Raw genomic sequence first — 285,414 nt, 5'->3', positions numbered from 1 at the left:
ACCAAGCTAGTCTCGAATTCCTGACCTCATGATCCACCTGCCTTGGCCTCCCAAAGTGCTGGGATTACAGGCCAAGACTGCTTTTAAGTCTCCATGAGTAGTGGTATTGTTTTGAATACCATGGCAGATGAGAGAATAGAGCTTTTCCAATTTTAAGAATGTGTAACAACTATCTCCAGAACTTGTTTAAAATGTCAGTTACCAATCAAAGAGATTCTATCTTATGAATTCTGAATTGTGCTTGAAAATTTTGCATTTGAGAATCAAATGAATATCAGTGCTTGGAAATAGAATATAGCTGTGATATCTAAATTCATTTTCATTATCAGTGGCAGTCAGGAAGCCTTGTTTCTCTCAATAACTTTTAAAAGTCATGAATACATTTTCCAGATATACTAAAAATCAGTATACATATTGTGTTTATATATACACTATACACACACATATATATGTGTCTGTGTGTATGTGTGTGTGTGTGTGTGTCTATATATATATATATATATATATATATATATATATATATATATTTTCCCCCCCCTCACAGGGCCTCTGTTTTATAAACATTCAGAACAGTGGTTGCCTCTGGAGACAGGTGGGACAAATGTATAGGGGCACATAGAGAACACTTCTAAATTTCATTTGCTGTTTAAAAAAAAGTAGTATTTTTTATGCTTTTGTATATAATTAAAGGAAAACCTAATTGAATGTATACACTGATCTGTATGTTTTCAAGACAGTAGTAGTCACAAGATATACCTATGAAGACATCAAAATTAAAAAACAGCTCATCAAAAATTTGTTTGGTTTAAAATCAACTGAATCCCATTTTTGCTAGTTAAAATTGGATACAACTTTATTAAGGAATACTGGGCAACTTTCATAATTTCTGATGGGTCATAGCACCAGGTTGTGTATCCAGGGACCACCTTCCAAATCACAACGCAGCTGCCAAGCAGCAAATAGCTTGAATGGCCAACAGGATCATCCATTATCACTGTGCCTCATCACTCCAGGAAACTTGCCTTCCTGTAGTTGTTGCCAGAGGCAGATTTTAGCCATCTCACTTGTTTTCATCTCCAACTTTTAACTTAAGGACTGGGTGGATTATTTTATTGTTGCTGTTGAGCCCATGCCACATAACCATGTACCAACTGCAAAAAAAAAAAAAAAAAAAAGGAATAATCAACATTTTTAAGCTCCAATAAGTGGATGCTGTCTCACTGAGAATCATAATGTAAGGATTTTCCCAAAGACAGAAAAGGTGTTCATTTACTAGGCAACCAGAAAGAATAGCAAATCTTTACTGTAAGCTGTATTCATGACACAGACACCATCTAGATTTTCAAAAAGAAACTGTCACAGAATTTTTTTTCTTTCCATGTGCATGTTTATAAAGCTGAGTTTGTCAATCTCAGTATTGATATTTTGCACCAGATAATTCTTTATTGTGAGGGCTGTCTTGTTCATATTAGAATGTTGAGAAGCATATCTGGCCATAACAGTCCCCTGTCCCTCTCAGATGAGACAGCCAAAAATGTCTCTATTTATTGACAAATGTCCTTTGGGTGGACTACATTGTCTCAGTTAAGAACTGCTGCTATAAAGTGATGTTCAGGAGCTCAGCTTCACCATAACAGACAACATGGAGGATATAATGTGTAATCCCAGTCCACAGAACATACATGTAAGCCTATTTTAATGCTCACATCAGTTATATACTTTTTAACCAAATCCAATTGTGTTCAAGTAGAATTTAAACTTCATCAGTTAAGGGCATCCATCATTTTATGACATGGTTATGAAATAAGTACAAGCCAGCATATTATTAATAAATGTAACATCCTTCTTAAGAGTTTAGAATTATACTGCATGAGCACAAACTCTTTCTTATTTATTATTTCTGTGACAGGGCACAGATTACTGTACCTCAATTTTTTTCTTCTCGGTAAAATGGAGATTTAAAAAGCAAATATATCAAACACTTAGTGTGAGAATTAACTTGTGTAATCTATGCATGAACTAAATATAATTTTTTTTACTTCAGTGACTGCCTGAAAATCTTTGTCTCCAACACTGATGCGCTTTCTGAACTGCAGAGTCATATAGCCACCTCTTTACATAACGTATCCTCAAATTTGACTTTGCCAAAAGAGAACATCTGATATTTTCCCTCCGCACTTGCTCCCTTCCAAGTTGCTCCTATCTTAAAACAGATACTGCTATACCCAGTTGCTCAAGCCAAGAATCTGAGTTACCCTTGAGTCACTTTTTGCTTTACTTCCCACCTATAACCATCACTAATTTCCATGAATGGTGATTCCAAAATATGACATGTAGAAACCTATGTCTCTTCTTTTCCGACCACTATCTTTGTCTAAAATGGCCCTTATAGACCAATGCAAGTTTCTTTACCTGGCCTTTTGCTTCTATTCGTATTTCTTCATAATCCATTTTCCAGAATCAAACCAGAGTAATTTTTGAAAATGTAAATACGAATTTGTAATTTTCCTACTTAAAACATTTCAGTGTTTCTTCATAGTATTTAAAATAAATCCAAGCTTATCCCTTTGCTAATAAATGTGTTCACATACTTGCTATCTATCTGGCCATTACCTACTTCTTTTTCTTAGTCTTGATCAATATATTTCAGCAAAACATCCTTCTTTCTGTTAATGAACAGTCCTGCTGCACTGCACAACTCCAGGGAGCATCAGTCATCCTACTTAAAATATACCTTTGAGCCTTTTTGACAGCTGCTCTTGCATCTTCTTAAAAGAGGCTTTTGTTAAAGCTGGCTTATACCTGTCAATCAGATCTGAGCTAAAATGTTACTATATCAGACTTTTCATGATCATCCAAATATAAATACCTTCACAGTGACAATAACATAATTGTACAGAATTTTAATGTTATGCATATACTGTATGTTTTGTGTATATGTGTATATAAATTGATTAAATTATTTGCTCGTCTGCATCTCTGAAGTAGAATTCAAGCTCCACTAACAAAATAAATATGTCTGGCTTTTTAACATATATCATAGGTAAGTAGCATAGTGGCTGGTATACAGTGAGACTTAATATTTGTTGAAGAAATGAACAAAGATTAAAGTCTTTTGAGGAATGGAGCAGATTTTTCATAATTATAAAATTCTATGATATATCCTATCCAAAGGAGAATTTTACCTAGAGGGCAACCAAGTAGCAATAAAGCCTTCTGATTTTTATAGACCAAGAGAAAAAAAATAGTAATTAGCCTATGGTTTCTAATATTTAATTTGCAGAATAAAGACATAAAAACAAACAAAATAAGTTCCATTTATTATTTATTATTACCAAAAATGTAGGAAGGACATAATATCCAAACACATGATAGTCTTTTAACTTGAATTAAATGTCATAGACACAATTATTCACATTATGTGTGTTTTTTCACAATGTTTTATTTGCAAACTAGTAAAAGCTTATTTACAAAACAATGGACCAAGTTTGGGAAATATTGGTTGAAAGCAGAGAATAGAATTCCTTAATTTAAACTGAGAATGGTCAATTTCATGTGCCTTTTACAGAGCTGGCACAGGTAGTTTTGCCATCTCTGACTCAGAGAACCAAAGTCTTTGTAAAGCCTTATTATATTTTCTGTATTTGAACTTTGCCTCTCTTAGTTTGAATACCTCTGGTTTATGAAGTGTTGCATGTCTTGCCTGATTCAATTATACCTTATACAAACTGCCTTTCCCAACCTGTTTTACATAACTTCAACAATCACTAGAAATACTAGCTGCTAATACCTGTTTGACCCTAGCCTGGATCCAGCAATGAAAGTAGAGATGCTTTTTGAAAAAGGTGACTGCTAGCCTAGCTCTTGAAGGTAATTGGGAAATAATCTGATTTGAGGAAAGAGGTAGATAGCTATTCAGCGAGCAGACAGAAGGTAATGGCATGTGCAAGACACAGAGGTGGAAGTTAATGAGTCATGTATAGGAAATGATATAGAGATTTACTTGCCAGGGGAGAAAAAGACTTCAGATGACATTTCAATCTTTTCCTTTTCTTACTTATTTTCTTTGCCTTGATTATTTTTTTTAAGAAGATTGAGCTGGAGAAGAAATATATGGGCCCACAGTTCTGATTTGTTTTGAGACACAATACTCCAAAATCATTCTCTACATGCAGAAGTTTCTCCATGTCCTCGCAAAGGAAACAGTTTTATACAATCTACATTTTATACATCATTCAAATATGGGACAATCATTTTTTTTCTGAGCTTGCTACAGCAGGTTTCTCTATTCTCGTTAAAGCAAAGCGGATTTGAATGATTCATCTCTCATCATTTAGATGACATACACACACAGATGTGGCAGCTAGGCTCCTGCTCTCCAGGCTGAAGGTGAAATGATGTATTTGGTTTATGATGGATATCACTTATAACTGTTGCTGCTGTAGATGTCACTGTATCCTTAGCCTCTTATATACTCAGGAAACTTTTTTCCTGGATTGTTTATCCTAATATGATTTGTACAAGACCCAGTAAGCAAATCAAATAGTACTTTCTGATTTTTTAATTCCAGAAATATTCTTTCAGGAAAGAATGTATCTTTTCTATAAAGGTACACTTTTATTTAAACATTGAAAAAAGATAAAATAACTTTCCAATAGTTTCTCTTCCTCCAATATGCTCAGTCATGAGTTAGGTCATGAGTTAGGACTGATTTAGAATATTGTCATGATTGCCCTTTGCTTTTCTATGTCATTTTAAAGTCCAAGTTTCTTGCATGTAGCAGCTTTTAATTAAAACTGACATATTTGGCCGGGTGCGGTGGCTCATGCCTGTAATCCCAGCACTTTGGGAGGCCGAGGCAGGTGGATCACCTGAGGTCAGGAGTTCAAGACCAGCTTGGCCAAGACGGTGAAACCCTGTCTCTACTAAAAAAATACAAAAAATTAGCCAGGCGTGGTGGTGGGCGCCTGTAGTCCCAGCTACTCGGGAGGCTGGGGCAGAGAATTGCTTGAACCTGGGAGGCGGAGGTTGCAGTGAGTCGAGATAGCCGCCACAGCACTCCAGCCTGACTGATAGAGCGAGATTCCATCTCAAAACAAAACAAAACAAAAACCATATTTTTTGACTTCTTTAGTAAAAATCTCTTATAAGCATAGTGAGGAACATTTTTGTCAATCCTGTCCATTTACTTTCTCCAGATAACACACAAAGATTCTTTTTTTCGTGGTTGTACTGAATTCTCTATTTTACAATGGAGTTTGCTGTATTCATATAAGTTAAATTTTACCGTTTAGGTAAATATATTGTCATTGAAGCTAATCCTACTTCCCAAATGACTTACTTTCTTGCACTGTTGTGATTTACTTTTGTGGCTCGCACGTTTTTTCTTTATACTAATATCAAAACAAAAGTGGCAGCATGTACATGTAAAAATAAAATTAAAAGAAAACATGAGTAACTAGAAATGAAACTAACATAATGTCTGAGGTCATTCTTCTAACTAATGAATATTTCATGCATTCTCCAATCTCTATCACCCACATCTGATATTACAAGCTTTACACTCTAAGCTTTCTTAATGTCATTCTACCTACTATATCTTTCCAATGCCTATCCAGGTTGGCAACTTCAACATCCACTTTGATTAATTTTATGTAAATTAACCTCTTAGTTGTTTCATTCGTCTGAACTCATTTCATTTCATTCTTGTGAACTCTGAACTTATTTCAGCACAATGACAACCAACGGTTACATAGCCCATGTTTTAAACTTCAGTCTTATTAGAAATAGACATCATCAGTGTCAAATTATAATCTCTCTTAGATGACAAGTTTGCTGTTTTCTACCCTTACGTCCTATACTCACTTCCTTCTCCCCTAAGCCTTAGATTCAATCAAATGAAAGGTCCTGACATATCCGTCTTCTAAAATCCCTCAAACAGCCTCTCTTTACAATACTCCCTGGAATTTTGATTATTCACTCCCATTCCTGGAACAGTCACATCTTGATTATAGTATTTTCCTCTCCAAATCTTTCACTGCTTTGAGTTCAGTCATCTGTAAAATGCTAAGCTAATAGTGGCAGCTCTCTGATTAAAACCCTTGGATAGCTATCCATTATCTTTGTCTAAATCATTTTAAAATATCTTAACTGTCATGTTTTTTTATTTTAATTTCCTCTGTCAAAACGTAAGATTTCCTTATTGTTTCATGATTAATATGAACTTAGCTTTCCTGTGTGAGCTTAGATGGAAAATTCTATGAGAACATACTCTAGCTTACTAAAGCCAGAATAAGTGACACACAAATGTTTTTATACTCCTATGTGTCTTATTTTATTATAGAAACTATAAATCATTTTTACATTAAGGTACTCTAATTTTGGGTAGTTATATTTTTCTTTTAATCTGCATTTATTCACATATTAAATTCTAGTTTTATTTTACTTAATGCATTCTTTAGATCTGCAGTTTAAAAACACTTTTTTTAGAAGCCTTCTCTAATCTCCTCAGACTATACCAGATTCATTTTATAAATACTTTTATAGATACCAGAATTTGTTCTCAAAATACAATTTATGATTATGTATTAATATAAATGTGTGATTAATGTTTGCCTCCTTGATTAAACACTTAAGCTCATCAGGGTAGGAACTGAATCAGTTTTGCTGCTTATTGCATACTCAACATGTAACATTGAGCCTTACAATAATAATAGGTATGTATTAACTATTTTGTTATAAATGCATAAATCATTTTATTGGATTTCAGATTTACGTATTAGTGAACTGCTTAATTCACTAAAAATGTGTAAAAAATCCTTTTGTGTCATGATTCTGCTTGTAAATAAGACACAATAGGTCATGGCTAGCTCAAGCTCCTATGACAATTTGTTTTTGACCCTAAAAATGGCAATTTCATATGGTTCAGCCCTAAAAAACTGAAACCCATATCAATTATAAAATTATCTTTTAATGATATCAGAGAGCTGTGAATGCTATGAGGATTATATAAGTAAATGTTCCAGACAATAGAACTTTTTTCATATCAGTTGTAAAATTCTATTTTAATGATATCAGAGAGCTGTGTATGCTGTGAGGGTTAGATAAGTAAATGTTCCAGACAATAGAAATTTTCTAAGAGAAGTTGATGCACTTCTCTGGGTGTTCATTAATTCTTAGAATAGGTTAAACACTGGAATTTTTCAGACAGAAAACATGTGTCAAGAGAAGAAGAAATGAATCATTAACACAGAATTTAATGGTCATGTGAGCCTGATGGGAAGAATTGTAAACTAGAGAGAAAGGAACTAACTCATCATAGTCAGTTTTTTTCCACTGAGCATTTGTTGAGCTCTGATGCTTTTCAGGAGACTGGAGAACTAGTTTGAAAGTTCGTAAAAGCACAGTAGATCTCTCACATCTTACAGGGCTTAGGAAAGTAAGACGTGTTTTGGAGAATATTTGCCTCAAGCATAACAATTTTCTTTCCCTTGAGTTATATGCTAGATTTTGAACTTCTTGGAACAGAAGGAGATCTTGGTTTGTAATCCCTGAAGGACAGAGCTATATCTGTCATGATATTTTAGGGATAGAGAGACAGTGACCCATTTCACTGGGAGAGTAATGCCTTAACAGTAAGGGTAAAATTGAGATGGGCTAACTTTCACTAAAAATGCAATATAGCCTAATCCAACACAGTTTCTGATTGCTTTAGATAATAAGATTAAAAAGAGACTAAGTCTGGTGAAAAATTAGATCTTCTGGAACTATTTTTTTCACTATTTTCAACATATAATAATTTTAAATAAGGCGTATGAAAAAAGAAAAAGAATACCTAATAACCAAAAGTAAAAGCAGATAATGATTGTAGAACAGATAGTCCAGTTATTGAAATCAACAGATAATATATTTGAAATAACTATGATAAATGTATTAAAGAAAATAGAGGAAAAAATAGGACAAAAGTAGACAGCAGGATGTAGACTTACAAAAGACAATAGAAATTTATTTTAAAAATAAGAAAATGAACATTTCAGACTGAAAAAATATAAAATTAAGAACTCAGTGGATTGATTTAACAACAAATGTAAGATTAGTAAACTCTAAAACAGGGCAATATAAAAATAAATAAAACACAAAAGTATTTTAATAAATGAAAAGAATAGAGCATAAGAGATAGGTGGGTTACACCAAATGATTTAACTTGTGTTTGATTTGGAATAAGACGAGAGAAATGATTTGGCAAAAACAATATTTGAAGAGATAATGGTTGAGAATTTTTAAAACTGATGAAGTATATCAACACTCAGATTCAAGATATTAGCAAAACCCAAACTCAACAAAAGCCATACCTAGGCACATAATAGTCAACCTGTTAGCAATCTAGGGAAAAAGTTCAAAGAAGGTTTATTATTTGATTATTTGTTTATTATTGACTAATTATTACCAATTCTGAGAGTGTTGTCAAACTTTAGATGCTCTAAAACTTTTCCCCCTCAATTAGATTTTTCCTTATTTTGATATGCATCGTCTCCCTAATATAATTTGAAGTCTACAAGACACTGCAATAATTATTTTGTTCAGTCACTAGTTTTTTTTTACTTACATAATATTAAATTCCTCTGATATTCTTTATTTTTTTCCAGAATACTCGTATTTCTGTCTGTAAGCTTTTCTTTTGTTAGAAGAGCTACATTTACATTTTCCTTTAAGTGCAGGGCTTCAGTACTCACTCATGGCCAATCTTGTTTCATTTCTACTCTCGTATCCAAAGCCCTCCCCTTTAGATTATTTTAGTGTAATTCCAGGCATTGTATTATTTCATCTACAAATATTCCATTTATGTGTTTCTAAGAGATGCTTTTGTTATTTATTCCATTTCTTTTATATATGTAATTTATACTATTCTATCATTTTCTCATATTGTTAGAGGTATATAAGAAAATAAAGCAGTTATTGTCATTGTATCAAAAATATAAACTGGGCATAAATTGTATAAAAGTATTATAATACTATATAAATCTCTTATTTCTGTTTGTTATTTTTGGAATTGTGATTCCATGTAGATTAAAGATATTCATGGCCGGGCATGGTGGCTCACGCCCATAATTCTAGTAATTTGGGAGGCCAAGGCAGGCGGATCACAGGGTCAGGAGTTCGAGTCCAGCCTGGCCAACATAGTGAAACTCTGTCTCTACTAAAAATACAAATATTAGCTGGGCATGGTGTTGCGTGCCTGTGGTCCCAGCTTCAGGAGGCTGAGGCAGGACACTCGCTTGAACCTGGGATGCGGAGGTTGTGGTAAGCCGAGATCATGCCACTGCACTCCAGCCTGGGCAACAGAATGAGACTCCATCTAAAAAAAAAAAAAAATTCATTTTAATTGTGACTAAGATAAGAAAGCCTATTTTTTGTTGTTGTTCCTTAAGTATAAAGCATCAAGATTATATTCAAAATCATGTATGAAGTATAAATATCAATTGATGACCTCATCTTTAAGAACTTCAGTAGCAATAATGTTCAATGTTAATTATAAATCCACAGTATGAAACAACTCATTAAAAATACTATGTTCCTGCAGATACTGTGATTATTATGTCATATAATTGGATTACAAATCAAAATCTATAGGACAAAGTCACTTAATTCTCACAAAAATGTAACATTTAATTATCTAATCTCATAGAAAATAGATGTATTAAATATAATATTTTGAGATTTAGAAACATGCTTTTTTAATTTTCAGGGATTTCATAAGCTTCTTGTTAAACATAACCATTGTTATAAATCAATTTGTATAAATTTATAATTAAGCAAATTATAAACAAAGAATATATAATCAAGACACAACATTTTCTATTTTTTAACTATATTTTTATTATTATGTGTGCTCAAGTTCTGTATGTAGTGTGTGTATGGTAGCAATATCATATTATTGGTGCTTTTATACATTTCTTCTAGTCTTTATTCAGTAGTGTTGCTTTAGTAGATAGTTTAAATTCTACCATCATGGAAATATTTACACCACAGAAATCAGCAAACAGCAAGTGATGATTATTATTTCCCCAAAGAGTTGGCTATTAAACACTAACCAACATACCACTGATAAAATGAGACTAAAATATTATTATTCATACCATTTTATATATTTATCATGTGCAACATGTTTTAATTTATGTATATATTGTGGAATTGCTCAATTGTGTTAAATAACATATGCATTACCTCACATTATTTTTGTGGTGAGAACACGTAAAATCTATTCTCAGTGATGTTCAAGAATATAATATATTGTTATTAATTATAGTCACCATTTTGAACTAAAAATATAATTATGATCTCTACCATTTCCATGGGAGGGTAATTCAGGAGGAGATTAGTTCAGTGGTTCTGACTTAAAGTCTGTCATGAGGTTGCTGTCAAGATTTAGAACAGAGCTTTAGCCATCTGAAAGCTTGACTGAGAGGAGAGGATCTTCTGCCAAGGCGGCTCACTCACATGGCTGACAAGTCAGTGCTGGTTGTTGATGGGAGACGTCATTTCCTTTCAGTGTAGGTCTCTCTATGAGCTGATTGAATGTTCTCATGACATATCAGCAGTGCGTCAAAGAGAATTAGTCAAGTGGAAGCTATACATACTGTGAAGTGACCTTAAAAGTCATACAGCTTTACTTATGCCATATTCTATTCATTAGGTGCTAGGCAGTAAATTTAACCTGCATGCAAATGGAGAGGAATTAAGCTTCACCTTTTGAAAAAAAGGAGTGGCAAAAACTCTTATACATGTTATGAAACCATTAAATTTTATAAGGCAGTATAGGTCCCACCACACTAGGATGTGGTCACTGACCACATTTCAGATTTTAGTATGACAAAATACTACAATCTAAGAAAAGCTTAAAATTAATGCTAATGTGTATTTAATAATTAATTTTAAATATCCCAGTTAAGCAACATTTTACTTTCTGTTTTACATTGTCTTGGGCCAAGGATTTTTCCTGTATGTAAAAGTGTCTGAAATTATAAGTTACTGAGAATATACTGGCCTACATAAACTGATTTTATTTTTAAAAATGCTGAAAATATTTCTGTATGCTATTGTTACTTTCTGCCCATCATGGGAAATGTAATTTGGTCTTTTTTCAGTTCTGCTTAATGAATTGCCTCAAGAAAATCTCCTTTAATATTAATCATAATTACACAACTGGAGATATAAAACACTAAATTTGCTAAATTATCAATATAGCATTTTTTACTACATCATTTTAATATACTTTTTTAAATCTTTATAGAATATATCCAATTTATATTTTTCTGTTAGCATTGATTTTACTTATTTTTATGCCTTTTATCCTATTACCTAGAAAAGTTGGCCAATTTGTACTGTAGTCTATTTCCTTTGAATTGGATTAGTAACTAAAATGCTAACAGATTTTTTTAATCAATTAATTGCTTAAATTTTTTACTTTACTTTTGTAAAGACTTTAAATAAATATATTGAAAGTTTTTAAGAAACTTCTGCATACTAACAGAAATCCCTAGATGAGACTTAATTTGGGTTTTCTTTGAGCACTGTTCTGCTCTTTAACAAAAATTTATCAGACTAATTAAGATTGGATAGATTGGTCTATAGGTTTTATTAAAGATTGAGTTTGACATAGTACACAAATGGAAGGGTGAAATTTGGCTTTCTCTCTTGAACAAGATATTCATGTAATATTAAAGACTAATGAAAGATTTTTGTTTGCCTTTTGAGTAAACTACAGGAAAAAGAAGGGAAAGACAAGAGAGAGATTGTTTGGAAAGTTAAGTCTTCCCTCTATCAACGAGTAAAATAATTTGCCTTTTTAAAATTCTTGAGTCATCATTTTGGGTAAATGAATGACTTATGGTGACTTGGAGTTCTATTTCATAATATCAAGTGTTTTAAACCTTTAACATATTTGATAGGCCTCCCCAAATCAAATTTTAGCTTCAAAATTATCTTTTCCAACCTCTAAATTTGGGATGCTACAGAGGGCCCCTGAAGCATCCAAAAAAGAGGTTATATCTTGGTGAATGATATCAATATATGTTCCAAACTTGTATGGGATTTCCATAATTCTAATATTTCTGAGTATATGCTATTAATCATAGTTGTGGTTGTTATGTTATTTTAGACCACAAAATAATCAAATTTACATGTCAGTTGTGGCTTTATGACTATTTAAAGTCATTTTCATTGTTAATTGCTTAATGTTGATGCAGTTTCTGAAAACTGCACAAGCATACACAAATTCTAGAATATGGTGTATTTTAGGAGGTTCATGAAAGGATGGAAAGGACCGTGAAAAGCACTCTTGAATAGAGGTTTCTGAAAACTGTGGAATCATATGTTTTGGACTGAGTAAGAATTCCTGGAACTTTAATGAAAAGGCTGACTAGTTTTAAAAAGTAATGGCAAAAACCACAATTACTTTTGCACCAATCTAATAAAACTGCTAATCAAAGTAGAACAAAAATTAATTAAATACCAAGAAAATACTTTTCCAGATTTTCACGCTATATTGGCCAATACTGAAATTGTTTAGATATACAGTTTGAATAAATTTCATGGTCTAAGTCGAATTACCTATGATAACCCATCAGTTATCAGTGCTATGCATCTTAATTGGAGAAACAACTGGTATTAAGCATGGACTCATGGAGAACCACGATGGCTCCCTTGTCTTTCCTGAGTCCTTAAAGCTTTTGTTATTAAAAGTTCTGCATTCCATGACTCAGCATGGAAATGATAAAATGATCCAAAGTAAATATATTTTGTTGTGGTGTTTTCTAAATTGCTAAAATAGTTTATGACCAATGTTTGGTTTGTCAAACCCATATTCCATGGAAGACAATCAAAGTTTCAGTACATTAGGCTACCTGATGGACATTTAAACATTTATAGAGGAATTTCGTTCAATTGTCATTTTCAGTGCATGTTTTCTGGTTGTATAAAAGCTTTCCCATGAAAGAAGGCTGATGTTATAACAGTAAATTATTATGCCACAATGTATTCTCACCAGGTAAAGAAAACTTTTTATGGTTAACTGACTGAAGACAACCCCTTTACAACCTAGAACCCAAAGATTGGATATTCTCCGAACATTAGAGAAAGGCTGCCCTTGCCATTCAAACTGCAGCAAAACTTTGGGACCTTGGACTTTTGTTTCCCTCCACACTCTAGAAACTACACCCATTTGATCCCTTAAGGTAAAGCTAACCAGGGAAGTTTCTCTCCAGCAGAAGACGGCATCCTTGATGTGAACAGCTTTTTCCAAGATCATGGATCAAGACTTCTCTACTATTACGAGACTGTTATCTTTGAATATTTTTTCCCTGGATTATGCCTCTATAAACAATAGAAGTGAAAAGGGGGTCTGTTGTGTGCACTCATGGCATATACGTTTATTTTTGAAGGATTTTGCAGCCAGCCTTAAACATAGATAATCTTATACCTTGATATAACCCATATACATGGATAATCTTATACCTTGATAGATGTAAGATGAAAGATGAAGGCCATCTTCATCTATTTTAATGGTATGTACATTGCCTCCTAATCAGGCAGAAACAGAACATTGGTTCACTCCTCTTAACCCACATCATGGATTAAAGATAGCATTGCCAGGAAACCTTCACTCTTCTAGAAGGGCATCATTTGTTAGATTCCTTTTTCCATGGTTTGGTGTAAAAGATGCAATAATTAGAAATATATCTCTCATAATAGGCTCTATAGCAGATTCTACTGTAAAGACTATGCATGAGAGAGTTTAAATTCTCTTGTGAAAGTTATGCTAAATAACAATTGCTTTAGATTACTTACTGGCTAAACAGAAGTAACTGTGCAGCTGCTGGCACTTGTGGCCTATACAGAAATACACCAAATGTAAATTATAGACATTCAGTTATGGGGGATTAATGAAGAGACTGCTTTGTTAAGCGAGTAGACTCTTTATCTAGCTTATTCTTTGATCTATTTAATTTTAGATAGTTTGGTTTATTGGGTATCTGGGTAAGAGCATACTTCAAACTTTTGGTATTATCCTCCTGATAGTCATAAAAGTAGTCTGCCTGGTGCACATTATTCTCTCAAATGTTTTAAATGTTTGCATGCAGCCATGTCTAGAATATCAAATAGTCTCTCTTAAACTGGAGAATGGCAAGAGCTGAACGGAATGTGTAACCATCAGGGCATCATAACCTATGAATGACCTACTGAGACCAGAAACTTAAACTGATTATAACTGAGAATGACGTTAAGGCTCTAAATTTTGGTCAGACTCTCACCTAAGTGAGAACCTGACCAAAAAGTGTTTTTTTTTGTTTTTTTTTTTAAACAAAATTATGGGAGGCCATTGTTTGGGACTGAACTCATGCACTAGGCCCCAACAGACCAGATCAAATCGAAATAGAGTCACTTGTATTAAATGTGACATAATCAAACTAAGAATTTAAGGAAACATAGACCAGATTTTCTTTTTTCTCTTGTAAACAAGACATTCCAGCATAAGGAGGCACCCTCTACTGTAACCCTTAAAATAATAATAATAAAAATAACTTAAAGTCCTTGTTCCCAACTTGCAAAACCCACTGTTCTATTGTTTGCCAATGGGTTTCAAGACCAAATAAGTACTTATGATGGTGATATGGACATCAATGACTAGAGTTTTGGTTACTCTCTCAATATTGAGAAGATGACAAAAGTGGGGAATTTTTAAATCAAGTTTAGCTTAAAGCTGCCTTCCCACATATTTTAAGTTCATCCTAAAAGTTTTTTGTACATCCTGAACTATAACAAGTGTAGGTTTAAACAGACTGTAGCCTACACTTGTGCCAGTCACCAAGTTTTGGTCAATCAAATGTAGCAAACTGTTTGAACTGTATTCAAATAAGGCAAACATTGATCTGTAACCAATCCAGCTGTTTCTTTACCTGACTTCTGTTTTTTGTATGTCATTTTCCTTTTTCTGTCCATAAATCTTCTTCCACCACGTGGCTGCACTGGAGTCTCAGAGCCTATTCTGGCTCAGGAGGCTGCCCGATTCACAACTCACTCATTGCTCTATTCAACTTCTTTAAATTTAGTTCATCTGAAGTTTTACTTTTTTTTTTTTTTTGGAGATGGAGTTTCACTCTTGTCACCCAGGCTGGAGTGCAGTGGCGCTATTTCTGCTCACTGCACCCTCCACCTCCAGGGTTCAAGCGATTCTCCTGCCTCACCCTCCTGAGTGGCTGGGATACAGGCATGTGCCACCATGCCTAGCTAATTTTGTATTTTTAGTAGGTTTCACCATGTTAGCCAGGCTGGTCTCGAATTCCTGACCTCAGGTGATCCGCCAGTCTCGCCCTCCCAAAGTGCTGGGATTACAGGTGTGAGTCACCACCATGCGTGGCCTTAAGTTTTTCTTTTATCAAATACATCCCATTCTGAAAAAAAAAAAAAAAAAGATTTACAAATTGCTTATATTTTGTTTCCCACCACTTTTCCTTAGATTATTAATGTGACATTTGTATAGATTCCTTCTTTGTAACATAAAATATGAATGTTTATTATAACTTCAGTTACCCCTTCCTGACAGAAATTTTGTATCTTTGAAAAATAATTTTTGCAATTTAGTTTTCATCAACTCACTAAGAGCTCCATCTGTTTTCTTGGTTACATTGTACATATTTCAAAAAAATTATATTCTATTTGAAAATACATTTTATAGTACATTCCCTATATACTACTTTTGGTATTGGATTATTCAACATGGCACACAGAAACACTAGCCCTAATTATATATAGATATGACTATATGCCAATGTTATTTTAAAGGACATGCATGGTGGTTAGAGTAACATTTGTGGAAATATTTTTAAGATTATAATATGAATATATTATTTGTCTAGTATTGTGCTAAGTATGAAGAAATATCAGATATGACTCTACATTCCAGAGAAATTAGATAGTGTGAAACATAAGAAATATTTGACACTGTATAGACAAGGTTTATTTTTTTAAAGTTCCATAGTGGGCTTTATTTTTGTGGGTTACATGGATTCATTTATAAGTCTTACAAGCATCATGGACACCTGGCATTTTGAAATGTCTTTCAGATTAATTTTTTTTAAATTACCAGTATGGCTACTACTGTCTAGAACATATGAATTATAAAACCTATTCTATCAGTTCTCTCAAGTTCTATTTTCTTCTAACTCACTGAAAAGAAATCTGTCCCCAAGTCTATATTCATTATGCTCTAATATTTTTGAAATAAATATTGCAACAAATATACACAAAACCCTCTGTTTAGTTTTTCATATCTATTGTTATTTAGTGCTACCCTACCACCCTACTCTCTCTACTGTCTAACATTTTTCTTCTATTGTATCTAATTCTTAATTTTTATTCTAAATGTACTCATTATTACAGTTATCTATAGTGATCATTTCTGTCTTGTTGACTAACTTCAAATGCCTACACTATTTATAAGTCCTTCTTTTTCACTATTTTATGATTATGTTTCAAGGCTTAGAACACATTCTATGACAAAGCATTAAAATATTAAAGGAACATATTTGACTAACAATTCAAGATAATAGAAAATACATCAACAGAAGCACACAATAACTGCCAACTCAGTAATTTCTAAATGATTCAGGACAGGGAGAGATTACTTTCCAAAAAAAAAAAAAAAGGTGTCATTTGTTAACAGTCCTTGATTTAGCACTTCTTGGCCCATTGGGCACTTTTTTTGGCCAGTTAATCATGAGAGGGAGTGAACATATGTCACTTAGTGAAGGCTTCAAGACTTTGTTCTGCTTAGGCATTTCTGTAATAAACTACCCCAAAATGTAGCAGCTTAAAAGCTTTTATTATAATTCCTAATTGCAGGTCAAGAATTCAAACAGAGATCAGGTGGGAAATCCTTTAGTAGTTTTTAGCTGGCAATAGGTATGGTTGGAGGGTGTAACATGGCTTCATTTACATATCTGGCTACTTGGCAGAGATGGTTGAAGGGCTCAGATGTAATACATGGCAAGGCTGTTACTCAAAGCTCCTATAGATGACCTTTGAAGCATAGCAGTATCATAATAGCTGGAATTCTTACATGGTGTATCAGAGGTTCCTGAGGGATGGTTCTAAGACATCAAGTTTTAGGGCATCTTCTAATCTTGACTTGGAAGTCATACATGTTCAGTTTTGCAATATTCTATTTATCAGGTAAGTTACTAAAGCCAACCCGAATTCAAAGAAAGGGAGCTAAACTCCATCTTTTAATTAAAGTAATAAGAAAAAGATTTCAACTATCTTTAATCTGCCACAGAGTGATTGCATGATTCATCATATTCTATTTATTCAGCTCTTGTGATTATGAAAGCACGTGTTAAGAGTAAGCTTTCATTTGCCTAGGTTCCTAACTATCTACATTGAGAAGATAGCTCTAGCAACTGAGATTGGAAATGTACTATGAATGAGAAACTTCCATATTGTTAAGTCACAAATTTGAGAGGTAATTGGTAACTGCAGCATGGTTAGGTCATCATAAATGCCAATAAGTATTTTTAATGGATCTGGACAGCTAGACAGTGTTAAAAAAGTCAGGCTTTGAAGTCACTCAGAGCTGGGCTCAGTCACGCCTTTACTGAATGACCTTTGGTGAGTGAGCACTGGAAGAAAATAATAGAGGGTGTCTTTAGGAGGAAATTGCTTGAGTGGAGGAAGTTCTACAGGATATTAAGTAAACCATTTGACAGGAATAGAAGCTTCTGAAAGTTGATAACTAGTGATAAATATCTGGAATGTAAAATGAGGTCAACTTTTTTCAATTTGAAAACATCAAATTTTAGCTCCAAGCAATAGATAATTCATTAGTCTGTTCATTATAAGAATGTAAGAGGACTGAAGTAATGTTCTAGTCGACCATCAGGTAAGTAACTTACAGGGTGAAGACTAAACGCAAGTAACTCAGTCATTTCAGTGGCAATTACACCTGCAATAGAAAATGCCTCCTTTCTCTCCTTTCAATAACCAATAAACACATAGAGAATTCTTTATCATTTAACACGTTTGTTTCTACTCACAGTTTTGTCTTCTGTGCATATTTACATATATTTTCAAAATGTGGATTGCCTTAGACTTCTTTTTTATCCTCCACAGATCTGACACAATGATAGGCACATACTAGGCCACCTAGAAAAACAATTTTAATAACACAAATTACAGAATGTTATATCTATTTTATCTGGAATAGATAAAATTATCAAAATAGACTGTGACTAATATCTAGGATCTGTTAGTCGAAATCACTTCTCTGGAAAATTGTGAATAAACTTTTGTTCTCTTTTAAGAACAGAAATGCATGAGACATTAAAACATGAGGTTTTAGGCTAAAACAGATAGAAAAAGGTTTAGACATTTTTTAGAAAAGAAAAGACAATATTTTAGTTTTGTTTAAATGGACTTTCAGAATATGCAGAGACATACAAAGAGAATTTAAGAATTGAGGCAATTTTGTGGTTTGAGGCTTGAATTATCTGGATAATTGCTTCAATTTTCCACCTCACTACACATGGGAACACACACTGAACACACACATCCTCACACATTGGAAAACATTAGTTTTTCTTTTTTATTGATGGGGGAAAAATAAACTAAAAGGTAAAATCTTAATATTATTAAAAGGTAAAATCTTAATATTATTAACATTATGAATACACTTTAATCTGCATGTTTTATTGATAAGTTTTAGGTAGATGTTCTAAACCTATTCAAATTCAGAATTTTGAATTCAAGGCAATATTTGCTCTTAAAAAACAAATGGTTTTAAGCCCTGCAATCTTCATTTCTGAATTGAAATGGAAATGGAGCACTGCATTGTGCAGGGAGGTGAAGGAATGCTCATAGTTCATTAAATAATGTGAGTAGTAATGAGGTTTACACAAATCAAACAGTGTGTTAGGTAATTGTAATGTTGCTTTGTGGTGAACCACCTGTCAGGAAGTACTTCCAGCCGAAGGCTCAATCTGCTCTTGTGCCTCCAGACGATTTCTAATTAGTGTAAACTTCATCTGTGGCAGGCTACCAGAAAATAGAGAAAAAGTTATTTGTACACCTCTTTCTTTCTCTGGGATGAAGGAAAATAATTGGTTTATTTCAAGTACGTACTTTAATTTTTTAAGAAGGCATTTTATATGCAGGCTCTGCAAAAGAAAATATATGCATATACTCAGCCACTAGAAACACAGACACTCACTTAAAATAATAATGTTCCAGAATAGATCGGTACCACCAAATCCTTTCTTTACCTTGACCCAGAGGGAAAAAGAAGTTTTAAATCAGAGAGATAGAAGTAAAGGAGGTGGTGGAGAAGGGGGGAGGGAGAGTAGGAGAGAGGGAGGAAGAGAGGGAGGTATAGGTAAAGGAGAAGGAAGCAAGGAAGGAAGGAAAGGGGAAGGTAAGGAGACTAGTAAGAATAAGAATGGAGATGAGATTTCAATCTATATCATTTCTAATATTTTGAAAATCCTCAATATCAAATAGGTATATTTGATATTAAATAGAAAATGTAAAGCTTCTGTAAAGTGACTTACATATATATTTGTGTAGAAAAAAGTATAAATGAGGGAGTATATTCCCAAGAAACAACAAAATACCCACAGTTAGAATTTACAAAATTTACATTAAATGATTTATATTACGTAAAAGAATCACAAAATTTTATATTGTATTTCCTAACTAGATACTTTTAGAAAAACCAACAACTTTTCAACTAAAAACCTTTAGTACAATAAATAGGATTAGACACTTAGGCTGATTATTCTACACTTAACTGCATTAACATAGATCTCATGATTTGAGTCTTAAAGGAAAAGAAGCTTAGTGATTAAATGGCTTGGCCTTTGCTGTTAAAAAGTCTTGATTTCACATCAGAGCCCGGCAATTTATTTGTTATGTTTATTTAGGTAAGGTCATGGAACTTTCTCAGAATCAACTTTCTAATTTGAATAGTAAGAATGATAATCACTGATTCATAGATTGTGTGGATTAAAAGAGTTTGAATAAAATGCAGTATTCCATTTTTCCACCCTCAAGATGATCTTACTTTTAGTTAATTAGCATCCTCAAATTTCCAAGGTCCTTGTTTTTAGGTTTATATATTTTATTTCACTCCATCAATATTAAAACACATTGGAATTTTCAGACTTACTTTTCTAACCAATTCAAGTTTCTTGTCCAGCTTTGTCAACAGATGTAGGGCTTCAGTCTTTGGCTTTTCTCCACTGAAAGTAGCAGCCATTGCCCCTAGACACCCTTTCTTATATTTTCTCTTTTTCCTCTCTTCTACTTTATCATCTCCTTATAGGCCCCAACCTACACGACTTGCCTCCTCCTTTCTCTCTCCATCATGGTTTATCATGCAAATTTGGGTTTAAGTCTATCACTAAATGTATAATGATTATTCCATAGCACCAGATGGAGTATCATTTGGACTTAAGAATGGAAAGAAAGAAGACTTCAATAGATCTATAAATCTAGCCTTAGAATAAAGCATCTCATAATTCATCTGACCATTTTGCACTGTCATCTGATCATTTTACACTGATAGTAGCCTATTGATACAATTTTATTCAGTGAGTTAGGATGAAAATACCATTTGTATTTCTTTAGTATGGGTAGGTCCTAGTATTCAGGATAAATGAATGGCATTTTTCATAGCTGTATATGTAAGTCAATTAAGTGCCAAGTCATATATATTCAAAATATGCTGATGCTGATGCAGAAAAGGAAGAAGTAGAGGAGCAGGAGGAGGAGGAGGAGCAGGAAGTAGAGGAGGAAGAATATGGAGAGAAGAAGAAAACTCTTTTTCTCTGTAAGACACTGATGACCCTAATTCTTTTCAGCTATGAAGAGAAAAAAGTATCTAGTAATGAGAACATAGTTTTGAGGAATGCTATTATTTTCCTATTATTTGAACACAGTGATGCTCCACTTACACTTGAAAAGAGGAAGATATGTGCAGATGAACCTTCACTTTATGCCAGATACTTTCAGCTGTTTCTCCCAACAATCACGGGAAATTACAGGCTATCAGTGTTAATTTGCAACTTATGGGGCCCCTTCAACAGGGGCTCCCTTCCCCTCACGGCAACTCCTTAAGATTGGCCTATAGTCATTATTGACTTGAGACTGCTTTTGTACTATTCCCCTTGCAGAACAGGACAGAGAAAAGTTTGCGTTCACAATACCAGCTATCAATAATGAAAGGTCAGCTCTCCAATTTCATTGGAAAGTACTTCCTCAAGGAATGCTGAACAGTCCTACCATCTGTCAGTATCATGAAAATCAGGCTTTGCTCCCCAGTAGAAAAGAATTTCATAATTGCAAGATTATTCATTTTATGGATGATATTTTACTAGCAGCCCCAACGGAGCCAGCACTTTTAAGTTTATATGCCTTTGTCATAAAGAATGCTCAGTTAGGAGGTTTAATCATAGTACCTGAAAAAGTACGATTGTCCTCTCCTTGGAAATATCTTGGATACATATTAACTTCCCGGTCAATAAGACCTCAAAAGGTTAAATTAAATGCTAGCAACTTATACACCTTAAATGATTATCAAAAATTACTGGGTGATATTATTTGGCTTTGCCCCACCCTGGACATAACTACTGATAAGTTACAAAACCTGTTTTCTATCTTAAAGGGCAATACAGCCCTAGACTCTCCCAGGTGTTTAACTCCTGCAGCAACAAGGGAAATTGAGGAAATAGAGCAAGCTATTTCTCAGAGGCAACTAGATTGCATAGACCCACAATATTCGGTCCAATTATTTGTTTTTCCTACTAAACATTCTCAAACAGGATTAATAGGACAGATGGCCCCAGGGCTGTGCTTTCTAGAATGGGTTTTTTTCTCACATACCAGGACTAAAACACTATCTCCCTATATACAACTAGTTAGTAAAGTCATCTATACAGGCTGCAGATGATGCAATCAGTTGCTGGGTTATGACCCTGAGGTCATAAGAATTCCTTTGAGTAAAAAGCAATTTGAAGCAGTATTGTTCCTATCTCTAGAACTTCAGAGAGCACCCTGTGATTATGCAGGCCATATACAGCATGGCCTTCCTGCTGAAAAACTACTTCAGTTCTTATCTCGTACTCCTGTAGCTGTGCCTACAAAACTAGTTCACTCTCTCATACCTAACGCTTTAATGTTTTTTATTGAGCGCTCTGGTAAAAATGGAAAAGCAGCTATTTGGTAGAGACCGCATAATTCCCTCACTCATTCTGGATTTACTAGCACCCAGAGAGCTGAGGTTGGAGCCTTAATATTGGCCCTGGAGACCTTTCCCACTCAACCCATCAATATTGTTCATGACTATGCTTACTCTGTTTATTGCAGAATCTTGAAACAGCCCTCATTAAGTCTACTCTCGAGCCCACCCTGTGTGTACTTTTTCTTCAACTTCAGCAATTGCTGGATCAATGTACAAATCCTATTTTTATCACACATATTTGAGTCCACAGCTCACTGCCTGGCCCATTGGCTTATGGCAATGATCAAACAGACCTGCAAGTTACGACGTCACTGCTTGACCAAGAGACCCAATCACATCAATTTTTCTACCAAAATTGGAGAAATTTAACAATTTAAACTTACCCAAAAACTAGCTAAACAAATTATCCTGCAATGCCCATATTGCCAGCTCACAGGCATGTCCCCTTCTTCAACAGGTGTTAACCCTAGAGGACTGGAACCTAATCAGTTATGGCAAACAGATGTTACACACGTCCCTGAATTTGGAAAACTAAGATAGGTACATGTATCCGTTGATGCCAATTCTCACCTAATTAGCACACATGCTCTTTCTGGAGAGTCCACCTGATATGTTATTAAACATCTTCTCTTTTATGTTTATGGGGCAGCCCACAAAAATTAAAACTTATAATGGTCTGGCTTATGCTAGCTCATGATTTCAACAATTTTGTCACATGTGGAACATCTAACATTCCACAGGCATCCCAGATAACCCCCAAGGACAGGCCATAATAGAGCATGTCCATTCCATTCTTAAAAATATGCTCAGGAAACAAAAAAGGGGGAATATGATTAAGGACCCTGCAACACTACTAGCGCAAGCCTTGTTTACCCTTAATTTCTTAAATTTAAATGATAAATTTCAATCAGCTATAGAAAAGTACTTTGCTAAAACCTTTCAAGACATAAAACCCACAGTTTTATGAAAAGATGTAAATAATATTGTTTGATGTGGTCTAAATGAATTGCTAACATGGGGAAGAGGATATGCTTGTGTTCACACCCCCTCAGGTCTTTTCTGGATTCTAGCATGATGAATCAAACCATACCATGGCATGACCAGGATCCAACCTGGTACTAGAAATATAGGAAATGACCCTGCAAGACCTGCAGCCCTGGACAATGCAGCTTTTTGAGACAACACAAGCCTCGGACATTACCTGGGTGATGCTGAAGAACACAACTCAGGAGACTGAGAGAATTCTGCTCCGGACAGACACCATTCACTCCAGATATTTTGTTCCTTGCTATGCTCTCTGTTGTACATTGCATCTCACATAGGGTATTGATCATTTTTATGCTCTGTTCTTGCCTGCAACACGTACCTGCTACACTCTATTGGGCTCATCTGTTAGATCTGCCTTTCCTCTGCCCTGTTACTTGATCAGACACCCCCTTCCCAGCCTATAACAATGTAACTGCTTGGCTAGGAGAGATTGACTTACCCCCAGTGGGGTCCCTCATTAATGGCACACATTGGACTAAGGTACCAGCTAACACTATATATCACTCTACCATCCTCCCACTGTGTGTAAGTTATAAAAGTTCTAACCCTTATGTGTACCTGCCCAAACACAGTTGTGGCTACATCATTGAAAAGGAAATCCCTTAAAATTCTTGTTTGCAGGTAGCTTCAAACTGGTCAACACAACCAATGCCACTTTCTCAAACATTCCCTCCTGTGCTAAAGAGCATAGCCAGGAAAGTAATGGGTTCCACTTTGGCTGGAAGGTCTGTCATGGGGGACGAGCCCATAGCCTCTAGTCAGGCAATTATAACATCTTAGACTGTAGCCCCCACTGCCATTTGCAGGGCGGCCATACTCATGTCTGCATCCATCGTGGCATCAATCAGTCTAATAGCCACATCCCATTCCCCTGTGATTTGTGAATGGGATATCCCAGACCCCACGTAGAGTCCATGCCACCCCAAGACACTTTATGGCGCCTAGGACATCTTAGCACCTCCCTTAACACCTCGCATGGGACATATCATAATTCCAGCCAGTAGCAACTATACTATGACTGTTTTTCATAATCACATAGGTCAGTGCCTGATTTGCACTACCCATCCTTATGTCTTCCTTATGGGAACGAATATTTCTATTACACCCCACAACTCCATATTTATGACCTGAGTGCAACAGGCTTGGTTTGCCTCATGTATCCCTAATTACAATATATGTAATTTAAGTGTTACTAGTGCCATGGAATTAAGGAGACAATCTGAGACATTCCTTCCAGTCAATTTGACATGCGATTGGCAAGGCTCTTCTGCTCTTGCCACCTTAGAACGTGCCTGTCCCAGGTCAGACACAAAAGATGCATAGGCACACTTATAGCCTTTATAGTCTCAGCTATAGTCATCATAGCAACGGCTAGTGTTGCTGTGGCCTCTATTACTGAATCAGTACGAACAGCTACCTTTGTAGACAACTTGGCCAGAGATGTGTCTAATGAACTTCTCTTACAGCAGGGTATAGATAAAAAAATTATTGCACATTTGTAAGCCCTTGAGGCTGCCTTAGAATATGTAGGGGAGCAGCAAGATGCACTGATATTCCAACAGCAATTAAACTGTGACCAGGAGCATAAGCATATCTGTGTCACTTCTCTACCTTGGAATCAATCAATACATAGTAGGGATGAGGTGAAACAATACCTTTGGGGAATCTTACATGGTAATTTAACCACAGACTTAAAGCAACTTAAAATTCTAGAATCCCTAAATGCCATAGATCTAATGCCCAACAAATAGCCATATGGAAGAATGTGGGAGGACGTCTCTCCTGGATAGACCCCTACTCCTGGGGGTCACTCCTTGATTGGAAAAGAGTGTTACTGATTATACTCATGTTTGTCTTGTGTTATTTAATAATTCCAGGATACAGAGCCAGAACACGAGTTATAACAGCAGCACCTGACAAACCTGTTGCTGCACACATCTGTACTCTTCAATCAATAAAACCTGATGCAAAAAACAGAAAAGGGGGAGATGTAGGACATTGGTCAGGGTGGTGGGAAACGTTATAAGAAAAAGTTATAGGGAAAGGTGCAAACCTTACTGGAAGGCCAGGAGGTTTGGCAAAAGCTTCGGGAGAGAATTATGGCTGAAGGCAGCCAAATTCTCTTATCTGGAGGCTAAAAGCAAAGGGCAGATAACAAGGGAATGTAAAGGAATTTGTCTAGATAAATTTGTTTACTCCTGTCTCCAGAAACCAACTTTTGATCATTCCTGTGAGCTCTTTATTTGGGGGGTCGACAATGTTTATTACCCACAAATTGTGTTTGCTTCAAGCCTTTGTAATTAAATCTGTACTAAATAAATGTGAGCAGGGCTGGGTTATGGGGGTGGCACTCTTGCTGGCAGTTCGAAGACATTGTGGGCCCCTAGCCACGCTGTCGGGCAAAATACCTGTGTCAGTGTACTTCTTACATCCATTGCTCGGCTAGAGTCTGTGGGACAGACTTGGCAGACACTTAGGTTGATTCCATAGCATGGCTATTTTGAATATTGCAACAATATGGGAGTGCAAACATCCCATTGATATACTGATTTCTTTTTTTTGGTTATATACTCAGCAGTGGGATTGCTAGACAACATCATAGTTCTATTTTTAGTTTTTTGGGGGGACCTTTATACTGTTTTCCAAAGTGGCTGTACTAGTTTACATTTCTATTGGTAGTATACAAGAGTTCTACTTTCTTCCCATCCTCTGCAGCATCTATTATGTTTTTTGTTGTTGTTGTTTTGTTTGTTTGTTGTGTAATAGCCATTCTAACTGAGGTAAGGTGATATTCACTGTAGTTTTTATTTCTATTTCCCTGATGTTAGTGGTGAACATTTTTCCTTGCATGCTCTGGTCATTCGTATGTCTTCTTTTGAGAAGTGCCTAGATATTTTGCCCATTTTAATTGGATTTATATTTTTTTTTTGCTATGTGTTGTTTGAGATCTTTGTATACTTCGGGTATTAATCTCTTATTTGATGAATAGTCTATAAGTATTTGTGCTCATTATATAGGTTGACTCCTCATTTTGCAGATTTTTTTTTTTGGCTATGCAGAAACTTTTAAACTTAATCATATTTGTCTATTTCTACATTTGTTGCATGTAATTTACCCCAAAAATATTTGCCCACCCCAATATCCTGAAGCATTTTCCCAATATTTTCTTCCAGTAGTTTCATAGTTGCAGGTCCAATATTTAAGCCTGTAATCCATTTTGATTTGATTTTTGTGTAAGGTAAGAAATATGGTCTAGCTTCATTCTTCTGAAAATTAATATCTGGTTTCCCCAGCACCATTTATTGATGAAACTGTCCTTTCAACCAGTATGTTTTTGATGCTTTTGTTGAAAATGAGTTTAATATATATATATATACATAGATAGATTTATTTCTGGAGTTTCCATTTTATTCCATTGGTCTATGTGTCTGTTTTTATGCAGGTACCATGCTGTTTTGGCTGGTATGGCTTTGTAACATATTTTGAAGTCAGGTAATGGAATACCTCAAGCTTTGTTCTTTTTGTACATTATTACCTTGGCCATTTGGATTCCTTTAAGGTTCTATACAAATTTTTTGATTGTTTTTTCTATTTCTATAAAAAAAGTCACTGGTATTTTGATAGTGATTTTATTGACTCTGTAGATTGCTTTGGATACAATAGAGACTTTAATAATATTAACTTTCCAATACATTAGCATGGGCTATCTTTGTGTGTGTGTGTGTGTGTGTGTGTGTTTCAATTTATCTTATCAGTGTGTTATAGTTTCCTTGTAGAAATATTTTGCTTATTTGGTTAAATGTATTCATAGATAGTTTATATTTTTTTAGATATTGTAAATGTGATTGTGTTTTAAATTATTTTCAGATTGTTCACAGATAGCATATATAAATGCTACTAGCTTTTGTATGTTGACTTTGTATAGTAAAATTTACTGAATTCATTTATCAGTTCTAAGAGATTTTTGGTGGAGTCTAGGTTTTTCCAAATATACTATGGCGTTATGAGTAAAAAAGAATAATCTTAATTTTTTCTTTACAATTTGAGTGCCCTTTATTTCTTTCACTTGCCTAAGTGTCCTGGCCAGGACTTCCAAGATTATGTTGAATAAAAGTGGTGAAAGTGGGCATTCATTTCATTTTTCTTTTTCTAAGATATAAGAGGAAATGCTTTAAATTTTTCTCCATTCAGTAAGATGGTAGCTGCAGATATATTGCCTTTATCATTTTGAGGTATGTTCCTTCTATACTACAGCCGTTTTAATCCTGAAGAAATGTTTATTTCCATTAAATGCTTTTACGGCATCTATTGAAATCATATAGTTTGGTCCCTTGGTTCTGTTAATGTGATATATTACATTTATTGATTTGCATATGTTAAACCATCATAGCTTCCTTGCGGTGAATCATGTTAAATGGTCTTTTAATGTTTTTGAAGAGTTTGAGTAGAATTGGTATTAGTTCTTTTTAAATGTTTGATAGAATTCAGCACTGAAGCCATCAGGTCCTGGGTTTCTTCATGTTGTTGTTAGGAAACTTTTATTACTGCTTCTATTTTGTTACTCATTGTTCTGTTTGGGTTTTCTATTTCTCCATGGTTTTATCTTGGTATGTTTCATGTGTCTAAAGCTTTATCCATTTCTTCAAGATTTCACAATTTGTTGAATATATTTATTTATAATAGTATCTGTGATTTTATTTTCTTTTAATATCTGGGGTATCAGTTGCTATGTCTCTTTTTACCTTTCTGATTTTATTAATTTGTGTCTTCTCTTTTATTCTTAGTTTACCCAAAAGTTTCTTGATTGTGTTTATCTTTCAAACAATAAATTTTGTTTTATTGATCTTTTAATATTTTTAGTCTTGATTTTCTATATGTTTAGTCTGATCTTTATTATTTATTTCCTTCGATTAATTTTAGCATTGTTTTGTTCTTGCTTTTATAGTTTCTTGAGGTGCACCATTAAGTTGTTTATTTGAACATTTTCTACTTTTATGATGTAGGCATTTATTGCTATAAATTTCCCTGTTAGTATTCCTTTTGTTGTATCCCATAGATTTTTGGTATGTTGTATTTCCATTTTCATTTCTATCAAGAAATTTTTAAGTTTCTCTCTTAATTTCTTAATTGACCCATTCATTATTCGGGTCCATGTTGTTTAATTTGCATGTGTTTGTGTAGTTTCCACAGTTTCTTACTATTGATTGTTAATTGCATCCCATTGTTGTTAGATAAAATACTTAATATGATTTTGAGTTTTTTGAATTAATTAAAATTTGTTTTGTGGTCTTACAGTCTATCCTGAAGAATGTTTCATGTGCTTATGGAAAGTATTTGTATTCTGTAGCAGTTTAATTAAATGTTCTATAAATCTTAGTTACATCCATTTGGTGTAGAGTATGGCTTAACTACAATATTTATTGCTGAATTTCTATCTAGATGAGCTTCCTATTACTGAAAGTGGGGTGTTGAAATTCCCTATCATTATTTCATTGCAGTGTATCTCTCCCTTTAGATCTATTAATGTTTGTTTTGAATATATGGGTGCATTTTCATGGAATATCTTTTTCTACCTCTTAAGTTTTAGTCTATGTATATCTGTATAAGTGAAGTGAGTTCATTGCAGGCAGCATATAATTGTGTCATTGTTTTTTAAATGTCTCTCTTCTAATTGGAGAATTTAGACCATTTCCATTTAATGTTATTATTGACATGTAAAAACATACTACTCTCATTTTGTTGCTTGTTTTCTGTTTGTTTTATAACTCATCTTTTTTGTTTTTTTCTTACTGTATTCCTTTGTGGTTAAGTGATTTTTTCTGATGGTATGTTTTAAATTATTGCTTTTATTTTTTGTGTATCTGTTGTAGGTTTTAGCTTTGTTGTAACTATGAGTCTTACTAAAAGCACACATTTTGATGTTTTGTTGTCTTAATTTACATTTTTTATATTTTTTATATTGCCTATCTCTTAACAAGTTGATATATTTATTATTGTTTTTATTTGTCTTTTAGTCTTCATATTAGATATGTTAGTGGGTTACATATCACATTTAATGTTATAGATTATTCTGAAGTTGTCTGTGTCCTAACTTTTACTAGTACATTTTTTTTTTTTTTGCATGTTAGTTTTTGTTGTTGTTGTTGTTGTTGTTTTTCAGATTGAAGAAATCTCTTTAGCATTTCTTGTAAGATGGGTCTAGTCTAGTGGTAATAAGTTTCCTCAGAATTTTATTTTTTTTGGGGGGGTGGTCTGTGAAAATTTTTGTTTCTCATGTTTAAAGGATAGCTTTTTTATGTACTGTATTCTCCTTTGGAAGTCACTTTTCTTTACCACTTTGAATATATTTCTCCTGGCTGGTATGGTTTCTACTGAGAAGTCTGTTGCCAGAAGCATCAGAGGTCCTTTAACGTTATTTTCCTCTTTTTTCTTTATTGCTTTTAGGATCCTATTTTTGTCCTTGACCTTTGAGAGCTTGATTATTGTATAATTTGGAGTAGTAGTCTTATGTGGGTTGTATCTGCTTAGTGATCTCTGACCTTCCTTTTCTTGGATATTTCTATCTTTCTGTATGTTTGGAAACTTTTTTGTTAGTATTTCTTTTAATAAACTTTGTACTTCTTGCTCTTTCTCAGCTCTCTCTTAAATGCCAGTGACTCTTAGATTGACTTTTTTGAGGTTATTTTCTAGATTTTATAAGTATTCCTCAATATTTTTTATTTATTTTATTTTATTTTATTTTTCTGGACTCCGTATTTTTAAATAACGTGTTGTTGAGCTAACTGATTTTTGTTCTGCTTGATCCATTCTGCTCTTGAGAGCATCTCATACACTTTTTAGTTTAGAAATGAGATACCATCTTACACCAGTTTGAATGGCAATCATTAAAAAGTCAGGAAATAACAGGTGCTGGAGAGGATGTGGAGAAATAGGAACACTTTTACACTGTTGGTGGGACTGTAAATTAGTTCGACTATTGTGGAAGACAGTGTGGCAATTCCTCAAGGATCTAGAACTAGAAATACCATTTGACTCAGCCATCCCATTACTGGGTATATACCCAAAAGATTATAAATCATGCTACTATAAAGACACATGCACATGCATGTTTATTGTGGCACTATTAACAATAGCAAAGACTTCGAACCAACCCAAATGTCCAACAATGATGGACTGGATTAAGAAAATGTGTCACATATACACCATGGAATACTATGCAGCCATAAAAAAGGATGAGTTCATGTCCTTTGTAGGGACATGGATGAAGCTGGAAACCATCATTCTCAGCAAACTATCACAAGAACAAAAAAAAAAAAACACTTCATGTTTTCACTCATGGGTGGGAATTGAACAATGAGAACACTTGGACACAGGAAGGGGAACATCACACACTGGGGCCTTTTGTGGGGTGGGGGAAGGGGGAGGGATAGCATTAGGAGATATACCTAATGTAAATGACAAGTTAATGGGTGCAGCACACCAACATGGCACATGTATACATATGTAACAAACCTGCACTTTGTGCACATGTACCCTAGAACTTAAAGTATAATTAAAAAAAAAAAAACAGAAAGGCAATCAAAGTTTTAAAATGCATTTTGAAGTTAAGATGCCTGGTTACAGAAATGGACGGTGGTGATGGTTGCACAAAATGTGAACGTGCTTATGCCACTGAACATAATGACAATTTAAAATGGTTAAAATGGTAAATTTTATGGTATGTAGCGCTTACCACAATAAAATAAAAATTTTGAAAATTGAAAAAAAATTTCTCAGTTCCAGAATTTTTAAAATTTTAAGAATTTAAAAATTCTTTTTAAAAATTATTTCAATCTCTTATACATTTTTTGATAAGCTTCTGTATTTCTTTTTGTATTATCTTGAACTTCAGTGAGTTTCCTTAGAACTGCTGTTTGCAATTTTTTTCGAATTTAAACTTCCTCATCTCATTAGGGCCAGTCATTGGCTCCTTGCTTTGTCCCTTTGGCAAGATTATGTTTTCCTGCTTGCTGTTGTTTCTGGTGAGCATGCAGGTATGGTTTTGCATTTAAAGATTATTCCAGTCTTCGCTGACTTGTCTTGTTTTGGTCTTTCTAGGGTATGTTTGCATAGTGGTTCTTTGTAATGTGCCTGTTGAGTACACTTTATTCTAGATTGCTGCCTTCATTCTGGTGCATTGAGATGGGATTTGTCTCAGCTTTTGCATAGGTTTGGAGCATTGCTTATATTGGATGTGACAGGTCCCAAAAGGGATACCCAAACTGTATGGAAAACCTGGCTAAAAGTTTGTGTTCAGAAGATTCATGGAGCATGCCTTCTACAATGTGGTGCTGATAAATAGCCACTCAGATTTGGCATCTTCTTTGGCTGAGATAAACAGCAGAGCTTTGCAGGCTGGGATTGCTAGTTCACCTCCCTTTGTATCTCACTCTGCCTCCCAGTACTTTTTCTCCCTACAGGCACTTGTGATGCTATGCTTCCCATGGGTTGAGACAGGAATGATTTTCCGGCAAGAAAACACAACATGCTGGGAAAGCTGAGTGTCTGGCTTTATGTTATTTTTTCCAATGTGGACACCATGAGTCTGATGGAAGTTTTCCACATGTGGTGCCTGGTATATTGTTGGTGGGACTTGATGCATTAAAAAGTCTTACTTTCTTACTGCCTGCTCAGAGATTTTCACTTCTCTTTGGCTGTAGGGATTGTTTCAGCCTCAAATTTAACTTCTGGGATATTTCTGGTGTGTTAGCCAGAGTTTTCTAGAGGGACAGAACTAACTGAACACACACACACACACAAACACACACACACACATATATATATGAAGAGAAGTGTAGTAAGTATTAACTCACATGATCACAAGGTCCCACAGTAGGCCATCTGCTGGCTGAAGAGCAAGCAGAGCCAGTCTGAGTTCCAAAACTGAAGAACTTGGAGTCAGATGTTTGAAGGCAGGAAGCATCCAGCATGGGAAGAGGATGTAGGCTGGCACGCTAGGCCAGTCTCTCTTTTCACATTTTTCTGCCTGTTTATATTGGAGCCATGCTGGCAGCTGATTAGATTGTTCCCACCCAGATCAAGGGTGGGTCTGTCTTTCGCAGCCCACTGATTCATATGTTAATCTCCTTTGGCAATACCCTCACAGACACACCCAGGAACAATACTTTGTATCCTTCAATCTAATCAAGCTGACACTCATTATTAACCATCACAGCTGATGATAATCTCAGTGCTGGATATTTGTTTCTGGTTTCCTATGAAGAAGAGTGAAATCACATTGCTTCTCCTCTGCCATTTTTGTGACATCATTTTTCTTTTATTTATCAAGTGTTAGTTTATCAAATTTAATACAGAGTAAAATGGTTTAAATAGTTATTTTGCAAAATAGTATTACATGTGTTTATTTTCACCTAAGTGCTTAAGATTTCAAATGTCAAAACCAAAACCTCTGCTTTATGGTTTGGCAGCAAATTTAGCAGTAATTTCTCATCTCTTAGAAAATGACCTTTAATCAATTACTAAACAACAAATAATTGGCCTTTGAATATTTTAACCATAGAAAATTGGGGGCTCAGTATTATTTCGAAAATATTGATCATATATTTGAGATAATGAGAATGTTCTTACAAAAATATAGGAAATACTTTTACATAAGAAAATTTTTACTGTTAACCATTTTATTTAAAACCTATACAAAAAAATGAATTATTAATATTACTAGAAAAATTGTATAATCAGATGACATAATGTATGACCCAACTGTCAAAGAAGTCACAGTGACTCATTCAGAAATGCATCCTAGATTCCAAGAATTTTTCCAATCAAAAATAAAATAAAGAACAACATGCCAGTTGTGGTGGCTCATGCCTGTAATCCTAGCACCTTGAGAGACTGAAGTCGAGGGATCACTTGAGCTCAGGAGTTTAAGACGAGCCTGGGAAACATGATGATTCTTCATCTCTTACAAAAATTTAAAAAATATTTAGCCTGGTGTAGTGGTGTATGCCTGTTGTTCCAGCTACTTGGAAGGCTGATGTAGGGGGATCACTTGAGCCTGGGAGGCTGAAGGATGCAGTGAACCATGTTCACACCACTGTGCTCCAGCCTGAGTGACAGAGATACTATCTGAAAAAAAAAAAAAAAAAAAGCTAAAGCATTGTTTCTTTCTGAGAATTAAATCACTAATATCTAGTGGTGAAATAGAAATTCATAAAAGTCATCTTTTACTCCGCAGACACATTCTAATCCCTCTACTTCCTACTTATTGAATGACAAGAAAGTTTAGTTTGATGTTTTGATCATTGATTTGTCCCCAATGCATTTTTTATGTAGGTCACTTTTTAATTGGCTGAATGAAGTACTGTGTAGAGATCTTAATTGCAGAATACTTGGGAAGGCCCAGAGATTTTTGCAAACCAAAACCTATGTTAAAATTACTTTAATTTATTCTCCCTCACCATGCTCACACCAGTGAGAGACATGGTTAAGAATTTATTGCACGAACAGACAAAATGTAACATTTCTTTCTTTTTTGTGTGTGTGAGCAAATAGTTTCTAATGCCCACACCTCCTTTCACAGTACTAAAAGCACATGCAAAATAAGTTAATATTGCTTTCACAATGCTATGAAGAAATATACAACTAGATTTTTAACTAAAGATTGTATTTGTAACATAGAATATGCCTGTTAGCTGAAAAGAGTTAGGTAAAAAAAATATATTATTTTACTAGAACACATTTTTTATTTCATTTTTGAAAATACGAGCTTTTGAATATGAATCAAGTAACATGCATACTGTGGATACATTTGAAATGCTCAATAGAACAGCACTGTCTTATTTTATTTTAACCAGCAAAAATTTTGAAGGATGGAACACTTCTATAGAAGTTATTAGTAAGGCGGGGCATGGTTGCTCACGCCTGTAATCCCAGCACTTTGGGAGGCCGAGGCGGACAGATTACCTGAGGTCGGAAGTTCGAGACCAGCCTGACCAACATGGAGAAACTGCATCTCTACTAAAAAATACAAAATTAGCCGGGCGTGGTGGCACAGGCCTGTAATCCCACCTACTCAGGAGGCTGAGGCAGGAAAATCGCTTGAACCCAGGAGGCGGAGGTTGCCGTGAGCAGAGATCACGCCATTGCACTCCGGCCTGGGCAATAACAGCAAAGCAAAACTCCGTCTCCAAAAAAAAAAAAAAAGTTATTAGAAAGACACACATAGCCGAATAATTGAATGTGAATGAATACCTAAGAAAAAATATGGAGTGAGGTGGAATTGAATTTGTGATCAATTTCATAAATGTTAAGCTGACAGATTGAATCAAAGAAATATTGATAGTGCTGCGCAATATCTCCTATGTAAGTTAAAATACTAGTGGATAAAGTACCAATGCCAAATCTAAGTATATAATTTAATACAAGTAGATGAGTCCATTCAAAAATATTTTAAAACAGAGTTAGTGGTTCAAGAAGAGAGTGTATTCTGCTGAGACCATTTTCATATAGAGGAATTAAATTGCCTTTGATTTAGAAGAAGAAACACAGAGGTAGCCATTAATTCTTTCTGCTACAACCCAAACAGGTTTTTCTGTAGTATTCCTAAAGTTTCATATAGTCATATCATATTTCTGATATGTCACTAGTAAGATATTTTCTCATCATAATAGAAATAAAAATAAATCTGTTTCAGAAAGGTTAAGATAACTTAACATTTGAATGTAAACTATGATTAGTATAAAGCAGCATTTTTTCTTTCCCCTATGAATCTTAGCTTCTTTTCTGAAAAAATTCTAAATCAAACAAATTTTGATCTGCGATTGGTATCTTAGATATTCTTTGGATAAAGTGCATTCCCATAGACACATCTATGGTTCAAATCTCTAACTTTCACCAAAACCATTATAATTAATCTCATAGCATGTCTTTCTACCTTTTGTATTTCTTTATTTTGATTAACCTTCAGCAATATTTTCTGAAAATAGCTCTGATTATGTAAAATCCTTCATCAATTTAGAATAAAGCTTTCACTATAAATCTTTTACAGTGTTACACCAGTTTTTGAATTTCATCTTTACAGATACTGTATCCCACTCAATATAGACTATCCAATAATTTCTAAATATTACTATATATTTATTGTCCATTTTGTACCTTAAATGCAAACTCCATTTTCCTACCTCCAACATTACAATTATTTGATTATTCTAGATGCACTTCCATTAAATGCTTTCCAATTCTCTCTCTCTCTTTGAAACTACATAATACAAACCTGTATAATTTTTATGTATGTATTGATTAATTTAAAATGGTAGCTTTTGATATGTCCTACTGCATCTACTTTTTTATTTTAATTACACAGGATCAATACAAACAGTAGGTTAAATGATCAATAATAGAGATAAATATGTCTTTTATTTCTACCTAAAATTTTATTTCTTACAAACCTTGCTTTCTGGTTTTAAGTACATATACCTGGGTACATATAACAACTAGTATTTTTGTTTCATTTTAAGTATTTATATACTTTACACATAATTCATGTACATTGTCTTCTAAATCTCAATACATTATTTTCTAAGCTGTAACTTAAAAGTTATGTATGTACTAGACACTTATATAACATTTTTGGCTTTAATATTTTCCAATGGGAGGACATTCAGGTTATTATGTTTTTTTCTGTTAATTATAAACAGAAATAAAGAATTGTATATCTGTTTATTCTCATATTTTAATTTTCTATAAGATCAGAATTTCTAAATCAGGTTTGATGAGGTTAAGCTACAGTAAGAAAGAAATTTGAAATTCCCTGTGTAAACCATAAGGATTAATTTGTAGCTCACACTCTTTGGTCAGCATGAAGCATTGCTGCTTATTCTTATAAATAACTTCAATATTCAGTCAGGTATTGCAAAAGACACCATCTGAGACAATGATGAGAACTGATCTGAGAAAGAAAGAATGTAATACATTATACCTAAGCTCTTGAAACTTCACTTAGAAGTGAAATTTATTTGGTAACACCTATCATCAAAAGAGATGATGAAAAGGAATTTTGCCATATGCCTTTAAAGAGGAGAAAGAGAATATTTGTGAATAGTGAATAACAACATCAGATACATTGAGGCTGGAATTATTGGGTCAAAGTATATGCCTGTTTAAATAATGAACATCAGTTTTTCTGTAGCATATTAACAGTTAATATTATTATTTGTCATATTTTCTGTCTGTTTGTTGAGTAAAATTAATTCCCTATTGATAATTTTTATTTCAGTAGGCTACATTGAGAAGTTTGTAAGTGCATATTACAAGACCAGGCTTGACTTGTTAGCACTCTGCTTCCTTCTACTTGTTTTTTTCCAGTATTTTGAGTGGAGGAAAAGGAACAACACATTTTAGTCTACTTTTGTTAATTATCTTCACTTTGTTATTGGCACATCTCTGAATAAATATAGGTAAGTTTATTTCATTTTTAACAAAAATAAAAGTAAAGCACATTAGCATAAAAAAGTCAAAGTATATATAAAATAAAATTAAAAGTAACAACCTTTGTATCTTACCCTTTCTGCTAACCTCTAACATTCTCAAATTTCAAAAATTTTAATATTTATAAAATGACATATATTTAAATACTGTAGGTGTTTTGGTTATTTATTGATGCTATATTAACCCAAACTTAGGTTTGAATAGCAACCATTGAATTATTTTTTATAAATGTCTTGATTGAAGATTTGGACAGGCCACGTAGAAGAGAGCTCCTCTCTGCTCTATAATATCTGCTAGGGCTGAGTGTCCAAGATGATGTCTTCATTCATATATATGGCACTTTAGCTAGGGTAGCTCTACTTGTTGGGGTCTGGATGGGATGACTCAGGATCATATTTTGATTTTTAGTTCTCCCTAGTGGCTGAATTACTCAGTTTTTTCCATGTAGTATACAGGCCTTTTTATTTCCAGGAAGTATCTTCACATATTTTCTGTAACAGCTTAGTTGCTATGGTTTGAATGTGTCCCCCTGAATTTCATGTGTTGAAAACTTAATCACCAAACTCATATCTTGTTTGGAGGTGGCACCCTTAGGAGATAATTAGTATTGTCTATGATCATCAAGGTGGGGCCCTTATAATGGGATTGGTGGCTTTATATGAAGAAAAAAAGGGATCTGAGCTAGCACACTTGCTTTGTCTTGCAATGTAATATCTCCTGCCATGTCATAATGCAGCAGGAAGGCTCCAGTGCCATGCTCTTGGATTCCCCAGACTCCAGAACTGTGAACTAAATAAACTTATTTTCTCTATAAATTGCCCACCTTGTAGTATTCTGTTACAGCAATAGAAAATAGACCAATACAGTAGCCACATATTTTCCACAGAGGCTCAAGGTTCACAAGAAAGTTGAAATGTTTTATCCTATTATAGGCTAGACCTGGAATTGAAATATTTGATTAGTCAAAGGCAGGGTTCAGGCATACCAGACTCAAAAGTGTGAACGAATAAGCACCATATCTAAATGATGAAAATGACAATGCAATAATGACATTTCTAACTCAAACACATTCTAACCTTTGGTCACAAAGTATTTTTATTTTTCTTATATGCAAAATATACTCACCCTTTCCAAAACTTCAAAGATCTCAGGATTATATGACATGATGGTTAAGCTGAAATTCCTAGGTCTTGTCATAGAAATTATGGCCAGGTACAGATGAGACTCCTCATTTATGGCTTCTCATTATTTGAAGACCTATGGATTAAAATACAAGATATTTGAACACACTCTTCTCCTCCAATATACGATTTTTAGGCAAGGACTTGAAAGTAAGTCCATTCATACAGGGTGAAAATGAATGGACATGTCAGTCACTGGACTATTAAAGATCTAGAAAGGCAGTTTGAAATATATCTCCAGTTTCTGGATTAAGGCGTTGTTCTGCTTCCTAGAAATAATTCTGTGTCTCTTATGTTCATTCTTCTGCTATCTTGGCTACATCCTCTGAATAATCATTTCTTTCCCATTAGACATAATTTATTTTTTATGTTTGAGTAGCTTTCTCAGATTTCTCAGAAATTAGGATTACTACCCATTGGTAGTTGAGAGTTCAAAGGTCTCTTCTTTGCTTTATAAGTTACTGATATTTTCAGTCCATGTTAATGTAATTTCCTTAGAAACATTATGGGTTCCTGTACATCAATTTATAGTTTTACATGAGAAAAAAAAAGCCACAGTTCAAATCTCTTCCAGACAGGCCCTCCTCTATCTCCACTCATGAGTCAGTATGCTGTGGGACAAAATCTTTGAGACTGTAGAGGTCTCCTCTCTCTCTTACAAGGTTTACAAGGCAAGACTTTAAGATTCTTAGAAGTACTGCTACTACCTTAGAAAAACCTGTGAAGCATCCTCTTCAAAAAGGGTCTTTCATTTACACCACTTATATAATCTTGACCATAAAGCTGTTTTGCTTGTAGCACCTTGTAATGTGTCTTGCCCCAAGTTTGTATTTCTTTTTATAATCTTTTGTTCTTTAGAAAAGTTTGCAATTAACAGATATTTGTATTTCCCAACTTTGCAAGTCCTGTGTTGAAAATGTTTCTTTTAGGTACGTTTGAAAACTAAACAGTTCCTTCTATACTTAATCTCTTTCTATTTATATATTATCTTTCCTCTTATCATATGAAAGTTGAACTTTCAATATCCTGCTTGAAAATGTCCTTGGCCAATTCCACAACTTTAGGTATATGTGTGTGTGTGTGTGTGTGTGTGTGTGTGTGTGTGTGTGTGTGTGTGTATGTATTATTTTCCACATTACTTCAGTCCCAGTGTTGCCAAATATTCTTTTACTGAATAACATAGCTTGTCACTGTTCTACAGGTCTTAACTGATAGTTTTCTCAAGGAACCACTGCACCTTTTCACTAAGCAATCCTAAAGCCAATGTTTATAGGCTTTTGTTTTAGTAGCAGCCACTTTGGGTACAAATTTCTGCTATTGGTGTCTATAGATACCTAATAAACTCCTTCAGATTTGATAGGTTAAAAAAATTATCTCTCACAATTCTATATGATAACTTCTCTCTCTGCTCAACATGGTATCTACTAAGGTTGGAATGTCCAAGATGGTTTATTCATTCTTGTCTTTATCTCCTGATCTAGGATAGCTCTAATCAATGAAGACTAGCTGGAATGATTTAACTGGGGTCATATTTCTGGATTCTTAGTTTTATTTGTTAACTAAATTATTCTCTTCTCTTTCATGTAGTCTCTGGTCCGCTTCATTTCTTCATGGCATCTTTGTGTAGTCTGTCAAAGAGGGTAGCCTAAACTCTTGTTCTACAACAATTAATCTTTCTCATACTTAGGCAAAATCTGTTGTCTCCATAATATGAATAAAGAGGAATCTTGCAAACTTAAACTATTCTGCTTCTATTTCCTAACTTACCATATGATTTCTTAGCTATATTATCATTTTCTGTTTCAGTGGTTACAAGATTTGAATAATCAGCTCTTTTTTTATTTAGCAAATTTATACATGTTATCTTTTATCATCTATCATGAAATATCAGAAAATTAGAACAATATAACATTTCCACTAGCTTCTTGACACCTCTGCCAACGGTATTGTTAATTACAAATTTAAGGCTGCAATGAGAATATTGTGTAAGTCCTCTAGGTTTTGACTATACAAGTATTTCTAAAAAACTAAATTTCACTGTTTGTGCTTATGTAAATATCATTTACTGTGGTACATAATGGAGTTACATTTAAAAACTATCCTTAGGCAACTCAAATTTGCTGTTAAAATAAAAATATTTCAAGTATTCAGTCTAGTAAAACTTCTTCTCATTTTTTTCTGAATTTATTAAGTTAATTGTACTCTCTACTTTCCAATTTTGTCAGTAGGATATTATATTATATCTTGAATTCTCCTCAAACCCACCTCTGTGATTATACCTAAGTGGGGAAACTTTTTGAAATATTGCATACATCAAGATATCTCTCTTTGTACTCATCCTTGAAATGTGATTGGGTCTAAAATCCTAAGGTGAATATGATTTATTTTTCATATAGAACTTGAAAAGTAGTGTTTTTTAGCATTAACAGGTAATTGAATGACTAAAGGATACTTTTTTATTTGTTTATATGCAATGCTTTCTTCAATAGAATAATTTTTCTTTCTTTCTAGTATATGAATATTATGAATATGTCAAAAGCTCTGAAAAATAATGTTGCCTTTTTATTCTTGAAACCTTTAATGCCACTTTAGCAAACAATAAAAACCCTCAGATTCTCTTACCTTAAAGCAATCTGCCCCTGTCATGACTAACTTCAATGCACAGGATCAAAAAGTAGTATCTTACATATTAAAAACACTCATTGTAAGTTGTGTAAGGTTGCATGCTTGACAGACTTCTTAAATGCAAACATACTCCAGGGGTCCTGTAGAAAGTGTTAGTTGTCTTTTGATGGGTAGCATTTCCTGCTCAGTCAGTGGATTAGTGAGGATGAGATTAGCAGGCTGGGAAGTCAACTGCTGTAGCTGATGAGCATCCTATTTTTTAAAAAATTCAATTTTTTTCTTTTTTTCTTTTTGGATCTTCCACCTACTTTTAGCTTTTATTTTAAAAAATGCAGATGTTTCTGTTTTCTCATGAAAGAAAACACTTACTGTGTTCTATCTACAGTTGATAATTTCTTCCCCAATCACATCTATTTTCTATCTTCTACAAACACTTAAAAGTTATATTTCAATTATACAATCTCCTTTCTACTTCCATTAGTATTTCATTTATGGGTGACTTTTATGAGTATAGAGGATTGAGAATAAACAAACTTATGAATTCACTTTGCCAGAGGGCAAATTCTTGAATTACACTTTCGGGATTCATATCTTATCTCAGCTGTTAACAAACAGTATAACACTGGACAAGTTACTTAACCTTTCTCTGCATGCCTGTTTCTTCATACTTTAGTGATAATAACTACTTCATAGAAAGCTTATGAAAATTGAAAACATTTATATTGACAAAGCTCTTAGATGACCACTTTTCATATATGATCAGTGAAATAAAAGTGACAAATCCAAAAAGTTTTAAGAATAATTTAAAATACAAAATTATATAAAGTTATTCTAACATTAATAAACTGTATGTTTTAGTGTAAGTTAAATTATACCCTTCATAACTTTATATAGAAAGACAGCTGGGTATGGTGGCTCACACTTGTAATCCCAACACTTTTGGAGGCTGAGGCAGGAGGATTGCTTAAGCCCAGGAGTTTGAGACCAACCTTGGCAATACAAGGAGACCCTGTCTCTATAAAAATCATTTTTTTTTAAATTTTCAGATGTGGTGGCACATGACTGTAGCCCAGCTACTTGGGATGCAGAGGTGGGAGGATTGATTGAGCCAGGAGGCTGAGACTGCCATGAGCCATGATTGTGCCACTATACTCCAGCATGAGCAACAAAGCAAGACCCTTTCTCAAAAAAAAAAAAAAAAAAAGGAAAGAAAGAAAAGAAAAAGAAAAACAAGCACATTTTATTTTCTTCTAGCCATTAACCAGACTATATTATAAGATCAAGTAACCATTTGTATAATATATAGTGGTTTATATGCACCCTCTACACACACACACACACACAGACACACACAAAACCCTATTAATGATTTACATAAAATCAAGGTGTATGTTTGTTCACCAATATTCAACACATAACTTCTTATTCACAATTGTATATAGTCACACACACATTTAGAAATTACACGCTGGCTTATAATTTGCTTTAAAAAGAACATATTACATTCATTGTTAAGAGTATTGGAAACATCACAGTAAAACATTTCAAGAGCTTTTGCAGACTTATTGAGAACACTTAGGCAAAGTGTTGATTCCAAAATGTCACACCCTGTAAAAACATTACTAAAGGCCTGTGAGCTTTATTTTAAACTGAAGCTCTTTAGTTTCATGAAATATTTCTATTATTCTGTCATGTTTTTTCTCTCACATAGTTATTATTTGAATTTGGCACAATTGGGGGAAAGATAGTTTTTACATGAAGGAGAATCCCCTATATAATATGGTTTATTGGAGATAATTAATTATTCTTTAGGGTCGATTCAGTTGTAGCATGTGTCAGAACAGTGAATCAAATAGTGATTTGACTGACAATACCACCTTTACAAACATTCGATTTATTTTTTTCTTAAAGTTACATGGCTTCCCCTCTGCTTTGTTGAAGCTGAGCTATTTGTCTTTATTGACATTAACTTCTAATTATATTTTTCAACTTTTATTTTGGTTTCAGAGGATGAATATGCATGTTTTTAACATTGATATGTTATGTAATGCGTAGGTTTGGAGTATGGATAATCCTGTCACTCAGTTAATGAGCACAGTACCCAATAGTTTTACAGTCTGTGCCCCCTTCTTTCTCACCCTCCTCCTCAGTACCTATTGTTTCCATCTCTATATCCCTGTATACTCAAGGTTTACCTCCCACTTGTAAGTGAGAACATGCAATATTTGTATTTCAACAGTATCTAAGCATTCTTTTCTTTGCCAGCATCTGTTACTTTTTGATTTTTTAACAATTCCCATTCTGACGTGAAATTGTATTTCATTCTGGTTTTCATTTGTGTTTCTCTGAAGATTAGTGATGATGAGCATTTTATCATATATGTTTGTTGGCCACTGGTAGGTCTTCTTTTGAGAAGTGTCTTTGCATGTTCTTTGCACACTTTTGAATAGGATTATTTGTTTTTTGCTTGTTGATTCGTTTGATTTCCTTATTAATTCTAGATACTTGGCCTTTGAAGGATGCACAGTTTGCAAATATTTTCTCCCATCTGCTACTTGTCGGTTTACTCTGTTGATCAGTTCTTTTGCTGTACAGAAGCTCTTTCATTTAATTAGGTCCCACTTCTAAATTTTTTTTTGTTACAATTGCTTTTGGGGACTTAGCCATAAATTCTTTGCTAAAGCTAATATCAAGAAGGGCATTTCCTAGGTTGTCTTCTAGGATTCTTATAGTTTGTGATCTTACATTTAAACTTTTAGTCCACCTGGAGTTAATTTTTGTACATGACAAAAGGTAGGGTTCCAGTTTCATTTTTCTGCCTATGGCTAGCTAGTCATCTCTACACCATTTATTAATTATGGTAGACTTTTCCCGTTGCTTGTTTTTGTTGACTCTGTCAAGGATCATATGATTGTAGGTGTGCAGGTTTATTTCTGGGCTCCCTATTATGTTCCATTAGCTTATATTTCTATTTTTGTACCATGTTATTTAGTTACTGTAGCCTTATAGTATAGTTTGAAGTTCAGTAATATGATGCCTCTAGCTTGGTTTTTTGCTTATAATGCTTTGGTTGTTCGGGCTATTTTTATGATTCCATATAAATTTTAGAATAGTTTTTTCCATATCTGTGAAAAAATGACATTGGTATTTTGATAGAAATAGCATTAAATCTGTAAATTGCTTTGGACAGTATGGCCATTTTAACAATACTGATTCTTCCGATCCATGAATGTGGACGTTTTTTTTTTTTCATTTATATGTATTGTCTGGATTTATTTCAGCATTTTTTGTAGTTTTCCTTGTAGAGATCTTCGACACCCTTGGTTAGGTGTCTTATTAGATATTTCCCTTTTTTATGGCTATTGTAAATGGGTTTGTGTTCTTGATTTAGCTCTCATTGAGGATATTATTGGTATATAGAAATGCTACTGGGTTTCATACATTGATTTTGTATCCTGTAAATTTACTGAAGTTATTTATCAGTTCGAGGAGCAGTTGGGCAAAGACTATGGGGTTTTCTAGGTATAGAATTATGTTAATAGTTAAGAGAGATATTTTCCCTTCTTCTTTTCCTATTTAGATGCCTTTTTATTCTCTCACCTCTGATTGTTCTGGCTAGGACATCCAGTACTATGTTGAATAGCAGTGGTGAGAGTAGGCATTCTTGTCCTTCCAGTTCTCAAGGGAAATGGTCTCAGCTTTTTCTTGTTCAGTATGATATTGGCTGTGGATTTGTCATCGATGGTTCTTATGATTTTGGACGTATGTTCCTTAGATACTCAGTCTGTTGGGGGTTTCTGTTATAAATGGATGTTGGATTTTATGGTGCTTTTTCTGCATCTATTGAGATGATCATGTGCTTTTTGTTTTTTATTCTGTTTATGTGATAAATCACATGTATTTATTTGAGTATGTTAAAACCCAACTTTTATATTCCAGGAATAAATCTTACTTGTTTTTGGTAAATTAACTTTGTGATATGTTATTAGATTCAGCTTGCTAGTATCTTCTTGAGGATTTTTACATCCATTTTCATCAAGTATACTGACTTGAAGTTTTCTTTTGTCATTGTGTCTCTGATAGATTGTGTATCAGGATGATGCTGACTTTGCAGAATAAGTTCGGAAGGAGCTCCTCATCATCAATTTTTTTGGAAATATTTTTGGTAAGATTGATACCACTTCTTTTCACATCCAGTAGAATTCTGCCATGAATCCATCTTGTTCAGGGATTTGTTGTTGTTGTTGTTTAATTAATGATTTGATATCGGAACTTTTTATTGGTCTTTTCAGGTTTCCACTTTCTTTCTGCTTCAATCTTGAGATGTTGTGTGTTTCCAGGAGTTGTTTTTCTGCAGATTTTCTAATTTTTGTGCATAGAGGTGTTCATAAGTCTTTGAGGATCTCTTATATTGCTGTGGGATGAGTTGTAATGTCACCTTTGTCATTTCTGATTGTACTTATTTGGATATTATCTTTTTTCCTTTGATAATCTAGCTGGAGTTCAATCAATCTTGTTTATTCTTTCAAATAACCAACTCTTGCCTTCATTGATATTTCAGTTGTTTGGATTTTTACATCTCAATTTCTTTTAGTTCTTCTTCTTTTTTTTTTTTTTTTGCGCTAACTTTGTGGTTATTTTGCTTGTTTTTTTATCCAGTTCCTCCTGGTATGATGTTAAATTGTTAATCTGAGATCTTTGTAACTTCTTGATAAAGGTATTTAGCATTATCAGCTTTCCACTTAACACTGCTTTACCCACATACCAGAGACTTGGAAAGTTGTGTCTCTATTTTTATTAATTTCTATTGTTTTTTTCATTTCTCCCTGAATTTTGTTTTTTACCCAAGTTATTCAGGAGCAAGTTGTCTAATTTCCTTTTTTTTTTAATAGATCTTCCTGGCATCACTTTCTATTTTTATTGCACTGTGGTCCACATTGTGCTTGGTATGATTTTGATTTTTTTAATTTATTGAGATTGGCTTTACGGTTGAGCATGTGGTCAATCTTAGACTATGTTCCATTATGAGGATGAGAAGAATGTATATTCTATGATTGTTGGGTGGAGTATTCTGTAGATGTTTATTAGGTCTAATTGATCATGTGTTGAGCTTAAGTATAGAATCTCTTCACTAGTTTTTGAGTAAATGATCTATCTAATGATATATTAGTGGAATTTTAAGTTCCTTACTCTTATTGTGTGGCAGTCTAAATACTGTCATAGATTTAAAAGAACTTGTTTTATGAATCTGGATGCTGCAATGTTGGGTAAAAATATATTTAGGATAGGTAAGTCTTCTTTTTGAATTGAACCTTTATCATTATATAATTTCCTTCTTGGTCTTTCCTGATTGTTTTTGGTTTGAAGTCTGTTTTATCTAGTATAAGAATAGTGAATCCTGCTCTTTTTTTGTTTTCCATTTGCATAGTAGTTCTTTGTCCATTTTAAAAAATTATTATTATTATTATTTTACTTTGAACCTTTGAATGTTACATGTGAGATTCATCTCTTGAAGACAGCAGAACGTTTTCTTTATCCTCCTGCCCTCTGTATGCCTTTGAAATGTGGCATTTAGACCATTTAAATTCAAGGTTAGTATTGATATGTAAAATTTTATTCCTGCCGTCATGTTGGTAGCTGGTTGTTTTGTAGACTTGATTGTGTAATTGCTTTATGTTATCTGTGGGCTATATGCTTATGTGTGTTTTCGTGGTAGTAGGTATTGACCTTTCATTTCCATGTTTAGCACCCCCTTGAGGATTTCTTGTAAATCTGGTCTGTTGGTAATAAATTCCCTTAGTGTTTGCTTGTTAGAGAAGAATTTTATTTTCCCTTCACTTATTAAGCTTTATTTGGCAGAATAAAAAATTCTTGGTTAGAATTTCCATTCTTTGAGGATGCTGAAAATAGGCCCTCAATTTTTTCTGGCTTATAAGGTTTCTGCTGAGAGATCCACTGCTATTCTGATGAGGTTCCCTTTAGAAATGACCTGACCCTTCTCTCTGGCTGTATTTAAGATATATTTTTTCACATTGACCTTGGTGAATCTGATGACTATGCACCTTGGGTATGGTTATTTTGTACAGTATCTCAAGGGGATTATGTGTATTTCTTGACCTTATATGTCAACCCCTCTAGTAAGATTGGGGAGGGGTTTTTTTTATGAACATCTTCAAATATGCTTTACAAGTTGCTTACTCTCTCTCTCTTTTTCTTTCAGGAATGGCAGTGAGTTGTAGAATCAGTCTGTTTACATGATTCCGTATTTCTCAGAGGTTTTGTTTATGTTTAAAAATTCTTTTTATTCTTTATTTTGGTCTGATTGATTTAATTTGAAGACCTGGACTTCAAGCTCTGAGATTCTTCCTCATTTTGGTCTATTCTGCTGTTAATGCTTTCAACTATATTATAAAATTCTTGTAGTGATTTTTTTCAATTTTAAGAATTCAGTTTGGTTCTTTCTTTAAATGGTTATTTCATTTCTCATATTTTGAATTGTTTTACTGGATTCTTTAAATTCATTGGATTAGGTTTTACTTTTCTCCTGGATCTTAATGAGCTTCCTTGCTTTCTAGATTCTGATTCTGATTCTGTGTCTGTCATCCCAGTCATTTTAGTGTGGTTAAGAACAATTATGCAGGGGTGTGGGGTGGGGAGTAGTGTTTTCATCTGAAGGTAAAGAGACACTTTGGCTTTTTCAATTGCTAGAATTTGTGTGCTGATTCTTTCTCATCTGAAAGGGTTGATATTCCTTTAACTGTGGTGTAAATTGAGTATAGTCAGTTTCATTTCTGAATGCTTTCAGGTGGCAATTCCTGAATTTTTTTATTTGTATCTGAATTCTTGTCTTGGGTTTCACAGACACTGCATAATGGAAAAATATTTTTGGTGTTATAATTTTGGCTGATATCCAGTAGATGGTGCTTAAGAGTGATGGTGAGGATTTAGGCTCTTACATAGCTATTCCATTTTTTTGTGTTTTATCACATTCACAATAGTGCTCTGCGGTGGAGTGGGAAAGAAAGATGACCTCTCACCAGTTCCACTCTTGGGCCTTGAAGGAGGCCCTTCTGATCACTGGGTCCATGCCTCTATGTCCTTTCTTAGGTGTTCCAGGCCACAGGGCTTCCTCAAGCAGAGGCCACAGCTGGCAGACAAACCACCCCCTTCTTGGATCAGCCCTGCAAAGTGAAGTATGCCCTGCTCCCATGACAGCTTATGAACCCAGCATCACATCCTACTCAGTTCTGATAAAGAAGACACCTCTCTCATTCAGGTACTGCCAAACTGCATGTCTTGCTTGAATGGAAGCAGTCAAGGCTGGGGGAGTTCCATGTCCACTGTCTGGACATTTCCTGTGAGAACACAAAGCTGTGCCAAGGTGCTGGAAGCTCAAAACAATGAGGCATACCTGGCTCTGAACAGTGGGTGTAAAAGGAGTTACACAGTCTGTCATCAGGGTGGTTCCCAGGGCAACACAGAGCTTTGCCCATCCACAGCATTCAGGTAGGGGTGGGGTTGCTGTTCTAGAAGTCCAAGCTGGCAAGTCTTGCCTGGCCAGGGGCGGTGGGAGTTGGAGGTTTGCATGGTCCGTGGTATGTGAAGTTTCTGGGGGAATACAGTCCTGTGCCCACCTGAAGAGTTCAGGCGTGGGTAGGGTCACTGTGCTGGAAGCCCAGCAGAGCCTTGTCTAGCAAGGAGAAGTAGGGCAGTCTGACCACTCCCCAGCACTGTAATTGCAGCCTCTATCAGCATTATGGCAGCTGGCACCAACCTGTGGGACTGTGGGGCTCCCCATGGTCTCGAGCACCGTCTTTGCAAAAACTCAAGGTGGCTCTGTTTTTTATTCTAGAGATCTATGGGAGTCAGGTGATTCTCTGGCTTCCCAGATTGCAAAAGTACCTGTGGTAAATGTAGATTCCCCAGGGGCTCTTACTGTCTCTCCATTTCCCTGTATTAGGGAGCTTCTCCCAGGTCTATACCACATCCAGGTGGGTGGCTGCTAAGCCTCACTCTTCTTAATTCTCCATGCATCTCCTCACTTCTTTGATGGATCTCAACATGGTTTCTTAGACAATCCACTTGAAGAGTCAGTATTTACTCAGCACTTTACTTTCTGTCAGAGTGGTACACACTAACTGCTTCTAGTCAGCCATTTCAAATAAAAAGAATCCTAGATCTTTATTTTCTATTTTACTTTTACATTTATTTTTTCATTTTTTCTTTTATTTCAATAGTTTTGGGCGGATATATAGCAGTACATATAGCGCATTTTCTTTATCCACTTGCGAGCTGATGAGCATTTAAGTTAGTTCCATATTTTTGCAGTTTTAAATTTTGCCACTATAAACATGCATGTACATGTGTCTTTTTCATATTAGGATGTCTTTCCTTTGCAAACCCTAGGTCTTTAAGGATGGTACTAAGAATTGTCATTCCTCCACTTCTAGATAAAATATTATTTGTGATTTACTATATTCACTAAAGACGAAGAACTTTCAAGAATTCTAATTGGCATTCCCCATTGTGGCATCCCTTATTCCAGAAGCCAAGGCCTTGATGAGATGATTAAAACTTCCAAGTATGTCAATCTCAATTATGCACTTCGGAGCAAGAGAAAGAACGGATAGAAGGGTCTGCAGATTCAATGAAGTTACTATAGGCTGAAATTTAGCCAGCATTCGATTTTATTCCCTAGCCATGTATATCCCCTTGCTAACAGAGGAGTCACAGTGCTACTTTATGCCTACAGTCACCAATGTCAACTCACATACTGGGTTTAGTAGTCCTCAGAATATACAGATATTTCCTTTCCCCAAGTCCATAAGGAAAGGGTCCTCTGAAAAGGGTCTGTGAATAAGCTTTACAGTTTATACTTAAAGTGGTATGGCATGATACTCTATCCTAGGGACCTAGACACATCTTTAGCTAATGGATTTTGGAACTGTAAATTGGCTTAAATTTGAAAATCAAGGAGGGACTCATACATTTCCATTGAGGCCATCCTTTCATCCTTCTGCTTCTACCTTACTGCTTTCTTTTGATTATAGATATTAAGTACCCCAATTGTTTGTCTCTTTTTACCTATTGGCATACCACTTTCTATTAGCCATCTTAACAGGTCTCTGAGGGTCAATATCCTTTGACTATCCCTCTAGCTTTGTTGGTCATGATGGCTATTGTGACTTCTTGAACATAACACTCTGCACATGTCCTCTATTATTTTGAGGCCTCATCTTCCTTACATGAATAAATTAAGCATTGTGATCACCTTTCCTACTTTCATCCTTAATCTTCAGTGGGGTGCCAACATTGAATTTTTATAGAAACATATCATATTTGAAAAGATCTATTACATAAGAAGAAATCACATCATTTATATGGTTTTCTTTGGTAGGTAAGAAATGTATCCTGAATAAATACATCAGGATACTTGTCTATAATGATTTATTTTGACGTCCTGTCATAATATCAATACATATTTGTTATCTGAAACTTAATGTGTAGTAAATAACTATGCATGTTTTAATATTCTTTAAAAATAAGTAAATATAGTTAATAAGTATGTTAGAATAATCATTAATCAGAGTATGAATAGGAGATTTCTGAAATTTTGAAAATCACGATTAATATATCTACTTTGAATCATTGAAATAATGAATTACCTAGAATTTACAACAAGTTGTACTTGATGACTTTAGGTTAAAATTAGTTTTTAAAAATTAAATTAATATTAACTGACTTGAAGTGTATTTAACAGTTTAATGAATTATTCAATTACATGTATATTCAGTTAGCTTTTCTGATTTCTGTATAGATTACATATATATTACATTCCCTACTTTGTCTTTGATAGTTCCATTTTGTTTTCCCACAGCTCCTTTTAAAGTACTGTCAGCTGCTTTGGTGTAATGAAGTAAAAAATCACATCATCTCTAAATTATCCCCCACATCATCAAATTTTAGAAGTAAATTCAAGGTTTCCCTTATCATGGAAAAATAGACATTGTTAACATGTTTGCTTTTTTGTGATGACAAGACATTTTATATATAACAAAGTATTTTATATCATACAAAATACTTGATATCAATTATTAATATTATATTTTAAAGATTTTGTTTTGAAAGCTCCTTAAAAAAACATGTTTTTCTAATGGTCCAAAAGGAATACTGAATAGCAAAGTTTACAAAAAGAGAAAAGGCTTATTGAGATGCTTAATAAGCTAAACAGATTTAGCTTATTTTAGATTAGCAAAACCCATAAACTATATATTATTTTTATAATATGATATTTTTAAAGTATATATCATACCTAAATCCAAGTAGGAGTCCTGGTGAAATGAACACATCTCTCCTGTATTTGCATATAATCAGCATTTGTAGCTTTCAAACTGTATGCATTTAGTGGGCATTTAATACATGTTTGTATCCTTTGTTGATGTGTAGAATCCATTCCTAAAACATGAAGAATCAAACTCCCTAGCTTAGATTGTATTATTATATATACCAAGCCAATCTGCTAGAAATAAATCAATTTCTCCTGTTTTCATGAACGAGTACTGGAAGGTTTTGTTACAAAAGGATGCCAGAAAAATTCTGTACTTCCCTGTGATTTTATCTTCCAATAAGTATAACAGAGTTCCTAATATCAGGAAATCTAAATCAGTTACTTTTTTGTAATCACCCACTTGACATCTATGAGCACAAATATAGAGTTGATTTCAAAAGTGCTGATTTTCATTGACCTCTTTCTATAGTTACTTAATATATGTATTACATGTAAGGAAAGTGTTTCACCAATGCTCTTCAGTTATAACCTTATTACTTTCTGTCTAAGGAAAATGAAGGATATGTAATAAATTTCTGTGCTTTTTAACTACAGCTTCAGAACTAAATAAACCTGATATCCAAACCTAGAATTACTTCTTCCATTTCTGTGACCTTAGGTATAATTAGCTATTCTCATATCACTGGTCCTCCAGAGTTAGAATAATTGTGCCACCATTTATGGCTCTTAGGTGAAAGGATAATAAATGCAAAGCCTCTTCACTGTAAGCACTCAAATGGTAGGTATTATTTTGCTTTTGATTCAAGTACATGCTTTCGTCTTTATCATTAACATAAAATAAATTCATTATATAAGCAATTTTGTGAAAACATATCCCAAGAAATGATGAATTTGGGTTTCAAACTGTTAAAGGAAATCAATGTTTGAAATACAAATATTTTAAAATTATATTAATTTAAATGTGCTTTCTTAGCAAAGATGTTATTTTCTGGTTCTACGTTAGACCTAAGAAAGCCCAAAATGAGAAACTTAAAAGACTGAGTGCAATAGTTATATTTAGCTCTCCTAGCTGATTGCACACTGATTGCAGGAACAACAAAAATAATTCCTGCAATTAAATGGGTTGCCTAACTTGATAAGTACCTGTACACATTTAGCTGGATTCAAGGAGCTGGAATATATTTTAGAAACTTAACTGTGTAGGAAAGGCTATAGATTGTGTATTTGCAATCAACATCTTTTCTAAATGATGAAGTGGAAAGAAAATATATAATTTACTTTTTCCAGAATTCTAAAGCTTTATTCAATATGCTTTGCATATTTTATATTTTCCACAAATTCATAGCACTATGCAAGTGAAATCATATTTTCTATGTGTGTTGAAAACCAACCAGAACTGTTTCTCCAAATAATCAATTTTTTATTAATACTTTCATGAAAAGTTAAATGACCAATTTTATTTTGTAGTCAGCAAGTGTGTGTGCGTGTGTATATATATTTATATATACATGTATGTATGTGTGTGTGTATATACTTTTCTGAAAAATGTGCATTTTAGCCAATTGCCTTGTTGGCCGTTTCTATGTAGTAGATATGTTCTTGAAAAATCAGTGCAAATTATAATATAAATTGGTTGCATTCTTTTGTAAATTAATTAGAGAGCTAAATAATGCTTCCAAAATGTGGCAAAGAAAAAGGCATTGCACAGAAGTACATCTCCCAAAGTACCTTTAGATGAAAAAGTCTTTAGTGAATTTAGGCTTGGACAGGATTTCTGAATCTAAAATATTACCTAATTGTCAACACTTTTTGGTTTCTGGTTTTTCCCTAGATTCTGAAATTTATTGACTCCTTGTTAATTTCTTTGTTCATCTCTACAGTCTTTCATTGAACTATAATCTGATTATGGGTGCTGGGTGTTGAGGTTGTTTATCTTTCTCTTGTATATTTGTTCAAGTTTTCCACAAGGAAGAAGTTTCCATCTTCAGATATAATATAATAGAAAAGATGCAGTATTTCTGTGTTTTGGCCCAACATCTTTTCTCCCATATCAAAAATCAAACTCTTAAAATTGTGATTCAGAATTCAAAATAAATTCTGAATATACCTCTGAAATATAAAGCTACAACATTCCTAAGTGTTATGCAATTTATAAGCATTACTCTCTTTAGCAGCAAGCAATGGAGAGGCTGAGATAGATCCAGGCTTCCATTTGTAGTTATTGGCCTAAGTAGCGCATATGCAACCTCAGTAACTCAGGTTAGGACTGCTCAAGTTCTTAATTTTGTGACCGTTCACCCAGAAAGATGTGCATGTAAGAACATTAGGAAATAGCAATGTTGTTAACAAAGATACCTCTGGAAGTAATTTTATGACACAGAAATGTAGTCCAAAAGTTGAGGGACAGATAGATAGAAATTAGGCAGATGGCTGGACACAGGGGCTCATGACTATAACCCAGCACTTTGAGAGGCCGTGGGTTGATCACTTGAGTCCAGGAGTTCAAGACCAGCCTGGCCAACATGGTGAAACCCAGTCTCTACTAAAAATACAAAAAATAGCCGGGCCTGGTGGCGCATGCCTGTAATCTCAGCTACTCGGAAGGCTGAGGCACGAGAATCACTTTAACTTGGGAGGCAGAGGTTGTAGTGAGGCAAGACTGTGACATTCCACTCCAGCCTAAACAACAGAGGGAGACTCTGTCTTGAAAAAAATAAAGAAAAAAAAGCAAATTAGGCAGATGATTGGTAGATAGATCTAGAGACGAGAGAAGGGAGAATGAAAAGGGAAGAAGGCAAGAAGTTGAGAGGAAGGAAGAAAAGAGGAGGCTTGGTTGTGGAAGTGGGTTTTAAAGAGCTTTAAACCAATGGTCATCTCTTTATTTTTGCCTCTTATTGAAAATACTTCTTCAAAATATTTTCTCAATATTTTTGCCTCTTATTGAAATTACTTACTTGTTCATTATCTTTTCTCCTTTAATTATGCCTATTGTGGTACATGGCAGCAGCTTTGATTTCCTTTAGATTTCCTGCTATTGGCTATGCTATGCTACTCACAACTTTACTCTCAGGACCAAAAACTGAACATATCACAATTTCCTGAAGGCTTAAGACCTCAGCTTCATTTTTATTCACTTGCAAATATAATTATTCAAGCCAATGCCAGCCCCAACAATTTTTTTAATAATTTAAAAATTTTCTGTAATTTTTATAATTATATTTTCTATAATTTTATTAAAATGTCTATACTTTTTACAATTCTATGTTTTTCTATAATTTGGTATAATTTATAAATATAAATTTTCTAAATTTTTAATAATTTTATTTGAAATATAGGAATCTATTACATTTTTCTATTTTTAAATAATTTCTAATTTTTTCTATAATTTTCTATAACTTTTTAATAATTTTCTCTAATGACTTCTTAGTAAAGTCAAAATATTGACTTTGCTTAAAGAGAACATGATGATGATACACAGTACATTTTTGTTAACGTACAGTGTGAGAAACTAATTGAGATGCTGATTTATCCCTAATATTTTATTAAGCTCATTTAACGCTTAGTTTTAAATTGATTATTTGTTATTTGCTCAGAATTACACAATGGTGCAATGGAACAAAATAGAGAAAGAAAATAATTTTAAAAATCTACATATCAATTTATATTAATATTATGATAAGATGAAATTTCTATTTCATGAAAAAAGATATAACTATTCTATAATTTGCTATACTTTTGCAACTGGCTTTAAACACTAGAAGATTAATAAACAGAAGAGGTGGTATTGGGGCTTAGGCAAGTTTGATTCTAAACTAAATGCTCTTTCCAATTTTACATACTGCCTCCTTAAGTAGAAAATTTAATGAATTCTTTTTTCCTTCTAAAATAATGTTTTGGGAAATGTATACAATTTCGAAAAATAAAATAGTCTGCACATAGGTATTAATATGGTGTGGTATTTCTTTCCAGGTCATCGAGTTTGTTTATACAGATATATATATATATATATTTATTTATTTATTTTTATTTTTATTTTTATTTATATATATATATTTTTTAAGAAATGGGAATTGTAACAGTCTTAGTTTACGCTGCTATAATGGAATACCATCCACTGGGTGGCTGAAACAAGATAATTGTTTTTGCCCTTACAATTAAGGAGACTGGGAAGTGAATGATCAAGTTGCCAGCAGATACGTCTGGGCAGGGTACTCTTCCTGGTCTGCAGATGGCCCTCGATTCCTATCCTTATAGGGGAGGAGAGAGAAGAGACCATCCTCTTCTGTGTCTCTATAATGACACTAATAACATTCATGAGGGCTCTACCCTGGTGACCCAATCACTTCCCAAGCACACACCAACAAATACCATCATCTGGGGGATTTAGGATTTAACATAGAAATTTTGGAGGGACACAGACTTTCAATACATAGCAGTACCCTATGTATACACAATTATTGTTTTATATTTTTAACTCAACGTCATACTTTGGCATTTTTTTTTCTAGAAGTGACTTTTTCTTAGTTCTTGCTTAACTTACCTCTCTTCAGCATTTGACATAATTCATCAACCTCTTTTTCCATATTATTATAAAACAATTCTCTCTTGTTTTTTCCTGTACCATTTTGAATATCTGTTCTCATTCACCTTTGCATTCTCCTGCTCTGTGTATTTCAGTATTGTAGTTCTTCAGGGTTTCACGTTTGTTTTTCTGTTCTTACTCTAGAATCTTTTCTTGAGTAATTTTTTCCAGTATCATGTCTTCAATCGCACCCAACGTATTACAGACTGCTCAAACTGTTTATTGAGTAGCTGTATATAGATCTTCTGCATACGGGTGTGTATTAGTCTGTTCTCACCCTGCTATAAATAACCACCTGATACTGGGTAATTTATGAAGAACAGATGTTTAATTGTGACTGGGAGGCCTCAGGAAACTTACAATCATGGCAGAAGGTGAAGAGGAAGCAAGCATGTCATGGCAAGGCAAGAGAGAGAGAGAGAATTTGGGGGGAAGTGCCACACTTTTAAACCATCAGATACCGTGAGAACTCACTCACTCTCCACCCCCATGATCCAATCACCTCCCACCAGATCCCTCCTTCAACATGTGGAGATTACAATTTGACATGAGATTTGGGTGGGGACACAGAACCAAACCATATCCGTGTCCAAAAGTGAATTCAGGTTGCCTAAAAAATTACTGTCTTTTTTCTACTTAAAATTTTCCATTACCTTCTTGATGAAGTTCAAATGTTTTAGTATATCGTATAAAATCCTTCAAGATGTTTCTGCCTGCTTTCCCAATGTTCATTCTTACCACTTTCATTCTTTTTCTGTGTTTCAGGCATATTATTTTATTTTAAATAACCTTCATTTTTATACTTTTCTGTCTTTGAACATTGTTCTATCACCCCCCCCAAAAATGCTCCACTTTAACAAGTTTTTGTCTGATTGGCTTATCAGTACTCTTAAAACAAGTTCTTAAATAACTTGTCTCAAATCAGTAGACCCTGAACCATATATGAAAATATTCCATAGCTGATACATTTTAGCTCTGTGTCTCCAACCAAATCTCATCTTAAATTTTAATTCACCTGTGTTGAAGGAGGAACCAGGAAGGAAGCAGTTGAATCATGGGGACAATTTTCTCCATGCTCTTTTCATTATAGTGAGTGAGTTCTCATCAGAGGTGATGGTTTTCAAGTGTGGCACTTCCTTATTCTCTCTCTCTCTCCTCCTGCCTTGTAAGACCTGCCTTGCTTCCCTTCACCTTCTGTTAGAATCCTAAATTTCCTGAGGTCTCCCTAGCCATGTGAAATTGTGGGTCAGTTGTACATCCTTTCTTTATATATTACCCGGTCTCAGGTATTATCTTTATAGTGCTGTGAGAATGGACTAATACAGATAATTCGTACCAACAGAGTGGGTTACTGCTATAAAGATAACTTGAAAATATGGAAGTAATTTTGGAACTGGGTAAATGGCAGAGGTTGGAACAGTTAGCAGGACTTAAGACAGGAAAATGAGGAAAAGTTTGCAACTTCCTAGAGACTTGTTGAATGGTTTTGACCAAAATGATAATAGTGATATGGACAGTGACATCAAGGCTGAGGTGGCTTCAGATGGAGATAAGGAACTTGTTGGAAAATCGAGCAAAGATCACTCACACTATGTTTTAGCAAAGAGACTAGTGGCATTTTGGTCCTGTCCTAGAGATCTATGAAATTTTGAATTTAAGAGACATGATTTAGGGTATCTGGCAGGAGAAATGTCTAAGGATTAAAGCATTCAAGAGGTGATCTGGATTGTTCTAAAAGTGTATAGATATATGTGTTCATAAAGAGATGACTTGAAATTGAAATTTGTATTTAAAAGGGAAGCAGAGCATAAAAGTTTCACAAATTTGCAGCCAGACCATGTGGTAGAAAATAAAATCCCAGTTGCTGGGGAGGAATTTAAACCTGCTGCAGAAATTTGTATAAGTAATGAGGAGCCAAACATGAATAATAAAGATAATGGGGGAAATGTCTCTAGGGCATGACAGAAACCTTTGGGGCAATCTCTTCCATCATAGGCCCAGAGACCCAGGAGAAATCAGTGATTTCATGGGCCAGGCCCAGGGCCCCCCTGCTCTGTGCAGCCTCAGGACTTAGTGCCCTTTGTCTAAGCCACTACAACTCCAGCTGTGTTTAAACCGGGCCAAGGTACAGGTTAGCCCATGGCTTCAGAGGGTGCAAGCCCCAAGCCTTGGTGGCTTCCCTGAGGTATTGGGCCTGTGGGTGTGAAGAAGACAAGAGTTGAGCTTTGGAGCCTCCACCTAGATTTCAGAGTATGTATGAAAACACTTGATGTCCAGGCAGAAGTTTCTACAGGAGTGGAACCCTCATGGAAAACCTCTACTAGGGCAATGCAGAGGGGAAATGTGGGGTTGCAGCTCCCACACAGAATACCTACTGTGGCACTGCCTAGTGGAGCTGTGAGAAAAGCAGCACCATCCTCCGGACCCCAGAATGGTAGATCCACTAACAGCTTGCACCGTGCACCTGGAAAAGCCACAGTCAATGTCAGCCTGTGAAAGAAGCTGCAAGAGCTGTAGCCTGCAGAGCCACAGGGAAGAGCTGCCCAAGGCCTTTTGAACTCAGCTCTTGCATCAGCATGCTGTGAATGTGAGACATGGTGTCAGAGGAGATTATTTTGGAGCATTTAGATTTAATGACTGTCCTGCCTGGTTTCAGGCTTGCATGGGACCTATGGTCCCTTTGTTTTCACAAATTTATCCCAGAAGGAATGGGCACATTTACCCAATGCCTGAACCCGCATTGTATCTTGAAAGTAACAGGCTTTTTTTATTTTATTTTATAGGCTTATAAGCAGAAGGGACTTTCCTTGTCTCACATGAAACTTTGAACTTGGACTTTTGAGTTAATGCTGGAATGAGTTAAGACTTCTGGGGACTGTTAGGAATTAATATGCTTTGTCTGTGTCCCCATTCAAATCTCATCTTGAATTGTAGTTCCCATAATCCCTATGTGTTGTGGGAGGGACCAGGTGGAGTTAATTGAATCATGGGGGCATTTTCTGCCATGCTGTTCTCATGATAATGAGTTCTCACAAAATCTGATGATTTTACAAGGGGCTTCCCCCTTTAGTTGGCACTCATTCTTCTCTCTCCTGCCATCTTGTGAAGAAAGATGTGTTTGCTTCCCCTTCTGCCATGATTGTAAGTTTCCTGAGGCCTCCACCACCCTGTAGAAGAGTGAGTCAGTTAAGCCTCTTTCCTTTATAAATTACTCAGTCTTGGATATGTTCTTATAGCATCATGAAAAAGGACTAATACAGTAAATTGATACCAGGTAGTGAGACACTGCTATAAGGATACCCAAAAATGTGGAAGCCACTTTGGAACTGGTTAACAGGCAGAGGTTGGAAGTTTGGAGGGATCAGAAGAAGACAGGAAGATGTGGGAACGTTTGGAACTTCCTAGAGACTTGTTGAATGGCTTTGACCAAAATGCTGATAGCGATATGAGCAATGAAGTCCAGGCTGAAGTCGTCTCAGATGGGGAGGAGAAACTTGTTGAGAACTAGAATAAAGGTGACTCTTTCTAAGTTTTAGCGTAGAGACTAGTGGCATTTTGCCCCTACATTAGAGATCTGTGAAACTTTGAACTTGAGAGAGATAATTTAGGGTGTCTGGCATGAGAAACTTCTAAACAGCAAAGCATTCAAGAGGGAACTTGGGTGCTGTTAAAAGAATTCAGGTTTATGTATAGACAAAGGTATGGTTGGGAATTGGAATTTATGTTTAAAAGGGAACCAGAGCATAAAAGTTTGAAAACTTTGAAGCCTAACAATGTGACACAAAATAAGAACCCACTTCCTAAGGAGAAATTCAAGCCAGCTGCAGAAATTTGCATGAGTAACAAGAAACAAATGTTAGTCACCAAAACTGTGGGGATAATGTCTCTAGGGTATGTCAGAGGTCTTCACAGCAGCCCCTCCCAACACAAGTCTGGAGACCTAGAAGAAAAAAAATGGTTTCATGGACCAGGCCCAGGGCCTTGCTGATTTTTGCAGTCTTGGGAATTGGTGCCCTGCATCCCAGCCATAGTTAAAAGGGGCCAATATACAGCTCAGGCAATGGTTTCAGAGGTACAAGCCCCAAACTTTGGCAATTTCCACATGGCGTTGAGCCTATGGGTGCACATAAGTGAAGAATTGAGGTTTGGGAACCTGCACCTAGATTTCTAAAGGATGTATGAAAACACCTGGGTATCTAGGCAGAAGTTAGCTGCAGGGGTGGAGCACTCATGTAGATCCTCTAGTAGTGCCATGTGGAAGTGAAATATAGGGTTGGAGCCCCCATAGAGTGCCCACTGGGGCACTGCCTAGTGGAGCTGTGAGAAGAGGGCCACTGCCCTCCAGACCCCAAAATGGTAGATCCACTGATAACTTGCACCATGAATCAGAAAAAGCTGCAAACACTCAATGTCAGCCTGAGAAGGCAGCTGGGAGGGGGCTTGTACCCAAAAACCACAGGGTCAGTGCTGTGAGAAGCCACCTCTTGCATCAGCATGACCTGGATGTGGGAACCCACCTTTTGCATCAGCATGGGAACCCACCTCTTGCATCAGCGTGACCTGGATGTGAGACATTGAGTCAGAGGAGATCTTTTCAGAGCTTTAACATTTGACTGCCCCAGTGGATTTCAGACTTCCATGGGACCTGTATCCCCTTCCTTTTTGGCCAATTTCTCCCATTTGGAGTGGGTGTATTTATTGAACGCCTATACCCCCACTGTTTCTAGGAAGTAACTAATTTGCATTTTTAACAGGCTCCTATGTAAAAGCGACTTGGACTTAGACTTTTGAGTTAATGCTGGAATGAATTAAGACTTTGGGGGAACGGTTGGAAGGACATGATTGTCTTTGAATTTTGAGAACATGAGATTTGGGAAGGGCCAGGTGTAGAATAATACAATTTGGCTGTGTCCCCACTCAATTGTTATCTTTAAATGTAAAATAGTTCCCAAAATCTTCCAATGCAATGGGAGGGACAAGGTAGAGATAATTGAATTATAGTGGCAGTTTCTGCCATGCTGTTCACATGATAGTGAGTTCTCACAAGATCTGATTGTTTTATAAGGGGCTTTTCCCTTCACTCAGCATTCATTCTTTTCTCTCCTGCTGCCTTGTGAAAAAGGATGGGTTTGCTTCTATTTCCACCATGATTGTAAGTTTCCTGAGGCCACCCAGCCCTGTGGAAGTGTGAGTCAATTAAACCTCTTTCCTTTATAAATTACTTAGTCTCGGGTATGTTCTTATAGCATTGTGAGATTGGACTAATGCAGGATAACATGATTGGGTTTGAAATGTAAAAAGGACATGAGATTTGGCAGGGGCTGGGGCAGAATGATATGGTTTTGCTTTGCATTCCCACCCAAACCTCATATCGAATTCTAATCCCCATGTGTTGAGGAAGTGACATGGTGGTGTGTCTGGATTTGGTGGGTTCTTGGTCTCACTGACTTCAAGAATGAAGCCGTGGACCCTCGCGGTGAGTGTTACAGTTCTTAAAAATGGTGTGTCTGGAGTTTGTTCCTTCTGATGTTCGGACGTGTTCAGAGTTTCTTCCTTCTGGGGGGTTTGTTGGTGTTGCTGGCTTCAGGAGTGAAGCTGCAGACCTTCGCGGTGAGCGTTACAGCTCTTAAGGCGGCATGTCTGGAGTTGTTTGTTCCTCCCATCCAGAGCTGTTCATTCCTCCAGGTGTGTTCATGGTCTCGCTGGCCTCAGGAGTGAAGCTGCAGACCTTCGCGGTGATTGTTACAGCTCCTAAAGGCAGGGTGGATCCAAACAGAGAGCAGCAGTAAGATTTATTGCAAAGAGCGAATCAACAAAGCTTCCACACTGTGGAAGGGAACCCGAGGGAGTTGCTGCTGCTGGCTCGAGCAGCCTGCTTTTATTCCCTTATCTGACCCCACCCACATCCTGCTGATTGGTCCATTTTACAGAGAGCTGATTAGCCCATTTTACAGATTGCTGATTGGTCCATTTTGACAGGGTGCTGATTGGTGTGTTTACAATCCCTCAGCTAGACACAGAGTGCTGATTGGTGCATTGACAATCCTCTAGCTAGAGGTAAAAGTTCTCCAAGTCCCCACTAGATTAGCCAGACAGAGTACTGATTGGTGCATTTACAAACCTTGAGCTAGACACAGGGTGCCGATTGGTGTCTTTACAAACCTGTAGCTAGACATAAATTTCTCCAAGTCTCCACCCAACTCAGGAGCCCAGCTGGCTTGGCCTAGTGGATCCTCCATCAGGGCCGCAGGCAGAGCTGCCTGCCAGTCCTGCGCCACGCACCTGCATTCCTCAGCCCTTGGGCTGTCCATGGGACTGGGCCCTGTGAAGCAGGGGGCGGCGCTCATCAGGGAGGCTCAGGCCATGCAGGAGCCCACGGCGGGGGGCAGGCTCGGGCATGGTTGGCTGCAGGTCTCGAGCCCTGCCCCGTGGGGAGGCAGCTGAGGCCTGGCAAGAATTTGAGCACAGTGCTGGTGGGCCAGCACTGCTGGAGGACCCGGCGCACCCTCTGCAGCTGCTGGCCCAGGTGCTAAGCCCCTCACTGCACAGGGCCGGCGGCACCGGCCGGCTGCTCTGAGTGCAGGGCCTGCCAAGCCCATGCCCACCCGGAACTCAGCCTGAGATCGCCACCCACAGCCCCGGTTCCCACCTGCGCCTCTCCCTCCACACCTCCCTGCAAGCAGAGGGAGCCAGCTCCGGCCTCAGCCAGCCCAGAGAGGGGGTCCCACAGTGCAGCGGTGGGCTGAAGGGCTCCTCATGCGTGGCCAGAGTGGGCACCGAGGCTGAAGAGGAGCCGACAGTGAGCTAGGGCTGCGAGGGCTGCCAGCACGCTGTCACCTCTCAGTGGGAGGTACTTTTATTACAAAGGTAATCTCCTCCATGTGGATGTCATGACAGTGAGTGAGTTCTCATGAGACCTGAGTGTTTTAAAGTGTGGCACTTTCTTTCTCTCTATTTTGCCACCATGTTAATGTGCCTTTCTTTCGGTTTGCCTTCCACCATAATTGTAAATTTCCTGAGGCCTCACCAGCCAAGCGGAACTGTGAGTCAATTAAACCTTATTTCTTTATAAAAAACCTAGTCTCTGGTAGTATCATTATAGCAGTGAGAATGGACTAATACAATGGCCGAATTAAATTTTACTCCTTCTGCTTATGTAATAGCCCTTCCATATCTTAGGGATTATAATACTTTGCTAATATCATGTACTTTTCCTGTATTATTTAATTTGGTGTTCTCATTATTTATAATTGTATTTAGCAGAATATACAATGCTTTTTGTGGTTAAATACAGAGATCTACCAATATTGTCTTATTTTTACTAACCAGGATAGTTTTAAACAGAAGTTAGCACAATTTTATTCAATTACTGTCTGAAAGAAACTTTTGTTTCTTTGCCATGATGAATTACCTGCATTCATATTAAATAATTCAATTGTATTTAAAATCTACTTAGCATAAATCTTCTCTGATTGTATTGTCTTCTGACAGCATTGTTTTGGCCAGTGTCTACTCATCCTGACTATTAGAAACTTGAATTCTAGGAATATATTGCCACAACAAATTTAAATTTTCTTTAAATGTATAGAATGAGAAATATATATCTCATTTAATCACAATGACAAATTAAGAAATTATTATCTCACTTGGCAGAAGAATAAAAATGCACATTACTGTTGAAAAAACTTGCTCTAAGTCATGCAAGTGGTAAGAAAATAAATCAGAATTTGAACTCATGAAACAAAACTGACAAATTCATTTTTCAAATTATAAAACAAAACTCATTAATTTTCTCCTTTTCAAAATTCTGCAATTTCAATTTCCTCTAACATTTTTCCTGTCTTTATTTTTATCTAATTTATTTTTATATAAATAATTTATTATTATTATCACTATCTATTTTCTCTATGAGTAATTACATGTGGTAGAACTTTCCTGTAGCTTTATGAGTAATAAAAATGTTTCTGGAAGCTACAAGATTTCTAATTATCTTATAAATTGCTCATCATGCTCATTATTAATCTCTGATCTATTATTCATAAATGTATATCTTCAAACGGCCAAAAAAGCCTTGGTGCAAACCCCATCTTTTTGTTTTTAAACTCCCAGTACTGGAGTGTATGTCTATAAAAATTCCTTCTTCAATGTGCAAAACATGTTACAGGCATTTTTAATGCACACATTTCTCCAAGGCTCTGAATGAATGCTCATGGGAAAACAGTTGTTAGCTCCTGAGTCCTTTGCAGTCAACAAGTGTAACTTTTTAATTGTTCATCCAGTATACTTGAATAAAAAACAAATTTTACTTTCTACTGAAGAGATCAAGAATTTCCATCCTTGTTAGTATATTGCCCAAATTATAAAAGTCACCAAAGCAAGTGAGAAAGTTTCTCATAAACTTATGGAAGGTCTTGCCTTCTAAGTATCCTGTTGCCTGCAAATCAATATATTACTCCCTGATATATTCTCTTCAAAAGAATATATCTGGGTCTTGTGTGTCCTGTATTTCTACACTGCTGATTGCTCCAAATAAGAAGTAAAGTTCATTTTTTGGATGCCAGAGAACCAATGTTTCAGTTTGGGTCAGTTTGGTTTAAACATAGTTCAGTTTGGTTTAAACATACATATTTATGTATGTCTAAATAATATGCCTTGGCTGAGCACAGTGGCTCATGCCTGTAATCCCAGCACTTTGGGAGGCCAAGGCAGGTGGATCACCTGAGGTCAGGAGTTCAAGACCAGCCTGGCCATCATGGTGAAACCCCGTCTGTACTAAAAATACAAAAAAAATCAGCCGGGCATGGCGACATGCACCTGTAATCCCAGCTACCCAGGGGTCTGAGGCGGGAGAATCACTGGAACCCAGGAGGCAGAGGCTGCAGTGAGCCGAGATCACACCACTGCACTCCAGCCTGGGTGACAGAGCAAGACTCTGTCTCAAAATAAATAAATAATAATAATATGCTTTAATTAGGTAAAACTTGTACCTACAGAATCACCATATATTTGAGGTTTGTTTTTTTATGTATGTTTTAATAACTTTCTTTCTCAAAATTCATCCTGTGATGTTGTTTTATGTGGTGGGGAGGGGGAGAAGCTACAGATAATATTTATAAAATCATATATATTGTAAAAGAAACTTATTGACAGAATATACAAATTGGTATAGATAAGATCTATAAATGCAATTGATTTAGATAATTATGCAGATGGATATTAACACATTTAAGTAGTGACATATATTTTAATATAATTACATGTATTCTAGGTAGGTCAAAAAATTAAAATAAATTTAAAAAACTCTTCAGATACTATGAAACACACTATGTTTTTCCAAAGACATTTACTTTGATTGCTAGATTCCTTATTTATAAAGCTATGCCTCTAGAGAAAATAAATCTATTAAGCAGCAATGTGATTTATTGAACTTATTTTCTTTATTAACCATAGTTGACCATATTATTGACTATTTTAAGCTAACATGTATTCTGTATCTGTAATATCTTATTAATGACTGAGAAGTTATTTAAAATTGAACCACAAATTATTGCCCTTACAAGTAAGCATACTTAGATTATCGTCCATAAACAAGGTAAACATGCATAATGTATGCATTTGGTGCAGTTGTTAGCAGACCTTCAAAATCAATATTTCTAATCTACTTTAATAGTATTTTAAGTAGTCTACCTCAAATCTTGAATAATAAATAAATCTGTGGTTTCCCATACACCACATTTTCTTTTTTGGAACACCAACAATGTGGCTACACTGCTTAAAATCATATATAGAATGTAAAGCCACAAAATACGGTAATCACTAATTAAATAAACAAAGCCACCACATGCATTTCAGAACAATTTAGGGTATGAATTTTACATAGATTATATTTCAAACTGTTGTTATATACTTATGGATTCTTAAAAAAATAAATATATAACATATTTTGAGCATGCATTTTGAGCACTTTAATGACCATCAATTCCTTAGGAATTGATGAAGATGTGCATAATTAATTATCAAAATTATCTTTTTTATTATACTTTAAGTTATGGGATACATGTGTAGAAAGTGCAGGTTTGTTACATGGGTATACATGTGCCACAGTGGTTTGCTGCACCCATAAACCCGCCACCTACATTAGATATTTCTCCTAATGCTATCCCTCCCCTTGTCCCCCACCCCCCGACAGGACCCAGTGTGTGATGTTTCTCTCCCTGTGCCCGTATGTCCTCATTTTTCAACTCCCACTTATGAGTGAGAACATGCTGTGTTTGGTGTCCTGTTCCTGTGTTAATTTGCTGAAAATGATGCTTTTCAGCTTCATCCATGTCCCTGCAAAGACATGAACTCATCTTTTTTATGGCTGCATAGTATTCCATGGTGTATATGTGCCATATTTTCTTTATCCAGTCTGTTTTGATGGACATTTGGGTTGGTTCCAAGTCATTGCTTTTCTGAATAGTGCTGCAATAAACAGAGGAGTGCACCTATCTTTATAGTAGAATGATTTATAGTTTTTTAGGTATATACTCAATAATGGGATTGCTGGGTCAAATGGTATTTCTGGTTCTAGATCCTTGAGGAATTGCCACATTGTCTTCCACAATGGTTGAAATAATTTACACTCCCACCAACAGTGTAAAAGCATTCCTATTTCTGTACATCCTCTCCAGCATCTGTTGTTTCCTGACTTTTTAATGATAGCCATTCCTAGTGGTGTAAGATGGTATCTCATTGTAGTTTTGATTTGCATTTCTCTAACGACCAGTGATAATGAGCTTTTTTTCATATGTTTGTTGGCCGCATGAATGTTTTCTTTTGAAAACTGTCTGTTCATATCCTTCTCCCACTTTTTGAAGAGGTTGTTTGTTTTCTTCTTGTACATTTGTTTAAGTTCCTTGTAGATTCTGGATATTAGCTCTTTGTCAGATGAGTAGATTGCAAAAATTTTCTCCCATTCTGTAGCTTGCCTGTTCACACTGATGATAGCTTCTTTTGCTGTGCGGAAGTTCTTCAGTTTAATTAGATCTTATTTGTCAATTTCAGCTTTTGCTGCAATTGTTTTTTGTGTTTTAGTCATGAAGTCTTTGCCCATGCCTATGTCCTGAATGGTATTGCCTAGGTTGCCAAATTGATTATTAAAATAATCTTTTCAGTTGAAAGCTTTGTTTTGGTTGTAAATCACTTTTTAAGGATGTATTTTTTCCTAGAAATTCTTAAAGTTGGCAAATTTTTAAAAACGTGTTATTGCTGAGAATAATTTCAAAGATCTTAATAGTTTAAAAACACTAAACATTTTGAAAGAAAGGGTATGCTAAAGCTACATGATTAAAACTAATTAATTATAAAAGTCAAATTGGAAAAATAAAGCATATTTTTAATAAGTAAAAATAATGTTATCTATAAATGTAAGTGTTAAGTGTTTATTTCAGAGTTCATACCAGAGCAAAATAGGCTCTCTTATTTTCAACAACATTTAAATCTTAAACCAGCAGCTCCAAGTTCTATCTGAGCTTTTATATCATTGGTCTCAATAAACCTTATTCACTTTACTTGTGCCAATAGAATATCTTACAACCCATAAAATATACATTTTTTAAAAAAAAATAATAGACCGCATTATCTTCTTGTGGTTTCCTTTTCAAACTGCAGATAGCTGGGGGCACAGGAAATACAAGGATGACATTGGTTTGCTATATTTTACACAGTGTGAGGTATTTTTTTTAAATGAGCAAATGTCAGTGAAATTAAGAAGGTTAAAGAAGCCAATAATAGTGACCAAATACATTATAATTAATTTTTAAAATATGTATTTGAGCCAAAAATGTTTGTTGCATGGAATATAATAGGATAAAAATGTCTTTGCCTATAACATATTTATAATGTATCTCCCAGATCTCCAAATACAGTCCTTTTGCATTGTAAAAGAGATATTGAACTGTTTTTTGCCTACACTAAAACATGTTGAAATAATTACCTATTCTTATATCCTGAAAATTGAATCAACAATGGAGCTGCGAGCATGGTACTATAAGAGTGAAGTGGCATTGGGAGTGAGGGCTGACAATTTTTGGCTGTACATTAGTACTTATGAGCCACTAAGGTGACATTTGCTGTGCTAGAAGAGGTCATTTACTAAATACACTATGAACCAAAACAGCAAATGCATATTCAGAATGTAAACTGTGAGTCCCTTATCACAATTAGGGCCAAGCACAGTTTAAACACATTTCAACTACTTGTAATTTACTTTTAATGTTGCAATTTTTAAAAGAACAGTCATCTTCATCATCTTAATATAACATTTTTATTTCAGAAAGGTATATAAAAAATAATCACCTTTTGTGTTTAACCAAGAATGCAGTTTTTATAGAGTGTATATTTAGATCATCATTCTAACGGCAATTAATAGAGTATGAAATGTTACAAATTGGAGAAGTCTTGTAGAAATATAATTTACAAGTTTCAAGATACTTTTACTAACAAAATATATTATTTTATGATATTTTCATTTTTTGTCTCTACTATGTAAAAGAAAATATCAACACTCTCTGATAATCTTGAGATATAATATTTTATCATTATTTACTAAACAAAAAGATAATGCCTGGGTTTTGTTTTAACTTTTAGCAGACTAAATTGACAGAAGGAATACTTTTGTCTCAATATAATTTTTTTTTATATTGGTCACAGCTTTACCTCTGCGGTAATCAGAGAAGGAAGAATTAACCTTGAGTATATTCTTTGGCAACCAATTATTTAAAAATATAGAAAAAATTCTTGTGCAATAGTTTCATCTGTTACTTTGAATTGCTGTCTGCCTTAATAATTCATTTTCATGTGAACAAATTTTGAGCACATCAAAATGCTAATCAGTTGTCAGAATAATACAGTATTCTATGCAGAATTCCCTTTTGTGGGAACAAACAGTAGGATCACCTTATATAACCTAGAAGAACATTTTCTTCCTAATTGGCAGAATATATCTGCCATTTTGTGGTGATTCTCTGCTGGTTATAACTAACTTTTGTTGTTTGTACATTTGATCACTGTTTTCTATCCATATGTTTGTGTGCATGTATTTAGTTACATGACATAGTAAAGATTATTTTTTATTTAGATGATGTAGCTATAGTAATTATTTGGATGTGGCTCTGTTACGCCCATTTGGCATTTGATTATTTCAATGGTCTTACAATTTCTTTTCAGATATACATATATAATCTGCTAGACACTAGAAGCCTGAATTCCAGGGACTCTCAATTGTTTGATTTTATATTTATAACATTCTGAGTGGCAAACACAAAAGTTGTTCAATGAATTAATGTTTAGAATGTAAAGATATTTCATAGTTCATGCTATTTACTTTTTCCTGATTTCCATAATTATATTATCCTTTTTTATTAGGTGTTAAGCCTACTCTTCTTCTGATCATTAAATATACTTAATAGAGAAAAAATATTTAAAAAAATAAAAATTTAGGATTCATAATCCTTACTATTTTGTAGACATAATTGTTAATATTCTTTATTACTTGCATATGTGTTTTAATTTACATAATATATGCAACTTTCACAGAACATAATTTTTGAAATTTTTTTATGTATATTATAATATAGGTATAATATTATAGTATTATATAATTCCGTTACACTGACATATATACAATTTACTCAAAATTACTGTTAATATCAAACATGAGAATGGTTTCTAATTTTCTTATGATAAATAACCTTTCAATGATCATCTTTGTCTACATATTTTGGAATGCATTTTGCCATTTTAAAAGTAATTTATTACTAAGATAAAACTGGTTCAAGATTGTTAGAAACTTAATGCTTTAGATATATAATTATATTATTTGTAATGTAGGGGAGGAGGGTTTTCCTCTACCCTGTTAAGGTCCCAAGATGGTTCTGAAAATAAAACTGACAAAAACAGATTAACATGAGAAAAACATACAAATTTATTCAAGTTTTACCTGGCACAGAAACCTTATAAATGAAGACCTAAAGAAACAGGGAGTCCTATATGTTTTTACGCATAGGTTTGATGAAGAGCAGACAGTTGTAGAGAAGTCTGATTGGACAAAAAGTGGTATGATCTAATAGTAATAGCTGAGGGGAACTTATCCAGGCCTGTTTGTTTAGATTCTTCTCTATATCCCTGTGTTTTCCAGGATAATGACACTCCTTTTCTCTAGGTATAGGGCGGGCATCTCTCACATGAAAATCTTATTACTTGTTCCAGGGGACAATCAGAGAATTATTTCTAAGTTTTATGACCTAGTTGAGGATAGAAGGGCAGCAAAAGCTTCACGGGAACGTACTGCTTCTATGACTCTCTAATTCCTTCAGCTACCCCAAAATATGGTACCCTGGCATACTGAGTATTTTAATACTGGCATACTCAGTATGCCATGTTGCCATATTTTGGGGTAGCATGCTGTAAGTCCCATCAGTACCAAGTCCATTCTTATTTATAGTCCCACTATGAGTTCATGAAAAGTACTGCCCAGCTTGTGCATCACTGTAACAAATGAAATTGTTTAATAGTTGCTACTTAGATCAAAATTATATATCTTGATTCTTAATGTGTTGAATATTTTGCATATTATTAACTAAATGTTTTATTTACCTAATTGTGAAAAGTGTCTTCATCTAATTTTCTATATTTTTTATTGTCTTAGAAGTCTAATTATTATGTTTTTCCTGTAATAACATTATTAATTTACTTATACATTTGGAAAAATATTTTTGTATTTTCTGTTTAACTTCTAATATTTTATAGACTTTTCAATGTGCATTTGCTTAAATATGCCTTTTCCAATTACTGTTGAAATATTGTTTCTAAAGTTATCAACTTACATAAATTTTCCTTTTAAGTTTCTGTTTGTAATCTACTTTTCAATAAATACTAGTTGAGCATTTATTATGTCTAACAATGTGTCAAACACTAGAGATTAAAAACAATTTCTAAATTATAGAAAATAATCTCAGGGATTTTAAGATCTATTAATGGAGAAAGGGAAAATAAAGCAAAAGCTACAGTATAGTGTAAAAAGTACAGTGACACAGGTATGAAAAGAGTGGAAACAGGAGGTGATATCTATTTGAAATTCAGGAGAGGAAGAGAACACTTCTTAGAGAAAATGACCTTTGCAATAGTCCCAAAAGCTGAATGAAACTGTAAATCAAAAACAAACTTCTAAGGCCCCCACTCATCTGAATAGACCCCTCCTCTCAGCCAAGGACATTCCAGAGTTAACCTGAAATACTAGTTAAGGCCGTGATGGAAGAGGAGTTCCAGTATGCCTCATTATACCCCTCCAGTATTAACATCATCACAGACCTTATGTGTGATAAGAAACATTCTCAATGTGCTCTCTCTGAAGCCTACTGCTTGGAGGCTTCATCTGCGTGATAAAACCTTGATCTCCACCACCTTTTATCATAACCCAGACATTTCTTTCTACTAATAATAACTCTTTCAACCAATTGCCAGTCAGAACATTTATAAATCCACCTATTACCTGGAACCCCCCCCATCTTCAAGTTGTCCCACCCCGTCCTTCCAGATCGAGTCAATGTATATCTTACATGTATTGATTGATGTATTCTGCCTCCCTAAAATGTATAAAAGCAAGGTGTACCCTGAGCACCTTGGGCACATGTTGTCAGGACTTCTTGAGGCTGTGTCACAGGCACATCCTTAACCTTGGCAAAATACACTTTCTAAATTGACTGAGACCTGTCTCAGATACTTTGGGTTCACAGAATGTAGCCTGGTGTGAGACAAAAGACAGGGATTCAAAGCAGAAGAACCTGTTTGCAAGTGCAAAGCTGATCAAAAGAGTACAGCTCAGTGTGTCAAAATCTGACACTGAGGTTTCTGTAGAAGAGAGAGGTATAGAACATTTCAGGAAATAAGTAAGAGGAAGGCCAGATTTTGAAGAGAATAGATGATGGTATTTGGACTTTATCTTGAAGGCAGTGGGAACATCAGTCAAGATTCAATGTGGAAAATGGCATCAGGGAGCAATGATTAATGGTAAAATCACCAGTTAGAATGCTGCATGTTCTCACTCATAGGTGGGAATTGAACAATGAGAACACATGGACACAAGAAGGGGAACACCACACACCGGGACCTGTTGTGGGGTGGGGGGAGGGGGGAGGGATAGCATTAGGAGATATACCTAATGTTAAATGATGAGTTAATGGGTGCAGCACACCAACATGGCACATGTATACATATGTAACTAACCTGCACGTTGTGCACACATACCCTAAAACTTAAAGTATAATAATAAAATAAAAGAATGCTGTTAAAACTCAGGCCCTAGTCAAATTACGTGAATTACCTACCAAAGACCTCAACATAAAATTGGAATATCAGTTTTCTCATTTAAGATGGAGATAGTAATCCCCACTACTAAGTTTTATTACAATGATTACATTAGATAGTTTATTTAAAAAATTCAAATTAAAATCAGGTATAGAATAAGCACTCAATGGAATAAATTAAAATGAAGTAAGTGATTAGAGTTCATGTCCTTTGCAGGGACATGGATGAAGCTGGAAACCATCATTCTCAGCAAACTATCACAAGAACAGAAAACCAAACTCTGCATGTTCTCACTCATAAGTGGGAGCTGAACAATGAGAACACATGGACATTGGGAGGGGAACATCACACACTGGGGCCTGTCGGGGGAGGGGGGCTGGGGAGGGATAACATTAGGAGAAATACCTAATGTAGGTGACAGGTTGATGGGTGCAGCAAACCACCATGGCACATGTTTACCTATGTAACAAAACTGCACGTTCTGCACACATACCCCAGAACTTAAAGTATAATAAAAAGAAATAAAACAAATTAAAATTTTAATGTTCAAGGAAACTAATTTATCCACTCCACAGTTTAAATAATTTTATCACTTCCTAAAACCAATTTATAATGTAACATCTGGAAATTCCAGCCTAGAAGCCTCACAAATTCATCAGAGACCACTTTAAATTATTTTGCATTATTCTACTTACAAATTCATCCCTCCTGCTTTACTTCCACTTCAATGAAGGGTGCTGGTCTATCACAGATAAACCAGAGGGATATTCTGAAAACTATATTTTGGAATTCACTAATTTCCACGTGCAAAATCTACACCAGGATCTGGTTCACTATGATAATTCCAATGCATTTAAAAAATGTATTTATTTTCTATTCACTGATACATTGTGTTTTTTCCTCTGTATAATTGTAGTTTATCTGAGATTTGGAAAGTGAAAACTTCAACAAAATAATTTTTAAGTGTGGGCATCTTAATACCACCAGTACTTGCTGAATTTCCTCGTTATAAAGTATTGTGTTGATTCTGCATAGGAATCTCTGTTTGTATTACTTTGATTTTTACTTCTCTGACTATTCTCTCTCCCAGAATTACTGTTTCATGGATATTTGATCATATATTCTGTGTCTGCTTTATTTTTGGTATCTTATTATTTCTCTTAAAAATTCTAAAATAATGTCTAATATTGACTTTTAAAAAAATAATATATGATATGTCATGCACTGTCTATTGCATTGCACAATCTGTCTCTTGTCAAAACTCCTCATTTCTGATTCAAGATCACAGGAAAATGCAATTAATATCATCTGTTTATTTAAATTTTTATTCTATTTTATGAAGGAATTTGTTACTTTGTTTTCTTAGCATTGTACATTTGTTTGGAAGTGGGTTTTTTTTTACATCTCTACTGATGTTTCTGTATTTTCTGATCTTTAGAGAAAGTGGCCTATGTTTGCACAATATTAGGTTTGGAATTGGATGCTGCATAAATTTATTCAACACATTGATCTGACAAAATAAAAGTGACAACCACAGTTTATCTAATTTCAGTTTGTTAGATCAAGGTTTTCTTGCCTGTAAGACATTAAGAGTAAGAAAATAGAAAGCTTGCTCTGCAAAGGGCATTTCCTGAGTCATGTTTTTCTTTTTTTGAAAAAACACCCTATGTAAAGTAACTTAAGAATCCTTCCCAAATAATTCTTGAAAATGACTTGTTCCCCTAAATTGTCCTGTGTGCTTCCTTTGCCATTAGTTTTTGGGACCTCAGGCAAAAATAGCAATTTCTCATGGAAGACAGAAAGTAGATGCAAGGAAAAAGTCATTTCATAGTCAGGGAATCCATTTTTATGCCAAGATATCTGGTGTTTTGCTTGTTTTACGCGTTGGGAGGAGCCTAAAAGTAGCTGTGATATGTCATTTCTTTATTCATCAATGTCTTATTTTGTCTATATTTTTCAATGTCTTATTTATTTATTTCTTAATTTGGTTTACAAAGTTTATGGGAGTGGTAACTTTTTTTAATAGCTTTATTTGGTTTTATTTCACACAAAAATTCCTGCATTTTTTAATGTTAAAATTTGATAAGTTTTGAAATATATTCTACTATCTATCTATATATACCTGTGGCATCATTTCTACATCCAAAATAATAAGAATGCCCGTTACCCCCCAAAATTTCCTCATACTCCTTTATAATCCCTTTCATCTTTCTCCACTGTTCCAGCCCTCTCCAGCCCTAGGTCACCACAAATCTGCCTTCTGTCACTATACATTAATTTGCATTTTCTGGAGTTCCATATACATGCAACCATAATGTGTACTTTTTTTTAATCTGTCTTCTTTCACTCAGCATAATTAGTTTGAGATTCATACATGTTGTTTCATGTATTGATAGTTCATTTTTACTGCTGTCTGGCTTATTGTATACATATAACATGATTTCTTTATCCATTCTCCTGTAGATCGACATTTGTTTCCAATTTTTTTGCTAGTTTCTCTGAACATTTATGAATAAATCTTTGTTTCTTTTATGTATGTGGCTCTATTTCTGGACTCTCTATTTTGCTCTGTTGATCTATTTGTCTATTGGCATGCCCTGCCCAGCCCACACAGTCTTGACTACTGAAGCTTTGTAATGAATCTTGAAATAAGGCAGTATTGCTCTTCAACTTTGTTCATTTTCAAAGTTGTTTTGACCATTGCAAGTCCTTTGTATTCCCATATGAGTTTTAAAATCTGCATGTAATTTCTAAAAAAGAAAGCCTGCAGTAATAGTAAATGGGATTGCACTAAATCTATATAACAATTTGAAAAGATTCTTATATCCTAGAAATATAGAGTATTCCAACACACAGACACAATATATCTCATATATTTCAGGCTGCTTTAATATATTGCTTTATTAACATTCCACATATATTGCTATATTTTATTTTATTCTTACTTTGGTTCAAAATACTTTCTAATTGCCTTTTTTATTTCTTCTTTGACTCATGGGTTTTTTATGTTTCCAAATATTTAGAGATTTTCTCAGTATTTTTCTATGATTGATTTCTAATTTCATTCTACTTTATTACGCGAATACTCTTTATATGACATGAATCCCTTGACATTTTTTGAGATTCGTTTTTTGTCTCAGGTCCAGGACGGGAAATGTTTCATGTGCATATGAAAATAATATGCATTATGCTATTGTTAGGTGAAACATTCTAAAATATCAGGTCAAGTAGTTGGATAATTTTGTTCAATCTTCCATGTCTTTACTGATTTTCTACCTACATGTTTGAATTGTGAATACAATTATTTCTTTAATAGTGCTATAAAATTTTGTTTTATGAATTTTGAATCTCTGTTATGAGGTACAAAACTAATCATGTTGTTCCCTCCTTTTGATGAATTGACTCTATCACATTACCAATTGATCTTTTTTATACCTGGCAATATTTAATTATCTGAAATCTACTTTGTCTGATGTTAGTATAGCCACTCCAAATTTATTTTTATTAGTTGTAGCATAATATATATTTCCAATGCTTTTATCTATCTGCATCTTTCTATTTAAATTGCATTTCGTGGGCTACATATGGTGGTTGACAATTGGCTATATTTTGTGTCTATGGTTTGTTTGTTTCCTTTCATTCAACTCTAAAAATGTGCCTTTTAACTGGGGGTATTGGGTGGTTTATATTTAATGTGATTATTGATATGGTTATATTTTATTCTACCATTTTGGTATTTGTTTTCTTATTGTCCCATCTTTTTAAAAAATATATCTCTCTTTTTCTCTGCCTTCTTTTTGATTGGGTAGTTTTATGATTCTATTAACTTATTAGTTATAACTTTTTTATTTTAATCATTTCTTTAGCTTTTATTGTATACATCATAACTTATTATAATCTACCTTAAAAATATCTTGTACCACTTTATGTAAAGTATCAAACGTTTACAATACTTTGCTTCCATTTCTTGTCTCCTGTTCTTGTGGTGTTATTTACATTTAACATTAAAAAACACACATTACTTTGTTATTATTTTTGTTTAAATAGTGAGTTTTTTAAAGATTTCAGTAATAAAAATATTATATATTTATTCATATAAATTATTTTTTGTATTCTTAATTCCTTTGTATACATCCATATTTCACTACGGTATTATGTTCCTTCTAACTGAAGGACTAAAAATTTTACAGATCAATCTGTGATAATAAGTTCTTTCAGATTTTTTTTTTTGTCTGGAAAAATTTTATATATTTGTTTAGTGAATATATTGTTGCTAGTTACAAAATTATAGTTTAATACAAAGTTTTCTTTTCTTTTCTTTTCCTTTTTTTTTTTTTTTTTTTTTGAGATGGAGTTTCACTCTTGTTGCCCAGGCTGGAGTGCAATGGCACGATCTCGGCTCACCACAACCTCCGCCTCCTGGGTTCAAGCGATTCTCCTGCCTCAGCCTGCCGAATAGCTGGGATTACAGGCATGAGCCACCACACCCAGCTAATTTTGTATTTTAGTAGAGACAGAGTTTATCCATGTTAGTCAGTCTGGTCGTGAACTCCCGACCTTAGGTGATCCATCTGCCTGGGCCTCCCAAAGCATTGGGATTATGGGTGTGAGCCACTGGGCCTGGCTGAACGTTTTCTTTCAGTACTTTAAAAATGTTTGTCTTTTTTTTTTTTCACTTTGATTTGTGTTTTCATGAGAAATCTGACATGCTTTTTTCTCTAGCTGCCATTAATATTTTCTTTTTATAGCTTAGCACAATTTTATTTTGTGGTTTAGTTCTTGGGGCTCCTATTTCCTGGGCTTTGGGTGTGTTGAGGTATATAGATCTGTGTGTTTGTATTTTCCAAACTTAGAAAATTTGTAGCCAGTATTTTCTCAAATATTTTTCTTCCTTTAGTCTTTCTTCAGAAATTCCAATTATACATATTTGAGGCTGCCTGCAATTCTTTTCTTTAATTGGCAGCACCACTCTAAAGAGGAGCTCAAGCTAGACAATGCTGTCATTCAATTAGACCTTATTGCCAAGAGAGAGAGAAATCCTGAGGCCAGAGGTTTTGTAAGATTTTGATTGGAAATGAAGTTAACAACAGCAACAACAACAACAACCATATTTTATATAGTTTATATTATATATACATAATTTTAAAACTTCTAATATCTTTATAATTCTGATATTTCTCATTTGGGAACATGGTATCTACTAAATTATTAAAGTATTTGCTTTAATTAATCTCTGTAAAATTATTTCTTAGCATCTAAGTTCTTGACATTTTATCTCATTCAGCAAATGAGGTATTTGTCTAAGAAAAGACAAGCATTTATATTTTAAAATGATTTATTTCATATTTAAATCATTTTTAAATATAAATGCTTGTATTTTATTATACAAATGCTCCTCAATTTAAAATGTGATGTGTTCTGATAAACCCATTGTAAGTTGAAAATATAGTCAAAAATGTAATTAATATATCTAGCCTACAAGATACATAATAGCTTACACTAGCCTACCTTAAACATCTCAGAACATTTATATTAGCCTACAGTTGGGCAAAATCATCTAGCAAAAAGCTTATTTTATAATAAAGTGTTGAATATCTTAAGTATAATTTGTTGAAATATATTACATCAAATTTGCAACAGTTTTGCATCATTATAAAGTTGAAAAATAAGGATTCCCGGGCAAGACAGCCGAACGCAAAAAGCTCCAGTCTGCAGCTCCCAGCAAGACCAATGCAGAGGGTAGGTGATTTCTGGATTTCAAACTGAGGTACCAGGTTCATCTCACTGGGACTGCTTAGACGGTGGGTGCAGCCCATGGAGGGCTAGCAGAAGCAGGGTGGGGCATTGCGCTACCCAGGAATCACAAGGGGTCAGGGAACTCCCTCCCCTAGCCAAGGGAAGCCATGAGGGACTGGGACTCCCCTAGCCAAGGGAAGCCATGGGGGACGGCACTGTCCGGCCCAGATACTACGCTTTCCCCATGGTCTTTGCAACCCACAGACCAGGAGATTCCCTTGGGTGGCTACACCACCAGGGCCCTAGGTTTCAAGCACAAAACTGAGCAGCTGTTTGGGCAGAAAAGGAGCTACCTGCAGGAGTTTTTTTTCATACCCCAGTGATGCCTGGAATGCCAGTGAGACAGAACTGTTTACTCCCCTGGACAGGAGGCTGAAGCCAGGGAGCCAGGTGGTCTTGCTTAGCAGATCCCACCCCCATGGAGCCCAACAAGCTGAGATCCACTGGGATGAAATTCTCAATTGCAGCACTGCAGTCTGAAGTCGACCTGGGATATTTGAACTTGGTGGGGAGAGAGCCGAGGCTTAAGTAGGTGGTTTTCTCCTCACATTGTAAACAAAGCCTCCAGGAAGTTCGAACTGTGTGTGGAACCCACTGTAGTGCAGCAAAGCCGCTGTAGCCAAACTGCATCTCTAGATTCCTCCTCTCTGGGCAGGGCATCTCTGAAAGAAAGGCAGCAGCCCCAGACAGAGACTTATAGATAAAACTCCCATCTCCCTGTGACCCAGCACCTGGGGGTAGGGGCAGCAGTGGGCTCACCTTCAGCAGACTTAAACATTCCTGCCTGCTGGCTCTGAAGAGAGCAGCAGATCTTCAAGCATAGTGCTTGAGCTCTGCTAACAGACACACTGGCTCCTTAAGTGGGTCCCTGATCCCCGTTCCTCATTACTGGGTAACACCTCCCAGCAGGGGTCGACAGACACTTCATATATGAGAGCTCTGGCTGGGATCTGGTGAGCGCCCCTCCCTCTGGGATGAAGCTTCCAGAGGAAGAAGCAGGCAGCAACCTGTGCTGTGCTGCAGCACCCATTGTTGATACCCAGGCATAAAAGGTTCTGGAGTGGACCTCTAGCAAACTCCAGCAGACCTGCAGAAGAGGGGCTGGACTGTTAGGAGAAAAAATAACAAACAGAAAGCAATAGTGTCAACATCAACAAGAGATGCCCATGCAGAAACCCCATCTGAAGTCACCAACATCGAAGACCAAAGGTAGATAAATCCAAGAAAATGAGAATAAAACAGCATAAAAAGGCTGAAAATTCCTAAAACCAGAATGCCTCTTCTCCTCCAAAGGATCACAACTCCTCACCAGCAAGGGAACAAAACTGGACAGAGAGTGAATTTGATGAATTGAGAGAAGTAGGCTTCAGAAGGTGGATAATTACAAATTCCTTTGAGCTAAAGGATCATGTTCTAACCCAAAGCAAGGAAGCTAGGAACCTTGATAAAAAGTTACAGGAACTACTAACTAGAATAACCAGTTTAGAGAAGAACATAAATGACCTGTTGGAGCTCAGAATACAGCACGAGAACTTCATGAAGCATAGACAAGTATCAATAGCCAAATCGATCAAGCAGAAGAAAAGATATCAGAGATTGAAGATCAACTTAATGAAATAAAGCATGAAGACAAGATTAGAGAAAAAAGAAGGTAAAGGAACAAACAAAGCCTCCAAGAAATATGGCACTATGTGAAAAGACCAAACCTAAGTTTGATTGGTGTATCTGAAAGTGACAGGGAGAATGGAACCAAGTTGGAAAACACATTTCAGGAGAAAGTCCCCAGCCTAGCAACACAGGACAACATTCCAATTCAGGAAATACAGACAATACCAGGAAGATAGTGCTCAAGAAGAGTAATCCCAACACACATAATCATCAGATTCACCAAGGTTGAAATAAAGAAAAAAATGTTAAGGGCAGCCAGAGAGAAATGTTGGGTTACTCACAAAGGGAATCCCATTAGACTAACAGCAGATCTCTCTGCAGAAACCCTAAAAGCCAGAAGACAGAGGGGGACAATATTCAACATTCGTAAAGAAAACAATTTTCAACCCAGAATTTTATATCCAGCCAAGCTAATAAAATTATTTACAGAGAAGTAAATGCTGAGAGATTTTGTCACCACCAGGCCTGCCTTACAAGAGCTCCTGAAGGAAGCACTAAATATGGGAAGGAAAAAAACCTGGCACCAGCCACTTCAAAAACACCAAAATGTAAAGACCAATGACACTATGAAGAAACTTCATCAACCAATGGGAAAAATAACCAGCTAGCATCATAATGACAGTATCGAATAACACATAACAATATTAACCTTAAATGTAAATGGGCTAAATGCCCAAATTAAAAGACAGACCGGCAAATTGGATAAAAAGTCAGGACCCATCAGTGTGCTGTATTCAGGAGACCCATCTCATGTGCAAAGACACATATAGGCTCAAAATAAAGAGATGGAGGAATATTTACTAAGCAAATGGAAAGCAAAAAATGCAGGGGTTGCAATACTAGTCTCTGATAAAAAAGACTTTAAACCAACAAAGATTAAAAAAAGACAAAGAAGGGCGTTACATAATGGTAAAGGGATCAATGCAACAAGAAAAGCTAACTATCCTAAAAATATATGCACCCAATACAGGGCCCTCCAGATTCATAAAGCAAGTTCTTAGAAACCTACAAAAAGACTTAGACTCCCAAACAATAATATTGAGAGACTTTAATATGCACTGTCAATATTAGACAGATCAATGAAAGAGAAAATTAACAAGGATTTTCAGGACTTGAAATCAGTTCTGGACCAAGCAGACCTAATAGACATCTACAGAACTCTCCAAACCAAATCAACAGAATATACATTCTTCTCAGCACCACATAGAACTCTTTCTAAAATTGACCAAATATTTTGAAGTAAAACACTCCTCAGCAAATGCAAAAGAACACAAATCATAACAAACAGTCACTTAGACCATGGTGTAATCAAATTAGAACTCAGGATTAAGAAACTCACTCAAAACCACAAAACTAAATGGAAACTGAGCAACCTGCTCCTGAATGACTACTGGGTAAATAATGAAATTAAGGCAGAAATAAATAAGTTATATGAAACCACTGAGAACAAAGACACAATGTACCAGAATCTCTGAAACACAGCTAAAGTAGTGTGTAGAGGGAAATTTATAGCACTAAATGCCCACATGAGAAAGCGGGAAAGATCTAAAATTGACACCCAAACATCAAAATGAAAAGAACTAGAGAAGCAAGAACAAACAAATTAAAAAACTAGCAGAAGACAAAAAATAACTAAGATCAGAGCAGAACAGAAGGAGATGAAGACATGAAAACCCTCCAAGTAATCAATGAATCCAGGAGCTGATTTTTTGAAAAGATTAACAAAATAGATTGCTAGCCAGACTAATAAAGAAGAAAAGAGAGAAGAATCAAATAGATACAATAAAAAATGATAAAGGGGATATCACCACTGATTCCACAGAAATACAGACTACCATCAGAGAATACTGTAAACAACTCTATGCAAACAAACTAGAAAATTTAGAAGAAATGGATAAATTCCTGGACACATACACCTCCACAAGACTAAACAAGGAAGAAGTAGAATCCATGAATAGACCAACAACAAGTTCTGAAATTGAGGCAGTAATTAATAGCCTACCAACCAAAAAAAGCCCAGGGAAAGACAGATTCACAGCTGAATTCTACCAGATACAAAGAGGAGCTGATACCATTTCTTCTGAAACTATTCCAAAATATAGAAAAAGAGGGACTCTTCCCTAACTCATTTTATGAGGCCAGCATCATCCTGATACCAAAACCTGGCAGAGACACAACAAAAAAGAAAATTTCAGGCCAATGTCCCTGATGAACACAGATGTGAAATTCCTCAATAAAATACTGGCAAACCAAAATCAGCAGCACATCAAAAAGCTTATCCACCACAAACAAGTCGGCTTAATCCCTTGGGTGCAAGGTTGGTTCAACATATGCAAATTGATAAATGTAATCCATCATATAAACAGAACCAATGACAAAAACCACATAATTATCTCAATAGATGCAGAAAAGGCCTTCAACAAAATTCAACAGCCCTTCATGCTAAAAACTCTCAATAAACTAGGTATTGATGGACATATCTCATAATAAGAGCTATTTATGACAGACCCACAGCCAATATCATACTGAATGGGCAAAAGCTGGAAGTCTTCCCTTTGAAAAAAGGCAAAAGACAAGGATGCCCTCTCTCAGCACTCTATTCTACATAGTATTGGAAGTTCTATCCAAGGCATTCAGGCAAGAGAAAGAAATAAAGGGTATTCAAATAGCAAGAAAGGAAGTGAAATTGTCTCTGTTTGCAGATGACATAATTGTACATTTAGAAAACTCTATCATCTCAACCCAAAAACTTCTTCAGCTAATAAGCAACTTCAGCATAGTCTCAGGATACAAAATCAGTGTGCAAAAATCACAAGCACTCCTATACACCAACAGTAGACAAACAGCCAAGTCATGAGTGAACTCCCATCCACAATTGCTACAAAGAGAATATAATACCTAGGAATACATCTTGCAAGAGATGTGAAGCACCTCTTCAAGAACTACCAACCACTGCTCAAGAAAATAACAGAGGACACAAAAAATGGAAAAGCATTCCATGCTCATGGGTAGAAAGAATCGATATCATGAAAATGGCCATACTGCCCAAAGTAATTTATAGATTCAATGCTATTCCCATCAAGCTACCATTGACTTTCTTCACAGAATTAGAAAAAAGTACTTTAAATTTCATAGGGAAACAAAATAGAGCTCATATAGCCGAGACAATCTCAAGCCAAAACAAACAAACAAAAAAGGCTGGAATGCATTACACTACCTGACTTCAAACTACACTATAAGGCTACAGTAATCAAAACAGCATGGTACTGGTACCAAAACAGAGATCTAGACCAATGGAACAGAACAGAGGCCTCAGAAATAACACCACACATCTACAACCATCTGATCTTTGACAAACCAGACAAAAACAAGCAATGGGTAAAGGATTCCCTATTTAATAAATGGTGCTGGAAAAACTGGCTAGCCATATGCAGAAAACTGAAACTGGATCCCTTCCTTACACCTTATACAAAAATTAATTCAAGATGGATTAAAGACTTACACATAAGACCCAAAACCATAAAATCCCTAGAAGAAAACGTACGCAATACCTTTCAAGAAATAGTCATGGGCAAAGACTTCATGACTAAAACACCAAAAACTATTGCAACAAAAGTCATAATTGACAAATGAGATCTAATTAAACTAAGGAGCTTCTGCACAGTGAAAGAAACTATCATCAGAGTGAACAGGCAACCTAGACAATGGGAGAAAATTTTTTCAATCTACCCATCTGACAGAGGGCTCATATCCAGAATCTATAAGAAACTTAAACAAATTTACAAGAAACAAAAAACAACCTAATCAAAAAGTAGGCAAAGAATATGAACAGACACTTTTCAAAAGAAGACATTTATGTGGCCAACAAACATATGAATAAAAGCTCATTATCACTGGTCTTTACAGGAATGCAAATCAAAACCACAATGAGATATCATCTCATGCCATTTAGAATGGTGATCATTAATCAGGAAAGAATAGATACTGGAGAGGATGTGGAGAAATAGGAACATTTTTACACTGTTGGTAGGAGTGTAAGTTGGTTCAATCATTGTGGAAGACTGTGGTGATTCCCAAGGATCTAGAACCAGAAATACCATTTGACCCAGCAATTCCATTACTGGGTATATAACCAAAGGATCAGAAATTATTCTATAAAGAGATGTGCACACTATGTTTATTGCAGCACTATTCACAGTAGCAATGTCTTGGAACCAACCCAAATGCCCATTGATGATAACTGGTAAAGAAAATGTGGCACATATACACCATGGAATACTATGCAGCTATACAAAGGATGAGTTCATGTCCTTGCAAGAGACATGGATGAAACTGGAAACCATCATTCTCAGCAAACTAACACAAGAACAGAAAACCAAACACCACATGTTCTCACTCATAAGTGGGAATTGAACAATGAGAACATATGGGCACAGGGAGGGGAAGGTCACAAAATGGGGCCTGTCAGGGTGTGGGGTCCAACAGGAGGGATAGCATTAGGAAAAATACCTAATATAGTTGACAGGTTGGCGGGTGCAGCAAACCACCGTGGCACATGTATACCTATGTAACAAACCTGTATGTTCTGCACATGTATCACAGAACTTAAAGTATTATAAAAATATTTTAAAAATTAAGTAAAGTTGAAAAATAATAAGTTGAACCATTGTAAATAGAAAATCATCTGGATTTTCCAACTTGTGATTAAGTTATTTTCTCTTCTAGTAAACTCTTCCTTAAAAATAGGCTGAATTTTCCTTTGAAAAATAGAATTGTAGCTACTTTTCAAAATTTTGAGATTGCTGAGACATATTGGCACTTAGTAAACATTTGAAAATAAACTTCTCTTTGTACTTTATTTCACTTTCTCATAGATTTGATGTTAATTTTTATGAATAGCAAATCACTCATATCTTTTTCCTCTTCCAAATCTTGGCATTCTTTCCAATTTCATTGTTTCCTTTCCTTCTGTCTTTAGACATAAGGAGAGCTATCCTGGTTTAAAAAAATTAAGGGAAGGAAATACGGTATTTCATTCTGCCAATTTCCTTAATTAGTCGTGTTCGTTTACTCTTTCCCAGAATATAAAATGTAGGGTTTAGCTCTTTTCTTCTTACCTCTCTTGATAAGTCACTTTACCTTTGGGAATCTCAACAGTAAATCTTTCTCCAAGCAAAAAGCAATGCATCCTACATTGAAAGTTGCTCTTTCTTACTGAATATATGCTATATTTTAATTTTCACTAGTCTCTATTATCTATCTTGTTCAATTTATCTACGTCACTTTCCACTTCACTCATACTCTTTATTCTATATAGATTCATTATTTATGCTCTCATAATTAGAGACATACAATTTTTATGTATTTACTCTTGGTTTCTACCTTTTCTGTACCTGAAATTTCCATCCTTTCCACTTCTAACCATACAAATACCATATCATTCTAGATCAAGTTCAAGCCTAGAAATATCTTCGTTCTCATGTATGTCCTTCACACTTGAACACATTACATGCCATAGAAGTAATATGTATATATGTTTGTTTCTTATTTGTTCAATTTAATATTCTTTGTGTATGTTCAATAATTTGAAGGATTAAATTTTTTCAAATATATTTCTTTCAGTATATGTCAGAAGATACTGAGACGACGCTATCACAATCTGTCTTTTATAGTTCCTTTTCTGGTCTAACAATTATCAAACTTATGTTTCAATTATTACAGGACTCAACTAACCCCTTCCTTTAAGGATTTCCCAGTTTGATCCAGGTTACACAGGATTACCATTAGTTTATTCAGCAAATATTTATTACAACTATTGTATGCAACATACTATTAGATACTAAAGGTGAAAAGACAAATGAAAAACAATCCTTGGGTCACAAGATGCATCCTGCTAGTGTATCTATTAAAACCCTTTTCTAAATCTTTCCTTTTCTTCCATGTCCATTTTAAATTATTCCTTTTCCATGATGACTTTCCTGATATTACTGACTTCAATTAATTGAATTGTTTCTTGAACTTTTATACAAATTGTATTCATTTATGTAATTTCATAAAATAGCTGTATTTTCATTATTATATAAGCTCTGCGTATTTATTTTACTTTGCACAATATCACACATCGCCTCTGGTCTTGGGAATGTTTTACATATAATAAATATCTATTAAATATTGATTAACACATGAAGGTAATCAATAGCTTGTGGTTAAAGAGTGATAGTAATATTAGTTTATATTTTAGATATTAGATGAGGTTCAATCTAGTACTCCCTGAGCATGTGATATAGTTCAGATGTGTTTCCCACTGGAATCTCATATTGAAATGTAATCCCAGTGTTGAAGGTGGGGCCCGGTGGCTGGTGATTGGGTCATAGGGTTGGATTTCTCATAAATAGTTTATCACTATCCCCTGTAATGCTGTCTTCATGAGAGTGAGTTAGTTCTTGTGAGATCTGGTTGTTTAAATGTGTGTAGCACCTCCCCCTTACCCTGCTGCTTCTGCTTTTGCCATGTGATGTGCCTGTTCCCCCTTAGTCATCAGCCATGACTGTACATTTCCTAAGGCTTCCTCAGAAGCTGAGCAGATGCCACTAGGCTTTCTTTACAGTTTGTAGAACCATAAGCCAATTAAACATATATATATATATATGTTTATATATATGTTTATATATGTTTATGTGTGTGTGTGTGTGTGTGTGTGTGTATTCCATCTCAGGTATTCAGTTATAGCAATTCAAGAATGGCCTAATATAGCATGTAAGTAATAATTTCTAAGCATAAGATGATTCGCTCATTTTTTTCCTTTTTAAATACATTTACCATTGTTAATATTTTGTACTTAAATATCAATAAGAAAATCAGCATATATTTTAAATATTTAAATTAAATTATATATTTTCTATCAACTTTGAAAGAGGTGTGTCTATTACCATAATTATGCAGCAATGCCCTATAACAACAATTTTGACACATTGAACCCCTATAATTGTTACAAATTTGAATAATTCAAGTCTTTTTTCCCCCTATGATTTTCCATGTAGTTTATAGATTGCCTCATACAAAATTCAGAATCTCTCATTCTTCCTGGCAGTTTCATTTGTGTTTTACTGAACACTGACTCTTTAAAAGATTTGCATTGATTTTTAAATGATTGTACTCTCATAGATGATACTTAATGGTTGTAGCCTTGTGCTTTCATGGGAGACCTTTCATCACCTTATGTACCTTGTTGTTCACTTATATCTGAATCTCTTGTTTTTTTTTTTTTTAATGTGTTCTGATCACAACATTCAGACAATGTGAGCAAAAATGTTTGGTAATTAGGTTCCTCAATAGGAAATAAGTTCCGTGCTGAACTTCCAAATGACTACCCTCATAATTTTATAAAGCTAGCTTGAAATAATACCTTAGTAAGCACCATTTTGAACTATTTTTTCTCCAAATATTTAAAATTAGTCTGAAAATACTCAATATATTTTGAATCTCAACATGATAAAACATTCAATTTGAACAGTTGAGGCCTAAGGTTAATAATTTTATGTTGTGATATTTCACACATATTATGGAAAATGGCTGCATAGCAATATAAAAACAATAATATATCCCCATGGAGAAACCATAAGGAAAAGAATAATTATTTTCAATTTCTTCCATATACACACACACAAACATAGATAGATAGATAACTTTGCCTGTCCACATTTTCATTTTAGTAAAGCCGCCCACAAATAAGAATTAAATGTAAAGTTCTCAGGATGTATAAGTTGTTTCTGAGATTTTATTTATTGCTGTTTTTCTAATTGCTTTTTATAATCTTGTGGGCATACAGTGTTGTGAAAATGGACATTTCTAAAATTAAAATTAGAAACAAAGCCTCTCAAATCTTATGATTATTTATGGATATAAATGACGTTGAATTGTTCTAAGTTTCTCAACAATTTTCACCCTAGAAGCTTCAGGCTACATTAGTCTATTACAGGAAAGTAACCAAATACAAACCAGGTCTCTGAGATTGTATGTAGCTCATGGAAGTAAGTCTAATGTGTTAGCAGAACAATATTGAAAGATATTAGTTTTCAGGTCTTCAGTAAAACAATCAGTTTTTTTGTTTATTTTACGTTATTGTGATCACACAATATATTGTGTGACAAGTTAATACATAGGCTGGAAGCAGAGGTAGGTGAGGCCAGTAACATAGATATGCTTTGTTTTGTGCAGAAATGTGAGAATGATTCTAACTTAGAGCATATACATTTATTTTATTTTTATTTTCTTCCAGCCACTAGTCCATGTGGGAACAATTTTATTTTATTTTACTGAAGATACTTCTCTTTGTTTATTTGGTTTGTTTAGGTTTTCAGAGAACAAATTCCAAACAATTTTAATTAAAATAACTTAAAACTCTTGTTAAAGAGTTAAACAAATGATTAAAATATACTGTTTTTTTTGTTTTTTGTTTGTTTGTTTGTTTTTGTTTTTGGTATTTTTTTGAGAAGGAGTCTCTCTTTCACCCAGGCTGTAGTGCAGTGGTGCGATCTTGGCTCACTGCAGGCTCCACCCCCTGGGGTTCACGCCATTCTCCTGCCTCAGCCTCTCACGTAGCTGGGACTACAGGCACCCGCCACCTCGCCCGACTAATTTTTTGTATCTTTAGTAGAGACAGGGTTTCACCGTGTTAGCCAGGATGGTCTTGATCTCCTGACCCAGTGATCCGCCCACCTCGGCCTCCCAAAGTGCTGGGATTACAGGCGTGAGCCACTGCGCCTGGCCAAGTATTTTGTTATTAATACTGTATGTTAACTGATTCTTTAGCTAAACAGCAATAAATGAAAAATGAGTCACTTGACTTTATGCAATTTAGAAAATGAATAAAATATCTGTTACAATATTACAAAAAAAGACAAACCTTAAAAAGAGTTTTTCATCAAAGTTCTCTTCTGCTACACATTTACAATTTAAACTTACTTCCAATGGTGATTTTTCTACATAGTAATAGATAGGCTTATGTCCAAACCACAACAAAATGCTAGTGTACTGTTTTAAAATTTGTATTTTAATATGTTTCATTAAATCATTTTTGTTTATTCCAGTATAATAATTATTATCTGGAGGAGACTTAGCTTCAAATTGTATAAAAATATATAATATGTATTTTGATCACATTGAATTAAATGCATGTTTAAATTTAGAAAATTAGAAATAGAGATTTATTTGGCCTATCATTGAAGCACCTCTCTTACCCTGTGCATGAGTCTGCTGACTGTATAAATGGGTCAGCTGTGCTTTCCTTTGGGGTTGGTATTCTTGCTTGCCTACTTAATTCCAAGGCAATAACCTGGAGCTTGATACATTACTTTAAAAAAGTATAATACCATTTCTTGACTATTTACATAAAATTATGCTTAAATACTCCCCAGTTCTGTTCATTTTGAAACTGTTTCATATTTGAAAACCCAGCCAAAATAATTTTAAAATTTTATTCCATGCCTTGAAAATAACAGTAACAACAATATAATACATTTGCAGAAAGCAAATTTGTCTAAAGAAATTTCTTTTGTCTATTTTAACATAACATATTTTATATAGAGTTCATACCCAAGAATATATTTTTATAGTGTTTGCCAATGTAAAGAAAAAAAATCCTCATAAAAGAGTTCTGTAGGAAACCATATAATAAAAGGCACAATATAACTATTACAGGATAATTCTAAGATGGTACTAAAAATATATATATGTTATGCCTGTAAGCCATGATGTTGGTAAATTGATAAACAATAGTACCATGATCATAACTAGGTATAGTTAATTACATGTCACTATCTTTCAGGTAGGTATTTAAAAACTTAATGAAAATAAACACAACCCACATAACTTTCTGAATTATTCAGAATTAACTGAGAAGATGCAAAACTGCCTGGTGCTTTCCAGAGTGTGGATAATGCATCATGATCAATAGGCAAATGCTGTCCTTAACTTGAAACTAAATTTAAGAATGCATTATTAAAGAGGCATAAAATTGGTTGGCTCCATAATTTATGCAAACATGCATGTCTGATGAGATTTGCATTGTAATAGAAAACGCAACTTATTAAATTCACAATTTTAGACAATATGAAGCTTGAAATGTTGCATGTGAAGAATCCTTGTGGTAAGAAAGAGAAGTAAATAATTTCTTAATTATTTGACTAAGTAATTACAAATCAAGCAATTTATTATCTGATCTGATTCCTTACCTTTATCAAGACCATTCAGAAGACAAATCCACAAATTCATAAACAATGAGCATTTTTGTCTGTACCATCTGAGACAATTCAGGCTGCCATAACAAAATACTATAACCAGGTGGCTTAAATAACAAACATTTACATCTCACTTCTGGATACTGAGAAGTCCAAGGTTGAAGTACCCGCAGATTCACTGAATGGCGAGGGCCTGCTTTCTGGTTAATAGCAGGTAGTCTTTTCCGTGTCCTCACATTACAGAGAGAGAGGAAGGAAGCTCTATGGCCCCTTGTAAAGACACTAATCCCATTCATATGAGTTCTACCTCATGACCTAATCTAATCCTAATCACCTACCTAAGGCCTACCTTCCAACACCATTATATTAGAGGGTCAGTCTTCAACATTTGAATTTTAGAGTGACAAAAGCATTAAGTCTATAACACATACTAAATGAAACATTTGCCACCTGCCGTTGTGAATTCATGTGGGTCTGTAGTAATCTCAATTCTTGCCTCCCCAGAAGAAAGAATTTGACTGTGGGGAGAAGGGCAGGAGGAGAGACTGAGGGAAGTTTTAGAGCAGAAGTGAACATTTATTAAAACGATTTAGAGCAGGAATGAAAAGACATACAGTTGGAAAGAACACTTGGAAGAGGGCCAAAAGGGCAACTTCAGAGATCGAGTAGAGCATTTTATTTTTGACTTAGGTCTTACACATTGGCATGCTTCTGGTGTTGCATACCTTCTCCCTTGGTTTTTCTCTAGGAATGGGTTGTCCACATACACACTGGCCTGCCAGCACTTTGATGGGGACTCATGTGCAGTGTGTTTACTATAGTTGTACACATAATCATTTAACGTGTTTTTCCCTTACCATTCTGAATATTTCTAGAAGGTTATATACCAGTTTAACTCTGCCATATTGCCTCTTAGTGTATGGCATGGCTTGGATTTGTGCCCCGGACCAAATCTCATGTCAAATTGAAGGAGGTTCCTGGTAGGGGGTGATTGGATCATTGGGGCAAATTTCATCCTTGCTGTTTTAATGACAGTGAGTGAGTTCTCAGAAGATCTGATCATTTAAAACAGTGTGGCACATCACCCTTCCTTCTCTCTCTCACCTGCTCTACCATGGTAAGATGTGTTTGCTTCCCCTTCGCCTTCTGCCATGATTGTAAGTTTCCTGAGGCTTCCCAGTCATGCTTCCTTTTGTGCTTGAAGAACTGTGAGTCAATTAAACTTCTTTTGTTTATAAATTACCCAATATCAGGTAGTTCTTTATAGCAGTCTGAGAACAGGCTAACACAGAAAATTAAAATTAAAATACAGTTTAAAGGCCTCAGAAAAAGATAGAAAGATGTGGGAAAGTTTGCAACTTTCTAGAGACTTGTTGAATGGCTTTTACCAAAATGTTGATAGTGACATGAACCATGTAGTCCAGGCTGAGGTGGTCTCTGATAGGGATGATGAACTTGTTGGGAACTCAAGGAAAGGTCACTCTTGCTCTTCTTTAGCAAACAGACTGGCAGCCTTTTTTACCCTGTCCTAGAAATCTGTGGAATGTTGTACTGGAAAGAGATGATTTAGGGTATCTGGCAAAAGCAGCAAAGCATTTGAGAAGTTACCTGGATGTTTCTGAAAGTGTATGCTCATATGCATGAAGAAAGAGATGGTCTAAAATTGGAACTTATATATAAAAGTGAAGCACAGCATAAAAGTTTGAAAAATTTGTAGCCTGACAATGCAGTAGAAAAGAAAAAGTCATTTTCCAGAAAGAAATTCAAGCCAGCTGCAGAAATTTGCCTATGTAACAAGGAACCAAATGTTAATCACCAAGACAATGGAAAAAAATATCTCCAGGGCATTACAGAGATCTTCACAGCAACCCCTCCCATCACAGTCCCAGAGGTCTAGCAGGAAAAAAATGGTTTTATGGGCCAGGCCCAGATAACTGCTGCTCTGTGCAAATTCAGAACAGGGTATCCTGTATCCCAGCCTCTCCAGCTCCAGTCACGGGTAAAAGAGGCCAAGGTACAGCTCAGGCCATTGTTTCAGAGGGTAAAAGCCCCAAGCCTTTGCAGCTTCACTGTGATTTTGGGCCTGCTGGTGGACAGAAGGCAAGAATTGAGGTTTGGGAACCTCTGGTTAGATTTCCGAGGATGCATGAAAATACTTGGATGTCAAGGCAGAAGTCTGCTGCAGGGGTGGGGTCCTCATGCAGAAACTCTACTAGGGCAGTGCATAAGGGAAATGTGGGGTTTGAGCCCCCACACAGAGTTCTCACTGAGGCACTACCTAATGGAGCTGTGAGAAGAGGGCCACTGTCTTCCTGACCCCAGAATTATAGATACACTGAGAGGTTTTAAAGATATACTCAGCAGCTTTGGTGTTGAGTGCCTGCCAGTTTTCCAGGCACAGCTTAAAGCTGGAAGGCACTTAACATCAGCTCTTGAAAGCAGCCATGGGGGCTGTTCCCTGCAGAGCCAAAGGGATGGAGCTGCCCAGGGCCTTGGGAGCCCAGCTCTTGTATCAGCATGCTCTGGTTGTGAGATATGAAGTCCAAGGAGATTATTTTGGAGTTTTAAGATTTAATGAGTGCCCTGCTGGGTTTTGAGCTTGCATGTGTCCTGTAGCCCTTTAATTTTGGCCAATTTCTTCCATTTGGAAGGGGGAGCATTTACTAAATGCCTATATCCTCATTGTAATTTGGAAGTAACTAATTTGTTTTTTATTTTACAGGCTCATAGGCAGAAGGGACTTACTTGTCTCAGATGAGACTTTGAACTGTGGACTTTTGAGTTATTACTGTAATGAGTTAAGACTAGGGTACTATTGAGAAGGAATAATTGTATTTTGCAATGTGAGAAGAACATGAAATTTGGGAGGGGCTTGGGGTATAAGAATATGGTTAAGATTTATGTCCATGTGCAAATCTCATGTTAAATTGGAGGAGGGGCCTGGTAGGAGGTGATTGGATCATGGGATAGATTCCTCCCTTGCTGTTCTCTTGATAGTGAGTGAGTTCTCATAAGATGTGATTGCTTGAAAGTGTGTGGCACCTCCCTCTTTCCTCTCTCTCTCATTCTTTACCATGATAAGATGGGCTTGTTTCCCCTTTACCTTCTGCCATGATTGTAAGTTTCCTGAGGCCTTCCAGTCATGATTTCTGTTAATACTGCAGAGCTGTGAGTCAACTAAGCCTCTTTTATAAATTACCCAGTCTCAGGTAGTTCTTTATAGCAGTGTGAGAATGGACTAATACAGTGCACATGCATGATCTCACTCTACCAACTTTTAGGTTTTTTTGGGAAGCTATGATCATCAGCTTTAGGTGTTTCTACCTATTAGGAGAGTATATTTCCCTGGTTCTGGATGCAGCCAATTATTATATTAAAGAGACAGCTTAGCAATGGCCTGACCATAACATGAGGGTCACCTGACATTCCTGGGGTGGAGGGGATCTCCTGCCTGGCTCACGTCTGACTAGCTGCCTACTGTTACATTTCCCACCTTAAAAGTCCAAGGCCCCAATTCTTTGGAGAAAATGGATGAAGGTGAGTCATATGTAAGTGCTTCCTGCTGTGAGTGAGGTTGTGGTGGTGGGTTTGTGGATCTGGGCCACTTGCGAGCTATCAGGGCAGTGTTGGCTCTGTGTTTTGGTGAAAACAGTATCTAGACATGTCCAAGGGAGATAGTTGAAGGATTTTGCCTTTGTTGTGTCCTACTGATGGGCAGTCTAGGAGTCTTCTTATCGAGGGAACCCCACCCCGAATATTTCAATGTAGATTCTTTCTATTTTCCATAAGTGTTGGCCAGTCTGAGAAATAAAGAGAAAGAGTACAAAGAGAGGACTTTTACAGCTGGGCCGCTGGGGGTGACATCACATATCGGTAGGACCATGATGCCCACCAGAGCTGCAAAACCAGCAAGTTTTTATTAAGGATTTCAAAAGGGGAGGGGATGTACAAACAGGAAGTAGGTCACATGCTTCAATGGGAAAAAGCAAAGCAAAGATCATATGCTTCTGAGGAAACAGGGCAAGGGCAAAATCAGAAACTCCTGATAAGGGTCTATATTCAGTGGTGCATGTATTGTTTGATAAACATCTTAACAGAAAACAGGGTTCAAGAGCAGAGAAATGGTCTAACCAAAAATGTACCAGGCTGGAGTTTCCCAATCCTAGTAAGCCTGAGGGTACTGCAGGAGACCAGGGTGTATCTCAGTCCTTATCTCAAACGTATAGGACAGACATCCCCAGAGCGGCCATTTATAGACCTCCCCCAGGAATGCAATTCTCTTCCCAGAGCATTAATATCAATATTCCTTGCTAGGAAAATAATTTAGTGATGTCTTCCCTACTTGCACATCTGTTTATTGGCTCTATGCAAGAAAAAAAATATGACTCTTTTTGCCTGACCCCACAGGCAGTCAGACCTTATGGTTGTCTTCCATTGTTCCCTAAAATCGCTGTAATTCTGTTCATTTTCAAGGTGTACTGATTTCATATTGTTCAAACACACAATATGATCTTTGACCAAAAGTACATTTTACAATCAATTTGTACAGTTAACACAATCATCACAGTGGTACTGAGGTGACCTACATCCTCAGCTTACAAAGATAACGGGATTAAGAGATTAAAAGAAAGACAGGCATAAGAAATTATGAAAGTATTATTTGGGAACTGATAAATGTCCATGAAATCTTCACAATTTATGTTCTTCTGGCACAGCTCCAGCCAGCCCCTCCTTTTGGGGTCCCAGACTTCCCGCAACATCCCCTGTAGAAGGATGACTCTTAAATATTGGTAAAACAGTATCCCTCACTAAAGATTATCTGAAGCTTGATGGTCCATTCCTCATATAAACTGCAGCCAGAAATAATTGACTGGTTCACAGGAATAAGCAGGGTTAGTCTAAATTTCAGACAAAAACTCAAAAACAATTGATGATGCTAGAATCTAATAACAGGTGAACCATAGTTTTTGAAACATGTTTTTTCTCTCTCCAGTCGTCATTTTTATTAAAAACAAATTATGGTAAGACTGATTTATTTAAATAATCTTTAGTCTTATTATACTTTGTCTGATTATTTGCTTAAAGCTCAGCAAGAATAATTATTTGCCATATAGGCTCCTTTTTAAATTGGTATTGATGGAACTTTGTTCCATTGGAAATCTTAGATGTGACTATTTTAAAGCCTTGAGCCCAGCCATAGGTTTGTGCCACTGAATATTTGTATGATTTCCATAAATTCCTCTCTCCTGAGGTCCCAAGATGACTTGGAGCTCCTGAGACTCTCAGAAACTGAAATTCTTTACTAACCATAGGTATGAAACCCTGCACAGGGATTGTGTATCCAAGGGGCTTTTATTACCTTGATAAGTAACATTTTATTTCTTAAAGGCAAGCACACAATTCCAGTTGAAGTCTTGGTAAAATAAACAGTTTTTCCCATTGTGTCCTGTTGCAAAGGTGTGCTTATTATTGTACTATGCAAATAACTATATTGCCCTAAGTAAAGAATACTCACAATTAGTTTCCAAATTTTGGAGAGAGTAGAGAGAAATATGCTGCAAATTTTGTTTATGAGTATACTTTACTTAATTGCTAAATGCTCTAAATAGCTCAAAAGAAAAGTTTTCTTGGCTTTGAAAAACAAATGTAAGATCAGCAATGTTTCAACCAAACAGTCATGAAAGGATTATTTTTGTCTTTTATTAGTTCAGTACATGCAGTTAACTCCTGTTCTGCTAGATATTCATGAACAATTCAGCTCTCCATGAGTCTCCTGAAAGTTTTTTCCTCTATTCTAATGCCACAACAAGCAAAGTTATTAGAAACCTGCATATAAGAGCATCTGTTAGAGTCATACAGCTGATCATAAAATTATTTTTTAAAGGGGACTAAAATATGATGACAATTGTCTGTGGATGCTGAAACATTTTAAGGCAGCCACAATCAAAGACACAATTGACAAGAAAATTTGTTACCTCTGTTACAAACAATAATTAAACAGTTATAATGATTACTGACAACATATACTAATACATATCAGAATTATAGCATTGTTGCCTAATTTTGGAACACATGCTGATAACACATTTATGCAAATACAGCCCAAAGAAGGCCTGATTTTTATCTTTGCATTTGTGTAATATTGATGTCAAATCCAGTTCTTAATAAAATCTCATAGACAAACCTATTCCATCTTAATCAGTTTGACCATAAGGTGAGATTCTCATATACCTTTTACAACCCTTTACAATTTTCTCTTAAAGAGCAGAACAATGCTCTAAGAAAACTATGTTGTACTTTTATTTTGATGTTCAGTTTATGAATAAATAATACCCCTTTAACTTTAGCCAATATGATTACATAACACACAGAGTTTCTTTCACAAATTCATCTTCACATAACTCCCACAACTTGGTTAAATCTTTAACTTTATCCTATCTAAATTAAAACAATCTTTTAACCATCTAAATTAGGCAAAATATTTCACATTTCCATGCCTTCTTATAATCTTTGACCAAAATTACATTTTACTTGCCTTACATGCCTTGTATGTAAAACTATTTTTCCAGTAGTGTCTAATACATGTTACTCTGTTGACTCTTAGCTACATTTACTTTTGGTGAAAATCTGTTGAATAAGTGATCCTAATTATGTACTAGATGTGGAGCGTAGTACACCAGACAGAAGTGCAGATAAGGTCTGACTCTTTCCAACATAACTAAGGGGCATTGCTGTCTCTGCATGTCCCCACCTTACCTAGGTTTAAAGCAGGCAAGTTGTACAGTCAAGAGAAGTTTATAATATTTTATAACCTTAAAGCATTTATTAGACCTAATAGCCTTTAAAACTGTACAATTTTAATAAATTATCTTTCACAAATCTAGTCACGACTTACAAAGACTGTCTACAACATGCCTGGACTTTCTGAATTGTCCTAAACATCCATCTTTCTAAATAACCAGTCATTTTACTTTAGGGCAAGAATTTACCATAAAAGATATGTTCTCATATAAAATTTCTTTATAACCTCCTTTATCAAAAATACCTCTTTAACTTTATAAACTTTGAATTAGACAAAAGTAATTTTCTTTCTGTTAGGAAGTTAAGGTTTGTACTGCATGTTGCTGTATGAGTCCTGTGAAAGGGGACCAGATAAGGAGGTCATCTATGTATTGTAGACTTTATCCTCCCTCAAGAGATTGCTTGGTTAGATTTTTGGTAGGATTTGTCAAATAAGTGTGAGCTATTTCTAAACCCCTGAAGTAGGACTGTCCAGGTTATTGGCTAAAGATTTAGGCAGCTTTCCCAGGGGAAACACGGTTATTATAGGAAAATATGTATTTAGACCTTGGGTAAATATTAAGCAGGCACCTCTCTTGGAAAGCATATTTTTGCCCCAAAGGGGTGTGAATTTTTTCTTTTGATGGGAGGGGCTACCATTTGCCTCTGTTACATAATAGGATTTGGAGGCAGTTGCTTAGAGAAGATTAGCACAGAGTAGGCGGCTCTTGAAACCAAAAGGGGAATTTATAATTTTACTTGCTGCCTCCAGAGTTCTCCTTGGCTTTGTTCTGTTGATAATTATGTCCAATTTAGAAGCCAGCCATAGCAGACCGCCCTTCAGCTCAAGACCATCAGGGATTGGGAATCTGTCCCATGGGCCCTTTGGCCCTCAGGGAAGTCCTGTTTCCAGTGGCTGAGCTTCTGGCAGAGAGGATGAGATATGCAGGACTTTTTCCCATTTATCTCACTGGGGCAATTTGCCTTACAGTTACCTGCAGGAGTGTCCCTAGACATACCTGGACAGGGCTGGTGGGCTGACAGAGCAGCCAGTAATCAAACCTGCCTCTTCTTTCTGCATTTCTCCTTTTCTTTAGCTCTGTGTTCCTTGTCCTGATCTTGGTTATAAAAGACTGAGGCAGCTAATTTAAGGATTTCCTGCACAGGGGCACTGAGTTCCAAGACTGACTTTTGTAAATTCCTCCCCGTTCATTTCTACGCTGAATAATATTACAAAGGAAAACTAGTTTTTTGTTTGTTTGTTTTAAGGTGTGAGGCAATCATACTTTTCCCAGTTTTGGGAGATGGATCCGAGGAGCTTGTCCTGTGTTGTGGAGGCAAAATTATGCATCTGTGAGGAGAGAAGAGAGGGAAAAAAAAAGGAAAAACAAACCAAGAAAGTATGCCTTTTTACTTTCCTATTATCCTGAATAGGGCATACTCCATTCACCCTTAAGGTTCTAGAATGAACCAGTCTTACTATGTATCTATAACCTTGCCTTTATCTCTATTCTAATATGGTAATCTGTTAGCCTGGGAGAAACCTCCATCTCTGTCCTATGAGTCTCTTGCTCCTGTCGCTTTGGGCTGGCCTATATGCTTGTCTCCATGACTTTATAGTGACTCTTGCTCAGAGCATAGTAGCAATAAAATGATTATCTCTTCTTTCATATTCCCATTTCCCACGTTCTTTCAGTAGACAAGAAACCTATTTTTCAGCTAACTGCCACAAGGCTCTGGGACTTCTGTCCCTTCAAATGTAACCTTCAAGGTCTTGATGCATGTTGGGAAGGCCATGGAAGTAGTTAGAGAAATGAAGCTACAGGGGGAAGTGGGAGAAATCAAGAGAAATACTCATGGAAGCCTTCATATCCTTGTAAGAAAAACATCCCTTGAATTAGAGAGGCAAACATTTATTTGCTCTTGACATAAACTAGTAACCTCAGGAGGACTAAGAGCTTAGGGTGAGAACTCGTAAATTGCAAAAGAGGAATTTCACTTCCTCTCAAAGGGGTGCTTTAATAACTCAAAAAAAAAAAAAGTAAGTTGATGAGATCCTTAAATGGCCAGAGAGTGAGGCTCTATGCAGGTGGACAAATGCTTCAAAAGCCAAGACAAACTTGGCCCTTGGGTGTAAAAGTAATGAAAAGCATATGGTAAGTCATAAGAAGCTGGCAGAGCTGGGGTTCCAATTAGTGTCAGTCCCAGCAATGTGCCAGCAGACAGGGGAAGTGTTGAAGGTCATCTGAGCCTGTAGGGTAAAAATAAGTATAAATCTCAGTGGATATTTTAAGGGAAGCTTTGTCTTTGCTGCTGCACAAACACAAGAGCTGTGTGTACAAAAATAACAGGGATTGTGAGTTTACAAAGTCACATGTCATGCAAAGCAAAAGCAAAGAGGCAGACTCACATCCAAGGTGGACAGTCTGGTGGGTGCATAAGGCCATTTCAGGATACACACAGAGAAAACACGAGAATAAGCAGTGTGAGGTTTTGGGAAAGAGCCAATTTTAGTTAAAAAATGGAGGAAAAACTGGACATTGCACAATGTTAGACATTAGCCCTACCATTCTTGCGAGCCTCTTGTGCAGGAGGATGATTAGTGTCTCCGTCCTGCTCAATGTGGACTCCAAGTTCTTTCCCACCCCTAAGAAACACCCATCAGGATGAGCTGAGAGATCAGCCAGAAGGAGCAGAGCTTCCTTGGCTGAGATAAATTGTTCTAGGGTCAGGAGAGTGAAAGGGGAGAAGAAAAACACATACAGGGGTTGAACTCCTCCAGCTGAAGAAGAGGCATAGAGGAGACTTACCACTGGGGAATGTATCTGAGTTACACAGCACCAAAGGATGTTACTGTGGCAAATCCATATAGGTCTGTAGCAACTTCAGTTATTGCCTTCTCACAAGAAAGAATTTGACTGCGGGACATAAGACACAAGGAAAGATCATGTCAAGTTTTAGAGCAGGAGTAAACATTTATTAAAAAGCTTCAGACCAGGAATTAAAGGAAGTAAAGTACACTTGGAAGAGGACAAAGTAGGTGACTTGAGAGATCAAGTGGTCAGTTTGACCTTTGACTTGGGGTCTTACACATTGGCATGCTTCTGGGGTTGCATTGCTTCACCCCGATCCTCCCTTTGGGTGGGCTGTTTGCATTTGCAGTGGCCTGCCAGCACTTGGGAGGGGCCGCATGTATAGTTTGTTTACTGGAGTTGTACATATCGTCACTTGAGATGTTCTTCCCTTACCAGTCCAAATGTTTCTAGAAGGTCATATACAAGTTAAATTCTGCCATTTTGCCTCTTAGTGCACATGAGTGATTCCACTCACGTAACTCTTGAGATTTTATTGGGAGGCTACTGATCACCAGTTTCAGGTGTTTCTATCTATCTATTGGGAGACTGTCTTTCCCTGGCACTGACTGTGACAAATTAATGTTTTAGAGAGAAAGTTACCAACTGCCTAACCATCACTTGATGGTTGCCTGACATTCCTGATTGTGCTGGGGGCCTTCTCTTGTCCTGCTCAAGTCTGACTAGCTACCTACTGTAACACTACCTTGACAATTTCCATGCCTAAATTTGATTTACTTAAACCTGCTTATTAAACTGTATTGGTCATGGTCTATATTTACTGACTTAAAACTCTGAAAGGCAAATTTATTTTTGGTATTTATTCTTAAAGAGGCTGGAAAATGCTAGATTAATAAATTATGCATGCTGCATAATTTGCATCATTTTGAATATTTAAAAAGTAGATTCGAATGTGTGCATGAAAGTAGGTTGAATTTTAATTTAAAAATTTCTTAAGTTTTTATTTGATATATGAGTTTTAGTGATTTCAAACATTATATTATGATTTAATAATGTTAATGAAACAATAACTTACCAAGAGAAATTAATTCTTCAGTGAAAATTATACTTCTAATATACCCATATAAAAACATAAAACTATCTTAGTTTCCTAGAAAGAAAATAGAAGAAAAGCAAAAAAATGTATTTAATATGTTATTTAATATGTATTTAATATGTTAAATGTAGTTAACATGAAGTTGGTGGTTACACTTATCTGCAGAGGGTCATTCCCCTTATTCTCTGAATACTTTGGTTTTTTACTTACTGTTCCCATCTCCAGACCTACTCCTATTATTATTACTGCCATTTCAATTTCTATTTAGGTGCTCTTTCTCATAACCTAAGCTTTTCTCCTCAGATGACTTTGTCCTTCACCTTGACTTGGTCACTAGTTCTCATGGGTATACTACTGATCTGCTTATTACCACCTGAAACCCCTTTGTAAACTCAAGTGTGAATCTCATTCTTTGCTCATCACCTGTTGTTTTTCCATCTCCGTGCCTGTAAAAACCATCGTCTTATAACCATTAAGCCGCGCAAGTATTTTAGTTCTACTCATCTCACCTACCCACTTTAGTGTACCATTGCTCACAACCTCATTTCTCTCCTTACCTAACTTGGAGTCAGATCTTATCATTATAATCATTTACTCATATTTATACTCAAATATTTTGCCCATTTTCTCGATTTGCCTGGAAAGAAACAGATCCAATTCAGTCCAACATTCTACTTTCTCTGAAACATTAACACACAAATGAACATGACTGGAGAGAAACATGCAGTTGTGCTGATTATTCTTTGAAATTTATAGGGCATCATATTGGTCCTTGACCATTTTTCATGAATCATATTATAGTTAATTCATTTGTTAACTATCCCACTCCCACAAAAATTCCGAATCTTCTATTTAACAAGCAAAATTTCAAAAGGCTGTGAAAATGAGAAGATTTTATAACTCATTTGGTTATAAAACTTGCCCTGACCAGACCTAAATTCATTGGCAAGAAAACCTAACTGAAACTGATGTATAGCTATTTTTATCCTAATTAGTAGGAATATTCATATATTCCCCACAGACCTATTAATATTTTGATTACAGCATGTTACTTAAAACCTCATTGTGGTTTTACTTAATATATAAAGTATACATCACAGCTTTACCTACCTATGATCCAAATACGTTCTTATTTCATAATACATCTAGCTGCAAAGGTCTTGGATAAAGGATTGCGGACCTCTTATCTGCCTTCACATTACACTATATTTCTATAAGAAAATTGTGCTTCTAAATAAGATTTGCATCTCTGCTTGTGTATTAAAAGGGCAAATACAAATTTAAAATAAAAGGCTTAATTCTCCCCTTTGAAAATAAGAGAAGATGCTTTGCCTCCCTTTTTTTAGACCATTTCCTTTAGGGCACCTGTAAGTTCTTTCTCTGTATTTTTAAAATGTATGTAAATCTTTTTAAATGCTAAATAAGCTGCTTTCCAGCTTTAAGACACAGAAATGTCTTTCTCAAGATCCTGGAGCTATCTATTTGAAATATAATCATTAAGGAATAGAGCACCCCAGTCTTAAAGGGTCTGTGGGAAGGTAAGATCCTAACTTCAAGTTCTGAAAGTACCTCCTGTAATAACAATACAAGTTTATTTTTAGTTTGGATAAAGCCAATTAGCAAACACAGATGGCCAAACCAATTGCCAGGTGAATCTAGGATGAATTTAGTGTGATAAATGCTGCTTTCAATTTCTCTTACTTGAGGACTAGCTATTGTTTATCCTGAGAAATTGTATGTCAATGGGTTGTCTCTGTGTGACTATATGAAAGGGTAGAATTTCTTTCTAGATGAAGGTTATTCAATAATAAAATTATTTTATTTCTCTTCTGCTTTTGTGAAGAGGTGTTCAGAGTTGGGTGAAGATTTTGTTTTTAATTCTATTTCCCCAATACCAGCCCCATTTTAACTTGAATGTTCAAAGACATTGCCCCGGCAATTTTTCTTTCTCCTTCGTGCCTTTGTAAGTCTTTTTCCATACTTCATCTTTCTCATTAGCACCAGCTTCTTTCATCTTGATCTTACCTGTTTTCAAACAAAAATCTTGTGTTTTTGAATAAATTTACTCCTTTCAAAATCAGGCATTCTTCCCCTTGTGTATCATTTCCACTAGGCCCTCTAATTAAGCTTTTGACCTTGCCACTCGACGAATTGTTTTTATTAGGATCAGGGATACTCTACAACCATAAAAACTTAGTCTTCACATTTTTTTTTGTTTTACTATTAGCAGTCTTCGACAGAAAGGATTACTCCCTCTAGCTTGAAAGTGTCTTCTTGATTTTAGGACACCATCTGACTTTTTTTCTACTACTAGCCCTCCATCTAGTGCTTTTCATTCTCCTTTAAAAGTTCTTTATCTCTCAAACTTTAAACTCTGGAGTACCCGGAGAATCAGACTTGAATTCCTAATCAAGCTGTCCTACTTCCACTTTCCTGATAGCTGTATTCAAGCTCATAGCTCAAGATTTCACCTCACACTGATGCCTCCCAAATATATTTCTCAAGTTTGAAATACTCTCCTCAAATTCAGACACATTTCTAGCAGCTTATCTGACATCTCTTAATATCTAATAGATCTTTATGTGTCTAAAATGAGGTGCTCTACTTCTCCTAAAACTTGCTTCTCCTGAAGATCTTCCAATAGAAGTAAAATACAACTGATATATAATGTTTATTGGCTCTTCTGATTATTTCAAATTTAATCCCCAATCCATGAAGAAATCTTGTGAGAGATCTACCTAGATCTACATATTTAACATCTAAATCTGTATACTTAGTGTATACATCTAAAAATCCATGCATCTAAATTTCTGGAATCTAAAATCTAAATATATCTAAAACCCTACCACTTTTTACCTCACCTTTAGTTATCATCTTGTACCAAGTCATCATCATCATTGACAGATATTATTCTATTGCCTTTCTACAGTCTATTTATAAGATGTATCCTTCCAATGTGTTAATCTGTACAACAGCGAATTGTCCTCACAAAGACTTGCAAGAGCTTATAATATTTTGCACTGTATTAAAATTTTGAAATTATCAACTATATTCCCTTCACATTTATCTTCTTTCTAAATTTTTTAACATGTCAGGCATTTCATACAACTTTTTCCTTGGACATAGCATGCCCTTCCTCTGAATTAATGCTTGACTAATTCCTTAGCTTTCTTCAGGGCTTTATACAAATATATCACTTCATTAGAAATGACTTTCCAGAATGTTGCATACAAACTTAAACATGTTTCTTCTGGTGTGTTATTTCTCTAAACCCACAAAGTGGACAGAACTTGTAAATAACTATGCCTATTTCTCAACCTTTACCTATATATTTCTATATCTGTCTTTATTAAAATCTATGAGTTCACCATGATACCCCCAATTCTAAGTGTTGTGGTACATTGGTATTCCTTTGTGGTATAATACATGTGGTATTCCTTTCCATATTTGTAACTCACTTCTCTAACAGTAAGAGATCTGTCTCCAATTATTCATTATTCATTATTCATTCTCTCTCTCACACACACACTCTCTCTTTCTATAGATAGATAGCTTCAGAATCGCTGACAGCACAGCTAAATTGAAAACAATTAAATTTCAATATTTTACAGTGACATTTAACTTAAGTATATTTTCAGTGAAATGCACAAATTTTATGTGTTCAATTGGAGGAGTGTTGACAAATGTGTATGCTTATGTAACCAGCCTTTATCAAAATGTAGAACAAACACAGTCTCAGAAATTCCTCCTCTTCTCTTCCAGTTAACATACCCATACCCAAGGCAAACACTTTCTAATTTCTTTAAAACTATATGTTAGTTTGCTTCTTCTAGAACTTTGTACAAAGAGCATTGCATAATATGTCTTCTTTTCACGTGTGCTTGGACTCTTTCAGCATAATTTCTGCTAGATTCATGCATGGTGTTCCATTTTTTGGCAAATTTGATCTTTTTTACCATTAAATAAAAATATAACCATCTTTTCACTATTCTTGATGAGGAATGTTGAAGGAGTTTCTAGTGCTTATATTATAAATATAGCTATTATGAATATCTTTGAAGATATTTTTAGAGGACATGGATTTTCATTTCTCTTAGAAAACTACCTAGGTGTAGAATTTTGTTTTATTATACTTTAAGTTTTAGGGTAATGTGCACAACTTGCAGATTTGTTACATATGTATACATGTGCCATGTTGGTGTGCTGCACCCATTAACTCTTCATTTAACTTTAGGTATATCTCCTGATGCTATCCCTCCCTCCTCCCCCCACCCCACAACAGGCCCCAGTGTGTGATGTTCCCCACCCTGTGTCCATGTGTTCTCATTGTTCAATTCCCACCTATGAGTGAGAACATGAAGTGTTTGTTTTTTTTGTCCTTGTGATAGTTTGCTGAGAATGATGGTTTCCAGCTTCATCCATGTCCCTACAAAGGACATGAACTCATCATTTTTTATGGCTGCATAGTATTCCATGGTGTATATGTGACACATTTTCTTAATCCAGTCTATCATTGTTGGACATTTGGGTTGGTTCAAAGTCTTTGCTATTGTGAACAGTGCCACAATAAACATACGTGTGCATGTGTCTTTATAGCAGCATGATTTATAATCCTTTGGGTATATACCCAGTAATGGGATGGCTGGGTCAAATGATATTTCTAGTTCTAGATCCCTGAGGAATCGCCACACTGTCTTCCACAATGGTTGAACTAGTTTACAGTCCCACCAACAGTGTAAAAGTGTTCCTATTTCTCCATATCCTCTCCAGCACCTGTTGTTTCCTGACTTTTTAATGATCGCCATTCTAACTGGTGTGAGATGGTATCTCATTGTGGTTTTGTTTGCATTTCTCTGATGGCCAGTGATGATGAGCAGTTTTTCATGTGTCTTTTGGCTGCATAAATGTCTTCTTTTGAGAAGTGTCTGTTCATATCCTTCGCCCACTTTTTGATGGGGATGTTTTCTTCTTGTACATTTGTTTGAGTTCATTGTAGATTCTGGATATTAGCCCTTTGTCAGATGAGTAGATTGCAACAATTTTCTCCCATTCTGTAGGTTGCCTGTTCACTCTCATGGTGGTTTCTTTTGCTGTGCAGAAGCTCTTTAGTTTAATTAGATCCCATTTGTCAATTTTGTCTTTTGTTGCCATTGCTTTTGGTGTTTTAGACATGAAGTCCTTGCCCATGCCTATGTCCTGAATGATATTGGCTAGGTTCTCTTCTAGGGTTTTTATGGTTTTAGGTATAACATTTAAGTCTTTTATCCATCTTGAATTAATTTTTGTATAAGGTGTAAGGAAGGGATCCAGTTTCAGCTTTCTACTTATGGCTAGCCAGTTTTCCCAGCACCATTTATTAAATAGGGAATCCTTTCCCCATTTCTTGTTTTTCTCAGGTCTCTCAAAGATCAGATGGTGGTTGATATGCAGCATTATTTCTGAGGGCTCTGTTCTGTTCCATTGGTCTATATCTCTGTTTTGGTACCAGTACCGTGCTGTTTTGGTTACTGTAGCCTTGTAGTATAGTTTGAAGTCAGGTAGCATGATGCCTCCATCTTTGTTCTTTTAGCTTAGGATTGACTTGGCAATGCAGACTCTTTTTTGGTTCCATATGAACTTTAAAGTAGTTTTTTCCAATTTTGTGAAGAAAGTCATTGGTAGCTTGATGGGGATGGCATTGCATCTATAAATTACCTTGGGCAGCATGGCCATTTTCATGGTATTGATTCTTCCTACCCATGAGCATGGAATGTTCTTCCATTTATTTGTTTCCTCTTTTATTTCATTGAGGAGTGGTTTGCAGTTCTCCTTGAAGAGGTCCTTCACATCCCTTGTAAGTTGGATTCCTAGGTATTTTATTCTGTTTGAAGCAATTGTGAATGGCAGTTCACTCATGATTTGGCTCTTTGTTTGCCTGTTATTGGTGTATAAGAATACCTGTGATTTTTACACATTGATTTTTGTATCCCGAGACTTTGCTGAAGTTGTTTATCAGCTTAAGGAGATTTTGGGCTGAGACAATGGGGTTTTCTAGATATACAATCATGTCATCTGCAAACAGGGACAATTTGACTTCCTCTTTTCCTAATTGAATACCCTTTATTTCCTTCTCCTGCCTTATTGCCCTGGCCAGAACTTCAAACACTATTTTGAATAGGAGAGGTGAGAGAGGGCATCCCTGTGTTGTGCCAGTTTTCAAAGGGAATGCTTCCAGTTTTTGCCCATTCAGTATGATATTGGCTGTGGGTTTGTCATAGATAGCTCTTATTATTTTGAGATACATCCCATCAATACCTAATTTATTGAGAGTTTTTAGCATGAAGTGTTGTTGAATTTTGTCAAAAGCCTTTCCTGCCTCTATTGAGATAATCATGTGGTTTTTGTCGTTGGTTCTGTTTATATGCTGAATTACATTTATTGATTTGTGTATGTTGAACCAGCCTTGCATCCTAGGGATGAAGCCCACTTGATCATGGTGGATGAGCTTTTTGATGTGCTGCTGGATTCGGTTTGCCAGTATTTTATTGAGGATTTTTGCATCGATGTTCATCAGGGATATTGGTCTAAAATTCTCTTTTTGTGTGTGTGTCTATGCCAGGCTTTGGTATCAGGATAATGCTGGCCTCATAAAATGAGTTAGGGAGGATTCCCTCTTTTTCTATTGATTGGAATAGTTTCAGAAGGAATGGTACCAGTTCCTCCTTGTACCTCTGGTAGAATTCGGCTCTGAATCCATCTGGTCCTGGACTTTTTTTGATTGGTAAGCTATTAATTATTGCCTCAATTTTAGAACCTGTTATTGGTCTGTTCAGAGATTCAACTTCTTCCAAAACCCTTCAAAAGTCAATGAATCCAGGGGCTGGTTTTTTGAGAAGATCAACAAAATTGATAGACTGCTAGCAAGACTAATAAAGAAGAAAAGAGAGAAGAATCAAATAGACGCAATAAAAAGTGATAAAGGGGATATCACCACCGATCCCACAGAAATACAAACTACCATCAGAGAATACTATAAACACCTCTACGCAAATAAACTAAAAATTCTAGAAGAAATGGATAAATTTCTCAACACATACACCCTCCCAAGTCTAATCCAGGAAGAAGTTGAATCTCTGAATAGAACTAGGTGTAGAATTTCAATGCCATAGGGTAGCTTTTAATTTTAAACACAGCATCATTTTTTTTCTTCCATTCTGCTCATGTAATTTTACTGTTCCACCACAAGTCTTTAAGAGTTCTAATTGCTGTTCCTACTTGCCAACATTTGGTGTTGTTGGAGTTTTAACATTTGGTTAAACTTGCAGTTTTGACGTGACATTTTTACTGTGGTTTTAATTTAAATTTTCTTGATGAAAAATGATGTCTATTTTCTTAGTTTTTGTTTGTTTGTTTGCCGGTTTTTATATCTCACTTTTGCTGATTTAAAGCATGGACTTGTTTGTCATTTTATTATTGTCATCCACTTGTTTAAATATATATTATATATATGAAATTTAAGTCTTTTGTGAGATACAAATTTTGTAAACAATTTTCTTATAGTTTGTGTTTTTTGTTCAGGTCTGCATTTCCATGTAAATCATAGATTCAGCTTGTCAAGAATTTTATAAGAAAATTCTGCTGGGATTATAATTGTGATTACTTTGAATATGTAGACTAATTTTGGGAGAATTAACATTTTTAAATATGGAGTCTTCTGATCTATGGTCATGATGTATTTCCCCAATAAAATTTAGTTCTCTATATTTTCCATCAAAATAATTTTGTGGTTTTCCATTTATAGGTCTTTCACTTACTTTATTAAATACATTTCTAAATATTTAAGTGGTTTAGTTCTATTAAGATTAAAAAATATTTTTATTTTGAAGTCATTATCACCCCATGGGAAATTATGGAAAGAGTGCAAAGTGTCCAGCATCTTCCAATGATGACAGTTTTATAGCTCCAGTAATATTGAAACCAAAAAAAAAATGTGTACAGACAATAGACTGTATTCAATTTTCATCATTTTAACCCTATATTTTGTATATATAGGCATGTATAGTTCTATTCAGCTTTATTCCAGGTGTCGGTTTATGTGATCACCACAAAAATCAAGATACAGAACTGTTCCATTACCACAAAAAGGAACTCTTTCATGTCATCCTTGGTTCCATGGCTACCACTAATCTGTTTTCTGTCTCTATAGTTTTGTTCTTACAAGAATGTTATATAGATAAAATCACACAATATCATGTTTTTAAATTATATTGAAATAATCTTAGGAATTGGTGGGAGTGAAAAGAGGTAAAGATGAAAAAAGTTTAAGTTGATAATTGTCAAAGCTGAGTGAGGGATTATTAAGAGTTCATTACACTATACACTTTACTTTGGAATATGTCTGATATTTCCTTTAATGATAATACAATTAAAAGCTATCAAAGTAAAGATACAAATGTTTAAAGTAAATAATATGCAGGATAGAAGAAGGTGAGAAGAATACTTTTCAAATTCTGGAAATATATGAGAGAAAAATTATAAGCAGTGTCAAAAGCGGAGAGAAAACAACCAGAAAAATTAAACCAGCATGACTGAAACATCTGTAAAGGGTGTATACTTAACTTTATTTAGTAATTTTTAAAATGAGATAAAAATCAATTATATAAAATTATAATGCAAAATGTTTATGAGAAATAGCTAAATATATACTAAATAAGCTTAACTGGTGATCTTGAAGAAACAAATGCAAAAACAAAATTAATTTATCATATGCACATCATAGACTCCACAGTTTCCAATAGTTATAATTGCAGTAAAATTTACTCTTAATACAGTATATAAAATAGAGTTATATATAATTATAAATATATTATTAATACAAATACTAGATTCTGAATGTAGAACATATGTAGGGAAAGATTGGCCAATATTGAGGTACCTTTGAAATGGACAGCAGTGATTTAAAAATAACATTTTCTTTAAGGGTAACTTCAGGCCAACTGAATTGTTATTTTCATTTAAATGATAGTACCTACTCTTTGGATTCATGATCCACTGGAACCGAACAGTGATATAAATTTCCCTTAGGATCATTACTGTAAAGCAATGTATTCCAATAAAACTTTCTGCAGTGATGAAAATGTTCTATGCCTGTGCTGTCCAATATCTTAACCACTAGGCACATGTGGTTATTGAGCATGTGAAATCTTGGCTAGTGTAATTGAGGAATTGCATTTTTATTTAGTTTAATTTAACTAATATAAATTGAAACATTGATGTGTGGTGATCTACGTTATTGGACAGCACAGACAGGTCTAGTGGAATCTAACACTACCCTACTTTCATTAAGTCTATTTCAGCCACCTCGATTTTGGGATTGGTCATGAACCTAACTTTATTTTATTTTGTGCTTGAATTCCTTAAAATTTCATACTGTTAAGATTTTATTGCAAAAGTCCTCCTTATTTTCTTCTCCCACATGCCTAAATGCAATCCTCTGGCATTTCATATGTATATTACTGAGTTGTTGCCTAAAAAGAATGCCTGTGGCAAAATTTATATAGCTATGCCTGTATGTTACATATAGTCATAAGAAGAAAAAAAATTAGTCAACAAATGAAATATCACCTAAGTCTTTTTCTGAAGGGGAAACAATGTCCATACTTACTCTGAAAAATTGGGAAGAAAAATAAAAAAATCTTAGACTTATGACAATGACTCTATCCTACTTGAGTAGAGCTCTTGACATCTAAGTGGATAAATTGGTCTACATCCTTGAGTGATATATTAGAGCAGTTTTAAACCAACCTTATACAATTTGGCTGAAGGAAGACACTCAACCCATGGGAATTTTGAAAGAGTTTAAGCATGCAAAACTTACATTCTGCTATGATTGCATTTTTAAATGTGCTCATTACTTACACTCGGCGCAGATATAAGAGGCTAATTACCATACTTAAAGGAAAGCATGGTTGAGTTTCAACTTCCCAGTCTACCTGCATCATCAGGCAGAAACCTGATTAAACAGATGGGCCTCACCCCATGACCCTCAAAATCAGTACTGAGAATTTGGAGAAACAAGAAAAGAAAGTGCTAAAATTGTTCATTCATTCTTCATGGAAAAAGCCCTAAGGCACCTAAATCAGTTGCTATTGAATCAGCATTACACTTTGAATCAAAAAGAGCAACATTGCAAGGAAGCTTTATTAGGATTCCTTAAAATCTTGAAATATAATGTTCATTATTTATTTTAGTACACTAATCTCATGGATTTAAGAGTATTCAAACCCACATTTCCCTAAAAAGCTATTTTATAATTGAGTTGGACTACAAACTAAGATGAAGCATAGATATGAACCACACTAAAAGTAACAATTTAAAAACTTAAAGATGCCTTATTATAAAAAGCAAAGAGCAAAAATATCATGCATGGGGTCCTGCTTTTAGTTTATACATGGCTTCAAATTCTTAATAGCAGCTTAATTTCATATGGATAAGTATTTCACAAGTTAGGAGTAGACTTTCTGATTCTGATTATTATCAGTTTTTAGTACCAAACTAGAAATGATACCTTCTCAGGTAGTTTAAATTAAAAAAATTATAAGCCTAGTTACGTAAACTATTCAGAAATAACCCTTGTTAAAATTTCATTAACTTTCTCACAAAATTGCAGATTAGAGTCACAACAACTTTTTAACCTTCATACATAGATATCAACCTCCAAACTTATATGTACATACATACATACACACATACACACATACATAAATGTGTGTGTATTCTTATATCCCTAGATTGTTTGGGGTAACAAGATCAGAGCACACAGATTAATAAAATATCTTTAGAGATTTCAATAAGAGTTCCAAATGCTGTTACATATTTTTTTCTGATTTACATATTCATTTATCTCTACTTTCATTTACTCATTTATGAATTCATTTATTTAGCATAAATTATTAAATGTTTTCTCTCTCAGATATATGGTAGGTCCTCAGAATAGAAAAAATGAATGTTACTCTCTTTGTGCTGGAGAAGCAGTCAATTTTGAATACATAATTACTATAAACAGCATGATCTGGTATATTCCCTGAAGAGTAATATAATATGTACTGTAAGAGAAATATAATATGTACTTTCTTCTTAAAAGAAAATTATATGCTAATTAAATTGCTTATATGAAGTTTGCAGTGCTTTTTTGAACATGTGACTTTTATGAGCTTTCAAGTTATATTTGAGTCTTGTTAAAACATTGCAGTACAAAATGTGATATGTTAAAACAAAAATACCATATACAGAGTCTATAAGGAACAAAATGAATATTTGGAAATCATTTAATTTAGTAATCCTACTTTGTTTCTTTGAGAAAAATTTCACACTCTGAATAACTCACAATTATATCTATTTGTAAAACTTATACTAAAAAACACTAGCTAATATAGTTCCTTAAACCTTTACAACATTTTTTTCTTACAGAGAATATGGTTTATTTTTTCTGTTTCTATTTTACAATTATTTAGTTAAATGTAGAAAAGTGTTGGATATACAACAGACATTTATAAAATAACTATTTGATGCAGAAATTGATTATTCTTCATCTTCTATCCTGCACTGGCCAGTGCACTGAGTTGTCAAATGTCAAATATTCAATAATGTGACTAACATCAGTCCTACATCTTGTGAAAGCAGATAGAAAGATATGGCTAACTCAGCACACTTGAATTGTTATAAATTGCTTACTATACTTGGTGCTGCATATGTGATAGATCCGTGGAGTGGGGAGAACTACGATTACATTGTTAGTCACAACTTTTGGGCTTAGCCTCAATGTATTCTCTTAATGATCTGAGATTAAGGATTTTGTTTTATTGTTTTAGACAAAGTCAGAAATATGTTCCAGTCTGAAACAAAACTCAATGGCCTAGTCTTCTTTCACTCACTGAGCTCACAAGTTAACCTTAAATCTACATTTTCTCTACATGAATTCAACCAATTTTTTAAAGCATCGACTGTTGACTTACTTAACCAGGCATTGAGGTCACAGACCAGTATTCCTCGTATAATGCATTCATTCTCTAGAGAAGCTAGAGTTTGCCACTCAAAATGGCAAGAAGAAAACAGAAGGAAAAATTCATCCCTTCGTGGTTGCTTCTCCCTTTTGGCCAGGCACCCTGCCTCAGGCCTGTAACCCCAGCACTTTGAGAGGTCGAGGCAGGCGACTCACTTGAGGCCAGTAGTTTGATACCAGCTTGGCCAACATAGTGAAACCACCTCTCCAGTAAAAAAAAAAAAAAAAAAATTAAAAATTAGCTGAGCTTGTTGGCACAGGTCTGTAATTCCAGCTACTTGGGAGACAGAGTCATGAGAATCACTTGAATCCGGGAGGCGGAGGTTGCATTGAGCCGAGATGATGCCACTGCACTCCATCCTGGGTGACAGAGTGAGACTGTCTCCAAAAGAAAAAAAATAAAGAAACTTCACTTGACCCGCAATAGACCGATCTTCCCAGGAGAAGAAGGTTTTAAGTCTCCTTATCCCACTAAATTTACAGTGCAAACTGCAAAAGAAAAACAGCACAATAAATCAAATTAAAAGAGATTTAAATTATTTTCCAGATTCTAAAAATGCTTAAGTTGAAATTGTTTTACCTATTACATAAATAATCTTAACACCCTGTTCTTTTTGGAGTGGTTAATATCAGTTGCAGGAGACCCATCTTCCAAGGAGAGGAAACAACAAACAATCAAATAAATGTTAAGAAAATACATTTATATAGCATTAAGATAGTACATATTAATTCTAAATATACCTTTTACAAATTAATGTTTACCACATACATTTCTGGTTACATTTTTCAAATAATTTTACTAGATAAAAGAAGTTCAACTGAAGAGAAATGTTATGAAATAACCATAATGTTAGCAAAACTATGAATATGTTTAATATTTACATTGTATAGTACAGTTTATTTCTATAAATAAAATTATCTTTTCTGATATTAAGTACTTCATTATGGATAGAAGTGGCATATATTATTGATGTCTTTAACACACAACACTTGTGAATTTCATGGAAACAAAAAGATAAACCAGAAGCCAAAAGTTTTCCCCTGAATTCTACACTAGATTTCAATTCAGTGTATCCTCCTTCTTTACAGTTCTGACCTTTAAATATTAGTCCTTTGAATGGCATAAGATCTGAATATCTGAAGGACTGATTTAAGTCTACTTTCTCACTTAATAGCCACTGGACTAACACAGAACATCAATATGTTCTCAGGTTTGCTTGGTAAGAGTTCAAGAAAGACCTGTCTCTTTCAAGAGTAAACTCCTATTTGAATGCTCCAGCATAGATACATTAAAAGAAAGATATTGGGCACATTACTTTATTAGATCTGTCACTATATTCTTTGCTGAGCCTCTAAGAATTTTCAAAGGACTAAACTGGGTATGAAAAATAAATGCAACATATTATTAATTCAACATCTTGCCAAAATGTATATAAATGTGTACAGATAAATGTATATAAATATGTGTATATAAATGTGCACAGATATATATACACACACATATATACATATATATAAACAGCTATAATTCAAGTTAATTAAATTAAGAGCACCATTGCTTTGTTATTTTTTAAGTATTGAAACTAACCATCATTAGCTTTTTCATACAGTCTTAGCATCCCAAACCGTCAGGATTTGGATAATTTTGGTTTTATATATTTCTATGTTAATTTATAAGTCTCATATTTACTTTTTCTATAGTCTCTTTTCTCAGCTAAATTTCAAGTTATTTTAAAACAGAACAATTTCTTTTTATTTTTGCTAATGTACACTTAAAACTAACCCAAGCCCTTTCCTCTTATTGCCAGAAGTGATTTGTACCCCTGGCCTCATGCATTTATACTGACCCTCAAAAGCTCCCCAGAAGAAAGGCACACTCTTTCTCATAACTCACTAGTTCTGGTTCTTTAAAGCCTTTATATTTATTTTATTGTTTCTTAATAAATGCTTCAGATTTCAGAGAAGCTGAGAAATAAATTCAAAATGTATTTTCAGTACAATCATGTGTAGATAAATGATGGCAATACATTCTGATAAAGATGTCCTTAGGAGTTTCTGTTATTGTGTGAGCATTATAGAGCATACTTACACAAACTTAGCTGGTATAGCCTAATACATACCTTGGCTATATGGTATAGCCTATTGCTCCTAGGCTACAAACCTGTACAGCATGTTACTGTACTAAAGAAGATTGTAAGCAGTGGTAAGTATTTATATTTTAAACATGTCTAAACATATAGTAGAAAAGAGTACAGTAAAAATAGGGCATTATAATTGCATGAGACCACCATCATATACACAGTTGGTCATTGATCAAAATATCATTATGTGGTGCATGACTATAGTTTTTAGTTGTTCTTACAGAGCTCAGCTAGAGGGAAAAAGTTAACTAAAATAAAATTTAGAAATTATCTCAAGATTTCTTTACTTCAGTGTCTTATTCATATAAGCATAGATAATTTAAAGTGGAAACAAGACAGTAAACAGAAGACTCCCACACTCTCAATATCATAAATGAGGCCCATCATGTCCATCATGTCCATCAGCGATCAATTATGGCATTTTACAATGGTGAACCTATTTCCACTGAACCACCTAGAGTCATATCTGTGGAAAGCAATATAATCTCGGTGTAAATAACAATATTTTCTCAGATACTTGGCTATTTGAGCAAAATCTATTTTGACTTCTGTTCAGAAACAGTGTTACTTAAGCAATTTCAGAGTTTGCACGGTATGCAGGATTTAAAAATCTTTGAGTGTGAGGAGGAAAAACAACAGAATGAGATAATGGGGACAAGAAAAGAGAAGGACGGGCTACACAAGTTATTACACCCTAGAAAATATCACCAAGGAGAATTGGATGGACAAAGAGAGATGGGCTGAAATCAGAGCATCAGGGTCTTTTGGCACATAGCCACACATTCTAACACTCGTTAGAAAAACTCACTTATTTTCCCACTTATGAGTGAGAACATTCAGTGTTTGGTTTTTTGTCCTTGTGATAGTTTGCTGAGAATAATGGTTTCCAGCTTCATCCATGTCCCTACAATGGACATGAACTCATCCATTTTTATGGCTGCATAGTATTCCATGGTGTATATGTGCCACATTTTCTTAATCCAGTCTATCATTGATGGACATTTGGGTTGGTTCCAAGTTCTCACTCATAGGTGGGAATTGAACAATGAGAACACTTGGACACAAGAAGGGGAACATCACACACAGGGGCCTGTCATGGGGTGGGGAGAGGGGGGAGGGATAGCATTAGGAGATATACCTAATGTAAATGATGAGTTAATGGGTGCAGCACACCAACATGGCACATGTATACATACGTAACAGACCTGCACGTTGTGCACATGTACCCTAGAACTTAAAGTATAATTTTAAAAAAAAATTAAAAAAAAGAAAAACTCACTTATTTTCAAACCCAGCATCTATAGAACTGTTGTTTCTCAGCCTCAAAGCTGCTCTGCTGTATGCTCTTCATGGTACTGGATCTAGAGTTCTGCAAACAGTGCTTCTCCTTTGCCAAAAGGGAGCACTAGAGCAGGGGTTGACACACTTTTTTTTTTTAAGGGATGGATGGTAATACATTTTTTGTTTTGGTTTTGTGGGCTTCTGGGCCATGTCGCAGTTATTCAGCTGTAGCTTTGCAGCATGATAGCACCCATAGATAATAAGCAAATAAATGACCATGGATGTGTTACAGTAAAAATTTAGTTATGGTCACTGAAATTTGAATTATATATAACCTTTACCTGTCATGAAATAGTATTCTCTTTTCTCTATTTCTTTTGTTCTTTCTTTTTTAAAAAGCAAGACAGATTCTTGCTATGTTTCCCAGGCTGATCTTGAACTCCTGTCCTCCAACGATCTTCCCACTTCAACCTCTCGTGTAGCTGGGACTATAGGTGTACATCAATTCTTAATTCACAGCTTCTCCAAAAACACAAGACAGGCCACATTTGGTCCATGGGCTGCAGTTTGCCACTCTCTGCACTAGAGAGATACTACAAGGCAGAGACAAGGGTCTTGCTTTTCTTGTTTATTTGCACTGCAGTCCACCTGACTACAGCAATCAAACTTCGCCTTTGCAGTGGCAGTTGGTACTAGTCTTTAGTTGTGTCTTTGCTCTTGGTCTCTGAGGACCAACTTCATTATGCTTTCTCAGATTTACCTGAACCATTTATGATGTTCAGGACTTAGCTTCAAGACACCCCTCCTTTGAGTTCCTGAGGACAAGTAACAGCTGGATGCTGCTTCCTTCTCAGAATTCTGAGTTTCAGCAATGTGGGCCTCTCCTCAAAGATCCTTAAGGAACCAGCATTCTCTAGCAAAGGATCCCTTTGCTAAGGTCTGAATTCCAACTCTTCCAGGTCTCTTCTCAAAAACTTGACATTCTAATACTTTCTCCTTTTGAAACCGCCATTGCAAAATTGTAACTGAGACAGTGAAAGAGATCTGACCTAACCAACTCCATCTTTCTTTTAACCTCTAAGCTGTCCTTGTACATTCCTGGGCATAGGTTTAACTAACTTTAAGAGGAACTTATAGTTTAAAACAAAGATGAAAACAGGTCTTTCCCAAGGCAAATCTCCTTCTTGCCTGGAGACTAGACTGACTTTGTAGGACTAACAAACTAGTCACAAGATTAGAAATTATGGTTTACGGGTCATGCAGCTGGAGGCTACAAGATTCTGACCCTCCCTAAACTACTCCTAAGGTCAGCACTTGAGATATTTTGCAGACCCTGCACTTGATGGATCAGCTGGCACCACCCAGATCAATAAACTGGCTCATCTGATATTTTTATGGCCCCAACCCAGGAACTCAGCACAATAAGACAGCTTTGACTCCTTATGATTTCATCTCTGACCTGACCAATCAGCACCCCCAGCTCACTGGCTTCCCTTCCCCCACCAAGTTGTCCTTACAAACTCTGATCCTGAATGCTCAAGGAGACTGATTTGGTTAATAATAAAACTCCAGTCTTCCTTACAGCTGGCTCTGCATGAATTACTCTTTCTCTATTGCAATTCCCGGGTCTTGATAAATTGGCTCTGTCTAGGCAGCAGGCAAGGTGAACCCATTGGGTGGTTACACTTTGTTCCCCAAGCCATTGAGGTTGGAGTTACCTCCTGAGGTTACTATCTTTGTGTTAACTCAGTGTTCCTTTTCTACTTTTTTATTTCTTTACCACCTGTTTAATTATTTTATTGAATTCTCTCTGTTGAAGTACCAGTATGATTTTTGTGTTTCTAACAGGATGATGACTAATGTACTAATATACTTCTCCTTTGCTATGCAGCCTGTGTTACTCAGGTTACCTAGTCAATTACAATGGCATTTCAATTCAACACCCCAGCAGCTATTGATTACTAGTCCAGCTGATCATTATGATTATTACCTTCTAGCACTGATTTCTTACTTTCTTTTGAACAATTTCTTTCCCAAAAAAATCAAAGCAGGCTCAGATACAAACTCTTAGGCCTATTCTTGGTGCTGAAGAGGTGCTATAAATTAGATGTTGCAAATACACTAAGACAAGTTAAACTGTAATTTATCCCAGTCACACAGTTTTCAATAATTTATTTAAAAGTTCCCTGGCATAATTATCTCTCTAATTATACAACAACAACTGATATTCAACGGAGACATTATATGTCAAGCATTATTTGAATGGATAACATATTTTGCATTTTTGTATTTAGTTTTTTTAGTGACTGGTAAGATATATATTATATAAATTTTAAATATAAATTACTTATATATGTTAATTATATATATATATAAGTTTATATATATATATAATTAACTTCCCTTATGTGGATAATGATTCTTATGCATAGATATAGTTAATTTGTTTAAGGTCATGTATATCATAAACATCAGAATCATTATTTAAATATTTTGACACTGGATGTCTTATTTTTTAAAATTTGATTTAGGATTACATGTGAAAGGTTTGTTATATAGGTAAATTGCATGTATCAGGGGTTTAGTGTAAAGATTATTTTGTCACTCAGGTAATAAGTATAGTACCTGATAGGTAGTTTTTATATCGTCTTCCTCCTCCAACCTTCTACCCTACAGTAGAATCTAGTGTCTGTTGTTCCCTTCTTTGTGTCCATATGTACTCAAAGTTTATCTCCTACTTATAAATGAGAACATGCAGTATTTGGTTTTTTGTTCCTTTGTTAGTTTTCTTAGGATAATGGCCTCCAGCTTCATCCATGTTGCTGCAAAGAACATGACCTCATTATTTTTTATGGCTGTATAGTATTTCATTGTGTATATGTACTACAATTGTTTTAAGCCAGTCTACCATTGATGGACATTTAGATTGATTTCATGTCTTTGCTATTGTGAATAGTGCTATGATGAACATACATGTTCATATGTCTTCATGGTAGAATGATTTGTATTCCTTTGGGTCTGTATCCAATAATGAAATTGCTGGGTCAAATGGTAATTCTGTTTTAAGTTCTTTGAGAAATCACAAAACTGCTTTCCACAATGGCTGAATTAATTTACATTCCCACCAGCAGTGTATAAGCCTTCCCTTTATTCTACAACCTTACCAGCATCTGTTATTCTTTAACATTTATTTATTATTATTTATTTATTTATTTCGCTCTGTCACCAGGCTGGAGTTCAGTGGCGTTATCTTGGCTCACTGCAACCTCTGCCTCCTGGGTTTAAGCAATTGCTCTGCCTCAGCCTCCAAGTAGCTGGGACTACAAGTGCGTGCCACCATGCCCAGCTAAATTTTTGTATTTTAGTAGAGATAGGGTTTCACCATGTTGGATAGGATGGTCTTGATCTCCTGACCTCATGATCCAACTGCCTAGGCCTCCCAAAGTGCTGAGATTACAGGCATAAGCCACCATGCCCAGCCATTCTTTAGCATTTTAATCATAGCCTATCTGACTTGCATTTCATTGTGGTTTTAATTTGCATTTCTCTAATGATTACTGATGCTAAACATTTTTCATATGCTTTTTGACCACATGTATGTCTTCTTTCTAAAAGTATCTGTTTTTGTACTTTGCCCACTTTTTAATGAGGTTGTTTGTTTTTGATTGTAAATTTAAGTTCCTTGTAGATGCTATATATTAGACATTTTTCAGATGTATACTTTACAAATACTTTCTCTAATTCTGTAGGTTGTCTGTTTACTCTGTTGATAGTTCCTTTTGCTCTGCAGAGCTCTTTAGCTCTATTTGTCAATATTTGTTTTTGTTGCAATTTCTTTTGGCATCTTCATCATGAAATCTTTGCCAGGTCTTATGTCCAGAATAGTATTACCTTCCAGAGTTTTTAAAGGTTTTTAGGTTTTATATTTCAGTCTTTAATCCATCTTGAGTTGAATTTTGTAGATTTATTGAATAGGGACTTCATTTGCTGTTGCAAATTTTGTCAGTTTTGGCAAAGATCAATTGGTTGTAGGTGTGCAGCATTATTTCTGAGATCTCTCTTCTGTTACATTGGTCTGTGTGTCTGCTTTTGTACCTGCACTATGCTCTGTTGGTTACCATAGCCTTGTAGTATAGCTTGAAGTTGGGTAATGAGATGCCTTCAGGATTGTTCTTTTTTCTTAAGATTTCCTTGGCTGTTCAGGCCCTTTTTTGGTTCCATATGAATTCTACAATAGTTTTTTTTTGTTGTTGCTGTTGTTGATTTTAGTTTTGTGAAGAACATCATTGGTAGTTTGATAGGAATAGCAATCCATGAAAATGGAATGTTTTTTTCATTTGTTCATGTCATCTCCAATTACTTTAAGAAGTGTTCTATAATTCTCATTCTAGAGATATTTTACCTCTTTAATTAGCTGTATGCCTGGGTATTTTATTCTTTTCGTGGCTATTGTGAATGGGATTGCATTCTTGATTTGGTTCTCACCTTGAATGTTGTTGGTGTATAGGAATGCTAGTTGATTTGCACATAAATTTTGTATCCTGCAATTTTGCTGACAATGTTTATCAGATCAAGGAGTTTTTGGGCAGAGACTATGGGGTTTTCTAGATGTAGAATTGTTTGCAAGCAGGGATACTTTGGATGTCTGATTTTTAATCACTGTGATGTACCTTTCTGTTATGCATCATCCAAGTCCCCCTTTAAGATTATAGGATTTATTCCCCTAGCTGCTGGGAATGCTGTCAGTTTATTACTTTTTCTGGAACTTTCTCTAGGCTTAACGTAACTGCTTCACTCAAGTTGTGCCTACATCCCAGGGGCAACTTTCACCTGGTGTCATCAGACTCTTTACCATCATGCAGACCAACTTTGAAGGTCTGTGCTAGTTTTAGAGCTCCCCATGGGTTGAGTTACTGAAGCCCAATGTATTCTTCTGTCCAATCCTGATTTCTTCTCTTTTTTCCAAAGTTATTAATCTGAAGAGCTTCCTAATAAATCTTATTGCATGTCAATCTCTGTCTCAAAGTCTACTTTTTTGGGAACAGAATTTGCAAAACCCAAGTAATTTAAATAAAATCAGAATGTTTACCATAACTTCATAAAGAGACAAGGCTCATTGACAAAGAAATGTAAACTTTACTTTTAACTTTTAAAAACATAAATAATATTTGTTTTGTTTTCTTTTGTTTTGAGACGGAGTCCCGCTCTGTCACCCAGGCTGGAGTGCAGTGGGTCGATCTCCGCTCACTGCAAGCTCCGCCTCCCGGGTTCACGCCATTCTCCTGCCTCAGCCTCCCAAGTAGCTGGACTACAAGTGCCCGCCACCGCGCCCGGCTAAATTTTTTGTATTTTTAGTAGAGTCGGGGAATAGTATTTGTTAAGTGCTCACTCTAAGTTTTTACATTTGGCACTAAACATGTATTTTCTCCATTATGACAACAGAATAGAGCATTTTCAAGTTTCAGATGAAGTAACTTGCATAAAGTTGCATACAGTCAGGTATTAAGCTAGATTTGAACCAAGGTCTCTTAACTACATAATCTATTATATTTCCCATCACAGCTTCTGACTGTAAACTAGTTTGGTAAAGAACGATAACCATCTGTTTATAATAGTTAAGTTAAACCCATTCAAAACTTAAACCCAAATGGTTACTTGAATACAGGTGGGTTTTATTTGCAACAATGTAAGCATTTATATGACTACTATAAAACAATAATAAGAACAAACAAATAACAGAACCATTTAGGACCTTGTTGTATTAATTTATTTTCCAGAAAGGAGCCAAATGAGTTAAAAAACCCACTTGTTAATTTCCAGTTTAGCAATTGATTATGTGATGAATATATTGCTGTACAAATGAATTACAGGTGTGACTAATTTCTCTAACATGTTGAAATATAACAATGTAGTTTTTTTCTTAATTAAGCTGTTAATTTTCTTCCTTCTTCTGGCTTTGTCACCACTTTTGAATTTAAGTAGTATTAGCCCTGTCTTCATTAGTAAATAGAATTTCAGGTTGGAATTCTGAATACAAGGACCCCAAATGAGAGAGGTTATGCTAAATGAACCTAAAGTTAGCGTCTGCTATGAAGCCCTCTAGCTCAACATTGACAGTATTTCCAGTGGGAAAGTTACTGTAATTGGAATAAATAGTATTCCATATTTATCCTTAGCTCTGCAACATCTCTACCTTTCTCCCATCCTATAATGCTTAATTGTGTAAGGGTCTCTGGGATGTGTTTAATTCATGTTAACTATTATTTTCATCATTTCCTGCTTTCTTTGAATTATGTAAGCTGCTGATTTCAGGTTTGAATTATGTAAGCTGCTGAAATGTAATTAGAAATATCCTCACCCTACTTCATAAAAAACAAGTTTAATTGGGAAAATTTATTAATTTATCTAGGCTAGAAATAATATGTTCTTTATTTTGTCAATGAGTAAATAGTAAAGAACTTTTTTAAAAGGATATTTCAATTTGTATTGAAACTTATTTCTAGAATATTTGTTCAGTGTAAAAATGTACACAAAACATTTATTCATTTTCCTTTTGTCAAATAAATGGTCCTCTTAAAAAGTAGGTATTAAAAGGATGTAAGTGAGAAAGTACATCTAAAACAGCCCATACAAGAATAGAAAGCCTAGGTGAGTTGCCCTGGCCTGTTCTAGATAAAATATATGTTTCTCGAAGCAACTGATCATTACCCATCATTTGTTATAACCTTAAAGTAGAATGTATAGACCCGTGCTGCTATCCACATTGATTTATCTATGCTACTCTTCAGAATTCTGGCAAAGAATTTGACATCAGAAAGTGCCACTCATTCATTGTACAAATATTCATGAGCAACTGTATAAGATACCAAAATGAAAGCTGCAGCAAATATGAAGATAAAACGGGTACAAGCACTTCTGTTTTTGAATTTTGAATAAATAGTAAAACTGCACAAATGCATATGATAAGAGGTGCGACATATTGAGTGGCACAGGAGATGTTTATCTCATATGTTATAGAAGTTCCTAAAAGCTTGATCATGAATCTAACCTCCTCTTTTAGGGATTAGAAAAAAGATCAGAAAAAAAAATCTGGAGTTCCCTAAAAGCACCTGGTTAGTTGAACAAATTTCCAACTTGTTTAAACAAGACCTAAATCTAGGATTCTATATGCATTTTAATCTAGTGATATAAGTGTATAAACTACTAAAATTCTTTGTACAGCATGCGATTATTAAGAAGCTTCTGTCCTCATATAAATTGAGTCTGGACATAAGCCTCACCAATACAATTCTTCAGTCATCTGATCTAACCTGTAAGTAAAGGGTTTTCTTTCTTTCTTTTTTTTTTTGAGATGGAGTTTCACTCTTGTTGCCCAGGCTGGAGTGCAGTGGCATGATCTCAGCTCACCGCAACCTCCACTCCCGGGTTCAAGCAATTCTCCTACCTCATCCTCCCACGTAGCTGGGATTACAGGCATGTGCCACCATACCTGGCTAATTTTTTAATTTTTATTTTTAGTAGAGATGGGGTTTCTCCATGTTGGCCAGGCTGGTCTTGAAGTCCTGACCTCAGGTGATCCACCCACCTTGGCCTCCCAAAGTGCTGGGATTATAGGTGTGAGCCACCGTGCCCGGCCAAGTAAAGGGTTTTCATTGATTTCTAAAGCTTCAGCATTTAATAGGAAGCAACTATTTAATTAGTATTTCTTTGAGTTGAAAAGAAAGCTAGAAATATACATTCATATTGGGGATAAATGTAATTATAGAGAAAAGTTCATGTCAATAATAAATTTGTGTTAGAGATTTTACTTTTTGAAAGTTATTACCAGCAGCATGGTGTAGTCGAATTATAAATTATTTTCTGAGGTTCTGAGTTCAGTCATGTACTGTTGTATTATTGAATATATTATTGTATTTAGGCTTTATTATTGTTAGTAAGCTAAAGAGATTTTCTAAGCAGCCTCAAATATTATAAGTTAACACAATTTACATGCATTGGTTGTTCATAGCAGTCCAAGTAGATGCAGATCTTGAGATGGGGTGGGGGTTGGGGTTGGCAATTGGTTGTGATGTATGTGTTCTTTTCTGTGAAGTTATTCAAGTACTAGGCTACTGCAGGCTCTGTAGTCTTCAGTATGTGGCTTCCAAAATAACACTAAGAATTATCAATGCTGATGCCACCTGAGCAAGGGGTAATGGTGGAGCACAAGTTTTAGAGGCAGGTCTGAAAGCAGCAAAAATACTTTGTTCAAGTTTCATTGGCTAGAACTCAGCCACATGGCAACATCTAAATGCAAAAGAGTGTGAAGATAGTCAAGTTATTTTTTCAAAGTGAAATGGAAGAATAAATTTAAAGGCCAGTTCTCACTTTCTATAACAATCTGATCTTCAGATACACGTCACTCTTGTCTTTATTCTTAGAATTAATTCAGTCCTTCCCAAAACATGGCAACATAAATTTCCATTTATTTATTACATCAAACTCCAAGTTCAACATCTATGGTCTATAGGCAGATTTCTGTAGTACAACAATTATAAATTCATAAATGAATAAATATCTCTCATTTGTCCAAGTACACTTGCACACAAAAAATAGAAAAACAGTGCATTTATTGTTCTATAAGAGTTATAGAATTCTTTTTTAAAAAATTATTGGTACATAATAATTGTACGTATTAATGGGTTACATGTGATATTTTGATACATTCATACAAAGTGCAATGATTAAATCAGTGTATTTAGAACATCACCTTGAACATGTATTATTTCTTCTTTGTGTTGGAGGTATTTTAAATCTCTTACAGCTATTGAATAAGCACTACAAAGACTCCTTTGGCTCTATCCAATGGAAAGGTCTTTCTTATCGATTATCTTCCATGGCCACAACTATATAGGATTATGGCAAGTATGTCCTCCATGAGCAGTGTACATCTTTAACAGCCCTGCTTTCTGCTGTTGTAAGTTTGTGACTCAAGGTTTATTGCCTGTTTCACAAATTTCAAAGCTTTCTGAGACCAGACTCATTATATCTTTAGTAATACAATTTCTGTTAAACCATTTACACTTCTTCACTACCACATATCCTCAAATCTATACCTTTCTTTGTAGGTTGAATCAGTATTTTATGTGCCACTATGCCACCATTTATCAACATAAATGCTTATTTGATATGCATTAAAATAGAATATTTAGTTATAGGCATAGATATTTAATCTTAGGTCAGTGTTTCTCAAATTTCACTGTGTATCAGAATTACCTGGAGAGCTTGCTAGAATATAGATTGCTGGGTTCTACCTTCACAGTTTCTGATTCAGTAGGTCTGGGTGGCGCTTGAGGATTTGCATTTCTGATAAGGCTTAAGGGACACTGAAATAGCATTGTTGTCTGGGGTAAATACCCGAAGTTTGTTGTCTTACACCAGGGAAGCCAAGGACATGGAAACACAAGAAGTGAGTTTAAGAGCAAATGTTTAATAGGCAGAAGAAAGAGAAAGGAGACTAGATCTCTCTCTTGCAGAGAGAGAGGTGGTCTGGAGTGGATCTTTCAGTTCTGTGGTGAAATGATCGGGGTTTTATAGATGAACTTGAGGAGGTGGTGTCTGATTTACATAGAGCATGAGAGGTTGGTTGGAGTAGGTGTGACGTTTGTATAGCAGGCAAAGAAGCTGGCTATCCAACCTTAATATTTTATTATGCAGATAAGTTTTCTACTTGCCTGGTGCCATGTTGCCTGTTCCTTACTATACACGTGGTTGACAAAGAAAAGGGAAGATGGAGCCGCCATGTTGAACATGCCTGGCCTTCAAGTAGCCTTTTCTATTGGCACAGCTGTCAGCATTTACCTATGAAAGCATTTAGCTTGCTTATCTATGCTTGCAGCTTGATTTTTTCAGGCTACTTTATATTAGAAATGATGTTGTAGCTGTTTTTTATAAACAGCCCTCAGTAAGGGAACCTTACTGAGGACTCTCTCACCCTCACTATCTGCCTAAATAATTTCTTTCTAGCTCCTGTACCAATAATTATGCAGCAGTGCATGTACAAAGCTTTAAGAATCATTGTCATTGTTAATTCCTGTGTACATGTAGAAAGAAAGAATATAAGCACACAAATAGGATAAAGTTTCCAGAATCTGCCTTCAGATTCATGCAGTCCAACTTTTATACTTCTCTATTCAGTCATTAATGGCAAAATTTTCCACATAATATTATCACCTAGGTTATCAGGAACACTGAAAAAGAAATCTAAAAAATTATCAAAAGCCATTGGTGCTAGATTCATAAACTGATCACATTTAATTACAGCTAGACTACTTATTTCACTTCAAAAGTATTTTTTCACCACCTTCCCTCTATCTCAAACTAAAAAACAAACAAAGTAACAAAAAACTTTCAGAGAGTTTTAACAATATTCCATTTAACTTCCAGATTATTAAAAAATTCTTGGAATCATGAATACAATATTTGGCTTGAAAACATTTCTTGTGTCAATAACCACCACCCAAATTCTTTGCTACGTAATTCTTAAATATGCTTTATTTGCTGATATGTTCTGAATGTTTGTGTTCCCCTATAATTCTTATGTTGAAACCTAATCACCAATGTGATGATATTAGGAGGTTGTGCTTTTAGGCAGTGATTGGATCACAAGTGCATAGCAGTCATGAATTAGATTAGTGCCCTTATAGAAAAGGCTCCAGAGAGCTGATTAGTCTCTTCTACCATGTGAAGGATACAGGAAAAAGCAATCATCTTAAATGTGGGTCCTAAACAGAAATCAAATCTGCCTGAGTTTGGATCTTGGGAGTCTTAGCCTCTAGACCTTTTGGCCTTTTGGCTCTATCCAGTTTATGATATTTTCTTATAGTAGACCAAATGGACTAAGAAATTCCCCTACATACTTAATTTACTATGGGCTATGTGAGGCCATCCAAAGCAATATTCTTGTTAAAAAGCAACAGTATTAATCTGTTTTTTACATTAAGGATGAGTTTTTCTTAATGAGAAGTCTTGAACCTTTGTCTTTCTAAGCCTATTTTAGTCCTACCTCCCACTGTTTATAATCCAGAAGCACTTGGCTTCTCAAATACTGTGGGTCCCTTTATCTCTACTTTAAAATCAGCCATTTTTTTCCTGATCTCATTTTTTTTTGTAAAAAGTTGCTAAAGGCAGCAAGCAACTGTAAATAAAAATTGATACTGTAGCATTTTACAACTCCCTACCCTAGAGATACAGGAGTAGTGAGCCCACAGTCTGTTGTTCAAGCTATAACAGGTGAGAGTTCACCAAATTTTTGCCACAAGATAACATAGATCTCCATTTCCCAATTTGCCATATTTATTCCCTTGATTTCAACTTCTGAACTGTTAATTCAATGCCATATATTTTAGATTTGTTAAAGCATTACTTTAATATAGGACACTAATTGTATTACAGTGCTCTAAACTGTTTTCAGTTATCAACTCCTCTCTGCAGGCAGGTCATCCCCTGACAAATGCTCAGCTCTCAGCAGAGAGGGTAGTTTCTCTCTGCAACTGGTCCTCTTATCATCTCTCCATCTTCTCTTCTGCTCTGGCTAAGACAGAGGGGAGGGCTTTTGTGAGCCTCAGAGGGGAGGAAGTGCATGCCAGTTGGTCCATGGGTGGCCACAGGCAGCCCAGAAAAGGTACCACAAATCCCCACTTCAGTCTGTGGGACAGGCAGCCTGGTCCCCAGTTTTGAGGCTCTCCCTGTCCTGAAGGTGTGGCCTCACCAGGGACCTGCCCCTTCACCCAGGGGCCTGTCTGACTTCTGCTGCTATTTATGGCACCCAGGCTTGACCCCGACTGCTCTGAGATTGGAGAGGGCACCAACATCAGGGAGAAGCCAGGCAGTGGGGGCAGGCACTTCCAAGCCTGCAGGGGCAGGGGGGCATTCCCGGGCCCCCAAGTATGCAGTGATGCCTGAGTCTGTAGCCTCAGTTTCAGTTTGGGCAGCTGCAGCTGTTCAGGGAATGAGGGTGGTTCCTGCCTTCTCCATGGAGTGGGAGGCCCAGGTGTGCAGCCGTGTTGCTGCAGCAACAATTGGGGAGTTCCTGCCCGAACTAAGAAAGGGCGGGGCTCCCACTTCTCCCTTGCTTCTGCCAGCTGCACACAACATGCAGCCCCAGCTGTACCTCCCTGCTACAGCCTGCGGGATGGCAGCGTCAGGCTGTCTGGAGTGGTCACTGTCATCATTAGCCTCTTTCTTTCTGAATGGCAGTACTCACAATGGTGATTCGAAGGTCTTGAAATGAAAGACATATCTAATTTGCATAAATAAAAACATCTTCCAATCAATTATGAATGTAATTTGACATGACATATTTTGGTATCAGATATTTCCTTTACTCTTTAAAAATGTCTATCAAAGTAGAATCAAAAAGCTTGACCAGAACCCTGAACTCTTGTGATTAGCTCTATAATTGATGACTTATTCTGCCCACATTGCTTAACACAACCTCTTGAAACAGCATGGCCCAAGGTCTTAACTAAGAAGTAACAGAAAGTAATTTGCTCAGCATTTTTAAGAGTTGACACCAATGAATTCCAATGAAGAAAACAATGAGTCATAGTCATGTGCAAAGATTCTTTTTAATCTAAACAATAATGTTTTATTATTCCAACTGATATGGTTTGGCTGTGTCCCCACCCAAATCTCAATTTGAATTGTATCTCCCAGAATTCCCACATGTTGTGGAAGGGACCCAGGGGAAGGTAATTGAATCATGGGGCCTGTCTTTCCTGTGCTATTCTCGTGATAGTGAATAAATCTAAGGAGATCTGATGTGTTTATCAGGGGTTTCCACTTTGGCTTCTCTCTCATTTTTTTCTTGCCGCTGACATGTAAGAAGTGCCTTTCACCTCCCGCCATGATTCTGAGGCCTCTCCACCCATGTGGAACTGTAAGTTCAATTAAACATCTTTTTCCTCCCAGTCTTGGGCATGTCTTTATCAGCAGCATGAAAATGGATGAATACAGTAAATTGGTACCAATAGAACAGAGCATTGCTGAAAAGATACCTGAAAATATGGAAGGGACTTTGGAAGTAGGTAACAGGAAGAGATTGGAACAGTTTGGAGGGCTCAGAAGACAGGAAAACATGGGAAAGTTTGCGACCTCCTAGAGACTTGTTGAATGGCTTTGACAAAAATGCTGATAGCATTATGAACATAAGGTCCAGGCTGAGGTGGTCTCAGATGGAGATGAGGAACTTGTTAGGAACTGGAGAAAAGGTGACTCTTGTTATGTGTTAGCAAGAGACTGGCAGCATTTTGCCCCTGCCCTAGAGGTTTGTGGAACTTTGAACTTGAGAGAGATGATTTAGGGTATCTGGTGGAAGAAATTTCTAAGCAAGGAAGCATTCGAGAGGTGACAAGTGTTTTTAAAGGCATTCAGTTTTATAAGGGAAGCAGAGCATAAAAGTTTGGAAAATTTGCAGTCTGACTATGCGATAGAAAAGAAAAACCCATTTTCTGGGGAGAAATTTAAGCCAGGTGCAGAAACTTGCATAAGTAGCAAGGGGCCTAATATCAATCCCCAAGATCATGGGGGAAAATGTCTCCAGGCCATGTCAGAGACCTCCACAGTAGCCCCTCCTATCACAGGACTGGAGGTCCATGAGGAAAATTTGGTTTCATGAACCAGGCCCAGGGTCCCCATTTTGTGTGCAGCCTAGGGACTTGGTGTCCTGTGTCCCAGCCATTCCAGGCTAGGCTGGAAGGAACCAACATACAGCTTGGGCTGTGGCTTCAGATAGTGGATGTCCCAAGCCTTGGCAGCTTCCATGAGGTGTTGAGCCTGCATGTGCACAGTAGTCAAGAATTGAGGTTTGGGAACCTCCACCTAGATTTCAGAACATGTATGGAAATGCCTGGATGTCCAGGCAAAAGTTTGCTACAGGGATGGGGCCCTAATGGAGAATTTCTGCTAGGGCAGTGGAGAAGGGAAATATAGGGTCAAAGCCTGCACACAGAGTGTCTACTGGAGCACTGTGTAGTGGAGCTGTGAGAAGAGGGCCACTGTCCTCCAGGCCCCAGAATGGTAGATCCACCAACAGCTTGCACCCTGGGCCTAGAAAAACCACAGACACTCAATGCCAGCCCATAAAAGCCACTGGGAGGGAGCGTGTATCCTGCAAAGCCAAAAGGGTAGAGCTGCCCAAGACCATGGGAACCCACCTCTTGCATCAGCATGGCCTGGATGTGAGACATGGAGTCAAAGGAGATAATTTTGGAGCTTTAAAATTTGACTGCCCCACTTCATTTCAGACTTGCATGGACACTGTAACCCCTTTGTTTTGGCTAATCTCTCCCATTTGGAATGGCTGTATTTTTACCCAATATCTGTACTTTCATTGTATCTATTAAGTAACTAGCTTACTTTTGATTTTACAGGCTCATAGGTAGAAGGGACTTGCCTTGTCTCAGATGAGACTTTGGACTGTGGACTTTTGGGTTAATGCTTAAATGAGTTAAGACTTTGGGGGGACTCTTGAGAAGGCACGATTGGTTTTCAAATGTGAGGACATGTGATTTGGAGGGGTTAGGGGTGGAATGACATGGTTTGGTTGTGTCCTCACCCAAATCTCAACTTGAATTGCATCAACAGAATTCCCCCATATTGTGGGAGGCACTTGGGGGAGGTATGAATCATAGAGAGTGGTCTTTCCCATGCTATTCTTGTGATAGTGAATAAGTCTCATGAGATCTGACGGGTTTATCAGTGGTTTCCACTTTTGCTTTTTCATCATTTTCTCTTGCTGCCACCATGTAAGAAGTGCCATTTGCCTCCTGCCATGATTCTGAGGCCTCCTCAGCTATGTGGAACTGTAAGTCTAAACCTCTTTTTCTTCCCAGTCTCAGGTATGTCTTTATCAGCAGGGTGAAAACAGACTAACACACCAACCAGTAGAGGTGTTCAACCTTTTCAGAGAATATAAAGATTTGCCTTCCCACTGAAATTTTTCCAGGCAAAAAATATTTAACTATTTTTAAGACAAAAATATTCTCTAACATTTTAATAGATAGCTGTGCAATTTGGATTTTCTAATGTGATTAGGCGTACTAATAACAGGCCAAAGTCCAAGTCTGGTTGCAATGTCAAATATCAGTGGTTACATCTAGTTGTTCATTAAAGGCAATTATAGTTGTACCTGAAACTACTTCAAACTATTCAAATGATCCATTTCTAAATAAACAATGTCATTAATATTATTCACCTCAATGACTTTTACTTTTCTACAATACAAAACAAATTTATGCTGTTAAAAAATGTGTTTTTTTCAGCTAAAGTCAATTAATGTTTTCCTTTACTTGGCAATGCAGCATGTAATTTTTAAGGCACTTCTGTTGAAGGCTTTTATGTTGGTGACTAATTCAAAAAAATTTTTTGAAGCTGTAACATCAAGTCATGTGTTTATGATGTGCTTTTACCATTGATGCAGTTTTAATATCAATAGCCATGAATTTTTTTGTGTATAATAGAAATAATTTTGACACACAATATTCTTGGACATTTTGTGTGACATTAGCGTCAGTGAAGGAAATGAAACAAAACTATAAAGGTACTTTATTGTTTTCCATTTTCGATATTTTTCTTTCTATCCCAGAGACTGATATAAGAAATAGCAGATATGCGTAATCCCAATGAAGCACTACATTTTCTTTTATGAAAGGAAGAACCTTTTCTGAGCATAATATACATCCTATACCACCTAGAAACAGTTTGAAGTAAAACAACTTCACAGTCTGATATATATATTTAGTTATTTTAATGCAGAAGTTTTTCAGAAAATAAGAGAGAAAAATTGTTTTGGAGATGATTTAATGAAGTTACAAAACTCCTATGAACAGAAATTGTATAATTTGTACTCCAAAAAATAAGTCATAAACTTTGAAGACATATTTCCTAAGAGAAATTAAAATATGACATAGAGTATGAAATAATAGATGTTGGAGACTCAGAAAGGTAGGAGAATGAGAGGGGACTAAGGAATAAGATATTAATTAATGGGCATAGTATACATTACTCAGGTGATTGTTACACTTTTAAAAGCCCAGACTTCACCATTACATAATATATTTATGTAACAAAACCGCATTTGTACCCCTTTAAGTTTTACTAAAACAAAGTCAGATAAAATTTGGCAGTAGAAATCTTAACATTTTTTGAAATTATATATGTATTTTTTCTCTTTTATTCTAATGGATAGTGTTCCTAAAGTTTTATTTATAGACATTAATAAAAGACAACATTTGAGAATTCAATTAGGCTATTCAAGATTTCTCAGAATGGTAATTATCCCACAGTTCTTTAAAAGTGCCTCAATCATAATATCTTGTTGTTGCTTTTTCAGCCTTTACTTTTACATGTGATCTTTCCTCAGTTGCAAATGGGCTTTTGGCAGATATGTACAAATGATTGTCTTTAATGGTATGGGTACTAATATTTTAATAGTCTAAAATTAGTTTAAGTATTTCCTTTTGAGACTATTATTACACTGCCATTTACAGAAAATAATTATTTCCTAAAATTTATAAACTTAGCATATCTTGATGCATCCTTTACATATTAGAGCAAGAAATGAATGTATCCATGGTAGTGATTAAATCCACATCCTTTAGTTTTAGTTTATTTGATAAAATATTTATTTCATGAACACATCGACAGAAATAACGTCCTTATTTCATCCGTCTCTAGTAGTACAGTATTAGAATCGCCAACTTTATGAAAGATATATTTAGTTAGTACATTTATTTTATGTTATTTTAATTACTTCATTGTACTGTATTTGTCATCCCTAGGGCTTTAATCCTTTATGACTGTTACATTTTCTAATAATTTGGAGTTAATTTTCAAATTAAGATAAAAGATAAATATATGTTTAAATATAAATTATTGTTACTTGTTCAAATCATAGACTCAGTGTACATATGGTAGCTACATTATAATGAAAAGAATACATGGTTTGGGGTTAGAGAGGTTAGAGCTAAATCTCTTCTATTCCCTTAGTAATTCTTGTGGTTGTAGACAACATTGTATCAGGAAAAGTAATAAATCATGATGCCAGATAGACATGTTAAAATTCCATTTTTTGCCATTTATGAGTAATAATGACTTTGGCAATTTTTATAAAACACACAAATGTTCACTTTCTTTATTTCCAAATGGGGGATAATAGCATTCCCATTATAGTGAATATACATTGAAATAGATATAAATGAACTATCAAACACTGGAAGCAGTGAGCTTTCAATAGATGCTTCTTTCAGCATTCAATTCTGTTTTCTAGTCCCTTTTAAACTAAAGCATAGATATGAAAACTTTATAATTTGGAGGATTAAGTTAATTACCATGAAACTGCTAGAATTGCAGTATGTTTTTGTAGGATCTAAAAATTTTATCTTTTGTTTTAAAGGACATTTTTCAGTACAAAAATAAGAGGCCTAATTGATGAAAATAATTCATGTATTCATTTAATAGGTGTTTATTTTAAACTTTTCATGTGCCAGGCACCATACTAAACAGAGATAAGACATACCTTCTTCTCTGCTTCATGGATATTCTAAAGAGGTAGATATATAAAAGGCAAGTTAAAGCAGAAAAAAAATAAATACAATCAAATTGTGTTGTGCTATAAAATTAATTTAGAAAACAGAAAATCCTGAGGAAATGAAGGAGTGTGCTGCATTATGGATAGATAGGCTTCATAGAAATTCCTAGTAAGAAATTGTACTTAAAAGAGAGACAAGCTAATGATGCAAACAATGAGCGAAAGAGCATTCCAGGCAGAAGGAACAGTATATAAAGGAGCCATGAAATAAGAAATTATTTGGAGTTTGACATGTTTAAGAAACTGAGAGAACATCAGTGTGCTTGTGGTTTAATGTGCCAAATTAGTTTGAAGATATAAATAAGATTAAATAACTAGGAAATACAGATTATATTTTGACTTGTAGGGTAAAAAAAAATTTCTAGATTTTAACTTTAAGTGCAATACAGTGCTATTGAAGAATTTTAAGTGTGTAAATTACATCATCTAATTTATATTTGAAGGTTTATCTTGCTGATACACGTACAATGAACTGAAGGAGGAAAAAAAAAAAGAAAGAAAGAAACTAGTTAGAATGCTGTTTCTAGTCCAGCTAACAATGATAGTGGCCCAGATCAAGATTTTAACAGTGGAGAAAGAATAAACAGGCCTTGTGTATGGATTAACAAAGGAGAATATGAAAAAGGTAGGAATCAAGAATGATTCCTAGATTCTCACCATGGGCCACCTGGATAATTGGTAATGATACTCACTTCATTCACGGAAGTGGGAAACACCTAAAAGTTGAGTAGAGGCTATATTTATATAGAAAAAGCTAGACATATTAAATTTTTCCAAGCAGAAATTTGAAATAAGTAGTTAAATATTTTCCCTTAAACATAAAGTATATATTATACTGCATTCCACAGTTTATTCATTTATCAAAACATCATGTTGTACACCTTGAATATATACAATTTTTATTTATCAATTCTACCTCAATAAAGCTGGGAAAAAACTGGCTAAGTATAAACTATGAATGGCAATAAAGAAAGATTAAGTTGTAAGAGCAAGAAAATTAAGACCATAGGGATTACCACATTTTTTATAACGGTATTTTGTGAACCAAAAAGTTATATAAATGTGCTGACAAAATTTATTTACTCAAAAGCTTTATAAATGCAAAAGTAAAGCATCATCAAATCACTTATGTTTTACTTTTAATTATATTTCCATTGTATGAAATAAAGTTTATACTGGAAAATATGTACCATGTATCTACCATGTCTATGACAAATCATTGGTACTTTGTTTAGTAAAGCCATTTGTTTCCTTTTATTCATTCCTCAGAGATATTATAGTTACATTTGCCTTATTCATAGTTATTTTTACATTATTTAATGTTCCTGAGAATTATTTCCCCAAATATATGTATTTTAATTTTGCCATTAGTTTCTATTTTATTATAAAGTACATGACACAAAGTTTCTAATCTTAGAATTTTAGACCACAGTTAATTTGGAAGTCACCTGTATTAAGCTGATTAAATAATGAGAAGGACAGGAAATAGTCTCTAAAGTACCTAGAGAAAAAAAAATATCTGCAGTTTAATAGCACAGATAAGGTTTAAAGGCTTATCTTTGCTGGGTTTTTTTTAAGACACGTATTAAAGAATGACCATCTCTGTAACAGATAAGAGTAAGTTTGGTTATCATCCCTTGTTAATTGCAACCAGTGATCTTTTCTATAAAGGTTCATTTATAGCTAAGTCCATGCATTTGTCTTCTAATTTATAGTTTTCAAAGCAAAGATTAACTGTTTTCTGTTTTGTCAGAAAACAAAAAGTACATTTTATGACCTTTCTTAAGTTTTATATGACATTGGTACCACAAGGAAAGGAAGCGTTGCCAATATTAATTGAAGGCCTACTTTGTTTAAGATACCATGCTAAGAACTTTCACAATCCTTTCCCTAACCTAGTTAAACAGGCTTTTAAGTACAAATGTCACATTAAGGAAATCTAGTATGATTTGGGAATGGGAAACTTTCCCAAGATTGTAAAGGTAATCTCATAAAATGGTTTTCTGTTTTCAGAGCTATAAATGTATCTCATTACTTATTCATGTCTTTATGACAACTTGTTTAAATAATTATTTTAAACCGTAGAAAAATAGTAATAAATTATGCATATAAAATATAGCTTTTATTAATTTACCCTCACTGTAGCCTTTGCAACTCTTTTCAATACCAAATGGTCTACAGGTGTTTGATACCAAGCTCTTGGCCTCCTGTGGATAGTGAATAAGATCTTGAGAGCTCAATTTAAGGCTACCCTATAGTGATGCTCACTTTTTAAAATAAAAACATTATCATCATTTTCAAAAGACAAGAATGATTAGAATTAGATACCATTATTAAGTAAATGTGATAAATAAAAATTGCATTCTGGACATTCACAATAAGCATCTGTTTTTACTCTCCAAAGTGCCACAATTTAGAAGATAAATTGTGTTACTGTGGCTACAATAGAAGTGTATTGCAGGTGTTACAGTATCATAGAGAATAAAAGCAAAAATGGACTATGAATAAAAAAAAGCTTTCTGAAAGTCACTTCCAACTTTATTTAATAGATGAAAAAGACTAAGAAAATATTATGTGAGTCAACAAGATGGCAGAATAAAAAGTCCATAGAAACACTGATTTAACCACAATATGAAAACTAAAATATCTTCATGAGTTTTCCATAATCCAGATAAAAAATTTAGTAACCCAGGCAAGCACAAAGATGAAAACAGCCACATTGAATTGGGTAGAAAGAGCAATTTTACTTTATCCATGTCAGCCCCTCTTCCTAGCCTTCACAGCTCAGTGCCAAGAGAGATAGCCCTGGCCTGCATCTTCCTCCTTGAGAAGAAAAGAGATATTAGAACATAGGTCCAATGGTGCAACTTTTCAAAGCTCTACCTAAAGGACTTGTTTTGGTATCTCCTCACTCCTTATTCACAGTACTGATGAAACTGGAACAAATTGGAGACCTGGCAGGATGCTGAGGAAAACAGAAAAAGGCAGGTGGCTTACAGTTGCCAACATAGCTTTGTGCAACTGAGGATGTACAACTTGAAACTTCTCCCCTGGGAGGGAATAAAAGTAGTGAGTATGCTTCCAACATCCTGGCTTTACAAAGAGTGATCTGAGGGATTGATTTGTCTTGCCTCATCCTTCATTTAGATTGACAGAAAGAGAAACAGAGAAGTAGAGTGTGTTTCTGGAGATCTGGGTTATGGGAGGTCTTCCCAAGGGAATCATATTTATTTAGCCTGATTGGGGCAGTGATGAGGAACTGCCTGGTGGCCACTGGGAAAAGAAAACATTGAGTCAGCTTGCCACAGCACCAGAGAGCTTGCAGAGCCCCAGAAAGACCCCACAAGGAGTGGAAGATTACAATGTTCTCAAAAATAAAAACAGCAAATTAATCTAATTAGGACTTTCCATGCACTACTAGAGAAACCATATACACAGAAAAGATTTGATAGGTCCCAGATCTTCTAGCCCAGTTGATTGGTAAAAGTCTTTTTCTCTGTAAGTTAGTCCCTAAAGACTTGGAGGGGTAGCTGTCTTCTCAATTGCATTAATTCAACACAAAATTTGAAAGAACATACAGAAATAGGCAAACATGACCTAACTAAAGGAACAAAATATGTCTCCAGAAGCTGACTCCAAAGAAACAGGTATATGATTTACCTGACAGAGAACTCTAAATTACATTCATAAAGACACTTAACATGCTCAGATAAATGTCTCATGAGAAAAAAAAATAAGCATTTTAACAAAGAAGTAGCAAATATATAAAAAATAAAGTTTGGAGCTGTAAAATACACTAACTGAACGGAAAAATTTGCTAAAGGAATTCAACAATAGATTTGCCAAAACAGAGGGAAGAATCAGAAATTCAAAGACAGAGAATTCAAAATTATACATTCAGAGGAGAAAAAAATGAAAAAGGGTGAAGAAAACATAAACTTATGGGGCAACATTATACAAACCAACATATGCAATATGAAATTTCTGGGAAGAGATAAAAAGAGAAAGAGTCAGAAAGATTATTTAAATAAATATATACAGATTCAAGAAGCCCAAAAGACCCCAAATGGAATAAATAAAAATAAATTCGTAGTATGATACCTTATAATCAAACTGTCAAAAGATAAGGACTGAGAATTTTGAAAACAGCATGGTAAAGTGGTTCATGCAAGAGAGTCCCTGTAAGATTCCCAGTGGGTTTCTCAGCAGAAGACTTTCAGGCCTGACTGAAATAATACAATTAATGTGAAAAATAACAAGCATAAAACCTGCAGTCAATAATATATCTGCCAAAACCATCCTTCAAAAATAAAGTTGAGATAAACACTTTTTCAGAAGGATGCTGAGGAAATTCATTACCACTAGACTCGCTATATGTATTAGTCCATTCTTTTACTACTAAACAGAAATACCTGAGACTAGGTAATTTATAAAGAAAAAAAGTGTAATTGGCTCACAGTTCTTAGGTGGTATAAACATGGTGCTGGCATCTGCTCAGCTTCTGGGGAGGTCTCAGGGAGCTTTTATTCATAGCAGAAGGTAAAATGGGAGCCAGCATATAACATGGCCAAAGAAGGAGCACGGTGAGGGGAGAAGGTGCAACTCACTTTAAACAACCAGATTTTGTGAGAACTCACTATCATGAAGACAGAACCAACACATGAGAGATCAACCCCCATGATCCAGTCACCTCCCACAAGGTGCAACCTCCAACAATGGGAATTACAATTCAACGTGGGATTTATTGGGGACACATATCCAAACTATATCACTGTATAAGAAATTCTTAAAGGATACTTAAAGTTGAAATGAAAAGACACCAAATAGCAACATAAAAATATTTCAACCTATAAAGCTCATTGGTAAAGGTAGCTATATTGACAAATAAAGAATATAATAATAATAAATCAATATTATTTCATTATAGAAGTTAACAATAAAAGTATAAAAATAACTATTGCTATATAAATGTGTTGACACATAAGGAAAAGATTAAAATATGTACAACTTTATAAATTACATCAGTTTATATATATCAGTAATATGACGGTTTCATTGCTAAATTCTACCAAACATTTAAAGACATAATAGCAGTTCTTCTGAATATCTTCCAAAAAATTGAAAAAGAAGGAATACTTCCAAATTCACTTTATGAGGTCAGAATTTTCCCGATACCAAAGACAGATGAGGATACTATAAGAAAAAAAATTACTGGCCAATATGCCTCATGAACATACATGAAAAAATCCTCAATCAAATATTAGCAAAATGCATTGAATAGCATATTAAAAGTACCATTCACCATGATCAAGTGGGATTTTTCCCAGGGATGCAAGTAGAGTTCAACATATGCAAATCTATAAATTTACTACAACACAAAAAAGAATAAAGAACAAAAATTTATATAACCACCTCAATAGATGCACAAAAATTAAAAAAAAACAACATCCTTTTATAACAAAAGTCCTTACCAAACTATGTATACAGAGAATGTAGTTCAACACAATAAAGGCCATACGTGACAAACCCATAGGCAGCATCGCAATCAGTGGTAAAGTTGAAGGCTTTTCCACATAGATCAGGAAAAAGACATGCCTTCTCTTGTCATTTCTAATGAACAAACTACTGGAAGCCCTAGCCAGAGCAATAAGGCAAGAGAAAAAAACTAAAATGTGTCAAAACTGAAAAGGAATAAGTTGTCTCTGTTTGCAGGTGGCATGGTCTTATATACAGTAAACCCTAAAGCCTTCATCAAAGAATTGTTAGAATAAGCAAATGAATTCAGTAAAGTCACATGATACAATAACAACATAGAAAAGACCAGTAGTATTTCTATATTTTGATAACAAATTATCTGAAAAGTAAATCAATAAAATAATTTCATTTACAATAGCTACAAAAATAAGATGCCTGAAATAAACATAACAAAAGAGATAAAAGATGTGTGTACTAAAATCTGTAAAGCAATGATGAAAGACATTAAAGAAGACACAAGCAAATTGAGAGATACCCTGTGTTCATGAATTGAAATAATGATTATTATTAAAATGGTCATACTAACGAAAGCAATCTACAGATTTAATAAAATCCCTGTCAAAATACCAATGACATTCTTCACAGAAATATAGAAAATATTCCAAAACCCACAGAAGACCCCAAATGCATGACTTCACTCATATGTGGAATCCAAAAAAAAAAAAAGAGTTGATATGGAAGCAAAGAGTTGAACAGTAGTTACCGGAGACTTGTGAGGCAGTGAAGGAGGAAAGGATGGGGAGATGTTGGTCAACAGGTACAGAGTGACATTTTAGATAGGAGAAATAAGTTCTAGTGTTTTAGTGCACCGTAGGATGACGATGATTAACAGTAAGATAATACTGTGTATTACAAAATTGGTAGAAGAGAAGCTTTTGAATATTCTTACTACCAAGAAATAGTAAATTCATGAGGTTAAAACATGAAAAATACCCTGATTTCATCCATACACAAAAGATATATGAATTAAAACATACCATTTTACCTTATATATATATATGTACAGTTACAATGTGTCAATTAAAAAAAGCAAAGATAAGACCTTTTCTGAGTAATTAACTTAAATATAAATTGATTAGCTTATCAACAAAAGACAATGAGTGGCTGAATAGACTAAAAGGAAAGCTCTGACTATGTTTTCTATAAGAAACTCATTTTATACTTAATGACAAACAGGCTGAAAATGGAAGGAAAAAAGCAATATAGCATACAAATGGCACCAACAGAGAGTAGCAGTGGCTATATTTATATTAGACAAAATTTACTTTAAGCCAAAAATATTTACAAGAGCAGAAAGACATTATATAATGATTAAAGAGTCCATTCACAAGAAGATGAAACAATTATATAGTAATCTAATATCACAGCAGCTAAATATATGAAGCAAACATTGACAGAACTGATAATACAAATAGCAATGCAGTAATGAGATTTCAATATATCAATTTTAATAATAAATGGAACATCCAGACAAAAGATGGATAACAGAAGACTTGAACAACACTTTAGACCAAATGAATCTAACATATATATATATAAAATATATATATTAGCAGTGTGAAAAATCTAACATATATATATAAAATCTAACATATCTACATAAAATATATATATTAGCAATGTGAAAAAGCAGTAATAAAATAAGTACCTTTCCTGGCAGGTCAGCCACTGGCATGATAAGGGCGTGTGTCTGATTTTCTGCAATTTCAGAAAATAAAACTACAAAAGATAAAACTCTTACCCAGAGCAATTTTAGAAATTTTAAAAGATTTTAATTAGTACTAAAAGATGTCATGCTAATTATGTGCTTCTGGAGTGAGGAGATAGAATCCCAGAGGCCATCGTTTTCTTTCATCACTTTTCCAGAGAATTTAGAAGCATCCAACCAACTTCATTATATTTTTTGGTTCTCCACAAATGGTCAAGTGTATCATGTATAGAGTCAATAAACCCTTTGCCTCTTAGGGGCAGTGACTCAGGAGTATCAGATTAATTTATTTTGCACAACTCTCTAAACTATTCATGTCAAGGGACTATCAGTGTTTTCCATAGTGTTAGAAGTAAAGTCCTTAGCATTTTTAGGTCTAATCATATTAATGAGCCAATTCCAGAAACCCCAAAACTGACTGAAGAAATCTATCCTTAAACTTCTGTTCTTCTAGAAACACTCTTAGGACCAATATCTGTATTAGTCTGAGTTCTCCAGAGAGACAGAACTAATAGAATATATGGATATATAAAAGGGAGTTTCTCAGAGAAAATTGGCTCACAAGATCACAATGCAAAGTCCCACAATAGGCCCTCTGAAAGCTGAGGAATAGAGAATTTGGTAGTGGCTCAGTCTGAGTCTGAAAGCCTTAAAATCAGGGAAGCTAAAAGAGTGCAGGCTTCACTCAGTGGCCAAAAGCATGAGAGTCCTTGGCAATACAGTGATGTAAGCCCCAGAGTCCAGATGTCAAAGAACCTGATGTCTGATGTCCAAGGGCAGGAGGAGTGAGAAGAAGCATCCAGCATGAGAAAAAGAAGGCAGCCAGAAGACCCAGCAAGCAAAGTTCTCCCACCTTTTTGCTTCTGCTTTGTTCTAGCCTCGCTGGTAGCCAATTCAATGGTGTCTATCCACGTTGAGGGTGGGTCTGCCTCTCCCAGTTTACCAACTCAAATGTCAATCTCTTCTGGCAACACCCTCACAGACACACCCAGAAACAATACTTTACCAGCCATCTAGCATCCTTCAATTCAATCAAATTGACACCTAATATTAACCATCACAAGGCATTTTGCCACCTTGGTTAAATTCATCCCTAGGTTTTTTGAGTGTGTGGCTGTTGTAAATGAGATTGCCTTATTGATTTATTTTTAAGCTTATATTTTTATAAGCTTAGAAATGCTACTAAATTAGTTCAACCATTGTTGAAGACAGTGTGGCAATTCCTCAAGGATCTAGAACCAGAAATACCATTTGGCCCTGCAATCCCATTACTGGGTATATACCCCAAGGATTATAAATCATTCTACTATAAAGACACATGCACACATGTTTATTGCAGCACTGTTCACAATAGCAGAGTTGGAACCAACTCAAATGCCCATCAATGACAGACTGGATAAAGAAAATGTGGCACATATACACCATGGAATACTATGCAGTCATAAAAATGGGGTAAGTTCCTGGGCGTGGTGGTCATGCCTGTAATCCCAGCACTTTGGGAGGCTGAGGCAGGTGAGTCACAGAGTCTGGAATTCAAGACCAGCCTGGCCAAGATGCTGAAACCCTGTCTACTAAAAATACAAAAATTAGCCAGGCATGGTGGCACATGCCTGTAATCCCAGCTACTCGGGAGGCTGAGGCAGGAAAATCACTTGAGCGTGGGTGGCAGTGGTTGCAGTGAGCTGAGATCATGCCTCTGCACTCCAGCCTGGGTGACACAGCAAGACTCCATCTCAAAAATAAAATAAAATAAAATAAAATAAAATAAAATAAAATAAAATAAAACAAAACAAAATAAAGAGATGAGTTCATGTCATTTGCAGGGACATGGATGAAGCTGGAAACCATCATTCTTAGCAAACTAACACAGGAACAGGAAACCAAACACCACATGTTCTCACTCATAAGTGGGAGCTGAACAATGAGAACACATGGACACAGGAAGGGGAACATCACACACCGGGGCCTACTGTAGGGGAGGTGGAGGGCTAGGGAAGGGATAGCATTAGGAGAAATACCTAATGTAGATGACAGGTTGATGTGTGCAGCAAACCACCGCGGCACGTGTATACCTATGTAACAAACCTGCACGTTCTGCATGTGTATACCAGAACTTAAAGTATAATAAAAAAAAAAGAAGAAATGCTACTAATTTTTGTTTGTTGATTTTGTATCCTGTAAGTTTACTGAATTGTTAATCATTTTGAATATTTTAAAACGAAAACTGCAGGCCAATATCCTATTGAACATAGACACAAAATTCCTCAAAAAACCACTAGCAATCCAAATCCAATAGCATGTAAGAAAAATAGTATACCATGATCAACTAGAATTTATCCCAGGAATGCAAGCAGGGCTTAACACATGCAAATCAATAAACATGATACATCATATCAACAGAATGAAGAACAAAATCTTTGTGATCATCACAGTAGATACAGTGAAAGCAGTTGATAAAATTCAATGTCCCTTCAATAAAGGCCATACATGACAAACCCATAGCTAATATCACACTTAATGGGGAAAAGCTGAAACTTCTTCTCTAAGAACCCTAGAACAAAATAAGGATGGCCACCCTCACCACTCTTATTCAACACAGTACTGCAAGTTATGGATGGAACAATTAGGCAAGACAAATAAATAAAAGGCATGCAAAATGAAAAGAAGTAAAATTGTCCATGTTTGCAGATGATTTGATCTAATATATAGAACAACCTAAAGACTTATAAACTTCCCTCATTTTATGACATTTTCTGCATCCCAAAGTGTTGGCATGTTGTATTTTCATTTTAACTTTCCTCAAGATATTTTGCAATTTACTTTGAGTTTATTGTATGACTCATTTGTTATTCAAGACTGTTTTGTATAATTTCCATGTGTTTGTGAATTTTGCATTTTTCCTTCTGCTATTATTTGGTGTTTCATTCCATTGTGGTCAGTGAAGATAATTTGGTATGATTTTAATCTTATTAGATTTGTTATGTGTTATCAATGAACCTGTGGTCTAGTCTGGAGAATGCTCCATTAGCACTTGAGAAGAATGTATATTCTCCTGCTATTGGGTATAAAGTTATATATTATATATATATAATTCATTTTGCATGCCTTTTGAGATCTAAATGTGTAGCTATTACCTATACTGGATGAGAGTTAGTTCAAAGATAATATGCCACAATAAACTAGAGCTTGAAACATTAACAATTAGCCCCACTAATACAATTTTTTAATAAAATTTTATCTTTAGATATGTTGATAAAATGATCTTATCTGTATACTACCTAATATGATGTCCTGAATATTTTTCAGCAGAAATCAATTATGTCCTGTATTCCCAGAATTACACCAAGCTTCCCTGGGCATTGCCAATTCTATAGTCAGTGGTTAATGGAGAGACTTATGAACCTTTAAGTTATTTTGCTCCAACAAAAGTAAAAATCAAGTCATATGTACTGAATCAAACAATATAGCTACCTAGATGTTCTACTCAATATTTATGACACTGTATCTAGTCAAAGGCAGCTCATAAACTCTAATGCTCACCTTCGCAAAAGTCAACCTTTTTGCCTTAATTGTCAGAAAACTCAGATACCTACTCTTCCCATTTTCTAATATTGTAAATAGCATTAGCACTATCTTCCTTGAGTTGTCTAATATGAATCACATTAAGTTATTTATCCCTATATATCCAGGCACTACACAGGAGCATCAAGACTTCAGTCACTTTTCATGTCTTGAATTCTTATTCTTATAAGCTTGTCTATATGCCACATTTTGTTAACATCTCTCCATCTTTTTAAATATTTCCATTGTCCTTTTGGGAATGGCCAGATCAACATTAGCAAAATGTTCTTTATACAGAGTATTTTATCTGAATGCTTCCTTGATGAATGCTCCTGCTTTTATGAAAACTAGCCTTCTACTGAAAACACTAATTCCTGGGAAGCCCTTTAACTGGTTGGTTTTATCCCAAAGAAATACTATTCTTTCTATGATGTGGTCCTCTACTCTACCCCAGACTCTTATTCCTTTGTTTACAATGCTAAAACTGAGCATTAGTAATAAGTGTAATCTGTGACATTTCTCACTCTATTCAACATCTCTTAAGTTTCTCTTCTGTGACATTTCTCACTCTATTCAACATCTCTTAAGTTTCTATTCTGTGACATTTCTCATTCTATTCAACATCACTTAAGTTTCTAGTTAATTTTCTCATTACTTTGTTGACTCCCCACCAAACTCCTTTCCTGATTGCTAGAGTATCAATCCAATGATTTTGATAATTTTTTGCTTATGTCAGCCATTTCAATTATGATCCAATTAATGTAATTTCTTCCTACCATACTTAGCTTAAAATCCATCATTAATAATCATCCAATTGAATATACCTGGAACTCAATGCTTTTATTTATTTATTTATTACCTCAGTAAAATCACAACACTGGTTAAACCCAATTCTCCAGTTAGACTGCACTTGCACCTGTGCAGCAAAGCACAAAATCACACTATTAGTCTATTAGCAAAACAACACGTAAAACAACATAGTAAGCTGGATTGGTATTTATCTGCTTAAAACCATTCAATAGATTTAACTTAGATGCAAAGAGAGCTGAAGCAGAATGAACAAAGAGCAGAATGATAGAATATGATAATACAGAGATATAGTGGTAGGTAAATTGTCAAAACATCATAGACCACCAGAAGACTGTGGTAAACCACAATGATCTCCTTGCTCATTTTACAATACATGAAATATTATTCTAACTCAGAGCCTTTAAACAGGTTTTATCTATTCTTATATTGCTCTTTCCAAAGAGAAAATGCCATCACCTCTTCAATTCCTCTCTCAAAGGTCACCTTCTCGATGAAGGCTAGTCTTACTTAGATTTGCAGGTGTACTTCCTCCTCATCTCCAATTACCTTCAATGGCCCAACCACCTTCAATTTGATTTTTCCTTTGTATTTGTCATCATCTAATATTTTGTGGTAGGCAGCTTGTAAAATGATTTCCAATGATCTCTTCCTTCCAATGACTTTCTGGTACTTACGTCTTTGCATAACCTCTTCCCCTTGAAGAAGAAGCTTACATGGGCTACACCTAGTAAATTGCTTCTAATGAATAGAGTGCAGCTAAAGTGATGGGGACCTTATTTCTGAGCTTAGCTTACAAAAACTGTGACTTGCTCATTCTCTCTCTTGCTCTCTTTTCTAAATCCTCACTTTAGAGGAAGCATGTTGCTATGTTGGGAGTAGTCCTACAGAGAAGTCCAGTGGTAAAGGACTCATGTCTTAGGCTAACAGACAGTGAGGACCTGACACCTACTCACAGACCCGTGAGTGAGTTTAGAAGGGCATTTCCTGTCAGTGGAGCCTTGAGATGAATACAGCCACAGCTGGCAACTTGACTACAGCCTCGTGAAGGATCCTGAGTAAGAGGATCAAAGTAAACCACATCAAGATTCTTGACCCCTGGAACCGGCAAGATAATGCATATTTATTGTTTGAAGCTGTTGACTTTTTGAGTAATTTTTCACTTAGCAATAAATATAACACATTTTATTATTTTTTTAGATATAATTTTTATTTTCTGATTCATGACAGCAGAGAGTCCTTTTTTTAAAAAAATTTCTGGTTTGATTGTACATATATTTTCCTGTGTTCATAGAACTGTGCCTTGCACACAGTAAGTACACAGTACTCATTAAATATTTGCTGAACAAATGTGTTAATGATTATTTTTCAAATACTTGAATGTTGATTTTCCAATGGTGAATTTTGAGAAACTATTTTATACTTTCATCTTTGTGATAGTTGGTATTTGTTAAATGTAATATACTATATTTCTGTAAAAATAGTAGCAAATATACATAGGTGTCAACAATTTTTAATTTTAAATAGAAATACAAATAATTATTTATACTTTTCAATGTTATTTAAATTTAAAAAAAAATACCAAATGCTATGTGACTGTGTAAATGCTCAAATATGTTTCATTAATTCTAAGTCCTGGATTCTTGTCCTAGAATTTTAAGGCATTCTATATGACTAATATTAAGCAGTCATTTCAACCTGTCTTGGAAATCTTTCCTCACCTATAAAATGAGGGGATGACTCATTGCTCTTGAGTCTCCTCTAGCTCTGAGTTTAGGAGTTTGCTTGTGATCCTATACATAAATAAAAATGTAAATAAAAGTGAGTTATTCTGAAGTATGGACATTTTTATAAATAATCGAGACTGACTTTAGAAAATTATTTTAACTAACTTGGGATTTACTTAGTAAGCAGTCCTAACCATTGTAAGGAATTAGTGGAAAGTAATAGAGTTAGACCTTCAAGGGTCAGGACTTCAACACTTGGTCAGGAAGTGGGTGGCTAAAGAAAAATAAATAATGAATTTGCAGCATTCTTAATTTTATAAAACCAAGCCAAAAGTCAAGTTTTTTCTTCTAACCTGCAATGTGGACTCTTTAGCTATGTACAATCTACCCAATTATAAGTGAGGACAAACCTTACACACTGAAAGTAATCAGTTTACTTCTTTCTGGTTTAGCTCTTTAAAGATAATTTAAATAAAGATGCCCATTATTTAGATGCTCATTATTTTAAGATAATTCTATAATAAAATAATTTAATGTTTTATATATTGCATATTGCTAAAAAATGAGGATTTGATTTATGTATTGAATTTTGGCTTTATGCCTTTTGAAATAAAACTCACTTATTTTTAGCAAGCAATGAAGATGGTGACTTTGACGTTGTCATTACCAACTAAACTATAGTTCAGTCTCTTCAGTGTTCTTGTTTTCTTTCAAAAGCTGTTTATTTTTATACCAAATGTTGTGCAACAGGGCAAGACCAGGCAGACTGGTAATTTGCCTGCAAGAAACAGCTTTATTCTTCATTATGGCAGAAGGAGGAAATTTCTTAAGACGGAAATAGATTATAAAATGAATGAATGATACCCAATCTTAAATATTAAGTATAGGTTTCCCTATATCAACAAATCATATGACTTACTGAAATTTAGACATGTCTGTAACCTATACTATTGTCTCTGAATAAAAAAGAAACTGATCTTGTCTGGCTCGCTACTCATATAGAAAATTCGGCATTTACCTAAGTTTCTGTTAGCAGTTTTATCAAACTTTGAAAACATTTTGCATAAAACTTTAGGTTTTTCCTGTATGGCCAAGGAGAATAAAATTTGTGCTGTAATTTATCATTCTAGGAATGAAAAAGTAATATCATTTTATTCTTGTATCATCTTACAGACACAGACTATTTATTAACATCCAGTAAATGGTCTCCCAATTTTTCTTTTCAGAGTTAAACAAATTCTACTTTCCTTTGTTTGCATTTTCTCCTACAGTATGATGGGAAAAGAGAAAAACATGGGTAAGCCTTTCTAAATATGTGAAATATTCCTCAGTCTATACATATAAATGCCTTTGTAATAAAAAACGTACCTGTGAAAATCAGTGGTGAGTTGTGTTTAATATACTCAGGTATCCATGTTTACTAGATGTCATTCACAGTGATTTCACTTGCCATGTTTCTTACCTTCAGTTGTATTCTAGAAGAATTTTAAAATCTATGCAGCAAATTCAAATAATCCTTAGAATAGAAAAAGAAAACGAAAGTCAACTTCAAAATGTTAGAGATTGAAAATAAAACTAAACATACTGACTTAGGATTGAATGATAAATTTAGCATGTTAGAAAGTATTTAATATTAATTTCACTGAGATTGATTTAAATATTTGAGAAGCTTTCTTCAGTGAAAATTATTTTTTCCTGAGAACACTCACAAAAACAATTAGCTAGTGTGATTGGGAAGCATGTATTTACTACAGACACCATCACTTTAATGCATTGGTTGATGTAAATAAATTAAAAAAATAGTTTTTATGATTCTAAATGTGAATCATTTAGAATGAGTTCTATGGCTCATTAATTGTGTTATTAATTACATTTCCATAATAAGAGCTATAAACAAAAGCAGGCAATTAAAATGAGTTAAAATGAAGACTTTTATATAACATTTTATATCATTAGAATAAAAAGAACAGATATTTCATTAAAATATAAAACATTTCAAATATTCAATCATTTGTGAATATTAAGCACAATACATTTGCATCATGAAAATTGGTTTCAACATAATACTATAAAACATACATGCTTCAGCAAGTAAACTAAAACATAGTGAAGATGTATAAGATAAAGATATTCATTACCTTTCTATATCCAACTCTCTATTTCCAGACTCTAACTTAACAAACTTTACAACATCTAGTACGTTTGCTTTTACAACTTTGTATTTTAGTCTGTGCGTGTGAGCGTGTTTGTGTGTATATACACACATGTATGACTTTGAATTTATCTTTTACTTAGTAGACAACTCATGGACAATATTTTCTCATTCATGGATAGACTATTATCTGTACAATAAATTCTATATTTTTAGATAAAAATAAAAATATATAATAATATATAAATAAAAATTGAATTTGATTTAAATAATGCTAATGTAACAATAACTAGATTTTTTCAAAGTGGTTAGCAATGCCTTAGTGTTTATCTGCTTCAAGATATAGATTGACATATTGAATTCGATCAGTGAAAAATTCTGTATCATATTTTCTCTGACTGAATTGTTCTTAGGGTCTTGCAAATAAAATAGTTGAGAGGCCAGGCATGGTGGCTCACAGTTGACACAGGCAGATTACTGGAGCCTAGGAGTTCAAGACCAGCCATGGTCAACATGGTGAAACCTCTTCTCTACAAAAAATACAAAAACATTCAGCCAGGCATGGTGCCATGCACCTGTGGTTCCAGCTACTTGGGAGGTTGATGTGGGAGGATTGCTTGGACAAGGAAATTCAAGGCTGCAGTGAGCTGTTATCTCACCACTGCACTCTAGCAGGGGTGATAGAATGAGATTTTGTGTCAAAAAAAAATTACAAAGTGAACATATAATTAATAGATAAAATTATGTACATGTGTTTGGATATAGCTATAAATTTAAATTTTTCTAGTAAATAAAAATTTAGAAGATCTACTTCAATTTTAAACACAAAGTAAATGTTCACTAAAAATATGGTTTGATTTGCATTTTATATAAAGATCATTTTTTAAACAGATGATTTGTAATTTCAAAGTTCAATCAGACTTTCAATCAGAATAATAGTGAAGAATCATGCCATAAAACTATATGACAAACATACAAACAAAATCATATAGTGAGCCAATTTTATACACAGGGCTATTAGTAAGAGGGTTTAGGTTAATAAGTGACAAAAACAACTTGAATACCATAGTTTTCTCTACAAAAGAAAAAACTTTAGGAAAAGCAATAGCCAGCCTTCTAAATTTTATTTATGGATAAACTTAAATAATATGACAATAAGCAAAAATGAGTGTCTTGCTAATTAAAAGAGCCAAGATATGGGTAGGATGGTTGGGGTATATTACATAAAATGTTAGGATTTACTTTGTGTCAAAACCAAAAGGTATAATGATAGTGAATGTAGAAATAGACCTAAGGAAAAAAAAATAAGTAACTGGTGAAATAAAGGACAAAAAAGGATTATAAGGAAGACATAAGAAGATCCTGGTTACAGACCAGCCTATAAAAAAACTACATTTATAAAGAATACTACATGGATAGAAGAAAAAAATGGAGTAAATTCAGAAGGGATGAAATAGATGGTTTTGTCACCAAGATAGGTTATAGGCCATTGTTCAGCAGTGCTGATTATCTGGCAGTTCCATCCCCTAGGACAGAGCAGCAAAAATTATTTTAAAATTTCAGAAACCTGAAGATTGTCAGATGTTCATTCCAAACAATTAACTGACATTAGTGTTGGGAAAAATTCTAGTACAGAAAAAAGAAAATGGAAGTAGAAGAAATGAAGGTACGGCGTTGGTATAAGTAAACTGAAGGATGGCTTCAGAATGATTATTTTTTTTTATTATACTTTAAGTTTTAGGGTACATGTGCACTTTGTGCAGGTTAGTTACATATGTATACATGTGCCATGCTGGTTAGAATGGCAATCATTAAAAAGTCAGGAAACAACAGGTGCTGGAGAGGATGTGGAGAAATAGGAACACTTTTACACTGTTGGTGGGACTGTAAACTAGTTCAACCATTGTGGAAGTCAGTGTGGCGATTCCTCAGGGATCTAGAACTAGAAATACCATTTGACCCAGCCATCCCATTACTGGGTATATACCCAAATGACTATAAATCATGCTGCTATAAAGACACATGCACACGTTTATTGCGGCATTATTCACAATAGCAAAGACTTGGAACCAACCCAAATGTCCAATAATGATAGACTGGATTAAGAAAATGTGGCACATATACACCATGGAATACTATGCAGCCATAAAAAATGATGAGTTCATGTCCTTTGTAGGGACATGGATGAAATTGGAAACCAGAATGATTTTTTCTATGTTTATATATTTTGCTTTCTCCATTTCTTGGTTACATGACTATGTGTACATTTGTACATCATTATGCTAAATGTATCTGGCAGAGTTTAAAATGATCATAGCACAATACTGTTTATTTTTCTAGTGAATCTCCTACATAATTTTTGGTAAATATTTTTTAAATGTTCGAGATGGGGTTAGCTGAAACTTTGGATCAGTTAAAAAACAATGTGTTAATACATTATTAATGGTCTTCAATATAGGAAAAATGGAAACAGACTCCTACTTGATATATTATCTTTAAAAGTTGTTGGTTAGAATGTGCAAATACTGGGTGCAGTGGCTCACGCCTGTAATCCCAGCACCTTGGGAGGCCGAGGCAGGTGGATCACTTGAGGTCAGGAGTTTGAGAACAGCCTGGCCAATGTGATGAAACCCCATCTCTACTAAATATACAAAAATCAGCCAGGTGTGATGGCCCACATGCCTGTAGTCCCAGCTACTCAGGAGGCCGAGGCATGAAAATCCCTTGAACCCGTGAGATGGAGGCTGCAGTGAGCTGAGATCACACCACTGCACTCCAGCCTGGGCAACAGAGAGAGGCTCTGTCTCAAAAACAAACAAACAAACAAAAAATACAAAAAAAATGCAAATATTAATTGGAAACCTATGATACTAAAAATTGACTTTGAAATCAAACATACCAATACATAAATAAATACTATTAGTAAAAAAAAATCACTGAACTAGGCTAGACCAGAAAATGTCAGAGAAAGAGTGATGATCCAGAATCATTGTAAATTGAATTAAGAATACAGATACACAACTAGTTTTCATAGAGGAAAGAAGGTAAATGGACACAATTTTTTTTACTGGAAAAGAGTATTTAAATTTAATTTCGGCATAACTTGTGCCATGATAGTGATGAGTGAATGAAAGACATAAAAATAATATTTGTAACCCCAGATGACTAACATTTTATGTCTTCAAATATACTTGTTTATATAAATTTAGCATAATTATTACAATGACAGGGATGAGCTTTTAATATATTACTACAAAGCTTTGCCATTAATTTCAAAGAAATTCTAGTTATAGTTTGAATTAATTTTAATTGCATTTCAATTCATCTTTCTAAGAGTTGTTACCATTGGTATGCTGAATTCTTATTTTAACCTAGAGTCTGAAAAATGAAGGTTATCTAGGAATATTAAAATAATAAATGTTTCACTGGACAGTTATTGAAACTGGAGAGTTTCCTGACCCCCCTCACAGGACTTGCAACAGGAGTGTGGCTTGTTTGTTTGGCTGCTGCACCCAAACCCCTTATGGGAGGGGAAGAATGCAGATGGGCAGGTGCAGGAACCCAGGTGAGTGCTTTTGAGCTCTGACCCCACAATAGTGCTGAGGGGTGGGTGCCTGCAACTCCCAAATCCCCAGTGGGCAGGTAACAGTGCTCCTTTAGCTCTGCTATCCACAGATGGCTTAAGTGTTAACCAGCTTAATGCCCTTTTGGTACCTGGGTTCTTCTCCAGCCTCCAGGAAGAATCAGGTCACACGGACAAATTGAAGGTTGGTAAATGCTGGGGATTTTACTGCAGAGTGGAGATGTCTCTCAGTAGGATGGATGGGGAGCTGGAAAGGGGATGGAGTGGGAAGATGATCTTCCCCTGAATTTTAGCTGTCCTGTGGCCAGTCCACTCTGACCTTCCCCAGCCTAACTCCTCTCAATGTTCAGATGCCATTTCTCTTCTCTTCTTCTCTGCCTTGCTACTCTTCTGTTCCTCTGCTTTTCTGCTCATCTACTTGTCTGCTCATGGAGTCCAGGGTTTGGAGTTTATATGGGTACAGGATGGGGGGTGTGGCAGACCAAAAGGCAACATTTGGTCACAAAAACAGGAATGTCTGTTCGCTTTTGGGGCTACAGGTTTCCAAGCTTGAGAGTGGGGCCTTTGCCTGGGAACTACTCTCTTCTACCCAGTGTTTCCCTGACTCCTGTCCATATTATTATAAAGGGGGTGCTTACTCAATATTTTAAAAATAACTTTTTTTGTACGATATCATAAGTTACACAATACATGAAATTTGAAGGTGGCAAAAAGGTCGTGGCATGTATTGATACTTAGTAAACTAGTTATTTTTCTTTTGCATGATAATGTTCCTTAGTTTAGAACTTAACAGAAAACTACTCTCCGACTATTTCTGTATATTCTTATCAGCATACTTTGTGACGGTATTATCTGCACATCAGCTTGATTAATAAATTATTTTATGTGCTTTTGATGGTCAATCCATTTTATTCTAATGGCCTCCTATTGCTGCCTCATTAAAATATAGCATTTCAAATCCATTATATTCCAATGGCCACTCATTGATTTCCTTCTTTTATTAAAACCACTCAGCCTCAACAGGAAGCCTAATCAGGATGAATCATCTCATCCTCTACAAAAATGGATGGAATATTCCTAAATCTATTTTTTGCAACTTTGAAAATACACTGTAGCTTTTAACAGATATTAAATATAATTGCTTTTCTCTTTGTAAAAATATATGCTTCTTGGTATGAACACAGTTTTCTATAGTAGTTCAGATCTGTCTGTTTTGAAATTGATATTCCCATCATCAGTGAAAATGCCAAAAGCTGCTTTTGTTACTCTGTGTAGAAGATATTCTATTTCCTGTTTTTGCTGAATATTTCTTACATATTTATATGGTCAAAGCAAATACTTTGTTTTCTTAACTCAGAAACTACTCTTCCACTTAACACAAAATATAAATACACACATATATGAATTCTATTACTCTAAAAAGTAATTTCTTAATCATCATGAAAAGTTCGTTCATTCATGAGTACCATAAGGGCTCCCAAACTCTATTTTATAAAAAATCATTTGTGATGTTTTTGCCTAATTTTGGAAACTATTGCTGTTATATATGCATATTCAACCTCAATTTGTAAATACAAATTATTTTAAAATGAGAGTTTGGTTATAATCTTTTATTATTAGCAATGAAAATAGGTAGCTGCTTTATAGAACATTGGTGTTGCAATCTTTATTTTTCTTTCATAAATGTTTTTCTATAGCATAAAATGTAAAAATATTTTTGTTTTACAATTTGTTTGAAAAAAAAAGATGCCTAGACCATGTAGTCTTAAATAGATAATGACTTTTATCTGATATTTGGTATTGTAATTTCAGGTTTTACATGATCAAACATACATTAAAATGTATTAAACAATGATCATATAACAATAATAAACTTCTGTGTACTGATAGGTAGATTTTCTTCATTTTTCTCTCTTGTAACTAATATTGGCTAATCTTGATCTTATCTTCAAAATGTTATGCAAATCCTTTTTTTGAATAGCCCTGAATCTTTTTCAGCTGGGCTGGTAAAAGTCTCTGTGACTCAGCCATCTTGGGATCAAATATCTTTATATAGCTTTTTAATGTTGAATATATGTGTAGCTCATCCTTGGAACCCATTTCTCTGCTCAGTGTCTTAATTTAAGCCATTATTAGGAGTAAATTCTGTGATCATGAAATTCCATTAAAAATAGCAATGAAGCCCAGCATAAGAAATATCAATAAAAAACATTTTAAGAAACAGGTTACATTAATTATTTACTTTAAAATGGACAGTCAAGTCTGGAAAATATTTGAAGACTTAATGTTCTTAAAGTTCTTGGCTTAGTCAGCGTAGATTAAATAAAAAACAATCCATAGTGTTGATTGTATCCTGGTAATAAGAGAGCTTGTGGTTTTTCTTTATTTTTACTAAAAACAAAACGATAAATTTATCTTTGAGTTTTTGAAGTTAATGCTTTCCCTTTTCATCCTCAGCCTACAAATTTGAGGACCCAGACTCCTCAAGACAGTTGATAGTTCATCATTTGTCTTGTTTACAAAAGAAATGGAGAACAGTTATGACTTTTTTAATACCTGAGTTAAAGTATAGGGGTCTGAGCCCCCATATTTCTGTTGATAAGCACATGTATAAGGGCACAACCAGAGCTTTTGAAAAAGGAATGTTAAGGAAATATAAACAACACCTTTATATTGGATTTTATGAATTTTCCGTCTTGGCTGTGATTCTTTGGATTTGTCTCTCTCTCCAGACTTCAGAGTGACTCTTTGCTCTCCATTTTCTAATGGGTTCAAGAAATGTCATTGCTTTTCAGTTTACTCACTATTTTTTTCTTTTCCTACATTTTACTATAATAAATTTTAAGACATTAAAATTTCAATAATTTTCTGTCATATCAGTGGTTCACAGCATTTTCAAGTATGAAGATATTTAAAATAATAAAAACATCTGCAAATGCCTCAGGATTATAGTTTCTATAAAAAATTTCCAAGACTGTACACAACAAAAGTCTTTTATAAGTTCAGTAACACTTGTAGATAATTTTGTATTTTATTACCCCACAACAAGTGCATACATTAAAAATAACATCACGTAAACAAGTTCACTTTATTTTTCCCTTAAGTTTAACAAGCAAAGCTTCCAGTTTCTACATAATATACAGTTGGGTACAAGTACTAAAAGTTTTGACAACATCAATTTTTCTTTTCAATTACACATATAACAAATATTTTATTATAGCTTTTATAAGTCAGCAACCCTTTTTAAACTTCTGAATAAATGCTTAATGCCTCATGTTACTCATAAGGGTTTTAGCATCTCAAGAGTCACTAATAATCATTCATGTTTACAATGTTGATCAAACTCTACTATATGCCAAAATACGCAAAATTCAGCAGTAAATTAACATACAAAAAATCTGTGTTCAGAGCTTATGCTCTAATCAAATTGTCCCTGTTTGTAGATGACATGATTGTATATCTATAAAACCCCTTCATCTCAGCCCAAAATCTCCTTAAGCTGGTAAGCAACTTCAGCAAAGTCTCAGGATAAAAAATCAATGTGCAAAAATCACAAGCATTCTTATACACCGATAACAGACAGAGAGCCAAATCATGAGTGAACTCCCATTCACAATTGCTTCAAAGAGAATAAAATACCTAGGAATCCAACTTACAAGGGATGTGAAGGACCTCTTCAAGGAGAACCACAAACCACTGCTCAACGAAATAAAAGAGGATACAACAAATGGAAGAAGATTCCATGCTCATGGATAGGAAGAATCAATATCATGAAAACGGCCATACTGCTCAAAGTAATTTATAGATTCAATGCCATCCCCATTAAGCTACCAATGACTTTCTTCACAGAATTGGAAAACCTACTTTAAAGTTCATATGGAACCAAAAAAGAGCCCACATTGCCAAGTCAATCCTAAGCCAAAAGAACAAAGCTGGAGTCATCACACTACCTGACTTCAAACTATACTACAAGGCTACAATAACCAAAACAGCATGGTACTGGTACCAAAACGGAGATAGAGACCAGTGGAACAGAACAGAGCCCTCAGAAACAATACCACACTTCTACAACTATCTGATCTTTGACAAACCTGACAAAAACACAAGAAATGGGGAAAGCATTCCCTATTTAACAAGTGGTGCTGGGAAAACTGGCTAGCCATGTGTAGAAAGCTGAAACTGGATCCCTTCCTTACACCTTATACAAAAATTAATTCAAGATGGATTAAAGACTTAAATGTTACACCTAAAACCATAAAAACCCTAGAAGAAAACCTAGGCAATACCATTCAGGACATAGGCATGGGCAAGGACTTCATGTCTAAAACACCAAAAGCAATGGCAACAAAAGCCAAAATTGACAAATGGGATCTAATTAAACTAAAGAGCTTCTGCACAGCAAAAGAAACTACCATCAGAGTGAACAGGCAACCTACAGAATGGGAGAAATTTTTGCAATCTGCTCATCTGACAAAGGGCTAATATCCAGAATCTACAAAGAGCTCAAACAAATTTACAAGAAAAAAACAACCCCATCAAAAAGTGGGCAAAGGATATGAACAGACACTTCTCAAAAGAATACATTTATGCAGCCAAAAAACACATGAAAAAATGCTCATCATCACTGGCCATCAGAGAAATGCAAATCAAAACCACAATGAGATATCATCTCACACCAGTTAGAATCGCAATCATTAAAAAGTCAGGAAACAACAGGTGCTGGAGAGGATGTGGAGAAATAGGAACACTTTTACACTGTTGGTAGGACTGTAAACTAGTTCAACCATTGTGGAAGAGAGTGTGGCGATTCCTCAAGGATCTAGAACTAGAAATACCATTTTACCCAGCCATCCCATTACTGGGTATATACCCAAAGGAATATAAATCATGCTGCTATAAAGACACATGCACATGTATGTTTATAGTGGCACTACTCACAGTAGCAAAGACTTGGAACCAACCCAAATGTCCAACAATGATAGACTGGATTAAGAAAATGTGGCACATATACACCATGGAATACTATGCAGCCATAAAAAAGGATGAGTTCATGTCCTTTGTAGGGACATGGATGAAACTGGAAACCATCATTCTCAGCAAACTATGGCAAGGACAAAAAACCAAACACCACATGTTCTCACTTATAGGTGGGAATTGAACAATGAGAACACTTGGACACAGGAAGGGGAACATCACACACTGGGGCCTGTTGTGGGGTGGGGGAAGGGGGAGAGATAGCATTAGGAGATACATCTGATGTAAATGACGAGTTAATGGGTGCAGCACACCAACATGGCACATGTATACATATGTAACAAACCTGCATGTTGTGCACATGTACCCTAGAACTTAAAGTATAATAAAAAACTATATATATATATATATATATATATATATATATATATTTAAAAAAGAGTTTACAGTTCAAGAGAACTTGTCTGGCTTTACAAAATAAATCTGAGAATCCTTAGGATTTAATTGGTAATTAAACTTATGTAATTTGAACTTACTTAAAGACTGAAGGATCTTAAAGAGAAAAGATGAAAGGGGTGAGCACCATGTCATGCCAATGTCTATAGTTTGGAAGACAGAAGGTTGAGTCAGACTGACCAGAGAAGTAAAAGAAAAACCAGAGAGATATAGTGCCACATAAAATAAAGCATTTGAAGGAGAAGAATGATTAAGTACTTTTAAGTTCTGTAAGGAAATGAGAACTGAGTGATAAGGGCTATGAGACGGTAGTATGAATAAAAAGAAATTTTCTCCTGAGATGGAGAGATTGTTAAAGTTGGGGTACAAAAGGAAGAGAATTGGAAAAATTATTGTCAGAGTTGAGATAATTAAAATTGAGATTAGGAAAGATATGGATTTAAAGTTTAAGACAAAGTCAAGGGTATAGTGATGCAATAAGGTAGCTAAGGTGGGATAGAGGACAAGATTATTGGAGGAGGGGTGATTATAGAACTGAAATTCTAAGAAATAAGTATATTCTACATAAATATTGAGATTAACACTTACTATAACAGAAGTGATTCTAGAAAGAGACATAAACTGCCCTGTAGAGCTGTGGTTCTAGATATAGGACCCAAGACTAGAGTAGCATAAAACATATCCAAGTATATGTATTCTCTTACCTTTTCCTAGAAGTTTTTAATTTTTTGGTAGATATTTTGAGGTAGGGTTCTGAAATTTACAGTTATAAAGGAGGCTGGAGGTTGTAATAATGCACTAACAAATAAGGAAACTAATGTCTCAAACATTGTGTTTTGTATTTATTTTTCACTTCTCTAGAACAATACCTGATTTCAACTCAATCGATCACTGCTATATCCAGCAAGTTTCCAAAAAGTTAATTTTATAGGTTAACCTTAGTACCAGGTCAAGTGACATTAAGAATTGATATAATCTGTAAATAATGTATCTTCATACAAGCAATTATATAGATTGAACCAATGCTTATAAATCTATTTATAATATATTTTCTTTTTCTTGAAACATTTATATTTTCGTATGTTATATTTAAAATATATTTTGCATATGTTAAGCCATCCTTGAATCCTGGGATGAATCTCATTTAATCATGGTGAAAGATTTTTTTCACAAATTCTAAAATTTTCCTTTTGTGTTTCTCAAATCCTCCCATTTTACTTTCAATATAACTATTTTAACATTTTTATTAGCTATTCTATTTCTACTACTTTTTTAAAACCAAGTAAATAATTAGACAGCCACATAAAAATTCACTTTCTCTTCTACTTCCTTTTGGTTTTTACATCATTTATTTAAAATATTACAGAATGTCAGTCACCACACAAGGCAGAAAGGAGAAATTAAAAAAATAACATTTGAACATGGGTCCTTCACTTGAGAAGTCTCTAGTTTACCTGGATAAAAGGTGTGGAAATGCACAATTGCAGTGATGAAATGTGTTCTCCAGCCAAGGCATGGACAAGGCCATTGAGGAAACTTCTAAACTTCCTGATGCCATCATGGTGGCTTCCTGGAAGAGATGGCATTTGATGTGAAATATTACAGTGAAGGAGAAATTTTCTTCCTATGTATAGACTGATGATACACCAGAAGGAGCAAAATGAAGTATCATATGAAAAAGTAAAAAAGACAATAAGGCATGATGGTTTTCTGAAAATTGCAAATGTTAGGAAATAGCATGAAATAAGGAGCCTTATAAAGAAATGGAAGGGTAAGAGGCTAAAAAAGCAGATAGTCTTGGAGTATGAAAAGCTACTAAAAGAAAATCAGATTTTTCCCTCAAGTTTATAAGGAAATATTTAATGTGTTTAGTTAAGAGAGTCTTATGATTTTATTTTTGTTCATATAGGATATATAACATTTCACTAAATATAATAAAAACGTGAGATTCCATGTTTTCAGGCATTAATTTTTCTAAGACAAGACTAATCTAGTCAGCAATGTAGTGTTAGTCTTTTAATGAAAAACAGACTATGTTTTCATGAATAGTAGACTTAAATAATTTGCAACTTTTTTGATGTTTTTTGTCTGCCCTCTTTTCCCAATGACAATTTCTTGCCCATATTTTACAAGTTTCACACAAATGAGCTAGGTTGGCACAGCCTAAATGTGATAAGTATTATAAAAGACATTGGAAAATTGATAGGACAGAATTTAATAATAAAATATCTGATTTCAATTCCCATTACATATTCAGTAACCAGAGGGAAGTATTTTTAATACTCTATCATAGTGATGTTGATTATTTTTCAAATGTTTATTAAATTTTAGTGAAGTGTTTACATTCATTAAATCATATGTATATGTAATTATTAATTAACCTTAAATTTTTTAGCATGTTAGCTATTAGTTTAAGGGTAAAAATTACTTCCAAATTTATAATGTCAAAATAGAACTTAGTAGCACTAATCTATAACTAGTAATTAATGTAACTTGTTAGATCAAATTTAGCCTAAAGCTGATTTCTTACATATTTGATGTTTGGCCTAAAGGTTTCTCTGTACATCATGAACTATAACCTAAACAAAGTTGTATACAGACTGTAGCCTGCTCTTGTGCCAATTACCAAGTTTTGGCCAATCAAAGGTAGCCAGCTGTTCAAACCATGTTCAAATAAGGTAGACATCAAGCTGTAACCAATCCAGCTGTTTCTGTACCTCAGTTCCATTTTCTGTACATCATGGGAGGCTGCTCAATTCTCAAATTGTTCTTTGCTGAATTAAACTCTGTTAAATTTAAATTGCCTAAAGCTTTTCTTTTAACAGATGGCATCAGAAATAGGATCTGAAATAGAGCTTCTAATGAGCCCCAGAAGCGCTGAGTGACCAAGAGAGGTACCCATCAGGCCCATTGTGTCCATTTCTCTCTTGGAGCAGCAGAGGATTGTGGTAAATTCACTCTCGGATTCCGAAGCTCCGTGGATTTTCATTTTGAGCTTTCTGACTTTCTTTGAACAAATTTCTGATCCAAACTGGGTTTGGAAGTTGCAGGAGAAACTGAACTGGGTCCAGGGTCAGATTGGATCTGATAATTAACTGGCTTGAATCCAGTTTGAGGCCCTTTATATCTGACTGGGTCAGAAAGAACCTGATAGTAAATGGCAATATTGCTGAGGTTGTAAAATTTGGCTTTTGGATATTCGCAGAAATTTTTGTGTTCTACCTCTTTATTTTTCTCTTGTGTTTGGGTAGGGAATAAAACCATTGGCTAACTTGATCAATGAAACCTCAGAGCCAAAGCCAATATTTGAGGTAAAAATGGGATCCTTAATTTATGAAGGACTAAATACCATCCAGCATATGTATAAATATTAGGCCCCAAAGGCAGCAAAGTATTACAAAAATGGTGAAATCATACTAAAGATAAGTTACAGAGCAATGTTCCAAATGACCAACACTGCACTGAAGTGCATTTGAAAATAAGGGCTCCCAAATTAATCTCATCTAGGGAGGCCTATTTATATACAGAAGCTTCTAAAAAGATTTCAATATTTTTATGTAAAGACTTTGTAAAAGGCAAATGAAAAGCTTAAGCAAGTAATTGATGAGACTAATTAAACCTGCTAAACTTTTGGCTTAGTTACTATCCTGCCCCAAAGGCAGAAAGAAGGCTATCCTAGATAAGGTGTTTATAAAATGTAAAATAAATGTGCTCCTTTTTCGGATCTATCCATGCTGAGTCCAGGCATACAATGCTTTGTTGGTCCTATTCCTTAGTGGGCTCCACCCAGTAACCTGAACTCAGGTGATTTTAGCTTAAAAACACCCTATTAAACTAAAATAAATTTTTCTGTAATTTAATTGACTATTCCTTTTTTATTCTGAAATGTAATTGGAAATTCTTTTGTGAAATAAATACCCTTAAAAATTTGAGACTTCCTTTATAGATGTATGTCTGCCTATGTACATTAGAAAGTTTTATCATTCTTTTTAACTTACATAAGAAGTCATAACTCTTCTGGCCATCTTGCCTTAAGTGAACTTTTATTTCAGCAAGTTTTATTTCCTTGGTTTGAGAAAATGATGATACAATATTTAGGCCTAGAATCTTAGCTCTGTGCTTATAAAAAATAATTTGTTTTGTTCCACCTAAGGGTTGTATCTTTAGAAACGCAAATTTGTTGCCTAGTTAACAATTGCTTAGGGCAATGAAACTGGTAATTCGAAGAGTGATAGACCAAATGGGGAAAAGAAAATCTATTTAAAAGCCAGTAAATAAAAATATTTTATAAGACCATAAGGTCTGCTTCTGTGTATTTTATGTCTATAGTGTCTTATGTATGTGATATTTGGTAAATAAAATTAGTTTTTATTGTTCTTTTTTTATTGAGGGATATTTTATTTTATTTTAACTTTTAAGTTCAGGGATACAGCACAGGTTTCTTACATAGGTAAACTTGTGTCATGGGGGTTTCATGTGCAGATTATCTCATTATATAGGTATTAAGCCTAGTACCCATTAGGTATTTTTCCTGATTCTCTCCATCCTCCCACTGTCTACCATCTGAAGGTCCCATTGTTTATTTTTTCCCTCTATGTTTCCATGTGTTCTCATCATTTAGCTTCCATTTGTAAGTGAGAACATGCAGTATTTGGTTTTCTGTTCCTGAGTTAGTTTGCTAAGGATAATGGCCTCCACCTCTATCCATATCCCTGCAAAGGATATGATCTTGTTCTTTTTTATGGCTGCATAATATTCCACAGTGTATACATACCACATTTTCTTTATCCAGTCTATTGTTGATGGGCATTTTTTAGGTTGATTCCATGTCGTGCTATTGTGAATAGTGTTGTGTTGAACGTATTTATGCAAGTGTCTTTATAATAGATCAATTTATATTCCTTTGGGTATGTACCCAGTAATGGGATTGCTGGATCAACCTCTAGTTCTGTCTTTAGGTCTTTGAGGAATCACCGTACTATCTCCCACAATGGCTGAACTCATTTACACTCCCACCAACAGTGTATAAAAGTTCCTTATTCTCCACAATCTCACCAGAATCTGTTATTTTTTTCACTTTTTAATAATAGTCATTCTGACTGATATAATAAGGTATCTCATAGTGGTTTGGGTTTGCATTGCTCTAATGATTAGTGATGTTGAGCTTTTCTTCATATGCTCCTTGGCTGCATGTATGTCTTCTTTTGAAAAGTGTCTGTCTGTTCATGTCCTTTGCCTACTTTTGTACATTTTTTTTCTTGTAAATTTGTTTAAGTTCCTTATAAATTCTGGTTATTAGACCTTTGTCAGAAGCATAGTTTCAAATATTTTCTCCCATTCTGTAGGTTGTCTATTTACTCTGTTGATAGTTTCTTTTGCTGTGCAGAAGCCCTTTAGTTTAATTAGATTCCACTTGGCAATTTTTCCTTTCCTTGCAATAGTTTTTGGCATCTTTGTCATGAGGTATATGCCTGTGCCTGTGTCCTGAATGGTATTGTTTAGGTTGTCTTCCAGGGTTTTTATAGGTTTAGGTTTTACATTTAAGTTTTAATTCATCTTAAGTTAATTTTTATATATAGTGTAAGGAAAGGGTCCAGTTTCAATCTTTTGCATATGGCTAGCCAGTTATCCCAGCACTATTTATTGAACAGGGAATCTTTTTCTCATTACTTGTTGTTAGATTTGTCAAAGATCAGATAGTTGTAGTAGATGTGTGGTCTTATTTCTGGGTTCTCTAATCTGTTCCATTGGTCTGTGTGTCTGTTTTTGAATCAGTACCATGCTGTTTTAGTTATTATATACCTGTAGTATAGTTTGAAGTTGGGTGGCATGATGTCTCCAGTTTTTTCTTTTTGCTTAGAATTGCACTGGCTATTTTGGCTCTTTTTAAAGCTAGTTTTTAAAATGTTGGTATAATAGAAATGGTTTCTAAATTATCAGCCAAATATAATTTGATACTTGTTTTATTTGACTATAAGTTTTTGTCTTTGGTTTAGAGTCTCTGGATTCAGGGGTCTGGATAGGTGGCCATGATGAGGTCTGGAGACATGTTCTTAGTGCAAGCACCTGCAAGCCAGAATGGTCCTTTTTCCCTCTGCTTTCCCTGTTTCGTCTCCTGGCTGTTTTAGATCCTCCATGTGTAGTCTTCACAGCTTTGTCTTCTGTCCTAATGGACTTAGGCCTTTACATTCAAGTCATCCTGGGTGACATGTGGCTATCTGGGACCTAGAATTACTGGGAGGAAACATTAAGGAAGCTACCAGTGTCAAGGCTTCAAAATCGTTTTCTGTAATTTAAGATCTTAAAGTCATAGTCTGGGTGCAGTGGCTCACACCTGTAATCCCAGCACTTTGGGAGGCCAAGGTTGGCGGATTATCTGAGGACAGGAGTCTGAGACCAGCCGGCCAACATGGTGAAATCCCATCTCTACTAAAAATACAAAAATTAGCTGGGCATGGTGGCACACACTTGTAATCCTAGCTACTTGGGAGGCTGAGGCAGAAGTGCTTGAACTCAGGAGGCGGAGGTTTCAGTGAGCCGAGATCGTGCCACTGCACTCCAGCCTGGGCAACAGAGCAAGACTCCATCTCAAAAAATAAAAATAAAAATAAATAAATAAATAAAATCTTACGGTCATGTTATATTAAATTAAGTAATAGATAATCACTTAAATCTGAGTCATCTGTAAGTTAAGATACTGAAATATTAATTATTAAATATTAGTTTAGCTCTATATTCCTTGAAATTTATATTCATATGGAAAAGAAAAGCTAAATATATTTAGATCTGCTAATAAACAATAATTTGAAGAATTATTTTTCTAAAAGAATTATAAAATTGTTTTCATCTACAAACATAAATATAAAACAGTTAAAAATTACTTTCTAGTGTTCTCAATAGAAATTAGAGTTACTAAGAGTTTAAAACTATTAGATATAAGAAAAACAATTCTGTATACAGAGTATACAAACAAAAGCAAAATATATATTTGATTAGGAAAGTAATGAAGGCATAAAATGTGTTTTTCTGGTTTAAATTTACTTAAAGATTTCACACTGGAGTAAAAAACAGATAAAATAAGATGAATATAGGAAGTTGAGGAAAAATGTAAAGTGAAAGGTTTATAGAATTTTAGTGTGGTTAAAAATGACAAATTGAATAAAGTTATGAGGTTTTATTAACATTAGTTTTAATATTCATAATACACTAATACAAAGCAAAATTCAGTTTTCTATTTTGCACAAAAATTTTATGTAATATTAATAAGACACATCAAAATATTTTTATTCATCTTTTGAGCAAACTGCAAAAGAGAGGAAAGAAGAAGAGAGAGATTCTGTATCATCATGCTGTCTTATGGCTTTTGATTATTTGGAAAACTCTATGTCCATTATAGGTTTTTGTTTTTAAAAATCTTTTCATTATCACTCTTGTTAAATGAATGACTGTTGTTTTACAGTGATCTGTGATCCTTTTTTGTTCAAGTGTTTTAAACCTTTGACATAATTGACACAGTCTTTTCAAAATCAAATTTCAGCTTCAAAACTAATTATTTTTGACCTCTACATTTGGGATGCTGCAGAGGGCCCCTGAATCATCCAAAAGAGAGGTAAACAGGATGATTTGATGTGTTAAGTTAAATGGGAAGCATTGTCAAATAATAAATAATGTTTAATCTTCAGGTTATATTTTAATGAATGTTATTAAAATATGATCCAAAATTCTATGAGATTTTTAAAATGCTAATATGTCTGAGTATAGGCTATCAATCATAATTACGTGATTAAGTTATTGTAGACCACAAAAATAACCAAATTTTCTTGTCAATTGTGTCTTTGACTATTGAAAGTCAATCCCACAGTTAATTGCTTAATTCTGATGTTTCTGAAACCTTCATAAGCATGTTAAATCCTAAAATAGGCCAGGTGTGGTGGCTCACGCCTGTAATCCCAGCATTTTGGGAGGCTGAAGCAAGCGGATCAGGAGGTCAAGAGATTCAGACCATCTTGGTCAACATGGTGTAACCACATCTCTACTAAAAATACAAAACTTAGCTGGGTGTGGTGGCATGTGCCTGTAGTCCCAGCTACTTGGGAGGCTGAGGCAGGAGAATCATTTGAACCCAGGAGGTGGAGGTTGCAGTGAGCCGAGATCATGCCACTGCGCTCCATCCTGGTGACAAAGCAAGACTCCATCTCAAAAAAAAAAAAAAAAAAAAGAATACAATGTCTTTAAGGAGGTTCATGAAAGGATAAAAGGAACCCTGAAAAGCAACCTTGAATACAGGTATTTGATAACTTTAGCATCATATCATTTGGACTGGGTAAGAATTCCTGAAACTGTAATGAAAAGTCTGACTGGTTGATAAAACTGCTAACCCAAGCAGAAAAAAAAAAATTAATTGAATAACAAGAAAATACTTTCCCAGATTTTCATGGTAAATCAACCAATAATGAAATTGTTTAGATATACAATTTGAATGAACTCCGTGGTCTAAGTCAAATTACCTATGATAACCTATCAGTCATCAGTGTTACATACCTTAATTGGAGAAACAACTGGTATTCAAGAGGACATAAGTCCAATGTTAAGCATGAACTCATGAGAACCAGGATGACTGCCTTGTCTTTTCTGAGTCCTTAAAGCTTTTGTTATTAAAAGCTTTGAGCTATACACACACACACACACACACACACACACACACACATATGAAAAGCTTTATATATATATATGAATGGTGACTTCTAAATTGCTAAAGTACTTTATGACCAATGTTTGGTTTGTCAAACCCATATTCCCGAGAAGATAATTAAAACTTCAGGTACATTCCACTACCTGATGGACCATTTAAATATTTATAGAAGGATTTCATTCAGTCATTTTCAGTGCATATCTTCTGGTTGTATAAAAGCTTTTTCATGCAAGAGGGCTGATGTTTTAACAGTAGCTCATTATAACACAGTGTATTTTCACCAGGTAAAGAAAGCTTTTCAAGTTTTACTGACTGAAGACAATCAACCCTCTTCACAACTGAGAACCTGAAGATTGAATCTTCTGAGAACATCAGAGAAAGACTACCCTTGCCATCCATACTGCAGAAAAACTTCAGGACCTTGAACCTTGGGTTCATAATCTAACAACTCAGAAGTGTCTCTCCACACTCTTGGAACAGTACACCCATTGGAAACCTTAAGGTAAAGCTAACCAGGAAAGTTTTTCCACAGAACAAGGCATCCTTAATGTGAACAGCTTTTTCTCAAGATAAAGATCAAGATTTCTCCACTATCATAATACTCTTATCTTTCCGTTTTTACCCTTGCTTATGCCTCTATGAACAATAGGAATGAAAGGAGCTCTGTTGTGCAGACTTATAAGGTATACTTTTATTTGTAAAGATTCTTACAGCCAGCCTTATACATGGATAACTCTATGACTTAATAGATGGAAGATGAAGGCCTAATGGAGGTGAGATATTTTGTTGGTACGCACACTGTCTCATAATCAGTAAGAAATAGACATTTGTCTGTTAAAGAGACATGGGTTAAAGAGAACGTTTCCAGGAGGTCTTTACTCTTCTAAAAGGGAACCGTTTTTTAGGTCTTTTCTTTCTCATAGTTTGGAGTAAAGGAGACAATGATTAAAAATTTAGCCTCGTAATAGGCTCTGTAGCAGATTTTACTATAAAGGCTATGGGTGCACAACAGACTTTAAATTGTCTTGTGAAAGTTATTCTAAATAATAGAATTGCTCTAGATTACTTACTAGCTAAACAGAGAAGTATCTGTGCAGCTACTGGCACTAGTTTTCCATGGAAAAATACATCACATTAGGTATGATAGAGATTCATTCGTAGGGGATTAACAGTCTACTTAGTTAAAGCGAGCAGACTCTTTATCCAGCTCGTTCCTTGATCTATTTAATTTTAGGTGATTTGGTTTATGGGGACCCTGGCCAAGGAGCATAATTCAAACTCTTGATATTGTCCTCCTGATAGTCATAATAGTAGTCTCCCTGGTGCACCATGTTCTCTCAAGTTTTAAATGTTTGCATGCAACCACCTTTCAAATGTTAAATGGTATCTCTTTTTTTTTTTTTTATTGAAGTCAGTGAGACAAAGAACCCACCAATTCCGGACACACTAATTCCTTCTTTTAGCATAATGAAGGCAGATAATTTTCTATAATAAAGGGAGGGCTTTTCTGGGAATTGATTGGGCAATTCCCAGAATCAGTGCCATCCTTTTTTTCTTACTAAATATGTTTAATCTGAAACTGTTATGGCACCAGGTGTATGATGGGAATAGGAGGTTTCCCCATGGAAATATTATGGTAATGGGAGCATAATGCAGTCAAGGGTCAGCAGCTAGTCAAGTTTTCAGCCATCTTGGATTTAACCACTTGTGGATTTATCTACTAGCAGTTTTTTCTTTGTTAGGATATTCTTATTTGTGCCTAAACAAGATATCTATAATCTGTCTTCATTGTTATAACCTGTTGCAACAGTTCTTTGCTAGTAGGGGACATGTCTTTGTGATAATGTGTTTGGTCCTATTTGTATTGCTTTGAGCCACCTGCAAGTAATCATGTCCTGTTTCCTCGCTAAATGCCTGCCCTACTTTCACATATTTTGTTAAAGAAGGCAATGAAAATTCTTGCTTTTTTCTTTATTTGAGTTTTGAAAATAATAAATAATTACCTTAACATCCACCAGGAATAATTAATCAGATGTCTGTTTGCTTGATTGTCTATTGGAAGGGAACATACACACTTTGAATGTAGATAAATTGATTCCATTTATACAGTTGTAATTGCTGATATGCTTTTTTAAATGTCCCAAATAGAATTTAGCAATTTTACTTATGCATTATGAAATATCCATACCTCAAATTTATATTCTTGCAGGTAAAATTGGAATTACAATGAATATATATGGTAATTTTGGCCAAGAGATAATTGTGGGCCCTTCTTTCACCTTGGCAAAATGTGAGCCTAGAGTTTAGAATTGGAGACACCCAGGACAAGTACTGCGTACATGGTGGGTACAGGAAAACTTAGTTCTTAAAGATATTTAAAACTCTGATGTAGATAGGAATTTTAATTTAGGCCTACAAGAGCCCACACAGACAGAAAAAAGACTTTTTAGCTCAATCTAACTTTTAATATTTTACTATTGAATTTTATCACTTTATGTTTATAATCATAATAAATATTTAAATTCATGTCATCTTAAAATATGCCTTTCAATATTTTCAAGTTTTCTTCTTCCTTTGTTAACCTATTGGTATTTTCCCACATGCATGATTTTTTTTGTTTACATATATTTTGTGACATTTATAAAATAATACAATCTCTTGGAAAGCATGTTATTCTTTTTATCTTTCAAAATACCAAAGGCAGTTTTTTGCATTTAGTGTTTCTGTTATGATAGCTTTCAACATTTACATTTAATATAATATTTCCTATATGGTGAACTTATATTTTTTAAATTAATACTTTCAGAATAGATAATAAGCTTAATTGCTGATATTGTCTGCCTAGAAAGGAGTTTCCCAAGGCCTAGTGCACTGGCTCACACCTGTAATCCCAGCACTTTGGGAGTCCGAGGCATGTGGATCACGAGGTCAGGAGTTCAAGACCAGCCTGGCCAACATAGTGAAACCTCATCTCTACTAAAAATACAAAAATTAGCCGGGTGTGGTGGTGGGTGCCTATAGTCCCAGCTACTTGGGAGGCTGAGGCAGAGAATAGCTTTAACCTGGGAGGTAGAGGGTGCAGTGAGCAGAGATCGTGCCTCTGCACTGCAACCTGGGAGACAGAGCAAGACTCCATCTCAAAAAAAAAAAAAGAAAGGAGTTTCCCAAAATGTGTATACTATGTATATAAAGACTATTTCATTCATACCTTAGATAATTTTTTTTAGTTTTAAATAAATATAACAAGGCATAACAAACATATAACAAACATAAATATTTACCCAAAGGAAGAAAATTGCCAACTAATAAATTACTGTGATTCCTCATTTGCATTCTATAAATCAAAAGTAACCGGGATATTTAAACAAAACAATGAAAGCGAAAAGTTTGTACTGTGCAATATTGGCTTTAAATATAAAAACGAGGTCATTTTTAGATCTGTATCTATGGTTCTTTTTTTCTTCTGGTCTAATTGTATGCCTGATAATCTTCACTCTAGACATTTTGTATAAAAAATTGCATGTTGCCAGATTATGCTTTCTTTCTCCAGTGAGAGGTCATCTTATTTTTTAATAGGTGGCCTGTGTTGGGGGACATCATCTTAGTACAGTCAGAGACTGACCTGCCTTGAACTTGCCTTGTCAGTTTTGTAAGGATCAGTTTACTTCTGTTTCACTCCATGGCATTTCTGCATGTCTAATGACAGTTTTCTTCCAAACTGTATTTTTAAGTATGTTTGTGTAGAAAATAGTCCTGGAAGATAAAGTTAGTTTTTCTCGCCAGGCTAAAAATCAGTAGATGTTTTGTTTGCTTATTTGTTGTTTTTTTCTGCTCAGAATAATATTGGCACTATTTCACTTAAAGGCAAAAGTTAGGCAAGTTTGCCATTAAGTCCCTTAGAAGACTGGCAGCACTCTAAGCTTAATAATTCTCACTTGTGGCATAGACACACTGTTTCGTCTCCCTGCACCTGATTTTATATTGCTCCTATGTGACTTACAGGGAAATAGTAACCAAAGCTAATGCACTGTCTGCTGTGCTGTGAGTAATAAAGTTTTGTCTCTAATTCAGGAGTCTCATGTATTCTGGCAGCATCTGTGAAACTATAGCAGGCTTCCTTATCAGGTAAAATCTTAGTCCCTTCACATTTCTTGATATTCTTAAGATTAAGTCTCACTAGGTCCCAAGTGGAATTTGGCATAGTTAGTAGAGGCCTTCCTTTTTGACAGGTCCTGAACTCCATTTTTTTTCCTACTTTTATTTTAGATACAGGAAGTGCATGTGTAGATTTGTTACAAGGGAATACTGCATGATGCTGAGGTTTGGAATATGGATCCCACACTCACGTAGTGAGCATAGTAGCTAATGGAAGATTTCTTAACCCAGCCTCTCCCTCCACCATTTGGTAGTCCACAGCGTCTATTGTTTCCACATTTATGTTCGTATGTGCTCCATGTTTAGCTCCCCCTTATAAATGACAACATGCAAAGTATTTGGTTTTCTGTTCCTGCATCAAATTGTTTAGAATTATGGCCTCCAGCTTCATCCATGTTGCTGGAAAGGATGTGATTTTATTTGTTTTTTATGACCGTATAGTAACCCATGGTGTATATGTACAACATTTTCTTTATTACATTTACCTTTTATGGGCACCCGGGTTGATTTCATGTCTTTGCCACTGTGAATAGTGCAGCAACGAACATAGGAGAGCATATGTGTTTTGGTAGAATGATTTATTTTCTTTTGGCTATATACATAGGTATGGGATTGCTGGGTCAAATTGTAGCTCTGTTTTAAGGTCTTTGAGAAATCTCCAGTCTGCTTTTCACAGTGGCTAGACTAATTTTCATTCCAACCAACAGTGTATAAGTGCTGAACTCCAATTTTTATCTTCTCAGCAATGTGAGACTGCAAAAATTCTGGTGTGCTTTTTATTGACTTTTTGCTTTCGTTCTTAATGTCTGGCTCTCAGCACATTAAGAAATCAGCTAATGCTTTGAGGGGAAAAACTTGCTGAGACAGGTTCCTCACTTCTCTCTTTCTGGATCATGTCCCCTCCAGTGCTGTTACCTGAAAATGTCTAAAATCCATTTTTGACATCAGCACTATGATCTTTTCCTAAATTTTGTTGGCTTTTCCATATTTTAAGTGTGATATTATTTCAGAGTTTTCAGACATATACCTTACTCAAAATTAAGCACAATCCATGTGGGGACAGCTACTCAGAAAATTTTGATTCACATTTATATTTCCTTATTTCCTTTGCTCTAGGCTTTCAAGTCCTGGTTGCCTCAGTAGCTCTTAGGTGCCCTCAAAACATGCGCTTGGCCTACCTGCCTTCCTTCTTTTCTTCCCTTCCCCTCCCTCACTTGCTTCGTTCCTTCCTTCCTTCCTTCCCTCCTTCCCACCTTCCCTCCTTCCCTCCTGCCCTCTTTCCCTCCTTCTCTGCTTCCTTCCTTCCTTACCTCTTCTTTACTTCCCTCCTTTCTTCTCTCCCTCTATTTTTTTCTTCTTACTTTTCTAGTTCTTACCAGCAATAATGTTCTGCCACAAGCTATTCTACTGTAGCCAGTGATATAGCATTTACTTTATATGTTATGTATATTTTAATAAAAATATAATATTAAATTAGCTTTTGTAGCATTTTAGTAAAAGTATCTCTCGAAAGCTAGTTTTCTCTCTTTCAATAGTATAGGCAGTGTTTAAAATCAACAACAGACTGTTTCCATTTCATATATCTTTTGCTAAACATGTGAAGCAATGTTTTGTAGACTATAGAATTGCACAAATATGAAATTTTATAAAATTTTACTCTACAAAAAACCCCATTTCTAATAACAATTCGATCTTGCCAATTCACCTCAACCAAGTATTTTAACTATTAGATTCAGATCTATGACTAGATAGGGGCTTAGTTAAATTCAGCATTTTCTTGTTCATTGTTCTTATGTTCTTTCAACATTGACAGGTATTGTGGCATATATGTATTGTGAACACGATACATTATGCCGCAGGTATTGTGGCAGATATGTATAGTGAGTAGTGATCACTATCTCTCTCCTTTTAACATAAACAATCCATGGTGTTAAATATGAAGAATTAAGTAATCTATTCCTATTGACTCAGCTTCCAACCTCAGCTATTGCTGCCACTACTGGTCTCTGAGTCCCATACTTACCATTGATCAGCTCCCACTTTGCCCATCTATTTCACATTCTCAAGTCTACAGCTTCTTCACGTTTTGCTACTAACACTCCCTGACAAGCATCTAACTCTCAACTCTGAGTAGTATTTTATGCTTCATTTGGATATGTTTTTTTTATATTCTCCCTACCCTGTAGAAGCAGAAAGAATATTTGAAGGCGTAAGATGAGTTTGGGTATCTAATTCTCTGTCTTCATTATAATATTGTGGTAATGATATTTGGTATGGGTAACTGGAAATTGCCTCTTGCCAGAAACTCAAATCAATAATATGAAATAAACCTCCTCTCACATTTCCAGAATTATCTAGGGGTTTGTATTAATTCTCTTTGGTTTGTTTCCTAAGAGGACGATAGGCAGCAGGGACTTACACTTGCTCTCATTTCCCAGTCATATTAAATCACAAAATACCTTCTTGGTTGGCCACTGTAGGATGAAACAAATGTTTATGCCATTATATTATCTTTTTTTAACCTTATATACTATGATATAAGGTTATGTGTCAGTGCACTCAAGCTTTGATCAGAATACACTGGGCCAAGTTTTAAAATTCTGAAGTGAATCTTCTCTTTCATAGTGTTGTGCTATGCAAACAAAAATGCTTTTGATTTAAATCTGTAGTCTGTCATGAGTTTTAAAAATAATCTCAACATTTAATTAACTTCTTTTTGAGGAACTGTACTTTCCCTCTCTCTAAGCAATAAATGGTAGTCTCACTTGATAGTCAACTGTGATGCAACAAAATTTATGTTCCATGAGGGGGCTCAGAAGATACACCATTCAGGAAGTCCACCAGAATTGTGTTGGTGAGATGGGTGATAGTGTTGCTAGGAAGATTGGCGGTTTTCCTCCACCGGTCCTGCCTGATGGTAGGTAAAGCAATGAAGAGCTAGGCTCATTAATATTGATGGAGTTGACAGGGCTTCAAATTAATGAGTGTCAAGTGCTAATGCTTAATCATCAGAAGTCAAGATGTCATAATTACTATAACAAAATGGACAGCCAAAAAAGCTTGATCCACAGTAATTTGTGAAGTTGGTTAACTGAGCATGATGTTCTAAGGTAAAAAAGGGAAAAAGAAGCAACAGAGTCCTGGGAAGATGGAAGAGTAGGAAGTACCAGGAATCTGTTTAACCACATAGAAAGTAATTGCACTGGCAGTTTGTCTGATATAACTATTTTGGAACCATGGAGTCTATTGATGCTTTGCAACTTCTAAGGGAACGTTTGGATATAAAATTGTGGTTAATTCAGTCAATTTCAGCTCTTAGTTTACAGCCCTCATCATCCTCTGCACCCATACCCCATGGTAAGTGGCTGCACACATGTTCCTGGAGCAGCTTGCATAGCTTGCAGGAGCCACAGTGGGCAATAAGGACTCTGTTCCCCCAAAATCAGGGATCTGTGTTCTGATCATTGACTGCTGCCTCTCATTAAAGAGGTATAGATATAGAGATGGGAAACTGCTGTAATCTGAAGGTTTGTATTCCTCTAAAATTCATATGTTGAAATCCTACGTATTACTTAAAATAATAGTACTAAGAGGTGGGAAATTTCAGTGGTGATTAGGTCATGGGGGTGGAATCCTCATGAATGGGATTAGTGTTCCTATAAACAATGCATGAGACAGACCCCTCACCCTTTCCATCATGTGAAGACAAAGCAATAAAGCACTGTCTATGAGGAACTGTCCCTCACCAGACACCATTCTGGTGGTGCCATGATGTTGGACTGCTCCAGAAATGTGCAAATAAATTTTTGTTGTCCATAAACTACCCAGTTTGGGCATATATGGTTATAACAGCCTGAATGGACTAAAAAATTGATACAAAGAAGGGGGTATCAAGAGCTGAAGAATTACAACAGAGAGGAAGCTGCTGCCCAGCCCTGCTTCACATCATGGGCTTCACTTCTTACCCTTTACAGCCGTGTTCCTCCACTGCCCCAGGGGTGGCTCCAGCAGGCCATAATGCTGCAAGTGCTATTCCCAGTGGAGCTGTGGTGGCAGGGCCACTTCCAGGACCTCAAATCTGTAGAGCTCTCAGCAAGTAATTCCAGCATGGAAAAGTTGTAGGCATGTTACTCCAACCTGTGAGAGCTGTGATGTGGCCTTCACTCAGCAAAACCATGAGCCCTACTCCTACACAGAAGCTGTAGGTCCAGGGTCTCCACTGCAGTGGGCCTGAAAGTGGATCTACAGCCATTAGTGGGCCAAAGGCAGAGCATCAAGCCAAAGAAGATAGTCAGATAAGATTATTCTTAATTGTTAAGATTGAATGTTAGGTTTTAGATCTGCTTGAGATCTGTCATTTCTTTTTTTGTTGTTTGTTTCTCTCTTTTGGAATGACAGTGCCTATTTTTTTGCCCATCTTATACAACATGTTTAATTTCAGAGTTTTACAACTCAAGATCAATTTGCATCAAAATTAAAGATACCTTAAGTCCCACCCATATCTGAGTTAGAAAATATTTAGATAATACGTCAAACTTTTAAGTTGATAATGGAACGAGTTAGGACTTTTGAGCCTAGTGGGATGAAATGAATGCATTTTGCATGTATGAAGAGCATAAAATTTGGGAGTCCAGAAGTGGAATGTTATAATATTTGTGTTGCCGAAAATTTTTATGTTGAAATCCTAATCTCTAAGGTTATAATATTTGGAGGTGGGGCTTTTGAGAGGTTAGTTGGTCCTGAGGGTAAAGACTTCAGAATGGAATAACTGCCTTGTAAAAGAGGTCCAAGAGAGATCTGTCACTGCTTTCATCACTTATGAGGAAGAAGCCCCTCACCAGACATCAAATCTGCCAGGGCCATGATGTTAGTGTTCTCAGCTTCCAAAACTCTGAAAAATTAAATTATGTTGTTTATAAACCACCCAATTTATGATATTTTTGTTATAGTAGCCCAAATAGACTGTATTAGTCCATTCTCACACTGCTAATAAAGATATACCTGAGACTGGGTAATTTATAAGAAAAGAGGTTTAATTGACTTGCAGTTCAGCATGGCTGGCGAGGGCTCAGGAAACTTACAATCATGGCAGAAGAGTAAGCAAACAGGTCCTTCACATGGTGGCAGCAAGGAGAAATGCTGAGCAAAAGGGGAAAAAGTCCCTTATAAAACCATCAGATCTAGTGAAAACTCACTCACTGTTATGAGAACAGTATAAGACTAACTGCCCCCCTGATTACATTACTTCCTACGGGGTCCCTCTCATGATATGTGGCGATCATGGGAACTACAAGATTAGATTTTGGTGGGTATACAGCCAAACCATATCATTCTGCCCCTGCCCCCTCTGAAATCTTACATCCTCACATTTTAAAACCCAATCATGCCTTTCCAACAATTACTCCAAAGACTTAATTCATTTCAGAATTAACTCTAAGTCCAAATCCAATGTCTCATCTGTGACAGGCAAGTCTCTTCTGCCAATGCCTGTAAAAACAAGTTAGTTACTTCCTAGATACAATGAGAATACAGGCATTGGGTAAATACACCCATTCCAAATGGGAGAAATTGGCCAAAACAAAGGAGTTACAGGCTCCATGCAAGTCTGAAATCCAATAGGGCAGTCATTAAATCTTAAAGTTCCAAAATAATCTCCTTTGACTCCAGGTCTCATATTCAGGTCATGCTGATTCCAGAGGTGGGCTCCCACAGCCTTGGACAGCTCTGCCTCTGAGGATTTGCAGGGTACAGCTCCCATCCTGGCTGATTTCATGGGCTGGCATTGAGTGTCTGTGGCTTGTCCAGACACATGGTGCAAGCTGTCAGTGGATGTCCCATTCTGGGGTTTGGAGGATGGTGGCCCTCTTCTCACAGTTCTACTAGGCAGTGCTTTAGTGGGGAACTCTGTATGGGGGCTCTGAACCCACATTTCCCTTCTTCACTGCCTTAGCACAGGTTCTCTATGAGGGCTCCACTGTGGACGCACATGCCTTTCCATACATCCTCTAAAATCTAGGTGGAGGTTCCCAAACTTCAATTCTTATATTCTTCCCACCCACAGGACCAATGCCACATAGAAGATGTCAAAACTGGGGGCTTGTACCCTTTGAAGCAACATTCTCAGTTGTGCCTTGGTGCCTTTTAGCCATAGCTGGAGCAGCTGGATGCTTTCTCGAGCCTGCACACAACAGCAGGATCCTGGACCCAGCCCAGAAAACCACTTTTCCCTCCTAGGCCTCCAGGCCTATGATGGGAGGGCCTGCCATGAAGGTCTCTGACATGCCCTGGAGACATTTTCATTATTGTCTTGATGATTAACATTCAGCTCCTTGTTACTTATGCAAATTTCTGCATCTGGCTTGAATTTTTCCCCAGGAAATGGGTTTTTCTTTTTTATCACATCATCAGGCTGCAAATTTTTCAAACTTTTATGCTCTGCTTCCTCTTGGACACTTCACCCCTTAGAAATTTCTTCTGCTAGAGACCCCACATAATCTCATTCAGGTTCAAAGTTCCACAGATCTCTAGGGCATGAACCAAAAGCGGCCAGTCTCTTTGCATAGCAAGAGTGACCTTTACTCCAGTTCCCAAGTTCCTCATCTCCATCTGAGACCACCTCAGCCTAGACTTCATTGTCCATATCACTGTCAGCATTTTGGTCAAAGGCAATCAACAAGTCTCTAGGAAGTTCTAAACTTTCCCACATTTTCCTTTCTTCTTCTGAATCCTCTAAACTGTTCCAACCTCTGTCTGTTACTCAGTTCAAAAGTCACTTCCACATTTCCAGGTGTCCTTATAGCGGCACTCTACCGGTACCAATTTATTGTATTAGCCCATTCTCATGCTCCTAATAAATACATACTCAAGACTGGGTAATTTATAAAGGAAAGAGATTTAAGTGACTCACAGTTCAGCATGGCTGGGAGGCCCCAGGAAGGTTACACTCATGGCAGAAGGGGAAGAAAACACATCCTTTTTCACATGGCAGCAGCAAGGAGAAGTACCAAGCAAAAGGGGGAGAAGTCCATTATAAAACCATCAGATCTTATGAGTAGTAACTCACATTCATGAGAACAGCATGAGGTAAACTGCCCCATGATTAAGTTACTCTCCCACTGGGCCCCTCCCACGACACATGGAGATTATGGGAACTACAATTCAAGATGAGATTTTGGCGGGGACACAGCCAAACCATATCATACACTAAGACAGCAACCATTATTGAACACCCTCCTCCTACTTCCAGGGGAATTATAGAGCTGGAGTCTTTCTTTCCTCTTTAATGTTTCTCCTTTTCCCATTTTGGAAGCCATTATTGACTAGGACATTAAAATCAATTGTGTATCTTGAAGAAATTAGAGAGTCACTGTGTATTCCCAGGGAAAGGTGCGGGCTCAAAAAAGACCTGAGAGGAACTTCAGTTTTCACCTCAGGATGAACCTTGAGATGTAATCAGACTACAACATTGGGGAATGGGGAGAATCCGATTTTCAGAGTTACCACATTGTTAGATTCAATCATCCAATTTTAACAACAACAAAAATTACAAAGCTTGCTAAAACAAAAAACAAGTAAAGGATGGATATTCAAAGGAAAAAAAAAATAAACCAATAGAAACTCTCAAAGAAAGAGCAGATGGTGGACCTATTTTAAAAAAAGTCTAGAAGATTTTATTTTTAAAGGGTATTTTGTGTATACCTACGTAACAAAACTGCACGTTCTGCACATGTACTCCAGAAGTTAAAGTATAATAAAAAAGAAAAAAGAAAAAAATATCTGTTGTTTAAAAGCAGCGATATGTTCTATCACAGTAGTGGAAGACATGAACCTGGACTCCCTGCAAATACTGCACCCAAAGTGAACCCCCACAATCTCTACAAAAAGGGTATTTTAACATTGTAAAAATATATTTTTTGGTAAATTATAGTTGGATATATTTATAGGGTAAAAAGTGAAGTTATCACTTTTTGATGCAATGCCAAATCATTAAATCAAGCAACTAACTTGCCCATCACCTCAAATATTTGACAGTTTTATGTGATGATAACACTTGATATGTGTTAACAATATTGCAATGTAAGTACCCAACTACTAGCTATATTCACTGTGCTGTGCAGTAGGTCTCAAAAAACATCAAACTTATTTCTCTGACATAACTGAAATTTTCTACCTTTTTATTTTCATTCCATTCTCCCTACCATACCCCCCAGACCCTGGTAACCACTATTCCACTCATTGTTTCCATGAGTTTGATTTAGATTCCACATATAAGTGAGAACCAGTAGCTCTTGTGTTTCAATGTTTGCCTTATTTCACTTAGCATAAGGTTTTCCAATTTTATCCATGTTTTCATAAGTTACAGAATTCTTTTATGGTTAAATATTATTCCATTGTGTATATTTACCACATTTACTTTATCCATTCATTTGGTGATAAACACTTAGGTTGATGTCATAACTCAGCTATTGTGAATAGCACTGTGATAAACACGGGTTTGCAGATGTATGTTTAACATACTGATTTCAGACCTCTCAGGTAAATACCCAGAAATGGGATTGCTGAATCACATATGGTAATTCTATTTTTAGTTTTTTGAGAAACTTTCATAGAGTTTTTCGTAATACTTGTACTAGTTTGCATTCCCACTTCCAATGTACAAGGGTCCCCTTTTTACCACATCCTTACCAACTTGTTATATTTTGTTTTTGTTTTGTTTTGATAAGAGACATTCTAACACATGTAAAGTAATATATCACTGTGGTTTTAATTTGCTTCTCTTTAATGATTAGTGATGTTGAGCATTATTTAATGTATCTGTTAATCATTTGTATATCTTCTTTTGAAATATGTCTATTTAGATAGTTTGTCCATTTCTTCATTGGATTATTTGTTTTTTCTTCTGTAGAGTTAAGTTCCTTATGTATTTTGGATATTAATTCCTTATCAAATGTATGGCTTGCAAATATTTTCTTCCAGTCTGTAGGTTATCTCTTGATATAATTTGAATATTTGTCCTCTCCAAATCTCAGGTTAGAAGTGGATTCTGCTGGGAAGTATTTGTGTTATGGAGGCAGATGCCTTATGGACCGGCTTTGGTACCCAACCCTTAGTAATGAGTGAGTTCTTCCTCAATTAGTTCACATGAGATCTGATTGTTTAAAAGTCTGGGACCTCCCTCTTTTCCTTCTCTCTTTCTTGCTCTGTCACTGCATGACACACTTTCTTCCCCTTTGCCTTTCTCTGTGATTGAAAGCTTCCTAAAGCCCTCACCAGAAGCGGATGCTGGTGACATGCTTCTTATATAGCCTTCAGAACTGTGAGTCAAATAAACTTCTTTTCTTTATAAATTACCTAGCCTCAGGTATGTCTTTATAGCAATAAAAATGGACTAATATATACTCTACTCTGTTAATATTTTCCTTTCTTATGGAGAAGGTTTTTATTCTAATGTAATCCCATTTGTCTATTTTTGCTTTTGTTGCCTACACTCTTGAGGTCAAAGCTAAATAAAAAATTATTGCCCAGACAAAGGTCATGTAGTTTTATCCCCTATGTTTTCCTCTAGTAGTTTTACAGTTTTAGGTTTTAGGTTTAAGTCTTTATGCTGACTGGCAGGATTGTCTTATGATAAAAATAGTCAGCAAATTAGCTATGGAAGAAATGTACTTCAATACAATAAAAGCCATAGAGAACAAACCAACAGCTTATGTAATACCCAGTGATGAAAAATTTGAATTTCTTTAAGATCCGAAACAGCAGAAGATGCCCATTGTCACCATTTCTATTTAACATAGTATTAGAAATCCTTGTCAGAGCATTTAAGAAAAGGAAATTAAAAGTATGCAAACAGGAAAAGAATAAGTAAAGTTATCACTGCTTTTAAAGTGTGTCCTTTCAACATGTTATAGAATTTGGCTTGCTAGTATTTTGTTGAGGATGTATGCATCTGTGTTCATTGAGAATGTTGGCCTATAGTTTACTTTTCTTTTGATGCCCTCATCTGGCTTTAGCATCAGGGTAATTCGGTCTCATGAAAAGAGTTAGAAAATATTCCTACCTCTTTGATTTTTTTGTAAAACTTTTTTTTTGAAAATTGGTATTAGTCATGTTTTGTTTTGTTAAGGGTTGGTAGAAGCTAGCAGTGAAGCCATCAAGTTCTTGGCTTTTCTTTCATGAAAAACATTTTCATTGCTGATTTAATCTCCTTAGTTATTGCTCTGTTCATACTTTCTTTTTCTTCATTATTCAGTTTTGGTAGGTTGTATATGTCTAGGAATTCATTTATTCCTGTAAGTTATTCCATTTTTTGATATACAATTACTCAGATTATTCTCTTAGAGGTTGAGCATCTCTAATTTAAACATCTGAAATCCAAACTTCTCAAACATCTAAAATTTTTGAGCACCAACATGATGCCACGAGTAGAAAATTTTACAACTGACCTTCTGTGATAGTTTGCAGTCAAAATGTATGTGCACTCACACAGTTTCTTTAGTGTCCCTAAGGGAAAGAAAATCTTCCAAGTCCCCTTCTCTCCTTCATCTATGATATATCTTTTCCATGTATCCTCGGATTTCCCCATACAAGCATAGCCACAAATACTAATAAAATATCAGTGTGCAGGCTAGATGCAGCAATGGAAGTTTCCCCAAATGCCACACAAGGGGCCAAGACATACATGCATTATTTGCTGTGGATTTTTGCTTGTTCTCTGCTCTGTGATGTAAAGATATTGCTAAAAATGTCAAAAAGATCTGTTGATACCACTATCAGTAACCACTAGAAGAAAAATAAGAAACGTTTGTGTTTATCGATAACACAGAAAGTAAGGCTGTTGGGAAGACTGGACAGTGATGTAAGTATGAAACATCATACAAAAGAGTATGGTATTGGGATGACCACCGTAGATGACTTGAAGAAAACAGAAAGATAAACTGTTAAATTTCTATGCTGAAATGATAAACAGGAGTTAATGAAAATTAAAAAAAATTGCATAAATCTAAAAAATCTTGATTATGTATTGAAAGAGTGAATCCATTTATGTTGCAGTGAACACATGCCACTTAATCATATGCTGATCATGAAGTAAGCAAACAAACAAATAGTGGACTGAAATTGAAGGGAATTGTGAATATTCAACAGGCTAGTTGTAGGAGTTTATGGGAAGACATGACATTACATTTTTAAAGTTTTGTGGCAATAAGGAATCTACTAATTATGAAGCACCAGAAAATATCATTGAGTAGTTTGCTAAGGTTATTATTGATAAAAATCTGATACTAGAACAGATCAATAATGCTGATAAAACATCACTGTTTTGATATTACTGCCCCAGAAATAGAATAACTATGGTTGATGAGATACCCCCTATGGGCATTAAGAATACTGAGAACAGAATATGCATGCTGAGATGTGCTAATGCAAAGCATGTATAAGTCTAAATGTGCTGTGATAGGCAAAAGCTGGAATCCTCACTCTTTTCAAGAAGTAAATTTTTACCAGTCCATTATTATTGCACAATGGCATGGATCATTATGAACATCTTTTCTCATGGGTTTCACAAATATTTTGTACCAGCAGCTCATGCTTTCTTCAGGGAAGCCAGACAACTGCAAGATTTTGTTACTCCTTTCTTCTGTTCTACTCATCCTCTGGCAAAAATTCTTACTAAAAATAACATTTATTCCATGTACTTTCCCTCAAAAATGACTTTTTAATTTAGCCATGTGACAAGGGTATCCTTAGATGAACAAAGAGTATGTAAAAAGAACACTATTTTTTGAGCAGCACAGGCAGCAGCAGTGAACAGAGGTGTGGATATGGAAGGTTTTCAAAAGGAGTTAAACATGTAGGGTGCCATATATGCTGTTGCAAACATTTTGAACACAGTGACTAAAGACATACTTGTGAATGTCTGATACAACCTCTGGCTATTACTATGTTCAGTGCTGATGATGAATGCGTGGTGGTGACTTTGAACGATTCCATATGTCAAGTAAGAAATAAAACAATGCCTGTCCTTTTTACATATGCAAAAATTATACCTTCTGAGTCTGTCAGCAAGTGGGAAGAAATGCATGTAGAAGAAGCTTAACATGCTCCAAGTAGGATGAACTCAAATAGACTAACACAGACACATTACAATCAAATTTTTAAAAGACAAAGAATCATGAAAACAGTGAGAGAGAAGTGCTTGTCATATACAAGGTCTCTGCACCAAGATTTTAAGCAGATTTCTCATTAGAAACATTAGAGGGTTAAAGGCAGTAGGCTGAAGTACGCAGCTACTATGAGGAAAAAAACTGTCAAACAAGAATCCTATATGCAGCAAAACTAAGAGGAAATTTAAGACATCCCTAGTCAATCAAAAGCTTAGGGAATTCATTACCAGAAGACATGTCCTATAAGAAATTCTAAAGAAACTCCTGCTAGTTGAAACATGAAGCCACACGAAGAAATAATGGTTTCAGTAAAGGTAAATATACAGGCAATTATCATAGCTAGCCTTATTGTAACAATGCTTTACAACTGCAATTTTAAAATTTTCTACGAAAGTTAAAACACTAATGGATTAAAACACAAGTATTAGTTTATTTTTTGGACACACACACAACATATAAAGATGTAATTTTGTGACATCTATGACTGAAAAAGGTAATTTTAATTCAAATTAGAATCTTATAACTTTAGAAGTTTAAGTGTGATCCTCATTATAGCCACAAAACTCTATAGAATAGACACTAACAAGAAATAAAAAAGAGATTCAAACATGTCACTATAAAAAGTCAACCAAAACCAAAAGAAGACAGTAATACATTAAACAACAGATAAAAAGTAAACTATAAGGCATATAGAAAACAAATAATAAAATAACAACTGAATTCTTCTATATCACTCTCCAAATGAAACACATAGATGGGATAAGTAAATTTTTTAAAGGACCCAATTATATCCTGCCTACAAGAGACTCACTTTAGAGTCGAAGACATTCTAGATTGAAAGTGAAAGAATGGAAAAAGATATTCCATGCAAATAGTAACCAAAAGAAAGGAGGGTTGAATACATTAATACGAGACAAAATAGACTTTAAGTCAAAATGGCTTATAAGAGACAAAGAAGAACACTATATGCTAATGAAAATTTCAGTACAGAAAGATGATATAACAATTATAAATATTTATGCTACTAATAACAGATCAGCAAAATATATTTTAAAAATTGACAGAATTGAAGGAAGAAATAGTACTGCAATATTAATTAAAGACTTCAATACCCCATTCTTAATAATGATAGAACAACCAGGCAGAAGGAAATAAATGACTCACACAACACAAAAGTCAAGTAGATCTAACAGATATATACCAAGACCCTCTACCAAACAGAAACAGAATGCACATTCTTCTCAAGTTTATATGGAAATTCTCCAGGATAAAGCATATATTAGACCACAAATTATGGATCAGTATATTTAAAAAGATAGATATCACACAAAGTATCTTCTCCATAAATTAAAGTTAGAAATCAATAAAAGAAGAAAAACAGGTAAGTTCACTAATTTGTGAAAATTAAATAAGATATACAACCTCTACCTGCTACCAAAACCTGGCAGAGACACAACAACAAAAGAAAATTTTAGGCCAATATCCCTGATGAACATTGATACAAAAATCCTCAATAAAATACTGGCAAACTGAATTCAGCAGCACATCAAAAAGCTTATTCACCATGATCAAGTCAGCTTCATCCCTGGGATGCAAGGCTGGTTCAACATATGCAAGTCAATAAATGTAATCCATCACACATAAACTGAAGCAACAACAAAAACCACATGATTATATCAATAGATGCAGAAAAGGCCTTCGACAAAATTCGACAGCCCTTCATGCTAAAAACTCTCAATAAACTAGGTATTGATGGAATGTATCTCAAGATATACAACCACTAGATCAAATAAAATAACACAAATGGAATTAGAAATTGCATAGAGTAATGAAAACAAAAAACACACATACCAAAACTTATAGAAGATGGTAAAAATAGTGCTAAAAACATTTATAGCTATAAATGCTTACATTAAAAATAAGAAAAATCTCAAATCATCAACCTAAGTTTACAACTTACAAAACTGGAAAAAGAAGCACAAACTATACACAAATCTGTCAGTAGAAGGAAATAATAAAGATTAGGGCAGAGATAAAATAAATAAACAATAGAAAAATACTAGAAAAGTTTAATTTAGCCAAAAGTTGATTCTTCAAGAACATCAACAAATTGACAAAACTTTAGCTAGATGGACAAAGAAAAAAACCGAAAGGCTACAATTATTAAATCACAAAGGAAAGTGGGGGCATTACTAAATAATCTACAGAAATAAAGAAATCTTTCATTCACTTTTTGATGAGATTTTTTTTTTCTTGTAAATTTGTTTAAGTTCTTTGTAGACTCTGAATATTAGTCCTTTGTCAGATGGACAGATTGCAAAAATTTTCTCCCATTCTGTAGGTTGCCTGTTCACTCTGATGATAGTTTATTTTGCTGTGCAGAAGCTCTTTAGTTTAATTAGATCCCATTTGCCAATTTTGGCTTTTGTTGCCTTGCTTTTAGTGTTTTAGTCATGAATTATTTGACCATGCCTATGACCTTAATGTTATCGCCTAGGTTTTCTTCTAGAGTTTTTATGGTTTTAAGTCTTACGTTTAATTATTTAATCCATCTTGAGTTAATTTTTGTATAAGGTGTAAGGAAGGGTTCCAGTTTCAGTTTTCTGCATATGGCAAGCCAGTTTTCCAACACCATTTATTAAATAGGGAATCCTTTCCTCATTGTTTGTTTTTGTCAGGTCAGATGGTTGTAGATGTGTGGCATTATATCTGAGGCCTCTGTTCTGTTCCATTGGTCTATATATCTGTTTTGGTACCTGTACCATGCTGTTTGTTTTGATTACTGTAGCCTTATAGTATAGTTTGAATTCAGGTAGTGTGATGCCTCCAGCTTTGTTCTTTTTGCTTAGGATTCTCTTGGCTATGCAGGCTCTCTTTTGGTTTCATATGAAATTTAAAGTAGTTTTTTTTTTCCAATTCTGTGAAGAAAGTCAATGGTAGCTTGATGGAGATAGCACTGAATCTATAAATTACTTTGGGCAGTATGGCCATTTGCACAATATTGATTCTTCCCATCCCTGAGCATGGAATGTTCTCCCATTTGTTTGTGTCCTGTTTTATTTCATTGAGCAGTGGTCTGTAGTTCTTCTTGAAGAGGTCCTTCACATCCCATGTAAGTTGTATTCCTAGGTATCTTATTCTCTTTGTAGCAATTGTGAATGGGAGTTTACTCATGATTTGCTTCTCTGTATGTCTATTATTGGTGTATAGGAATGATACAGACACTTCTCAAGAGAAGACATTTATGTGGCCAAAAAGCATATAGAAAAAAAAGCTCATCATCACTGGTCATTAGAGAAATGCAAATCGAAACCACAATGAGAAACCATTTCATGTCAGTTAGAATGGTGATCATTAAGAAGTCAGGAAACAACAGATTCTGGAGAGGATGTGGAGAAATAAGAATGCTTTTACACTGTTGGTGGGAGTGTAAATTAGTTCAACCATTATGGAAGACAGCATGGTGATTCCTCAAGGATCTGGAACCAGACATATCATTTGACTCAGCAATCCCATTACTGAGTATATACCCAAAGGATTATAAATCATCCTACAATGAAGTCACATACACCTATATGTTTATTGCAGCACTATTCACAGTAGTAAAGACTTGGAACCAACACAAATGCCTATCAATGATAGACTGGATAAAGAAAATGTGGCACATATACACCAAGGAATACTATGCAGCCATAAAAAGAATGCGTTCGTGTTCTTTGCAGGGACATGGATGAAGCTGGAAACCATCATTTTCAGCAAACTGCACAGGAACAGAAAACCAAACACTGCATGTTCTCACTCATAAGTGGGAGTTGAACAATTAGAACACATGGACACAGAGAGGGGAACATCACACACTGGGGCCTGTTGGGGGGTGGGGGGCTAGGGGAGGGATATCATTAGGAGAAATACCTAATGTAGGTGATGGGTTGATGGGTTCAGCAAAACACCATGGCACACGAATACCTATGTAACCTGCACATTCTGCACACATATCCCAGAACTTAAAGTATAATAATAAAAAAACTGGATAAGTGAGATGAAGTGGACAAATGTCTAGAAACATAATACCTCCAAAGAATTAACCATGAAGAAATCTGAACATAACTCTAGCCAGTAAGAAGAAGAAATTAGTAGTGAAACATGTTCCAATAAAGAAAACAATGGACCTGATGGCTTCCCTGGTGAATGTTAACAAACATTGAAAGAACTAATACCAATCCTCTCAAACTTTTCCAAAATATTGAGGAGGAAACACTTCCTAATTCAGTATGTGAGGCTAGCCTTGCCTTGGTACCAAGTGTGGTGTTATGATATATATTGGTTTTCATCTATGGTTCCTGGCTCATAACTCCCATAGCCCTTGTTACAATCTTCTGTTATAATGTTGGATGTATCAGTCTTCAGGGATAGGCCTCTGATCTTTTCCTAGCCTGATTTTACTATAATGTTCCCCAGCCTTTCTGATTGTGGGTCTTAAGAGCCTCCCATGAGAGGGTCTCACCCTAGTCGCTGGAGGAAGGAATGCTGACATCATCAAGCTTCCATAACAACCCGAGGACAGTGAGCTTCCAGATATCTGAACACATGGAGGTTCCTAGAGAGCTGTGTGCCCAAAGGGGGCATGGAAGCTCTGCACCCCTTACCCCATGCCTCACTCTACATATCTCCTCATCTCTATTCTTTGCAATATTCTTTATAATAAACTGGTAAATGTGTTTCCCTGAGTTCCATGAGCCACTGCAGTAAATTAATCAAACCCAAAGAGAGGATCATGGAAATCCCAATGTGAAGCTGGTTGGTCAAAATTTCCAGAGGCCCAGACTTGTGACTGGTGTGTGTAGAAGTGCAGTCTTGGGGACTGATCCCTCAATCTGTGGGATCTGACACTCTCTCTCTGGGTAAATAGTGTTGGAATTGAATTGGAGGACACACAGCTGGTGTCCACTCCTTGGTGTGTAGGGAATCCCCCCCAACACATTTGGTCACAGAAGTCTTCTTCTGTGTTCATGATTGTTGTGGTGTGAGAGCAGAGGAAAATCGTGGTTTGAGGAGAGTTTTTCCCTACACATCATGCCAGGTAAAGACATGACAAGAAACTAAAACTTGATATCTTTGATGAACATTGATGCAAAATCCTCAACAAAATGCTAGCAAACAAAATGCAGCAGGATATTAAAAGGGTTACACACCATGATCAAGTGGGATTTATTCCTGTAATGTAAGGCTGATTCAACCTAAAAAATTGATCAATATGACATACCACATTAACAAGAAGAAGGAAAAAACCCACATGATCATCTCAATTGATATAGTAGAAATTTCAAAGTTCAACACCCTTTATAATAAGAAGACTGAACAAACCAAGAATAAAAGGAAATTACCCCAATGTAATAAAAGCCATATATGAAATATTCATAGGGAACATCATAATCAATGGTGAAATACTGAAAATAAACAATTTATCTGATAAGAAATTAATACGCAGAATATATAGAGAATTGCTAAAACTTAAGAACAACAACAGCAAAATTCTGATTCAAAAGTTGAATGGACATTTCTTCAAAGATCTACAAATGGCCAAGAAGCATATGAAAAGATGCTGAACATCATTAATCACTAAAGAAGTGTATATTAAAACCACAATGAGATATCACCTCACAACCATTAGAATGGCTACTCTTTAAAACACACACCACACACACACACAACAGCAAATAAGTTTTGGTGAGGATGAAGAGAAATTGAAATCTTCGTGCAATGTGCACTGTTGGTGAGAATGTGTTTTTATAGTGCATCCACTATGGAATACAATATAGCAGTTCCTGAAAAAATTAACAATTGAATTACCATATGATCCAGCAATTCCAATTCTAGGTATATGCTCAAAAGAATTAAAAACAGGGTCTCAGGAAGATATGCATTCCCCATGTTTATATCAGCATTAGTCACAACAGTGAAAGCATTGAAAAAACTGACCATTTATATCAGCAGAGGAAAATAGGGTATAGAAATATGATGAAATATTACACCTTAAAAATGAAGAAAATTCTGGCATATACTACAACATATATGAACCTTAAGTACATTAGTCTGAGTGAAAAAGCCAGTTATGAAAACACAAATACTCTATTATTCTACTTATATGAGGTACCTAGAATCATCAAAATCATAGAGACAGAAAACAGAATTGAGGTTGCCATTCATCATTATGATTTAGTGGATATAGAGGTTTAGTTTTTCACCATAAAGAGTTCTGGAGAGGGATGATGAGAAGATGCACGACAATAGAATGTACTTAACACCACTGAAAATACGTTAAAAATGATTAAAATAATAAATTTTACATAGTATGCATTTTACCACAATAACAAAAAGAGAGAGTGAAGAGTGGTCAAATTGTATGCTACTTAATATCTGAAACTTCAAAAAAGCAAGAATTCAAAAGCAGAATATCGAGGGTGTTTATCCCAATAAAAAGTCATCATCCTCTGCTTAGTTCCCAAACTCGAGTCAACTTTTATTTCCAGGTTCATTGACTAAAGATGTGTTTGGGCTTTGTGAAGGAAGGACCCTACAATACCTTAATAAGTATACACCATAATAATTCCTTCAGTCCATCCCCAAAGGGACCTACAGTCACTTAACTGTAGAATGAGAGCAGCCAGACTGTAGGATACAATATTTGATTTGATGTTGGTGCCTCAAGAACAATGAGCAAAATGTTATTATGTCCCACTGCTAAAATAATAACTAGAGCCGGATAAACAATGAAGTCTTGGCTAAAGGCCAGTTCACAGTGGGTTTACTGAATTCATAAATCCACATAGTGGTCATTTCTCTAATCCATGATGTATAATTGAAATTAATGTGCTTGAAAGTTGTAGTAACACTCACATTAGGTTCCTTATCTGTGGAGCAGAGCTATCATAGTGGGGAACACCATGTGGGAGTCTCTAAAACACACTCCATCACACACACACACACAAGTGCACACACACACATGCACATACACAACCAAATAGTATCATCAATAACAATATTGTTTCCTGGGAGAGATTAGTTCTATTATTAAAGGCCTAAATAATGCAGGAGAGGTGACTCCTGTTATAGCTGCATTTAATTTGCCAGTCTAGCCCTTGAAAAAATAAGATCCTGTAGAATGACTGTGGATCACAGCGGGATCATTTAAGTAATAATTCCAATGACAGCTGGTATCAATGCACAAGTAAATTAATAAAACCACAGATGTCAATTTTATGATGATTGGTTTGGCAAATGTATTTTCTTTAATCTCCATTAAAGAAGAATGGAAACAGGGAGTTGGTATTGAATAGACAACACTTATTTATAATGTTTGCTGATGGCCATTTTTATTCTCTTGTCCTCTATCAAAATATAGTTTACAGAGGTCTATATCATCTGGATAGCCTACACTGCACTGATTCTTTACATCTATGGTTTCGTACTGATTGCATAAGATGAGCAAGTGCTGGTTTGACACTGGATGGATGCCTTGGTAAGATATGTGTGCTCTAGAAGATGGAAGACAAATCTTATGAAGATTCAAACACCTGATGCATCAGTGAAATTTTTAGTGGTCCAATGGTCAGTTGCAACTTTCAATTCAAAGGAATCTCTCTTATGTTTTCTGGTGAAAGCATTTTGCCCTTCGGTTTAAAACTTCTAAACTCACAAAGACACCAAATATTTGGGACAGGCAGCAGTTTTTGTTTTTGCATGTTGAAGATTTTGATGAAATAATAATAAATATATTTTCCCCCTTTCACTTTGATTTTCAGCAGTGAGTTTTGTCTATGTTGCTTAACCTAAGTTTAAATATCTCTGATAGAAAATTCTCTAATCTTGTTCCTTCCGCATACCTGAATATCCTGTCAAACCACTTGTTATCATTCATGAATTACCATTGACCATTAGTATTAGTCAGAATATAGCAGAATACACTAAGAAAAAAAAAATCTTACCATCTCAATTACTTAACAGAACAAAGATTTCCTTTTTGTTTTGTTTTTAGATGGAGTCTTGCTCAGTCACCCAGGCTGGAGTGCAGTGACATGATCCCTGCTCACTGCAACCTCTGCCTTCAGGGTTCAAGCAATTCTCCTGCCTCAGACTCCCAGTAGCTGGGATTACAGGTGCCCACCACTATGCCTGGCTAATTTTTTTTGAATTTTTAGTAGAGATGGGGTTTAACCACGTTGGCCAGGCTGGACTCGAACCCCTGATCTCAAATCATTTGCCTGTCTCAGCCTTCCAAAGTGCTGGGATTATAGGTGTGAGCCACCGCGCCCGGCCAAAGGTTTCCTTTTTATTCCTGTTACAGATACAGAGCATAGTATGGTGAATATACAAGCAGGGGCTCTGCTACAAAAATCACTTGGAACCACACACTGATGGAGGCTTTATTGTCTTATATCTGTACCATTTGAAACATGAGTCTTGCTCAATTGCTGCAGCAGGAGAAAGAAAGCTGAAGGACTATGTTAACATTCCTTACTCTGTTTCATAGCCTTTGGTCAGATGTCATTACATTACATCATCATTTATCTCTAACTACAGGAGATTGAAAAAATATAAGACAACAGATAAAGTGTGTGGAAAACACCAAACTATTACAGGATTAATTCTCCTGGACAAAGAATAGTTCCTTTCAAATTGTAGCTGCTGACAAGATTTCCCATCTCTACGGTTCTTCAGGGAAAAATCCCTAAAGTATGACTGCCATAGCAGTTCACTTTCTATTGGTACCAGTATATCTTGCAGAGCCATCTCTTATTAAGGGTTAACATTTTTCTCTGGAAAGAAATTGGTCATAGGTAACTTCTTTAGTAAAGTGATAATACTGATAAAATAGGAACAAAAGGAAGGTGAACCATCTACTCACAAACTTATTTGTGATATCATGACCCCCAGAGGGCATACCTTGACATTCCAAAGCACACTTTTACTGTATTATTCCTTTTTATCTATGTTACTGGTTTATGTATTTAATATACTATACTTTAAAAATATTATTTTGGAGTATACTCCTATTTTAGAGTGTACTCCTTATATAACTGTGTATAAGTTAACTGTAGAACAGCCTTAGGCAGGTCCTTCAGAACATATTCCAGAAGAAAGCATTGTTATTATAGGAGATAAGAATTCCATGAATGTTATCGACACTGAAGACCTTCCAGTGGGACAACATGTGAAGTTGGAAGGCAGTGATACTAATAGTCCTGACTGTGTTTAAGCCTAGGCTAATTTGTATGTTTGTTTCTTAGTTTTTAACTAAAGAAGGTAGAAAGCAGAAAATAAAATAATTTAAAAATAGAAAAAAAGCTTATAGAATAAGGACATAGAGAAAGAACATATGTCTGTACACCTATACACAGGTTTTAAGCTAAGTGTTATAAATAAAAATGTTTTTTAAAATTATAAAGTAAAAATGTTACAGTAAGCTAGTTAACTTATCATTGAAAAAATTTTTAAATGACTTTAGTGTAGCCTAATTGTGCAGTGTTTATAAAGCCTGTAGTAGCATGGAGTAGTATCCTAGGTGTTCAGGTTCACCCACCTCTCACTGACTCACCCAGAGAAACTTTTAGTCTTACAAGTTCCAGTCATGGTAAGTGCCCTAAGTGGGTGTGCCTCTTTAAAAAACAAAAACAAAACAAAAAAAAAAAAACACTTTTTATACCATATTTTTACTAGACCTTTTCTATGTTTAGATATTTTTAGAAATATGAGCCATTACTATTGCTTATTATTGCCTACAGCATTCAGTACAGTAACATACTGAAAAGATTTGTAGACTAGCAGCAATAGGCTATACCATACAGCCTAGGTACGTAGTAGGCTACATCATCTGGATTTGTGTAGGTATATTCTATGAGGTTTGCGCAGCAGTGAAATTGCGTAATGATGCATTTCTCAGAATGTATCCTCATCATTAAGTGATACGTGACTATACAACACTTAAAACAGAGTTTAGAGTATACAAATAAATCAACAAAATTAAATCATAGAGATTATATTTATCATGTCACTATTTAGTTCATGATTTATGTAACAATTGAGCAAAAAAATCATAAAACATCAAATTGCCTAATATAGTTGCTTTAGTAACTTTTAAAAACAGAAGACACCCTTCCATTCCCATTCACCTATAATTGGTTTGAATGTCAAGACTAATGGTTGCACACAATCACCAAGAAGTTAAAATGAGGCTAAAATGAGGCTAAAATTCTTGGAAAATGAGGGTTTCTGGGTAGAGCAGAGCAAGCACCAAAGCACCAAAGCACTAAAAACAAGAGAGCACAGTGGCAAGTGGCTTGGGGTTTTATGTGATTGGGAAATGGGGTTGTGTTGAGGGTTGCCTCACATGGCTAGGATTTGCATGGTTTGAATTTCCTGTCAGTGCCAAAGGAAGGAAAACCAAGGTATCCTTAGCAATTTTCACAGATGCAGACAAAAGAGAAATTGGGAAATGTAGGTACTGAAAGCTGTCAGCAGTCAAACATCTAAACCAAAGTCAGGTTATTTATGGGATATGTACAATGAATTCAAGACTTTGTGCAAGTACACCAGCATCAATAAATTTAGACTCGCATAAAATATTCTCCAAAACTTGTTAACTGTATATATAGTAATAATTATTGCTATATACTGTTTATTAAGTAAGAAATTTGACAGAGTGGTCCATATAACAGACATTAAAATCAAAGTTTAGCAAAATAAAGTCATTTGTTTGAGATTAATAATACTAAAAAGTAGTAAATGACAGAGTAAGAATATGGAACAAGGTGGTCAAATTCCAAAATTTACAAACTTGTTATTGTGACATACTGCTTTAGTAAACAAGCTGCATATCACAAAATTATGAAATTATAATCCAGAAGAAAATAATATTTTAGCTGAGATAGTAAAAACAACATTATTGTGATTAATAAGCAAATGAAAAGGTAACACTTTTATTTAAATTTAAATTAAATAAAAATAATAATTATAAACATGGTAATAGTACTAATAGTGATCAATCACTTGGGGTAACACATTATACAATTCACATTTTAATCCTGAACTGTTGAGTTAAAAATGATCCTTTCATTACCAGATAAAAACTGACGCATAAAAAAGCAAACCTTCAAAGTCATATCAGTTCTCTTAAAGACAATTATTTTTTAAATATTTAATATATGTATCACATACTTATTAAAGATTAGTACATTTTTCTCTAACATAAGAGTTATTATTGTCAAAATTCTGCTTTCTGCACTCTATGTTAGAAATGTAATCTGAAGTAATATACAGCAAATAAACCCATCTAAGGCCAGGCGCAGTTGCTCATGCCTGTAATCCCAGCACTTTGGGAGGCCTAGGCAGGCAGATCACTTGAGGTCAGGAGTTCAAGACCAGCCTGCCCAAAATAATGAAACCCTGTCTCTAATAAAAATACAAAAATTAGCCAGGCATGGTGGCATGCACCTGTAATCCCAGACACTTGGGAGGCTGAGGCAGGAGACTCGCTTGAACCCAGGAGGTGGAGGTTGCAGTGAGCCAAGCATGCATGTGTAATTAAAAAATGGCTATTTTTATTCTGCTAGAACTGAATTTCTAATTTTTTAAAAAACATAAAATAAATGTCCATATATATTTCATCACTTGCACCTGATGGGGCTTTCTTATATTTGATAAACATAATTATAACTTGGGTAGGTAGCAGGAAAATAAAGAATGAAAAATAATAATAAAATATAGGTTGGCTTCTATTCCCTAAAACAATTTATTTACTGGTTTAATAATATAAATGAATCTGGAGGCAAAATTTTGACTAACAGGATTTTCTACTAAGAAAAACAAGTATTTTATTCAAATAAATTGGAATATATATTTATTTACTTTTCACTCTAAAACCTTTGACTCTAAAACCTTTAAGCAGAATAGAATAGGTATTTACAAGAGCAATGATAAACTTAAGTAATAGTTAAGAAATGAAATAATTGCTTTAGGTACTATCTCATTCCGGTTAGGTCAACGTTCTTTCTCTTATGTAAGAGGAAGTAACTGAAGCAATTATTTCATTTCTTAAATTTCTTGAAATATTTAACAATATTTTCTAAATCTAAAAATGACTATATCAAATCTCCTAGAAGACATCACTTGAGCTAAGACTCAAAAATTCTATAGATTAAATCAATAAATATTATTTCAGTTTATCATTGGTTTTGTAAATACCAATTCAAATCTGCTTGAAGGTTTTAGAGTCAAAAGTAAATGAATATATATTCCAATTTATTTGAATAAAATACTTCTTTTTTGGCTAGGCATGGTGGCTTATACCTGTAATCCCAGCATTTTGGGAGGCCGAAGTGGGCAAATCACGAGGTCAGGAATTCAAGACCAGCCTGGCCAACATAGTGAAACTTCATCTCTACTAAAAATACTAAAATTAGCTGGGCATAGTGGCGCATGCCAGTAGTCCCAGCTACTCAGGAGGCTGAGGGAGGAGAATTGTTTGAACCCAGGAGGTGGAGGATGTAGTGAGCCAAGATTGCACCACTGCACTCCAACTTGGACAACAGTGAGACTTGTCTAAAAAAAAAAAAAAAAAAAAAAAGACTTCTTTTTATTAGTAGAGAATTCTGTTCTGTTAGGCAAAATTTTGCCTCTGAGTTAATTTGTACTATTAAACCAGTAAATAAATTATTTGAGGAAATAGAAGACAACTTATATTTTACTATTATTTTTCAGTCTTTATTTACCTGATACCTACCTAAGAATTAGTCCCTGGCCTTGAAACCAAATGGAGTTTCCATGGCTGGATTTAACAATTATTTTAAACTGTTGATTCATATTTTCTTTCATTTTTCCACCCTTTAAAATAAAAATGTTTATAATTGGTGTATGTTTTTCAAATCCTTGTGTTTTAAAAGTAGATATCTTTTTTCTTGAAATTCACAATTAATAGATGGAGAGAAACTTTGACCCAAGATGGTATATACTCATAATCTCAACCATACTTTACTTAGATTATGAAATTAGGGATTTTTGAACTAATGTAAGTTATGACATGTTATTTTGGATTTTTAGTTGATGCTATAATGGGATGAGATCTTTGGGGATGTTGGAACAGGGAGAATATGTTTTAGTATGTGGGAAAGATATGAATCTTTAGAAGCCAAGGGCAGACTGTGGTAGGCAAAATACTGTCTTCAAATCCAACTCCCCAGAATCTGTGATATACGCTAAATTACATGCCAAGGGGGATTAAGTTTGCATATGGAATTAAGGTTACTGATTTGTTGACCTTAAGACAGGAAAATTATCCTTGAGCCAGAAAATAAATAAATAATAAATAAAATCCTGCCAGCCTCTACATGCTAAAGAGCACAAATAAGTAGATTGTCTCCTAGAGCCTCCAGAAAGGAATGCAGTCCTGCTTTCATTAAACTTGTGCTAATTAAAATTGCAAATAGTAATTGATATATTTATTTTAGCCTAATGAGACACATTTTATATTTCTGACCTCCAGATGTGTGTTAAATCAGTAAATTTGTGGTAATTTGTTACAGCAGCCATAGAATACTAGTACAACACTCTACTCCAAACAAAAATGCTTCAGAAAGTCAAAACTACAGCTCATTACTTTTTTAAAAAGTAAATTATTAAAGTAGAATGTATTTATTTATCCTTAATTGAGAAATAAAATTTGCTCATTCACAATTATATCTTTGTACCTTATTAAATTTCAGATGTCAAGTTTAACACATGTTTCTGGGTTGCTTCAAACATAAATCATAAACTATTAACCATGTAAGAATCATCTTAAATTTGAGTTATTATAATCTAGGTTATTCAAATGATTTATCTTTGATATGAGTTTCCACATAGAAATAGTAAAATATAAATAATAGGAGTGAACTAAATTTACTATTATTTTATGTTTAAGGAAATATATACCAGATAAGACTAATAAAACAGAAAGGTAAAGGAGAACATTTTTATATGTTTACTGATTTTTACACATTGCACTAGTTTTTTTTGTGTACTATAAGTAAACATGCTGCAATTCCTATGAAAATAAACTTGTGCTTAATGAAAATTGCAAATAGTAATTGATATAATAAAATAAAAACAAGAAAGTGTTTTGGTGACACAAACAAATAAGGAATAAATATTTTGAACATACAGATTTAGAAATTTATGCTAGGTTTACATAGGTTATCTACTTTCTATAATTTCATACAGATATACAGGGAATGATTTGTAAAAAATAGATAAAACATTATTTTAAAAATATCTGTCTCCTTTGGGAGAACTAGATTATTCCACATATTTGAAAATAATATAGATAGCTAAAAGGTCCTCTTCTTTATCCTCTTCCCTAATTCCTTTGCATTGCTAACTCATACATGTCTCCAAAGGTCCTATCAATTGAGGTTTCATCTCATTCAGAAAGCTTTCCCACAACCCTTTGTGAATAATTACTAAAATATCCAGACACCACCTAGTCAACCAATAAAACACTCTTCATGGTCTCAGAACTCCATCCTGGACAACTTGGAATGAGATCAGTGGCCATCCCTAAGCCATTAATTTGTGGTGTTCAAATACAAAATATTTCCAGAACAGAACACCCAGGTGCAGATTGCAACAGTCCAACCGACACACTGCTATTTATTGTAGGACACTCTGGAATACTCTATTAATGTTATGTGTCATTAATATCACCATGTAGTGGGAGTCTCATTTAGGTTTTAGTTGTCCTTTAGGTACCCAAGAATTAGGAAGTGGGAAAGATACCAAGAGTTACAAAGCTACAATGTAGAGAACAAGGTCCATACAATTCTCCCTCTGTTTTCTTTTCTGCTCTTATACTTGCATCCTCAAGTAGTCAGGAAGTCTAGACTGCGTTTCATTCCAGATATGATTGTCAGTTGCTTACCACACTATGGACATGACCACCATCTGTGCCTTGCCTCATCAAATTGCATTTGCAATGAACTTCAAATAGAACATAAGCCTGGGGTAATGACATGTGTTTGTAGTCCAAGCTACTTGGGAGGCTGAGGTGAATCTTGAACCTATAGTTCAAGTGACCATCAAGAGACCAACCTGGGCAATACAGTGAGGACCTATCTCTTAATAAATTTAAAAAATTACATATATAGTGCAATACACAGATCTTAAATATAATTTGAATAAATTTGACAAGTGAACGTATCCTTGCATTCAAAACCCTCATCAAAGCCAGAAAGCTTTTTTTTTTCTGTAAGTTGTACTTTTTATTTAAAATTTAAGCTTTTGCAATTAAGTCTTTGGCCAATTGTGAATTACCTTTTGCAGGTGCTGTGAGAGAGGCATCAAAATTATTTTCTCTCCTCACATATTTACCGAATTTGTTGTAAGAATTTCCTTTCTGAATTATATTACTATGACAGCTTGTTGAAAATCAATTGACCAAATAAATAGAGGTTTAGTTCTGAGCTTTCTAACTTGTTCCATTGATCTTATTGTCTTTCCATAGGGCAAAATCATGCAATCTTTATTAATAAAACATTATGGAAAGACAGAAAATCAATAACATGAGTATTCCACCATTTCTTTTCTTTTTTTCAAGATTGTTTTAAGATTGTGTATATGCTTTGGACCTTCGTAATATTGAGTCAACTAATATATTTCTACCAAAAAAAAAGTCTGCTAAGATTTTGACTGGAATTGTTTTGAATATGTAGATCAATTTGGGGGAAACTAGCATCTTAATATTGAGTCTTTGAATCTGTGACTGTACTGTATTTTTTAGATATTCTTTAATTTATTTTATCATTGTTTTATAGTTTATTATGTAGAAGTCTTAAACATTTTTTGTTGAATTTATTCCTAAGAACTATAATTGTTATGCTATAATAAATGCTATTTTAAAATTTTATTATCTAATTATTTGGTTATCATATATAAAATCACAATTGATAATACATTCTGATCCTATAACCTGAAGTATTCCTGATCCCCTAGTATGACTAGTTATAGTAGTCATCTTGTAGATTCCTTAGACTTTTTAATATAAGTAATCATATAGTCTTTTAATAATGAGAGTATTACATTTTCCATTTCCAATCTTTATGCTTTTTATTTATTTTCTTGTTTTATGGCACTGGCTATGATCTGCAGTAAATGCCTAAAAGAATGTGTGAAAGTGCACATTTTTGGCATCTATCTTATTTTAGTTTAATCATGCAATATTTCTTAGGATTATAAGAAAATGTTCTAAACCTAATATAAGGTGTTTATTGGAACAGTTGACAGTTTCAGTAAATACCCATTAACCTGAAGCAATTGCTTTAGTGCTTTTGAAGTAATTCCACTGGCAATACTCCTCTCGTCTTTTGTTTACCTGAAAATTCCCTTAATTCACATTCTCACTTTTATCGTTGTAATTTCTATTGTTACAGTTTCTCTTTAATTTTTCCTTTAGATGTGTTTTTCATGAGAGTGGCCATATGCCAAGAAAGCCATTCTCTATGAGAGCCCTGACTGAGAAAGCTAGGATTGTGTGCGGTCAGGTAAGAGACGATAGAAAAGTAAAAACAGAATAAATGAAAATGAAACAGAAGAAATGTACTACTTACATGTCCCAGTTAGGTTAGGGGGTTGAGAGGAGGCTGAAGGGACGTTTGAAGGCAGCAACAAGCTCAACCAGCAGGTAGTGTGTGTGTGTGTGTGTGTGTGTGCATAATAGAGAGAGAAAGAGAGAGAGAGAGAGAGGAGTAAAAGGAAGCAAACCAGTGGGACTACATCTTTATTAATGTCCATTAATTATCCCTTAGGCTTTCTCTCTGAAGCTGTCAATTGACTAGTTTAAAAAAATCACACGTGAAGAGAGGAACTTATTTACATTGCTTTGATCAACTCCAAGTCATGGGGATATGTTGAGATTTGGGTTAGTCAGATGAGGGATAAGTTGGCTATAACCACACAGACAACCACACAGAGAAGGGAAGTTTTAACAGGGCAAAGGTGATGGGGTATGATTGAGTTTCAAACAATTTATGTAGTCCCACAAATTACTGATCAACACTAGTGATCCCTTTATTCAATAAGCTCGAAAGCTTCAATCTACATCTTGAGAATGATTTGTTTGAGCAGGTCTGGGTTCCCTCTACCCATAGTTTAGTGACAGTCTTCAAAATATCCTTTGTCCTTCTTTTCTTTATTAACTTTTCTGTCTTCTAGTGTTCTCAACAGCATGGCACTTCCTAGACACAAAGCCCTTACTGACTCAAGTAGAATAGATTGCTGACTTAAATTCCATGGAGGTCACCTCTTGGGCTTGCTATAGTTGTGAATCAGTCTCTTTCACTACATTTCACGCTGTGGTAAAGGCTTCAACCCAAACTTTTTAATCATAACAGGGAAGGACAGCTGGTATTCCCCAACTACAAGTTCTGAGTTAGCAGAAAAGCATGGCCAGAGACCACAGACTGCCTGTTAACTGCTGTTATCTTTTCAGCAGAGGAGTCAATGCAGTTTAAATGCCCCGCAATTGAAGGGTCAGGATACCTTTAATGGATTCTTACTGCTGGGCCTGCTAGACTTTTGTGCACTGAGATGATGGAACACTACACTTACTTCTGCCACTATCTATTATTTTTTCCTCATAAAATTTAGTCCAGCCAGCCTTTTGTGTGGGCTGCTTGGCCACTCATTGTTATTTGCTTGATATTCTCAAACTTTGGTTCTTATATTGAAATGAAATTTTATGCTGTTCTCAGAAAGGTAAAGAAAATTGATGTATATTTAGTTAAGTGGCTCATATCTCCTATCCCCAATCTAACAAAATATTGATGTTACATGATAAAGTAGATGGCATCTTAGCACAGAGAAATAATGTGCCGTGCAATATTTCAAACAATCAAAGTAACCAACTTAGTCTTAAAAACCAAAAAGCATTCAAGAACATTCACATGGTACTTACTCTATACATCAAGATAATCCCCAAGGTGGTCATTGCCATTATTTAAGAGAAAATGTTTTAAATGTAATTGCTTTTTCTATCAGATAATCATTTATGATACCTGGCAGTGTGTGGTATCCATTAAGTTTTATACTGTTGAGTATGATTTTATCACATTTTGAAAGAATATTTTTCCTGAACATAGAACCCAATTTTTCCTTTTAATGGCTGTTTTTGCTTGAAAAGTTGGTCATCAATTTATTTAAGGAGAATTGTTGTTTCATATTCCTTTGGCACAACATAAAGCTTAATAGAAACTGAAATGTCAAGAATATTACAAAAGTACTTCATACTTGTTTCAACTGTAGAATTAGCTATTTACTTAATTATGGCTTTATCAATCATAAAATACTCCATGTTTCTAATATAAACACCTCAATGAATAGTAGAGTGAACAGCTTTTGCTCTTACATGCAGAGTTTTTCTGTGACTGGAGATAAACATGAGATCTACCTACATTGAGAAATGTGATTTAATCAGCTAAATATTAGCATAGGTAGAGCCGAATTTTGCTTTTACTGTGATATGCCTATGCATCAAAAAATAATAGAGTTGTAATAACAAGTTTCTTTATTGTTTTCCTATTTATACATTATTTTTTGGCAGGAGAAGAAGTAAAAATTAGTAGACAGGCAATGGAGATCAAAGTATGTGCATGTAGGACAATTTTGAATAATTAAAACAGGAAATGTGAATGTGCTCATTAAAAGAAATTCAACAACATAATGTCAGTAGGTTCCATATACAAGTGTTATGTACAATAATTTAGGTTATGAGAGTAAAATTTAACATTTAAAAATATTTTAAAATATTTTCTTTTTTTTAATTTATTTATTATTATTATACTTTAAGTTTTAGGGTACATGTGCACAATGTGCAGGTTAGTTACATATGTATACATGTGCCATGCTGGTGCGCTGCACCCACTAACTCGTCATCTAGCATTAGGTATATCTCCCAATGCTATCCCTCCCCGCTCCCCCCCACACAACAGTCCCCAAAGTGTGATGTTCCCCTTCCTGTGTCCATGTGTTCTCATTGTTCAATTCCCACCTATGAGTGAGAATATGCGGTGTTTGGTTTTTTGTTCTTGCGATAGTTTACTGAGCATGATGATTTCCAGTTTCATGCATGTCCCTACAAAGGACATGAACTCATCATTTTTTATGGCTGCATAGTATTCCATGGTGTATATGTGCCACATTTTCTTAATCCAGTCTATCATTGTTGGACATTTGGGTTGGTTCCAAGTCTTCGCTATTGTGAATAATGCCGCAATAAACATACGTGTGCATGTGTCTTTATAGCAGCATGATTTATAGTCCTTTGGGTATATACCCAGTAATGGGATGGCTGGGTCAAATGGTATTTCTAGTTCTAGATCCCTGAGGAATCGCCACACTGACTTCCACAATGGTTGAACTAGTTTACAGTCCCACCAACGGTGTAAAAGTGTTCCTATTTCTCCAGATCCTCTCCAGCACCTGTTGTTTCCTGACTTTTTAATGATTGCATTCTAACTGTTGTGAGATGGTATCTCATTGTGGTTTTGATTTGCATTTCTCTGATGGCCAGTGATGGTGAGCATTTTTTCATGTGTTTTTTGGCTGCATAAATGTCTTCTTTTGAGAAGTGTCTGTTCATGTCCTTTGCCCACTTTTTGATGGGGTTGTTTGTTTTTTTCTTGTAAATTTGTTTGAGTTCATTGTAGATTCTGGATATTAGCCCTTTGTCAGATGAGTCAGTTGCGAAAATTTTCTCCCATTTTGTAGGTTGCCTGTTCACTCTGATGGTAGTTTCTTTTGCTGTGCAGAAGCTTTTTAGTTAAATTAGATCCCGTTTGTCAATTTTGGCTTTTGTTGCCATCGCTTTTGGTGTTTTAGACATGAAGTCCTTGCCCATGCCTATGTCCTGAATGGTAATGCCTAGGTTTTCTTCTAGGGTTTTTATGGTTTTAGGTCTAACGTTTAAGTCTTTAATTCATATTGAATTGATTTTTGTATAAGGTGTAAGGAAGGGATCCAGTTTCAGCTTTCTACATATGTCTAGCCAGTTTTCCCAGCACCATTTATTAAATAGGGAGTCCTTTCCCCATTGCTTGTTTTTCTCAGGTTTGTCAAAGATCAGATAGTTGTAGATATGTGGCGTTATTTCTGAGGGCTCTGTTCTGTTCCATTGATCTATATCTCTGTTTTGGTACCAGTACCATGCTGTTTTGGTTACTGTAGCCTCGTAGTATAGTTTGAAGTCAGGTAGTATGATGCCTCCAGCTTTGTTCTTTTGGCTTAGGATTGACTTGGCGATGCGGGCTCTTTTTTGGTTCCATATGAACTTTAAAGTAGTTTTTTCCAATTCTGTGAAGAAAGGCATTGGTAGCTTGATGGGGATGGCATTGAATCTGTAAATTACCTTGGGCAGTATGGCCATTTTCATGATACTGATTCTTCCTACCCATGAGCATGGAATGTTCTTCCATTTGTTTGTATCCTCTTTTATTTTGTTGAGCAGTGATTTGTAGTTCTCCTTGAAGAGGTCCTTCACATCCCTTGTAAGTTGGATTCCTAGGTATTTGATTCTCTTTGAAGCAATTGTGAATGGGAGTTCACTCATGATTTGGTTCTCTGTTTGTCTGTTGTTGGTGTATAAGAATGCTTGTGATTTTTGCACATTGATTTTGTATCCTGAGACTTTGCTGAAGTTGCTTATCAGCTTAAGGAGATTTTGGGCTGAGACAATGGGGTTTTCTAGATATACAATCATGCCATCTGCAAACAGGGACAATTTGACTTCCTCTTTTCCTAATTGAATACCCTTTATTTCTTTATCCTGCCTAATTGCCCTGGCCAGAACTTCCAACACTATGTTGAATAGGAGTGGTGAGATAGGGCATACCTGTCTTGTGCCAGTTTTCAAAGGGAATGCTTCCAGTTTTTGCCCATTCATTATGAAATTGGCTGTGGGTTTGTCATAGATAACTCTTATTATTTTGAGATATGTCCCATCAATACCTAATTTATTGAGAGTTTTTAGCATGAAGCGTTGTTGAATTTTGTCAAAGGTCTTTTCTGCATCTATTGAGATAATCATGTGGTTTTTGTCTTTGGTTCTGTTTATATGCTGGATTACATTTATTGATTTGCGTATATTGAACCAGCCTTGCATCCCAAGGATGAAGCCCACTTGATCATGGTGGATAAGCTTTTTGATGTGCTGCTGGATTCGGTTTGCCAGTATTTTATTGAGGATTTTTGCATCAATGTTCATCAAGGATATTGGTCTAAAATTCTCACTTTTGGTTGTGTCTCTGCCCGGCTTTGGTATCAGGATGATACTGGCCTCATAAAATGAGTTAGGGAGGATTCCCTCTTTTTCTATTGATTGGAATAGTTTCAGAAGGAATGGTACCAGTTCCTCCTTGTACCTCTGGTAGAATTCGGCTGTGAATCCATCTGGTCCTGGACTCTTTTTGGTTGGTAAGCTATTGATTATTGCCACAATTTCAGCTCCTGTCATTGGTCTATTCAGATATTCAACTTCTTCCTGGCTTAGTCTTGGGACAGTGTATGTGTGGAGGAATTTATCCATTTCTTCTAGATTTTCTAGTTTACTTGCATAGAGATGTTTGTAGTATTCTCTGATGGTAGTTTGTATTTCTGTGGGATCGGTGGTGATATCCCCTTTATCATTTTTTATTGCATCTATTTGATTCTTCTCTCTTTTTTTCTTTATTAGTCTTGCTAGCGGTCTATTTTGTTGATCCTTTCAGAAAACCAGCTCCTGGATTCATTAATTTTTTGAAGGGTTTTCTGTGTCTCTATTTCCTTCAGTTCTGCTCTGATTTTAGTTATTTCTTGCCTTCTGCTAGCTTTTGAATGTGTTTGCTCTTGCTTTTCTAGTTCTTTTAATTGTGATGTTAGGGTGTCAATTTTGGATCTTTCCTGCTTTCTCTTGTGGGCATTTAGTGCTATAAATTTCCCTCTACACACTGCTTTGAATGTGTCCCAGAGATTCCGGTAAAATATTTTCTAACTAATGAAATAAAGTACAGAATTTATACACTTTATGGATCTGGAAGAAATTATTATTATATATGTTAAGAATTTTGTTCAATGAAAATTATACAGAATGCTTTGCCTGCTATTTTGGAAAAGGATATGTATTTATTTGTAGGGAGATTATATCTCACTACAATTTTACTTTCTTTTTTCTTTTTCTTTTTTTTTTTTTGAGATGCAGTCTCACTCTGTTTTCCAGGCTGGAATGTGGTGGCACCATCTTGGCTCACTGCAATCTCCGCCTCCCAGGTTTAAGCGATTCTTGTGCCTAGGCCTCATGCCCGGCTAATTTTCTGTTGTTGTTGTTTTCAGTAGAGATGAGGTTTCACCATGTTGGCCAGGCTGGTCTCAAACTCCTGGTCTCAAGTGATCTACCTGCCTCAGCCTCCCAAAGTCCTCGGATTACAGTCATGAGCCATCGTGCCTTACCAAAACTTTCTGAAACTGAGTAAACGTTTTTAAATATATTTATATAATCTCTGTGTACTATTAGAAAACCAATGTATTAAGAAACCATTGATTTCTTTTTCAGAATTTAATTTTAAATTCTGTGGTTTTACAATTTTATAATTCTAATTCATGTTTAGCTGATGTACCATGCATTTAGAAATATATTTAATGAATAAATCACTAACATCTAACATATACTAAGAACTTGTTATGAATTTGTCATTGATTAGGGCAATTAGATTTGCATAGCTAATTTCTTTCTCATAGTCATCCTTAAAGCTATGCATCATTATTCAGATTTATTGATGTGGAAACTGACACTTGCATTGATTAAGTAAGTAACCTATAGCAAGTAATCTAGTTCCAGATAAGTTCATTGAAATCCAAGCCATCTTATCTTACTCAGGGGGAGAGGAAGTAACAAGACCTGTCCTGCAGAATTTCATAAACATGTGGTCCCTGTCTAATTCATCTCTTGCCTAGGACAAAAGAATTATGTAATCCAATTTTAATTATTGGTTTTTGGTGTGTATTTAAATTCTGTCAATTCTCATTTTCCCTCCTAACTTTTTTTCCATCGGCTAAGAGGAACCTTATGAAGAACACAAGCAAGCAAGACCAATCATATGACACTGCTGTGGGCAATAAGCCTCATCAACTCAATGATTTATGACAGAAATGTCCTACCTTTTTAGCTGGGCAAGCTCTGAGTTCATGGCTTTTTCACTTCTTCATTATAAACTAATCCAGCTATTTGAGTTCATTTTCTCTCAGCTAATTTTTTTTCAGTGGATTGGATAATTTCTAATTCAAACTTTTGTCTTAATATTGCTGATCCCATCTGTGCACCTCTCTAGAATCTTATATTGGCTTTCTCTCCCTACACCCCACTCCATTTCATACTATCCAGTGCACATTTTCGCAGCATTCCCAAAAGTCTACTTCTCCAGGTTAAACTACAGTCAGTCTTGGTTCCATACAGTACTGATGTGAGTCACAAGGCAGTCTGCTCATTCATCTCCTTTATAGTACTGTTTTAGGACACAGGATTTTTTTTTAAGCAATAGGAAAGGCAAACATGTTTAATATAGAACATAGTAAATGTCTTAATTAAAAAGTGGTACTATTTCCACATCTCATTCTGGGGCACAAATATTGACTCTTACCCATTTAAAGCCTAATTCTACAGAGACTTGAATGGGGTTAATTTAGGACACACACATCTGGATGTGTGTATTTCTCAGAATATTTAAGCCAAGTACTTAGCAGCACACACCACCTAGATTCACACATGGTACCCTCAAATAGGAAAGCTATTGCCCTTATCTGCCTCCCCCCATCCCCAGGGGGATTAATTTTAAATTAAGAATTATAATCTACTGCTCAGCTTTTATAATTCCCAAACTCTAAAGCGTATGTATATATGACCAAATACTTTTGATCATGACCTTTCTGGAAGCAAAGCTGGTATTTAATTATAGAGTGGTTTTAAAAGCCTCTGGTTTAACTTGTACTATTTCCTTTTGCACTGGATTATAGATGATCTGATTTATGGGGCACATTTACTTAGAAGTTGTTTAGAGTTTTTTTTTTTCTCTCTCTCTCTTTTTTGCTTGATTTATTGATTAACTTACATTCCAATTTTCTTAAAGTATTAAAGAACCCTAGGTAAAACAGTTAATAAAGTAAATAATCTAATTCAATGTGTTGAGTAGTTAAAACCTCAAGTCCACATTCAGAGTCTTTAAAAATTGAAAAATACCAGTAAAATCATATTATATTAGCTTAACCATAGATAAACTATTGTTGTTTTTGTTATCTAAAATTTATGAAAAAGTTACGATATTTCCCAAACTTTTCACAAATATCAAATTATACAAAACAAGACTTTCAATCTAAAAATATCTTCTTTCTTACACTTTTCACTTTTCTACCAGATTTATTAAAATTTTATTTTTGAAAACTCTAAATTAGATTATTCTATTGCTTCAAATCCAGTTTTGCCATTGGTATAACACACAGACATTGTAGCATGACATGCAATGTCTTTATATACCGACGTTTCTTAATTTTCTTACATTTTTTTATCATTTGCTACAAACAATCCGTGTCTTATTTTTCCTTTTCCTAAATGTCCCTACTAGTCTCCAAATCAACAATATTGTCCCATCCCTCCATGCCTTTTTTGTTAATGCTATCTTCTTTTCATGAAAAGGACTATACTTTTTCTATAGTCAAAAAATTTTACTTTGTTAAATATTCAACTAAAAAGCCACTCCTTTGAAGCTTTCTCTATTTCTTATCTCTAAGATTACTTATCCTCCTCTCTAGCCTCTTTATATAGATAACATTTGCATCTGTATATTTATTTACAACATTTTCTGAAAAGCATAACACTATAGCACCAGCATTAGAATCATATGATTATGGGAAAATTAATAATTTGGGGACCCCCCTCAGAAACTACCCAATCAAAAAGTGGTGACATATAGTAACTGAATTGTAAATAAGCACTCCAGGTCATTCTTATGGGAATTCAGAATTGAGAACTACTACCCTTGATGATGAGCTTCTTAAGGACAGACTATTTACTGGTCTTTTATTTTACTTCTAGAGATAATAGGTTAAAGAAAATAGTACTTAGGTATATAACTCTCAATATATCTTCATTAAAAGAATGGAATTACAGTACCAAAATAACAATGCCACTAAACCCTTTTAGTGCTCTGCTAACAAAAATACGTTCAGCAAAAAAGGTGGAATTTGTTCTTACTTATTAATTATACTATTCATCCATGATTTCCAAATCTATTTTTGGTTGTGAAAAACCTTTAAATTAAACAGTAGTACAGAGATTTGCCACTTGGCTAGAACTCACTTCTTATTACTCCACCATTGAACCGGTAGAGCAGAACATCTTCGAACCCAGATTGAAAACATTATATAGATACAAATATTAATGTAGAACTCTTGAACATTAGAAATTCTAATGAATCACTGAGTTTATATTTAGTTTACTGACACATTATATCTAATACAAATGTGTAAAAATAGTCGTATATTCTTAGGCCATGCATTTGAATATTTTAAAAATATATTTTAAAATTTTATGTTGAATAGGTTGGAGTGATTGTACAACTGCAAACAACTATTCTCAGCTACTTCTTTCATCCTCCTAGTCCCAGTAATTAATCCACATCATTGCAGCCAGACAACTTTCTAATGCCTGTAAAGGGAAGAATTTCGGCTAACACTATCTAAGCACAATTTGACAAAGAAGATGAACAGAGAAATAAGGAAGGACATGACCAATTGATGGCTTCTACTGAAGTTCATTCCTTCCTACACATAATTTTTTACTTTGCAATGATTCTTCTTTTAATGTATCGTTCTAATTACTAAATTAGATCTTAGCTCTAAGACAGAAATATACATTATCTTCAACATATTGAGTTTTTGAAAGTTGTAGCAGTGCTTTTGTAACTTGGCTAATAGGTACAAAAATATAGTTAGATATAAAGATTAAGTTCTAGTATTTGATAGTATAATAGGAAAATTATAGTTAACAATAATTTGTATAATTTAAAATAGAAGAGAAGAATTTTAATATTCTCAACACAAAGAAAAGATGGATTTGAGTTGATGGAAATCCCAATTACCCTTATTTGATCATTACACATTGCATACAGTATCAAAATATCACTTGTACCCCTAAAATATTTACAACTTTTATAAACCTATAAAAAACAAAAAAAGGCATCTCTAGTTTTGTTAATTAGAATGTAAACAAGTGTTAAATCAAGTTTTACCTGAAACTGCCTCCTTACATATTTTAAGTTCTGCCTAAAGTTTTTTTTTTTCCATATACAGTGAACAGCAACATAACTGAATGTGTAAACAGACTGTAACCTACTCTTATGCCAATCACTGAGTTTTAGCCAAAGGTGGCCAACTGTTCAAACTGTATTCAAATAAGGCAAACACTAAGCTACTGAGCTGTAAACAGTTCAACTGTCTGTACCTCTTTATTTATTTTATTTTATTTTTGAGATGGAGTCTCATGCTTGTTACCCAGGCTAGAGTGCAGTGGCGTGATCTCCATCTTGGCTCACTGCAACCTCTGCCTCCCGGGTTCAAGTGATTCTCCTGTCTCAGCCTCCCAAATAGCTGGTATCACAGGCGCCCACCACCAGGCCCAGCTAATTTCATTGTTTTTAATTTTTAGTAGAGATGGGGTTTCACCATGTTGGCTTGACTGGTTTCGAACTCCTGACTTCAGGTGATTCTCCTGCCTAGGCCTCCCAAAGTGCTGGGATTATAGGCTGGGCCACCACACCCAGCCCTCACTTCTGTTTTCTATACTTCACTTTCCTTTTCCTGTCCATAAATCTTCAACCCAGCGGTAGCACTGTAGTCTTTATGAATCTGCTGTGATTCTGGGGTCTGCCTGATTCAGGAATTGTTATTTACTCAGTTAATCTCTGTTAAATTTGTGTAAAGTTTTTCTTTTAAAACAAGGTAGATTTTTAAACAATTCTTTGATGTGGATCCTAAGCTCTTGCTCATTCAATTTCAAGGACCATAGAAAATTAAGTCTAAATTTGGAAAGTATGTTACAGTTTTAAGTTAGATTTTCAGGAAGTTGAATATTAAGTTAATAATTTCTAGCTAATATGTGTATCTTTTTTCTGCAAAAACATTTAAATACTTTATTCTACACATTAGTTTATTTTAAATATATCATTTTGCTGATCATGAGGAAACTCACATCAATTGTCATGGAACACCTCTTTCTGGCCTCATAGTTTTAGTTCCCTGATTTCCAATTTCTGAAGCTTGGAATACAAGTTTGAAATTAGAGAAATGTTTATGAAATTTTTATTGGTTTTAATGTATGCCTAAAGTGACTAAAACTGGAAAAATAATGGGGTGGATAAGGGATATTCCAAGCAAAAGGCACACTGTTGGGGAAGAATCTTTGATGGTAAAGAGTAATATCAAATGGAAGAGCGCAGATCTATCTTGTTAATCAACACAGGGCTTATGTTGAAAATTAGTGAAACATAATGTAAGAGATATGCACAAAGCAAGATCAGGTAGATTTTAAAATATAACTTTAGATATGGTATGGAAGAAAAAAATACAGAAGCTCTGAAGCAGATAGAATTCGTTTGATGTAGGGCTGAAATTGAAAGTTCAAACTGCAAACATTAAGTACTTGTCTAAGGTTCTGTGGTTATTTCTACCTACTCTTGTGGGGCACATAACACCCCACTGGGAAGACTAGGGATGGAGAAAAGGTATATAGACTGTATTAGACATGTAAATATTTGACCATTTCTTTCAACTGTAGGTGCTGAAAGTTGTGATACCTTTCCATACCCATCATAAGTCTCACAACTGATGCTGTCATAACAACAACAACAAAAAGGTTAACAAGAGAAAAGCGTAACAATTTTATTAAATCAAGTTTTTACATGATTTTGGGAGGCTTCAGAAATAAAGACCCAAAGACCCAGGGAAAATTATCCATTTTTATGCTTAGATTCGATGAAAAATTGACAGCTGAGTGGAGATGTGATTGGACAAAAGGGTATGATCTAATGGTAATGGACTGAGAAGGAGATCTAGCCGGACTTGTTTGTTCAGATTCTTCTTGGCTTCTCTACGTGGCATTCCTTCCTCCTAGTGTGGGGCAGAACCCCTCTGAAACGATAGAAGGAAGAAAGGAGAGAGAGACACCTTTCTAAACTTTTAAGAAAACTTCTTTTTCTATCTATAAGCCAGGAGGTAAGTACAAATTAAATGTTGGTCTTCATTACTACCAGTAAACTTCCTCAAACTGCTGCTAGAGAATGATTTAACATGCCACAGAGCTTTGCACTGTAAAGAAAGATTAAACAATGAATATTGCTAAAAGACAGTCTAAATGCCAAAATAATATTCAGCACAATATATGTTATGACAATGTTTCTCAAATTGTTATCCCTATACTACCTGAATCAGGATCACCTACAGTGCTTGATAAAGTATAGATATCTGGTCCTGCCACAAATTACTTGATGACACTTTTGAGGGGAGGGGAAAAAATACCATTATTTTTCAGTGAAAATATCACAGGTGATTGTTATGTTTGCAATGCTTCAGAATAGAACAGTTGTTTTCAATGGTTAAGAACAGACCAATTAGGACATGCTTATGTAGCTAATTATGAAGAGCTGTTAATGAAAATTTGAATATTCAAACCTCTCACCAATTATTCCACAGAAGCATGGAAATGATATGAATTGATGAAAAAGGAAGATACTGGAGCTCCTTTAAAGAATGCTGTCACGCCATAAGTGGAAGTACTGTGGTAGAAGAGAGACTATAAAATATTGATGGACTATTGACCTGAGGTAGCAAAGGAAGATAAAAGCAAATTCTCTGAGTGCACAAAGAAGCTACCCGTCTCCATAGTGTGGAAAAGAACTTCAATATTAACATCAATAATGAGTTATCGTTGTCTGAAATACATTTTTCTTGTTACCATATCAGAATTGTATTCATTTCAGTTTCAGAGAAAAAAAACATATTTTTTTAAATTTCATAATTATGTTTTCTGTTGCATAAGAACAGTTCACGTGGAGAGGTGCTTCGAAATATACATCTTATTATCATTAAATCCTAGCCATTGTGGCTATCTTCATAAGACAGTCCAACAGTTGAGCTGTTTGGGAGTTTATTTGCTTGGTGTCTTGATTTTAAGTTATTAAAAAGTTGTACCTGCCCAAATGTTGTTCATGCCTGAAAATAATGTTCATTGAACTTAAATTTTCCCATTCTAGGATCCTGCACTTGGCAGCTTTGTGTTGCTAGAAAAACTCATATTGCCAAGAAAATTGGAGGCATTACATATTTATGGTTTCCAACTTAAAGTAGAATCCTAGAGTGCTCAGCATTCCTTTTCATGGCATTGTACCTCAAACAATAAAAAAGAAAAAAAGAAAGAAAAAAATAAGCTTATCAGAAAACAAACAAAAACATGTGCATTTGTATTCACATTAATTCTCTTCATGGAAACCCTTTCTCTACTTCCCTAATCCACAAAAAGATTTCTTTTTAAAATTAAGCTCTAATATTATGTGTTCAGTGAAATTTGTCTTGATTTTACCATTCTTCTCTCTTCCTTGAAATCATAATTAGTTGAAGTTGTGTGTGTGTGTGTTTATAGCATATTTTATACATTTCTATTTAAACTTTAACTTGAAACATTTGGAAGCATATAAATCTTTCTCACTGGTCTTTGTGATCTAAAAATCAGAAACATTGTATGAATCATGTTTCTGTCTTCATGGCCTTGTTGGAGCTCAGAAACCAATACACCAAACTATGACACTTTGATGTGCTAAACTGAAGAATCCTCAACATCTCTCTGATCTGAGCCTACTCTTCCTGTCTCTCAAACCTGCCTCTTCCAAAGAACAGGATGAAGTTGTTCTTGGAAGTTACCTTATCTGCCTAAAGTCTGGACATAACAAAAAAGAAAACAAGTATCTCAGGTCCCTTCTCTTGTGTTTTACTAACTGAATTCACATTGCAGGAAGACTGAAGTCTATCAACACACCTGAAGAGACTTCAGTGACAAACCAGTGTTCTGCCAACCCAACAGACTTTGTCCCAGGTGACTGTATGTTCTTCAAGCCTATTGACTCCCCCTAAAAATTATTTACTATCCCCTAAAATCATCCACACTTTATATATCTCTTTCCCTAAGAGAAGGGTATATAGCCATCTGTTCCCTATCGTCTGGTGGGGTAATCACTCTGTGGTTCTCTTGTACACATCAATAAATTTGTATCCTTTTATTATATGAATCTACCTTTTGTCGGTTACTTTTCAGTGAAACTTCAGAGGGTGAAGGATAAAGTTTTCCCTTGGCCCCTACAGCCTTTTATTATCAAACCTAAGAGGTTCAGTGACTGACAACACCATAATGAAACAGATTCAGTAGACGCTGATTTAAAAAGTACATTAAAGAATTGATGTAAATAGACCAAGGCAAGTTTTAATAATGTTAGAATTATAAAGAAAATTAAATTGCATGAGATTAAATAATTATAAAGACAGCCTAGATAGCTAATTATATTTATAACTTATTCTCCCATCTACAGTTTTTTTTAAACATTCTGATTTAAATAAAGGAGTGCTATATTTTACTTGTTAATCTAAATTTCTGATATGTCTCTCAATTTAGTAATAGAAAACTATATTATTTTGTAAATAATTTTATCTTAAAATTTATATATAGTTCAAGTTCCATCCCTGGTAGATACACAAGTATTTATAATTTTTATTTTGCAAGAGAATTTGAAATAAAATTTATAAAGTAATTTGACCTTTACAATTGACAATTTGAATTATGCTTTGCATTTGCCTAGTTAGGGGTTAATTATGAAAATGATAAAATTAAAATAATGTGTATTAAAATGTCATTACTAGATAATATAAATCAACAAGTTTATTTAAGGAGACTCAGTGTTTAAAGAATCAAAGTTTGTAATTTGTGTCATAAGCCAAATATCTAAGAACATATCATTTATTTCAAAAAAGCAAATTTTCATTCTAGAATATTTGACAAATTTTTTTGACAAAAAAATGACAAAAAAATGAAGTGACTGGGCATATTGTATCTAACTCCCTTTATATCAAATTAAATATATTAAAGACATTTTTTCTTAATGTGACATCTATACAATATATTCTTTAAAATATTTGTGTGGATAAATATATAAACACACACAGATACACACAGACTGACTCTACCATATTTAATACTACATTTTATTATTTTTTGTCATATCAACTTCCTAGTTATTCAAAAAATGATTTTTTTCTTCAGTTACAAACATATAAACACTTTTGTTAAGTTCCAAAAACATGTTGATTATATTTAATCTCATCTTTCATTATTTTAGAACAAAAATGCTACACTCTTATCAGTTTAAATAATTTTATTTAGCTTTATCTCGATTTGTTTCAAAATATAGTTAGTTCTTCAATGTTATGCCTTTTTTGATACCTAAAATTAGGGCATTTTGGCTACTGAGAAAAATGAAGAGGCAAAAATTCACTCTGACCTTCTTCCACCTTTCTTCTAGTCTAAAGCATGGTTATAAAATAATTATTTTGCCTCCCTCACCTGAAAGTAGGTCATAAGACCCTCATTCCGAAAAGTACTGCCCTCTGCCTGGAGGCAAAGAAGAATCTGAACAAACAAGCCTTGTTAATTTCCTCCCATTTCATTACTATTAGGTTGTACTTTTTAAGTCCAATTGTGTTTCTCTCCACAACTACCCACTTCTTTCTTCAGACTTAGCATAAAAACCCAGTTTTCCCTGGCCTTTGAGTTTTTGCTTTAAAAATCTTCTATGTCATGTAAATCTTTGTTTAAATAAATTTGCGATGTTTTTCTTTTGTTGTTCTTTCTTTTGTTATAGGAGTGCCAATAACCACCCTTGCAATGAGTGAGGAAAAGATATTACTTTTTCTCTCCTACATCTAAGCAAGATAATTATTTTGTCGGCACTTGAGTCAGTCTCAGTTTTAGCACTATATATTTAGTTGCATTACTTATTTTCTAATGTTACAAAGGAAATGAATAATATTTTAGAAGGAAAAGTAGAAATATTAGGGAAAAGATATTTACAAATAAAATCAAATTCAGAGTAGAGTCATAATTGTCACTGGACATGAGGAAGAATTATTTTGATTTTATTGATGAATAAATGAAAGCCAGATGAGAGTGACATAATCACAATATTTAGCAAGGAATAATTTGGGAACTCTCTTCCAGGTGAAAAATATGAAGAGGGACCAGGGAAGGGGATTTGCATTCTTAAGAAATAAATTGAACTAGGTGTGGATTACTTTGTGTTAGGTTCCATCCAACTGGACTGTTTCCCCCTCCCATAGACCTAAGCCCCAGAGGCCAAAAAGTAAAACCTCCTACCCCAAACCTGCCTGTAACTGTTTGACCGGAGGCCAGCTGTCCCAGGATGCAGTTAAGACGTCTACCTTGTACCACAGAACTGGCAAGAAAAGCATCTCCAGGAAGCAGTCAGACACCTGGCACAAAGGACCCCCGCCCCGTGCCCCCTTTTATTTTTCCTACACCCTGAGCCAGTTCTACACCCTATAAAACCTTACTATAGCCTGTAAGCGGGGCTGCCTCCTCTGCTTTTATCAAGAGGTAGCCTGGCAGGACTGACAATAAATCAGCTTGCCTGAACTTGGGCCTATTGGCCTTATTCCTTTCTTGGCTGTCCTTCCAATTATCCCTTACATCTTGGTGCCAAAACCCAGGAAGGTGGTAGAGTTCGACTTCCCCTTCTCCCTCTCTCCTTCCCTCCCCCTCTTCTCCCGGCTGAACTCCCCCTTCCAGAACCTTCAGGAGACCCAGAGGATTTCCTACTCCTTTCCATTGCTGGCAGACACATCCAACACCAGGGCCACCTCAGGGGGAGTAAAGGAGACTTCTGCCTTCTGTCTGGAACCCTTGTCCGCTCTTTCCCTCCGGAAAGACCCAGCGCTGGGCCAACGGTTTCCTCCTCCCGGCCTCCAGACCCTCGGTATTTCCCTTGTAGGGATGCCTGAACAGGGGATTATTGCACCTCTCCGACTTGAACTGTGGGACAGGGGACGCCTTCTCCCTTCGTTCTAGTCTGCGGCCAAGTCTCCCATCACCACCTCTCCCTCACTCATTCTACCATGGGAGCCTCTGAGTCCACTCCCTCAAAGACGTCCCCCCTCGGATGTCTCCTCCATAACCTTAATGCCCTCGGCCTCTGTTCCAAAATTCGGCCAAAAAGGCTCATATTTTATTGTAACACAGCCTGGCCTCAGTATAAATTGGACAATGGCGCCCAATGGCATTCGATTTTAACATCCTCAGGGACCTAGACAACTTTTGCCATCGCAATGGAAAGTGGTCTGAAATCCCTTTTGTTCAGTCCTTTTTTGTCCTCTGCAGTCGCCCCTCCCTTTGTCAGTCCTGTTGTGCTTTCCAAATCCTCTTCATCCGCTCCAAGCCTGACTCATCCTTCCTTCTGACGATTCTTTCTGTCAGAAGAAGCTCCCCTTCCTTCTGACGATTCTTTCGCTTTTGACACTGCTGACTTCCCTCTGCCCAGTCAACATAATAATCCTCTGCCTGATCATCATGACCCTCTGCCCCACGCTCCTGCTCCTGCCCTCCCTCCTTTCCCCCTTTCTCCAACGACCCAGCTTCTGACTCTGATTCATCCCCATCTCCACCTGGTACCCACTCTCGAACTCAGCATCCCCAACAACCAGCCCCCATACTTCCCCTCTGAGAGGTGGCCAGAGCCAAAGGCATCATTCGCGTCCACACTCCCTTCTCCCTCTCTGACCTCTCCTAAATTGAAAAACGTCTCGGGTCCTTTTCCTCCGATCCCGACAGTTATATCAAAGAATTTAAATACCTTACCCAATCTTATGAACTCACTTGTCATGATCTCTACATTATCCTGTCTTCTACCCTCCTTCCAGAAGAGAAGGAAAGAGTGTGGCTCACAGCACAGGCACATGCCGACTATCTTCATCCACAAGACCCTACTAAGCCTGTAGGGGATGCTGCAGTTCCCCCGGAGGAACCCCCCTGGGAGTACCAACCCACTGACCCTGGCCGGGCATCTCATAACCATATGATTACTTGCCACATCGCAGGCCTTAACAAAGCAGTCCATAAGGCCATAAATTTTGAAAAGCTCAAATAAAACTCCCAAAGAGCCGATGAAAACCCCGCCGAATTTCTTTCCCACCTTACAGAGGCCCTCCAAAAATATACCCACGTTGACCCCACCTGCTGGGAAGGAGTTATTGTTCTTAATACCCATTTCATCTCTCAGTCTGCTCCTAACATAGGGTGCAAACTTAAAAAGGCCAAAGATGTCCCTCAAACCCCACAACAAGACCTCCTTAACCTGGCTTTCAAAGTCTTCAATAACAGGGATGAGCAGATTAAATTAGACAAGGCCCAAAGAGATCATGCTAAATACAGGCTTCTGGTAGCAGCTATCTGTCAGCCTAGCCATAGTACCCAAGGGCACAAACAACCCAATTGCAGTAACCCCCCTGGCCTTGTTTTAAGTGTGGCAAAGAAAGTCACTGGGCATGGGCATGTCCTAACCCAAGGACACCAAAAGTTCCTTGCCCAGCCTGCCAACAGACCAGCCACTGGAAGTCTGATTGTCCTGTTAACAACCAGGCTAACAGACCAACTCTTCAAAGCCCTGGCAAGGCAGAGAGTGAAAGATTGCTCACCCTCCTGCAGCTCCTTGGCCTGGCTGCTGAAGGCTGACAGAGCCCAGGTCCCCCGGCGCCATCTGCCATCACTGCATCAGAGCCCAGGGTAACTCTGCTAGTAGCAGGTAAGCTGATCTCATTTTTGGTCGATACCGGGGCCACCTACTCAGCTTTGCCTGAATTTTCAGGACCCACTCATCCCTCCCAGGTCTCTGTTGTGGGGGTTGATGGATTCATCTTACATCCATGTGCCACTGAGTCCCTTACTTGCTCCTTGTTTAATACTATTTTTTCACCCTCCTTCCTTATAATGCCTGTTGTCCCACCCCCGTTCTAGGCCGAGGACTTTTAGCTAAATTCAAAGCTTCCATCACTTTTTCCTGCCTCTCTCAACCAGAGTCCCTTCTGCTCCTCTCCGCTAGTCCAGCCACTGACGCTTCTCCCCAGTACCCGCTTCCCTCTTCTCTTCTTAACCTGGTGGTGTGAGATACCACCACCCCTTCCATAACTACACATCATAACCCCATCAAAATCCAGTTAAAGGACCCCTCCAAATTTCCTAATGTTCCCCAATACCCCATCTCCCTAACCCACCAAAAGGGCCTCCAACCTATTATAAACAAGCTGTACTCATGCGGCCTTCTTAGACCAACACATTCTCCATATAACACCCCCATCCTCCCCATTAGAAAATCGGACGGCTCATACCGACACATTCAGGACCTCTGAGCCATTAGTCAGGCTGTCTTCCCTATTCACCCTGTGGTCCCTAACCCCTATACACTCCTCTCCCTCATCCCCTCCAACACCACCCACTATACAGCAATTGACCTAAAGGATGCTTTCTTTACCATTCCCTTACACCCTAATTCCTAAGATCTCTTTGCCTTCACCTGGACTGACTCTGACACTCTTCCGTCACAATAACTCACATGGACTGTCCTCCCTCAAAGCTTCAGAGACAGCCCTCACTTCTTTGGACAAGCTCTAGCCCAGGACCTCACCTCCTTAAACCTTTCCCCCAGCAGCTTCCTCCAATACATTGACGATCTCCTTCTTTCCAGCCCCTCCCTAGAGGACTCCCAAACTCACACCATCACCCTTCTAAACTTCCTTGCTAGCAAAGGATATAGGGTCTCCCCCTCCAAAGCCCAAATATCCGCCCCAACAGTAACATACTTAGGAGTCCAACTCTCCCCCCAGGGCCCAAGCCATGACCTCAGCACAAGCGACCTTAACAAACAGCTTGCCTCTGCCTTCTTCAAAAAATGAAATTCTCTCTTTCTTAGGATTGCCAGGTTTCTTTAGAATATGGATTCCCAACTTTGTCCTCCTGGCTCAGTCCCTCTATGAAGCAGCCAAAGGCCCCCTCTGTGAACCCCTAAGCCCCCCACACAACATATTTCCCAGTTTCTGGAAACTCCAAACCACTCTCATCACTGAACCTGCCCTGTCCTTAGCTGACATCTCCCAACCCTTTGTTCTCTATACAACTGAAAACCAAGGAATAGCTCTCAGGGTCTTAGGGTGACAAAAGGGAAATCTTCCTTCCTTTGCCCTGTGGCATACCTCTCTAAACAACTAGACAACACTATCAAAGGGTGGCCAACCTGTCTTAGAGCATTAGCAGCAGCGTCCATTTTAGCTCTGGAAAGCAAAAACTAACATTCAGCCAAACCACCACCGTCCACAGCCCTCACAACTTACAGGATCTCCTCTACTCCTAGGCGCTAAGCTCCCTCCTTCCCGAATTCTGTCACTCCATGCTGTCTTTATTGAAAATCCCAAATTCAGCCTCACCAAAAGTGCCCCCCTCAGAATCCCTACTCCCCATATCCTCTTCCCCTCCTACTCATTCTTGCACTGACACTCTGGATCACCTGCAGCCACACTTCCCTAACATCTCCTCCAAGCCTCTCATTAACCCAGATGACCAACTATTCATAGATGGCTCCTCTTCTGGAGCCCCTGGCTCTCCCCAAATTGCTGAATATGCAGAAGTTACCTTAGACTATGTAACTGAAGCTAAAGTCTGACCCCCAGGAACCTCCTCCCAGAAGGCAGAACTTCTAGCTCTCACCAGAGTCCTAACTCTCTCCAAAAAAAAACGGGTCAACATATACAAAGACTCCAAGAATGCTTATCACATTCTTCGTTTCCATGCCACCATCTGGCAAGAGAGAGGATTCCTTTCCACCAAAGAAACCCCCATTATTTAAGGCCCCACTATTTACCAACTCTTTCAGGCCTCACACCTCCCAACTGAAGCAGGAGTCATACATGTCAAGGACATCAAACAGGATCAGATAAAATATCAAGAGGAAATAAAAAGGCCAATGAGGCAGCAAAACAGGCCTCCCTTTCTTCTATCCCTGCCCCCATCCTCCTTGCCACCCCAGCAGTCTGACCCAGATAATCTCCCACTGAAAAGGCTTCGCTACTACAGCAAGGAGCCTCCCTTCAAGGGGACTGGATAATCAAAAACCAAAAGGTCATTCTTCCCCAAGAGCAAAACAAGGAAATTCTAACATCTCTTCACCAATCCTTCCATATCGGTGGGCGCCCCCTGTACCTACTCCTTCACCCTTATTTCTCCTCCCCCCATCTATTCACCTCAGTAAAGGACATAACCTCAAACTGTCATTTATGCTCTGTTACTTCCTCCCAAGGGACCCTCCGCCTTCTCCTCATCCTTACACATCATCTCAGAGGAACACTTCCAGGGGAGGACTGGCAGGTAGACTTCACCCACATGCCTCCCGTCAAAAAAACTAAATATCTTCTTACCCTCGTAGACACTTTTTCAGGTTGGGTAGAAGTATTTCCTACCCCTTCAGAAAAAGCTGCAGAAGGCTCTCAAATTCTCATGACAGAAATCATCCATAGATTTGGTCTCCCTCACTCCACACAATCAGGTAATGGCCCTAGCTTCATCTCCCAAATTACCCAACAAGTCTCTCAATCCCTTGGCATTCAGTGGCATCTCCATATCCCATACTGGCTCCAGTCATCCGAAAAAGCTGAGAGGGCAAATGGAATTCTCAAAACCCAGTTAAGCAAACTCACACTTGAGGTCAAAAAACCTTAGACCTCCCTTTTACCCATAGCACTGACACATATCAGAGCCAGTCCAAAGGCTCCCTCCTTCCTCAGTCCATTCAAGTTAATGTATGGACGCCCTTTCCTCTTACAAAACAGACTGACCCCCTCCTGACTCTCAATTAGGAGCGTACCTTCCAACCCTCTCCCTCATCCATCATCTCCTCCGTGAACAAGCTGACCAGGCCCTCCCAAAACTTCACCAAGGCCCCACTGACCAGACACTCCTTCCAGGAGACTATTTCTTCCTAAAAACCCTTACTTCAATGAGTTTCAAACCAAAGTGGTAAGGCCCTTTCCAAATCCTTCTCACTACCCCCACCACAGCCAAACTTCCAGGACACAACTCTTGGTACCATCTTTCCAGGTTAAAAAAGGCCCCTGCAGCTGGCCCACCACCTACTAACCGACCAGCTGTTCCCTGCAAATGTACCAGCACTCTTCTCAGACCAATTCGACTCCACCTAATGCCCATCCCGGAAGACCCCACTCTTCCCCCATGAACCATCACAGATAGGTTATAAGCCCTTACCTTAAGTATCCAAATTTTATTAATGAAAATCTTCTATTACGCTGCCCTTGCAGTAATCACCCTGCTTACTCTACTCTTTGTCATAGGACTATATATGGTCTCACCTCCCAGGTGGAATTTCAGACAAAAAATCTCAATATTCATAAACTTTTGCCTCATAATCCTCCTTATAGCAGGTATAATAGCCACCAACAGATAGCTGCCCCTCCTAAATGTCCTGTCTTTGCCCATCCTGCGGTTTCACCCTCTTCCTTCACTGCGTCACAGAAAACATTTCATGGTCCTACCCAGAACATCCCGCCCTCATGGCATTCCTTGATTGGATCACCGATCTTATATTCAAGGGGATTTACAGGAATTCACTCCAGATGAAGCCGAATTCTTTACCTTTACACTTGCTCTCTGCCTATTTACTCCCTCTTCCCTCCTCCTTCTCACTACCACTCCACCTTCAGCACACCATTCAACAGGCACATACAATACTCAATCAAACTAACCCCTCCCTGGCCAAGGCCTGCTGGTATACCCCTAAGAAACCATATCAAAGGATGCCTTCCCAGTTCCCCTCAAAGACTGGGTTCTCACCAGTATAACCCTCCACCCCTGCTACCAAAGTTTCAGAGGAGTAAATGAACTCAAAAGTTACAAACTCAATCTTACTACACATACTTCAGAACACAAGATTGTCTTAGGAGCACTTACCTCAGACTCAAAACTCAGCCAACAAGCATCCCTATGCATAAACATGAACTTTCCTCAGGAGTCCCCCTAGGCACCCTCTCTTCTAGCTTATGCAACTGTACTCTGACACTCATTCTCCCAACAGGCATCCAAACAGTAACAGCAACAAACCCCACACAAATTCTCAAAATCTCCAACCCCCCTCAGACCCAAGTCATGGAAAAAACATCAGGATTCTGCAATAACTGAGACAGGCCCTGAATACAAATCACAGGGTGGAGCACTTGACTAAATGCCATCCCCACTTCCGAATGCATGGAAATCCCACTGCCTAACACACCCTCAAACAAACTACTTATTGACACAAAACGCTTCTTTCTACACTCCGAAAAATCAACAGTAGGAGCTAGCCAGTTCACCTCAGCACTCCTCCTTCAACCCCTAACCAGAGCGGCTCTAGCCTCCTCCCTCCATGCCTGGTGCTAGGAGAACAACATTTTACACCCCCTTTTTGCCATACATTTCCAATTCTGCCTCCCTAGCCAAGGTGTATTCTTTCTATGTGGCACCTCCACCTACTTCTGTCTACCCACCAACCGCACAGGCACCTGTACACTGGTTTTCCTCACCCCTAAAATAGACATAGCTCCAGGAGAAAACCTGCTCCTCCAAACCCTAAATACTCAAATCCCACACCGCAGGCACAGAGCCATACAGCTTATCCCACTACTGGTAAGCCTAGGTATCACAGCGGCCGCAGGCACAGGAGTAGCAGGAATCGCAACTTCCTCTTGGTACCATAAAACCTTATCAAAAGACCTTTCAGATGGATAAACAACCTTGCAACTTCCATATCCACCTTACAAGCCCAGCTAGACTCCCAAGTAGCAGTCGTCTTAAAAAATCGCCGAGGTCTCGACCTACTGACTGCCGACAAAGGAGGACTCTGCATTTTTCTAGACGAAGAATGCTGCTTTTATTTAATCAGTCAGGCTTAGTTCAAGATGCAAAAAAAAAAAAAAACTCAAAGATCGAGCCCAAAAGATTAGGGAAAGCAACTCCTCTACCTGGCCCTCTTGGCCCTCTTGGTCTCTCAGCACCTGGGCCCCCTGGCTACTCCCTCTCCTTGGACCCGCTATAATCCTTTTTCTTCTAATCTTTGGGCCTTGCTTAATACGCCTCTTCACCCAGTTTTTACAGAATCATATCTGAGCCTTTGCCCACGGAACCATACAGGACATGATGTTACTCTGGGAGTATCAACAATTTCAAAACCAAAGCCAACCCCCACCTTCCAGCCTTTGCCCTAGCCACCGCCCCCTGTCAGCTTGAAGCAGTCTGATGAAATCAATGCCCCTTCTCTATCATCTGTTAAAAGGCTGGAATGTTAGGGTCCACCCGACTGGACTGTTCCCCCTCCCATAGACCTAAAACCCAAATGCTAAAAAGTAAAACCCCTACCCCAAACCTGCTTGTAACTGTTTGACCCAGGATGTCAACCAGCTGTCCCAGGATGCAGTTAAGACATCTCCCTTGCACCACAGAGCTGGCAAGAAAAACATCCCCAGGAAGCGGTCAGACACCTGGCACAAAGGACCACCGCCCCGCCCTTTTCTTTTTCCTTCACCGGGACTCAGTTCCACACCTTATAAAACCTTGCTATAGCCTGTAAGCGGGGCTGCCTCCTCTGCTTTTGTCAAGAGGTAGCCTGGCAGGACTGACAATAAATCAGCTTGCCTAAGCTTGGGTCTATTGGCCTCATTCCTTTCTCGGCTGTCTGTCCAATTATCCTTATACTTTGTATAATGTAAGGAAAAAAAATTGGCTAGATTTTCATTAACGAAATGAGAATATAGTATTGGTGGCATGTGAATATTTAAACGTCAGGTCTTTATTTCCCTGACTTTATGCCAGTCATTCTATGATTCTGAGTCTATGCTGGGTTGGGAAATTAGAGAACTATTGATGTAGATCTCTGAGTATAACTGTGAAACACGACAATGGTAAAGGTGCTTGGAAAGACACTTTCCAAGCATGGGGCAAAAGATAAAATAGCAACAGAACATCCTTGTGGAGTTATATTAAAGGAATTTTGAACGTGTAAATAGAGATATAAACCTGTTTTTAGAAACTTAAAAAAATGAAATGCAGAATTAAAAACAAGGGACTTTTAGGCCTTAGGCAATTTTTAGACTTTATTTTCTATATGCACAGTACATAACAAAATGTGTCAGTTCCTAAAAGACAAATTTTGTCAATTTTATGCCTCCCTGTTATCACCTCTGTCAATTTTTTTTTATTTTCTTCTATATTCCCATTATGGAGATATTTTCTTTACCAATACAATCCAAGCATATAGGAAAGTCCTTGTAATCTAATAATTGCTTTATAAATGTTGCTCAATACATGAACAGGTTTTAACAATAACTTTGCATCAGAATTATATCTGCCAGAATATGTGGCATTTCCTGTTGCTTGTCACCATAGAAAATCCTATCATAAAAACTGAGATTTTAACCCATCATAAAAGTTATTCTAAATTATATCTCAATGAAACAACAGAGTCAATAGAAAGCAATTCAATTGTCTCTAAATTTGTATATTTTGTATTAATAACATTATTTTATTTCCCTAAGGACATCTTTTAGTTAATACTTAAAAAGGGACACTCAGCCTTTTAAGTTTCTTACCTCCTAGGTACCTAATGCACATTCTGTGTTTTTTTAAATGCCTCAACCAAGTACCTGGATCTTCCAGGTAGTTGCTGCCCTTGTAGGAGTAAATGACTGAGAAACACACTGCCCACAAAAGACAATGGCAAAAGACAATGTCCATAATAGCCAAGGAAACTGTAAAGCACAATCATGGGAAATAGTGCAGTTCTTTGTCATAAAATATTGAGATCATCAAAGATCACCAGCTTTTTGAGAAAAAAGTAAAAGAACAACAGCAAAAAGGAGAATAAACAATATTCAGAGAAAAAAGAGATAATTTAGGGTTTGCCTTAAGAGACCATTAGGGAGATAAAAAAAGGAAAGCAAAACTTCTGTGTTTAGATAATTTCCAGAATACAAGAAAAGGTGATCTAGAGTAGTTTAATGTGACTCTCCCTTTAGTATACTATTTTCCAATAATTTATTCTAATAGTTCTCTGTACGAATTTCTAGGCTGGTTGGATCTTCTATGTCTTAAGGTTTTTTCTCTAAATTTATCTATTTTTCAAATAATTGTGCCTTAATTTACAGATTTTTCTTAATATTTATCTTACAGTGCTCAATAAATTGCATTCTCGAATATTTAAGAAATCAGATTTCTTTAAACAAAGAAGTTTTAAGAATTCTTTTTGTTTTCTGGTTGATTTTTTTCTTTTATATAATTATATTATTGGTTTATCCAGGTACCATTTATGCTGGTTTTACTCTAGAAATTACCTAGATCTTCTATTTTTTATTTTTTACTTTTTTCTGCCTTGAATTAACTATATATCCCTAAGCATTATCTTTAAAATTTATCTTGGTTTTTTACTTAGCTTATTTTGTTTATTTCTCCTGTATCTAGTGACCTTTGATGTTTTATTAATATATTAAGGGACTGCATGGACTTGCTTCAGTAGCTCTTGAAGGTTTATCCACCTACTATGGATGCTGGTGTTTTGTAAATAATTTTCTCCCCTGAGAAGGAAATCTGCATGTAAATTCTATGTACATAGTTGAGGTGGGTTGACTAGGAAGATTTGGTTTAGTATAGTTAAGAGGTAAGGTGGCTACTAGACTAAGAGGCCCCAACTGTGAAATTGAAAAGGAACCCTATTTTCTAGTACCAGAAACCCTTTTTCTCTCACCAACTTCTACCAACCACACCCCTGCCCTGGCAACCCAAATTCACTCTCCCTGGAGTTAAGCCTTCTCTCTTCAGTCAAGGATTTGAGTTATGCAGACCTTGATCCTGGAGCCTCTACAAGATTACATCTAACGCTGGACATGGTGGCTCATGCCTGTAATCCCAGCACATTGGGAGGCCAAGGCAGGTGGATCACTTAAGGTCAGGAGTTCAAGACCTGCCTGGACAACATGGTGAAACCCCAACTCTACTAAAAATACAAAAATTAGCTGGGCATGGTGACACCTGCCTGTAATCCCAGCTACTTGGGAGGCTGAGGCAGGAGAATCGCTTGAACCCAGGAGGCAGAGGTTGCAGTGGGTCATGATCACACCACTGACCTTTAGCCTGAGCAACAGAGAGAGACTCCATCTCAAGAAAAAAGAAAAAAAAAAAGAAAAAATTATTACATCTATCAGATCAGCCATCTCCTCAGCTGTAACTCTCCCACACATCTTGGGAATTTTGTCTAACTTTACATGTTTACTTTCACAATGTTTCCACTGTTTTTCCTTCTTCAGGAATGCATTAAATTCTCATCTGCGATGAAACCCTATGTTCTAATCATAGTTTTGTTTTATTGCTTTTGGACACGTCTATGGTTATTTTAATAGCATAATAGGGGAAATAAAAAACAAATATATATGCTTGGCTCAATAACAATATTATTTTGAGGACCCAGCCATAGAGATAACTGGGAGGAATCGTTTCTTTTGACAATCATTTAAAAAGGATTGAATAATTTTACATTAGCATATGTAAACTAAAAATATTAATTGTTTAGTTTTTAGTAACTATTAATAAATGTCTGAATACAAAGAAAATAATCAATGTCAGAACAGATAAAGAGAATCAAGAACACTATAAAATTGTAAAATGGAATAAAGTCAAGTAAAGCAGAAAAAAAATGTAAAACAGATATCATAGTCTAACCAAAGCTGTAGATATTATATTTTATTCCTTCGGAAAAAAGAATTAGGAATATATATAAGAACTTCATTGGATATCAATTTAGGTTTCTTGTGTGTGAAGTCACACTAAAGTTAATTATAGAATTAAATCTTAATTTTTCTCATTCTAGATTGATGGTATTTTTGTTTGTTTCTAAGTAAAATTTTCCATGTCTTTATAAAGTACTAAATAAAAGAATTATTTAAGGACTAGATTTAAAATGTGTGTTTTCTTTCTGAATCTTAAAGATTCTTATGCACAGAATAAAAAAATAGGTAAGAAATTTCTTATAGAATGACATATTCACAAGGTTTAATTTCATCTTTGTATATGTCACTTTACAAAAATATCTTGCAAAATTTCTTGGAAACATTTAGTATGTAACCACTCATCACACATTCATTCATTTTAAAACACAATAAGAAGTTAACAGTTAAGAAAACGAAATTCACTTAAACATATAACAGTAACAATATCATAATATCTTTGATGTTTATTAGTTTACTTCCTATTTTAATAAAAATAACTACCTCTTTTTTATATTTTTTGGTTTGTGTATAGACTTCAAATTATATTTCATATTATTTTGAGACAGATTAATTAAGTATGAAGTGTTTGATATTGAATAAAGTATTCAGCATCAGTGTATCTAGGAGTTTACTTAGTAATCAATAAAGTGTTTAGCAGGTAAGAAATCAAAGCAATAAATAAAATAATCTTAAGAGTAGGTATAGAGTGATGCTAATATAACAATATGGCCAAAGATACAAGGCTATGAGTACTCTTCAATAATTAAGAATAGTCATTAATTTGGTGCCAGGTTTATAGAGTTCCTAAAAATTTTAAATGCTTTGTACCTTATCCTTGGATTATCAAAACTGATAACTAATTCTTTTTGATTCTACTTCTTTGAAAATCAATATCCATATTTGTCTTCAAGCTTACTCTCCATGATTCATAGTCCCTATGCAAGTTCAAATAATCACATATTTGTTAATCATCTACTATATGCAAATGAGAAAAAAGAGTATAAAACTGAACTTAGAAAGTTTGCTGTCTAGTGTTTGATACAGAAATAAATCATGAAATTTTTGTGCAGTACCTCTACTGCCTCAATGTAAGTAAATACAGAGTGCTATAAAATCTCCTAGAAACAGCCCTTCTCAGGCTCAAAAAGTTACATAAAGCTTTGGAGCATAGGTGAGACCTGAGCTAATTTCTGCATAGTGATTAGATATTTTTCAGGTTGTGGTGTATTTTGTGGAGGCAGGAGTGGGTGTTCAGAAGAAGTAACTGTTAAGAAGTAGAGAGATGAGAGGAAAATGTCCCATTTAGATAAATACATTTAGATACATTTCATGATGAGCATAGACTGTTTCTGAGATTGAGATGGGAGAGAGAAAAGCAGAATCTAGAGAGGTATGTTATGCCAACAAATTAATATTTGTCTTGAGAACAATTACAAGACCAATAACCACATTCTTAAAATGTAATGGTCATATTTAAATAATCTTTTAAAAGATAGTGTGCCTCTATTTTCAAGAAAAGTGAAGACAAACTATACTTGAAGGAAGAGTGCCAGCTCTGAGACTCTTACCATAAGTGAAGTGAGATATAATGTTGGAATGAACAAAGTGATGGCATGAGATGGAACAAAAAGACAGGCTTGGAAATATCAAAGAAGAGTCAATAAGCCCTAAAATTAATTCAGTACAGTGTAGGAGTGGAGGTGGTCATGGGGACTAGATAAAAAAAGAAGAAAAAGTCAAGGATACCTGCACTGGCAAAGCCATTTAGCAAGGCAAAAAGGAGAGAAAAAAGTTCTGTTTGAACTGGTTGAATTGGAGCTGCCTCTTGGGCATTCAATTTGAGAGTTCTCCCCAGAAAGTTAATTATATATGTCTGGAACATGAGAGTGATCAGGGATGTAAATATACATCAGGAAAACAGCAACACATGAATGGTAATTGAAAATAATGATAATTTTACCCTGGGAGAATGTGTACAATGAGAACAAAAATATGTCTGTGAAAGAGCCATGAAAAACCCCAGGCTTTGTCGGTTAGAGGAAGAAAGAGAGTCAGAAAAGGAGATGGAACAGAGGCAGCCAGAAAGATAGGAGAAAACTCCAGAGGGTGCATGTCATAGAAACCAAAAATGAGAGTGCTAAACGAAATCTAAGTTAGTAGAGGTCACCTAAGTAATAATCTGATATTTTCCATGAAAGTCATAAACTCCAAGTCACTATGCCTTTGGAATTAAATGCTTAAAATAAGATGGTAAGAGGAGAAATCACATTAAAAAGTGTGGCAGAGTAGGGAAGGAGAACTAGAGTTGGCCAGTTTAAACATCTCTTTCAAGTTGCCATTACACTGGCCTACTGCTAATTGTATAAATTCAATTACTATGTCCTTTTCTTCTTTTAGGATATTTAACGCACACTTCTTCCTTTCTTTACCCATAGACATCTTGTAAGAATCAGTTAAATCCCGTATTTTCCTTAGGTTTTGTGATGACTCTGCTCATACTGTTCTTTCCTTTCTGAACTGCTATAACATTTATCTCTCAATTTGAACACTGAAAGTATCAGTCAGGGTTTGTGACTTTATGTAGCACACTGCAACCCTGTCTTATTTGACCAAAAAAAGGAAATTTGTTATAAGAATATACCTAAGAAGACTGGCATATCAGGATAAGGTAAGGGGATAAAACAAAGGGATTTAAAACAAAGGGATGGAAAGAGTTGCAGCCAACTTCCATCCAGGAAAGACATCTCTCACTGACACTCACTGTCAACAGCCTCTATTACCAGCACCTCCTTGCCAGGAACCTTTGGTTGATGACACTGCTACAGGTGCCCCTTGAAACATTTCCCCTTTACCAGTTGTTCAAGCACCACTCCAAATTTAAAACCTTCTTGGTATCCCTTCCCACCTCGACCTCATATTATTGGTTGAACTCAGGTACATATATATATACACCTCAGTTGTATATATATATATATACAACTCAGGTATATATATATATATATATATATACAGGTATATGTATATATGTGTGTGTATATATATATACACACACACACATATATACAAACACACACATATGTATATATCTACATGTGTATACACATATATACACATACATGTGTGTATATATCTACATATATAATATATATAATATATATGTGTATATATACACATAAATACATATATGTAGATATATATATATTAAAACAAAGGGATGGAAAGAGTTGCAGCCAACTTCCATCCAGGAAAGACATCTCTCACTGACACTCACTGTCAACAGCCTCTATTACCAGCACCTCCTTGCCAGGAACCTTTGGTTGATGACACTGCTACAGGTGCCCCTTGAAACATTTCCCCTTTACCAGTTGTTCAAGCACCACTCCAAATTTAAAACCTTCTTGGTATTCCTTCCCACCTCGACCTCATATTATTGGTTGAACTGAGGTATATATATATATACACCTCAGTTGTATATATATATATACACACTCAGGTATATATATATATATATATATACAGGTATATATATATGTGTGTGTGTGTATATATATATGTGTGTGTATATATATATATACACACACACACATACACACACACACATATGTATATATCTACATGTGTATACACATATATTATATATAATATATATGTGTATATATACACATAAATACATATATGTAGATATATACACATATATATTAAATAAATATATATATATTTAATTTTCTTGGAGATTGTTCTACAATTCAGTTGTAACAAACATACTTTAGGTATTACAAATATCAAGGGTGCTATATTTCACCAATGCCAAGAATAGTATCTAGTTCTATTATTCTAAGAGTTTACAAATAACACCCATATTTAATCAATTGTTAACCAAATAGTTAATTTGGTGGTTATAATAAAGTCACAGACCACAGTTTGCATGGCAAGTTCCTGGGTGGGGGAAATGTGATCTCAATTATTTCTGAGTTCCTAGGGAAAGAGCAGGATTCAATGAAAATGGGTTATGGAATTCTGCTGCACAAGCCCTGTTGGGTATCTTCAGGTTTAGACTTGTTTCTTCTAGCTTCTGCTTTCTTTTCTTTTTTTTTTTCTTTACTTGAAATTCTGGGATACATGTCCATAACATGCAGGTTTGTTACATAGATGTACATGTGCCATGGTGATTTACTGCACCTATCAACCCGTCATCTAGGTTTTAAGTCCTGCATGCATTAGGTATTTGTCCTAATGTTCTCCCTCCCCTTGTCCCCTACCTGCCGACAGGCCCCAGTGTGTAATGTTCTCCTGCCTTTTTCTGTGTGTTCTCATTGTTCAATTCCCACTTATGAGTGAGAACATGTGGCCTTTGGCTTTCTGTTCCTGTATTAGTTTGCTAAGGATGATGTTTTCCAGCTTCATCCTTGTCCCTGGAAAGGACATGAACTCATTCTTTTTTTATGGCTGCATAGTATTCCATGGTGTATATGTGCCACAATTTCTTTATCCAGTCTATCACTGATGGGCATTTGGGTTGGTTCCAAGTCTTTGCTATTGTAAATAGTGCTGTGATATACATACAAGTGCACGTGTCTTTATAGTGGAATGATTATAATCCTTTGGTTATATACCCAGTGATGGGGTTGTAAAAGGTCTTAGGTTCTAAGGAGCTGGGAAAGAATGTCTAGCAATTTTAGCTTCTATACTGGAAGGCCTATTCTACCTCCCACATTATACATTATTATAGAAAATTCCCCAAAAGCAGGATGAGTAACCAAAACAAAAGTCACATCTTTGCAACAATGATTAATTATTTTTTTTCAAAAGCAATTTGTTATTGACTGAAGTAGACTGCAAACTCTTTGGACATACTAAATCATGTCTTACATTTCTTATCTCTCACAGGACCAAGCACAACTCTTACTGTGGTTAATCACATTACAACCCACTTCTTTACACCCTCATGAATTTTCTTTTTTTTTTTTTTTTCTTTTTTTTTTTTGTTGAGACGGAGTCTTGGCTCTGTCACCCAGGCTAGAGTGCAGTGGCGCGATCTCGGCTCACTGCAAGCTCTGCCTCCCGGGTTTACGCCATTCTCCTGCCTCAGCCTCCCAAGTAGCTAGGACAACAGGCACCCGCCACCACGCCCCGCTAATTTTTTTGTATTTTTAGTAGAGACGGGGTTTCACTGTGTTAGCCAGGATGGTCTCCATCTCCTGACCTTGCGATTTGCCTGCCTCGGCCTTCCAAAGTGCTGGGATTACAGACGTGAGCTACGGTGCCTGGCCCCCTTCATGATTTTTTATTCTTTTCTGGGTGGCTTCTCAGTTTCTTCCATTAAGGAATAGGGTATATTTTCCTAACCCTTGGCTTTGGATGCTATCATGTGACTTGTTTAGTCAATAGAATCCGGCTGAAGTAAGCGTGTGCCAGTTGGAAGTCTGGGCTTTAAGAGGCCTTGTACATTTCCCCCGGTGTCTTGTGTTCCTACCCCTTCCATGAAAGTGATATGTTTGGACTAAGCCTTGGTTCCAGGTGGGAGAAGAAAGGTACTTGGTGCAGAGAGAAGCTGCAGCAGGTAAGCCTCACCCAGATCATCCATTAAAAATAAATATGAGCTAAATAAATACTTGTATGCTTGTGAGTTTTAGTGGAGCTTGTTATGTAAAAGTAACTAACTGATATACATGTTTGAGAAACATTTCTTATATTAAAACAAAGTCCAAGTAAAAATTAAAATATTTAAGGTTTTGAGTTTCTGACTGAACTGAGAGTATATTCTCTTGTGTGTGTGTCTGTGTGTGTATACATACATACATATTTATACACACACACATATATATGTATCACATTCCAAAGTCTGTTTTTAAAAGGCATTTTATCTATATTATCTCTGTCTAGATGTCCCTCTATATCAAAAATTTTAAAGGTTCTTTTTTATGTGTTATCTTAATCCTACCAAGCTCAACATTCCTGTCACATACTCAGTTGTGAGGGTAACAGCTCAAGGTTATCACTGAACGAGTCAAATGAAAGTAAAAAAGTATCGAGTTTGGACTTCTAGCATTCATGCAGCTGTATAAAGGAATAATATTGAATTAAATCACAAGGATCTTTTGCTCAAAGTCACGAGTAAGTCTATACAACCTGAGGAATCCTCTGGGATCCCATATCTTGAGAACTCTTACAGAAAGTGAAAGGGCCCTTTATAAGAAAAACAATGAAGACAAAAGAAGTCTAAATTTAAATCATATTTATTTTCCTTTTATTCATAAAATCTCATATGTGGTATACTGATATGTGTTCACATGCACATTAACTGTCCACAAATAATCACTGCATTTTTGATAATGATATCAAAAAATAGGGAGCAGTAACATCAAAGTAAAATGTGCTACAATATTACATTAAATTAAAAAAATAGTAATGGAAAAATAGAAATGTCAAAGATAAAATGGAATACAGCCATTGTTATGTGTTCAGTTTATTGTAGAAAGATAATGCATTTTATACCCTACATGATATGTAATTGGAATTGGGATAGTTATGTAATTAAGATGGCATGCTGCCTTCCATTATAATCCCCACCCACTAGAGAAATGACAGATGGGTAATTTCAAGCCTTTAACTGCAGAGAGGGAATGGGCTTATTGCTTCATCTGTCAGGTAAGCCACTTCGCAGTCATCTCTGACTTCATTAAAGCTTTCCAATCTTAGAAGAAATATATTTCAATATGGAAAATAGGTTGTTTGGGGATATTTATGCTTCACCTCTCTCATTGCTTCAGTTGTCCTATGTCAAATTTCTGCTCAGAACTCTTCTACAAAGTCAATGATAAATTTGGCCATATTCCTGTAAATCCTCAGAAACAAGATAATTAGACCTGGAACTTCAATCATCTCTCCATATCTAAACATTTTCCTTTCCTTTAGGATGACCCTAAACAAAGTAAAAATTAGACAAATATTTTTCAAATTCTCTCTTATTTCATTAACTTACAATAAGCCTTTCCTTTCCTAATATTATATGATTATTTGTACTGTAAGTTCAGGAATAACACACAAGACACTCATATTTATAATGTCATGGTCCTATTTTTACAAGAATGCCTATTTTATTCAAATTACAATGAAAGTATAATTAACTATAAAGCACTACATCTCATTTTTAATATTATTCACATCGAAAGCACTGGGAAAATAGCAAGCGACTTTAAGTACTTTCTTAAGGTTGAACCATACTGTATGGATATGATAATAAACAGTAGAATGATATTTAAGTAGAATAAGGAAAAGAAAACTGCAACCATCATATGGCAGCAAACCAATTTATTCAGTTAGCAAATTAAATAAACCACATAAAGATCCCCACAATAGTTTGTTTGTTTAAGGGAAATTAATTATGGGTTGTGCTTATAGCCATCAGTTGTTATTTCAGCAGTCTAGTTAGGTGAGAGAATCTTAGCAGGAACAGTTTTAAGTGTATGTAAATATAGCAAAGCATTATGCAAAATCTGTCAGTGAATAATCTTTATTGGAAGTTTTCAGATACAGGTTTGCTATTTAATCTATCACAACTTTTAAACTTACTAAATGGTATTAAAATAATCTAGAATTTAACTCTTTTTTTTTTTTTTTTTCCTGAGACAGTCTCGCTGTATTGCCCAGGCTGGAGTGCAACGGCACAATCTTGGCTCACCGCAACATCCACCTCCCCGGGTGCGAGTGATTCTCCTGCCTCAGCCTCCCTAGTAGCTGGGATTACAAGCACTTGCCAAGATTCTTGGCTAATTTTTGAATTTTAATAGAGAAGGGGTTTTACCATGTTGGCCAGGCTGATCTTGAACTCCTGACCTCAGGTGATCTGCCTGACACGGCCTCCCAAACTGCTGGGATTACAGGTCTGATCCACCATGATTTAACTCTTAAATCCTAAGTATAAAATGAGTTTACAAGAAATTCATGTTTTTGTTTTTGGTTTTTCAGATCTCAAATATAGTATTCTTGTTAAAGTAAACTGCAAATCAAGAAAGCATCTACTTAGCAGAGAATTGTCTCAAAAACGTTTACATCCTGATGATCAAAAATGATTAGCTTTACTTCCCAGGTTTTATAAATCAGGTAATATCGATTTCCATATTTATTCAATAGAGTTAAACTCGATTGCTTGTATTTAAGGTTGTGTGTGTGTGTGTGTGTGTGTGTGTAAAATTCCACCCAATAAACACTGCATTTCTAGCTTAGAAAATGTAATAACCAGTTGTTTTCTTTCTCTCAGCTAAGACAACACATTTCCATTTAATTAAAGTCTCAAACATGGCCCAAGTTCACACTAGAATTGCGATGTTTGCTAACTAAATAAATGGATTTGTTGGCATCTAGCATCACAATAGTTTGTAGACTGACTTCTCTTTTGGCAGAAAACCCCTGGAATTTCAAAACCTTAATTCCTATGTTTAAATGCAAAAGTGCTAGCTAAAATAAAGGGTCAAAATGAGATAGATTAACCATTTTATTTCTCCTTCATATTTTAGTTAAAAACATATAACACACGTTTCCTGTTTTCAGCTGCATTATAGCTCCTTAAATTTGAAAATAACACAGAACTATACAAAACCAAAGATGGAGATTTTATATTTTATAAAAATTATCTCAAACCCATATTTTTAGTTTCCAAAGTTTTTAATCTATATTCATCATAACAACTATAATATTTGAATAGCTGTTAGAAATAAAATTTTCTTAACAAAAAAGGATCTATAGCTTTGTTTTCTATTCTACTCACATTTATTGGCTAATTTCTAATTAATTATAATATTATTTATTTTTATTTTGTTTCTTCAACTTTTATTTTAAGTTCTGGTATACATGTGCAGGATGTGCAGGTTTGTTATATAGGTAAATGTGTGGCATGGTAGTTTGCTGCACAGATTAACGCATCACCAAGCTATTAGGCCCTGCATCCATTAGCTATTCTTCTAGATGCTCTCCTTCCCCAAACCCCTCCCAACAGGCCCCACTGTGTGTTGTTCCCCTGGATGTGTCCACGTGTTCTTATCGTTCAGCTCCCACTTATAAGTGAGCACATGTGGTGTTTGATTTTCTGTTCCTGCATTAGTTTGCTGAGAATAACAGCTTCCACCTCCATCCATGTTCCTGCAAAAGACATGATCTCATTCCTTTTTATGGCTGCATAGTATGCCATCGTATATGTAGCACGTTTTCTTTATCCAGTTTATCACTGATGGGTATTTGCGCTGGTTCCATGTCTTTGCTATTGTGAATAGTGCTGCAATGAACATACATGTAGATGTATCTTTATAACAAAATGATTTATATTTCTTTGGGTATATCCCCAGTAACGGGATAACTGAGTCAAATGATGTTTCTGCTTCTAGATCTTTGAGGAATCACCACACTGTCTTCCACAATGGTTGAACTAATTTACATTCCCACCAACAGTGTAAAAGTGTTCCTTTTTCTCCACAACCTTGCCAGCATCTATAGTTTCTTGACATTTTAATAATGGCCGTTCTGACTAGCATGTGATAATATCTCTTTGTGGTTTTGATTTGCATTTCTCTAATGATCAGTAATATTGAGATTTTTTTATATGTTAGATGTTGGCTGCATGAACATCTTCTTTTGAGAAGTGTCTGTTCAAGTCCTTGGTTTTTTAATGGTTTTTTTTTTCCTGTGAATATTATAATTTAAATATGACAAGACTAACTTTAAAAGAGAGCAAACTTGATTATGAAAAGAGTACAAATAAAAAACAGTGAGCAACAAATTTAACCATAAAACAGAAAAAAAATCCTTCTTTTCTCAGATAAATCAGAAAGTGAGGATAAAACCAGAAACATGTTCATGTTTCTGAATTTGATTTGGCAAAGCTTCCCTGGATAATAATTGGTGAATAATCTTGAACATTTACGGGCAATTTAAAGAGATAGCATGTAAAGGGACAAATTATTAATTCTGTAATATCTTTTAAAATCCTTCTGTCAAAGAATAGACCCAATTTGGCTGCTGAAGGATGGTTTGAGTCGACATGTTGGTTACCCTGAGTCTCTAGATAGCAGGCGCGTTAGCGCTGCCATCACTCGCTGTACCTTCGAGACCCACTGGGTGGCGGGCCCAGGCCTTACTGGCCGGGAGCCAGAGGAAGGCGAGCTGCAGGAGGTGGAAAGGTACCGGCTTTTCCCTGGGCCCTCAGCTTGAAGCAAGGCCTCTCTCCCGCCACCGCCCCAGGCCGCCGCGTTGGCGCCAGGCGTCCTGCTTGGCAGCGGCCCTTATTCCTTCTTAGCGGTGTTGTCAGGGGCGCAGCGTCAGGTGTTTGGCTCCCCTGGGACCACTGGTCCCTGTGTGTCCGGAATTGGTGGGTTCTTCGTCTCACTGACTTCAAGAATAAAGCGGCGGACCCTCCCGGTGAGTGTTACAGCTCTTAAGGTGGGGCGTCTGGAGTTTGTTCCTTCTGATGTTCTGATGTGTTCGGAGTTTCTTCCTTCTGGTGGGTTCGTGGTCTCGCTGGCTCAGGAGTGAAGCTGCAGACCTTTGCGGTGAGTGTTACAGCTCTTAAGACAGCACGTCTGGAGTTGTTCATTCTTCCCGGTGGGCTCGTGGGCTCGCTGGCTTCAGGAGTGAAGCTGCAGAGCTTCGCAGTGAGTGTTACAGCTCATAAAGGCAGTGTGGACCCAAAGAGTGAGCAGCAGCAAGATTTATTGCAAAGAGGGAAAGAACAAACCTCCCACACTGTGGAAGGGGACCCGAGCGGGTTGCCACTGCTGGCTTGGGCAGCCTACTTTTATTTTCTTATCTGCTCCCCCCGCCCCCCCACCCACGTCCTGCTGATTGGTAGAGCCAGGTGGTCTGTTTTGACAGGGCGCTGATTGGTGCCTTTACAATCCCTGAGCTAGACACAAAGGTTCTCCACGTCCCCACCAGATTAGTTAGATACAGAGTATCCACACAAAGGTTCTCCAAGGCCCCACCAGAGTAGCTAGATACAGAGTGTCCATTGGTGCATTCACAAACCCTGAGCTAGACACAGGGTGCTGATTGGTGTGTTTATAAACCTTGAGCTAGATACGGAGTGCCCACTGGTGTATTTACAATCCCTGAGCTAGACATAAAGGTTCTCCACAGCCGCACCAGACTCAGGAGCCCAGCTGGCTTCACCCAGTGGATCCCGCACTGGGGCTGCAGGTGTAGCTGCCTGCCAGTCCCGTGCCGGGCGCCCACACTCCTCAGCCCTTTGGTGGTCGGTGGGACTGGGCACCCTGGAGCAGGGGGTGGTGCTCGTCGGGGAGGCTCTGGCGCCACAGGAGCCCATGGAGGAGGTGGGAGGCTCAGGCATGGTGGGCTGCAGGTCCGGAGCCCTGCCCCGCGGGAAGGCAGCTAAGGCCCGGTGAGAAATGGAGCGCAGCGCTGGTGGGCTGGCACTGCTGGGGGACCCAGTACACTCTCCGCAGCCACTGGCCTGGGTGCTAAGCTCCTCATTGCCCGGGCTGGCAGGGCCGGCGGGCTGCTCCCAGTGCGGGCCGCCAAGCCCACGCCCACCTGGAACTCCAGCTGGCCAGCAAGCGCTGCGCGCAGCCCTGGCTCCTGCTCTCACCTCTCCCTCCGCACCTCCCTGCAAGCTGAGGGAGCCGGCTCTGGCCTTGGCCAGCCCAGAAAGGGGCTCCCACAGTGCAGCGGTGGGCTGAAGGGCTCCTCAAGTGCCGCCAAAGTGGGAGCCCAGGCAGAGGAGGTGCCTGAGAGCGAGTGAGGGCTGTGAAGACTGCCAGCACGCTGTCACCTCTCACCTTCACTAATGACCTATTTCATCACCCGTTTAGAGAGTTCGGTATGCTTAAGGGCAGTTATTGTTTTAGGTGTTAGCTTTCTCAGTGTACAGAGCAGCTCTAAGCTGGCAACGTGGCACGGTTGCCCTTGCGATCAAATAGAAGTGGGCTAGGAGCTCTGTGATTTAGCCTGAGGCTCTTCAAACATCCATCCTACTTCCGTGCATGGCTTCTGCCATTGGCTCTCTCCCCCAGCACCCTGCCACGACAGAAAAAAGCAATCCGATTCCAGAAAATCCGGAGGCAAATGGAGGCGCCTGGTCCTGGTTAGTTCCCAGGTTGATGGAAGGCTTTGATGTCTGCACTGATGTGATCCGAAGTTGTTGTTGTGGTCGTTGTTGTTGTTGTTGTTTTTTAATGGAGTTCTGCCCTGTCGCCCAGGCTGAGTGCAATGGCGGATCTCCACTCACTGACACCTCCGCCTCCCAGGTTCAAGCGATTCTCCTACTTCAGCCTCCCGAGTAACTGGGATTACAGGCCCGCGCTACCACACCTGGCTAATTTTTTTGTATTTTTAGTAGAGACGGGGTTTCACCATGTTGGCCAGGCTGGTCTCAAACTCCTGACCTCAGGTGATCCACCCACCTCGGCCTCCCAAAGTGCTGGGATTACCGGCGTGAGCCACCCCTCCCGGAAGAGTTTTAAAAGGCAAGTTTGTACCCACATTGGAGCAGAAGCTGAAGCCGGATCAAAAAGTCCTTAAGAAAGCTGGGCTTGCCTACTCGCTTCAGCAGCTCCAGGGCTCTGGAAATACCTGGAAGCTGCTCCCTGCAGGCCACTCTGTATCAGGCTCTTTGCTTATGCTAGGGCATGAAGCCTCATCCAAAGCCCCGAATTACAGCACAACTTTGAAAGTGATAGAGTCAAACACTTACAGGACAAATACACCAAGGGGATGGAAGGGAAGAAATAAAGGAATCCAGGACCTGGAGGAGAGCTTTGTGACTGTTGCTGCAGTCCTGGGTCATCAGAGAAAGCTGCAGAAGTACTCCAGTGATTGTGAGAGCATCAGAAGAACTGGCCATGGTGGGTTGCCAAGTGATCAGAAGCTGGAGGAGTTAAAGGCAGGGGAGCCAGATAACCAGCAACAAAGTAGTGCAGAGGGGCGAGAGTTATTTGACAGCAGCGGGAACTTCCTGTACAGAATTTGAGTCGGGGCTTGACTTGTGGAGATGCCTCCTGAAAAACATCTGGGCAAGTATTAATATATGTGGAGCAGCCTGGATTTCCGTATATTTGGATAAACCAGCTTGAAATAGGAAGGAGTGATGAGCCTGGAATGTGGGAGGAAAGAGCTGCGTGGATAGATTCAAACTTCCTGTAGTAGTGCTCCCAGTCTGACCTCTGTAGATCTTCAGTACTGAACACTTCTTGCTTGGGTCCGCTGTATGTTGAAAATCAGTCTGTGCTGCATGTGTTGTTTCAATTTTCTGTGGTACTTGCAATATATGTTTGAGAGGAAGTGAAAAGTTTGCCTTCTGACCTCCTTTCCTTCTTGATCAGTGAACACTAACAGTTCTGGGAAAACTTGGTCAATTGGTTTTCCTTAAAAGCAAAATAAAGTAAAATGTAGCAAAAAAAAAAAAAAATACCCACTTTTAGGATAATTATTAGTTACAAAATATAAATTTTGTCGATTGTCCAATAAAAATTATTACACCTTATCTACTCTTTCATTATTAGCATGTATCATGGCATATGACCTAACATCAAATAGAAGTTTAATTTAAAGTATTTATGGGATTTTAAAAAGCTATGGATACATGACAATATTTTAAAATTATTCTGTAATTCTTTATATCACAAGTAAAATGAATCAAAACAAAATATTTTATGTGCTGAAAGGAAAAGATCCATTGAATCTGATAAATATCAGAAGATAAGGGCTAAATGCAGTACAGTTTGGAAGATATTGTGAAAAGGAAATGGAAGAAGCTCACATCAGGCTTATCTGCTGTGTTTACAGTGAGGTGTAGTGAAGAAGGAATGAAGGCAATTTCAAAGGATCAAAACTCATTCATTTTGGAGGAGGAGTTCAGGCGTGCAGTCAGAATGCAAAAAGAACATAGAATAAGAAAACTCTAAACCCATTTTACTCATCAGGAATACCAATTTTAAAAAATAGCAATGGTTGATGTAGGTTAAAAAAGATGAAATATGTATAAGTGCCTGTGATGCATACAAAAATTATTTACACATAAATACAAATACATATAAACATAAGTTTACAGAAAATATATACATTATATATTGCATATATTTATACATAATATAATTATAGGATGAATATATACCTATATATATTTTGTGTGCATATATATGTATGTGTAAATATAGAATGTATTTTCTTTAATTTGGCATATGCATCAGAAAAACAGGCATCTGGAAAGTATTGAGACTCTGAAGTGAAGAGAGAGAAAATGCTCACTAAATTATACACAAATAGCCTAGATATCAATTTAGCCATCAAGAACAGAATAAATTAACCTAGAAAAAATTGTACAATTTCATATATAAGTTTACCTTCTAATAGAGAAGATCATATATTTACAATCTAGTGGGCCATAAATGGGGCAAAAATTCAAATGAATTTATAGAGAAAGTTTGGAAAATATTCTTAAAATTAGATACCCATGGTTTTTCATCTGTCTGTTCTCATAGAATCAAATAAATTAACAGAAAAGGTTCTCTACAGTTTTCTAGAGAACACCTGTTCCCTACAAAAACAGGGAAATGATTTCGCCAGCAGTGTTTTTTAGTATATGAAAGACACAGATTGACCAAGTAAAGTAAAATCAATTCATTATAACCCAGAAAAAATTTCAAATAACCACAACATCCACAGTCCTATGTAAGAACATAAGAGGGTTATATTTTTAAAATATAAATTTAGATAAAATTTTAGAAGGGTAAAACTCTTGATATCATTGAACATCATACAAGGAAGCTAAATAAAACAAATAATTTATAAAATGTAAGGGACAGAATTTTAAAATGACTTGAATTTAACCAAAAAATACAAGAACAATTACAAAGAAAAATAAAGTCATTGTACAACTTAAAAGCAAATGAATGACAGAAAATATCAGGCTAGAACTTTTCTTACTTTAAATAAATATGGCATATTAAAAAACAACAGAAATTATAGATCTAATGGCTAGCTAATGATATCTAGTGGTTAGCTAATGAAGATTCCCCAAAATCGTTAGTTTGGCCCTGACAGACAAGCTAATGAAGATGCCCAGAAACGTTTAGTTTGCCCATGACAGAGAATCTGTCTTACGGAAAACAGCTGTGAAATCAACATAATATGTAGAAATAGTTGTTTAAAGGGATTTATGAGAAACCAACAGTGGAAACACTTGAGGGAGTGTTAGTGATCACTGAATGGAATCACAAGCAGGTGCACATCATCTTTATCACATCATTTTTCTTGAGATTATTTATCAATAGACCTTGGCAGAATGTTGCAGTTACACTGTCCAGAAGGAAACAAAAGCTGAAGACCAGATTAGTCAAAGTGGCTGGAAAAGGGAGAGCATATGAAGAACAGAGAAAATCATGGGAATGACCACTAAAAAACCACATGCAGTCTCCATCTCCGTCAGGCAAATATCAGAATATGACTCTAATAATCCAGTGAAATGTAAAAGGAGAAAGACTAAAGAGCTGAGATAAGATTTCTGAAGGTACTCTGCTGGGAAGAAGTTGGAATTTAATGCCAATGTGGAGTGGTGAGGTAAATACCCTAAGATTTCAGTTGAGACTACAGAACTCACAAAATAGAAGGGAAAACTGAAACACAGTATATACTAACAAAGAACAAAAACTAATCTTTTACAGGATTAAAATATTCTGCTTCTGTTTTATATTCCTGACAGAAGGAAACCTAACTCTTGCAGGAGAAAGAAGACATAGTCTAGTATTTCTACAAATTGTAACTGTGATGCTGATAGCCCATTTAAACAAACAAACAAAAAACAAAACACAACAAAAAGACAACAAAAAACTTCAAAACACATCTAAAGAACAAAACCATATGATTAAAAACGAGATAAAAATGTACTATGGAAAAGAGGCACAAAAATGATTTGAATTTAGGTATTGTAAGATTGAAATTTTTAAAATAGATGTGCTAATTTTGTTCAAGCAAATTAAGCAAAATATGAACTAAAGAGAAAATGTGAGTCTTTCTAAAGTTATTGATCTGATTTGGCTCTGCCCCTACCCAGATCTCACCTTGAATTGTAATAATCCCCACATGTCAGAGGCAGGGCCAGGTGGAGATAATTAAATCATGGGGGCAGTTTCCCTCATCCTGTTCTAGTAGTAGTAAATGAGTCTCAGGAGATCTGATGGGTTTATAAATTGGAGTTCCCTGCACAAGCGCTCTTGCCTGCACCACCTAAAATGTGACTTTGCTTCTCATTCACTTTCCACAATGATTGTGAAGCCTCGCCAGCCATGTGGAACTGTGAGTCAATTAAACATCTTTCCTTTATAAATTACCAGTCTCGGGTAGGTCTTTATTAGCAGCATAAGAACAGACTAATACAGGTATAAAATAAAAATTCTAAAATAGAAAATGCTATCATTGAAATTAATAATTTAATTAATTATTAAACAAGAAGAAAACTTAGTAAACTAGAAAGCACTTGAAGCATTGAAGGAAAATAGAGAATGTAAGAAATACAGAAACGACAATCAAGGACATGTTAACATGGTGCAAAAGTCTAATATACTTGTAATTAGAGTTTAAGAAGAAAGAAAAAAGATAAGTTAGAAAAACTAGAAGAAATACTGGCTTTTTTTTCAAAATTTACAAAAGATATTGAACTCTAGGATTTTTTAAAAATAAAAGGCTCTACAAAATGCAAGGAAAATTAGTATACAGAAAGCCACAACTAGGCACATTATAGTAAAATTTTGAAAAGAAAAGAAAATGTTAATAAAGGAAGCCAGATAAGGAAAATACATTATCATTAAAATAGCAACAAGATGGGTAAGCATAGGCACATAAAAAGAAAAGGAAAAGCTATAAGATGTACACTATTTTTGAAGAAATTATGGAAACCAAAGACAATGGAATAAAATTTTTTAAAATTTTTAAAGAAAAAAAATGCCAATCCATAATACTATCAACAGATAAAATATTCTTCAAAAATAAAAATGAAATAAAGATTTTTTTCCAACTTTTAAATTCAGGGGCACATGTGTAGGTTTGTTACATAGGTAAATGTGTACCATATTGGTTTGCTACACCCATTAGCTATTTTTTTCTGATTCCCTCCCTTCTTCCATTCCCCACCCTCCAAAAGGGTACAAATACAACATGGAATACTTTGCAGCCATAAAAAGGAAGGAAATCATGTCCTTTGCAGGGACATGGATGGAGCTGGAAGCCATTATACTCAACAAACTAACACAGGAACAGAAAACCAAATATCACATGTTCTCACTTAAACGTGGGAGCTAAATGATGAAAACATATGGACACATGGAGGGGAACAGCACACGCTAAAAATTTTTTATTAAGCCGAGGAAGTTCAGAAGCAGCAGATTTCCACTAAAAGGGGAAAAATAATAGCAAGTATGCCTCAGGAAAAAGAAAAGAATGAAGAGTATCAGATAAGGTAAATAATGTAATCATTTATAAATAAATATAATTTAAATATTAAATGATGATTATAATGATATCCTATTAGGTTCAATATACATGTAGAAGTTAAACATATGAAAACAGTAGCACAAAAGGAGGGAGTAGGGAATGGCATTAAATATTTAAAGATTCCCATATAGTTATAGAAGTGGCAAAGGTATTAACTTTTTTTAAAAAGCAAATGTTTAGTAATTAAGCATTACACTTTTAAATAACCCTATGTCAACTACAAAGGTCCACAAGAAAAATTAGAAAAGTTTTGTTTTGAAAGTTAACGAAAATGTGACTTTCAAAACTGGTGCATTGACACTAAAGCAATAATTTAAGGAAAAATTTACCCATGTAAGTATACGTATTGTTAAAAACCAATGTAAATGAATGCTCCAAGCTTTCATTTTATGAGACTAGAAGTAATAACAACAAAGTAAAAGTAAACACTAGAAAGAAGAAGAAAATAAAATTAAGGGAGATAGCCTCAAATATCAGTACAACAGTCAATAAGTTTCTTCAAAGAAAAACATATAATCAATTAGAAATGATAAATAAGGAAAAATTAAAATATAAGACATATATTTAGAATAAACATTAAGATGAAAATGCATCTTCTGAGGAAAGCATGCTTTTAAATAGAAAATTTGTTAAACTTGGAAAACATTCTATTTTGTAATTACGTCAATTACTTCAAATTTAAGAGCAAATTCAATTATGAGCTCTTGGGGCCCTAGAATGCTTATCCCGTTGCACCTGGACTGGCTGTCCTTGCTCCTTAACTTCCAGATGGCCTATTGAGGGGCTTTGTGATCATGTGAGTTAATACTTAATAAACTCCTTTTTTTTTTTTTTTTTTTTTGAGAGATGGAGTTTCACTCTTGTTGCCTAGACTGGAGTACAATGGCGCGATCTCGGCTCATCGCAACCTCCGCCTCCTGTGTTCAAGCGATTCTCCTGCCTCAGCCTACTGAGTAGCTGGGACTACAGGCGCACGCCACCATGCCTGGCTAATTTTGTATTTTTAATAGAGATGGGGTTTCACCATGTTGGTCAGGCTGGTCTTGAACTCCCGACCTCAGGCAATCCGCCCACCTCGGCCTCCCAAAGTCCTGAAATTACAGGCGTGAGCCACCACGCCCGGCCTACTCCTCTTTGTATATATATCTATCCTATTAGTTCTGTCCCTTTAGAGAACCCTGACTAACACAGGTCACTTATGAGATCTAACTGGCTCTGCCTGCTCAGTTATTCTTCAGACATGGTCTCGATTTTAATTTACTTTAACATTGTGCCTATGTCCCGACACAACGTTGAGGAGGATGAGAGATACCACTAGTGATATGCTTCTCCCAAGAGAATCTTTAGCTCTGGCATTGGAACTGGGAAGAGAGAAAGTCTTTGTTTACTTGGCTGCATTTGCTCAAAGAAGCTAATGGGGCTGGGAGGAGTAATACTATGGACTGAAAGTTTGTGTTTCTTCCAAATTCGTATGTTAAAGCCTAATCCCCAACATGATATTTGGAAGTGGAGCCTTTGAAAGTTAATAAGGTGATAAGGGTGGAGAATGAGAGATTAAAGCCCTGAATTTAAAAAAAAAAAAAAAAAAAAAAAAAAAAAAAAAAAGAGAGAGAGAAAGAAAAAGACACAGGATCTTGCTTTTGCTCTCTACCATGCGAGAATATAAGACAGCCATCTGCAAACCAGACGTCAGATATGCTGAAACCTTGACCTTCCACTTACCAGGCTTCAGAAATTTGAGAAATGAGTGTTTCTTGTTTAAGTGCCTCAGTCTATGATAACTTGTAGCGAGAAGTTATTTAAGATAAGTAAGGTATCAGGTTGTGACTCAAATACCACAGAATCTAGCTATTGTTAGCAATATTAAGTATATTTTCTTAAATGAAGGATTCTCCATTTACCATATGCCCCTTGGATAATTTCCAGAGAATTTAATTTTTTAAAAGGAATTTTCACCAATTAAATTATTGTTTTGATCAAAAGAGGACCCACTGAACACCTTATTCATTATTAAAATGTATCATAAAACTTAATTATGGAGCTGGGTACAGGGGCTCATGCCTGTAATCCCAGCACTTTGGGAGGCTGAGGCAGGAGGACTGCTTGAGTCCAGGAGTTTGAGACCAGCCTGGGTAACATGGTGAAACCCTGTCTCTACAAAAAATACAAAAAATTAGCCAGGTGTGGTGGCACATGCCTGTAGTCCCAGGTACTTGGGAAGCTGAGGTGGGAGTATCACTTGATCCTGGAGGTTGAGGCTGCGGTGAGCCATGAGCGTGCCACTGCACTCCAGCCTAGGCAACAAAGTAAGACCCTGTCTCAAACACACAAATAATCAATAACCGTATTGTGACACTTGAATAGTTGAAAATAAATACTTGAAAGAACAATGAACAAAGAAAAATCAAATTAGGAAGTAGAGCCTTTAACACATAAAATATATGATAATGACATATGATAATGACATTTCAAGTCAATGAAAAGTTTAATTATTCAAAATTGGCTTTCACTATTTATTAAAGTAAAAACAACTCCAATATTTTTACCCCATTTACTAACACAAGTTTCAGATTTGAATCTTGGCCCTAGTGACTTAAGCCATGGCCAACACTGAATTAAAATGAAAACAAAAACAAATGAAAATACCCTTTTATGAGTTTCTCCAACACTTGCTTTGTCTGTTGATTCAGTGATAGACTTTGAGCTTCTAGCTGAAGGAAAAGCTTTTAAATGAAAGAAGCTTGGATTTCTGAATGCCTGCCTATGCCATCTTCCAATCAACACACAAGGATCTGTAATTTAATGGACAAATAAGCTCCTCTTGTATTAAGTCACTTGGATTAAGAGGTTACTTATGACTGTTAGCAGTTCATTAATAATACACAGTTATAAAGGCAGTTGAGTTATAATAAACAAAGTCATTTTGGATTATAGTTTTTCAAATATGTAAGGATAAGACAAATTATATGTTGACAATCCAAAAACATAAAGAGGGAGGCAAGTTGTATGTACATCCTGAGAAACCAAAGTGTAGAAGGCGTAGGCATCTGTACTGGACATTTTTCACTTTCAGCTATTGTGTTAGGCCATTCTTGTGTTGCTATAAATAAATGCCAGTGGGTGGGTAATTTATAGGAGGTTTAATTGGTTTAGGATTCTGTAGGCTGTAAAGGAAATACAGCAACATATGCTTCTGGGAAGGTGTCAGGAGGCTTACAATCATGGTGGAAAGCATAATGGGAGCTGGTGTCTCACATAATAGGAGTAGGAGCAAGAGAGAGAGTGGGAGCAGGGGGTAAGTGCTACACACTTTTAAATGACCAGATCTCATGTAAACTCAGAGCAGGAGCTCACTTATCACCAAGGGGACGGACAACACCATTCATCAGGGATTTGCCACCATGATCCGAACACGCCCCACCAGGCGCCACTGCCAACAGTGATTACATTTCAACATGAGATTTGGGTGAGGACAAATATTCAAACTATGTCAACCTTTCTTTGTAAGTATAGGGACTCTGATAGTATCCATTAATTCAGAAAATATTGTGTGCTAACTTCATGCCAAACATTTTTGCAGCTTTTAGAAATAAAGTGGGGGGGATGGTGAAGAGAAGGTTTATATTAATGGTGGTGGAAAAGAAACTATAAATATTCACAGAATGAATTATGTAAATATGTAATACATCAGATGGTAAAGAGTAATGGAACATTTATGAAAAACATATAAAGTAATAGAGACTAACGGGTAGGTAGGAGGCAGCTAGATGCTATTTTAAGAGAGGTAAACAGGGAATATTCCTCTGATAAACTGATCTTATATAGAGGCCTGAATGAAGTAAGGAGGGAAGCCATGTGTATTTAGAGAATCCTAACTCACAATATAGATGCTAAAAGTCCAGTTGATTGCTCTTTCTATAATCCTTTAGTTTAATCTTGGGCATACAACTGTAGCCCAGTCAACTGGATGCTTATACCTGAAGCTTTGAACTTGGAACAAGTAACACAGAAGATAACTTTTTAAAAATAATTTCAACTTTTATTTTAGATTCAGAAGGTACATGTGCAGGTTTGTTCCATGGTTCTATTGCATGGTGCTGAAGTTTAGAATACAAATGGTCCCATCACCCAGGTAGTGAGCATAGTACACAATAGGGAGTTTTTCAGTCCTTACCTTCCTCCCTCTCTGTCTCCTCTAGTAGTCCTCAGTGTTTATTTTCCCCATCTTTATTTCTATTTGTACCTATAAGTGAGAATGTGTGGCATTTAATTTTCTGTTCCTGCATTAATTAGCTTAGGATAATGACCTCCAGCTCCATTTATGTTGTTGCAAAGGAGATAATTTTATTTCTTTTAATGGCTGCATAGGATTCCACAGTGTATATGTATAACATTTTCTTTATCCAATCCACCATTAATGGATGCCTACAACCTACATTGATCCTATGTCTTTGCTATTGTGAATTGTTCTATGGAAGTCCTAACCAGAGCAATCAGGCAAGATAAAGAAATAAAAGGCATCAAAATAGGAAAATAAATCAAATTATCTCTCTTGTCAAATGATGTTTCTATACCTGGGAAATCCTAAAGACTCTACCAAAAGATTCCTATAACTGACAACTTTAATAAAGTTCCAGAATATAAAATCAATGTACAAAAATCAGTAGCATTTCTTTACATCAATAACATTCAAGCTGAGAGCCAAATCAGGAATGCAGACCCATTTATGAGAACCATAAAAATACCTAGGAATATGGCTTACCAAGAAGATAAGAGATCTCTACAAGGAGAAGTACAAAACACTGCTAAAAGAAATCATAGATGACACAAATGAAAAAGCATTTTATATTCATAAATCAGAAGAATCAATATCATGAAAATGGTCATACTGCCCGAAGCAACCTACAGAGTCAGTGCTATTTCTATCAAACTGACAGTTTCATTTTTCACAGAATTAGAAAAAAACTATTCTAAAATTAATATAGAACCAAAAAGGAGACTGAATAGCCCAAACACTCCTAAGCAAAAAGAATAAAGCCAGAGGAATAACATTATCTGACTTCAAACTATTCCATAATGCTACAGTAACCAAAACAGCATAGTACTGGTGCAAAAAAAAGGCATATCAACCAATGGAATAAACTAGAGAATTATTTGATCTTCCACAAAGTTGACAAAAGTAAGCAATGTGGAAAGAACTCCTTATTCTATAAATAATGGTACTGGTATAACTGGCTAGACATATGGCAAAGAATGAAATTGTACTTCTATTTTTCCCCATATACAAAAATTAATCAAGATAAAGATTTAAATATAAGACCTAAAACTATAAAAATCCTAGAAGAAAATCTAGGAAACACCATTCTGGATATTGGCCTTGGAAATAATTTCTGGCTAAGTCCCCAAAACCAACTGCAAAAAAAACAAAATTTACAAGTGAGACCTAATTAAAGAGCTTCTCCACAGAAAAAGAAACTATCAAAAGAGTGAATAGTCACCCCACAAACTGGGAGAAAATATTCATAAACTATGAATCTGATAAAGATCTAATATACAGAATCTATAAGGAACTTAAATAATTGAATTAGCAAAAAACCAAATAACTTCATTAAAAAGTGGGCAAAGGATATGAACCTATACTTCTCAAAAGAAGAGCACAATGTATTAATTACTCCAAAGACAAAATTGCTGTCCAGTATCCAGAGGCAGCAGCTATGGTACCAATGATCAAGCAGCCCCTGAGGTAGGGCGTTGGCTGTGATTCTGACTTCCTAGCACCCCTGTTTCTGATTTTTTGTCATGAGATTTTTGCAATACATAACATTCTGTGAATTTTTGTTTTTTGCTCAAGTTACTAAGAGATAACATGATTGTATATTTAGAAAACCCCATCGTCTCAGCCCAAAATCTCCTTAAGCTGATAAGCAACTTCAGCAGTCTCAGAATACAAAATCAATGTACAAAAATCACAAGCATTCTTATACACCAATAACAGACAAACAGAGAGCCAAATCATGAGTGAACTCCCATTCACAATTGTTTCAAAGAGAATAAAATACCTAGGAATCCAACTTACAGGGGATGTGAAGGACCTCTTCAAGGAGAACTTACAAACCACTGCTCAATGAAATAAAAGAGAATACAAACAAATGGAAGAACATTCCATGCTCATGGATAGGAAGAATCAATATCATAAAAATGGCCATACTGCCCAAGGTAATTTATAGATTCAATGCCATCCCCACCAAGCTACCAATGACTTTCTTCACAGAATTGGAAAAAACTACTTTAAAGTTCATATGGAACCAAAAAAGAGCCCGCATTTCCAAGACGATCCTAAGCCAAAAGAACAAAGCTGGAGGCATCACACTACCTGACTTCAAACTATACTACAAGGCTACAGTAACCAAAACAGCATGGTACTGGTACCAAAACAGAGACATAGATCAATGGAACAGAACAGACCCCTCAGAAATAATACCACACATCTACAACCATCTGATCTTTGACAGACCTGACAAAAATAAGCAATGGGGAAAGGATTCCCTATTTAATAAATGGTGCTGGGAAAACTGGCTGGCCATATGTAGAAAGTTGAAACTGGATCCCTTCCTTACACCTTATACAAAAATTAATTCAAGATGGATTGAAGACTTAAATGTTAGACCTAAAACCATAAAAACCCTAGAAGAAAACCTAGGCAATACCATTCAGGACATAGGCATGGGCAAGGACTTTATGTCTAAAACACCAAAAGCAATGACAACAAAAGCCAAAATTGACAAATGGGATCTAATTAAACTAAGGAGCTTCTGCACAGCAAAAGAAACTACCATCAGAGTGAACAGGCAACCTACAGAATGGGAGAAAATTTTTGCAATCTATTCATCTGACAAAGGGCTAATATCCAGAATCTACAAAGAACTCAAACAAATTTACAAGAAAAAAACAACCCCATCAACAAGTGGGTGAAGGATATGAACAGACACTTCTCAAAATAAGACATTCATGCAGCCAACAGACACATGAAAAAATGCTCATCATCACTGGCCATCAGAGAAATGCAAATCAAAACCACAATGAGATACCATCTCACAACAGTTAGAATGGTGATCATTAAAAAGTGAGGAAACAACAGGTGCCGGAGAGGATGTGGAGAAATAGGAACACTTTTACACTGTTGGTGGGACTATAAACTGGTTCAACCATTGTGGAAGACAGTGTGGTGATTCCTCAAGGATCTAGAACTAGAAATACCATTTTACCCAGCCATCCCATTACTGGGTATATACCCAAAGGATTATAAATCATGCTGCTATAAAGGCACATGCACACGTATGTTTATTGCAGCACTACTTACAATAGCAAAGACTTGGAACCAACCCAAATGTCCATCAATGATAGACTGGATTAAAAAAATGTGGCACATATACACCATGGAATACTATGCAGCCATAAAAAATGATGAGTTCATGTCCTTTGTAGGAACATGGATGAAGCTAGAAACCACCATTCTCAGCAAACTGTCGCAAGAACAAAAACCAAACACTGCATGTTCTCACTTATATGTGGGAATTGAACAATGAGAACACGTGGACACAGGAAGGGAAACATCACACACCGGGGCCTGTCGTGGGGTGGGGAAAGGGGGGAGGGAAAGCATGAGGAGGTATACCTAATGTAAATGAAGAGTTAATGGGTGCAGCACACCAACATGGCACATGTATACATATGTAACAAACCTGCACGTTGTGCATATGTAACCTAGAAATTAAAGTATAATAAAAAAAAAAAAAAAAAACAAATAAAAGAACCTTAACAAGGCCGAGTGCAGTGGCTCACACCTGTAATCCCAGCATTTTGGAAGGCCGAAGTGGATGGATCACGAGGTCAGAAGTTCAAGATCCGCCTGGCCAACATGGTGAAACCCCATCTCTACTAAAAATACACATGCCTATAATCCCAGCTTCTCGGGAGGCTGAGGCAGGAGAATTGCTTGAACCGGGACCTGGGAGGCGGAGGTGGTAGTGAGCCGAGATCGCGCCACTGCACTTCCAGCCTGGGCTACAGAGCAAGACTGTCTTAAAAAAAAAAAAAAAGAAGAAGAAGAAGAACTTCAATAGCTAAATCTTTTTAATTTACATATGATCCTTATATGTCAATGAGGAAAAATAAGTGATTTGACAAAACTCATTATAGAATGCATATATTAAGTCCTTTTGATGATGAAATTCTTATAATGGAGGACAAATAAGAAGAAATGTTGTAGGAAAATCCGGGTTCTTGTCACACAACCAAGAAAGATGAGGCTCACAGACACTTTGAAGAAGGGTGAGAAAGGCAGGGTTTATTGGAGGGGAAAGGGAAACGGAATCCTAGCAAAGAGAGAGTCCTGCTAGCAGGCTTCTGCCCTCACAGATTGAATCCCTAGTTACTACCCAGGAACAGGAGAGACCAGACTTCTTCCCCTTGAAAATGGCATGAATGAACTTCTGTGGTTCCACCTCCTTCTCCCAGTGCACAGACCAGTTGGAGATTCTCCAGGGACCTTCCCCTTTTTACTTGGCTCTCTCAGAAACACAAAAATTATTAGAATAAACATAAAATTTAAGGAATTTTTTTGTCAAAGAACTCATGAAAGAAGTGAACTTCAAGAAGAAAATTATGCTCAAACGTGATAGTTACAAATACACCAAAGATAAAAATTTTAAAAATAATAATTACTTTGGAACACAATAAGAAATCATTATTAGTAAACATCTGGTTAATAGATTCTGAATCGTAGCCACCTATTTAGTTACAACTTAAGTGAATAATCAATAGATACTAGATGTCTGAAAGCCACATCTGGTGTGAATCTAATGTAATAGAGATAATTGAAATTTAGCATTCCTTTTCTTCGTATAACATCTGATGGCAGACTGCCTTTACATGTTTTAGATGTGTGTAGAACATATTTGTTAGGAACACATTTTACTTAAAATTACATTGTTTCAAAAACCTAAGTTTGAGAACAAATCTCCTACATGTTCTATAAAAGCAAATAGTTGGGGGACAACCAGTGTGCCTATTTAGGACCAGATTATTTATGGAGCGGTCCCTTGGTTTAGTTCACAACTAAACACGAAAGGGGATAGAATGGACAATGGGGTTGGTGCAAGAAGTCAAAGCTATGACTATTCCTGTGACTGAGTGAAAATCACTACAAAAAGACTAAGAATTTTACTTTGTGAGGAGACACCTTCATTTATTCAGCAAATAGCCTCACCGCTTGGTTGTTCTCTTCTTATTCAGTGTCAATTGAACTCTAGAAGCGAAAGATTTCAGAGAAAACTAATCTATGTCTGACAATTTAATGTGAGAATTGTAAGCACTTCTGGGAAAGTTAATACTACAGGAAAAAATTTTAAAAACAGCTAGCCTTCCCTAGCTGGGAAACACCTCACTGTCAAAAAAAAAAAAAAATGTTTTGAGTATGGTATGAATGAAGAAGTCAGTGATTAGGAATATACACTGGGCAATATCTATAAAAAGCAGCTTAGCTCAAGGAACCACTGGCTCATTGTAGAAAAAAAATAATTTAATAATTATACTACTAGACACTAGTTTTTTCCACCTTCTTTGTTTCAAGGAGGACAGTAAGGACTAAGGAGGTAAAATGATATTATGAAGAATTTCTACCATGGTTGTTAAAGGATCTAAGTTTGTAATCAGGTAACACTAGATATTATTATTTAGAGTTGTATACATAGATGATATTATGAAAGAAAACAAATATTATTCCAATATTTTTGGAAGGGGGGTTTATTTTTTTAAAACAAACAAAACAAACAAAAAACAATCCAGGAGCTTCTTAGATTGTGGCAATTTTATGATCTTGACTTAGAGAGTGATCAGGTGGTTGCTTTTTTTCTAATTGTTTATTACATTAGGTATTTATGGTTCATGTTCTTTTATTTCTGCATGTTACATTGTTTGAAAACACATTGAAAAAATATTTGGGAGACATTATTATGATGTAATTTGGTGGTCATTAAAGGTTTTTCCGCAGAGAGTAATAGTATGCGATTTATATCCGGCTGTAGATTCCTCTGGTGGTACATGAAGAATGGCAGAAGTGGGGCCAAACAGGAAAAGAAGTAGACAATGCTGTAATAATAGTGGAGATAATAGAGACAATAAGAACATTTGAAAAAGATTTTAGGAATAAAATCTGTAGAAGTAATGATTGATTCATTACGTGAGTGAGGAAATGTAAAGAGTCAAGAAAATTGTGTGCAATCAGGCTTGAAGTTGTGATGCTATTCCTGAGACAAGAACAGGCTGAAAGCACCATGGCAGGGGAAGAGAGTGATGAGTTTATTGTGATGTGAACTTGATTTGAAGTACCTGTGATATTTCTTAGATACTTGGGTAGGGGGTTGATGAACAGAACAAAGATTTTGGCTAAAAGATATTTAAGAAGTGCCTGTATGGCAAAGAGAGTCAAAGACAATAGATGAGATTGCCAAGAAAGATAAAATAATAAAAATATAAAATAAAAGGACCAAGTATAAATTACCTTGTATATGGAAATTTAAAGAGTCTAGATGAAAATGAGATTGCAAAGTTCATTGATAAAATGTAGATAGAATTATAAGGGGAATATCAGAAAAGAGTGATAATAATTAGGTATCATTTCAAAGAATTGCCTAACTAAAATACAGATGCGTGATAGATACATGGAAGAGTGAATAGATAGATAGATAGATAGATAGATAGATAGATAGATAGATAGATATAAACTTATAATTTTTGTTAATGTTTGTTTTCAGGGTCTGTGCATGTGCTGTATCTTTAGTCTAAAATAATCTTCTTCACTTATTTTACACTATTAAATCCTAATTACATTGTAAACTCAGGCTTAATGATACACACACCTGGAAATATTTTCTGACCCTGCAAAATGATATACCTGACTTTCTTGTATTTTTTTTAATTTATCCATATTTGTTCTTAACTCACTATACTATATCCAACAATAGCCCCATCCATTTCCTTCAATAAGGAAGCCTGCAGTATTAGAGGAGATATCTTTCTTATCTCACTTAATTCGATATGCGAGGCATACACTACACATTCGATTTGCATAATTACTACTGTTTGACATTTTTAAAGAAAAGTATTGCTTTGGTATTAATGTTTGGGTCCCCTCAAAATTTATATGTTCATGTATTTATATTTTATCAGATAAATTTCCCATTAGAGCTCATGGTGAAAACGTTTTTATTAATAAAACATTTTTTTTAGTTTTTACTCATTCTGTTTTTAGATTCTTTATATTTTAGTTTTATGATTCATACATTTGAATCAACTAGAATTTGACACAAGGGTAAAATTTTACTGCTTAGTTTAATTAGTCCTTTAAGTGTTTAATAAAGCATCATTTTCTTAGTGATCTGAAATGGTAACTTGGTCACGTTATCACTCTGTTTCCTTATACTTCAGTCTCTTTTGATTTTTCTTCTGCTTTTCACAAATTTTACTTCCTTTTTTTACATTTTAGAGATTATGTCTTTAATATAAATCAATTAAAGTCTCAAAATGTCTGCTTAATCTAGTTTAAATTACGTTACATGAAACATGTCAAATAATGCTCCCCTGAATAGACTTAAAATTTTTGAGTGACAATTTGACACTGTCTAATAAAATTATTTGAAGTTTTTATCCTTTCATTTAATTCCGCTTGGAGAACTTTGTTACATTTGCAAGACTGGCCAAAATATATTCATGTTAAGTTTGGTATTCATATCAACATCAAGTGGATATATTTTTAAATGATCCATCATATATAAATTTTAAACACTAATGTTGCCCTGCACTGAAAAGACATGCTGAAACTAGGACAGGTTGATAATTAAACATTTTTTTTAAATCCAAATTAATAAGTTTAAAGAGACAAAAAATATCTGATTTGAATATAATCAAACTATTTATTACTAATGTTCATAATTTAAATATGGCATATCATTGTTAGTTCTTCCCAACAACTGAGTTTCAAGCTGTCTCTAGAACTGACAGCAAGGTAAGTAGGAATTAGTAGGAGCTGAAATTATAGAAATGAATGAATGTATGCATGTGTTTTTACTTGTATGTCTATACTTCTATATTATATGCATATAAGCTAAATAATGAATATATTTTAAAATTATCTTAAAATAAAGCACTCAGGTAATAGATATTCACTATAGAAATAATTTGTAAATAAATATATTGGATTTATTAAAAGCAATTATTAATTTATCTTAGTTTCAGCACATTTTTGTATTGTAGTTTTTTTTGGATTCTACATAGAGTGCATTATAATTACAAGCATCTGTTTACTGTGTTACTTTCAGAGAAATACAATTAATCTTTTGAGTTAGCATCTTAATGGAGACTTTCATTTTCAGTCCAAACTAGGAAATAATAATCACCTAAGAAGAATTTAAAAACTTAACCTTTTTTCTCATCAATATATGAAAACTATCTAATCATTACTTAACATAATACAAAGCAGATTAACAGATTTTATCTGTATTGGAGAAAAACAGTCACTAAAATATGCATATGTAGTGGTAGAAATGTAGTTTTAAAACATCTAAGAATTAAATGAAAACTATTTTGTACAGTATGTTTCCCTACCACAATAATGCTAAAGTTAAAATTTTTTCCAATTTGCATCAAAAATGTTGTTCTTCCTTCCTACGCAAAATTGCAACAATGCTGTAATGTTTGTTTGCTATGTACAAATGATTGTATACTTTGTTTTGCTCTTTGTTCCTGTGGCTACACATGAAACTAGACAAAAATGAGTCCTCATTCTTCTGCTTTCTGCATTTTTTTAACTGCCAAAAGCAAAACTCATCAATTTTAAGACAACGAGAGTTTTCTCTGAGATTTGCAGTGATAGAAAATTGATGAATATGCAAATTACATGCATGTTATGTCCTTGGTTACATCTACGACGTGGACAGAGTCCGCAATTTCAGCTACCTGTTCTTAAGAATTATAGATCCAATAACGTTTATACTTTACCATTTTAAAATCAATGATGCTCCTGAATCTTTGAGGTCAGAAATCTTTTCCGAATTTGTTCCAAAATTTTAAAATTGCTTGTATATATTACAAAGGTTTTTGTTTTCCTTTAGTAGATGTATAAGACAAAATTCTCCCTATATGTAATAGTCAAGAAATGCTTAATAACGTTTATTTGTCTTGACCAATTAATTTATACAGTCTTTTACAAAACATAGAAGAGTTATTTAAGAATAACAAAGTTCATTTGGAGAATTACCCTAAATTTGGAGAATTACCCTACAATTTTACTAAACTTATGCTAAAAAATACAGCAAACCACAAACATCATATGTGAGAGTCCAATGCAAATTTTGACTCTTTTCCTTAAGAAAAAAATAAAATAAAACAAACAAAATAAGAAAATCTTCCCCTGGATAGGAAAAGTCAGTAGTATTTTGGTGGACAAATAATTTATTTCTCCTTGCATGATCTACAGATAGCTTTACTTTCTCCTTCTTTTCTGATAGGCTGGGATGAATAGTTGGTCTCTTCCTAACATTCAATCCCCAAAATCCAGTCTTATTATTTTTTGTTTGAAGATCACATTACTTACAATTTTATTAGCTAGATAGCTAATAAAGTATTCCTTCATTCCAATGGGTTCCATATAATTTTGACTGCCAGCTCTGTTACATATAAACCGTGTATAGCTTCTCTGAATGCCTGTAAGATGTAGTTTTGCTTTTACATGGAAATGCTAGAAAGTTTTTTACCTTAGTTCTCCACTGAGAACACATTTCTCCCATTAGAAACATACTATTATAGCATTACTCAACCCCCATCTTCAGGATCTCATCTCCCCTCCAGCCCTCAGAGCAGCTCAGGTTCTGTTCCTGTTGAGCACCATGTCATGCGGTGTTGTGAACAATCAAAGTTAGACAATGCTTGCACTTTAATCCTGGCGTCCTCCCTTACTTTTTTTGTCAGCCTGTGTAAATTATGTAATTTCTGTAACTCAGTACTCTCATCTCTAAAACAGAATAATTATAGTACCTACCTCATAGCTTTGTTTTAAGAAGCATGTTAAATTAATGGTCTAAATAACTCAGAACTGTATTGTCACAGGATGAGGTATTATTGGACATTTTTTAAATGTCTCCCCATAGCACAATGGTCAACCTAGGCAATTGTTTACATAAAAATCCCACTACAATATAGATAGATATTGTAATGACCTAAATTGCCTACATAATTCAAACATGTTTTAATATGTAAACATTTGCAGTAATTTAATATGCTTTATTTAGATAATGTATGTGTAGCCTCAAATTTGTTCAAATGCAATTGGGCTAAATTTTACTTTGTAAATTTCATAAGAGAAAAAGAGACTGTCACTTCATGAAATTGTACAAATGACAAATTTCAAATCTTAATATTACCAACCTTATCAGTAAAACTCCAACTTTGACATATTTTTAAACACTTGAAATATACACTGTATAAATCAACTCAGGACAGGCAAAGTGACAGCACCTGTGGAATTCACTACCTGTCTTCCCTTGGTAATGAGACTGACTGATAATTCTATGCTCTAAGTATCTAAACTTTACTAATGTGAACCCAAGTCTGTAAATTATATTTTATATGTTGCTGACTGGTAAGCAAATTTGATTTCATGCAAATATTTTGAAGTGGATTAGTTGATGGAGAAACAGCATCTGAATGCCAATAACATGCCTCAATATATAAACAGGATAAAAACTACTTCAATCCATTGGAAAGTGTCAGAATTAATAAAGCAATGTCAAGCTATATCTCCCCCATAGCTGGCCTATATTGACATGAAAAATTATAATGGTAGAAATACAGAACTTTTCAGATATAAATAACCTCACTGATTTATGAAATTTTTATCAGGAACTGGTAACTGAAGAGAAGGGAAAAATCGCTGCAAAGAATTTTATTGCCATCTATTGACAATGGAATTTATGATAAAATGTAAAATCAATTTTCATTATATAATGTTGGAAGTCCTATTTATTAAATAATAACCTATTAGTCTGAAGGAAAAGAATTCTGATTTAGAGAGTATAGATTTGGAGATAATAAATAGATGTTTATACCATCTGTTAAACATCTTAAAAGTTTTTTAGAATGTGGCATATATGCTTTGAACATTTTGTAGCACAACTGTGAAGCCTTTTGGAATGGGGCTGACATTTCTCGTTGAGGGTTAATATTCACTAACATCTCCTGATTTACTATCATAGTTCCTTTCTCAGAAGAGTTACTAGACAGGATGTTATAGTTTCATACTTATTGAATTCCCAAAGATGCCTCTATTTTATAAGCTAAATGATTAAATTTTAATTAAATGATGTGCATATGAGAGTATGTGTGTGTGTGTGTGTGTGTATAGGTAAAATACTTCTATAAAAAGGATTGTAAAAGGCCAACCTAGATCATTTCACAATGTACTTGTATATCAAAACATCAAGTTGAATTCCTTTAATATATACAATTTTTGTCAATTATACCACAATAAACCTGAAAAAAGAAATAAAGAAAGAATAGTCAACCTAATAAGTGGTCTTTCAAGGAATTCAGACAATTGCAATCTTATGTGTAAATAAATCTATTTAATGTTTTTAAAGAAAAATCTGTAGCTATAAGAAATGCTTTAAATATGTGCTAAGCTACCTATCTTTGTATTGGTTTGGCCTTCATTTACCGCTGTCATCTGCTCCAGTGTCTAGTCTTACATTCTATAGATGCCTATTGATATCTACATGCATTAATTTAAATAAACTTAATATCTGCCTGCAAGATATACACAGTCTTATAAAACAAAATTACACTAGGGAGTAAAAGAAAGAGTCAGTGTGGTAAATTATCTTTAACTACAAAATCTTACTTTCACTTGGTCTGCCTGAGTGGTTTAAAATCCTGAGCATATAATTTAGGCCATATTTTCATACCTATTATAGAGGACTAAGATAGAACATGATCCTCTAGGAGCATTGCTTCTTCCAAATATGTGCGGCCATGGCCAAGGGAACAGCTTTATCGAGAAAATAGTTGCAAACAATAAATTATATTAACATAAAGTGGATGCTACCAAGAACATTGGACTAAAATCCTTCCACAATACACATATGTATATTGTCTTCTGCTAATACTTCAATTTCAGAGATAATGCTAATTTCCCATACATTGTATTGTGTTCCATTATGTTGTTACGGGAGTTGTAATTGCTAGCTTAGGTGAAGTGATAATCATGGAAACAAATGATGATCCTAAGCCATTCTAAACCTACTACAGCAAAGTCATTTGAAGTAAACTCTGACAATGAGATTAAATTCCTTTCAGACCTGGGTTAAGACCAAAGGCAAAGAAAGGCTATTGAAAGTGTGCCTATTTTGTCACTGGATGTGGATAAACTATACCTTACAAGAAAGGCTTTCTTTTTTTTTTTTAATTTTCTTTTTTTTTATTATTATTATACTTTAAGTTTTAGGGTACATGTGCACATTGTGCAGGTTAGTTACATATGAAATAAAAAAAATTGACAAATGGGATATAATTAAACTAAAGAGTTTCTAAACAGTAAAAGAAACTATCATCAGAGTGAACAGACAACGTACAGAATGGGAGAACATTTTTGCAATCTACTCATCTGCCGAAGGGCTAATATCCAGAATCTACAAAGAACCTAAACAAATTTACAAGAAAAAAAAACAAACAACCCCATCAAAAAGTAGGCAAAGGATATAAACAGGCACTTATCAAAAGAAGACATTTATGTGGCCAACAAACATGAAAAAAAGCTCATCATCACTGGTCATTAGAGAAATGCAAATCAAAACCACAGTGAGATACTATCTCACGCCAGTTAAAATGGCGATCATTAAAAAGTCAGGAAACAACAGATGCTGGAGAGGATGTGGACAAATAGGAAGGCTTTTACACTGTTGGTGGGAGTGTAAATTAGGTCAACCATTGTGGAAGACAGTGTGGCAATTCCTCAAGGATCTAGAACCAGAAATACCATTTGATCCAGCAATCCCATCACTGGGTATATACCCAAAGGATTATAAATCATTCTACAAATACACACATCCATGTATGATTACTGCAACACTGTTCACAGCAACAAAGACTTGGAATCAACCCAAATGCCCATCAGTGATAGACTGGATAAAGAAAATGTGGCACATATACACCATGGAATACTATGCAGCCATAAAAAAGGATGAGCTCATGTCCTTTGCAGGGACATGGATGAAGCTGGAAACCATCATTCTCAGCAAGCTAACACAGGAGCAGAAAACTAAACACTGCATGTTCTCACTCATAAGTGGGAGTTGAAAAAAGAGAACACATGGACACGGGGAGGGGAACATCACACACTGGGCCCTTTGGTGGGTAGGGAACTAGGGGAGGGATAACATTAGGAGAAATACCTAATATAGATGACCGATTGATGGGTGCAGCAAACCACTATGGCACGTGTATACTTATGTTCCAAACCTGCACATTCTGCACATGTATCCCAGAACTTAAAGTATAATAAAAAGAAAAGAAAAAAATCAAAAAAAAAAAAAAAAAAGGCTTTCACCATGCTAGAAGAGGGTTTTGTTCTTTTGCTAACATAGCTTGTAAAGAACTTCAGTTACTATTTTTGTTTACTTAAAATTCTGGAAATTTTTCTAGCATTTGGTTAAAGCTTTAATAAAATATAATTCAATAAAAATATAAAAGTCACTTTTTTGTGGTAGCTGATTTGATCTACATGATAATAAAGCACACAGATATATGTGTACATGCACGTGTCTATTATGTTATCAGTTTCCTTCCTATGCATTAGAAATAACATATTTTATTGGGTCTTTACCAAATTAAAAATATATATATAGAGAGAGATATATAAATCATGCTAAATGTGCTGTATTCACAGAGTTCACAGGTACATGCCCAACCTCTGATATTTCATCTATGCTTAAGGGCCCAAATGACCCAAAACATTCCTCCATTAGTCTGCCAAGATATCTGAAAAATAAATAGGTATTCCAATTGTAGATATATTATTCCAAACAACAAAAAATACTTTATATATGTATTTTTTCTTTATGAGGTTTTAAAGCTTGGCAATGCTAAGAGTACAAAATAATATGTCAAGTTATTTCTTTGCTTTAATGGAGCTCAGAAATAAGTGAGAGAGTGTCTATAAGGTATACATATGAATATACAATGTACAAATTTTAAAGATAACACTTACTCGAGTACCAGCAATGTGCCAGTAGCTGTGTTAAGCATCAAACATTAAGACATTTTACAGGGGAAGAAAATGAAGCTCCTAAATATTGAATAATTTGATGGAAGTCAAACAGCTATACAAGAGAAGTTCAGACTCAAAGTCAATTAAATAATTCTATGTTTCTATTTTTTTAACCAATCTTTTCTATCTATGAGATGTTTCACATAAGAAGTACATATAGAGGGTTACCAAAATCTATAAACAACATGTTATTTGTGGCAAATAGGAGCCAGTGGCAGATTCTTGGAGGAAATTACATTTCCTATGCACATTGTGAACGATGGAAGCTACAGGCCTTGGAAGGGGCAGTCCTAAACAAAGATAATTTAGTGAATGGTGACACCAATTTCAAACAATAAATGGTAGGTTCAGAAAACACAGTGCCCAATTTTAGGCAGTTTGAATTAATTAATGACTACAGTCACAGACATATTTATATAAATGGCTTGGCTTAACTGTGGAAAGATTGAGTAATTTGACTAAAAGATTGTACTGTATTCTGTGGATGATAAAACTATGCTAAATATGTTTAAATTGTGCTTTTGGTAATATTAATTTTTCACCAGTATGTGAGATGATACTTGAGAAGTTTTATTTAAAATATTTAAAATTACAGAAGACATCCCTATGCAGATGTGATTCATTAGCAAACTTAAAATAGTTTAAATTATCAACCATAGATTTCCTAGGTCACTAAACAGTATGAGGGCAGACTGGATGTGCTAAGATAAGCAATCTGGTGATATTTTCACTTGAGGCAATTGAAAAGCTTGAACCCAGTGATGTTGATATGATTTGGCTCTGTCCCCACCCAAATTTCATCTTGAATTGTAACTCCCACAATTCCCATGTGTCATGGGAGGAACCTGGTAGGAGGTGATTGAATTATGGGGGAGGATCTTTCCTTTGCTGTTCTCTTGATAATGAATGAGTCTCATGAGATCTGATGGTTTTAAAAAGAGGAGTTTCCCTGCACAAATTCTCTCTCTCTTTGCCTGCTGCCATCCATGTAACACGTGACTTGCTCCTCGTTGCCTTCTACCATGATTGGGAGGCTTCCCCAATCGTAAGTCCAATTAAGCCTCTTTCTTTTTTAAATTCCCAGTCTCGTGTGTGTCTTTATCAGCAGCATGAAAAAGGACTAATGCAGATGTTTATTATGATTTTCTCCAGACAAAGTCATGGAGATGACTTTGTCATCATGATTCTTTGAGTTCCATTCTTTCTCCAACAATGATAAAAGCCCAGTCACTGAAATAAGCATTGTGATAGATATAAGTATAGTCATCCATTGCATTGGCCAAAGATTTTACTGGTATTCTTTTGAGAGACTCATGGTTTTGTTCTGATGAGCAAAAAGTAAGTAATATCTGTGGCTATTGAATCATAGTCTCTGGAATAAAAGAAGGAGAAGGGGGCTGGGAATGTTAACTTTTGGAACTTACCAACTGCCATTCCTCTTGTTCACTCTCAACTTCTTTGTTTTTCCTCAAAGACCTTAGTATTAACTATTTCCTCTGCATGTAACACTCTTCAGGTTGACCCTCTTCACTTTATCAGAGAGGGTAACCACAATTTTGACTCCTTGTAGTAGATACAAGTGTTTTTTATTTGTCTATAGCCTGTCTTTCCTAAAAATACCTAAAATTAGGTAACATATATATGGGGGTTACCATGTACTAGACATTGTTCTAAGAATTTTATTTAGAATAACTAATTCAACCATATGAGGGCTGTACAATTATCGTCATATTACAAGTGATATTACTAAGCTACAAAGATATTAAGTAACTTGCTGAAAGTTACACATCTAAAATTTGTAGAGGGTCTGAGACTTAAACACAGGCAAGTGGCTCCAGAATCTATGATCTCAACCACCATGATTTGTTGTCTTATGTAAGTGCTATGAGTATAGAAATTTGTTTTATTTTATTTGATATTGTATTCTTAGCAATCAGAAAAGAGCCTGCATATGATAAGTGACAGATATTTTCAGAATGTGTGAAGGAATTAGAGTGTTAACATGTACTAGGAAAAATGTAGAGGCAAACCCTTATTTAGAAATGTTTATGTCACATTAGGACATGAAAAATGAATCTGAATAAAAATGATAGCCAAGACACTAACCTATCATGAGGGGCAAAGAGCTTTGCTAATTGCCCTGTGAAAAGAAAGTGGAAGTTAGTACCAGAATCTTGAGACACTAAAACTATACTTATAATTTCTTATGTGTACATCTTATTAATTATTCAATTTTTGTTTATAGTTAAATAGACTGTGTTAGTTTTCTAAGTATCTTTTTCATTGGATAAATAAATATTCAGCCCTAAAAAATTGATCAGGTATTTTAAAGAGAGATATCTGAACATGGAGAAACCAAGAATATTTGAGATCATTGTTATAAAACTCATAAAATACATTATATTTGAATACTTTACAAAATGATATCAGTTTGTGAACCGCTTTAGACCATTTATCCTCTATATGCTCATTGCATTATTCATTTTATGGTACAAAAATAATATTTCACCTCAATTGTCTTTAAATACTTTTAAATAAAATTATGTTGAAATTGTTTATAACATTTCCCAAATGATATGAATTATTTTCTGTGTTTAAAGCATTCACATTTGGAGAAATAATAATTTTTAAAAATATTCTAATCAAATACATTAAATAATTTTTGTTAAATGTTATTAAAGTTATTAGTAAGAAAATAATATTTTTAAGAGACAAATGATGTATAGAAGTAAATTCATTGAGCCTTATTTCGATTAAGTAAATTGTTATTAAATGGAATCTACAGAGTTCACTGAGAATGAAAAAATATTTTAAAGGCTTACAGAGCTCATGTCCCCAGACCTGGGAATTTTATCTAAAGCTGAAAGTTACCAGACTTTTTTGCAACTAAGAGGTAAGGTATTCTCAAAAAATAATAGCACTCTCCAGGAAATATGTTTACACATTTTATTTTCTATTAACATAAAACTTTCAGATCACTGTACAATCATCGGTTACTTCCTTCACAAGGACTAGTTTCTGCACGGAACTCTCTTCGGTCATAGGATTTCTGAGAGTCTTAAGTTTTGAAATTTACAGTAGACCTTAAAGATAAAGCATGACTTTTTCAATATAGAGAGGAAATGTTACTGTTTGGAGGCTAGGTTTAAGAGGAAAGTATATTATTTAGGGATTGTGGTAATAGGAACATATGACTGGAGTCACCAAGATCAATATAAGTTGGTAAGTAAAATAATGCTGTAAAAACTAAGGTAGAGACATCATTTCTGAAAAGATATTGTCAGCCACAGGGCTAATGTACTAAAGCTGTGTGACTATGGCTGGTTTTTGGGAATTGGAGTGAAGATAATAAACTGTAGCTAGAGTAGGTTCTTTGTTTTAAGAATAACATTTTCCAAACTGCTCATTTTGATATATGTCATCTTTTCTTCCATAGGCAAAACAAGAGCTCTTTGAAAATTCAGGCTATATACCATGCTCCCAGTGAAACACCTAATTTACTAGAACAAAGACAAAATAGGTTTCAACAAAAATACAACACTTCTCTTTTGAGCAATTTTTGTTTTACTGGATGTTCCTACTATTAAAAATTATAGCAGTTTCTGATATTAGTAACTATGCAACTTCACAAGTAGGGTTTAAGAATATACTGAAATAATTCATAAATAAATTGCTCTTCTATTTTGTTCACCCAACAAGAACAAGATATTTGATAGAAAATAGAAGTTGTGATAGTGAAAATATATGAAAGGATTAGGAGAGGTGGGGGATCTTATGTTCTTGCTCTGGATCTGAACTAACTTGCTTGATTTTCTATAAATAATTTTGTTATTTTTGGACCAAAGTTGTATTTTTAAAATCTCTTAAATACACATACATTAAAAAAAATCTCAAGGGGATGTTGTAGAAATTAAAACTATATTAAAAATTAAAGAAGATACAAATGTTGATCCATATTTTGTTGAATACATTTACACATTTTCAAATATTACCTGGAATCAATCTATACCTCTTTAAATAATCTCTCTCAAATATCTTTCCCTATAATTCCATTAGAACAGCACCTCCATCACACATTTGTCAGCCCTGCTTCCCAATAATTCTCTGGTGAACACATTCCCCATTTCAGTTTGTTTTCTGCATTATTTATAAGTTTATCTGTTCTAACAAGTAATCGAAACTGCTCTGAATATATCCATTATTCCTTTCACAAAATGAATCGTGAATCTTTTACTACAGCATTCAGATGGCTCAACATTTAATTCCAGTTTTTATGTTAGTGCATCTCATTTTTGTCCTTACCAGGTTGTGGAAGGAAGCTAATTTTAAGGGCACGCACACTTGGGTAAGTAAGGAGGTGGCTTGCCTGCAAGAGGGAACTAACCAATCTAAACTCTGAAGTTTCCCTGAAGCCTAGTGGTTTCAACATCTTTGTGTGCTTGAAACCCAGTGAGTACCTCCTCCCCACCGCTTGGGAAGCTTTTTCTACTCCCCACAGTCTGATAGGACTATCAGTCCTTTCGAGCTTTGAAATTTCCAGCTCAATTCTGCCATCCAACTATACTCTCTAGTAGGAATACCCTTTGACTTCCCCCTTATCAAGAGCGATGGGGGAAGGGAAGATAAAATGTTATTTCTCCATGAATCATTGCAAAATCTACCATTTGGAATTAATCTTCTCTGTATTTCCTTACTACTTTTATATAAAACTTACTATTATCTTATATTTTGACTATCCAGTGACTTTCATATCTGTCTTTTTCTCATCATATTGAGATAAATCCAAGGAAGGCTCATGTTTTCCCTATTCTTTGATCTCACACAGTGCCTGGAATTGGGTTCTTTTGTGGCACACACAATATGTATTTTGTCCAATTGTCTGGAAAGCAGACTAAACAAACATCTACACAGAACTGTTGTGGAGACAGGGCGCGGTGGCTCACGCCTGTAATCTCAGCACTTTGGGAGGCCGAGGCAGGCAGAGATCACCTGAGGTCGGGAGTTCAAGACCAGCCTAACCAACATGAAGAAACCCCCTCTCTACTAAAAATACAAAAAAAAAAACTAGCCGGGTGTGGTGGCACATGCCTGTAATCCCAACTACTCAGGAGGCTGAGGCAGGAGAATTGCTTGGACTTGGGAGGCTGAGATTGTGGTGAGCTGAGATCGCGCCATTGCTCTCCAGCCTGGGCAACAAGAGTGAAACTCTGTCTAAAAAAAAAAAAGAACTGTTGTGGAGAAGTCTGAGGTCAACATAACTTGTATACCTTTGTAGAAAATTGTGCTTTCCACTTTGGTTTTTGAATTATTATTTATTTTCCATTTCTGTTCAGAAGTTTCACGGTAATGAGTATCTTTGTTACTTTGTGTTCATTTTGACTGAAATCTAGAGATAATTATTTATCTACACATATCAGACACTTTTAGCTTACGAATGTTTACTTCCAGCAAACTTTGAATTTATTTCTGTTACAAATGCTCTGAACTTCTGTTGAATATTAATTATTTACATATGTCTGGTATCTCATTTCCATATCTTTCATATCAAAATTCTCCAACGCCACCACCACTCCCTATCACGTTATGCACATGATCAGTGCTCAAATAGTAGAATGACTGAAAGAACTGTACAATTAAGACAGTCTAATTTTTTTCAAGAAATACAATAAATTGAAGTCAATAAACGTTATTTCTGCAAATATTTAAACTTACAATAGCTCCATCGATTCATTTTTCTCAGAAAAAGTCAGGAAACTTTAATTTTGCATGATTCACCTTTCAAATTATTTAAAACAATAAAATATGCATATTTCTAAAATGCCCAACATTAGTCAAGTGAAAACACTTAATGTTTCTAAAATGGTTCAGTCTACATTACCACAATTTCCAAAGGGAGTTATTGGAAAACAGAGCAACTTAGAGCTCTTAGTACTATTAATAAGTTTCGCTAATAGGAGACTCATTCCAATCTAAATTATTAAGGTATTTATCACTCTTACCATCTAGAAGCTATTGTAGCAGCTAACTTGAAACATATTGGCTTGTCTCTACTTTGTTGCTAGTAGCTAGAAATGCATATTATCATGAATATTATCATTATTAAAACTCTTACAGTTGCTGTCAGCAGGGAGAATTTGAAATGGTCATGGGACAATAAACTGTCACTCCAACAGAAACTGCCCCTTGATCATATAAGCCTGCGGAGAAATACTAAATCCAGATGCTGCTGTGGTCCACAGCAAAAGCTGATATATTTGTCAGTTTGGTAGGATATATCAATAATACATTCTTAAAAATAATTGAAAACAATATAGAGCGTATTGGTTATTTACTTCTGCATAACAAATTACTCCAAAACTTAGTGGATTAAAACAAGAACACTTAATTTGTTTGTGATGTTGTGATGTTGTGGACCAGAAATTTGGACTGGACTCAGCTGAGAAGTTCCACTGGTTACAGGTATGGTCTATTGGTTGGAGGATCATTGGTATTGCTGACCTTAGCTGAGACTGATTCTGCATGGTCCATGGTCCTATATTGCATTAGTTAGTGAAAGCTTTCTCAGCAGGAGGTCTTAGGAAACAACAAAGGATAAATCTCAACACACAAATGATACTGTTCCATTAGTCAAAGCAAGTAACATGACTAAGCTGGAGTCAATGAGGCTATACAATGGTGTTGACACAAAGAGATATGATTCACTGCCCAATATTGTAACAATCTATCACCTATGGTAAGTCATAACTGAATGTTGGGCATATTCTACATTCTAATTGTTTTAGAGAGCACCTTCTTTTAAAAAAAATTACCCTAACATTATTGCAGGTTATTTTTCAGAAGAGAAAACATTATTTAAAAGTATTTATATGTATATTTATAAAAAAAATTTTCTGTAGATTTTATAGCAAAAATGGTCTTTAAGTAGATAAGGTTATTACATCATATACCATAATTTAATAACAATGTTTTGCCTTAATTGCAGAATACAGAAGAGGCCAAATACATATATGTACAAGTAACTCTGTCTCAAAAATTAATGCCTCAACTTTGGTTTACTTTTGTCAAATTTGTTTAGAAAATCATTAATTTTCAAAATAAATAATTATAAATTCAGAATGAATTCTTCTTTGAGACTAAACAGTAGTTTGGTGGTTTTGTAAACTAGTTACAAAAATGTTAGCTTAATTTCTCCACATCCTTGCCAACGACTGCCATCTTTTGTTTTTTGGTAATAGTCATCCTACCAGGTATGAGATGATAAAGCATTGTGATTTTGATTTGCGTTTTCCAGATGATTAGTGATGTGGAGCACCATTTCATATATCTGGTTGTCATTTGCTATGATTTGAGTGTATGTCTTCCTCCAACTTAGAATCCAAGGTGATAGTATGAAGAGGTGGGGTCTTACAGAAAGACAAACATCCCATGTTCTTACTTATTTGTGGGATCTAAAAATCAAAACAATTTAATTCATGGAGATAGAGAGTAGAAGCATGCTTATCAGAGTCTGGAAAGGGTAGTGGGAGGGTGGGGATGGTTAATGGGTACCGAAAAACAGTTAGAAAGGGATACAGTAGTCACTGAGTGGGATTTGCGTTTGGGAGAGTGGTCCAGTGGCCCATGAGCTATGTAGTGGATAGCCAAAGATCCCTCTTGGTGGGCAGGAAGACTGTAAAAGGGGGCCCACACATAAGCCTAAGCTCCATGACCCTGCTCCCTTGGCCCATGCTCTCTTGTCCTATCATATCTTACTTATAATATACAAATTCAAAATAAAATTAAGAACTTCAAAATGGTAGCTGTCTTTATCTTGGTCAAGAAACCAGAGATGATCCACATAGCCTATGAGATTAAGTCTAATAATCAAAATGTCTAATGATAATTGACCTATCTTAGCCATCTTTTCCTTCTTTTATTTTTTATTCAATCTTACTGGGCTTACTAAGTTAGGCACTATGAATACAAAGATACATAAAACAGTTATCTGACTTTAAAAAGTTGCAATAGAATAGGCAACACAACAAGTAAATAAAAGATAACAATGACATACTAATTCCCAAGAGACAGATACCCAATACAACATACAAGGAACTTGACAGCTGTTGAGGTAAGAAAGCTTATGATTAAGTGAAGTATTTTAGTAGCAAGTTGAAGAAGAGAAAGAAAACAAATATGAAACAGAGGATGGCATCAGACCAAAAGCCAAAAGTTATATGACACGGGTTCCTTATTTTCTATGGCTGAATAGTATTTCATTGTGTATATAAACCACATTTTCTTTATTTGTTTGTTGAATGACACTTAAATTGATTCCATATCTTTGTTATTGTAAATAATGCTGTGACAAACACATGAGTGCAGGTATCCCTTTAATATCCTGAACTCTTTTCCTTTCAATAGATATCTAGTACTGGGATTACTGGATTGTACAGTGGTTCTATTTTTAGTTTTTGGAGAAATTTCCATATTCTTTTCCCTAATGGTTGCACTAATTTACATTTCTGCCAAAATGTATAATAGTTTCCTTTTCTTCACATACTCACAAATATCTGTTATTTTTGTCTTTTTAATAATAGCTGTTCTAACTTGGGTAAGATGATATGTTATTGTGGCTTTGATTGCATTATCATGATGATTAGAATGTTGAGCATTTTTTCACATACCTGTGGGTCATTTATATGACTTTTTTTTGAGAAATGTCTATTAATGTTTTTTGCTCACTTTTTAATGGGATTATATGTAGTTTTAATTGTTGAGTATTTTGAACTCCTTGTATATTCTGAATATCAGTCCTCTATTGAAGAATCATTTGCAAATATATTCTTCCATTCAACAGGTTGTTTCTTTATGCTTTTGAATGTTTTCTTTCCTGTGAGGAAGCTTTGACATTTAACATAGTATCATTTGTTTATTTTTGTTTTTGTTGTCTGTGCTTTTGAGACCTTAGCCACAAAAACTTACACTAGATCAATGTATTAAAGAGTTTTCCCTGTTTTCTTCCACCTGTTTTATATGTTCAGGTCTTACATATGTTTCTAATTCATCTTGAGTTGATTTTTGTTATGTGGTGAGACATAGAGGTCTAGTTTTATTCTTCTGAATTTGGATGTCTAGTTTTCCCAGTACCATTTATTGAAAAAACCACCCTTCCTTCACTGAAATTTCTTGGTACCTTGTTGAAAATGACTTGGCTGTTAATGTATGAATTCATTTCTGGGTTCTCTGTTTCGTTCCATTGGTCAGTGTCTGTTTTTATACCAGTGCCATGCTATTATGGTTACTGTAGCCTCATAATATATTTTGAGGCTAGAGAGTGTGATGCCTCCAGCTTTGTTCTTATTGTTCAGGATTGCTTTGGCTAATTGGTTTTTTTTTTTTTTTGGTTTCACATAAATTTTAGAATAATTTTTACTGTATTTGTGAATAATGACATTGGTATTTTGATAGGGATTGTACTGAATCTGTAGTTTGCTTTGTGCAGTATGGTCATTTTAACAATATTAATACTTCTTTCTAAAAATCTATTAATAAAAAATTTTGTTAACATATTTTAATCATTGGATTTTTTTTCATTTTTTATTTTAGGTTTTGGGGGTACATGTGCAGGTTTGTTACATGGTTAGATTCTATGTCGCTGGGGTTTGGTATACAAATGATTTTGCCACCAGTGAGCACAGTACCTGATAGGTTGCTATTGATCCTCATCCTCCTCTCACCCTCCTCTCTCAAGTAGGCATCAGTGTCTATTGTCCCCATCTTTTTGTCCATGTGTACTCAATGTTTATCTCCCACTTATAAGTGAAAATATGAGTCAGCCACGAGTGCATGCATGCCAGAGGAGCAGCAGGTCCCCAAGTGCATATGTGAAGGGGAGTCTGTGGGGGAAATGCCCACTGGTAGGAGATCCTCTGCAAAAGCACTCTGATGGAAGGGTGGGGGCTGCTGACAAAAGAGTTATGGTGGTGGCCACTGGCAAATGCTTCAGAGGATGCAGCCAGGCAGGAATTGCGGGAGAGACTAGCAGACAGGGGGCATTCGGATCAGTCTGGCTCTGTCCCATGGTCAAAACAGCCTTGCGCTCTCCATGCTGGCAGCTAACAAAGACTAAAGCCACCTAGAAGAGTATGGCAAGCTTTGGCCGATGGAAGTCCATGGCTATGCTCCACAGCAGCTATCCCCATGACAAACCTTCTAGGCACTGTGCAGTCTCCAGTTCTGTCTCTGCCAACACTCCGTGCAGTTCTTCCTGTCAATTCAAATGTCCATGGGGATTGTGGGGGTCTCTGCAGCTAGGATTCCAGAGATTGGTGGTGAGAGTGGCCCACTCCATGTATATTTCACTGACCCCTCCCCTAGAAGTTGCTGGGTGCCAGGAATGAATCCTTGTGCTCAGCAAACTTGTACGGGGTTCCTAGCCTTCTTCTGATTTAGCCCCAGGGCCTGTGTCCTCCTTCTATCCACTCTCGATGCCTTCTTTCCTAAGATCTGCTCGCAGTTTGCCCGTCGATTTTATGTTCTGGTATCAGTGGGAGAAGTTCTTCCTGGTTTCTTCTAATCAGCCATCTTGGCTCTTGTATTAATTCTTCTGATTCATAAACATGTGATGTCTTTCCATTTGTATGTCTCCTCTACAATTTCTTTCATCAGTGTTTTGTAGTCTTTCTTGCAGAGATCTTTTACCTCCTTGGTTAAATTAATTTCTATTTATTTTATTGTATTTTACAATTTTTGTGGGTATTGCGAGTGAGACTGCCTTATTTATTTCTTATTGGTGTGTAGAAATGCTACTGATTTTTTTTATTGTTTTTCATCCTGCAAATTTACTGAATTTGTTTATCAGTTCTAAGAGTTTTTGGTGGAGTGTTTAGGTTTCCCAAATGTAAGATTATGGAATCTACAAAGAGGGACAGTTTGACTTACTTCTTTCCAATTTGGATGTTTTTTATTTCTTTCTCTCGCCTGGTTGTTCCAGTTAGGACCTCCAACACTATTTTGGTTAAAGGTGGTGAAAGTGGTTATTCTTGTCTTATTCCAGGTCTTAGAGAAAATGCTTTCAACTTTTCCTTGTTCAGTGTGATGTCAGCTGTGGGTTTGCCATATATGACCTTTATTATTTTGAAATATGTTCCTTCTACACCTACTTTGAGTTTTTAATCATGAAGCGATGTTGATTTATCAAATGATTTTTCCATGTCTATTGAGATGATCCTATTGTTTTTGTCCTTCATTCTGTTGGCATGATATATCACATTTATTGATTTTCATATCTTAAACCATCCTAATACCTCTAGTATAAAGCTCACTTGATCATGGTGTATTAGATTTTTTATGTGATGTTGAATTCAATTTCCTAGTATTCTGTTGATTTTTGTGTCCATGTTCATCAGGGATATTGACCTGTCGTTTTCTCTTCTTGTTGTGTCTTTTTCTGGTTTCGATGTCAGGGTAATGCTGGCTTCACAGAACCAGTTAAAGAGAGTTCCCTCTTCTTCAATATTTTGGAATAGTTTGAGGAAGACTTGTATTAGTTCTTTATACATTTGGTAGAATTTGGCATTTAATGCATCTGATCCTAGGCTTTTTTTTGATAGGAGACTTTTTTGCATATTTTATTTTCTTTTGAGATAGAATCTCACTCTGTCATCTAGGCTGGAATACAGTGGCACGATCACGGCTCCCTGCAATCTCTACCTCCTGGGCTCAAGGCGTACTCCCTCTTTTGCCTCCCCAGTAGCTGGGACTATAAGTATGCACCACCATGCCTGGCTAACTTTTGTATTTTTTTGTGGAGGTGGGGTTTTTCCATCCAGAGTGGTCTTGACTGGACTCAAGCTACCAACTTGCCTTAGCCTCCCAAAGTGCTGGGATTGTAGACATGAGCACCACGCCCGGCTGATGCAAAACTTTATTTCAGATTTAATCTTACTACTTGTTATTGGCCTGTTCAGGTTTTTATTTCTTTTTAATTCAATCTCGGTAGTTTGTATGTTTTTAGGAATTTTCTCATTTCCTCTAGGTTTTCCGATTTGTTAGAGAATAGTTATATACAATATTCTCTAATTACTTTTTATAATTCTGTTGTATCAGTTATATTGTCTACTTATAAAAAATTCAGCTACACTTTTAGATGGAAGGGATACATGTGCAATTTATTACATGGGTATATCGCATGATGCTGAGGTTTGGGGTATGAATGATCTGGCCATTCAGGTAGTGAGTACAGTAACCAACAAGTAGTTTTTCAGCCTTATCTCCCTCCTTCCCCTCTTTTTGGAGTCTCCAGTGCCTGTTGTTCCCATCTTTGTGTCTTTGTGTGCCCAATGCTTAGTTCCCACTTATAAATGAGAATATGTGTGGTATTTGGTATTCTGTTCCTGCATTAATTCATTTAGGATAATAGCCTCTAGCTACATCCATGTTGATGCAAATAACACAATTTCATTCATTTTTTTTTTCTGGTTCTGTAGAATTCCATGATGTATTTTTACCACATCTTCTTTATGTAATCCATCATTGATGGGAATCTAGGTGGATTCCCTGTCTTTGCTATTGTGAATAGTGCTGCAATAAACATATGAGTGCATGTGTCTTTTTTTTTTTGTAGAATGATTTATTTTCCTATGGATATATACCCAGTAATTGGGGGGTCAAATGGTAGTTCTGTTGGTGGCTCCTGCCTGTAATCCCAGCACTTTGGGAGGCGGAAGCAGGTGGATCACCTGAGGTCAGGAGTTCGAGACCAGCCTGACCAACAGGGAGGAACCCCGTCTCCACTAAAAATACAAAATTAGCCAGGCATGGTGGTGCATGCCTGTAATACCAGCTACTCAGGAGGCTGAGGCAGCAGAATTGCTTGAACCTGGGAGGCAGAGGTTGCAGTGAGTTGATTGCACCATCGCACTCCAGCCGAGAGCGAAACTCTGTCTCAAAAACAAGAGCAAAACTCCGTCTCAAATAAATAAATAAATAAATAAATAAAAATAAAAAAATGAATTCCTTGAGATATCCTCAAACTGCTTTCCACAATGGATCAACTAATTTACAATCCCACCAACAGTATATAAGCATTCTCTTTTCTCTGCAGCCTCTTCGGCATCTGTTATATTTTGATTGTTTCCTTTTTAATTTCTAATTTTGTTTATTCAGGCCTCCTCTCTTCTTTTCTTAGTTAATCCCACTAGTGGTTTATCAATTTTTAAAATCTTTTCAATAAACTAACTTTTCATTTTGTTATTTTTTTAGTCTCTATTACTTTTAGTTTTGCTCTGATTTTTATTGTTTCTTTCTGCAGATAGTGGGTTTCACCTGTTTCTGCTTTGTTAATTCCTTAAAATGCATCATTAGATGTTTTATTTAAAACATTTCTACTTCTTTGATGTAGGTGTTTATTACTATAAACTTTCCTTTTAGTACTGATTTTGCTGTATCCCACAGGTTTTGCTATATTATGTACCCATATACATTTGTTTCCAAAAATTTTATGACGTCCATCTGTATTAGTCTGTTCTCACATTGCTACAAAAAATACCTGAGAATGGGCAATTTAAAAAGAAAAATTGTTTAGTAGACTCACAGTTCTTCAGGCTGTACAGGAAGCATAGGGGCATCTGCTTGGCTTCTGGAGAGGCCACAGAAAATTTACAATCATGATGGAATGTGAAGAAGTAGCAGACATGTCACATGGCCAGAGTAGAAGGAAGATAGATAGAAAAGGGGGAGATACCACACACTTTTAAACAACCAGATCTTACGAGAACTCACTGTCACAAGAACGGCACTAAGAGGATGATGCTAAACTATTCATGAGAAACTGTCCTTATGATCCAGTCACCTCTTACCAGGCCCCACCTCCAACACTTGGGATTACAATTTGACATGAGTTTTGGGTAGGGAAACACATTTAAACCAAATCATTTTGTTCCTGGTCCCTCCAAAATCTCATGTCCCTCTCACATTGCAAAATACAACCATGGCCTCCCAGCAGTCCCCAAAGTCTTAACTTACTCCAGCATTAATTCAGAAGTCCAAAATGCAAAGTCTCACCTGAGACAAGGCTAGCGCACTCCTCCTATGAGCTTGTAAAATTAAAAACAAGTTAATTACTTCCAATATATGATGAGGGTATATAGATATTGGGTAATTACTTCCATTCCAAAAGGGAGAAATTTGCCAAAAGAAAGAGTTTACAAGGCCTATGCAAGTCTAAAACCCAGCAGAGCTGTTTAAATCTTAAAGCAACAAAATAATCTTTGACCTTTGACAACATATCCCACATCCAAGACACACTGGTATGAGGGGTATGCTCTCAAGGCCATGGGCAGCTCTGCCCTTTTGGCTTTTTAGGGCTCCACCCCTCCAGCTGCTTTCATAAGCTAGCATTGTTTACAGCTTTTCCAGGTGTGGGGTACAAGCTGCCAATGGATTTACCATTCTGGGGTCTAGAGGATGGTGGCCCTCTTCTCACAGCTCCAATAGGCAGTGTCCCAGTGGAGACTTTGTGGGGTGCTCTAACCTCATGTTTCCCTTCCACGTGTCCCTAGTAGAGGGCTCTACCCCTGCAGCAAGCTTCCACTTGGACACCAGGCTTTTCTATAAATCCTCTGAAATCTAAGTGGAGGCTCCCAAGCCTCAACTGTTGCACTCTGAGCACCCACGGGCTTAACACAACTTAAAAGCTACTGAGCTTTAGTGCTTGCACCCTCTGAAGCAGTGGCCCAAGCTGTACCTGGGCCCTTTTGTACCACAGCTGGAGTTGAAACAGCCAGGGTGCAGGAAGCAGTTTCCAGCAGCTGCATAGGGCAGCGGGGCCCTGGCCCTGGTGCAGGAAATCATTCAGTTTTAGGCTTCCAAGCCTGTGATGGGAGGGGCTGCTGAAAAGTTCTATGAAATGCCTTCAAGGCCTTTTCCCCATTTCCTGGCTATTACCACTTGGCTCCTGATTACATACACAAGTTTCTGTAGTCTGACTGAATGCTCCTGAATATGTGATTTTCTTTATCATATGGTCAGGATGCAAATTTTATAAACTTTTATACTCTATGTCGCCTTTAAATATAAGTTCCAACTTTACATCATTTCTTTGCTCATGTTTATGAGCACAGGATGTTAGAAGCAGGCTAATTCTTGAACACTTTGGGGCTTAGAAATTTCTGCCACCAGAAATCCTAAATCATCACTTTCAAGTTAGTAGTTCCACAGATCCCTGGGGCAGGGGAACAATGCATTCAAGTTGTTTGCTAAGGCAAAAGCTAAAATTGTTTTTTGCTCTAGTTCTCAATAAGTTACTCATTTTCATCTGAGACCTCATCAGCCTGGCCATATCACTGTCAGCATTTTGGTTACTACTATTCAACCCGTCTCTAGGAAGTTACAAACTTTTCCTAATCTTCCTGTCTTCTGAACCCTCCAAACTATCTCAACTTCTGCCTTTTTACCCAATTCCAAGACTACTTCCGCATTTTCAGGTATTTGTATCACAATGCCATATGCCTTTTTACCAATTTTTTGTATTAATTTGTTCTCACATTGCTACAAAGAAAAACCTGAGACTGGCAATTTATAGAGAAAAGAGGTTAAATTGGCTCACAGTTTTGCAGGCTCTATAGGAAATATATCAGCATCTGCTTAGTTTCTGGAGAGGCCTTAGAAAACTTACAATCATGGCAGACGGTGAAGGCAGAGCAGACATGTCACATGCCAGAGCAGAAGGAAGAGAGAGGGAGGGAGGGAGGGAGATATCACACACTTTTAAACAACCAGATTTCATGAGAACTCACTTTCATGAGAACTGCAACAAAGGTATCGTACCAAACCATTCATATAAAACCACTCCTATAATCCAATCACCTCCCAGCAGGCCCCACCTTCAACATTTGGGATTACACTTTGACATGACATTTGGGTGGAGACAAAGATCCGAACCATATCACAATTTTATGTTTTCATTGACCCAATCATCATTGAGGAACAAGTTGTTTAAATTCTATGTACTTATGTAATTTTTAAAGTTCCTCTTGATATTGTTTTTTAGTTTCATTCCACTGTGATCTGAGAAGATATTTGATATGATTTCACTTAAGGAAACATTGAGACTTGTTTGTAATGTAACATATAGTCTTTCCTGGAGAATGTTGCATGTGTTGAGAAGAATATATATTCTGCAGTTGTCAGGTAGAATGTTCCATGAATGTATGTTAGGTCAGCTTGGTTTAAAATGAAGTTTAAAACCAATGTTTCTTTGTATCTTTTCTATCTTGATAATGGGTCTAATGCTAAGAGTGGGTTGTTGAAGTCAATCATTATTATTGTAGTGGAATCTATCTCTCTCTCTTTAGATCTAGCAGTATTTGCTTTATGAATCTGTGTGCTCACAATGGTGCTCACATATGTTGAGTGCATATATATTTTGAATTGTCATGTCTTCTTGCTGGATTGATCTCTTTTTCATTATGTAATGACTTTCTTTGTCTTTTTAAAATTTACTCTTTGTAAAGTCTGTTTTTTGTTTGCTTTTAGTTTCCATTTTCATAAAATATTTTTTTTACTCCTTTACTTTCAGCCTATATGTGTCTTTACATGTAAAGTGTATTTTTTGTAAGCATCATATAGTTGGGTCATGTGGGTTTTTTTCCTCCTTTTTTAAAAAAAATCTGTTTGTTCAGTCTATGTCTTTCAAGTGGAGAATTTAATCTATTTATATGCAAAGCTAATTATTGATATAATATAAGGTTATGAGACTTTGTTCCTGTTATATTTTTAATTGTCTTCAATACTTTTGTTCCTTTATTTTACCCTTAATTTTCATCATTGTACTTTGGTGGTTTTCTATAGCGGTACAATTTGTATCCTCTTCCTCATTTGTGTGTTCATTTTATGACTAAGTTTTATACATTCATGTATTTTCATGATAGTAGATGCAATTCTTCCACTTCTAGGTTTAGGACACACTTGAGCATTTCTTGTAGAGCCAGGCAGTGCTAAAAATTTTTTTCAGTATTTACTGGTCTGCGAAAGACTTTATTTCTTTTTCATTTATGAAGGATAGTTTTGCAGAATATAATATCCTTGCAGCACTTTTTTCTTTCAGCAATTTGATTGTATTATTCCATTTTCTCCTGGCCTACTGGCCTATAAACTCTCTACTGAGAAATCTGCTATTAGTTTGATGAGAGTTTTTGTTTTTGTTTTTGTTTTGCATAGGTGAGTGGATGCTTTCGCTTACTATTTATAGCATTATTTGTCTTTGACTTTAGACATTTTGACTAAAATATGTTGTAGATAAGATCTATATGTATTGTATTTATTTGGGGTTCTAAGAAACTCCTATATCTGAATGTCCAAATCTCTTGCTAGACTTGAGAAGTTTTTATTTTGTTAAATAAATTTCTTAATCTATTCATTATTTCTTCTTATTAGACCCTAATAGTTCAAGTATTTGGTTGCTTTAAGTTTTCCCCTACATCAGAAAGGCTTTGCTCATTCTTTTTTGTTGTGTTTTTTATATTTTTTTCTTATTGGGTTATTTCAAAAGACTTGCCTTCAAGTTCTGAGATTCTTTCTTCTGCTTAGTTTATTGTTGAAGCTTCAGAATATATTTTGCATTTCATTCAATTAATTTTTCAGTTTCATAATTTTTGTTTGACTCTTTTTTTCTTTTCCTATTTTTTTTTGGATGGGGTGTTACTCAGTTGCCCAGGCTGGAGTGAAGTGGCATCATCTTAGCTCACTGCAACCTCTGCCTCCCATGCTCAAGTGATCCTCCCACCTCAGACTCCCAAGTAGCTGGAATTATAGGCATGTGCCACTATGCTTGGCTATTTTTTGTAGAGCCAGGGTTTCACAATGTTGCCCACGCTGGTCTCAAACTCCTGATCTCGGGTGATCCACCTGCCTTAGCCTTCCAAAGTGCTGGGATTACCAGCATTATGACAGCTATCACTTTGATAAATTTCTCATTTATATTCTGAATAGTTTTTCTGATTTCTTTGTTTTGTTTTTCAGATTTTTTTTATCTCATTGAGGTTCTTTACTATCAAGTAAAGAAGTGGTCTTTTTTTTTCTTGCTTTATCATGGTTCTTGTGTCTTTACATTGATGTTTGTGCTTCTGGTGTAACAGTTGCTTCTTCCAGTTATATGAATTTGTATTTATAGGGGACAACTTTATCCTGAATTCGTGTCTATGGTGTTGGTTGGGTAGGGCATTTGGGCCTTTTGGGATGTGTGTGCAGTAGTGTAGTCTCTGTATGACTTCTTTAGCTATAAATAGTATCATTCATGCTTGTGATTTCCTTGGTGTTTTAGGGAGCAATTATTAGCGGAGGCTGTGGTGATGTCTTGCTGGGAAATGGGATGCCAGGTAGGCCAGACTTCAGGCTTAGTGGTAGCAGCATTGGGCTGAGAGTGTTTTTTCTTGGGCCCCAGGGCAGTGCACACTGACACTGGTGTCAGCAGGTCCAGGAGGGTTATTTTTGGGCCTCCAGGTGACTTACTCAGATTCCAGTTGTGGCAGTTACATGCAAGGTGGGTGAGTGGGTTCTCAAGACCCTGGGGATCTGGTAATGGCAGTGGCAGTGGCAGAACAATCTTCTTGGTTTTGGGCTATGCACACTGGTGTTGGCAATAGCTTCTGTGGGCTTGATGGGCCTATCTCCAGGCCCGCTGATGTTGCGTGCATGTAAGTGTCAGCTGTGGTGGTAGTGGTGGTAGCAGCAAGGTGAGCAAGCCCAACCTCAGGTTTCCAGGAAAAGTGCTCAGAATATAACAATGTTGGACTGAGCTAGGCCATCCCCTGGCCCCTAGATTATGTGTTTTGGCATTGGGGGACAAAGCCAGCCTGGGTCAACTTGTCCTGAGGCCCCGCCAGGTGTGTGTGCAGGCAACAACCATAGTAGGAGGGGCAAGGTGATCTCCATGCCACCAGCAGAATACTCAGATGACAGGTAGCAACGGCCACATTGTTGTTCTGCCACTGAGGAGAGCTGAACTGCTGTTAGTGGTGGCAGCTTATGGCAGTGGGTGGGGAATGTTCACATTGCCTATGCCTCAGCTCTGACGCTTGAGCTTTAGGCCAGGAGGCAGTAGCCTGCTTTTTTTTTGTGACTTAACCCCAATGGTGGTAAACCATGCCTCACTTGCAAATTAACCATGGGGCACCAACTAGTACTTCTCTTGTGGTCAGTCCCAGTTCAGCTGGGCTCCAAGACAGTGCATAGTCTGTTGGGATGGGGCTCTAAAATGGCATCTTGCTAAAGCTGCTTAGATCTCAGAAAGCATGTGGGACCCAGCGTGAGCTCCCTCGCTGGAGTAGTGCCATCATATAATCTACCAGCAGCTCTCTATGTTAGTTCCAGGGCCCTTGAGTGTGAAGGGGCTCTCCCGTGGTTAAGATTGCAGGAGTCCACAGGAGGAATGTGGGCCACTGAGGATCTCACATTTACTCTTCTCTCATTTATTCCCACACTTGGGAGTCTGTCTCAGCTCCCAGTCAGCCCTGGCCATGCAAGCTACCTCACCACCCTCTTTCTTTACTTTAGGTATTTCCTGTCACTTTTCTTTTGAATTTCAGTGTTTTCTCTTGGATGATATATTTGAAATGTGATTATATATTCACTATTTTGGTTCTTCTTCATTGAGGTTAAGAATACAAAATGCCTGTTGTCAACCGCTTGAAGCCCCTCCTCTAATTTCTGTTTTTGTAATCATTTTTAAATTGGAGAGTAGGCAGCACACCCTGAAGTGAGATTAGAAGTTTTTGAAAGGACCCGATCATGATGGAATTATATGCCCTGCTAAAATAAAACAAAACAAAACAAAACAAAAACCCTAGACGTATTCCTGTACAAAGTGAAGTGACAGTATAGATTTTACTAACAAAAATAATTTTAGATACTAGAATGTAAATCACTTCATAGCAGTATTAAGAATGTATTGAAGGGTTGGAAAGGATGTAGGCATAAACAGAAATTTAAAGGTAGTTGTAGTAATAGAAATGAACAATCTCAGGGGCAGAGTTTTAAACATTATAGCAAGAAATGGAACTAAGTGAGTCAAGCTGAATAGTTAATTAAGTTCTTGATTTGCTTTGATGATTGATTAGAAAAGAGAGAAACGATACTTTACAATGATCTTGTTTGAATAATTATGCAAATATTGAAGTCCTTTACTGTAGGAAACAATAAAATAAAATGTTCACTTTTGAGAGAAAAAGCAGAAACTGTTTTCTTGGCAAGTTAACTGTGAGATGTTCATGATTATCAAATTGGAGGTGGTAAATTTAAATTGGAAATTTGGGTCTGAAACCGAGGTGTGAGATCCAGACAAATTGTATAGATTTGACTGTCATCAGCATAGAGGCTACAGTCAGTTATTTAAAAATTGTATAGATGGGAAGGGAAGAGAAACATGGTTGATGCTTGAGAAATGCCAGTATTTATGAAATGGAAATAGATACAAAGGGTTAAAAAATTGAGATAAAGTGTCCAGATAAAAAAGGGTTTTAATAAAAATCAAGGAAGGAAAGAGGTTCCCAGAAAAGGGGAGTGAGAACTAGGGGAATTAAACAAAATACATACTTAATGTGATCTGTTTTATGAAAAAGTTACTTGTTAATGGAGTGGGAATTTTAATCATAGGTTTGTGTAAAAATTAGATTTCTGGGAAAGTGAGTGTAAATTACTTTAGTATAAACCACTTTTTGCAAAGTTTGTGAGGGGAGTTAATGAGATAGGGATAGCTAAAAGATAATGAAAGATAGAGGAGCATTTTTTAAGATAAAAGGAATATGTGAAATTAGGATAATTGAGAAGGGGAATAATTAATCTATTAAATTGTTTGAAAAAAGAAAAGAGATCAAACATAAAACTCAGGTTTCTGAACACATTAATATTAAAATTAAAGATATACCACATTTTAAAACTTTGCAACAAGAGTGGAAGAGTGGGCAAAAATACTGATAAATATGTACTAATAAATATGAGGATTGTAAGTCAGAAAATTTGTGCAAAATATATTTAGCATAAAAATTGATCAGGTATTTTGTCTTAGGTTAGGATTTAAAGGAAACAGACACTAAGATGGAATTTTGCGTGAACAAAGTTTGTAACAAGCTTCGCAACCACCCTTGTGAGTAAGTGGGGAAGCAGGATTTGCAAAGGGAGAAGTTGGACTGCAATAAAATTGTAGCAAAAGCTTAAACAGATGCAACAGAGAACTCTGGAGTTCTCAGGCCCTTCAGAATTGGCATGTGTCAAGGCAAAGGTGCTGTGCAATTGCACCAGTCATTAGATTAAAGAGAGATACCTGAGAGAGAGGGTAGAACCTAGGGTAAGGCAGCTTTGTTTAGCAGAGGGAAATTTCTGAAATGAGACATAATCCACTCTTCCAGCAGCTGAGAGAATGTGTCTTGATATTGAATGGGAATTTCTGTGGTACAGAACACCCCCTACAGGTATTTTTCAAGATTCTGAAATTTATGAATTAATAGAGCTGATTGACCACCTGAATTTATTTTTTTCCAAGCCTCATTAAAATGAAGAGAAAAACCTTTTTGAGAAATGGAAACACATCTGTACTTCTATTGAGATAAAATAGATTCTATTTGGGGACTCAGAAGAAAAATAATTGAGAATCCAGGATGAATCAGATGGTAATGTGTATTTAAAACATAATATAATTACAGGATAGAAGCTTTTAATATAATCAGGGCAATGTTTTTATTTTTTAAAGCAGGCACAAAGTTATAATTTTTCTTTAAGGATTTTTCATACAGACTATATTGTGTGATTCTTCTAAAATATTTATTTTGAAGAACTATATTTATCTCCCACTAACTTAATAAACTCAGTCTTTACAGAAGAAGAGAGACTGAAATGTACTTGAGGCATTATAACCTTACATACATGCCCGGGAGACCTAAGATTATGCCACTTATAACCATTGGAAACCTGAAATAAATATAGTTCCACTGATATGTAACTATACTCTTAAACAGCTAAACTTTCCAGCCATAAAAAGAGGACGTTAAGATGGAGTGTCTAATAAGAAAGAAAAATGGAAATGGGAGGTTTTACTGACAGTGCCATGAAACTTAAAAGAGAATTGAATCAGGAGATAGAATAAAATAAATGTAAGAAGAGCAATAAAGTTATTCCTCTAAAGGCCAGAAAGGTGAATCCTTGAATGCATTTAGTCAAAAGCTAAAAAATATGGAAAATAATTTTTGAAAAAGCATTCAGTTCAAGAATCCAGGGAGAAAGCCTCAGAAGAAACACCTTATCCTGAAGAAAGGAAGAATTAACAAAGGTAACACCTGAAAGTAATAAAAATATTATAAAATTAGTATTGCATGATACATTGCCCTATTCAAAGTCTTTTCTCTTTTTATTTATTTTTATACAGAATTGTTTCAGAAGGATGTGCAAAACCTTTAACAATAGAAATAGAGATTTGTGGGTAATGAGATTGAAAGAATAGGAAGTAAAGCCAATATATATCTCAAAGAAAATAAAGTGTTTTTAAGAAATCATTATATTAACATGGTTTTAGCCATGATATTATAACTGGAACTAGACTTACCTCCCATCTTTAACAACTAAAAAACTACCAAGTTTAAGAAGCCCCTTTTATTTTCCTTTCATTAGTCAACGTGACTCTTAGGCCAGTGAAATAAAGAAAATAAATAACACGATACCTAAGATTGTTCTGGCCCAA

At 35.6% G+C, this 285,414-nt stretch overlaps 1 long non-coding RNA gene, 1 other non-coding gene and 1 pseudogene across 3 annotated transcripts, besides 1 other annotated feature; all 3 read left to right on the top strand.

Moving 5' to 3' along the window:
• Positions 1-43,857: 43,857 nt before the first annotated feature.
• LOC102724419 (uncharacterized) lies at positions 43,858-213,216 on the top strand. Of its 2 annotated transcripts, XR_001740997.2 has the most exons (5): positions 43,858-44,791; positions 47,734-47,902; positions 166,805-167,022; positions 210,714-211,150; positions 211,628-213,216. It is a non-coding gene; the product is annotated as an uncharacterized LOC102724419 (long non-coding RNA). The 2 variants fall into 2 exon arrangements; XR_007096283.1 differs by lacking the exons at positions 210,714-211,150; positions 211,628-213,216 and having other exon boundaries at positions 166,805-169,676.
• Positions 60,891-62,090: an enhancer, noted in NCBI's record as "BRD4-independent group 4 enhancer chr3:163897108-163898307 (GRCh37/hg19 assembly coordinates)". NCBI's record gives its function as "activates an origin of replication core promoter dependent on BRD2, P300/CBP, MED14 and CDK7 cofactors, and independent of BRD4, by STARR-seq in HCT116 cells {active_cell/tissue: HCT116}" and the evidence as "EXISTENCE:reporter gene assay evidence [ECO:0000049][PMID:35650434]".
• On the top strand, positions 69,854-69,939 carry MIR1263 (microRNA 1263). The gene has a single exon (NR_031665.1). It is a non-coding gene; the product is annotated as a microRNA 1263 (primary transcript).
• NGRNP1 (NGRN pseudogene 1) lies at positions 238,856-240,237 on the top strand (annotated as a pseudogene).

This window comes from Homo sapiens, chromosome 3, assembly GCF_000001405.40.
Source record: "Homo sapiens chromosome 3, GRCh38.p14 Primary Assembly".
Taxonomy (NCBI): Eukaryota; Metazoa; Chordata; class Mammalia; order Primates; family Hominidae; genus Homo; species Homo sapiens.
Note: the sequence above shows the minus strand (reverse complement) of the source record. Positions and strands in the feature narration are given on the sequence as shown.